The 225738-nt window shown below is 33.8% G+C and overlaps 8 protein-coding genes and 2 long non-coding RNA genes across 29 annotated transcripts; 4 read left to right on the forward strand and 6 right to left on the reverse strand.

Annotated features, from left to right (window-relative positions):
• Positions 1–469: 469 nt before the first annotated feature.
• On the reverse strand, positions 470–4595 carry LOC129927397 (uncharacterized). The gene is made up of 3 exons (XR_008779015.1): positions 2412–4595; positions 2273–2341; positions 470–1913 (listed from the first exon to the last, which is right to left on the reverse strand). It is a non-coding gene; the product is annotated as an uncharacterized LOC129927397 (long non-coding RNA).
• Positions 4596–6863: 2268 nt separating this feature from the next.
• LOC129927398 (uncharacterized) lies at positions 6864–9904 on the forward strand. The gene is made up of 3 exons (XR_008779016.1): positions 6864–8143; positions 8214–8282; positions 8642–9904. It is a non-coding gene; the product is annotated as an uncharacterized LOC129927398 (long non-coding RNA).
• A 7129-nt stretch (positions 9905–17033) lies between these two features.
• Positions 17034–28819, reverse strand: LOC106053307 (gamma-aminobutyric acid receptor-associated protein-like 2). Its single transcript, XM_013208844.2, has 5 exons — positions 28661–28819; positions 25712–25876; positions 22427–22482; positions 21832–22004; positions 17034–20110 (listed from the first exon to the last, which is right to left on the reverse strand). Exons 2-5 carry the CDS (start codon positions 25743–25745, stop codon positions 20014–20016), a joined length of 360 nt encoding a protein of 119 aa, XP_013064298.1. The 5' UTR covers positions 25746–25876; positions 28661–28819; the 3' UTR covers positions 17034–20013.
• A 5322-nt stretch (positions 28820–34141) lies between these two features.
• On the reverse strand, positions 34142–34701 carry LOC129927272 (26S proteasome complex subunit SEM1-like). Its single transcript, XM_056035590.1, has one exon. The coding sequence runs from the start codon at positions 34696–34698 to the stop codon at positions 34474–34476; it is 225 nt and encodes a 74-aa protein (XP_055891565.1). The 5' UTR covers positions 34699–34701; the 3' UTR covers positions 34142–34473.
• Positions 34702–36667: 1966 nt separating this feature from the next.
• Positions 36668–56236, forward strand: LOC106078724 (NEDD8-activating enzyme E1 regulatory subunit-like). Of its 2 annotated transcripts, XM_056036321.1 has the most exons (22): positions 36668–36739; positions 38556–38591; positions 38684–38761; positions 40275–40378; positions 40773–40833; positions 41136–41166; positions 41551–41622; positions 42823–42902; positions 43011–43120; positions 43393–43502; positions 43826–43888; positions 44645–44708; positions 45895–45986; positions 47038–47097; positions 47559–47619; positions 50720–50868; positions 51573–51605; positions 53342–53378; positions 53586–53672; positions 53860–54017; positions 54775–54845; positions 55961–56236. In XM_056036321.1, exons 2-22 carry the CDS (start codon positions 38566–38568, stop codon positions 56118–56120), a joined length of 1707 nt encoding a protein of 568 aa, XP_055892296.1. In that variant the 5' UTR covers positions 36668–36739; positions 38556–38565; the 3' UTR covers positions 56121–56236. The 2 variants fall into 2 exon arrangements, with proteins under 2 accessions (XP_055892296.1, XP_055892297.1); XM_056036322.1 differs by lacking the exon at positions 51573–51605 and having other exon boundaries at positions 36670–36739.
• Positions 56237–61394: 5158 nt separating this feature from the next.
• On the reverse strand, positions 61395–76608 carry LOC106078723 (RNA cytosine-C(5)-methyltransferase NSUN2-like). The gene is made up of 21 exons (XM_056036263.1): positions 76391–76608; positions 74290–74370; positions 73448–73542; positions 72599–72703; positions 71784–71889; positions 71175–71246; positions 70878–70953; positions 70116–70267; positions 69712–69767; positions 68692–68766; positions 67517–67721; positions 66865–66992; positions 66403–66527; positions 65785–65917; positions 65553–65648; positions 64612–64744; positions 64333–64413; positions 64051–64189; positions 63259–63298; positions 62048–62175; positions 61395–61667 (listed from the first exon to the last, which is right to left on the reverse strand). The coding sequence occupies exons 1-21, from the start codon at positions 76439–76441 to the stop codon at positions 61450–61452; spliced, it is 2295 nt and encodes a 764-aa protein (XP_055892238.1). The 5' UTR covers positions 76442–76608; the 3' UTR covers positions 61395–61449.
• Positions 76609–83946: 7338 nt separating this feature from the next.
• Positions 83947–197861, forward strand: LOC106059989 (hydrocephalus-inducing protein homolog). Of its 17 annotated transcripts, none has more exons than XM_056036850.1 (103): positions 83947–84101; positions 85312–85459; positions 86357–86482; positions 86591–86710; positions 87353–87487; positions 87908–88107; positions 88813–88937; positions 90128–90329; positions 91199–91325; positions 92281–92597; positions 93770–93952; positions 94291–94375; positions 94655–94855; positions 95158–95264; positions 95556–95760; positions 96271–96387; positions 98152–98304; positions 99099–99202; positions 100194–100328; positions 104309–104450; positions 104548–104666; positions 104928–105078; positions 105974–106108; positions 106772–106900; positions 107613–107747; positions 108921–109148; positions 109544–109654; positions 110329–110508; positions 111695–111904; positions 114863–115000; positions 115685–115817; positions 116429–116697; positions 116965–117161; positions 118006–118279; positions 119613–119804; positions 120517–120663; positions 121636–121878; positions 122896–122998; positions 123817–123915; positions 124823–124981; positions 125495–125662; positions 125816–126055; positions 127146–127267; positions 128103–128240; positions 128835–129018; positions 130375–130516; positions 130801–130881; positions 131513–131683; positions 132369–132458; positions 133531–133688; positions 134722–134754; positions 135398–135474; positions 136410–136556; positions 138458–138766; positions 139978–140064; positions 141486–141637; positions 142297–142539; positions 144065–144097; positions 146194–146247; positions 146556–146738; positions 148256–148375; positions 149083–149270; positions 150500–150835; positions 151618–151762; positions 152736–152937; positions 153893–153992; positions 156977–157120; positions 158707–158806; positions 159718–159817; positions 159983–160131; positions 161050–161214; positions 165040–165123; positions 165780–165912; positions 167792–168076; positions 168826–168978; positions 169203–169436; positions 169815–169911; positions 170517–170786; positions 171307–171414; positions 172982–173124; positions 174605–174736; positions 175272–175354; positions 175891–175977; positions 177468–177680; positions 178653–178919; positions 179745–179951; positions 180375–180513; positions 181646–181811; positions 182226–182373; positions 183235–183442; positions 183993–184214; positions 185206–185381; positions 186031–186229; positions 187515–187784; positions 188397–188566; positions 189171–189306; positions 189695–189994; positions 191317–191480; positions 192341–192491; positions 193379–193609; positions 194578–194802; positions 195853–196134; positions 196932–197861. In XM_056036850.1, exons 2-103 carry the CDS (start codon positions 85316–85318, stop codon positions 197127–197129), a joined length of 16722 nt encoding a protein of 5573 aa, XP_055892825.1. In that variant the 5' UTR covers positions 83947–84101; positions 85312–85315; the 3' UTR covers positions 197130–197861. The 17 variants fall into 17 exon arrangements, with proteins under 17 accessions (XP_055892825.1, XP_055892828.1, XP_055892826.1 ...); XM_056036853.1 differs by having other exon boundaries at positions 171307–171405; XM_056036851.1 differs by having other exon boundaries at positions 170520–170786.
• LOC106059990 (uncharacterized protein SCO4629-like) lies at positions 197666–205408 on the reverse strand. Of its 2 annotated transcripts, none has more exons than XM_056036869.1 (3): positions 205311–205408; positions 203659–203782; positions 197666–200472 (listed from the first exon to the last, which is right to left on the reverse strand). In XM_056036869.1, the coding sequence occupies exons 2-3, from the start codon at positions 203771–203773 to the stop codon at positions 199991–199993; spliced, it is 597 nt and encodes a 198-aa protein (XP_055892844.1). In that variant the 5' UTR covers positions 203774–203782; positions 205311–205408; the 3' UTR covers positions 197666–199990. The 2 variants fall into 2 exon arrangements, with proteins under 2 accessions (XP_055892844.1, XP_055892842.1); XM_056036867.1 differs by having other exon boundaries at positions 204820–205380.
• A 3612-nt stretch (positions 205409–209020) lies between these two features.
• Positions 209021–210598, reverse strand: LOC106075371 (uncharacterized). 2 transcript variants are annotated; one of them, XM_056036841.1, is made up of 3 exons: positions 210483–210598; positions 210044–210344; positions 209021–209139 (listed from the first exon to the last, which is right to left on the reverse strand). In XM_056036841.1, the coding sequence occupies exons 2-3, from the start codon at positions 210339–210341 to the stop codon at positions 209123–209125; spliced, it is 315 nt and encodes a 104-aa protein (XP_055892816.1). In that variant the 5' UTR covers positions 210342–210344; positions 210483–210598; the 3' UTR covers positions 209021–209122. The 2 variants fall into 2 exon arrangements, with proteins under 2 accessions (XP_055892816.1, XP_055892817.1); XM_056036842.1 differs by having other exon boundaries at positions 210457–210533.
• Positions 210599–216453: 5855 nt separating this feature from the next.
• LOC129927455 (neuropeptide-like protein 30) lies at positions 216454–219223 on the forward strand. The gene is made up of 3 exons (XM_056036769.1): positions 216454–216569; positions 217784–218105; positions 219111–219223. The coding sequence occupies exons 2-3, from the start codon at positions 217787–217789 to the stop codon at positions 219125–219127; spliced, it is 336 nt and encodes a 111-aa protein (XP_055892744.1). The 5' UTR covers positions 216454–216569; positions 217784–217786; the 3' UTR covers positions 219128–219223.
• The last annotated feature ends 6515 nt before the right edge of the window (positions 219224–225738 follow it).

Consider the following 225738-nt stretch of genomic DNA (forward strand, 5'->3'; position numbering starts at 1 on the left):
AATATTTTAAAACTATGATTTTGTGTTCTGACTCTACTCTAAATAAATTATATTTTATTTTAAGAATGCAAAGTTGGAAATTCTGTTCTGATGAAAAAAAATTATTAAACTAAAGTAAATGTTTATGTTTCTTTTGTATTTATTTTTAAATTATTTATTCATTAAAAATTAATTGCTCATTAACATTTACTTGAAGTAAAGATCAAAAACACAAATTCAATACATGATCAGCTCTCAATTCACGCAGATCACAGCCCATCACTTAAATGTATTTACTGTCAATTCTACAGACTATTCATTTCAAAATGTTGCTTTAAATTGTTATATGACACAATCAAAGTACTGGCACCTCACATTGATGTAGGCCTAAAGCAGCTGAAATAATGACAAATTTTCATTCACTAACTTGTACTGTCATTTATTATCAGACGTGTTAAAACTAATATATATATATATATATAATTGATTAAGCAGAAGCATCAACAAATCTTGAACAATAATTGTCTACAGAAAAACTTTATTCTTATCCAAACAATATACATTTACAATGTATTTAAACAAGTTAATTTATACAAATCTGTATGGCCTAAAGATTATAGTGTATTTTGAGCATTGTGTGAATACCAAGTTACATTATTACATGAAAATAGTGTACTCATTTTTTTAAATATTCTGGGTAATAAAAATTAACAACTAATATGATACAATAAAATTGAAGCATTAGTCAAATAAAAAAAAAATTTCACTCAAGATCTATGTGAACTCTATGCTTGAAAAAAATCATTTTGAAATTAATTAAAAAAAAAAATAATTATGATTCTTTAGTCAATGGAATGATAGCAGCAATTATTTAACAATTTCATGATTATCCATTAATCTCAATATACTTATAACTGAAACTAAATTCACAAGGTTTAGATACAACCATTTGAAATAATGATTATAATTTTTTTCTTAATTTGCTTAATTCAAATCTAATATAAACAAGATTTCCTCAGTCAAGAAACTTATGATGGAACAACATGCATGTTCTTCTCAGTAAGTTTTGCAAAGGGAATTAAGAATATATGATGTTGCTTTTTTTGCCAACATTTTAAACCTTCGCACCAGGTTTTAGTTTTAAGGAGAATGCACCATATTTTATATGTTTACTTTTGATAGATTCTTATTTTAATTTTTAAAAAGTAAAATTTCCCTTACATATCTTGCAATCTATGGGGCAGATGATATAAAGTTTATCAGTTTCTGTGCCCTATGGTTAGTGAGGGTGTCATGTACCCAGCACAACAACCAACCACCTTTTGAAAAAAAATCCCATTTCAGACCTCACAATCTATAGGGCAGATGATGTTAAGGTCATTTGATTCTTTGGCCAGTGCATCATGTGGCCAGCACAACAACCAACCATCTTTACTTTCCAAAACGAAAGTCAGCTACCCATTAGAGTTAGGTGGACTCAGGGGCACCCAAAAATCTAAAAAAATTAAATCTGAGTCTTCACAGAGATTCAAACCCATGACTCCCCAAACTGCCTTTACTTATTCCTTACTATTGCCATGTATCCTTAGCCTTTTGAATTCTGAAATTGAAAATCCCAGTCTTAATCGAACCCAGGAACCCTCAGTTCAGAAGCCAAGTGCTTTACCACTCATTCACTGCACTCCCTATTGTTTTAATGGGGCTCAGATTAATAGTTTTCAAGTACAATATCAAACAGATTTAAAAAATACTAAATCCAAACCTGTTGGCTGAATGACAGGATAATAAATATGTATAGAGCTTACATCATAATATATATATCTTAAATTAAAATTGGTCCAAGGCTTTTATTTTGCAACATGATGGGATTTTCCTTTCTGGTGGTGCTATGCAGGAGTCCAAGAATCTCATCTTTTCTCATAACAGAAAGTTATCTAGTTATAAAAATAAATAAAAGGATTTAAAAAAAAAAAAATATGTGTGACGTATGTGTTGACCATGCTAAACGTATATATGTTATTAAGTATAATTATATAATTTTGCCATTCTAAAAATAGTCTGTACCTAAAAGGGGCTACTGTGTTAATGTGTAGACATGGCCCTGACCTTAATAGTTATGAATTATTACTAAAGGTGAAAGCAGATATTCAGTGAATTTGATGGACATTGCACTCATCTAAAAGCAACTATAACATATATTATAATTTACATTTTCATGGAAAACTAGTTTTTCAAAAATACAAGTACTTCAGCTTATGAGAAAAGTGCATAGGGAAAAATTGCAGTACCTTACCTTTAAGAGGTGCAACCAATCATTGACTTGTCAGGAATGCATGCCTTTTTCTTGCATTTCCAAACATAACTGTAATTATACAATTAGGCATAAAACATCTTTTAGATAACTAAACTAAAAATTGTATAGTAGTACTTACAATAAATATTGAATGGATGCCAATATTATTAATGTCTGCCCAGAGAGTAGAAATAGTATAAGTATGATCCTTGAGCCATTCTGGTACATCATCAGAACTGGTTGGCATGGTTCTACTTGTTAATAACTGAAACATTACAAACATTTTTTTAAATTTATAATTTATCACAGACTAGAATAGAAATGTTGCCAGGAAAAATACCAATGGTTACAATGCACCTGATGATACTTTTGTAGCCTTAAAATGCACCAAAACTTCATTCATTAAATCTGATAAGAAACATATATGTATCACACAAGTCCAAGTTGATCAGAGTGTCATAGCAAATAATTAACTAGATATGTGAGTTTTATATTAAAGTGCTGAATTTCAGGGGATAGATCCAACTTGACACCACATCATTTATTTGTTCATGAACTCATGGGTCTGGGCATGGCATGGAATGGGAACTATTATTTAATGTATGGGGTGCAGGCGAGGCATGGATTATAAATTGTCTTGTATAGATTAGATTGGGTAAAACTTCCCATCGAAGGTAACTTTTACTGATAGATCTGGATCAATTATAAATTTATGGGATCTAGGCCTGCATAAATTTTATCTTTAATTTATATATTTTATGTACATAAATAACTAGTCTAGAATCTATAATTATATCTTAATAATAATTTTTGTAGATGTCATATAATATCTAAAATATTAAGTATAGATCAGTAGATTTAGAATTTTAGCTAGTAAATATTTTTATAATCCAAATCTAAACTGGATCTATATATTGTATATCTATCTAGAATTTAGATCAGTAGATTTAGTATTTTAGCTAGTAAAATACTTTTATATATTCTAAATCTAAACTGGATCTAGATCTAATTATTCTAGAAGCTTAGATCTAGAAGACTAGTTGTCAAGATTTGACTACACTATAGCTAATGCACTAGCTAAGTAGGCCTACTAGATAGATCAAGAGACAGAGTACTAATAGTAATAGACTCTTGCCTCGTTGGGCCTCTCAAATCAGCTACAGACTTTAGAGACAATTTAGGAAGGTGAATTTCGATCCAATTCCAAGATGTACAAACTACAAGTTAGAGTCTAGCTAGAGATGCTAGATCTAGTCTAGAAGGGTGATCAATTAAAAATAAAATAAATCATTTCTAAAGTTTGTAAAATTATATTTTATAGATCTAATCTATCTATTTATAATATAGAAATCTATGTCTACTATTTTAATATTTAAAATGATATGGCTGATGATATTAATTATTTTAATTGAGACATTGACATACAAAGAAACAAAATAACTAGATCTTATACTAACTCATAGACTCTACTTATACTTTATTGCATTAAACCTTTGAGTTTACGTTCCACTATCTTGACTTTACTACATTGACTAAAAAGGGCACTATCACGCCAATCACGGTGACTATGATTATTTATTTATAGATCTAGAATACTAGTCTAGATTATTATCTATGATGATGATGATAATCAACTGGTAGAGCTATAATCAGTATAAACTATAATATAATCACAGCATTCGTTTCATTCACTGTCTGTATCAATAATCGTGTGATGTGAAAGTTAAGTCTAGATTTAGATCTAGATTAGATAGAATTGATAGATTATAAATCTACTTTCTACTATTAAAAAGTATTATTATTATAGATCTACATCTACTAATATTAGTACAGGTTCTAGATCTACAGGCAATACACTATAGCGACTATACAATACACTACACCTATAGACTAAGTCACTAAGATTTAAGATGATCGATAGATCTAGAGTATTCTAGAGTTCTAGACGTAGACTAGATCTATAAACATTCATATTGATCTCATGTATGGTCTAGATCTAGAGAAAATAGAGTGGAAATCATGACTTTATTAGATTTTAGATCTATTGAGTTATTTTTTTAAAAAATATCTTTAAATAGATCTAGAACCATGTCCATAGTCTAAGTCTGGGTGTTGTAGATCTTGATTATTCTAGATATAAGAGATCTAGATCTATAGATAAGTTCGGTTTTTAAAAAATGCGCATTCGAAATTTAAAATACCCAGATTTAAGTATTAATATACCCATATTGGTAGGGCCGCGTTAATCATTTATTAGATCTATTAAAGCATGTCTATATAAAAGATATTATTATTTAAAAAATATATTATTATATAAAAGATATAGTTGTGAATATTTACTAAAAAAATTAAAATAATGAATTTTTTACTTTTGCCAATTAACACTCTGGCTGGCAAAAAGGATGACTCCTCAATACTGTGAAAAGACGATAACTGCATGAGTTGGTTTGGAATTGTATTTTGTAAGACTAACTTTAAAAAAAAATCCTTCAAGAGAATAAACGAAAAAAGGTTTGTCAGAAGAAAAGCTGGCTGGACTACGCAAATAATGGACCAGCCTCTCTCTCTTGATATCTTGTTAAGAACATTGGTGACTGGGAAAAGTGGAGGATTTGGTTACGCGGGACAGATGATAATGATTTCATGTACATAAAAAAAATCCAGATTTTGTGTAAAATACCCAAATATGAAAGTACTGAAAACAGCTATTTTAATGGGGTGGCCTTAAAAAAATAACTTTTGTGACGATCCCTTATTCAGGAAAATTTTATAAATCACAAAACATTGTGAGAAAATGGATGAAATTTTTAGAGATCTAATAAAATAAAGCGTAGGAAAGTTTTACTCTCATTGAAGGTCAGTCCAAGTGACTGGAGGAGTAAATTTCTTCTTTTGCATCCTCCTGAATTTCTCCATATTGCACCATGCGCGAAAAAAAATGCGCGACGGCACTCCCCTAGTAAAAACTAGGAGCTGTTGTTCCATTAGTATAGTTCGACCATGATCGAACCATGGAACTATACTAATGGAACAACAGCTCCTAGTTTTTACTAGGGGAGTGCCGTCGCGCATTTTTTTTCGCGCATGGTGCAATATGGAGAAATTCAGGAGGATGCAAAAGAAGAAATTTACTCCTCCAGTCACTTGGACTGACCTTCAATGAGAGTAAAACTTTCCTACGCTTTATTTTATTAGATCTCTAAAAATTTCATCCATTTTCTCACAATGTTTTGTGATTTATAAAATTTTCCTGAATAAGGGATCGTCACAAAAGTTATTTTTTTAAGGCCACCCCATTAAAATAGCTGTTTTCAGTACTTTCATATTTGGGTATTTTACACAAAATCTGGATTTTTTTTATGTACATGAAATCATTATCATCTGTCCCGCGTAACCAAATCCTCCACTTTTCCCAGTCACCAATGTTCTTAACAAGATATCAAGAGAGAGAGGCTGGTCCATTATTTGCGTAGTCCAGCCAGCTTTTCTTCTGACAAACCTTTTTTCGTTTATTCTCTTGAAGGATTTTTTTTTAAAGTTAGTCTTACAAAATACAATTCCAAACCAACTCATGCAGTTATCGTCTTTTCACAGTATTGAGGAGTCATCCTTTTTGCCAGCCAGAGTGTTAATTGGCAAAAGTAAAAAATTCATTATTTTAATTTTTTTAGTAAATATTCACAACTATATCTTTTATATAATAATATATTTTTTAAATAATAATATCTTTTATATAGACATGCTTTAATAGATCTAATAAATGATTAACGCGGCCCTACCAATATGGGTATATTAATACTTAAATCTGGGTATTTTAAATTTCGAATGCGCATTTTTTAAAAACCGAACTTATCTATAGATCTAGATCTCTTATATCTAGAATAATCAAGATCTACAACACCCAGACTTAGACTATGGACATGGTTCTAGATCTATTTAAAGATATTTTTTAAAAAAATAACTCAATAGATCTAAAATCTAATAAAGTCATGATTTCCACTCTATTTTCTCTAGATCTAGACCATACATGAGATCAATATGAATGTTTATAGATCTAGTCTACGTCTAGAACTCTAGAATACTCTAGATCTATCGATCATCTTAAATCTTAGTGACTTAGTCTATAGGTGTAGTGTATTGTATAGTCGCTATAGTGTATTGCCTGTAGATCTAGAACCTGTACTAATATTAGTAGATGTAGATCTATAATAATAATACTTTTTAATAGTAGAAAGTAGATTTATAATCTATCAATTCTATCTAATCTAGATCTAAATCTAGACTTAACTTTCACATCACACGATTATTGATACAGACAGTGAATGAAACGAATGCTGTGATTATATTATAGTTTATACTGATTATAGCTCTACCAGTTGATTATCATCATCATCATAGATAATAATCTAGACTAGTATTCTAGATCTATAAATAAATAATCATAGTCACCGTGATTGGCGTGATAGTGCCCTTTTTAGTCAATGTAGTAAAGTCAAGATAGTGGAACGTAAACTCAAAGGTTTAATGCAATAAAGTATAAGTAGAGTCTATGAGTTAGTATAAGATCTAGTTATTTTGTTTCTTTGAATGTCAATGTCTCAATTAAAATAATTAATATCATCAGCCATATCATTTTAAATATTAAAATAGTAGACATAGATTTCTATATTATAAATAGATAGATTAGATCTATAAAATATAATTTTACAAACTTTAGAAATGATTGATTTTATTTTTAATTGATCACCCTTCTAGACTAGATCTAGCATCTCTAGCTAGACTCTAACTTGTAGTTTGTACATCTTGGAATTGGATCGAAATTCACCTTCCTAAATTGTCTCTAAAGTCTGTAGCTGATTTGAGAGGCCCAACGAGGCAAGAGTCTATTACTATTAGTACTCTGTCTCTTGATCTATCTAGTAGGCCTACTTAGCTAGTGCATTAGCTATAGTGTAGTCAAATCTTGACAACTAGTCTTCTAGATCTAAGCTTCTAGAATAATTAGATCTAGATCCAGTTTAGATTTAGAATATATAAAAGTATTTTACTAGCTAAAATACTAAATCTACTGATCTAAATTCTAGATAGATATACAATATATAGATCCAGTTTAGATTTGGATTATAAAAATATTTACTAGCTAAAATTCTAAATCTACTGATCTATACTTAATATTTTAGATATTATATGACATCTACAAAAATTATTATTAAGATATAATTATAGATTCTAGACTAGTTATTTATGTACATAAAATATATAAATTAAAGATAAAATTTATGCAGGCCTAGATCCCATAAATTTATAATTGATCCAGATCTATCAGTAAAAGTTACCTTCGATGGGAAGTTTTACCCAATCTAATCTATACAAGACAATTTATAATCCATGCCTCGCCTGCACCCCATACATTAAATAATAGTTCCCATTCCATGCCATGCCCAGACCCATGAGTTCATGAACAAATAAATGATGTGGTGTCAAGTTGGATCTATCCCCTGAAATTCAGCACTTTAATATAAAACTCACATATCTAGTTAATTATTTGCTATGACACTCTGATCAACTTGGACTTGTGTGATACATATATGTTTCTTATCAGATTTAATGAATGAAGTTTTGGTGCATTTTAAGGCTACAAAAGTATCATCAGGTGCATTGTAACCATTGGTATTTTTCCTGGCAACATTTCTATTCTAGTCTGTGATAAATTATAAATTTAAAAAAATGTTTGTAATGTTTCAGTTATTAACAAGTAGAACCATGCCAACCAGTTCTGATGATGTACCAGAATGGCTCAAGGATCATACTTATACTATTTCTACTCTCTGGGCAGACATTAATAATATTGGCATCCATTCAATATTTATTGTAAGTACTACTATACAATTTTTAGTTTAGTTATCTAAAAGATGTTTTATGCCTAATTGTATAATTACAGTTATGTTTGGAAATGCAAGAAAAAGGCATGCATTCCTGACAAGTCAATGATTGGTTGCACCTCTTAAAGGTAAGGTACTGCAATTTTTCCCTATGCACTTTTCTCATAAGCTGAAGTACTTGTATTTTTGAAAAACTAGTTTTCCATGAAAATGTAAATTATAATATATGTTATAGTTGCTTTTAGATGAGTGCAATGTCCATCAAATTCACTGAATATCTGCTTTCACCTTTAGTAATAATTCATAACTATTAAGGTCAGGGCCATGTCTACACATTAACACAGTAGCCCCTTTTAGGTACAGACTATTTTTAGAATGGCAAAATTATATAATTATACTTAATAACATATATACGTTTAGCATGGTCAACACATACGTCACACATATTTTTTTTTTTTTAAATCCTTTTATTTATTTTTATAACTAGATAACTTTCTGTTATGAGAAAAGATGAGATTCTTGGACTCCTGCATAGCACCACCAGAAAGGAAAATCCCATCATGTTGCAAAATAAAAGTCTTGGACCAATTTTAATTAAGATATATATATTATACTGTAAGCTCTATACATATTTATGTATATCCTGTCATTCAGCCAACAGGTTTGGATTTAGTATTTCTTTAAATCTGTTTGATATTGTACTTGAAAACTATTAATCTGAGCCCCATTAAAACAATTGGGAGTGCAGTGAATGAGTGGTAAAGCACTTGGCTTCTGAACTGAGGGTTCCTGGGTTCAATTAAGACTGGGGTTTTCAATTTCAGAATTCAAAAGGCTAGGGATACATGGCAATAGTAAGGAATAAGTAAAGGCAGTTTGGGGATCCATGGCTGAATGGTTAAGTCATGGGTTTGAATCTCTGTGAAGACTCGGGTTAAAATTTTTTTAGATTTTTGGGTGCCCCTGAGTCCACCTAACTCTAATGGGTAGCTGACTTTTGTTTTGGAAAGTAAAGATGGTTGGTTGTTGTGCTGGCCACATGATGCACTGGCCAAAGAATCAAATGACCTTAACATCATCTGCCCTATAGATTGTGACGTCTGAAATGGGATTTTTTTTCAAAAGGTGGTTGGTTGTTGTGCTGGGTACATGACACCCTCGCTAACCATGGGGCACAGAAACTGATAAACTTTATATAGATTGCAAGATATGTAAGGGAAATTTTACTTTTTTAAAATTAAAATAAGAATCTATCAAAAGTAAACATAAAATATGGTGCATTCTCCTTAAAACTAAAACCTGGTGCGAAGGTTTAAAATGTTGGCTAAAAAAAGCAACATCATATATTCTTAATTCCCTTTGCAAAACTTACTGAGAAGAACATGCATGTTGTTCCCTCATAATTTTCTTGACAGAGGAAATCTTGTTTATATTAGATTTGAATTAAGCAAATTAAGAAAAAAATTATAATTATTATTTCCAATGGTTGTATCTAAACCTTATGAATTATTTTTCCGTTATAAGTATATTGAGATTAATGGATAATCATTGCAGTACAAGTTAGTGAATGAAAATTTGTCATTATTTCAGCTGCTTTAGTCCTACATCAATGTGAGGTACCAGTACTTTGATTGTGTCATATAACAATTTAAAGCAACATTTTGAAATGAATAGTCTGTAGAATTGACAGTAAATACATTTAAGTGATGGGCTGTGATCTGCTTGAATTGGGAGCGGATCATGTATTGAATTTGTGTTTTTGATCTTTACTTCAAGTAAATGTTAATGAGCAATTAATTTTTAATGAATAAATAATTTAAAAATAAATACAAAAGAACCATAAACATCTACTTTAGTTTAATAATTTTTTTTCATCAGAACAGAATTTCCAATTTTGCATTCTTAAAATAAAATATAATTTATTTACAGTAGAGTCAGAACACAAAATCATAGTTTTAAAATATTACGTAAATTAAGCTAAGCTGTGATCTCTTATAAACATTTGTATATAGACTATACACAATTTAATTATTATTTTTCATCAAATTGCAGGAACTACTACATGTACTTATGCCTATTTGACAACAAAAAACCATAGTCAATGAAATAGTAATACTAGTAAATGAGATAAAAGTAAATTTAATATCATCAATGCTATTGAAGCCACACTTGTTTTTTTTTTATCTTGTTTGGTGGACTTCAATTAAAGTTGCTATTAATTTCACTGATCGTCTTAGCTGAAATGCCAGTGTCGTCTCTTTGAATCCTAAGCTTATTTTCTTGGTAACTGGAAGTCCAGATATTTGGAGTTTCATTTTAAGCACCTATACTTTCCGAAATGGCATTCCGATAGGCTAAACCATTTGCCTAACATGTCATATGCACGTAAAGAGGTACCACAGAAATGCTTAGGCGCCAACTTACTTTAACTGACATAGAATAAGAGAGCACCTGGTTGCATACAGCTTCAGAACGAGACAGCAGGAGGTCACTTACAAAGGTGTGGTATACACCAATGAAAATTAATTGCCGAGGGTAGATGGCAAAAAAAAAAACAACTGATTCTACCACAGGTGGACAATGGTTATGCCTGTGCTCAGTGTGGCATAATATGTAGGTCACAGCTGGGGCTGAGTAGCCTCTGGAAACAGCATTCCTCATAAGTCTTAGGAATCAAAGACAAGCCTATCATTTTTGTAGCATAGTTTGTAGCTTCTGTAAATGCATGAAATGCCGACACAAGTCCTCTGTGAGTTTGATGGATTATAAACATCTTACTTCTTTGCCTTATATTAAATGGTCCTTCTCTCTGTTCCTCTAGGTACTTGCATTTATCTAAATATCATTGATATATCGTAACATGTCATCAAAATAAAAGCTAGAATCTCTGCAACTCGTTTACAAGTCAGAAGTCATCAATAACACTTGCCATTTAAAAAATAACAATTTAGATTAGTCAAATCAGTGACTGATTATTCGATTCATTTAGGCCTATAAATTTTTTATTTGAATATATAATGATCCTTTACACTTTGTGACTTTACTAGTATACTTTGGAGTAGACTTGTTGAGCTTAAGTCGGAAGTACACATTGAGTTTTACTGTGATCTACTAGATCTAGATGTAGATCTATATATATTATATTATATAATATAGAAGTCTAAGAAGTAGAGAGAATATCTCATCAATAGTATCTGTCATATCGTGATCAGTAGGCGGCTGCAGGTTTATAGATCTATTCCATGACAAAAACCCTGGCTAGATTTAGATCTACTGGTCTAGACATCTAGATCTAACTAGAATTAAACTAGAAAACTGAATTAGAGAAGTAGCTTTCTGGATCTAGAACCAGAATCTATATTATTAATATTAGATCTAGTTGCGTCGAACGCTTAATTTTTGGTTGTTGTTTTTAATAAATGCACATAAAATACATTGTATTTTGGCAATAAAAATACCCAGTTGGTAGTCAAGTAATTCTAATAATTAATTAATGAATGACTATCAGTATTTGTTTTAGATCTATCAGATTCATATGACGAGACGTGTATGCCTATAGCCTAGTCCTTTCGATAATAATAATAAAAAAAAACGATTAGAAATGCGTAGCTTGGAGTGTCAAAACTGTATTAGGCCTCCTATTTTTATTTTTATTTCGTGCAATTTAGTATATCATAACAAATACGCATTTAGAGGAACGGTAGACAGGTCTTCATCCAGATTTAGTGTAAATAAACCAAACACAGAAACACTGAAAGATTGTATTTTCGGAATTTAGATTCTATTTTTTTGAAAAAATGTGGCATTTTATAGGGTGGTCGAAAAAAATATCTTTTGTGACGATCTCTTATTCGGGAAAATTTTATCTATTATATCAGATAGTTAGAAAATGGATGAAGTTTTTACACATCTAATCAAATAGAGCGTACGAAAGTTTTACACCCATTGCAAGGGACTGACGGAGTAAATCTCTTCTTTGGCATCATCATGGATTTCTCCACATTGCACCATGCGCAAAAATGATGCGCGACGGCACTTCGACTCTCTTTGGCTTTGTAAAAAACTCGAAGCTGGTGTTCCATTAGTATAGTTCCATGGTTCGACTAATAGATCTAGACATGATCTAGATTTAGATCTAAAAATTAAATTTTATGTTACATAGGTTAAGGTTGAAAAAAATGTACTTCTTATAACTACTTTACAAAACAACACTTTGTTTCAACTTTTTAAAAAATTTTCACATTTTTTGTAGTGTTAAAATATCTCCATGTCCAGTCTAGATATAGTATATATTTTATTGTTGGCCTCCTTCAGTCGTAGAACGACTATAGTTCATCTCGCACACTTCCTCATGTGGCTGTGGAGCCCTATTTTGGAGAGACACTCCCATCCACAAATAGCGCAGGTTAAGGTGGCTTTCGCTTTGGTGGTAGAGGAGCTGGCCATTTTTGCATTGTACGTTTTTCTTCCAGAGCTGAGGCCCATGTTTTATTACATTTATGTAACGGAGGTGGGCGCGACCAGTTTTCTTGAGCCAGTAGTGAGTTGTCCGTAGAGGATGACTTTCGGGATGTATTTGTCCTCCATCCGGTGAACATGTCCAAGCCAGCGCAAACGGCGTTGTCTGAGGGCTGTAAAGATGCTGAGAATACCTGTTCGCACAAGGATCTCAGTACTCCACACTCTTTCTTTCCATGTGATTTTCAAGATCCTATGGAGACATCGCAAACAGAATGAGTTTAGTTTTCTCTCTTGCTTTGTGTAGGTGGTCCATGATTCACTGCCACACAGTAGGGTTCTCATAACGCATGCCTTGTAAAATTCCATTTTGGTCACTGTAGTAAGCTTCTGGTTTTCCCAAACTCTTAACATGAGTCTAGCATAGGTCGAGGCAGCCTTTCCTATGCGTTTTTTTTTTTAATCTCATCTTCTAGAGACAGGTCATCTTGAATTGTGGATCCCAGATAGCAGAATTCCTTTACGGCATCCAGCTTGTTATCGTCTATTAAGATGGAGGGTGGTGCGGTAGCAGGTGGTCCCATAACATTTGTTTTTTTCTTAAGCCATATTCTTTACATGCCTGAGAGAAGCGGGACATTGGGGACTGAAGTTCCTCTTGCGAGTGTGCCACTAACGCTGCATCATCCGCGAATAGCATGTCTCTTATGAGGGTGTTTCCGATTTTAGTTTTGGCCCTCAGTCAGGCAATATTTAGGAGTTTGTCATCAAATCTGGAATGGAGATAGAAGCCTTCGGTGGATTTGTCAATTGCGTTGTGGATTAGCTGTTAAAATAGTATTCCAAAGAGGGTTGGGGCCAGGACACATCCTTGTTTAACTCCGCTGTTTATACTGAAACTTTCGGAGCAGGCACCATTGAATTACACTGTACCCATCATATTTTGGTGGAAGGAAACAATTACATTTAGTAGCTTGGGTGGACAGCCTATTATCTGTAAAAGTTTAAAGAGGCCAAAGCTGCTGGTTTTGTAAGGTCAATGAACGCAATATACAAAAGCATCCTTTGTTCTCTGCACTTTTCCTGAAGTTGGCGGATCAAGAAAATCATGTCAATTGTGGATCTCCTTGAGCGAAAGCCGCATTGTGATTCTAGATAGACCCTATCAGCGAGCTTTTGTAGCCTGGGAAGTATCACTCGAGCAAAGACTTTGCCTTCAATACTTAGGAGGGAGATTCCCCTGTAATTGTTGCAGTCGCTTCTGTCACCTTTGTTCTTATACAGTGTAACGATTTTAGCATCCCGCAGGTCTTGAGGCACAGCACCTTCTTGCCAACATTTGCAAAGCAGTTCGTGTAGAGGCTGGATTGGTGTAGTTTTGCATTGTTTTAGAAGATCTGGGGGATACCATCGCTTCCGGGTGCTTTGCCGGCAGCCATGTTGTCTATGGCTTTGTTGAGCTCGAACAGGGTGGATGTTTCGTCTAGCTCGTTCATTGCCTTAAGCCTTAAGGGCTGAGGCAGAGGCTGAGCTTGCGGTGGCGTAGAGCTCAGAGTAACGTTCAACCCATCTGTGCATTTGTTGGCACTTGTCTGTGATAATTTCACCAGTGGTTGATTTAAGAGGTGCTGACTTGTTTTGGAAGGGTCCGAGAGCCTTTTTGATTCCTTCATACATCCCTCTTATGTTGCCCACTTGGGCTGCGAGCTGAATATTCTCACTAAGCTCTATCCAGTATTCATTGGCACAGATCCTTGCTGTCCTCTATACAGTGGCTCTAGCTTCTTTCATATTTAACATGTTGCGTTGGGTAGGTTTCGCCTTGTATAAAGCGAATGAATCTCTCTTTGCTCTGACAGGTGATAAAATAGCTGATTTACAGTCAAACCAATCTTTTTTTTTTTTTTGTAATAGTTCTTCAAAAGATGTCCAGGGAAGTCTTTTGTATGGTGGACTTGAGGTTTTCCAATTTTTCTGTTGCTGTATTTCCAGAGACAGTTTTATCCTCGCGTTCAAAAGATTCCGAAAACTGTATCTGGAGATCAGGGTGGCACATCTTGCTTACATCCAATTGGGGTCGTCCAATCTGTTTGGTATGGTGGATTTTTTTAGGGAGAAGATTGATCTTACAACATATCTAGGAGTGATATGTGTCACAGTCTGCACTGTGATAGGACCTGGTAAGCTTGACAAATTTTAAGCACTTTTGTCTTACCATGATTAGGTCTAGTTGGTGCCAGTGTTTGGAGCGAGAATGCCGCCAAGATACTCTGTGCTGTGGTTTAGTCTTGAAATAGGTATTAGTGACACAGAGGGAGTGTAGTGACCAAACATCGAGGAGCCTTTGTCCATTTTCATTTACTTTTCCGACACCAAAACACCCAATACAGCTGTCCCATACAGAATTGTCAGATCCATCGCGTGCATTGAGGTCGCCGAGGATGATAACCTGTTCTGTATTTGGGATCTCGCTGAGAGCAGACGAAAGGTTGTCATAGAACATGTCATTGGCCTCCGGTGTGGAACTCAAAGTAGGAGCATAGACACTTATCTAAGTCACGCGTCCAATAGATGTGTTAAGGTGTAATGATAAGAGTCTTTCTTAACAACTAAGGAATGTTATATTTTCCACAAAAAAAAGTTTATTTTTTTACCCCGTCCCATTACCCCGCCACCCCCACCCTCCACCACCGAAGAAAAAATAGTTAAAGCGAATGTATAAATGTACTTCACTTTATAATAATTTTAATTAATACTTAATTTTAATAATTGTTTGCAGCACCGGCAACATGTGAGTCCATGTCGTACCCTTTAGTTTTACAAGGATTCATTTCAGTGACTACAGACGTCATACGTGACAGTAAAAGTTATATAAGTTACAATTCAAGTGTTAAAATCTGATTAATAGATGTATAGCTATATTTATCTATGATGTAACAGTTGATAAAGAGTTCTGGGCTAAATAAAAACATATACACACACAAAAGTTGTGGAACAAAAGAAAGATAAGTGAAAGTACTCGGGTGACAGTGTCAGTTCCTGGGCCTCAACGAAGGGCTATAACCTAATTGCTTTCTAGGAAAATGACGAAGACGCAGCAGACGAAAATAGACGCCCAATTTTGTAACATTCATCTTCGACCATTCCCTCTTCTTTTCTCTCTCTCTCCTCTCCCCAAGAAAATAGCTCTAACAATGCTAAATGAGTGCTTCTTTTCCCATAAGACCAGATATTCGGGCTTTGTTTTGAACGGCTATTTTAACTACTCTGTACAGGTAACCACCTCGTGAATATAAACACTGCAGTTTTGTCACTATGTGTATGTACACTGACATGCCGCTAGATTGTATCACTGTGTGTCATGTATCTATGTGCATCGTCACTTCAGTTTTTCATATGCATATGACCATTAATATGATCGACCTGTTTTGCTGTGAGGGCAAAGAACGCTTTGGGCTAGTTATTTGCACACAGACATACACAGAGGCCTACGATTATAGATCACTGAGTTTCTTGTTGCGCATAACTGACACAGGAACACGTGACTTTTACTAGCTGTTTTGAAAAAAAAAAAAAAGGGGCGACTAGAGTGTCTCGAATGTTTGGGTTGGGTGGGGAGGGGGATGACGTGTTTTTGTTATATATAGGCCTGATCTAATTTTAGCAACTGAATAAAAACAGTTTCGATTCGATATGTCATTAAAAATTATTAAGTGCAACCAAAAACAAAAAAAAACACAACTACATATTGAATACATTAAAAAAAAAAAAAAAAAAGTTTATAATATCAAAAACTCTTGGGTCGCCCCTGTGGGTAAATCGACCTTATTCATTTCTTAGCACACGTGCACATACCGATATGTGACATCGATCTATGTGAAGCAAATAATATGCTTCACGTCTTTGTTTATTAAAACAGAAGTGGACGCTATGTATATTAATTTTTTTACATTCATTTAACAGATATCACAATTTTTAAAATGTCTTTTGGAAAGAAATCGAAGAATGTCGTCCAGTGCGCTTAGCAGAAGTCACATAGAATGAAAGGGGAGGGGATAGCATGTCACTACCATTCAGGAATCTGACTTATATTCATGAAATAAGCAAAACCTTTATTTAAAACAAAAATCGCTGGACGGTGTTAGAATACATACAATATTATGGTAGAATGAAATAAACATTGTTATAAAAGCTACGTGCTTATTTAATTATCATCAGATTATATATCGCGCCAAAACGTCACGTACCGATATGGTCATCCCCATATAACATAAATAGAACACCCAAATCAGCTTTCCAACGACAAACATTGCCTCTTCACTGTCTATAATGGCGTCCAGAAGAACCTCGTTTTCAGTACATTCTCCCCATCCCTACACTCTATTAAACGTATGTGGGGAAAAAACAACAAACAATCTTAATGACTAGTTATATACTTTATTCAAGACAAAGTAACAATTCAATGAAAAAGTCTGGCAATTTGAGTTTGTTATAAAAGTAGTTGTCTACACAGTTCTCTCCTCACTCGCCATGTCTACAATAGACTCACCAAGGTTGTGTGCGAGTTCTTTGTAGATCTACGTCAAGACAACAGTTTCTCTTCAACTTTGTTTCGTTCATTATTGGGCAGTTGATAGAAGCTGAGCAAAGTTTTTACAAAAACATCCCTCTCAGCCTGAGACATTTTCTGACAATGTTTGTTACAGTAACATGGCAAAGCTAATGGTTACTTCCATTATGTACACGACAGGAATGAAAGACAGCTTCATATCACACACACACACACCTAAGACTGCATAAAAACATATAAAGACTGCATAAAAACACAATTCAACCCTGAATTCGATCAATTCAAAAAGCATTTGAACAAAAGAAAGTTGTTATTTTTTTAAATACTACAATATAAAGTACAATTAAGTACACAGCAACCCCTTAAAAAAACATACTTTATTACTGAAAGCAACAGCATTAAGCAAGAAGCAGATATGTATTTCTCTTTTTAAAAAAGAAATAAAAATGTCCCCTTGCTCCTTGTAAAGTGATTCAGACTTGAAGAACCCAGAAGAGCCCAAGCACTGAGTATTTATATAACTACATTTGCTAGCACATAGATGTACAGGTCTTCTGCTGGCCAAATGGAAGATACACTTTTCAAGATTATTTCTACATAAAAAATCAAAATGTCTGCTGTTTAGAATCAAAACCTGTCTGTGATGTACATACGCTTGATGAAACGGCAGTTTATTTTGCTTATAAAACAATAACTTCTTTATCTACTTTAATTTCTTTATATGATGTCTAACTGACAACAATTCTGAATTACTTTTAGAGCTATTATCCATCTTTTGATAGACATGAACAATGAAGATCTAAACAACATACAATGATTTATAGAGTAAATGAAAATTAATAGGCCGACATGTACTACAGTATACCACAATGTTACGATAAATAGCTCTCAACACCTTTTACATTATAATAAATCATATAAACCAACAATACCAAAAGAAAAAGAACTTAATTTAATACTGAAATAAAACTTTTTTTAAAATGGAGAACAGCGCTGGAGCACCTAAAATTAGTAACATCTAACTAAAAGAGGCCATGATAAAGTGTTTGGCTTCCAGATCGAGAGGTCTCATTTAAATCAAGGCGAAGACAGGGATTTTGAATTTCAGGATTTTTAGGGCTCCTTCAAGTCCACCCAACTCTAACTGGTACCTGACATTAGTTTTGGATAGTAAAGGCACTTTGTTGATGTGAAGCCTTAACTCTTTCACTCCGTTGTTATTTTTCCATGTTTCGAAGGAATTCTTCATTGGGCTCATTACTATTTCACTACCCTGTTTTGATTAAGCTTCAATAACTTTATCGTTTGTTATCAGAAAATGTTGTATTTGGTAAAGAATTAAAGGGAAATGCATGCACTTTTTATATAACACAAAGTAAATTTTATAAAATTAAACATTTAATTTAATAAAATGATGTCAAATCAACGATGGTATCGTCGATCAGGAGAGAAAGAGTTAATTAACTGTCAGTAGTTACAAGTAAGGTTTATATCATCTGTCCCATAGATCACAAGGTCTGCAAGGAATACCTTACTTAAATTTGATTTTGTAAACTCAATTACAAATTAATACTTTGTAGTAAATTTTTCATTTCCAATATTTTAGCTTCTGAGAGAAATTCTCTCTCACATTTAATGCATGTTTTTTTTCTCAAAAAAATTGAAAGTGTTGTGTTTTTTTTTACATGTTCTTACTTTTTGTTTTCTTCAATCAATTATAATTTAAAATATTTACTGACAAGAAATCCTGTATACCCAATCATATTATTTATATATAATATATGAATCTCTAAAACACAATGAAAATTAAACATCAGATAACTCAATTAAATCAAATAAAACTTATGAAAACTCAAAACAATGGCCACAAATTAATCTTGTGTTAGTGAATAAGGAATTATAAAATATAAATAAAAGTATAAAAATATTTTTAAAATACAACTTTTATAACTTGCAACTTTGAAAATCAAACTTATAACATAAATAAAAATACAAATTTGGAGGAAAAACAATTATGCCATTATTTAAGTCAGATAAAAAACAATAGCTAATATTTTAAATTTAAAAAAATGTTTAAATTTGTTTCTTGAAGAGATGTTCATATTTTTATCACAAAATTTTCTGAGCGCGGTTACATCTAAATAGTTGAAGTTTAGGGTGTTCAACTAAATGGCTATAGATTGGCAGAAACTTAGCACTACACATAAGCACACAGAAAGACTGATACAAAAGTTTGTGCTTTTAATTACTTCTTTGCAGTCCATAAACCAAACTGTAGCACATACGTTTGAATTTTAAATTCTTACACTGAACAGGCATTTTTTTTTCTCATTTCAGAGACATGAAAATAAAAATTCTATATATCTATTGCTCTTAAAATATGTTTACCCAAAATGTATTGAAACAAAAAAAAAATTTTAATTCAAAAGTCTTATATTTAAACACTAAATTTTTTAAAAATTAAAGTCAATGAAATTTTTTAAAAAATGTAGACTATTTGTATAGGTTACTTTGTTAACAGATGTTTATTATTAATTTAATGGAAAATGTTTGGCTCAATGTAAACAGAAGACATAAATGATTAACAAATTCTGAGGCCCCAGCATTAGTATTGTTCACATGTAAGCATTCATTGAAATCCAAGCCCATTCATACTTTGGTAAATGACATAATATGGATCGCCAATTGAATGAATGTAAATTAGCAAATAGTAACAGAGACTATGATTCCTTGTGAGTGAAAGCAGACAGTGCTTCATTTTTTAGATGTATAATCAGCATAGTTGAGTGCTTTATTCAACAAAAGAGTTCTGTTTTCAATGAAAAACATTGCTACAATATGGTGCCAAATGTATTCTCTCCACTGTAAGCAATATACAAGAAGCCATCTTCATCTTTGTGGTCCTCATAGATTTGACCCATACTAGCACTGGAGAAAAAAAAAGTTATTTACTAATTATTACTTTTCATTTTTTTTTACATCTTATAAATGAATTTCTTAATACTAGATATTTTTTTGTGTAATTATCTTTAATGAGAAACTATTTTTAAAAATTGTTCTAAATTTTTAAAATAATGGTTGCAACATCTCTATCCTCATTAAAAGACCACTATCCACAATTCATTAAAAGACTTGGTCAACAAGGAAATTAAGACAGCAATCACTTTTTAAGCAGCCCAACTATATAAGACAAATTAATCAAAACAATGAGATTAATAGACTTTCATGAATAATGTTAATCAGCTTAAGGAAGGAGCTAACATTAAGAAAAGTAGATGAATGAAAGACGAAGTGGACCTCATCTAAAAAACAGAAGACAATTTTCAAGAAAGGAAACAAAAACAAAATCTTTTATTAAAACTAATCATCCAACACACATCACCAAGATTATTAACTAGAATAATAGACACATAGACAAATGTAAAGTACAGGTCTGCATGCAAGGAATAAAAGCTAAATTAAACATGATGCATAAGAAACGAATTTTACCCGGGATCATTGTTATCCCTAAAGATTCTGTTTTAGTTCTTTTATTAATACAATTTAAATAGTAATTTAATTTATAAAGCAATTTAAACAACTAGACTGTAAGGTAAGGCAATAAGTATAACAGCACACAAAAATTAAATATATATATAGCCCAGCAAATATTTCCTCCAAAAACATGGTGTAACAACTAACACTTAAAAGGCAATATTCAATAAAGACTCATTTAGATTAAAATGGTAGTCACATATAACTTGGGATAGATCACTAATGACTGAAGACAAACATAATAATCAAATTAAAAAAGAAAATTGACAAAAGGTATCCAGACTATTACGGAATAAAAAAAAACTAGCTTGACAGACAGTTAAAAATTCTGAAGAAAAAATAAATATCATCATCATCAAGACCCATATGAGCTAGGGCTTGAGAGGTTCAAATCCTCTCTTGCAAAAGCCCTGGACAGAAATCCTGCACAGTGCATATAAGTCACTAGCTAAATCAGAGCCACTCTAAAATATGCTGCTTACAGCATGGGCTTCAGCAGCCAAAGAAAAAAAATTTAACAGGAAGCAAACTAATTAAAATTTGGTCTTACGTTGTCAAAACACTGACAATTTAAAACACAACAATGAAAGAAACTATAAAACTATGAACCATACCAAGAAGCACAACGCTGCTTGGTTAATGCTATCCTTAAGTAGAACAACACAAGTAATGTATTCTCTGCTAAAGGGTTGAAGGATGTGTGGCTAAATCCCTTGAAATACTACGATACATATTATATAAATGCTATTATTTAAAAAAAAGAGACAATATTGCGAAAGTGAAAGACAGAATAAATGTTGCTAAACGAGAGAGGCCAACTTGGAAAGCAATGCATATAAAGATGAACATGTGGTGCTAATATTTTAAATGCATGGAGTTTAACTCTTTCTCTCCATAATTATTTACCACATTCTGGTGGAATCAAGGTTGGTATCATCTGTTAGGAGAGAAAGAGTTAATGCTTTTTTACTTGTGTACTATCTTCAAGGGAAATCATAAACTGATTAAGACCTCCCTGCGCACAAAGCATACATGTTTGTAGTAACCCCCACTAAGCCATGCACTTCCAACATAAATCAGATAGCAGAATATATGTTTAAATAAAGCCTTCTCACCTGGACTGTGGAAGTACTTTCCCAACAAACAAAAATATAGCCTTCTCTGATGGTAGCTGAATTCGTTTCCTAATAATCCACATGAATTGTGCCACAGAGATGTCACTGGGCACTAAGAACTTGCGCTTATCAATTGTTGCTATTTGTGATTTAGCATCTTTTTCAACAATAACCTGTAATAATGACAAGCTCCAAGTAAAAAAGTTTTTCACAAAAAAAAAAAATTCTTAAAGAGAATGTCTATCCTAAAAAGCGCAATAAACGGGAATGTTAAATCTAAAACAAGAAACAAAAAATTGTGTTGGATAACATTTCTTTCATTTACCACACTTTTCAAAATAAAATTTTTATGTGTGTGTGATGTTTTAAAAGTACATTTGTTTAAAACAGATAATTGTTCAACCATGAAAACCAATGATTTAGAGTTCAAGTCTGTAATTAACACAGAGCATTCATTTAATAGATAGAATTAAGATAACAAAGGTGCTATGCTACAAGAATTAAAGAAAAATGAAAAACTATACCAAACTAAATAATTGTGTTGTATTTAGGAATTCCTAAAAAGATTGTTAAGAAAAGAATTTTAAAAACTTACAGGAATTCTTTCTGGATATTTTGTTCTTATTTTACCAGATTCTAGTTTTCTGTGCTCTGAAACAAAAAAAATAAATATAAGTGACAAGATAAATAGTAAATACATTCAATGTTCATGTGAGATTGCATTGGGACAGAGAGTTGAAAATAGGTGACTTATTTCACTTATGTATATCCTCATCACCTTTGAGTAGATTAACCCATCATGCTCAAGGTTATCTTACCAACACAATGGTGATCCATTTCCTGGGTTAAAAAATCCAGCAAACGGCAGTATAGGACAGCTAATCCCATGTAAGGCATGAAATTCACCCGGCTAAAGCCCTAACAAATTATGAAAATTGTTCAGCTCACCAACAAAGTATGACAATTGTTCAGCTCCCCAACAAATTATGACAATTGTTCAGCTCCCCAACAAATTATGACAATTGTTCAGCTCCCCAACAAAGTATGACAATTGTTCAGCTCCCCAACAAAGTATGACTTATATCAATTGTTCAGCTCCTCAACAAAGTATGACTTGTATCAATTGTTCAGTTCCCCAACAAAGTATGACTTATATCAATTGTTCAGCCCCCCAACAAATTATGACTTATATCAATTGTTCAGCTCCCCAACAAAGTATGACAATTGTTCAGCTCCCCAACAAAGTATGACTTATATCAATTGTTCAGCTCCTCAGCAAAGTATGACTTGTACGGAATAAGTTGTTGGCAAGGCAACGCCTCATAAACTGTTGCAACGTCTAGAAAACATCATTAAAAAAGCATCAAAAATTACACTCACAACATTACCACATTTAAAGGAACTTTTTGAACAAACGTGCCTAAGAAAAATCGAAAAAATTTTGGAAGACAGCAGCCACCCGCTCCATCAGAACTACGCCAGGTCGTCGCGAAGTGGGCGACTGCTGTCAATCAAAACAATAACGGAGCGGTACAAAAACTTGTTCGGACCTCACTCGGTCAGACTCTATCACCGCCACTCATTGTGATCAGGGAACATGAAATGCACCAAGATACCTGTGTGTAGTCACTGAATGAACTCTTTATGTTGTCTGTTGTATTTATGTGTATGTTTCTGTTGTGTTGTCTTTAAATGAGAAACGAGTCCTTGTAATCACAACAAATTTCCGTAAGGATCAATAAAGCAGTCTTAGTCTTAGTATCAATTGTTCAGTTCCCCAACAAAGTATGACTTGTATCAATTGTTCAGTTCCCCAACAAAGTATGACTTGTATCAATTGTTCAGCTCCCCAACAAAGTATGACTTATATTAATTGTTCAGCTCCCCAACAAAGTATGACTTATATCAATTGTTCAGCTCCCCAACAAAGTATGACTTATATCAATTGTTCAGTTCCCCAACAAAGTATGATTTATATCAATTGTTCAGTTCCCCAACAAAGTATGACTTATATCAATTGTTCAGCTCCCCAACAAAGTATGACTTATATCAATTGTTCAGCTCCCCAACAAAGTATGACTTATATCAATTGTTCAACTCCCAACAAAGTATGACTTATATCAATTGTTCAGCTCCCCAACAAAGTATGACTTATATCAATTGTTCAACTCCCGTAACAAAATATGATTTATATCAATTGTTCAGCTTAGTCAACATGTGGAGTAAAACAGACCACAACAACAAACTGTTTCCCCAATCAGGCCTTGATTACACAATGGTGTCTTTCTGATGGAACAATGCAGTTAGAGCTTGCCTCAAAGAAGTCTAACTTTCACATGATAAAACATGTCAGTGGATGCCAATAAAAACCGAACATGTTTTGTTATACTTAAAATTGTTATTAAAATTACTGAAAGCTCAATAAAGCCTTAGGGAGCTAAAAACACAAAAAAAAAAACTTTTGACCCTGTGCAGAATCTAGATATTTCTATATGTTCTATGATAACAAGTCTAAATAGAGGCAAAAAAAAAATTGGGTTTCAATATTTTACTCTGAATTATTCATTCATTTCATTTATATGGTACATTTATACCTGAAACATTTTGTTTGCTCATTCATGGTAGGCCTATGATTCAAATTTTTAATTTGATGAATCAAATTTTCTTTGCAAAATGGATTAATGTTTACTGACTGCTCTTTATTTTATGTAAGTAAAGCAAATTTAACATAGGAATTTGAAAGCGCCATGTAAGTTCATTTTACAATAGAAATATTTGAGATTGAGTAAATGTCACCAAAAAAAAAAAAAAAAAGTAAGGGAGTTAATTCTCATCTTTTTTTCAACTCCATGAGCATTTTGGGGGGAAAAAAGTATAGGAAGCAGACAAAAGCCAAAGAGGAAAGGATGCCACCATAAAATAAAGGAAGTCCCAGACAACAATGGTGTTTTCAAGGAAACAATCAGACATTTGCGACCAGCAGCCAATGAAATAGCTAGTTCTGAAATACTGGTAGCTTCCAAACAGCATAAAAAGAAGCCACAACTTTCTCCAAGAAGCATCGAGATACCAAGGAAGAAAGACAAAAATACATTGTGAGGAAAAGATCCTGAAAAGAAATATTTACATGGTAATACTGTACAAACAAACAATAATGTAGCTTGACTTGATAACAAACTACAAATGAACTAATAAACTTACAATCAATCATGAACCCAAATATCTTGTCTTTCTTTTCAACTTTTAAAACACTTTTCTTTAATCTGATTCTTGACCCTTTCAACTGAATATTTTTTGCTGGCTAAAACATCTGTTCAAATACTTTAAGGTCTGGACCCAAAGATTCACTGGACACCCAGTTTTATGGCATAATATTTTTACTTTTCTGACCCCTAATTATATTAAACAGTAGGTATTTGTTTTTACATCTTCAGAAAGAGATGGGTAAGTACTGAAAGTCAAACAAGGGCCATCCTTAAGAAAAAAAAAGTATTTAAAAAAACAGTTTGTCAGCGAAAAAAAAAACAACAACAACATAATATTCGTAATCTGCTTTTCTAAATTTAAAAGGAAATAGAATTTCATGTATCATAGTACCTTATAGCAAAAGAATTTAGCTAGCCTATTTTTAGAAAGTGGCCCTAATGATAATCAGTCTTATATTCAGTCTAGATCTAGACATAGACTAGAAAAAAAATCTCAATCTTAACAATCAAGTGTTGAAGACACATCCCTAAAAGTTACACTGTGAATCAGAAGACTACTAGAGTTAGTAGAGTAATGTGTCTAGATAATATTGATCTGGATATAAACTGTAGTGATGTAATCTAGAATTTTCTATATCCTCTAATACATGACTTTTATAAAAACAAATAATTACCAAAAGTGTGTTCCTCTTTGAATTTGAACTTCATAATTGATGATCTGATTGCTGATATGAAGACTTTGCCTAATAGCTTTATTCTTTGATGACTTTGAGGCTCTTGTCGTTTGCAAGTTTCAGTTCTCTGTCAAAGTCACACTTCTCAGGACTTAAAATCATAAGCTGCAATATTATAAATAACATGGAAGAATCAGAATCTAGATCTACACTAAAATGATTCTAGAATTATCAAAATTTAGATCTAGTATAGTATATTATTATTATACAGATCTACTTTGCAGTCTAAACTCTTTACTCATCTATAGATCTAGAATTCTAGATCTAGATATTGATCTATCTAGATCCTATTTTCTAATCCTACTATATAAAGCTAGAATCTAAAATTAATATATAATTATATACAACAAGCTGTTGATTATCTGGATTTTTTTGGGAAGGGGGTCTGTATGGAGACTCTATTGTTCGGATAACAAAATTTTCAACTTCTATTCCATTGTCAGCATATTATGTTTTCTTTTCAATGATGATACAGCCATGTTTTCCACCTTGCACAACAATTCCCTATAAAGCCATCCAACAACTTTCCTCACTGCCTTGCAAGCTTAAAATCTTTGACTTGTTCATGTCTTACACAAACATGTGCTATGAGACAGCTCAGACAGCTGGAATATAACAAGAATGGGAAACAATGCAATAGACAAAGTTGCACATCAGCAAGACTGGCAAGAGCACTTTTACAGTTTTAGATTCTGTACTGTAAAACAGCAAAAAAAGAAGGCAGTCAAGATAATTCATTAATTGACATTTCGGATAAACTGAAGTCGGGATAAATGATGCTCTTCTCACTACTTATCACGTGACACTGTATTAACTAGATCTATCATCACATCTAATCTAGTATAAAAGTCAACTTCAAAGACATGACTAGACTAGAAGGAAGTCACTATAGACTATAGATCTAGAAGTGTGAATTATAGATTAACTTTAGCAGACTAGATCTACTAATATTCTAATTCTAGATCTATAATATATTATATAATCTATAATCTATATAGACCTAGATCTTGGCTACTACTTACTACTAGGAGAACTATCATTACTAGTCTAACTCTAGGGGGCCTACTGTCTCTCTAGATCTAGGTCTCTAGGCTAGATCTAGTCAAGGTCTAGTCTAGATTCTGGTACCCCTTACAAAATAGCGCGAAGAAAAAATATGTTTCATTCATTTTGCAAAAAATACTTAACATATCATAAAATATGATTAGAGAAAAAAATTATTTTTTTTTAAAGTTATCATTATTTGCCACTTCTTCTTCATTCTCATTTTACATGTCAGAGGGTTCAGATCAGTAATTAATCCTATATCTGAGATGAACTGTGGTTTCCAGATCAGGCAATTCTCCGCATAATTTTTATTCAATAAGAAGGTTTCGGGGTCAGAGTCTTGTTCGGGCCTCTTGATATAGTATGCAGCTTTGAAGGACATGGTCAGCATTCTCTGGTGATGCTCCACAAGGGCAGGTTTCGCTTCCGAAACATATGTTTTGTCTAATTCTGTTGTCTCCTTTCTGAGTCGAAAAATTATACATTGGTCATGTCATTGTCGGGTTACCAAAGACTCTAGATCTAACTAGGTCTAGAAAAGATCTATATAGAATATTGATGATACTACTAGATTTAGATATAGATCTAGGCCCTAGGTAGGGGGCCTACTAGTACTACTAATTTCTCAGTCTCAAGATCTATCATCATAATCATTTAATTCTAGACCTAGATAAATAGTATCGAATCTGGCAACAATTGGCTGCCTAGGAGCTGTTGCTATCATCATTCAATCATGGTGGCCGTTTGTAAATCATCAAATGCGCCATCTAAAACATGATATTACCAAATTCAGAATAAGACTAGATCTAACTAGAGGGTAGTCGACTTGAGTCTAAGTCGATCTACAATTTATAGACTAGATCTATAATTAATCTATATTATTCATATTCAATGATATTCTAGTAGATCTAGACCTAAAGCTATGTATATTATATATGATTATGATCTTATAATATAATAAAACCTAATAAAGTAAGTTAAACTCAAAGTAAAAGTGGCTTAACTTAAGTCACTTAACTTAATCATTTAATCTTAATTTGTGTGTAACTTTAAGTCTAATTCAGTAATTGCCTTAATTTTAATTTGGCTTAATTAATAATTAAGTTAGTTATTAACTTAATAATCTATGCACTAAGTATGCACCGGTATAGTCATAGAATCTAGTTCTAGTAGTAAGACAATTAGACTCTAGTCTAAGTCTATAAATTATATAATATTTATAATTTATCAATAATAATCTAGATCTAGATATCTAGATTCTAGAATCTTAGTAAACTTAGTTAAATCTATATAGATCTAGAATGATTATCATCATTAGAATGACTAAAGAATGTCTTGTCTAGCCTTATTAAGTAATTTAAGCCTTATAACTTATACTATAGTGACAGTCTATACTATACTATAGACTATAAAATAATAATATTAATAGCTATTATTAGTATTACAGTATTAGCATACATTATACACATCACATAGTCACTCATAGTGACATACTTGACATAGGTCTAGAGTCTAGATCTCATCTAGATTCTAGTCAATTTCTAATCAGTGTAATACTAATTTAATAGAGAGAAATATAGACTAAGACAGTATTTTATTAAGTAATAAGTAAATATATACTTAATTGTCTTAATAATACTAATAATTATAATAGATCTTATTCTTTTTTAGAATGAATGTAGACATTGTTACGATTGTACTATGTAACTATGTAGATCTATCTATATAATAATAGTTACAGTATACTCAGTATACTGTATTAGTGTATAATACTTAGATCTATAATAATAATTAATAATAGTAGTACATTCACATTGTATACTTATGGTACTGTAAACATACCTAGAGATCTGGAATTAGAATCTAATCTAAGTATCTAGGTAAAACTTAGTGTAGTGTGTTGTGTTGTTATTGTTTTGCTGCGTGTGACAAACGAAATCGAGGCAACGTCAAAAGGCAGCAAATAGTGATGATGTAGGCCTCTAAAAAAAAAGTTTTGTTTTTTTTAAGTCAAAGCAAACTACGTCGTGTTTCTATATTTGGAGACCACGAAAAAAATAAATAAAAAAATACCCGAAACAATTTATAAATAAAAGATTTATTTTATAGATCTGCATTTCGTATTATTAGGTCTATGATAGTGCCTTTGACAAACCGTGCCTTCAAAAAAAAAGTGATCATGTATCTAGAATCTAGATTCTAGATTGACTCGTGTCGTATTTATAGATTATTATCTTGATATAGATTCTATAATTTATATATAATTTATAATCTATATAGGTCTAAGTTATAATTAATAAATAAATGATCCTTAACCTACCGGGCTATCCCTTACAATTTTTTAGCGACCCCCGAAAGGGGAAAAGACGCTATTAGTTTTGTGTGACATATTATGTCTGTCCGTCCGTCAGTCCCGTTTAGATGTCAGAAACTAGAAGAGAAAATGAAAATCGGAGATCATGATATTTTAGATTATTCAAAGTTCTGATGCAACTGATACTTTTTTCTTTTCCAAACGTGAACCATTACAACTATTCACTATTAATAGTAACAATTTAAACACCAGATGCCTATTAGTAGTAGAAGCATAAGACCACCATTTTCGAATACATTTATGCAAACGGTTTTAGATTTTTTGTCAAAAAATTTTTTTGTTAACATTTGTATTGCTAAGTTATGTAATTTCTCTTACATTAACTACTACAATTACATAAAAAATTGTTACCTATTTTTTAAAGAGAAAAAATCTATTTAATATGCATATAAGTTGGACAGAATTTAAAACAACAATTAATAAGTAGTTTTTCATATTGCACTGTAACTATTGTGGTACAATCGGAAGGAAAGATTTTTTTTATACGGAATTGTTTTTGTCTTGAGGAATAAGAGATTGACCCTTTACTAAACAATTAGATCAATTAGATACAGATTATAAGCCATAGTATGAGACATCAGTTAAGCCAGGCTAACATCTGACTTCACTTTCACCCATATCCCTTGGTCTGCTGGACAGCTGGGACACCACACATGATCTGTCAACCTTCTTTCTCCATTCTTCTCTGTCATTTGTCTTAGAATTTAATTCTGATGTTCTTTGTGAAAATATTGATACCTGCCTTTTTACCAGACAGGGTGGACCATTTCGGGGGTTGATTTTCAGTTTGTGTTTCCACACAAACTGTTTTGTAACCTTGTTTGTTTGTTTTTTACTCTGTTGGACGGTCTAATCTAATAAATAATAATTATAGCTTTTATATAGCGCTACTTTCATGCTTATAGCATACTTAGAGCGCTATTATGGTCCAATCTCATTTGTGGACCAGTGGGGGAAGGGGATATCTGGGAGAAGGTTTTCCGTGATCCCTATTTAGGCGCTCAGTAAACAACTCTGCTCGAGTCGGGTGTCGAACCTCGAGCCCCCTCAAGCGTACTTAGCCTCTCGACCTCGCTTCTACCATACACAAAATGTGTTGACCGTCTTTCTAATATGTTGTCTTCCCAATTCCCATCGCTTTCTCTGTCTTCTTCTTTGTCCTGATACTGTTCCCTGAAGAAAGGTCTTTGCGAGCCCTGAGAAGTGATTCTAGGACCTTATGATATGGCCATATAGTTTTAGTTTGGTTATTTTGACAGTAGGTCATCGTGGGGTCCGATCGTTATAGGCCTATATAGGCATATATATATATATATATATATATATATATATATATATATATATATATATATATATATATAACAATCCGGCTTCTATTATAATCTCGTATTCGTATTTCGTTTAGGATGTTGTCTTTGTATGTGATACCCATCAGGATCTTTCTGTAGCATTTGCTGCATTTCAATTTAATTTCTAGGATCCTATAGCTAGATCTCTTTGACTGCAGTTATAGCGTCCAAGATTTGCAAGTATATAAGAAAGTGTATGTCGCCATGACCAGGGAGCGCATCAGTTGAACTAGTGTCGATGTCTATATAATAATCATATGCCTTTGTCTTTCCAGACTGTTTTCCAAGTGCTGCTGTGGACTGAATATTAGTTTGTTATAAATCTCACTGCTCTTTTTTTTTTTTATTGTTCTAGTTTATTTATATTTTCTTGAGTTGGGGTATTGTTTATTTTGCCATGGAATTCTCCCATTTCTTTCTTACTTATATATAATGGACCCGCCCCCCCCCTTTTTTTTAAATTATAAAAATATTAATATATGCTATAGTTGAACGCCATCCCATGCATTCCTTTGGCTAGTAGCTCATACTAGTGCTAGAATCTAGATCAGTGGTTCCCAAACTTTTTTGTCTCGTAGACCCCTTGGCATGTTTTCTGGCTTTCGGTAGACCCCCTACTTAACTTGTATTGAATTTTTGCAAATTCATCAAAACATTTTTAAAACAAATTTCTAACTGCAGTGAGTTAAAGAGTGAAAAAATAATTTAAAGCTACAAATAGGGTTATAGAGATCTGTCTAGTTTTTTTAATTACAAGATTCAAATTTATTCTAATGAAAATAACAATTTATATTTATTACTGGAATCACCAAACACATTGGAAATGTTTTTTTTAATCTTTTTTTTTTTTTTGCACATCTATTATCCGTTGCTACGGATATTATGTTTCATGTAGGAATGTGTTGTTCTATGAAGTAGTCCTCAAACATTAAATAGTAATCAATCAATTAATTAATTAGCCTTGTAAAAGTTTTCGCAAAGAGCAGTTTCTCTTGTATGTCTTGATCTTTCACGTGTGGATGAAATATTGGGTGTGCAGAACTATATTCACTAGCAGGAGAAGGGGTGAAGGTGAGTACCTAGTGAGTACCTAAACCAGTCAGCTTTGGGCAGGAAGGGCTCATTAGCCTTGGCTTGCAGCCCACCTAGCAGAAGGAAAACTGAATTTAAACTCTGCTGCCTTGCAGCTATACCCGAACATGGGAAAGGTTTCGTGGGTCAACCCTGTTAAAAATAAGGAGCCGGCGACCTTTAGGCAGTTTGCAGCACACAGGGCTACACCCTGTCAGAGCCTGTTCGCCGCTGATCCTAAATTGTATATATGTCGTTTGGAAAGAATTACAAAAGAAGCTTTAAATTTTATAACGCATGCCACAGATGTGACCTTGAACTGTATTGTTGCTTAAAGAAATTCGTTTAATAATATCAGATGTAGATTTGTGTAAAACAGTTACTTAAAACTACACTGGAGGGTAAAATCAATGTTGTACCTTTAGCATTTTTCTTTTTTTTGCTATATGTAAAGAGATTTTGTAAGACGCTCACAAACTATTATCTTCTCTATATGGTGTCGAAGAGAGATGTTATGGGTCTATTCTGATCTTTGAGTGTTTGAACGTTTTTCAAATCTTTATCTATTTTGTCAAGGTGCAGGTATTGTCTCAAATGATCCTCCAGGAATAAATACCAATTTTAAATAATCAGCGCTGTACAGTCTACACTTTTTTAAAACATTGGTTGCATGTAGACAAAATGAAGCTAGTTAAATAAGTATTTAAATTAGATACAACAATATTTCGTTTGAAAAGCAGGATAAATATTTAAAGGATTAACTCGGGTACAAATCATATATTAGTGTATGAAAGAATTACAATAATTTTGAAGTTAAAATTAAAGTCACGACCTGCTTAAATGAAATCTATTATTGTAGACCCCCGTGGACATCTCATAGACCCCCAATGTATGTTTTCCCTTTCGTAGACCCCTTGGAAGTCTTCGTAGACCCCTGGGGGTCTATATGGACCACTTTGGGAATCACTGATCTAGATGTTTAGGCCCTATAGTCTTTTAGTCAATGGATGGCAGCCCGGTCTTGCGGTATGCGCGTTGGACTGCCGTTCGGACTTTTCGATGGTCCCTGACTCACACCCTGCCCGATGCCATCCCACTTCGTCCTGCGGGAGGTTCGGACTAGGAATTAAATTATCTTCAACTCTGAATGAACATCCGAAACTCATAAAACAAACATTTTAGACACTAGCCTAAATTTCATCGGTGTTTCCCTTCCCAGCAGTGTTCCTTGAGGTCACAATATAGGTGTTCCACCAACTTTAACTAGACGAAATAGATTTAATAGGCCTACACGGGAACTAATTCATAAGTAAATGCAGAAAAAAATAACAGTCGATTTTATTAGCTCGAACCTTGTATAAGGCAACGAAAAAAAAATTGAACAGCATTTAGTCTATACTTAATTTAAGATATTGATTAACATACATGACTAGATTGACCTAGGAACAGGCGTAAGACGTAATCATCTTCTTTTTTGAAGTAACGTCCGTATTTTATAAGATAAGATAAGAAGATATTGCCACTTGCTCGCTATCAAGAAGTTATGAGAAGGAGAAGGACTCTTGAAGATTATGTCAAAGTATAGTTGTCCACTAACATTCATAATCACGGTGAAACTATTTCATGATGTCATGAAGGCTCGTGTCCAGGAAAGTGGAGAACCATCAGAGCCCTTCGAAGTATCAAACGGGGTAAAACAAGGCTGTGTCCTAGCACCTACACTGTTCGGTATCATGTTCTCTTCTATGCTGACAGATGCATTCACAAATAAAGAAAACAACGGGATAAATTTAACATACAGATTTGATGGTATAAAAGCTTATTCAACCCGAGGCAGCTCAAAGCAAAATCAGAAATAAAATCAGCAGTAATCAGGGACTTGCTATTTGCTGACAACTGTGCCCTTGTAATGCCTGCTCTGAAAATGATTTGCTGAGCATTGTCAGTGACTTCTCAAGAGCTTGCTCAGACTTTGGCCTCACCATTAACACAAAAAAAAAAAAAAAAAAAACAAGGTTACAAAGACAGTTTGTGTGGAAACACAAACTTAAAATCGGCCCCCGAAGTGGTCCACCCAGGCAGGCTTCAATATTTTCAGAAAGAACATCCAAATGAAATTATATCAAAGACAAACGAGAGATAAGAATGGAGAAAGAAGGTTGACAGATCTTGTGTAGTGCCCCAATGGTGCTGCAGATCAAAGGATAGGTGCAAGTGAATGCAAAGTTAGATGTGAACCTGGCCTAATTAGTTCCCCTTTCAGACCTTGATGTAAAGTTCATGTTTTTGTGGCCTACGGTTAACGAGGGTGTCATGTAGCCAGCACAACGACCAACCGCCTTTACTTTTCACCAACTAATGTCAGGTACTCATTAGAGCTGGGTAGACTCAGAGGCGCCCAAGGATTCCGAAGTTGAAAATCCCAGTCTTCACCAGGATTCGAACCCGGGACCCTCGATTCGGAAGCTAAGCGCTTTACCGAGCCTCTCCTGGTCTTAACATAATGTAATTGTTTTGAAAAGGTTTTTTTTTTTTTTTTTTTTTTTTCAAATTAAAATAATTTATTCAATTCCTTGTTTTAAAAATAACCATAGCAGAAATGTATCCAGAAGTTTGCAAAAAATCCTTTATGATGTTTGCTGTGCTCATTATAAAAAAAAAGAAACAGAAACCATGTCTGCCAAATAATAAGTTGTTGATCACGACTTTTCAAGAACAATTGTAAAAATAATGCAACCAACATTTCAAATTATGTCTTGTGCCAGATATGATTTAGATCATTTGTATGACTTCTTGTTCATTCACAGCATTATCAGATACATACACACATAATCAACAGAACAAAAACAACATCTGATTAACTATGTCTTCATTGGTTCTGAGCTGTCCAAGCTTTTCCCTTGCTTTTCTAGCTCTGCCCTCAACTGCTTAGAGAAGTCATCATCAATGTTGTCATCCCAGTTATCTTCCCACACATTGATATCATCTGGTTCTTCATCTTCACCTGTCCAATCTTCTGCTGGAAATTCTTCAAATTCATCGTCTTCTTCCAGAAGTCCGAGGTCTGGTTTCACGGCGGCTGCCATTTTGTTTTGAAAAGGTTTAATTTTTAATTCGAATTCTCAAAACCGTTACTTATAAAAAAAATTGTTCAAGAAAATAAAATTTATAAGATTACTATTCGTTTTAAATAAAGGTCTAATTTATAATGCATACTAATTAGCTTTTTCTCTTTAAAAAACTGCTTGCATAACTGATTTTAAAAATTAGATTTTTCGCTTTCAGGAAAAAAAAGTAGCCGTTGCATCAGAACTTTGAATGGTCTAAAATATTGTGATGTCGGATTTTCAATATCTTTTCTAGTTTACGAGATCTAAACGGGACAGACGGACGGACATTTCGCACAAAACTAATAGCGTCTTTTCCCCTTTCGGTCGCCACTAAAGTGCGAAGTTCGAGCAGTCCCGATTTGACAAGAGGTTCGAACAGTTCACTTTTTATTGCTATAACTTTTTTATTTGAATGTTTACCAAATTACTATTATATTGCTACTGCGCATGCACCTTTTTTCTTTACTTCCGACACATACTGTTTCCTTTTCCTTGTAAAGGCTAAGTTCATGGTGAGGTCAATCTCAGGATGTGTGGAATTATTCTTTTTTACTACCCGGTAGTGAAGGAAATGGGTAATGGGATTAAGGCTATTTTTAAGTCTGATGGCTCATCAGCTCAAAGAGACTATTTGAAGTTGTGGAGGGTGGGAAATGGTGCAATGGATGGTGTTCTTGCGCTGGAGTAAAAAGAAAATGACTTTATAGTAAAAATTAAATATTAAAACATGTTTTTAGATATATTTTCTTTGATCTGCTCGAACCTTCCATCAACCCGATCGAGCTTACTAACTGGGGAAAAATCCGCTCGAGGAAAAGTACGCGTGGCGATACTTACCCTACACCTCTTTGACTTCGTATTTAATTTTAACTAAGCCTAGTGATACATTAAATCCAATCTATTTTATAGACAAAAGGACGAGGAATTCAGAGATACAATCAGTTTTTTCATAGGTCAGACCGTTACGGTGCTATAAAAATCCAAACTTGAAAATTGCTGCCAGCGGGCTTAATGCGCTCGAACTTCGCACTTTACTATATATTTTACCTGCTCGAGGTAAAGCCTACTCGGATCCAAGCATTAAGATAAATGGACATGATATAAACGTAGAGGACAGATTCATTAGTTGTTGTTTTTAAATAAAACGTTTTAATAGCAGAACAATGCACTGTAGATACCTCAGAATATACGCATTTTGTAGGCTTTCAATACCAGAAATAGTGCTTGGCGGCGGGGCTCCCAGACCCCTTGCTGGCAATGGCGGGGAGTCAACAATTTTTCCACTAACTCCAGGAAGAACCTATATGTATATTCTAGGGTACAATAAACGTCTTCCGAAAGAATGTAGGGTCAGAATGTAATAAAGATGTACACACACACACATACATACATAAAAAAAAATTCCTGGCTATGCCCATGATTGAAACATTTGGTAATTCTTGCTATTGAGCGTGATCTATGTAGGAAATAAAATTGTCATGAAATACTTTATGACTTCCATACATGTAAGGCTCGTAAAGTTTGTGAGATAACTCTATCCGCAGAAATAAGAGAGTGATCTTTCCTTTACTTCTTGCTTCTCGTCCAAACTGTTGAGGGAAGAAGAGAATTATATATATAGATGTATAAAGAGAAACATTACTTGTTCTACCCCCCCCGTTTTTTTTTTCTTCTTTTTTTTCTGAGCCGTGCTCTCTTTCGCCGCAAAAGTTACTTGAGATAACTCTAGTCCGACTTGCAGACATAAAAAAGTTTTCTTTCCATTACTCGATCGTGGTGTCCTGCGTCGTTGGGCCATGAAGAGAATTATATATATATAGTTATATATATATATAAATGTATAGGTTTGGGGTAACACGAGACTCTAATTATACACAATAACATACGTGAACACACTGAAGAGTGGAACAAGGGAGACTACAACAAACAAAACACACATACAACATACATAAACATAATTACACATAGATCTATATATTCTATGTAACAATAGATATCAAACAACTCACATCTATACATATCTATGGGAAAGGACCAATGGCGAACGCTTTTGTGCCAGTTTTTAGTTTAGAATTTTTAACTCCGCAATGGTTAAACTTATTTAAAAAATGAAAACATCTGCGGACTCCTCAGCTATTGGGCGATAAAACTAAATTTGACTCTTTTTTACATATCAGCTATTAAATTTATAATTCAAGTCAACTTACGGTAGGGGTCGGACCTAATCAGCGAACGCAATTTTCGCGGGAGTCATAATGAGCGAAAGGCCGTAAAAAATAGCGAAATAGCATGTTAAAATATAGGAAATTATGCTTCAAATAGTTCTATCATCTAACTTCTTCCATGAAGCATTATAACCATTGTCCTCCTTGTGGCATTAGGCCTAAATTTGTTTTCACGTTTCTTGTGCTCCACATCTCCTTTCTCTGCTTGGAACTGATGTCTATATAGCCTACGAAACTTGCGATCAAATATTTTTTTTAAAGAAAGAAACTACAAAATTCTATCTTGCCTCCTCCCTATAGGCTTGTCCACGTCTCCATTTTACAAACTCTCGTTACTGCGACTATTTTTTTTTTAAAGAACACATGTTCAGTGCACTTAATCACCATCAACTCGATCTCCCCCCCGCCTCCACACACACGCGCGCCGATTGACCCAAAGGCAGATCCCGAATGCGATGGATTGATGATGTATGGGGGCAAGATCTACAACAGCTTGGGTTTCGGGCATGGAGACGAAAGGCTCAGGAGAGATCTTGTAATTTTATACATGTATATTATATGATAACTCTTATATTTATTACTAAATATATAGTTCGTCTTTTTTCCGCTCCTGAAATCGAATATTTTCTGGAAAACTCTTGGAAATCTCCTGAAATCCTAATCTCAGAATGGTGGGGGAACGCTGTGAAAATGAATTGTGATCTTTTAAATATTTATACACATATTAATATCATTAATTAGTAACAAGAGGTTAACCAGCTAGTTAAAAAAAGGAGGACGGCAAAACAGAGCTCCCCCCCACCCCACCCCGTATAAGCCATATATGCCTAAGCGCTGTTAAGATCAACTGAAGCGTCATTTCACCCTCACTGGCATAGAGGAAAGTAACTGCCAGCATATGACATCTGAGAGACTGTTGGAGAGCTGCGAGTCAAACATTTTAGACGGAAAGAAAATGCGGGAAAATATGCTGGTCACAACTGGGCGTAGTCATGTGAAACACGTAGTGATGCACTCATCCTTAATCTTCGAAATCCAAGACATTGGGTTAAGGTTAAAAATAGGCCTATTATTTTAATATTTCAATTTACAAACAATAACAATAGATAAGACAAAAAGAAAAACAGATTAAATCAGTCACTAAATTACCATTAAATGGCTTTTTTAAGCTTATTATAGGGGCTTTCGCTGAATAGGTTTTCAGTTAAAAAGGTCATTTTGAGCGAACACCCCATAATATATTTTTTTCAACGGAATAAATAGCCTTTGCTATTATAGCTAACTATTTCCTCATCTATTTAGAAGTACAATATGCAATTTTTTTTCGGCCGATGTCTATTGATGCTTTAAAATCGCCTTAAGTTCGGACCTATTCTCGTTTATCCGGAAACGTTTTGAGAATGAAATTTCCATACATGTCAACTTTGACCTTCAGCTACGTTTTATTGTATGAGGGAAAACGAAAGTGAATATGTGGAAAATGTAGAAAAATGGAGCCTTTGTAATACCAATTTATTAGTTCTGCAGTTACTTTCGAGATAAATTAGAATGGATAAAATTACGGGGAGGTGTTCGCTTTATATGCCATTTCGCTGATGGACCTTTCCTATAGATCTAGATGCGTAGGACGAAGGGACCGGTTTTGTAAGAATTAGAGAGTCGAGTCGTTTTTTTTACTACTTCCACTGACATGTATACATAGAAAATGCATTTTATTATTACTGTTCTATTTTTAGAATCGTATACAAAATGGCGGCGACCCTAAACAAAGGCACCGGTCTTGATAAAAATAATAAATATGATCGACAACTAAGGTAATTTTATTTAATTGAGCTTTTATTTGTGTGTGTATTCTCATGTAATCGTCTAGGTATAAAAACACGTAGACCTCTATACTTTATACGGTACTCACTTGACTTATATCTAATCTAGATCTAGAATCTAGTATTAATATAATAATACTAATTAAATTATAATAGTCACAGTTGAGTCAGTGACTCTCACTTGAGTCTCAGAGTGAGAGTCAGTGAGTCTGAACTGAGTGAGATTCATAACAGACGAATAATCAAATCACCTTTGACTAGAGACTAGAGTAACACCTTTAGTAAAACTATCGGAACTACGTCAGGTCGTTGCGAAGTGGGCGACTACTGTCAATCAAAACAAGAACAGAGCAGTACAAAAACTTGTTCGTACCTCACTCTGTCAGATTATAAAAAATATTGGTCTATTTACTCTATATCAACGCCACTCGTTGATCAGAAAACATGAAAAGGACCAAGATGCCTGTGTCTAGTCGCTGAATGAACTTTTTATGTTGTGTCTGTTGTATTTATGTGTATGTTTCTGTTGTGTTGTCTTTATATGAGAAAAGAGTTCTTGTAATCACAGCAAATTTCCAAAAGGATCAATAAAGCAGTCTTAGTCTTAGTGCTATCAGAGCATGGAATGGGTTCCCTGAGCTAGCCAGGAAAACCAGTGACTTGGCGGAGTTTAGGTCATTGGTTAATATGCATGACTATGACTAAATGCATGATGCGTACGACGTAATTATCTTATCTTATATAATACAGACGTTACTTCAAAAAAGAAGATGATTACGTCCTACGCGTCTTCTTTTTTGAAGTAATGTCTGTATCATATAATATAAGAAGATAAAAGTTAACTAAAAATTAGTAAAAAGTTAGCAACTTTTAGTTTAATTAAAACTAAAAAAAATTAATTAAGGCCAAAGTTTAACTAGAAAAAAATATTTTAGTTAAAATCATAGTTTAATTAGTTTTTTTAGTTACAAACTGTAAAGTTTAATTAAAATTTGTAAAACTTTTCAACATGGTTGCAGTTGAAACTCTTTATCACTATTAATGACACTAACGTACGCTATTTTAATGTTGAAAATGCATTTTAAAGGGATGTAACTGAAAGCCAAGAAATGAACATTTCTATGATTTATTTTGTAACATTTTCTTACTTAATTTTGTTTGTGTCTTAGATGTTAAACCAAGCGTGATGTCAATGGGTAAAAAGAAAGGGAATATCGCCTAATGGGTACCTGACATTAGTTGGGGAAATTAAAGGTGGTTGGTCATTGTGCTGGCCACAGCACCGTTGTTAACCGTGGGCCACAGAAACGGATGACCTTTACATTATCTGCCCTATAGATGAGAAAGTCTGAAAGGGGAACTTGACTTTTTTTTTTTTTTTACTGTGTTCTAAACCTACTACTATTGGCTGCTGGGACCTGTTCATTTGGTGTTTAATAATAGATTACAAGTCATACCATGGCCTATAAATCCCAAGTTAATGCATTTTGTGTTGTTTTCAAAGGTTGTGGGGAGACCACGGTCAAGCTGCACTTGAATCTTCTAGAGTCTGCCTCATTAATGCTTCAGCAACAGGCACAGAGATTTTGAAAAACCTTGTCTTGCCAGGTTATTAAATTAAGTAGTGGATTATTCCACTTGATAGTTTATTTCTTTTCTTATTGATTCACCAATTGTTGTTTTTTATTTTTTTTTATTTTCAAACTTTGATAGAAAAAAATGCTTGAAATAATTCTAAGACAAAGTTACATCAAATTGTATTGCCAAGTCAAATTGTATTGTCAGTGCTTGTCCTTTTTTTTTTTAAATTTTATATTTGAAAGCTTCAGATAGACTTGTGTTTAGTTAAAAAAAAAGGCAAATATAATTTAACAGTTAATGTACTATTCATCTTACTGTTCCAATCAATTTATTTACCCAATGTTCATACTTATTGTTACATTGTTGTTTCTTTTTTTCCTTGTAGAGTTGAACACATTTTTTTTTTCATTACCACTTACAGGAATAGGATCATTTACTATTGTTGATAGTTGCAAAGTGAAAGGAGAAGATGTTGGAATCAAGTGAGCCACGTTTTAGTTAATCAGTTTAACAATTGAAAGAAAAAATAATTGATTTTAACTTAAAATTAATTTTAAAGCATACAAACGACCTCAAACTACTATCAGACCTCAGCAGTTTTGGTTTTATTATTCCAAGTATATTTTTTATTTCCTGACCTAAAGTTCTTGCTGATGAATGACCTATATTTAAGCATATTGCTTTTGAATTGTCAAGTAACTTATTTAAGTCCTTTAAAGGTGTAGTTCTTTTTTTTTTAATTGTTGCAATGCTGTTTAACTTATTTTCAAATATATTGTTTCAGTTTTTTTCTCACAGTGGATTCTATAGGCAAGGTGTGTAACAGAACATTCAACATCTTTTTTTTGAGTATGATTTAGTATAGTTTATGTACATGGTATATCTGATGACTAGAAAATAATTATCAGATTTTAAGGGTGTAATCGGAACAGAATTTGGGTAATCATTCAATGAACGTAATAATGAAATACTATAACTTTTATATTTATTGAAATAAAACAATATGGTCTTAATGAAATGAAAACCAGCATTGGTAGTTAGTACTGTAATTTAAAAGCTTTAAACTAATGTAAGTGTGTTAGGACTGTATTTTTTCTATTTTTCTAATTTTTTTAAGAGAACTATATATTTCAAATGTTTTGTAGAAATTATGGTATTTCTTTGAGTAATATTTTTTTTCTTTTCATTGTTTTATTCAGTCAAGGGCGCAGGTTGCAACAGAACTTTTAAGTGAACTCAATGAAGATGTGGCAGGGGATTTCCTAGAAGAGGTGAGCTTCCTTTGATTGTTACTGCTTCTACCACCCTCATAAGTAGGCTAGTTCTGCTACGTTTGTTTTTCTGTCCTTCTCTGTTTATGTCTAAAAGTGGAAAGGGTTTTGTAGGGGCTTTCATATGTGATAATTGTTGTTATATGCTTCACTATATTCAAAAACATTGACTAATATGTTCAATGCTTATTTAAATTAGTTTGCCTTTTTAAACTTGACCTTGCGTTCTATGGGGACAGATGATATAAAGCTTATCTGTTTCTATGGACAAAAGTTAATGAGGGTCTCATGTGGCCAGTCAAAGAACCAATGCAAGCCTTGTACTCATTAGAGCTGGGCATCCTAAAAATCCTGAATCAAGTCCTAGTCTTTACCAGGATACAAACTTGAGACCTATCACAGTGGCGTAGCTAGAAATTTGCCATTGTTTGGAGGCCTGGACAAGTGATAGGATTTGTTCCAGACAAGTGATAGGATCATAGCATATTGAGCAAGCTAAAAGCATGAAATAGCACTAAACAGTTGTTTAAAATATTTCTAATTGCTCTGATTTATTATTGTGAGTCAAGATCTATTACAGATTTTAATTAACAAATTGAAAAAAACTATGCTTAATAAAAGAATTTTTAATATTTGTTTTGTTTTTAAAGCTTAAATTTTGAGTTCTTAAGTGTAAAAAAAAAAGGCCCACGTTTGAAGTGAAATGCAGTAAAATAAAAACAAGGAAAGAAAAAAATTTAAATCTAAATTGGATGTGAATACATCTGTAACTATACCCACAAGTTAAACTATTGCTCTACATTTTAAATAGGGCATCTAGTTGTTGGTTGTTGTAAACCTTTTCTCTTTACTTGACTCTACTCTATATTGAGAAAAACAAAAGAAACATACATAAAACCAATCTTAGGGTTTTAAAAAATGGTGCGCTTGTTTGTCTAATGGGATTTTTTTTCCTTGGACTTGATCTAGTAAAATAGAATGATTTTAATCACATTTGCTTTTTATATCTTTAAAAATAAAAAGAAATTCTGTTTTTTTCTCATCACTAGCTAAGAGTTAAGGTAAAAGGGCAAAGTTCATGTTGATATCATGTTTTAAACTGCTTTTCATTTCCTGTTGACTTAAATGTTGACCAAGTCTTCTTGTCCATTACTTGTTTATATTCAACATGATATTGTTGATTTTGTTTTACTGATTTAGGATGTTGATGATCTACTAGAGAAAAATCCTTCCTTTTTTTCAACATTCACCACTGTGATAGCCACACAGTTGCCAGAAAAGTAAGATATTGCTAGTTACTGTCAACTAATTCTCTGTATATTGATCTATATAAATTGCTCAATTGAGAGATGTTTAGCATATAAAGTAATTTGCTTTTCTTCCACGAGGACTCTACTACACCTAGGGAAAGTTTTATGGGAGAGAAATATTCCATTGATTGTCTGCCGTTGCTATGGTTTTATTGGTTATCTACGTATGGTTATCAAAGAACACACTAGTAAGTTATTTTGTCAATAGCATTAGAAAGCATGTCGCGAGGTTTACTTAGCCAAATAAAATTCTGAGATCTTCCTTCTCTTTGTAATTCAAAGACAGTGCCTTTTATTATTCATAATATAATAAGAACAGACTGCTATTATTTTCAAAGTATATTATAATTAATTACTGTGACAATGTAACAAAAAGAAATTAATAATAAACTGTTTGAAGCCTAAGCTGACAGAGTTAATTATAAGTTTGACACACTTTTATGTATATTTTGATCTCTAGTTGTTGAATCTCATCCTGATAACACTCATGAAGACCTGAGGTTAGATCGACCTTTCAAAGGACTTCATGAATTTTGTGACTCCCTAGATTTAAATAGTATGAACAAAAAAGTAAGAAAGAGCTTTTATTTTAATAATGAACATTTGAATGGAAATGATTATTTAATAAGAAAGAAGAAAGATTTTTAAATAAATGTTTACATTTAAATTGTAAACACAAATGAGTCACTAGTTACTGATTGTCCTAGAAAAGAAAACTAATGGTATCAACATAGAATGACAAATAGTTGGAAGAAATGTAGGACTCTGTTTGTTTTTGAGGGGTTGGTTAGTTAGAAATAATAATTATTATTATAGTTCAATTATAATGATTAAACCCAAAACCGTTACTTGATAATTTCATCTGTTTAAAAGCTGCTTCATTTTGTTTACAGGATCATAGTCACACACCGTGGTTAGTCTTATTATATAAATATCTTGATATCTGGAAGAACATGGTAAGTTACAGGATTGTCATTTTGTTAGTATGGGAAGCATTGTATGAGATGTGCTCTCTTTTATGCACATTCCTTTGATTAAATGGTCCAAATCGTTTTATGAATGTGTTGACTTAAACTGAGGTTGATATCAGAGGGAGATAGCAGAAAATATAAGGGGATAGTTGACATTGATGTTAGTAAGGATTTTTGTGCTGTAAAATATTAACACATGTAGTTTTCATTTACAATGCATATTTACAGAATATCACAACTGCTAGGGTATGTGGCTGCTAACAACAGATCTCCATAGCCCCAATGCCTTTTCATCTTGTTCCTGTAACAAAACCTTATTGTGTCAATTCTCAGTTTGCTTCATATATTGCTTTTTAAAAGCTTTTTTTTTTTGTTTGGGTCTTGTTTGCTATCTGCACAAGGTATGTCAGATCCAGCCCATATTACCTTCATTACTTTCATGATTCTTTGGGTGGATGAGCCTTCTCCTGTTTCCCTTTGTTAGCTTTCTGTAGCAGTATATTTGCTGGTGTGGGATACTAGCTTCCCCTTTTATCTTGGTGACCCCTCTGGTTAGAATGTTGATCTAGATTATATCACATCCAAAATATATACATCTTAAACTATCAACATAGTGAGCACTGTTTAGATAGCTAATACATAAATCTATCTTTTCATTGTTAGAGCATATAATTTGTACCCAACTAGCCAAAGTGGTACTGGTTATCTTGTATTTAATAATTGGGTGTTGATTCATTTCAGAATGGTGGTAAAATACCCAGTACTTACAAAGAAAAAACAGCATTAAAAGAACTTATAAAAGAAGGTATTTAAAGCTTTTTTTTTTTCTTATTTACAAAACAAGTTGATATTAAAATTGAAAGGCTGGAAAAATAGAATATGACATGGAATAAAAGTGAGTGATTCTAATGTTAGGGATTTTAAATAAAAAAGAATTTACATTTGACTGAAGATTATTGGATTGCGCATTATTTAAAGTCTGTGTTTTTTTTTCAGGGTGTCATTACATGTCTCATGCATAGCTACCATTTATATCTGCTATCAATCAGGTTATATTCCTGCATGATTGCACATTTCTTATTTCATATGCTAGTACAAATCATGTGTCCAATTGTGTCCTCTTTCTTCTCCAGTGCCATTAGAACATGGAACAGGTTGTCTGAATCAATCAGGAAAACCAATTCTTCTTTTATGTTCTAATTTTTATGTTGGAGGGTTCAGATAACTAGTCTTATATCTGAGATGAACTATACAGCAACTTATCAAGCAGCTCTCCATAGAGTTTTTTCTTCTATAGGGGTGTTTTTTTAGCCAGTGAATGAAGGGGTCTCTCGATAGAGTATGCAGCTTTCAATGACATGTTCAGCACTCTCTTGTGATAGTTCAAAAGGGCTAGCTTCACTAGTCCTAATTTTCTGCTAATGAAACATATATTTTCTTTCCTTGTCCAGTTTTTGAGGTGAAAAATTAAATGTTGGTCAGATATCTTGCAGTAAGCGTTGTTTTTCTTGAAATTTGGATGAGAGCTGGTCCACTTTTTTTTATTCTACACACTTATTTTCTTCATTTCTTGTAGGTAGAAATTTTTTATTCATTCTCCCTGGAAATGCAATGACTTAGCAGGCTTTTTAAGTCTCTTAAATCTGTTATCAACATGCATGACTAGATTAACATCTGGATGGGGCATAATTACCTTCTTATTTGAAGAATTAAGATAATTCCATGCTGATTATCATGTCAACAAGAGCAGCCTGTTTCCAATAAAACAGGGTCTCAAATTATTTTTTATAATATTGGGCGATGACATTAAAAGAAAATATTGCTAGAAAGTTTTGACTTAAACCAATCAGATATTGCTGACATAACAAAATCAGTGATCAAAGAAATAGTTAGTTTTTTAAAACTTGGACCTTATTTACAGTGTTTACCAATGTTTTAGTGTATAATTAAGATATAATTAAGATTTTATAGTGTAACTTGATGGTTGGCAGGTGTTAGAAGAAATGCTGAAGGTGTTCCTGATGATGAAGAGAACTTTGAGGAAGCCATTCGAAGTGTCAACTCCAGTCTCCATGCTACTGCTGTAAGACATTTGCATGCTCAGATATTTTGTCTTGCTACATGGGAAATATCTTTTTTTTTATTATGCTCTAGATCTATGACTGTTTACTTAGTATTTCTTTTGCAAGTTTGTTTTGTTTTACATGTTTTGGATGATTCAATTTATTACATCCAAGTCCAAACATCCAGCAGGATAGTGGGTGATGGTGGTGGCAGGATTTGAACCCAGGATTATTGAGATAACAGTCCAGAGTGAATACTACACAACCAGTTGTTCCCCCCTTTCAGACCTTGCGATCTATAGGGCAGATGATGTAAAGGTCATCTGTTTCTGTGGCCTACGGTTAACGAGGGTGTCATGTGGCTAGCATAACTACTAACAGCCTTTACTTTTCCCCAGCTAATGTCAGGTACCCATAGAGCTGGGTGGACTCGGAGGCACCCGAAGATCCTGAAATTAAAAATCCCATTCTTCACCAGGATTTGAACCCGGAACCCACGACTCAGAAGCCATGCGCTTTACCACTCAGCCACCACACCACCAGGCAGCCATCTATATTTCTATTTTTACTGTAACTCACCTTCTTTTATTTTTCCCTTTTCTATTTTAGTTTATAATGGTATTAACTTTCAGCCCTAATATGCTTTGTCAAAATATAAAACATCAATACACCATTACTAATAGTAAATCATTAGTTAAAGTATAATCAAATTTTTGAAATGTGACTGTATTATTACAGTATTATTCTTTTTCAAGAAAGTGATAGGAATAGTATTGACATTGATTATAATTTTTGTTCTTGGATTTCCGATAAACAATAGAAAAAAAGTAATGGAGTAGCCCCTCAGTACTTTGAAGAAATGAAAACTGATAAGTTTGCACAATCTCATTGGCATGATTGATTAGCTGAATCTATAGTGAAGAGCAAAAGAAACAATAATAGGTGATAAGATATAATGTTGATATAGTTCTTTCTCACTTCCAGTTCAGAGCTAGGTTTTACATTGAAATGTTTTAGAACCTAAATGATTTTATTTATCTTTTTTCATCAGAGATGTCTTGTCTTTTTCAGGTTCCTGCTGAAATACAAGCTTTATTTGAAGACCCTTGTTGTCTAAATCTCAACACTGATGTAAGTTCTCAGTACATCCATATTCTTATCTATACTCTTTGAAGTCTTATTTATTATACAGTCAAAGCAATTGATATACTATTCAATGTGGTTTTGGGTATGAGATTAAGTCTCTAGTTTTTTTTTTAAATTCTACCATTTATTATTGTTCTGTATTTGTTGTTATACTCTAGTTTATTGCCAGATCAATAAATGCTGATATTTGTTTTAAATTTTTAAGGTATATTTTTTTATTAAAAATAAACCACATTCCAAGAAGTTGTAAGACGGGCACTTATCTAACATTTCTAATTTTAGTAACCATGTTGAAGCAACTTAAAACATTTTTTCTTAACATCTGACAGGGAAGTGAACCAAAGGTTTAGTGAAGTCTCAAAACTCAACCAATTGTTGTCATTTAGCTTTGTGTAAACAATTTGTTTGAACATTTTCAAAAAACCTTTTTCCTTTGTTTTCTCCAGAGTAAAAATTTTTGGGTGATGGTGAGAGCTTTAAAAGAATTCACAGAGAATGAAGGTCAAGGTGAGAGTTGGGATTGCAATATACATGATTTTTAATTTTGGAATTTTTAGGACCAGTGATGGGAATTTTCCGACAATTGTCGGAATTCCGATAATTTCTTCTGATCCGATTTTCTAGAAAAAAAATCCGAAGTTTTCCAGACATTTTTTTTTTTCTAAATCCGATTTTTTTTTATGAAAAAAAAATCCGATTTTATTATTTTTCCATTTTCGGAAGAATGCGAAATAAGATTTTTGATTTGTTTTGAACCTGCGTACATCCGGTCTTTTGACACAGTTAAAGTTCTATTTTTAAAAAAAATGTGTGTTACCGTATTGTCTTATAAGTCTAGATCTTGGTCCAGACTAGAGTAGTTTGAATCAGTCTAGATAGATATATTCTAGATAAGATATCTAGATTCTTTAATTTGAATACTTTTGATCTAGATCTAGAGCATCTAGACTTCAATGGCTGCTTGCCAGCTTTTGAAAAGTATTTACTGTATTAGACTGATTAGACTTAAACGTAAGACTAAGAGTATCATGAATGATGCCCGGTCGCTATGTTACGTATGTAAACTATGTAGATCTAGCGCTAATCGCCGCTATTACTACAATTCTAGTTGTATTATTTTTTCGCTGTTGTTACAATGGCCCCTAGATTTTTCTAATTTGAACCCTGCCTGCCGACTTCCATGAGTTCAAACGGGATTAGATTTAGACATCTAGATCTATTATAATAATAATAAGATCTAGATCTACTCATCTAAATCTAATACTACTAATAGAGTTAGTGATACTGTGATAGACCTACCGTGTACCGGCCATCTGGATTTATATATAGATCTAGAATATACTTTTTTTTATATAGTAGTAAGTAGGCCTTCTTTAACTTCTTTACATGACTATAGTGAGTTACTGAGTATAAGCCTGATAGAATGTAGATATCTAATAATAATATATTGGATCTAGAGACTAGAGTCAAGTTATTAGATATAAGTAGCTCTAGATTATAGATCTATCTATAGTGAGGGATATATATATATTTTAATATAAAAGTTTAAAAATTTTCTCTAACTAATAACTTATCATTACTAATGCTATAAATGTATAAAAGCCCAGTGTGGTAGAGATCCATTTCTTCTAACCAACTTGTATCTGCATGAAAAAGAGTCACATAAGGAAGCCTTAATGTGCAGTTTTATTGCTAAACTTTCTCTTCTTCTAAGCATTGCTCCACATCTGGTTGTTCTTGCTTGTTTTGCTTAAGAACTCAGCTGAGATTCAGCAGCTTTTCAAAGCATTTTTGGTGGACTTCATGTGCAAAGCTTAATAAACAGTTTCTCCTGTACAAATGTGCAAAGCTTAATAAACAGTTTCTCCTGTACAACGTTTAATAATCAGTGAAACAACCAGAAGTGTAGCTTATACTTTTGAAGTATTTCTACAACTCAAGCATGTTTTTCAAACACATTTAATCCTTATAGTTGTTTGAGAAAGAAGTTGTTACAATATCTGTATATATCTATTATAGAATGCTCAGACTGCAAAAAGCTTTCTCCTCCCATCAATATATATACAAACAATAGTGCCATGAATGCATTTTGTGTGCAGTAATGCTCAATGCAGTGTAAATGTTATGTAATACAACATTAATTAAAGAAAATATTAAATAAAATGATTCTACATAGTTAAAAAAAAATTCAGCAACATCTTTTTTTAAGTCGCCACGACAGGCCAGTTCAAAAACGGGGGGGGGGGGGGGGGGGGGCGGCTTACAAAATTTCCTAAAATTTTTGCAAAGTCAGTTCCCATCACTGTAGGACGCCTTTGAATCCATTTAGCTCTAATGGGTACCTGACATTAATTGCGGAAAGTAAAAATAGTTTGTTGTTGTGCCTTGATAACTGTGGGCTACAGAAACAGATGCTCTATAGATCACAAGTTCTGAAAGGGGAACTTAATATAGAATCTATGTATAAATGGCTCTTCTGACTCAAAAGTCATTGAATGTGTCCAGTAATACCACTGGTGTACAATGTTTCACTTTAATTGGGGCAGAATCTGCTGTGGCTGAACAGGACAATTCTGCTGTAGTTCATACATGAGATGGCATCAGTTTTAGGGTTACAAGGGCAGATTTCTTCATCTTTCTCTGGGTGTAAGACCATCTCAGTCCTTTTTCTCTCTTATATAACTTTTACAGTAATCCAACAAGATATGGAGAAAAACTTTGAAACAGCCTTATGTGTAATACAAGTGGACTGAGTGATATGGATCTTGATGGCTAGACTCAAATATCATAAGACTACCTTGCACCAAAGAGTAAATTTTTTCAGGACAGGAAAGATTGTCTAAAAAAACTTCCTCTGGCCCATGGGTCTTGAAATCTCCAAGGAAACATTATTATAATGTTTGTAACAAGTTTTGTTTTAAAATTAAGTTTGCATAGCACAACTGTTTTGCTATAAGCATGCTCTGCGCTCTGATCCAATCTCTTTTTTGCTATAAGCATGCTCTGCGCTCTGATCCAATCTCTTTTTTGCTATAAGCATGCTCTGCGCTATGATCCAATCTCTTTTTTGCTATAAGCATGCTCTGCGCTATGATCCAATCTCTTTTTTGCTATAAGCATGCTCTGCGCTCTGATCCAATCTCTTTTTTGCTATAAGCATGCTCTGCGCTATGATCCAATCTTTTTTTTGCTATAAGCATGCTCTGCGCTATGATCCAATCTCTTTTTTGGACCCATGGGTGAAGAGGATATCTGGGAGAAAGTATTAATGCTGCCTTCAGGCACACAGCAAACACGAAAAAAATCTAGCCCCTTAGGCAGCCTAGTGGTTTATACCAATCAGCCACACATCTCACAATTTTCTGTTTGTTTAGCTTGGTAAAGTAACTTGCTTCATACATTTATGATTCACTTGTTTAGTTAAGTAGAGCTTGTATCATGCACTTATGATTCACTTGTTTAGTCAAGTAGAGGTTGTTTCATGCACTTATTATTTACTTGTTCAGTTAAGTAGAGGTTGTTTCATGCACTTATTATTCACTAAAACTTTATGTTTATACCTAAAGTGAAATAAAAACTATCCTCAATCATAAAAATACATTTTCAGGCCTTTTACCTCTCCGAGGGTCCATCCCAGACATGACCTCAGACTCAGAGCGCTACATCCAGCTACAGACAGTGTATAGAGACCAAGCAGAGATTGATGCCACAGCAGTAGCGGGTCATGTCCATGCTTTGCTGCACAATATAGGGAGGGTAAGTGTTTCCTCCTGTGTACCTCTGTACACATTTTATGAATCTTTCTCACATTAAAATGTGTAGCCTTTTATTGTTATCTATGCTGTGTGTCAGTGTTTACATAACAATGACTTCATTCCTACATTATATCAAGCTAAGTTATTCTAAATAAATCACCAACACATTACTATATTGCTTTCATTTTTTTTTCTAATTTGCTTTCATTTAAAACAAAAAAATATGTTATGTTGAAACGTATGCACCTCATTTGTAGATACAAAATTTAACCCTATTGCCTTTAATTTACTGATGTTTGGATTTTGTTTTCTACTGTGTTTGTCCATAGCATTTATTTTGATCATTCCAATGTTATGTTGTTTTTTTTTGTTCATTTTCTTTGTTCAGTGAATCTGAATTTTTTTTATTAATTTTCTTTTGTGTTTGCATGTTTGTATCATGGTCATTATTTAAGTTGCTTAGTCTGTGTATTTTCATTGCTAGTGTATAAAAGAATGAGAAAAACAAAATAATAATGCCTTGGAAAAATTGGAGGGGGGGGTGGGACTGTTCAATTACTTGCTTAGGCTTGCAGTTTATTAGAGGAGTTAATTAATTAAGTCTTATTGCTGGGCCAGTGGTGGGGGGCTAGTTCCAATAACAAGAGAAGTTAAGAGTACTAATGGAGTTAATAAGTGTTGTTTTCCTTGACCTTTTTCTTGTAGGAGGAACCTTTGAATCCTGATCGGACTAAAAAGGTCAGAACACGCTTTAACCAAGCAAAGCATTTTGTCTTCTTTTATCTCCCTTTATTGTCTGTATTCCAATTATACACAGGAGCTTTCCAGTTGCATCTTGTTTTGTTTGTGTTCATATTGTGTTCAAGCTTAATGTTGTGTTGGTCTTTTGGTCTCTTAGATTTTGTTAGAGTGATCTTATTTGCAATTATAGAGTTATAACATTGATAAATGGCTATGAAAAATCTTAGATGTAAAATATTTTTCAACTCAAGAAATTTTTTTTTTTGTTTAAATGTAAGTGATAGCAATTGTCAACAATTAAGTTATAAAGGACCACCAAGAGATGGTACTAGGTTAGTGTAGGGTAAGCATTGTATTCTGTACTGAAGCAAAGAATGTACTTATGCGTTATTGGTCTTTTAATCTTAAAGTTGTTGTTTTTATCACATTACTAATGGAATGCATTAAAGTGTATATTTTATTAATATAATAACCATTTATATCTCTGTCTTATATTGACTAATTAACATATTAAGTCTATTCAAGATCTTAAGATTACTAATTATCCATTTTTGCCTCTTAAGAGTAAAATATAATTTTTTGTGATTAAACTATATAGCAGTGCTGATACCTAACCATTAAATTAACCTGAAAACATGAAGGCACAGTGAACCAATGGTGGTTGTACATTAGAAAATTATGATGCAAGTCTGAATGGAGAACTATTGGGTTCTATATAGCTAGCAGGTTGGGGAGGCAGAGGAAACAAGTTAACAAACAACTGGATAGCAATCAATTCTCTTCTCAGGGTGTGAGATATTAGTGTCTCTTCTCAGGGTGTGAGTTATTAGTGTCTCTTCTCAGGGTGTGAGATATTAGTGTCTCTTCTCAGGGTGTGAGTTATTAGTGTCTCTTCTCAGGGTGTGAGATATTAGTGTCTCTTCTCAGGGTGTGAGTTATTAGTGTCTCTTCTCAGGGTGTGAGATATTAGTGTCTCTTCTCAGGGTGTGAGTTATTAGTGTCTCTTCTCAGGGTGTGAGTTATTAGTGTCTCTTCTCAGGGTGTGAGTTATTAGTGTCAGTAACCCATAGGATGCAATAAATGCTTTTCACATAAGTTTAGATTTGATGTTTGAATTTTCACCGAGCATTAGCTCTGCTCTTTCTTTAGTGTCATTTCATTGGCCATGTTTAATATTTTAATCTAAAAGAGCCATAATATGAAATCTTTTTATCATTATTCTAAAGAAACTATTTATTATTATTATTGACATTCCTACACTGATATCAACTGCTTCACTTTTCATCAGCATGCCTGACACTAACCCTTTACTCAGCTTTGTTTTGAAATAATTGCTTCAGTAAGTGGTACTAGTACATTGACAGTCAGATGTAATGCTTTGCTTTCTGTCACTTAGACAGCATATCTAGTTGACTTTGTTATAATATTAGTTTTTCTTGAGATTTTATTTGTATAATTTGTTTAAAAAACAAAGGCTTAGACATTATATCTGAATTACTTAGCTAACACCACTTGCTTGAGAAATGGTGAAGTTGAAATGTGGCCTGCTGTGTTTGTCATTGTATTAAAGCAACATCTTAGTTTGTAATTGTACTGTGTTTCTTTGATACTCAAGTCTGATGTTCCATTATATTCTTCCAATCTGACACACAGCATACATATAAATAGTTTTCATTGTAGTGACTTGTACAGTTTTCAATATTAGTAACATATCATTTGTGTTTCTATTACAGCCTGGGACCTTATCAGACTCTGAAATCAGGACGTTTTGTAAGTAGTGCCATTTTGTCTTATCTCTGTGTGGCTGGAATAACTGTGCCAATGTGTCATATCAGTTAAGCAAGAATGAAATCAGCCATGAAGTAGTTTCTGGATTACTTACATTGTATCACACAATTCTCAATTAAACATTGTAAATATAGATCATCATTTATTAAGTTGAAATTTTAATAGACAAAAAAAATGTACTCTGCTTAGGTCGGAATGCTGCGTTTCTGACTGTACTGCGATGTCGAAGTTTAGAAGAGGAATACACTACAGAAACTGCAAATCTAGAGGAGCTAGGTATTTTTTAGAAACAATATAGTCTTGTCAGTTGACCGCTCTATCCCAGTACACATAGAAATAGTTGCTACATTTAATTAGAGACAAAGCCAGTAATAAAGATGAAAAGTACATTGTGAAGTTTTGTTTTAAATAATAAAAATGTGAAAATGTAAACATCATCTCTTTGATTTTCTCAACTCCCTAGGTCAGCACATATTAGAAGAGGAGGAGGATGCCAACAGTGACAGTGACGATACAGTATTATATATTCTATTGAGAGCTGCTGACAGATTCTTTACTGAGTACAACCGATACCCCAGTTACTTTGATGACACATTAGATGCAGACATTCCTAAACTCAAGGTAATTAATACAGCCCTTTAATCTCATTTCATGCAATGGGGCTTGAAGATAGTATTTAATATGAAACAAACTGTTAACACTGGGATAAAGAAATTTCAGTGGGGGGGGGGGGGGGGGAAATCTCTTGTATCTAGCCAGGTTCAAATCTGTCTTAAGGCAAATAGCGGCTAAATTATTAGAGATACTCTAGATTTTTTATATATTTTTTTTTATTTTAAGCATGCTACTTGAATGTGCTTACCAATATTAACTAACATAAAGTGTAGACTGTACTCTCGGACCCATCCTTTTTTTTTTGCAAGGGAGCCTATCAAAGGTTCTTAAACAAACAAAACTTGAGTTATTTCCTATGTACCAGTAACAAACATTTATATAGTAGCTTGAGTAATTTTATTAAGAAACAAGGTACTCTTGTAAAGATAATAAGCTTCATTATCAAGAAGGAAATTCCAACAGTACTCTTGTCAATAAAATAATATGTTAACCATACAAATACCTGAATTACAATGTACATGTATTCAGTAAACAAAGTGACACATTTCCAACTGCAATGCACATGGAACATTTATACTTTTAAAAAATTCATCGTAATTGATTACCGGTACTTATAGTTTAGTGTCATTGGGATGGTAAAAGGATAAAAAGATTCAGACCATTAACTGACTATGATGAGTGCAAATGCACATTTTGCATTTTAGGTGGGAGGGACGCTACTCTAGATCATATTATTATCATGCTATGTTGCTATGTTCTTCAGGCCTGTCTCAGTAAACTTCTTCATGATTGGGGATTGACAGCTGGTGTAAAGGATGACTATGTGCATGAGATGTAAGTACAAGCTTTTATAACCTTGACCTTAAATTGTGAGTCTTTCTGTGTGTTGTTTTGATATAGTTAGGAGGAAGTCTCAGTAAACTTAAATATCTATAATGCTCACGATGGTTCCTTTTCAAAAACAAGGTTTAATTATCACAGAGACTAAATACAGGCTAAAATTTATATTTAATAAAATCTGAAATATGGTACATTGATTTCTAAAATTTTAGCCAAACTGCACTTTAATTTTTAATAAAAGCATTATAAAGTTGTCATACATTTTATAAAACTAATAACTACTGAAAAATAATTTTTTTTTTACTTTTCTAAAATCCACTCACACCATTTAGTCATTAAGTGTCTTTATGCGTAGGTCAGTATAGAATTATGTTTATGATCCATAAAGGCTGAAAATTAAATTGTAGACCTTACATAATTATTTCTTGAAGTACCTCCTATCTTAATCAATGGGAAAGAAGTGAACATTATATCTCTTTGTTAACACTACAGAAAACAAGTTTCCTTTTTAAGTCATTCATAGACAAATATTTAGTTCAAAGATATTGTTGTCTTTTTCCTATTTATGGTGTTTATATATGATCCAAGTTCCTCCTTTATGTTTGCCCTCCATATGGATCTTGACTATGTTTCTTTCTCTCAACTGTTGGTGTCAGTTTTGAAGAGCTTCATGTGGTGCTTGCATACATAAGTATATCTTAGAAGTGGCCAACCTGCATCTCACCTGCACTCTATTCATCAAACAATATATCTTATGGGAGTTGACCTGTTGCATTCTGTGTAAAAGTAAAGTTCCCCTTTCAGACCTTGTGATCTATAGGACAGATGATTTAAAAGTCATCTGTTTCTGTGGCTCACAGTTAATCTAGGATGTCATGTGGCCAGCACCAATGACCAACCACCTTTACTTTTCCCCAACTAATATCAGGTACTGGTACCCATTAGAGTTGGGTGGACTCAGAGGCCCCCTAAAGTACATGTGTATTTGGTAATAAAGTCATTTTTCTATTTTCTAATTACTATAGCATCAGTATGTAAAATCCCTAAGCTACTAAAGCATTGTTACATTAGTTCTGTACGTTAATTGTGTGTTAATTTTACTTTCTTAGTTGTCGTTATGGAGCATCAGAACTTCACACTGTGGCAGCATTTATGGGAGGTGTGGCTGCCCAAGAGGTCATCAAAGTGGTGACTGGTCAGTTTGTGCCCATCAACAACACTTTTATTTACAACGCCCAGAAACAGACCTCTACAACCATCATACTGTGATACAATGCATGAATGGCCGCAGTTACTGGAATGTTGTGTGTTCATTTTGTTTATCTGCATAGAAAAAAAAATATTTATACTATTTTCACTGAATAAAATCATTTCTGGTCATAAAATTTTCTCTTCCATGTGGTCTTTGTAATAACAAACATATTTTAAGTTTGTGTTGCTCATAACTTGATTCCTTTATTGGTCTTTCAAATGCCTAGCAAGCTTTTTTCTTTTCAGATAACTGTTTCACTTTTCATCATCTTATACATAGGACAACACATTACAAAACAAAACCTTAATGCCAAGCCCTCAACTCCTGTATGATGTACATTACAATAACATTCCTGGTCAGTCAAAACAAGCACATTTACTGTGGCAGACTTCATTGTTAGGCTTCTAATTGACTTATTTGCTGCTGTTATTCAAAGAGATTCTAGTTGCAGGGCATGTAACATTCTTTTTACACTTAGTTGAAGTACACCATTTTCTATCATTATGACAACATTCTTATCTTTGAGTCACAATGCGCTGCAGTCTATGCACAAGTTTTCCAGGGTGTCATTTGGTTGAAAGTTGTGGCCAGTAAATAAGATGACACCTGAGCATGTCATTGAGGTATATCACCTTCACCTGTCTGAAGTTCTTTGTGGGGACCCATTGCTGTTGTGATCCTAAGGTTTTTACATGAGAAAAATTGTTCCCTAAGTAGTAACAACAGTTATGACAATGATAGATTAACAGGCCTACTGTCCACACAACACACTATTAGCACTTAATGAAATCCTACTTAATGTCAAAAGTCATATACTATACACACTAATCAAAATTTTAGAACTAACAATTATTATTAGGCAAAAAAAAAAATAGGTCATTATTTCTATATTGAAAACAACAGAACTATTAGAATTAATGGATAACTGTTTCTTGAGTACAGACTTGGAAGTGCCAAGCTAGATATTTAAAAGGTAGAGATTTAATTTTGGGGTATTTTTTAGCACTGTAAAATCAATTTCTGAGCTTTTTTTTTTTTTGTGGGCACAAAGTAATTTAAGTCAATTGGCATCATGAATCTTGTCCTATTGCATCCTTGACATAGTTTCAAACTCTCTTTCAAACAAAAATATTCACACAATATATTAACATTCCAGTGACTCAAAAATTTGAATATACTGTTAAAGGGCCTGACCAGTTAAGATCTTTTTACATCAGTCTCCGTCAGTCTGGCATAACTATTTAAGATTATTATTATTTATTATAATTATTATTAGGATTTTCTAAGAGAACAAACTGTAGTAATAAATGGCTCTAAATCAACACCAATAACAGTTAACTCAAGTGTACCTCAAGTTACAGTCTTAGGTCCACTACTATTTTTAATTTACATAAATGATTTACCAAATTGCATTAGTTCAGGAACAAAAGTCAGATTATTTGCAGACGATTGCATAATATATAGAACAATAAAAACAACACAAGACACAGATATTTTACAAAGAGAATTAGATGAATTACAGAAATGGGAATCAAATTGGAGCATGTCTTTCCACCCAGAAAAATGTCAGTTGTTAAGAGTAACAAAAAAACTAAAACAAATTAATTCCACTTATCTTATTCATGGCAAACCAGTATCACAGACTAAAAACGCAAAATACCTAGGTGTTATAATAAATGAAAAACTATCATGGAATCCACATATTGATGAAACTACAAAAAAATCAAACAAAGCATTAGGATTTATTAAAAGAAATTTCTATAAATCAAATAAGAACATAAAACTAAAATGTTACTTAACCTTGGTTAGGCCAATAATAGAATATGCATCCTCCGTTTGGGACCCCTCAACTCAAGAAAACATTAAGAAACTGGAACAGACACAAAATAGAGCAGTGAGATTCATAACAAACGAATATTCACATTTGACTAGAGTAACACCTTTAGTAAAATCACTAAATTTAGAAAGCCTTCAGGACAGAAGGCTCAAAAGTAAAGTAGCAATCATACATAAAACACTGAACCATAATCTTCAAATACAAAAACAAAATTTAATAAAATACTCTGAAAGACACAAAGATAAAGGCACATTCCTCGTCCCATATGCTAGGACAAATTTGTACAAATACTCCTTCTTCCCTAGTGCTATTAGAGCATGGAATGGGTTGCCTGAGCTAGCCAGGAAAACCAGTGACTTGGCAGAATTTAAGTCATTGGTTAATATGCATGACTAAATGCATGACGCGTAGGACGTAATCATCTTCTTTTTTGAAGTAACGTCTGTATTATATAAGAAGATAAGATAAATGCTAAAAGAACGCACTCGGTGCACCAATGTCTATGAACACTCGATAAAAGGCTCGTAATGATGAAGGCGATTTTTATTCTAGCTAGGCCGTGTGACGTAGTGTTTTTTTTCCTTTGACGTCATATGGAATGAATTCTTTAAATGAAATGCTAAAAGAACGCACTCGGTGCACCAAAGTCTATGAACACTCGATAAATGGCTCTTATAGATGAAGGCGATTTTTAGTCTAGCTAGGCCGTGTGACGTAGTGTTTTTTTTTCCCTCTGACGTTATATGGAATTAATTCTTCAAATGAAATGAAAAAAGAACTCGGTATAGTAATGTTTATTAAGCCTCGTTATGTGACTCGCGTTTAAAAAAGGAATGATATCTTGATTTAGATCTAATCTAGATTTTTTAAACTAGATCTAGATTTTTATTACAGTATATCTAGATCTGGATTTATATTCTAATTAAAATTATTTTAGAGTCTAGATCTAGAATTTCTAGATCTAGTTTAGACTAAAATAGACTAGATTAAGATGTAGAATTTCAATTTCTAAACTTAAAGTGTAAAAAAAAAGTGTAGATTTTCATTTCCAAACGTTTTGATCAATATTGTAATGTTTTAATATACTAAAACTAATCTACTATTTTTTTATTAAATTTAAATTTAAATTTACGGCAAATGAATCTTTGAAACATTATTACTTTTGACCATCGGATGGCTGCCTGGTCGTGCGGTTTGCGCGCTGGACTGTCGTTCAGATTTATGGATGGCCCAGGGTTCAAACCCTGCCCGCTCCCATCCCCCGTCGTCCTGCGGGAGGTTTGGACTAGGAAGTAATTATCTTCAACTCTGAAGGAACATCCGAAACGTGTAAAACATTTTACATCAAAATTAAATCACCTCTTGAATATTATTTGCAAATATGCAGATCCGACAGGGATCCGACTTCGACGGGGGCCGCTTCTGAGTTTGTGTAACACAAACTCTCTTTGTAATCTTGTTAATGATGTTTTCTAGACGTTGCAGCAGTTTAGATGAGGCGTTGCCTTGCCAACAACTTATTCCGTATGTTAGCAGATTTTGTACAGTCGCGCTGTAAAATGTCTCAAGGATCTTCTTGTTTAATTTAAAACTGTTGAGTTTGTATAGAAAAAAGAGTCGCTGGGCTGTTTTCTTTGTCAGAGTTCCAAGGTGGTCTTCCCATGAAAGCTTGTTGTTGATGATAACGCCTAGATATTTATATGCCTTTACTTGTTCTATAGATGTAGTGTTTATTTGCAGTTCACGTATAGTTTGTTTTTTCTTTCTAAAATGTATTGGAACTTGGAACTCTGACAAAGAAAACAGCCCAGCAACTTTTTTTTCTATACAAACTCAATAGCTTTAAACTAAATAGGAAGATCCTAAAAACTTTTTACGGCGTGACTATACAAAATCTGCAAACATACGGAATAACTTGTTGGCAAGGCAACGCTTCATCTAACCTGTTGCGCTGTCTAGAAACCATCATAAAAAGGGCATCAAAAATTACACTCACAACATTACCACACTTAAAGGAACATTTTGAGCAAAAGTGTCTAAGGAAAATAAAAAAAATCTTGGAAGACAACAGCCACCCGCTTCACCAGAACTATGTCAGGTCGTCGCGAAGTGGGTGACTACTGTATATCAAAACAAGAACAGAGAGGTAAAAAAAACTCATTCGTACCTCACTTGGTCAGACTCTATCAACTCCACTCGTTGATCAGGAAACATGAAAAGGACCAAGATACCTGTGTGTAGTCGCTGAATGAACTGTTAATGTTGTGTCTGTTGTATCTATGTGTATGTTTCTGTTGTGATGTCTTTATATGAGAAAAGAGTTCTTGTAATCACAACAAATTTCCAAAAGGATCAATAAAGTCTTAGTCTTAGTGCTATCAGAGCATGGAATGGGTTGCCTGAGCCAGCCATTAAAACCAGTGACTTGGCAGAATTTAGGTCATTGGTCAATATGCATGACGCGTAGGACGTAATCATTATCTTTTTTTAAAGTAACTGTTTTATATAAGATAAGATATTTTGTTACTTATATTAGAACTAATATTAGAGAATACATTTTCTAACTAGATCAATATTATGACAAAGGTCAATAACAAAATATTAATTATATACCAACCTAAGTAGCTAGAAGATAATAAATCTTTAATATCCATAAGGAAATTTGTCTTACAATTTGTAAATTATATTAAAAAAACATTATAACTAGATCTAGATCTAAATATACATTACCACCATACTCACTTTAATTAAAATATGAAAAGTTTATATCAGATTGTTGAATTTTATTTAATGATCTAATTGCCAGGGGTTCAAAATAGCTTTTGTATCTGTTTGTCTTTGCAAATCTATGTCTTGTATCTCTTTTGAGATGGTAAAAATTACAAAATCTTGATTCAAAGGGTGACTTTTTATTTCTAGAATTTTTTCACAAACAGCTGCCCAAACAGGTTTTTGTTTTTTGCCAATGACAGAATTTAAGTCATTGGTTAACATGCAGTTTATTTCCTTTAATACTTTATATAATCTTTGCTTTTAAATGTTTTAGTATATATAAGTTATGCAGATAATTTTATTTTTACTGGAACACAAAGATCATTAACTTGTTTCTGTTTATTAATGACTATTTTACAGATAATAAATGTGTTCACTAGGGTGGCCGCAGCCACATGAAATCTGAATTAGGGGCACTGAGTGAATTAGAGGGTTGAATAATTTTAAGACATGCTAAATAAGAGTAGGTGAGTGAGTCAATGTGAGTATATTCCCCCACACACAAACCCACTGGTGATGTTTTAAATATAAATCAATTTATCATCATGCAATGTTTATTTCTAGGTATGTTGGTTTATGATGGTTCAATTTCGCCCTTTCAACTGTCACAGAATTACTTTATCTTCCAATAGAAATCATAGCACAACTTTACAGATATTAAAAACAAATGACAAACTCAAAATAATTAAATACAAATTTTAATTATAAATTCTACTAACAATTAATAGTGAAGACTTTTAAACTGTAGATTCAACTTCATCAGCACCATCAACTTTGTCAGATTCAACAAAATCAATTTGTTCACCATTTTCATCTTCCATCTGTTGGCTTTCTTTGACCTCATCATTATCATCTACAGGCATGGAGTCATTGTCTTCTTTGAGTTCTTTGTCCACATCACCTTGAGCTTCCTGTGCAAGTTGCTTGGCTTTACGTTCAGCCTCTACTTTTTTGTCTGGAAATAAAGAGTTAGTTTTGGCAGTAGAAATAATGTTACATTATAAAACAGTAGGTAAAACAAACATAACATATAATAGTAGGCATAACAATATATGAACGTAGGCACAACAAATATGACAATATATAACAGTAGGAATAAAAGACAAAATATACATACAGCAGTAGAAATAGACATTATAGTCACAGCAGTAAGACAAGAATATTATTATTTTATTAAATATTATTTACTATTAGTTAATTTAAAGAAATTTTCAAAAATTTATATACACCAACCAAAATCATCTGTAACTCTATCTCACTATTGCGCTTAAACGGATAGGAATCTGAAACTGTCTTGCTACTAAAATCAAACAGAAAAATGAAACAAAAACTTACTGATTTCTTTTAAGTCCTCCCCAAGTAACATTAAAGCATGAGCCCTTTCACTTCTGGAACCAAAACACCTTACAGAGTTCTTTCCCCTCCAACCACAAAAGCAAACTTCACAGTTAGGAGATGGCTCCCTGAAAGATATCAAGGGTAAATAGTGAAAAGTGGCTAAAATGTAAACATCATTTTGACAAACAATTTTTATCTGAATGTATCATCCTCTGTATACCTATCACAATAATGTGGTCAAGCAGAGGGTTGAGCTGAAATTCAAATAATTACTTTCATATTAAACATAAACAATTCCAATATTAAAATTTACTATTTTCATCATTTTATTTCTCTAATTAATTGATATTAATGGGAGAGCTTGATATAAGAATGTTGTTTTCAAGATTTTGTGAGGGAAATGTAAATCATAAGGACAGGGAAGCTAAGGATCATTACATTTATTATCTCTTATTCACTCATTATTGAAAAATAACTCAAAATATCTCCATCCCCATACTCTTTTATTTTTTTATAAGTTCACTGCAGAGATGGAAGGGGGCGGTTAAGTAAAAAGGTTGAAACAAGAATCAATTTCCCCCCCCCCCTTTTTGTATTTCCTAGGCCCATAGTTTCCCAGGTTAATTTAATTGTTGTAGACCTGTTTTATCAGATGAAGTTTAGATAGGAGAAGGAGCTGGAGCAATCCCAATGGGTAAAAATAAAGAAAGCATATCTATATTTTAAGATGGATAAAATGAGTGGGGAATTCAACAGCAGCATTACACAATGTTTAATAAAAAGTTAAGTGTCATGCAATAGAATGCCTACGGATTAGATGACTAGGAGAAGAAGTGACTGACATTCCAAAATTATTATCTAATAGAAATAAAATAGAAAACTTGAAATAAGTTCATTTCATTGAAAATATTTTGTGTATTGTGTTCCAGCTAAAACTATCCAATCTCATGCGAGTTTGTACAGCTGCTCTGCTTCTCAGACACTCTAGAAATAACTTAACACTTTAATTAACCTTTAAACATTTATTTACAGGGGAAACTGTCAAGGAGTCCTCTATACTAAGCTACTAAGTGTCTATATTTCCTGTCTTATTCTATCTACTCTTTTGGTTCAGAGATTTCTACTTTCTGAAATCTATTACATATGTCTCCTGACAGAAAATCACTTTCATAGAGGCAAACAAAATGCATGAAAGAAGAGAAACTTACTTTTCAGATGGAGTAAACAGAAAAACACAACTTCCTGGTGCTGTAGAGTAAAGATTGTGTAATACAGTAACAGTTTATCACACACTACAAAGCAGATGAGATTAAACTTTTTGAAATATGCATATTTATTTAAAATAACAAAAGAAGGACCACAAAAAGACTTTGCACATTTTGAGCATGATAATAATGTGTAAAGAGTGCATATAGTTCTTGTGAAAAACTGGAAAATATCTTCTTTAAATCCAGTTTTAAAAATGTTTTATTTGACATGTGTGCATAAAATATTCTTAATTTTAGAACAAAAAAAAAGATACAACTTTAAGAAGCCAATTTTGAGCATGATGAAAGCAACTGTGGATATGGATATTTAATGGTGTATTTGTTTTTTGAGATTGAAATGTGACAGACAAAAGAACATGAAAACAATTTCAAAATTGCTTTAATAGGGGCTGCTAAACATGGAATGTAATTCTTCAAAGGCAAAAATGTGAAGTTATCTTTTCTGTACTAACTACACAATACACAGAACAAAACAAAACAAATTGGAAGTATTCCAATAGATGACAGCCATTCTTAAGTACTTAACAACAAAAGTAACATTGTAAAAACTTCTTTTGTAATACAAGATCTATTTGAATGTATTTGATGGTAGTATAACAACGAAAGTCTTTGTGTTTATCTTTTAAGAGTGCAAATGATCAAATACATAATAAATTTGAAGTATAATTAACAGTACATAAAAAGTAGAATAGCTTTTACATGCAATTATCATACTGTAAAGACTGTACTTACTCATAGCATGGAGCTGTGCCTGAGATTCTTCACTCAGTTTACCAATGAAAGGGTTCTCCTGGCTTATAACAATAATAGCATCCTGTTTGGAGATGTACACCTTTCTTTTGGTGATGTTGTTTAGCAATGTCCCCAGACACTAGGGAAATGAAAACAGTTCTATTGTCAGGTAGTCATAAAAAAGAAAGAGACAGATAACTTCTGCATAAGAGCAGATAGTATTCTATGCAAACAAATAAGCCTTTAAATACACTCAAGGTGTGAAATAATATCAACCATTACCTCTTGCGTAATCCTAAAATCACATTCTGGTACCAATGGAGATGGACTTCGGCTAAATGCTTTCACGCCCATGTTAATAAACTGGAAATAAATATACAACAGTATATAACACGTATTATTCAATTTAAAAATGTGTGTTGATGCTATAATTAGTCAAGGCATTTGTTAAGAAATATAAATTACAAAATATAAGGTGCGGCCAGTTCAGATGGTTCTATAAATAATAAAACTATAAAAAAAGTTGCTATTTAATTAAAACCAAAGCACAATTTCCCTCACCCTGATCCTGTCCTCGTTAAATCTAGTCAGTTCTCTCACAGCCTTAGATACAAAATACAAGCTCCTCTTGCCCTGCATAGATCGAAATAGTATCTGATTTACAGCACAGGATTCTGTCAGACCAAAGAAACTCCTGAAAAAAATTATTGCTGAGATTAAATAGAAATATAATGTTTGCTTCAAAACAGTTAAAATATATGAAATCTTTTTGGCTTTTTTTTTAGCCATTAAATGTTTTCTTTCATGTCTACAATGTGCAGACAGAAACAATGCAAAGGCATAAACAGCTTGTCTTCCTATCAAAAGCAGACTCTGGCTGATTAGTGTTTGCTGATCGCCAACACGGAAACCTTCTCCCATATAATCTCTCCCCATCTGGTCCACAAAAAGAGATTAAATCATAGCAAGCTGACCATGCCTATAAGCATGAAAGATGCATTATAGAAAAGATATATTTTAAATGAAGTAGCTTTCTCCATGTATTTTCTACAGCAAAATACTTTTTTTTTTTAATTCTCAAAACCTGTCAATACATTTTGTCTCATATAGAGAGCAAATATTTGAGAAAACAGTGGGGGAAACAAATTAAAATAAGAACAAAATAATAAGAAGAAAATGGAACAATAGAACATTACTAATCTAGTGTTATTATATTAACTTTTCAATCTGTAAACTTTTAAATACTTAAGTAATGATAGATGCCATACATCGGAGAACATGAATAAATTCAGTGAAGAGTCTAAAGGGAAGCATTAGTAACATGCTCTTATAAAGTTCTGGTATGGATGTGGTCAAATGAACCTCTGAATAACACCAATTTATCATCATAAAAGCAGCACAAGCAATTTTCATGTTATTCTTTTTTTCTACATATTACACAACATTAATTGATCAACTGCAGATGGCAGAATTCTAAACTAAAAGTCAAAGAAACAAATTACTGTATAGGTTTCCATGCTGGATCAGTTTCCTCCATAAACAAAAATGGGTCCTCCTTGTAACCATGTAATTTCTTAGGTTTCTTTGGTGGCCTTGGTCTGAAAGTAATTTGAAACACGAACCATCAATCAAAATTTAACATAACTACAATATCCAAAATCCACCCTCTATGTAGACCCAATAAATAATGTAAAGCTTTGTAAGCATTAAATCTTTAAAAAAAAAAGTACTGACTCTTCTCCACTGGCTGGGCCTTTTCTTTTTTCTCTAACATTGTTAGTTTCACTGTTTGCCTGTTGTTCTTCTGTAGCTATTTCATTTTGATTTTCAGTGCTCTCTTTCTTGCTCTCTTCAGCTTGGTTTTGATCTATAACATTTAAACATAACTAATATCAAAAGTTGTGGAAACAGGAGTTATAGTTCTCCCATAAATATGATATGGTACCGAAGAAATTAAATACCCGGGGCAGACCAAAACCATCATCCGCCTTTAAAAAGGAGTGAGCAGATGGAGCTCATTAGCCATGTAAGTCTTTCCATCTTGGGGAGAAAACCCAAAGAAAAAAAATGGTCCCGGAGAGGAGATGACTGCCACCAAAACCTATAAAACACATAGAAATGCTATGAGAAAGGCTGGACAATATAAAAGAATTGACCGGCCTCTCTTGATATCCTACTCAGAACAGCTGCTGAATGGAAAAAATGGTGACTATCACAGCACCCCAATGATGAAAGTCAAGGGACAAATGATGATAATGAATATCAAAATACAGACCAAAAAAAAAAAAAAGTTCAACATATCTACCAATGTATAGAACTGTAAAGTAAAATTACACTCTGTTAAGTAAGTACCTTCTGAGGTTTGTGTTGCTGTAGCTTCTGACTTTGCTTCCTTTGATCCAGGCAGGTGTTTAACTTTCTGAAGGACAGCAACAAAAAATCCACCAGTGTCTTGATGATGAGGTAAAATTCTCATGCTGATCAGTTCAAAAGAAATGTTCAGATTAAAATATGATAATTGTTTCAATACCATGTCTAAGTACATTTTTCTCATTATCAATACCAGATATTCTGAATATTAACCTCCCAGAGCAATACTGTAAAAAGGGGACACACGTTTAAATAAAAAGTGAAATGCCAAGTGTGGAAGATGTTATCGTTAAAAATATTTTATTTCTAATTTCTAAAAAAAATTATTACCATTCTACTGAGATTGTTCAATGGTGTGTATAAATTAGACAGCTTTACAGTAAATGATTCACTCCAGCTAGGCTTGAACACAACTAAATCAAAATCATAGAATGAGCAACTAACCATCTATCCAGATGAAATGTCTCTACTTCCTCAGGTTTGGGTGGGAATATTGTGTGTTTAAACTGTGTCTGCATTGGTGCTGGAATCTCAGCTGCTGATTCAATCCATTCACCTGCTCTTGTCATCACCTAAGAATTATACATAAGTAGACTAATTTCACAGTAGTTGTGACAGCATCAGTGATCTGCATGTTGCCCAACCTGTGACCACAGCTGTGTATCAAGGATTGGCCTCTTTAGTTACACAAGAAGTTGTAAAGGGAAAAGATTGTCTCTTGAGATGTAAAATGCCACAGATAAGACAGCATCTGCAAATTTTTCATTAATTTTGTATAACTTAGGGAAAATGTTTTATTTACTACTTTACAGAGCTTTAACTCAAAACATAATACGATAATTTTAACGCTTTAAGACATTTATGCTAATTATTTAAATCAATAACAAAAATATAAATCTTGGACTAAACAAAATGCTTTTATCTGTATTAAAAAAAAGTATGAAAAAAAAAAGATGTACATAAAGCTGCATTCATGCAGTAAACTTTTATTTATATTGAAGTAAGTGTATTGGAATACTAGGTTGTACCACAAATAAATACATAAATGAAGCAATAAGTAACTAGCATTTGTAAATAGCAGAATTATAATTTATACCTTCCATGTTGAAACACCTTTGGTAAATTTTAAGCCTGGAAGCATGTCTTTGACATCAACCAACTCCATAGCCCCCTCAGAGGTTCTCAGCATTTCTGCAATCACAGCCTCATCCTCTTCTGGGTTTAAAGAACAAGTGGAGTATACAATACGTCCACCCACAGCAAGTAATTGACATCCTCTACGAAGAATCTTACACTGCAACCTATTAAGACAAGATTTATCAAATTAAAAACAATGTTCAAACTAAAGAGCTTATATCTACTTACATATTTGAAAAAAACCCTAAAAAAAATCAGGATTAGTTAACTCCTTCTCTCCTAATCAACAATACCATCGTTGATTTGACTCCATTAAATTTAATTCATTTTCGGTTTTAGAAAGTATAGTTTGAGTTATATAAAAAGAGCATGCATTCTCCTATAATTCTATACCAAAAGTAACGTTTTCTGATTACAAACAAAAATGTTATTGAAGTTTAATCCTAACATGGTAGAACGTACAATCACAAAAATTAAAAAAATGGTGTCTGAACATGGAAAAATAATTACGGAGATAAATAGTTAATATTAGTTAATATTAGTAGAGGCAATGAAAAGCTGATTGTTTAGTATTAACAGACTAGTTATTATGAATTGTTTTGAAATAAATGTTTTTTTAAGTTGTTCTGAAAACTCTACATGTATATCCAAAATACTATTAACTGAGAATACTGAGAAGATGATTTTACTGGTCTGCATTTTCTACATCACATTTATTGATTTATTGACAAAAAAAATTCAATGGTGATGATAGAACAAGACTTTGCAATTCCTCATTGAAGTAGTAAACATTGAAGCTTTTCTCAGAACAAGTGAACAGAATCAGCTTATATATAATTAATTTCTTATTTTGTCAGAAATTACTTGAAAAAAGTGCTTTTATGTATAAATTTAATAAAAGTGAACTTTTTTTTTTTTAATATTGTTAGAAACAAGTCATGTGAGAATAAGTCATAGACAAACTAACAATGGAATTTGAAAACACAAGAAATCAACCACAACAAACACTCATCAAGAGCCAGCTGTTGTCAGCTTGAAGACGTGGTCTCTAGCAACCCTTGGTACAAAGTGTTTGGGGCTGGAACAATCCTCAGACCACGCCTGCTAGGAGGCTCAAGAGGTACACAACCTTACCCATGAAGATTAGCACCTTGCAAGGGGTGCCACTTGTTCCAGACATCAAAGTTTTTACGCATGGTGCCATCGCCACTAGAGAAAGAGACGGAAAGAGGAATATAAGACATCATCCTATATGGAAGTATTATTCTAATGTGCCATTGTTAATGAACATTTATTGTAAATAAACAAATTTAAGTGATCACTTAAAATACCTATGTTTTAAAATGTTGCACATACAATATTGTTTTTAAACATATACCCTAAACATTATAAACATTGGTTTCAGCATAAACACACATCTGTATATTAGTTTTAAAAATTAAAATTTACAGTTGCTTAATTAAACTCTTGCAGACTAGTGGCGCCCAGGTGGAAATGAGGGGCCGTTGCATAAATGGTGTGTCCTGCACTGCTAGCCTGGTATAGAATAGAAAAATGATGAAGGTTACCCAGTCTGAGTTTGGAGAGACAGTGTCACTGGAAATGACAAAGTCAAAATAGACACAAGTAAGACTCTCCATCAGACAGAACAGACTGTTAAATCAGGCCGGTGAGAGGGAGCTCTTGTTCACATTTGCAGGCCCAGAGTTTTAAGAGCCTAAGGCTCAACTCTACCTGACAGCTTCAGATTGTAGACTATAAGCATTTTAGATAGTTTCTTTGAAAAAGGGATTGGGCATTACAGCAATTAGACAAAATAATCTTTCCAATAACCTTTCATTTAACAAGATTGCCTTTGATAGCATCACCAGCAGTGTTTAATAAGAACATATTTAGCTTTACAGAAAAGCAAGAGGTTTAATTCTTGGGTTTAAATTTTACAAGGGAAAAAAATATCCAGAATAATTAGTTTGGCCAAATTATAAAAGCTTCGAATATGTAATGGGAGGTTTCAAGATTCTGCTTTTAACTGTAATAAAAATCATTACAATCCGATGGCTGACAATTGAAAATCAGTTCTTCAGGATCACAAATACTTTAGCATGTAACCTAGCTAAAATCAGACCAATAGTATTTGTGCTTAAAAAAGTTTACCTGCAGGGTACATCACACAATATACGGTCAAACAGCTGGTATTCTGGGTTACTTTCCTGAAAAATTCAAGATAAATCAATTAATTTTAAATACAAAAAATAAAACTCTCACAATGAGTTAAAAGACTTTATTTTTCAATAAATTTTTATTTCTGTTTTCAGTTCTTAAATGTTATGAAAAAAAAAAAGTGTAAATGTTAAAATGATTAAAACACTATTACCCCTGTACTGTCTCTCACAGATATAAAGTATAAAATGATTAAAGCACTATTACTTCTGTACTGTCTCTCACAGATATCAGGCATGCACTATAATAAGTTGAGACCATTGGTGTTGTAGTAGTTCAACATTTTTTTAAATAATCACATTAGGTCTGAATTACTAGAAAACTTAAAAGATACTAACATCACTATTTGTCCTGATCTTAGGGAAAAATGTCCCATCGTGGTTGACAATAACACAGCAAGGGCTTTGGAGTCTCTTCACCTGATGCACCATCAGGTAACAGCGTTTGTTGTCTGTGTCATTGGCAATAACATAGCCAGTGGGCAGCTCACCTGTTCAGAAAGTAAAAAAAAAATATTTTCACATTTATCACGCCGAAAGGTTACAGGTACATTTATTTATTCATCCAGTGAAAATGCTTGACAACAAAAGAAATGTATTCAAAATTCATCCCACCATTTATTGACAGATTGTTTTTCTTCTTATTTTCAAGTACGTCTAGATGAACTATTGAATGGAAGGAAAATCCAAGTAAACTATGCTATTTAAGATAAAACAGAAGGATGTACATACAGTAGGAGATATAACAACTAGTAAAGTGAGAATAAAAGCTTAGTGACCTCTTTTTTTTAAATGAATACTGGATGTGTATCGCATTTTTTAAAAAGAATTTTTAGAATCAACAGGCCCAGTGTGTAAAGAGGATTTTTCAAACCGGAAATAGGAGCTATTGGGTTAAAGAAGAAACTGGTGCCTATAAATACAATGACAAGATGTCAGTACCACTTAATACACTAACAGATTTAACCTAATATGTGCAAAGACAATGATACCAGTATACCCTGATTTAATAGTGAGATGCCAGTATCCATTCAAAAAATATAAATATCCAATTTCAAGATAGCAATAATTATACAATACTATGACTTCAAAACAAAGTACCTGCTGGAGCGGTGCTATGTAAATATTCTATCAACTGAGCAGTTTTAGATCCTGGAGCAGCACACATATCTAATACCTGGTGATAGCATTGAGTTGGTAAAAAAAAAAAAAAAAAAAAACCAATGAAAGCTAAAAACAAAGCCACAATGTTATTTTATTGTAAATTTCTGCTCAATATTTAGTGACTTAAGTATTTTGGTTTTATTTGATAGTTTATATAGCGCTTTACTCAAAAACATTTTAAAAAATCAAGCCCACTATTATAATAGTTTTGCATTTTTAAAAGTCAAATCAAACCTTGTGGTGTGATTGAACATCCAACACCAAAGGAGGGATCATGCTGACAGCTTCTTGACGACTAATAGAACCCTGAAATATTAGCAATATAAAAAGAAAAAAATATTACTCATTTTATATGAAATGTTAAAAAAAAAAATAGTATTACTTGGGCAGTAACAGAACCACTAAGTTTAGATTTAAAATTTACATTACCCTTTTTGTTTTTGTTTAATTTTTGTTTTACATATCTTTTAAATTGTAATATAAAATTTTTTTTGAGAGAAATTATTTCATTTTTAAGTTACTAAACAGTTTTTTAAAATAGGTTTTTGAAAAAAACATAACTTTGAAGATATACACAGATAAAAATAAGGTATTTGGATAATCTTATTTCATAGTTAAATAAAAACAAAAATTTTTTTTAGAAAAGGTTATGCATTTTGTCCTTTTAAAGCAGTTTCTAAGGCAACACCATTTGTTATTATTAAGATATTTTTTAAGAAGGTGAACACATGTTTGGTGGTGATTTTCTACCATAAAAAAAACAGTGTACAACTTATCTTTCTATTAGTTGTCTATAAGTCAAAAAAGTTTTGCACTTGAAAAAGAATCAACTATGGAACTCACACATTCAGTTTCTGCGACTAAGAAGTCATGCAGCTTAGAGCACTGCTCACTGCTTCGAACCACTTTACGGGACAAATCCAACTGCCATCCTAGCTCATTTGGGTACCTAGAATCATAAATTAATTAGCATTTATAAGGACTATCATCGTTTTGAAGGCTTACATGTAAACTTTAGTGATGAAAAGATTTCAAGCTCGTATATCAGATCTAGAAATAAGTGAATGATTTAGAACACCTGATAAAATATTATTAAATTAGCTTTAACCAAATTTCTTTCTTTTACAATTAAAAAAATAGAAACAAAAAATATTTCCTAACAAAAAAAAATATTTAAAAAATACAAAACTACAACACACACACTTGCAGATGGAAAACTACATCATTAAAAGAAATTGATGGGTGCTAGTTCTGTCAAAACTATGGTGAAAATGAAAACATAAACTGAGGTCACTGTACACCTTTCAGTGGCAATAGATAAGTAACATGAGAGATGATCAGTGAGAACTAAGTGTGTCGCTATTATAAAGTGGCCCATAGCAGGAAAGAGGTGAACAACAAGTAATTAAGAAGAAATCCTTACACGAGACAATAGATACAATGGACTTACAATATGCTGGAGAGATTAGCAAACGACAGATGTTGACTTGATGAGAAAGCTAGCTATCCTATGCAATGAACAATGTCTAACAAAGTAACAAACTAACTATTTCAGTAATCTATTTTTAACTAAAAACAAAATGCACATTGATAGGTGAAAATAATTAATTCATTAGGAAGTATGGTTTTAAAAACAAAAAAAATTAGAAACTAGTTACCATGGCAACTGTTTAGGTGGAGGTAGAGCTTCTCCGTCTACTTTCACATCAAGGAGATTGCTGAAGAACTTCCCTTTGATATTTTTCAATAGCTCTTCTGATTGACTAAAAACATAAAAATAATAAGAAGATTTTTACTATCAAATAATAAACAATCAAAATATGTGTGTCAAGTGGTGTACCCATTGTAATAAGTAATATTTCATTGCATCTTCTTTCAACTGCTTGCCTGCCACACAGCAACTCAATGAAGAAACTATTTGTACTCAATGAAGAAACTATGCTTTTTTTGTGCAACCAATTTCAGTTAAATTTATCAACATACCACAAGCCTTTCTTTAGATGTTCTTAACACATTACTCTTTCACTTGTCAACAATGAGACGCTATAACAAATGTACTATCAAAAACACTTAATTTGTCAGTCAGTCTGTCATTAATTACCCTTCCTACAGGAAAGTTAGACAATATACATACATCTGTATCAGTATGATGAAATTTTTAATACAATATATATATATATATATATATATATATATATGTGTGTGTGTTCAAACTTTTTATGGTTTAGTTCTACTAATTGAATGAAAATATTTTTTTTCCTAAAGAGGAACTCAGTTTAAATTTCTTTACCCCAAAACTTGTGCATACATTGGATGTTGGGTTACCAACTTCTGAAAGTACAACATGTATTCACCACTTTGTAGCTTTGTTGCATATCTGATGGTATTATGTTCTAATGGAGCTGCAGTGACCGAGTAGCAAAGTGCTTGGCTTCCAAACTGGGGGTGCCAAATATATTTAATAGCCAAAAAAACAACTTTCAATTGAATAACAAAAAATGCTGTACCTTTTATAGCCTGTGATTCTAAAAGTGACAGGTAATGTTGTCTTTAAAGTTTCATAAAAATTATTCCACTCATCTTCTGGAACAAAACCTTGACCCTGCAGGAAAATAGATAAAATAAGATCATTAACAAAAGACTGCTGGTATTTTCGCTCTGCTTGTTTATCTTTTCAAAATATGGGATGGTTTGGCAAAGAAATTGCTATTAAATTGTAGGTCTCAAGTTGAAATCGTGTTAAAGGCTAAGATTTTCAATTCAGAATAATCACCCAGCTGACAAAAGTTAGAGCAAGGGATGTAATGTTTTTATTTAACATACATACATATATATATATATACTAGCCTCATATGACCCGCTGCACTTAATTTGTGTATGACTTATCTAGCCCCATGTTCCCCTACATAGCTAATATAAAAAAATGTGAAGCTAAGTTAAAAAGATTTGTTCTTCAATAGAAATAAATTTGGACATTTTATTATTTTTAGGGCCTTCTTATTGTGAGAGAGACATTTAACATGCACTACAGTCTCTGCCGTGATCTAAGAAACATTCATACCAAATTTTATCAAGATGGTCAAATGGTTTCGATTTCTGTTCGGGACATGCATACAAACATACTCCTATCATTTATATATATATTAAGTTCTGTACCTGCTTTAGGAAGAAGAGTGTACACAAAAATAAAAGATTGAGACTAGATCTAGTAAACACATGACACATAAGCCACAAAAATCACAAGTGCACTATATTAAATCCCTAAAGAGTATAGATCTATATAGACTAGAAAGATTTCTAGCTGGAAAATTTTACTATTAATATTTCAAATTGCATTTTTGCAGCTTACCTTGTAAAACTTGGCAAATAACTCATTGTCTCTCTTGCCTAAATCATAAGCTTCACCTACTTTACTGCCTCGATTGAATTTCTGAAAAAAAAAAAAAAAATTATAATCATTTTAAAGATTTAGATTAAATCTAGCACTCAGACCTGCCTACCAAAAAAAGTCCAAATGCGTAACGCTGATGGTCAAAATGTGTATTTTGGCACCAGACTGCGTAACACTTATGCGATCCACTTTTTAATATTCATTTATTTTATTACTAGTTATTACTAGTATCAATGACATTAACAAACTCAAACTGCTATTAATGAACATTGTGCTGTTAGTAGTGTTAGACTGTGAGGCTGCACTTCATTTTTTACACTACTAATGTCACTATTTTATTACTATTTTGCATATACGACGACATATCATCTCACTAATGCGCTACAAAGTACAAATGTAAAAAAAAAAAAAAAGACAAAGGGCAATCTAAACTAAAACTAAAGTGATTGATGGTAATGATAGATCTAATTCAACTAACTGAAAATAGTATTGTATAGACATACTAGATCTATAGTATTTCTATAGTAAATACTATTTTAAATTCACTATACTATACTGACTATATTAACTATACTATAATAATATTAATAAGTATAGTAGATTCTTATATTAGGCACACCGTATTCGGGAACTAGGTCAAATTTTTATTTTATTTTTTTATTTGGTGACGGTTTAACTTACAAAAAAACTGAAAGCAGATTCTTATTTTGCAACTAAAGGACTATAAAAATAGCTGTGTTCCTTTGTATTACCACCCATAGTCAAGATTTTATTTTAAAATAAATCAGGTCACTTCATGCTCCTATAATAAATGCAGTTTTTGTGCTTTCTCCTTCAGCACACATCGAGCACCCGTTAAGAAACACCACTATGTTATTGCTAATAAATTATATCTGTGTTAATTAAAAATTATTTAGATTGTATTAAAAGAAGTAGATTCACTTCTGCAATATGTATTTATAGTATATTGCCTCTCTCTCTCTCTCTCTCTCTCTCTCTCTCTATATATATATATATATATATATATATATATATATATATATATATATATATATATATATATATATATATGCCTACCTATATAATCTATGTGTAGAAACAGAAATAAATCTATATAATTATAGATCTATAAATTAATTATTACAATCCAACAAACATGATATTTTCAACTAGGCTACATGTATTCTCTGTCTCTTTCTTTTAATACCCATCCAAGGACCCTCTTCTTTTCATAATTTGGATGTTCGTTTTGTTACATCCCCTCCCTCCCATAGATGCTTATAATTCTTTTCATGACTCTTTCCCCCTTCCCTCCACTGCCTGTATGATAGGTTGTGACACTACACGCTTAGTGTATACCTCTCCTCACCACCAGCGCTCGCCTGGCGTGATCACCTGCAGTGAGCATGGTCTCTGGCTTCAAATTAGCAGCCCGCACTTTTTTCTTTCATTCATAAATTATATATTCTAGATATCTCGATCTAGGTCACATTTATTTATTGAAAAAAAATCATAGATTTATTAATCCCAATAATATTTCTTATTACGATTTTGCCTTGTGCACTATAGGAGAATGTGTTTAATTCATTATTATTCATTGAAACACCTCCTTTTTTAATTTTATTTAACAGCTAACAGTATGAATGTGATTGGAATGTCTTTCTAAAGATGTTTGGAAGCTTATTTTGATAGATCCACCAGCCTACGATCAAACAGGCTCATAATATAGCCTTCATCCCTTATATGGGTATGAATTGCCGGGGGAGGTTTAAACAATAGCTTTACATACTTGGTTACCGAGAATCTAAAAAACTGCCATCTGCTTTGGAAAAGCGGAACAAAAATACAGGAACTTATCTTAAATTGGACATGCACAGTCCCGAAACATCGTTTTTAGCTCCAAACATAAAAACAAATTAATTATAAACAAAAAAAGCGACGTGTTTCTAAAAGGAGAATTTGATGAGCTGTGCCTAATATAAGAAGCTACTATATATATTATATAGATCTATGACTATACTATACTATAGTGAGTGAAGTGAGTAAATCTGGAATCTACCTTTTCTCTCTTATAATAATGTTTGTCTTTTCCACCTTTTCTTTTGCCCATTGTAAAGCCTCAATGAAAAAAGTGCTGTGTTAGTGTGTAGATCTAGTTTATGTCTATCACTGTGTAGACTGATTCTAATTTAAAAGTCAAACGTGGCCTGTGTTCACACAGTTATAGTCTAATCGAAAGTAGAATACGATGCTAACTCTGGGACTTCCTCATTTAAAGAAAAATACTTAGACCCTATTTAAAACTATACCCAGATTTCTTGATTTATACATCATAACTAGAAAGAGGCTAGAAATTCTAACTAGATCTGGATCTAGATTCAAAAGACTATCTATAGATCAAGTCTATATCTATATTTTTAAAGTTCTCCATGTATAGGAAAGGCCCATCAGCGAAATGGCATATAAAGCGAACACCTCCCCGTAATTTTTATCCATTCTTATTTATTTCAAAAGTAACTGCTGAACTAATAAAATGGTATTACAAAGACTCCATTTTTCTACATTTTCCACCTATTCACTTTCGTTTTCCCCCATATGCTAGGACAAATTTGTACAAATACTCCTTCTTCCCTAGTGCTATTAGAGCATGGAATGGGTTGCCTGAGCTAGCCAGGAAAACCAGTGACTTGGCAGAATTTAAGTCATTGGTTAATATGCATGACTAAATGCATGGCGCGTAGGACGTAATCATCTTCTTTTTTGAAGTAATTAACGTCTGTATTATATAAGATAAGAAGAAGATAAGATAAAATAAAGCATAGCTGAAGGTCAAAGTTGACATGCATGGAAATTTCATTCTCAAAACGTTTCCGGATAAACGAGAATAGGTCCGAACTTAAGGCGATTTTAAAGCACCAATGGACATCGGCCGAAAAAAAAATCGCCTATTATGCTTCTAAATAGATGAGGAAATAGTTAGCTAGAATAGCTAAGGCTATTCATTCCGTTGAAAAAAAATATTATGGGGTGTTCGCTCAAAATGACCTTTTAACTGAAAACCTATTCAGCGAAACCCCTATATATTATAAGCTTAAAAAGCCATTAATAATAATTTAGTTACTGATTTAATCTGTTTTTCTTTTTGTCTTATCTATTGTTATTGTTTGTAAACTGAAATATTAAAATAATAGGCCTATTTTTAACCTTAACCCAATGTCTTCGATTTCGAAGATTAAGGATGAGTGCAGTAGCCTGCTACATGTTTCACATGTCTACGCCCAGTTGCGACCAGCATATTTTCCCGCATTTTCTTTCCATCTAAAATGTTTGACTCGCACCTCTCTCTCCAACCGGCGCCTTCGACACGGAGGTCACGCTCCAACAGTCATATGCTGGCAGTTACTTTCCTCTATGCCAGTGAGGGTGAAACGACGCATCATTTAATTGATCTTAACAGGCCTATATTATACGGTTTATACAGGGGGGGGGGGGGAGGACCTCTGTTTTGCCGTCCTCCTTTTTTTTAACTGGCTGGTTAACCTCTTGTTACTAATTAATGATATTAATATGTATATAGATGTTTAAAAGAAGATCAGCATTCATTTTCACTGGGTTCCCCCACCATTCTGAGATTAGGATTTCAGAAGATTTCCAAGAGTTTTCCAGGAGAAAATATTCGATTTCAGGAGCGGAAAAAACGCTAACTATATATTTAGTAATAAATATAAGAATTTTCATATAATAGGCCTATACATGTATAAAATTACCTTTCGTCTCCATGCCCGAAACCCAAGTTGTTGTAGATCTACCTCCCATACATCATCAATCCATCGCATTCGGGATCTGCCTTTGGGTCAATCAGCGCGCGCGCGTGTGTGTGTGTGTGTGGGGGGGGGAGGTCGAGTACACGTTGATGTTGATTAAATAAAGTGCACTGAACACGTGTTCTTAAAAAAATAGTCACAGTAACGAGAGTTTATGAAATGGGGAGTAAAATGACGTGGACTAGCCTATAGGGAGGAGGCGAAATAGAATTTTGTAGTTTCTTTCTTTCTCTAAAAGAAAAATATTTGATCGCAAGTTTCGTAGGCTATATAGACATCAGTTCCAAGCAGAGAAAGGAGATGTGGAGCACGAGAAAAGTGAAAACAAATTTAGGCCTAATGTCACAAGGAGGACAATAGTTATAATGCTTCATGGAAGAAGTTAGATGATAGAACTAATTGAAGCATAATTTCCTATATTTTAACATGCTATTTCGCTATTTTTTACGGCCTTTCGCTCATTATGACTCCCGCGAAAATTGCGTTCGCTGATTAGGTCCGACCCCTACCGCAAGTTGACTTGAATTATAAATTTAATAGCTGATATGGAAAAAAGATTCAAATTAAGTTTTATCGCCCAATAGCTGAGGAGTCCGCAGATGTTTTCTTTTTTTTTAATAAGTTTAACCATTGCGGAGTTATAAATTCTAAACTAAAAACTGGCACAAAAGCGTTCGCCATTGGTCCTTTCCCATATATTGCCACTTCTCTTTTCGCTTTTTTTTTTTTTTGGCGTAATGCTGGGTCAAAAGAGGCCGCAATAGCATTAATAGGCATCTGCGTCAGGTTTCGCTGAGACGGATAGGCCTATGTGTTCAATCTTCGAGGTCTATGTCCTATACAAAAACAAAGGAAATGGTCATATCAGAGATTCTCTATGCCGATATGATTCATTGATTGTGCCCTAGCTTACCAGCGCACAGCTGTTATTATTATTATTATTATTATATATAATCTAGATCAGTGGCGTCACTAGGGGGTGGGGTTCGCACCGGGTGACACACGTTAGTAAAAAAAAAAATGCACTTTGTGAATAACTGACAATAAAAAAAAAACAACGAAAGTAGCTAAATATTGGAACATGTTATTCACAATTAATAAATAGATCTATATACTTTTTTTCTCATTTCGACTAAACATTTTTAAAAAGAAATTCTATCAAAATGTTTAAAATGCTATATCATAATTAATATATCCAGAAAAACTTGAAATCTTACTTTCAGATGTAGACCAGCTGTATGTATGTATATGAACTCTGCTTTGATTAAAAAAAATGTTTTTATCTAATCTATTGAACTTGTAGCTAGTACTGTAATATCAGGATGCCATCCAATAGTCACTGTTTAACAAATGACGACATTCTTCGAGCATAAAATAGTATTGGAAATCTCACATGTAATTAATGTACATTTTTTCGAATAGGAAAGAAAATAAGTGGCCATAGTGGCCATTGAGATTTCTGATGATGATGATGTTATTTCATCATATTTTTTTTTTCTGTAAAAGAAGCTGTACCCAAGGTGAAGGAATTGTTACAATGTGTCAGTCGAATGATATACTTGAATATTTTAGTGGATTTTTCTTCTTGGCTAGTGTCAAGAATGGTTCTGATGCTTCCTAATGGGGACGATTTAGTTACTTAATAGCAAAAAAAACTGTATTCTTTTTTTTTTTTTTGGTCGACTATTTTCAGCTAATTGTATTGAAATGAAATAAAAATTTGAAACTTAATTTAATGTGAGGTTGAAATTAAGTCCGATATTGAAATATTAAAAGTCGTATGAAGAATTCATCTGGATTGGAAAATTGGAAAACAAGAGCATCCGTCTATAAATACATTTGACACGGAAATCGTTGCTCTATGATTGATGTAAAGAAGAAAAACTGGAAGGATATAGTGCACGGACTGTTTCTATAAAAGCAGAATATTTGACATTTTGTGACCATATTAACAACGAGTCTTTATTGAATAAAGAATTTCCATGAGATAATGGAAATGTTATGTTTATAAAACCCGTAGCTGAAAGTACATCTGTAATGTTAAAAAGTTTAAACGATGTAAAAGATATAGTCAGAATGACTGTAAGCACCATTTTGTATTTTGTTTGACAAACACACCTGACAAAGCACATCTGACATAGCACACCCAACATAGCACACACTGATCAGATTCAGAAGTTATACGATTTTAAGGGAGACACAAAAAAGGTTATGATATTAACTTAATATCTTAAAATTTCTAGAAAAGATTGAGCTTGAACTTATACGTGGAGCTCAAAGCTATGAAAATGCAGCTTCAATGTCTGGAACCATGGAGTAGTACAGGAAACTTTTTAATAGATGTGTATAATATTCACTCAATCTATGTGGTCAACATTCTTTTTCAGAAATTAGCTTTTTTTGCAAAGCATTTTACGATACAATTGAAGTACGTTTTTTTGTTCTGAAATTATTGCCACTAGAGGCGCAGCTTATAAGATCTTTTATTTTACCTATCGTTACTTTATTTATTTATTTGGTGGGGAGGGGGGGGGGGTTGTACTCGAAGGCCAAAGATACACAATAGTAGGCCTATAGACAAAAGCGCAAAGTGTTTTAATAAAGGCTCTTCTAAAAAAAAAAAAAAAGCACTGTGATTCAGAAGAAACAAATATTAAAATCAAGAAGAAAATGTCAGGCGAGTAATCACAAGATGCCGGACTCACCATTGAAGAAGAGAAAAAGAGGTTCATTCTCATGTGTATTGATAGTTTTTTTAAAACTCTGAGCTTCAACTCATACTGGACGCAATCATTGACGTGGCAGATACATTTGGAGCAATCCAACCGAAAAATTCTTTAGTTAAAAAACCAACGAAGTATTGTAGATGTTTTGTAGATGTCAGTTTCAAGAAAATAAAAGTTGACAGTGCATGATTCATATGCCACTAAGGCCTTAAAAAAATATTTATAAATCAAACAAAGCCTTCAACCGTTTCTTACCATCTGCTTACTATGGCGTCATGTGAAAAAGGATTTTTAAAATTAAGACATTTTTGAGACATAGAAACAAACGACACTTTCACTAAAAGGAATTTTATTAGAAATAGAGTCATGTAGTACATTAACTTTGATGAAGTTAATGGTAAGTTTTTAAACAGTGTAATTTAATTATGGTTGCAAAATTCAACTCTAGATTATTGGCAATGTCTTCGATTCCAAAGACGAAGGATGAGTGCAGAGTTTCACATGACTACTAAACAAACCAAGTGAACTATATATAAATTGTAATAAACTACTGAATTTTAAAATTTAATAGACACCCATTTTATAGCTGTTGAACAATAAAATAACATAGGGAATTATAAACTAGTTAAATAATACAGCGCATCAAACTAATAAGGAAAAAAAAAAGGGGGTGGGGGTCAACCTGAGCTGACCGCACCGAGTGACACCCACCCTAGTGACACTCACTGATCTAGATCTAGTTTCCAGTTCGGACCTTATTGAAGTTTTTACAACATCATCATCTTTCCTTGGCGTTCCTCATGGAACATAGGACCTTAGTAAAAAAAAAAAAATACCATCTACGCGATCTCTTTCAAGTTTCTGTGGGTTCCATTTGGAGGCTTGTACACGTTTAGCTTTGTTGTTGGTATCTTTTCCATTTCCACTTTCTCTCCAAGCTCCGCACCTTTATATTTATCTGTCCACTGAGTCCACAATCTCCTATAGTTTGGTGTCTATTTTGTCATACCAGTGTATTTTTAAGATATTTCTCAGACATCTGTTGATGAAGGTCTGTATTATTTTGCTTCATTTGTTTTTCCTTTTTTCAGAACCATACACTATAGGACAGCGTTGACATAATATTAGAGCTAAAGATTCTTATTTTAGTCCTGTTAGAGATGTAGGCCTACGTGGGAAGATTTCCAGGTTGGTTTTTAGTGATGGGAACTAAACTAAATTTAACAAGATTACAAAGACAGTTTGTGTGGAAACAAAAACTCAAAATCGGCCCGCGAAGTGGTCCACCCAGGCGTGCTTCAATATTTTCAGAAAGAACATCCGAATGAAATTATATCATAAAACAAATGACAGATAAGAATGACAAAAGAAGGTTGACAGATCTTGTGTAGTGCCCCAACGGTCCAGCATATCAAAGGATAGATGAAATTGAATTTAAAGGTAGATGTGAACCTGGCCTAACTAGTTTTCCTTTCAGGCCTTGTGGTCTATAGGGCAGATGATGTAAAGTTCATCTGTTTTTATGGCTACGGTTAACGAGGGTGTTATGTAGCCAGCACAACGACCAACCGCCTTTACTTTCCCCCTAGAATACGTGGCCATAGGATGAGCACAACGGGAACCCCCGCCATTTTCGGAATTTCCTGTAGTATATCAAGCTAACCGTGCAGGACTTGCCAATGATGAAAGCATGTATTATAGTTAGTGTAGACATAATTGTGTAGTATTTGCTGTTGATGTATTTAGTTATTAAACTACCACACACTTTTTTGGAACTCAAGTTGTGCTGAGCAGTGTATGCAGAAGGTCTGGTAAGGAGAGAAAGAATCGCAACACTATGAATAGGCCCGTATGTTTGAAAAATTTGAATGCGCCCTGAGCACAGACCTAGATTTATCTGTCTGTCTCTCTCTCTATATATATACAATATATATATATATATATATATATATATATATATATATATATATATATATATATATATATAGGCCTATATATATGTTCGTGGCCACGAATTACATCTTTCTATGCCAAAGGTTAGAGATCTCTAGTTGCCTAGAGCAGTGATGCCCAACCTAATTCGACCCGCGGGCTATTTTAATTTCCAACACTCGTCTCACGGGCCACATGACCAAAAAGTTACAAAAATGAAATGAAATTGTGCTGAAACGTTTTTGGTAGAAACCTGTGGATTTGACACTTAATTAATACATTATTGGACAATTATATTTTTTTTTTTACGTGTCAGACAATTGCTTTATTTCTCTATTTAAAATGTCAGCAACAGTGCAAGTAGCTTTACCATCGACTCATTTTCTTGTCTCTTTTTAGTAAATATTCCCATGGATCCTCCAATCTCTAGGCGTAATAGAACAATCTTTTTTCGCGACTCAAAACCAATTTAATTAAGAATGCCGCCATATTTATTTTGTAATGCCGTTTTTAAACAGCCATGATACGTACACTTTCTTTATAAAATAAATATGTTGGCTTATTATCATGTTCCACAAAAAAGTAAAGACATGTTCACATGTCATAAACACACTATTGTTAAAGATATAATACCAATCCATCAGAGAAAAAGTGAGGGCCCAAACGTAGGTAAAGATACATTTTTCAACCTTTCTGTTTTGTTAGGAAGGCGAGTTTTTACACTTTGTGCCAATGTTTCGGCGGGACGGATGGAATCACGTCGCAGGCCGAATCTGGCCGGCACCTTCGATATGGGGTCACGTAGGTCACGATCTGGCCCGCAGGTCGTATTTTGAGCATCACTAGTCTAGAGCACAGACCTATATAATATATACGTAGATCTTTGTTCTAGAGCCTGATTTCTACAGCTCTAAATTAGTCTGGATCTAGAATCTAGAGTATCTATCTACATAGATCCAGAGATCTAGATCTAAAGCTAATTCTGTTTCGTTTTCTCAACTATTAGCCTCTAGATCTAGATCTATACGTCTAGTATACTAATACTGTATTTAAAAACAGACTTAATAGTAATAGTAATAGGCTTGGATATAAATAAATAATAAAATTGTGACGAATTGACATCAAAGTTTTCATTGGTCTTAAAAAAATTAAAGGGCCAATCGAAAATCATTTTACAAAGCTATATGGCGCCCATGGTAACACGATAATAAGAAGACTGAATGAATGGTGGCATTTGTTGTAACATTAAGCCATAAATGTCACTGTTTTTACAGTGAAAATCAGACTGGTAAATGAAGCAATTGTTTTTAAAATACATTTTTAAAGCGATTATAGTTTATAGATTCGACTGTATATTTAAAAAAAAAATGCCTTAGCTCTAAATCTACTATTAGATCTATCATCTATTGAAAGTATTAAATAATAATAATACTCAGACTCAGTTACACTCAGTCTCTGTAAATACTCACTCATAGTACATACTCTACTAGATCTATCACTGACTATTACTCTATCAGTATCAGTATCACTGTCACACTGATCACTCTGACTCTATCTCTTATAATCTATGATATCATATCATACTCTAACCTCTATGTTATAACTATGTATATATAATATTTATAATAATTATGATTATCTCACTTGGCCTAGATTTTAGCTCATCATAACTTTATAACCATAATAGATAGAAGCTTGAAATTTGGAACACAGCTACCCCATTATATGATTTTTAATTTGATTGTTAATCTCACATGCAGCTAACACTTATTCACAGCTAATCCAATTGTTTGTAAATTGACTTAGATCCTTTTTCTAGAATGCACTTTGGTAGAAACTTCCTCAGCTTTATAATATTTAAAAATATAATGTAAAATACCTTGATAGCATTCTCACCACTAGGTTGATCAAAGATAAGCCATTAAACAATGCATAAATCATTTATACTTCATATTATCTATGAGAATTGCTAATGTCTGGCGCCACATGTCACTACATCATGGAGTGACTTCATTTAACAACATCAGGATGGGCCCAAACTTGCCTTAATAAGCCAATTGCCTTTTATATTTTGTGTACCTAAATATAGAAAAAAAAAAGATTTCTAACAATACTCTATATTTCTAGGTCTAAATACAATAAAAGGGAAATTTGTCTTACAATTTGTACATTACATAAAAAAAATTATAACTATAGAAAACCAAAATATACATTCCCACCAGACTCACTCATAAATTAATGGTTTAATTGCCAGTGGGACAATAAAGAGTTTTGCTATCAGTGTCTTGTATCTCTCTTGTGATGGTAAAATTTTAAAAAATCTTGACCCAAAGGGTGATTTTTATTTCTAGATTCTAGAATCTTTTTAGCTTTCTTATGAATGTTTTTCTCAAACAGCTACACAAATTGGGTTTGTTTTTTTGCCAATGATTAATTATAATTACTGTAAATTGTACTTGCAAGATATTTTAATTATTTGCCTTCTTTTTCCCAATTAGGAAAATGCCTTTAGGACCATTTGGTGAAGTTTTGGGCACCACAGGGACCCTTGATGCCCTTGGTCCAGTTGCCCAAAACTATAAAACAAAAGTGGTTGCCCCACGTAATCCAAAGCTTATCAAAGAGGAAAAAGCTCCTCTTTATAAGGTTGTACTATTATTTTTTTTAAATATTTTTAATGCAGTCTACAATTCAATAATTATTCTTTTATCTATTATACATTTTAGTTTTGATAATTTTATACTATTGGTTTTATTATGAAAACAGATGTGTCCTTAAGTAATGGAAATACACACCTGCTTATTTTAATTCATTCATACATTCCATTCAAATGCTTCTCAGTCTTGAGAGACAATCTGATAATTACATCTCGATAGAAATATGTTTATAAATTCTTCAATGTCTGCTTTCATGGCTCTTTTGTTGATCTGTTAATAAATTTGTTAGCTTTGATTAGTGTGCCTTTTACCTTCACTAATGGATGCCTGTGGTATGCACTTAGGACCATCATTATCATGGCTGCTAGAACTCTGTCTGCTGCCTTGCATCATCTTATTTCTGATTTATATGTCATAAACGTACAAAAAAAATTAATAAGTGAAATCTCTTCATCTTCAGTATTCATCAGTGATGTAAATAAATGCTTCTTTCAGCCTTGACCTTATAGCTCTTGAACATTCTTAATGCAATTAGCATTGTTGTTCTACGGCTGTTTGAGCTGAAACTGAGACACATTTCCCTTTCATCCAGTTATTTGCAAAATCCGATTTTCTTCTACTTCTCTTGTGAATATAGTCTAGTCATATAAGATGTAAAGGGTAGTATAGAATTAAAGCTAGGAATTTTGTACTTTATATCTCATTATTTATTAGGCATTTTTTTCCCAGGAAAGCCTTAGTAATCATTTCTTTTTTATTTTAGCATTTAAATATATAGCAACATAAAATAATTTTAAAATGTGTTAATATAGTACTGTTTCATGTCTATACAGCTTTGTATATTGTTTAATTGATTGATAATTGTTTTTTTTTTTTTATTATTTAGTTGACACCCAGTAGATTTCTCTTTGAAGTTTCTCTGAACACTGAACAAAAACTGGCCAATACTCGAACAATGAAAATACCAAGAAAGACAGAACTGCTTGACATGGGGGATACATCTCTTCAAAAAGTAATACAAAATAAATAGAATGCTTAGAGTTTCTCATGAATAACAAACATCTTGAAAGAACAGCTTTGAGTTATAAAAAATAATTTGTTATATTTTGTTTTTACTTAGAGCACCAAAATCAACATAGATGAACCAATGTTCCAACCATTTCCTACAGAGATATATTTTCAAAATTTTGAGCCCTTTCAAATGTATGAAGTGCCCTTGGTGCTTAGAAATAATGACAAGGTAAATGACGTGGACATTAAATGTATTTTCATTTTTGTTACTTAAGCATCTTATTTCAGTGTTGTTGTTTTTAGAAAGCTTATATCAACTCACTCTGTCTGTTTGTCCAACAAATTCTGCACACATTACTTCTCCTACACCCATTCTCGAATCAAGTTGAAACTTTACACAATTATTTATTCTATCTAACAAAACAAATCAATAAAAAAAATTAACCAAGTAGTCAATAAAATATTACAAATTAATTATTTGTTTGAGACCAAAAATAGAAATTAACCCTTCAAAATTAACAGATATGCCTAAATATGTGGGGTTTTGTCCCCTTAGGTAATTGTACATATTATTTCTCCCACACCCATTCTTAGATCAAGTTGAAACTTTACACAATAATTTATTGTAAGTAACAAAACATGAATCAATTAAAAAATCAACCAATTAGTCAATTAATTATTGGTAATTAATTAATTTAGTTCAATATTGATTATGGGGAAAAATCCTATTGCATTGATATATATGGCTATAAATGTACAGTTTTTTCCTTATATAAGCTAGGTTTTGTTTTTTAAAGTATTTGTTTATATTTTGCTTGTTTTTTTGGTTATATTGTCTGAAGCATACTGACTTAATTTCTTTTTTTTTAAGGTTCCTAGATTAGTGAAAGTTACTCTGGAAGATTCACCATATTTTAAAATTGTCAGCCCTCATGATGTGGGACATAAAGTTGGACCTGGTCTGCCAACAATATTCAAAGTTCAATTCACACCTGATGAAAAAAAGGTTAATTTTTAAAATTTTTACAATATTGTTTTTTTCTTTATACATTTTTTTGTCCCCTTGTTTAAAACTTGAAGATTTCTTGATTGCTAAATTTGCCTTACAATTTTAGAATCAAGTTTTTACTTGGCTGCTGAATGGAGCGTCCAAAGATCAAATCTCATTGGAGACTAGGATTATTAATTTGGGATATACTGAGACTGCCCATTGTTATGAGTACCTTACTAAGTGTGAAAAATAAAGATGGGATATCTTTGTACTAGCTTTATGGTATCTGTTAACATTGTTAACCATATTTTTCAGCAGCTGCCCACCTGACTCCTGTCTTGGATAAAATGTTTATTTTATTTATTTAATTTGAATAATACAGTTCCTAATATTCTTTTGCTAATTTATTAATTGTAAATAGTTTCACTTTTACAGGACTATATACATGAACTTACCTGCATCACAGAAAGAGAAAAGTTTGTTGTGCCTATCAAGGCTATCGGAGCCAGGGGTATTCTTGACTTTCCAGATGAAATTCATTTTCCTACATGTCCTGTAAAATACTCCAACACAAAAACCATTTTGGTCAGAAATATTGGAACCAGAGAAGCCAAATTTAATCTTAAAACCAAACAGTAAATTACCATTTTTTTTTGTTCTTTAATTTTTGGATAATAAATTTTTCTGCCTATGTCAAACAGTATTTTAGAAATTGTGTATTTTGTGTCCTTAGCAATTAATCCTCTTAATTTGTCCTTGACTATTAATTCTCTTAACTTGTCCTTGGCTATTAATTCTCTTAACTTGTCCTTGGCTACCTATCAACAAAAAAAATCAAGCAAACTCTAGTTCAAATGTGTGCTTGAGCTCAGCTATGTTTGCTAAATATCTTAAGAGGAACTGAAACCTTCTTTCATATGTCCTCATAAGAGATTGGACCAACCAAAGCACACTGAACATGCTATAGTTTGAATGATGGGCTATACAAAAGCATTATCCAACCCCAAAACAAACTCTGTCCTCTTTCCAATATTGTCTGCCTACATGGTGAATGAGTGGTTTCCGAAACTGGGGTCCTGGATTCAAATCTAGGTGAAGACTGGCCACATGACACCCTGCTCATTAATTGTTGGCCAAAGAAGCAGATGACCGTAACATCATCTGCCTTATAGATTGCAAGGCCTGAAAAGGGAACTTTACTTTTTTTTTACATAATCTACAGTATCCCTTTCTAATCTTCTCAATTTCCTTTTAGGTATGACATAACCAATTTAATGTGGATGACCTAAAGTATAACAAAAACTCTTAAAGAGATACATTTAACATTTCTCCCACTGCAGACCTTTTACTGTGACACCAGACATTGGAACACTTGGCGTCAATGACAGCATGCAAGTTACAGTGGAATTCAAACCTTTAACAGCTGGTAATCACAGAGCTGAGCTATGTCTGTCATATGATACAGGTACAATATTATAATAATTGTTACTTTTACAAATCTTATATCAACTTACTCGGTCTGTCTTGTCTGTATGTCTGGTAAAAAGTTTGTACATGTTATTTCTCCTACACCCAATCTTGGATGAAGCTGAAATTTTGCACAATTATTTAAAAAAAAAATTAACCTAGTAATTAATTAACCATTGTTAATTAGTTATTTTGTTTGGTATGGAACACTGCCACCCAGATGTGCTTACATTGTTTCTGTCATCTGTTTTGGTTTTCAGCTAAGAGCAACCCTAGAATGTATATTTTCACACATCGGCTGAATCTCCACATGTTCTCCTAACTTGTTTCAGTTTTATAACATCAAACATTTGGTTACTTTGCTGTAGTTTTCATATCTTATAAATTACAAGTGTTCCTTCAATTATGTAAATAATTATATCCTCCACATATATTTGCCTCAATTTAATTGTGCTTGTTAATTAGCACTTAAGGTAAATTAATTCATTGGTATTCCTGGACATTTGTTGACTTGTAGCACCAAACTACTGGTAAACAACTAAACCACTGTAGGCATATCAGAAGTTAATTTTAAAAACTTGAAATAGCTTGAATAACTAACTTCTTTGTTAACAAAACTAAATATAACTTTTATAATATAAACAAATTCAACTTGAGATAAAATTAAATCAATGTAAAAGACTTTAGTAATAATATATAATGTATTCTCAACAAAATGTATCTCTTTACAATTACACATCCTTTCAGTCTGGCATTCTGACTGTCTAGCTAAGACTGCTGTCGAAAATGCTGTTTGTCTTGCATCATTCACAACCAGTCGCTAACCTCTTCCAACCATTACCATAGAAACACACATATACACTCCATAACATTGAAGCAACCCATTCCATGTTCTAATAGCACTGGGGACGAAAGAGTACATATACAACTTTGTCCTAGCATATGGAATAAGAAATGTGCCTTCATTGGTTTGGCCTCCAATAAATGACATCAAACATATTTTCTGCATTTTAAAATGAATTAAATGTATTGAAAGAAATGTTTAATAATAGTTGTGTAATCATAGTAATATATAACTAAATAATAATGATCCCATTACAAATTCATTGTGCATATTTTATAAAACCATTCAGCAATTTAAATGTATTTAATCTATTTGATGACACATTGCATTTATTTTTATTTCAGGGGAGCAAATTTTTATTGATCTGTATGGAGCAAGCCAGGATGCCAACATTCGACTGGACAAGAATTCCATACGCATGGACAACACTTATATTTCTCTGTCCAGCCAAAAGACGGTCATAATTAGCAATCGCAGTGATTTTATTGCCCATTTTAAGTGGACACAGTTTTCCACCCAGGATGAAGAAGACCAGCATAAATTACTGTAAGCATAATTTTTTTTTTCTAGTGTTTTACAGCTGATATATAAGAATAATAAAACAAACAAAACAATTCTCAATTTATTTACCATTTCTTTGCTCTTTAGTGAAGTAAAGTTCCCCTTTCAGACCTTGAGATCTATAGGGCAGATGATGTAAAAGTCATCTGTTTCTGTGGACCATGGTTAACGAGGGCGTCGTGTGGTCAGAACAATGACCAACAGTCTTTACTAATGTCAGGTACCCATTAGAGCTGGGTGGACTCAGAGGGCCCCAAAGATAATAAAATAAAAAATCCCAGTCTTCACCTGAATTCAAAACCAGGACCGCCCCTCCTATATTTCTTTTACCACCATCCACTTATGAAAAGAATAGTAAAATGAATACATAACTTATGATTTAATTTGATCCTGAAGTAATTAAAGAATGTTAAGTTTATCACTCATTTATTCTAATAGATATTTTACAGCCTGTAAATATACTTTTAACAATAGTTAGCAGGCAACTATTGTAGAAAAACACAAACTGAAACTCTAATGCATTCGGGGCTTCAGGTCTTGCAAAGACCTTTCTTCAGGGAACATTACCAGGAAAAAGAAGAAGAGGCAGACAGAGAAAGCAATGGGAAGATAACATAAAAAAATGGACAGATCTGCCATTGAAAGAGGTTCTGTTCAAGCCTAAGGCTGAGTGGAATGGAGAAAGATGGTTGACAAATATTGTGTGGTGCCTGAATGGTCCAACAGACTTAGGGATAGGTGGTGGTGGTGGTGGTGAAATATACTTAAACTGGAAATATAATAAATATAGATTTTGAGCAGCTTCTGTTGAATAAAAATGAAAGTAATAAAGATTATATTGTTTTGCCATTTAGGAAACAAATACAGTTAGACAGAGAAGAGAATACAGACACTGACAGATTCTTGGCCGAATGTGTTGTTGATCCAACTCTTAGAGACAAATTGTCCATTCTTTCCAGAACATTTCAGAACAGAAAAAGAGTAAGTGAAATAAATGTACATGTCTATTCATTACAACACCTCTATTCAAGTCAGAACTTCATGGAGGGTGGGTGAGCGGAGGGTGGAATGGCTCTAATGATTTTTCTAGAACAGTTGATGTATATCACTGAGAAAAGAATTACTAGCTCGTTGACCACACAGGGAAAAGTCTTGTTTGGCCATTATGATTTTTCAAGTAAAAAATAAAATAAATTTAGCTTTGGCTAAAGTAGCCTACTAGTTCTAGATCCAACATCGATTATGAAAGCACTATTGCATTCTTGAAAGGACTATTGTGTTTAGGAATTTGGCAATGTAAGGCATTATTGATTCAAGATGTTAATGTTCAGGAAAGTTTTGCGCATCCCCTTCTTAGTCTAGATCTAAAGACCTATCATTGGAATATTATAAAGTGTTGTAGATCTATAACTTTGCATAACCAGGATTCTTTCTTTGGAGGCGGGGGGAGGTAGTGAGGTGAAAAATAAAAAAAAAAATATTCCATTGTTTTTTAATCTAACATTCATTAGTTATTCAGATTAAAATAGTAACTCTATTTTAATCGAGGTATTGTCTTTTTAAAAAAGTATTTTTAATGTTTTTCTTGTTTTATGATAACGCTTATGCAAAGACTTTGCGAAGGCGAATATTTTTTTAAACATTACTCAGGACTTTATGTAAGAGACAATATTTATATTCTATTCAATTGTTTTTACACTGTAAAATGATGTGAAATTTTAAAATGAAATTATAATTTTGCTGTGGAAAAGTCTTTTTTTTTTTGTAATGCACAAACTATATTTAAAAAAAAAAGAAAAACAAATTTTAAAAGACTAAAATATCTAGCTGAATATTTGAATGAAAAACTAGTTAATTATGCTAAGTTTATGACATTCAAAGAATTTGTTGTTTGTAACGTCCCATTTAATATTAATAGTAAATTGATATACTTTAGGCTGTAGACAATGACCCTCAACTGTTTGAGGATGACATCATGAGCATTGAGCCTTCAGAGGGAGACATTTGGCCTAACTCTACATTTGACATCAATGTTGTCTTCAAGCCAAGGGATGCAGAGTCTTACCTCAGGACTGCATACTGTGAGATCACAGGCAGAGAGAGTCGCATGCCCTTGCGCATCCGTGGTGATGGAATGGGGCCAAAGGTTGACTTTTCTTTGGACTACTTGGATATGGGCAATATTTTCATTGGATCTAGACATACCTATGAAATTGTTCTTGCCAACAAAGGAGATATTGATGCTATTTTTAGGTGATTTTAAGGCTTATCAATAATACTAAAATCTTATTATTTTAATACGTTTAAATTAAAAATTATAATATTCACCATTATTCTTGTTATGTTTTTAAATATAAAAACATTTTTTTTTCTTGAAAATAGCTGATTATTTTCAAAAAATAGTTTTTCACATTTAAATAAGGATTGCCTTAGTTTTTTTTTTGCATTTAAAAAACTAAATATTAATTTTTCTGTTTAGTGTTTTTGGGTTAGTTCATCCACTTGATTTAAATAGCAAGTTAAGCAGCTGAAGAACAAGAAAGTAAAAAAAAAAATGTATTTGCAAAGATATATTTATATAGTAAAACATTTATATAAAATTATGTCTTTTAAAAATTGATTTTATGGCATACCTATCCTTTTTTAATGATCAATCTTATCTGGTCAGTAATCAAGATATACAATAGACCTTACTTATAGATCATTGTTAAAGTTACCAAAAGTATTGTCAAGTGTATTCATTATTTTTTAAGTACAATTTCTATTAGTTTATAAAGATTAACAATTGATTTTCAAACTTTTTAACAAAATTTGTTTTTAAATTGCAGAAAATGCTCTTTTTATGGCAATTTTTTTAATGCTCTTTTTTCAGTCTATCTTTTTAAAAAATCTATATTTTCAAAATAACAATCTAAACAATTTTTATTAGACTTTTATGGTTATTAAGGGATTTTGAATGTAAACAATAGTATGATCTCATTCCTGATATATAGAGACATTCATTTTGATCAATATACAGTAGTGCTCTGTAAGAAATAACAAGTGGTACTTCTAAAGAGTAGTTGTTTTTTTTTAAGTCATTTATATAAAAGAAAATTTTCTGAAGATTAAAAGAAACCTTACTGTTCTAACAAAGGAAACTGGCTACAATTCAATGAGTTGAGCCAAACTATTTTCCTGAACATCTTGTCTTATAAATTACAGATGTTACTTCAAAAGATAATATGTCTTTTTCCTACATGTCTCTAGGTCAATCTAGTCATGGATGTTAAAGCCAAAGATGTTAGCTTCTGTACTCTAATAGCACTAGGGAAGAAGTAGTATTTGCACAAATTTGTCTTAGCACATCAAACAGTTAATGTGACATAATTATGTAGATCAATCTTTTGTTTTGTTTCATTGTTTTTCTATTTCACTTTCAACAGTGTATCTCCCAACATGACTATTTTTGGTCCATGTTTTGCATTTAACCCATCAGAAGGGATTGTCATGCCAGGTGGACACCAAGCCATCCAGGTGGCCTTCAGCAGCCCCTATCTGGGGGACTTTGAAGAAGTGTTTTGTTTCCAAGTAGATGGCAAGCCTGAGAAATGCAAGATTACTTTTCGGTAAAAGAATTATTATGAAATCAATAGTGCAAATGATTGAAAACTTCATATGAAAACTTATGAATGTTATATGTGATCCAATGGCATAAAAATCAACCAAAGTTACTGGAAAAATTTTTAAAAAGAGAAAAAATTTCCAAGGCTAATGATTGGAATTAAGTTGCTGTTTTTTCCCCCCAATCTGGTCAAAATAAATTTAATGTTTAAAAAACAACTCCTTTATTAAATAAGTCAAAATTTTAATCCATACATCAACCTAAAACTAAATAATCTTTAAATATGGTAAATGATTGTTTGTCCATATTCATTTTTTTTACATGTTCTTTGATTTCTAATAGTGGCCAAGTGGTTGGACCAACATTCAACTTTGATGTCTCCCATTTAAATTTTGGGGTTGTACCTATTGGTTTTCTATGTTCACAGGTCAGACTTTTCTTTTTTAAATTTGCATGAATCTAAAAATAAAAATACATAAAAATCCATACTTTGAATAATATAAGAATAAAATGATAATTTAAAATAATTATGTAGACTTTTTCATTAAATACAACTATTTTTTTTTTAGAGATTAATTTGGTCTGAATGGTAATATACAATTATAACATAAAGCACTTATATAATATAATTATTTTCTAATGCATTCTTGTCTTTGTGCAAATAATGTTTAGGTGTATTTTTAAACATTTTTCTTTCTGTTATCAGACTTGTAGCTTAGTGAACACATCATTAGTTCCACTGGTATTTAGCCTGCATGTGCCTGGAGATGGTGCCAACAAGTCTGTCTGCTGCACTGATGACATCGGTGATGAACCTTACACCATTGGTCCCCTACCTGTTCAGAATCCCAAGGAGTTTGACATAGTTCCTTCATATGGAGTGATTCACCCTCATAGTCAAACAAAGGTTAGTTAGTGTGCTGTACTTTTATCATTATTTAATGTGATATTGACAAATCATTTGAATTACATTCTTCTATTTCTTTTAAATCCCAGTTATTTGTTCACCAATCATACTACAAGTATCTACATATGCCATCTTGTTTTGACTTTAGGTTTCCTTTGCCCTTTTTTACAATACCTTTATTCAACTCCTACCTAGGTGGGCGGGCTAAAAAACCTACATCACAGATCTTGATTTTAGTGATGATTGAGTATCAAAATATTTGTGCAGTCAGTATGTAATAGCTAATTTTATCTTTATTTCAGATCACAGTGAATTTTGTACCAAATGCACAGAAAAAATATGAACTTGCCTTAGTGGTAGATGTTGAAAGAGTGGATAAAGAAATTCTTTCTCTTCCAATCTCTGCCAGGTACTTGTTGAAAAGATATTTATAAAAACTTTTATCTTGTATTTGTCAACAGCTTTTACATTTGGCTTTCTAACTATGTGTTGTTTTTTGTTGTTTAATATGATGAGTTATTCTTTGCTCATGCAAATTTCTTTGCAAAGCCTGCATTCTGGAGATAAAAATTTTAACTTGATGCAAGATCAAGACTAAAACTAAAGATGGCTTAATAGCCATCATCTGTACTGGACCTTTCTTTCACATACTGATTATTAAATATCATGTAATTATACTGACAGAACTTTTCAATTTCAGATCCATGGTTCCTGACATCACAAACCAGAGTCCTGTGCTGAACTATGGCCGCTGCTTCCTGAGGCACCCTTATGAGCAGAACATCAGGCTTTACAATAGCTCAGAGCTTGCAGCCAAGTATGAGATTCTTCCACAGGGCTACATAGCCAGTGATGAATACCCACCTGATTGTTCTCCCATCACATATAGTAGCCCTAAAGCTAAAGTAATTTTTAAAACACATTTATTACATTATATCATATTGTTTATTATAGATTCTTGACTTTCTTGGCTATCCTTTGTGATAAAGTTATCTTTAGTAATTGGGTCTATTGTTATGCTATGTTTAATAAACCTTTACTAGCTCTAATTTTAATTTTTTAATTTCGCAATCTGATTCTACAAATAGCTATCCGACAACTAAGGTAAGCAATTAAAAAAAATGGTCAATAGTATCCTTTAAATGATTATTAATAATCAAAATTGCATTCTTTACCAAGAGGCCTAAACAAGACACTGGCCTCAAAACATACGTATAGAAAGAAAACTATATGGAGAGCTCCCTGATTAGGAAACCACTGGGCAGTTCATCTCATGTATTGGTCTGAATGCTCCAACATAATAATGAGAATGAAGAAGAAGAAGAAAGAAGAAGATTATTATTAGTGTAATATTGATCCATGTACTTATGTAAATTAACTACACAATTATTGTTCATTTTATTTCTTTTAATTAGGGTGTCATTGCTCCCAATTCAATTGTTGACATACCGCTGGTCATTGAAGCTGTTGCACTTGAGGAACAGGAAATCCCATGCTATATTAGGATATTTGGAAGTCCCAATCCACCAATGGTAAGTCTTGTTACATGTCATTCAAAACCAAAACATTTTTATTGTGATGAAAATTAAAAAATACAAATTATGTCATCTCAAACTGGGATTGAGGTGCAGTGTTGTTTAAGGTGTTAATGTTTGAAACTGTTCTGATTATAGCAGAGATAATGGGGCAGTTTGAGTCTTTTCATATTCATCCTACAATAATTTGTATTTTATTTATTATAAGTTCACGTAAGTAGCAACATGCTTAATTAAAAAAAACAAAAACATTATAAGAAGTCCTTTTTTAAAATGTATATTTCAATGTAGGACTAATTTTGTATACAAGCACAAATACAATCTATTTAAAATGTATATTTCAATGTAGGACTAATTTTGTATACAAGCACAAATACAATCTATTTAAAATGTATATTTCAATGTAGGACTAATTTTGTAGACAAGCACAAATACAATCTATTTTTTTTTTGGCACAATGATCTCTTTTCTTTTTAAAAATAAAAAAAAAGTAAAGTTCCCCTTTCAGACCTTGTGATCTATAGAGCTGATGATGTAAAGGCCAACTGTTTCTGTGGCCTATGGTTAATGAGGGTGTCATGTGTCCAGCACAATGATCAACCGCCTTTTTTTTTTCTTAAACTAATGTCAGGTATCCAATAGAACTGTGTGGACGCAAATGTGCCTAAAAGATTCCGAAATTAAAAATCCATGTTCTCATCAAAATTCGATGCTAGAACCCCCGGTTCTTGTAACACATCTACTGGATTTTATGAGTGTGTAGTTTCTAAACATTATATTGTATTAATAGACATGTTCTCTCTTCTCCTTGTGCTTTTTTACTTCTGCTAGCGTGAAAGTCTCTTAGAGCTTACTACTTGTACATTAGACATAACTCATTAAATACACTGAATAAAGACTGGTGGAAGCAGATGACAAATTTATTGAGTAGGAATAACTTGGCTAATCTAGCCGAAAAAGGCAAAGACATAATGTACACTCAAATAATAATATCACAACCATAGTTCTGATTTCTTGTTCAGAACTTCATAATATACATACTCCCGCTGAAAATATATCTACGTCCATACTCTACAGGGACCAAGTAACAATTGCCATTTTCATTCGTTGTCAGTTTCAGACCTATAGCTTTCCCATGAAAGGAGCACAAGATAATCAAGTGATTACAAAATCACTTCATGTCACAGTGAGTCTCAAATGAGGCTGTGACAGTTCTGAAGCCACTTTACCACTCAGCCACCATACCTTATTTTGTGAACTTGCTTATAATTAACAAGTAGATGGTACAAAGTGCATATTTAGTATCAAAGTCTGTTGGAATGTGAGGCTGAGAGGTACAAATGACTTGGCAGCACAGAAACCTTCTCCCAGATATCCCTCCCCACTGGTCCACAAATGTGATTGGACCATAGTGCACTGAGCATGTTATAAGCATGAAAAATGCCCTACATTTAAACACAAATGTTATATCAAACATAAGATACCTGGAGGTAGATAAATTCTTCCTTGATAGGTTTCTAATAACTATTCTTGACTTTATGAATAATCATTTATATGTATTTTAGATAAATAGAAATGTTTGATGTACACAAGTATACCAATTGAAATTGGGCCTCACTTAAAACTGGTTGCTAAATAAAAATGACATTATATAAATAAGCGCCCAAACTCTCTTTTATGAAATTAAGGGAAAAAAAAAAGCCTGGCTGTTTTTATATTATATTTTGTATGCTACAAATGACATCTTTTTTTTCTGTACAGATTGTTCATGTCATCTGTGTGGGAGAAGGTCCAGTTGTACATGTGGACCCAATGCAAATTGACTGGGGGGATACTCCAGTACTTGTTGATGTAACCAGGACTATACTCTTGTCCAATGAGTCTTTCATACCAGCTTCATTTACAGCTCATATGGTCAGTGAACCCTTTTGATTTTTTAAAAATGTTTGTAAATTCCATTGTTTTATTCCAACAACGTTTATGAAAAGTATTTAACATCTCTTGTGCTGAGGAGGATGTTATACAACTCCTCTATGGGTTCGTAAAGAAAACACTCTTTCCTTTCCACCATTTATCTCCTTATGCTTTGGTATTGAAAGCTTTCATTATCTTTTAGTGTATTTTATAAGTTTCAGATGTTCCTTTGGAAATGAAGATTATTACATCTAAGTCCTAACCTCCTGCAGATCAGCAGGGGATGGAAGTTGGCAGGGTTTGAACTCAGGACCATCATGAAGACTGTCTGAAGTGCATATCACATGACCAGGCAGCCTTATTCATTATGGATATCCTTTCTCTTTTTGACCCCAAATGTCTCTATGTAGTTCTGTTGTGTCAGAACTCTCACCAGTGATGACCAGTGATGACCTGGTTCACTCAGTATAAAAAAAAGTTCCCATTTCCTTGTGGTCTATAGGGCAGATGATGTAAAGGTCATCTGTTTCTATGACCTATGGCTGACGACTGTGTTATGTGGCCAGCACAGAGACCAACCGCCTTTACTTTTCCCCAACTAATGTCAGGTACCCATTAGAGCTGGGTAGACTTAGAGGTGCCCAAAGATCAACAAGATTGGAACCTGGCACCCCCCGGTTCAGAAGCCAAGCGCTTTACCGCTCAGCCACAGTGCCTCCCGGTTCACTCAGTATGATAGTATTTATTTGTATTGTTTATTTTTCATTGAAGTATTTCCATCAACTTTTCTGTAGGTTAGACCAAACACAGTTTTTCGAGTGAGTCCATCAGAAGGTACCATTGGGCCTGAGAAGTCCATGGAGTTAACCGTTACTGCTCACCTGGATGACTGTGTCAGGTGAGTGTGACTTAAGTCTATGTCATAAATAGTGGGCAGGTCAAAGCAGTGTTTGTAGAAGGATTTATAAGGCTATTAGCATTATGTTTATCTGGGTTTATTGGAAAACTGAACTAAATAAATAAAACTTAATGTTTCAATTAACAAAGGCAGTTAACACTTTCATGTCCAAATCTTGATGCAGCCTTAGTAAGAAATACAATTCTTGCAATTATTAGGTTCATGTATTCTTTTCACAGAACAGGCGTATGAATTAATACAATATAGACCTGGCACAGGAAGAGTGTATGAAAACTAATTGTCAACTTTTATTATGGTGTTAGAAAATAAAATAATTTTATTATTTTTAGTGGACCCCAAAAAGAGGAAAAGCTGCTATTAGTTCTCTTTGTAATCTTTTTGGTGTTAATTATGTTTGATTACTTTGGAAATTTTAATTGGCAGCTTTATTAATGTTATAAGCAGGTCTTTCTTTCAGGCCAAATTTCTGTGGCACGAAAGATGCACTTTAGTAGCATTAAAATAAAAACAATTTTTCTTTTTGAAAGAAATACATATGCTGGTGTAATGAGTAAGCTAATCCATTATTTGGGGTGTGGTTGCATGATAATTGGTCTATTGTTAATGAGGGTATCATGTGGCCAGCATGACTCCTAACTGCCTTTACTTTCCATAGCTAATGTTAGGTTAAAGTTTAAGACATAGAAACAGATGACCTTACATCACATGCTGTATAGATTGCAAGGTTTGAAAGAAGTACTTTTATTTTACCCATGAAAATGTTATGCATAAAACATATTGCTAGCATTATTGTGGAATAAGTGAGACAAGTTTTCTAAAATGAAAAACTGAAAGAAACTCCACAAATTTACAAACACTATTCAACTTTACCTCTGGATTATCATTAGTAAATGTAATGATTGTTAAATGCTTATAGTGTAAAGCTAGACTTTATTATATTTGTTCTTATGTAAAACCATAATTTTTACAGGTTTCAGGACAAACTTCAGATAAATTTCCACCTTAGCCAGTCTAGGTTAATACCTTTAGTGGCTATGGGCAAGGGAACAACCATTGTCTCTGATCCCCCTCTTGGCCCAGTGCTTGATCTGGGTCACTCCTTCAGGTAATAACATCTTCTAGTAAATTAAATAGAATGATAGGGTTCAATCTAAGGGTTCCCGGCCATTTCATCCTGATCACTTCATGCCCGGTCATTTCATTCCCGGTCCCTTCATCCCCTGATCATTTCATCCCTGGTCATTTCATCCCCTGGTCATTTCATCATCTGATCATAATGGCAGAGAGAGAGAAACACCCTGTATATACATGCAAGATTATTTCCAATAAGCACTCAATCAATTTTAAAGGCTATAGAAACCTCATCATGATGGAAATATAGTATAAAAAGGTATTTATGTCCACATAAATATACCTGTGTTGATATCTAAAGTGAATTCACAACTTTAATGTTCAAAAGGAATTAAAGCAAAACTTATATAGCTGACATGATATCCTGGGGATGGGTGAAGTCAGACTTTATTAGAAAAAATAAAACCTTATTTCACAGCTAAAAATGACGCGCCCATTTTCAAGAAAGAGCGATTGAAAAATAAAATAAAGTACTTATCAGCGACATGATCATAAGTATTCTAATTGTTCTCATCTCTCAAAAGATTTCCACTTCTTCGACCACAACGTGGCCTTTGATCATTACATCATGCGCAGGGTAATATTATTATATCCCCATATCCAATAGAAGTGCTGTAGCCAAGTACACACCCAGATTTACAATATATTATACGATTTCTCATCAAGAATGTAAAGTGGAAGGGGGAAACACTATAAACGCATTAATAAAATGTCAGAAAAACCAAAAAGCATTCTACATAATCATATTTTATATATTAGATGAAATGAGGTCTTAAAGCCAAAGACAACAGCACAATTAAACAATAAATAAGAACAAATATTTAATTGGGGATGAAATGACTGGGGATCAAATGACAGGGGATCAAATAAACGGTCACCAATCTAAGGCAGTGAAGGACAAACTCCAGCCCGCAAGTCACCACTGGTCCAATGGAATGTTATGTCTTCTAACTGATTTAATTATAATAATTATATTCACTATTCAATTTCATTTTTAATACCAGTTTGAACAATTAGATCATATACATATATATTAAATTATGGTTTATAAATGATTTGCTACATCCTATGTAGGCTGACTTGCCTTGCACAATGCAGTTAACACAGTTAATATTTATCCACCTATAAACATTAAATAATATTCAAAATGAAAGATTTAAGCAAAAGAACAAACAAACACTTAAGTTGATTAAAAAATGTCATGTTTTTAAAGATGAGTGGATGTTGATGCATTTTTTTTTCTAAATTTAAAGACATACTTCTGTCTCTTTTTTTTTTCAAAAAAAATAGAGGACCAATTATAAGGGCCATTACTAAACATAACCCTTGATATACTGTAAAAACTTAAAGGGAAGACAACTCAACAACGAAGATGTTTATTTACACTAGGACATCACACATAGAATACATTATTTACACTAGGACATCACACATAGAATACATTATTTACACCAGGACATCACACATAGAATACATTATTTACACTAGGACATCACACATAGAATACATTATTTACACTAGGACATCACACATACTATACATTATTTACACTAGGACATCACACTTACAATACATTATTTACACATAGAATACATTATTTACACTAGGACACCACACATACAATACATTATTTACACTAGGACATCACACATACAATACATTATTTACACTAGGACATCACACATACAATACATTATTTACACTAAGACATCACACATACATTATATACACTAGGGCATCACACATACAATACATTATTTACACTAGGACATCACACATACAATACATTATTTACACTAGGACATCACACATAGAAAACATTATTTACACTAGGACATCACACATACATTATTTACACTAGAACATCACACATACAATACATTATTTACACTAGGACATCACACATACAATACATTATTTACACTAGGACATCACACATACAATACATTATTTACACTATGACATCACACATACAATACATTATTCACACTAGGACATCACACATACAATACATCATTTACACTAGAACATCACACATAGAATACACTATTTACACTATGACATCACACATACAATACATTATTCACACTAGGACATCACACATACAATACATCATTTACACTAGAACATCACACATAGAATACACTATTTACACTAGGACATCACACATACATTATTTACACTAGAACATCACACATACAATACATTATTTACACTAGGACATCACACATACATTACATTATTTACACTAGGACATCACACATACATTACATTATTTACACTAGGACATCACACATAGAATACATTATTTACACTAGGACATCACACATACAATACATTATTTACACTAGGACATCACACTTACAATACATTATTTACACTAGGACATCACACTTACAATACATTATTTACACATAGAATACATTATTTACACTAGGACATCACACATACAATACATTATTTACACTAGGACATCACACATACATTATTTACACTAGAACATCACACATACAATACATTATTTACACTAGGACATCACACACATAATACATTATTTACACTAGGACATCACATAGAATACATTATTTACACTAGGACATCACACACACATACATTATTTACACTAGGACATCACACATACAATACATTATTTACACTAGGACATCACACATACAATACATTATTTACACTAGGACATCACACATACAATACATTATTTACACTATGACATCACACATACAATACATTATTCACACTAGGACATCACACATACAATACATCATTTACACTAGAACATCACACATAGAATACACTATTTACACTAGGACATCACACATACATTATTTACACTAGAACATCACACATACAATACATTATTTACACTAGGACATCACACATACATTACATTATTTACACTAGGACATCACACATACAATACATTATTTACACTAGGACATCACACATAGAATACACTATTTACACTAGGACACCACACATACATTATTTACACTAGAACATTACACATACAAACCATTATTTACACTAGGACATCACACATACAATACATCATTTACACTAGAACATCACACATAGAATACACTATTTACACTAGGACATCACACATACATTATTTACACTAGGGCATCACACATACAATACATTATTTACACTAGGACATCACACATACAATACATCATTTACACTAGAACATCACACATAGAATACACTATTTACACTAGGACATCACACATACATTATTTACACTAGAACATCACACATACAATACATTATTTACACTAGGACATCACACATACATTACATTATTTACACTAGGACATCACACATACAATACGTTCATGATGAGGATGAAAGAAAACAAAAGAGCAGAAGATTTCCTTCTAGTTTTTGACCAACTCCTAAAAATGTTTGTCCATTTTTGGTCCAAAAGAAAAACAAAATTACCCTGTGAATTAATAATTGATGGTATTTTTTAATTTCAAATAAACATACCACTATTTATAAAATAAATTGTCCTTCTCTACACACATCTTCATCATTTGAAACAATCTAACCTTCAACTGAAAAATGTTATATAAAGAAAGAAATTCTACTTTCTGAAGAGCCATCTGTAGAAGATGAGTAGAGTAATGACAAAATTATAAAAAAAAATTTTTCCTTTAAAAGAATTTCTACTTTCTGAAGAGCTATCTATAGAAGATTAGAGTAATGACAAAAGTAGAAAAAAAAAGTTCCTTAAAAGAACATAAATTTGAATAGGCTTACAAATATAATTTATTATATTAATAAAAATTGCTTTTTGCTTTCTAAATCATCAAAAGGGAAGTTTTTCATCTTATAATAGCTCTAATAAATTAAGTTGTCACATAGCCCCAGATTTGGGGTCTGGCTAAATGTTTACTAGACATTACAAACATGTCATTTTTTTTTTAAAAGCAATTGTAAGTTGATCAAGAAGTTTAAGCTGACCAACAGAGGTCGCCGCATTCAGCAATTGGTATGGATCACTGATGGATTCATCCCTTTGTCCAAAGCAAAAAAGGATAAGTTGAAATCTATTATGCATGATGTGAAGAAGGTAAAATATCAAATTGTCTGAAGTTGATAAAACTTTCCTTATTTTGTTTTAGGGAGGAAGAAATAAAACAAATTTGCATTTCTTTTTGATCCCTCAGAGAAACCATACATTGGTTCCTTCTGACTTAGCAGAACCAGTTTTTCGATTGTCCCCCAACCGTATGGAGCTCTTGCCCGGTGAATCCATGGATTTAACTTTGGAGGGATTCGTTGAACTGTATGTTTGTTTTGATAGTCTTTTCTTCATTAACGTTAACTAGAAATCGTATTAATGTTATGATTCAAAAGATTGAATTGCTTTGTAATAAAGGTTTAATTGAATAAAATAATGTATAATTTAAATTAATCCAAAGTTAAAATTTCTTTTAAAAATCTACTGTATCATTTTAATGAAACAAAAAAGTTGATTTAGAATGCAGTTTGTTATATTAAAACATATGTTAGTTTAAATATTATTGATGTTTTTCCTTCTTGACAGTCCTCAATTAGTTTCTGAGACTGTTGTTTGCCATGCTATCATTGGGCGTGCAGGGGGAAAGATCCCCATCATTGGTGTGAATGTGAAAGCTGAATTCATTGAGCCTCTCCTCAAGTTCTCTACTAAATGTGCCTTTTTTAGAGTGGATAAGGTGAGAGGGTTAATCTTTTAGGTTAATAAGCTGTGAATTTTTTTTTTAGAGTTAATGAGTTGAGAGATCTTTTTAGGTTAATAAGATAATAGTTGTTTTTTTTAGAGTTAATGAGTTGAGAGATCTTTTAGGGTTAATAAGATAACAGTTTTTTTTAGCTGATAAGGAACTAGTTGACTTACTGAGAGAGTCAGTTGATAACTAATGCTAATAATAACTTATACAAGGATAATACATAAATAAATATTAGATTCGATTATATTTTTTTGTTAAAACTTGTTTAATAATTTAGTTTAATTGTTTAAATATGAATGAAAGAAAAATACAGTATTAAAATGATCTTGAGACTAATTCTATAGCACAAGGCTCTTTTGAAGATGTAGCAGAGAATCTTTGATTCAGCAAAACTTAAAGAATCAAATCAAACTTTTCTCATCAATTATATTGTCTTTCAAACAGTGGATGATTCTTTATTAGTTGACACTTTTTATCCCATGTAAATTATACATCTTACAGGGTCACTATCATACAGTCAAATCCTACAAATCCTATTATACAGTCAAATTCAGCAAATTAAATTACCCTTTTATTCACATCAAATCTTGAAGTATTTAAGCAAATCCTATCATACTGTTAAATCCAGCCACTTATTATGGCCGAAACAATCATGTCCTGATATGATCCAGTCAATCAGATTCATTTGTATATGCAAACACTTTTGTTCAACTCCAGACATACACAGTTTACCAAACTTCTGTTTCTCTGCTTCATTCCATTAATTAACTTTAATAAAACAAAAACTAAAACCAAAAAATAGTCAATCAACCTAAACATAAGAGTTTGAAGTCCGCATATATCTTTTGTTTGTATTCTTTCTTTCTGTCTGCATCACCAGTCACCTGGAGAGGAACTCCATGTTGAACAGAAACAGCTGGTCCTGACCAACCTATCCAATCTGCCTCTGACCGTGAACCTGAAAGTGGCCTATCCATTTAGCATGATCATTGGCAATAACAAGTTGTATGAGACAGTGAGTTGGTTGTATTCCTAATGAATAGTCATTTTGTGTTGTTGTTTTAACTACCCTATGTCTGTAATGTGTTCATGTCTTAGTTTTATCAAAACTTAAAAATGGATTCTAGTAAAAAGTAAAGTGCCACTTTCAGACCTAGTGGTATATGGGGCAGAAGTAAAGATCATCTGTTTCTGTGGACCCTAGTTAATGAGGGTGTCATGTGACCAACTAACTTTACTTTTTCTCAACTGTTAGATACCCATATGAGTTGGGTGGACTCAGGGGCACACTTAGACTTAGACTTAGGTCCTCCCGTGCCGTTCGGCGCATTGGGCGGAAAGCTGTCTTCTTAAAGTCCCAAAATTAAAAACCCAGTCTTCACCAGGAGACCACTCGGTTAAAAGGCAGGTTCTTTAATACTCAGTCACCACTTATTTTTTTCTTTTACTTGGTGAAAAAAAATCTTTCACATTTGAGATTTAAGTCTTTAGGGCACATAAATGGAGATAAAAAAGAAGAGCTATTAGGTTTATTACAAGCATTTTTTTCCTCTATTATTTTCACTAATTATCTTTTTTTTTAAACATTATAATAATAAATTATAACTGTTGCATGTTATTTTTTATTGTTATTTTACTATAAAGTTTTAATGCATTTAATCTTGTGAATATTGTTCAGGATGCTTGCCTTCAGCCTGGGGATGAGTACTATCTAGTCATAGAGTTTGACCCAGGCTTTAAAGATGATTATCACATTCGCACCATTGATGAGGTTCTTAAAGTAACATACAAGGAGCATCCTCATATTGTAAGTGGAGACAATTCTAGAGTATTTCGTATGTATGGCGCTTGTCATATTGGGATTTTCTTAATCTGTTGTATTGTATTATTATTATTTGTTTATTTTTCAGTTGTTATTTTATTTTTAAAACATTGTTAGGCTGAACTGCAACACACAAAAAAAAAAGCTTATAAAGTAGTATTAAAAAAAGGAGGACATCAATCTGACTCACAAATTACTCATTCTATTCTATAAGCAGTAAATCTGAAACAAAAGTTCCTTTTAAAATGGGAGAGTTCACATTGTCTGAGACAGCTACATTGCAAAGAGGGAAGCATTAGCATTAGCAATGACTATCCTCATTCCCAAAACTCCAAACCAAGTTTAAAACTGCCTTTCAAACACTAAAACCTTAAGATCCAAATAATATCAAGACTGCTACAAACAATGTAAACATATGTTAAAAATATTTTTTTTTTTAGAAAAATAACAGCAGGAAAGCCATTCTTTAATACCTTCTAATTCACAAATGAAAATGGAAATATGTAATAAATTCTGCATCCAACTCATATGTTTGACTAATGAAAAAATTAATGTGTATTTGATTTTTTTACTTTAATTTCTATTTTATGTTATGTTAACTGGTTAAGTATTTAAAAATAAATTAGTTTGGTTTAGAAGTATAGAAACATTTATAAAGTCCCCTTAAGCCACAGCCTGGCCACATTGTATGTTCTAGGATTATGTGTCATTGAGGGGAGAAGTATACTTCCCAAACCTAAAGTTTGAAAAGACTGTAGTAGACTTTGGCTGTGTGTTGAATGATACAGAAGTCACTCGCTATGTCAACATCACAAACAATAGCCCAATGGAGGTTAGTAACTCTTCTTAGTGTGGAGTTGTAAATTATTTAAAAATAGATACATTTTGTAATATTAAGGAGGATAAGTACCGTACATTAAATGACCTTAAGACATCTTTAATTATGCACTAAGGATGTGATAGTACGGTAATGGATGACTTTCTGATCATGTAACATGCACTCCGGAGGGTTGTCGCAATGATCCTGGGTTCCAACCCTGCACACTCCATGACCTCCACCGTCCTGTGGGAGGTTTGGTCTAGAGTTTAAAAGTTCTAAAGGAACAAATAAAAACAATGCAAAAAATGCACACATAAAATTCTAGGACAAAAAAAGAAAAGAATGACTATAACTACTTAAACATGCACTTCTTTTCCCCTTTCTTTTTTAACATCGCCGTAATACTTCAGATATAGATATAGTTGTATGTGTTGTATTCTTTTAAAATCCATTATGGGATTTTTATGTTACAATTAGGAATTAGTTATTTGTTTCATAAATAGGGTCATTTTGACTTAAAGACAATGATGTGACTTGTAAAAACAAAAATAGGATTTTAAGAAGAATAGTGAAATGTAAACTGGCTACTCTTGACGGCTTTAGAGAGAAGGAGCTTTTTTATGAATGTAGAGATTTAGCTTGATGACATTTGGTGGTTATTTTCTTTATTATTAAACGTCTCCCCAAAATAGGGCTCGACAGTCACATGAAAAAGTGATTGAGCTGAACCATAGTCGCTCTATGACTGAAGGAGGCTAACACTATAATGTTCGACATTAACTATCAGTGTCGACTAACTGATCTTTTTGGTCTTTTGCCTGTATTATTGGATTTTATTATTTGAGTGTTACCTCCATTTGACTTAGCTGCATAATACACAAGGTGGAAGCACCTAACAGGATATAATCTTCATTCTCTTATTGGAGATTGAAGGTAGCAGCAGACATTGTGCATCATCCATGACTTGTTTGACCATTACCTGCTATTCCCTAGTGAATAACAAATCTGCTTGTTTAGGTGGCTCCATTTAGATGGGACATTGTAATCCATGCTATGGTACACTTATGTTATAGTTATACCTTATAATCGACATATTAGAAAAAACAACAACAACCTGGCTAGATACTTAGTTCTTCAAGGATATGACCCTAATCATTTTCACTTGTTTAAACTGCTGTTTGCCAGGTGTGTTATCATTGGTCTTTTCTGGTTGGTGATGTCCCAACAGCCATAAAGAAAATAATCAGGCCTAAGCCACAAGCCTCTGAGCCAGGCTATGTTTCAGACTCAGAGCTGGAAGAAGAAGAAGATTTGTCCAGTCCTGAGGTGATGGAAGAGATAGAGAGAATTGAAAATGTGGAGGAAGAAGTATTGCCAACAATTCAGAGTAAAGAAGAGAGCCTAGGCTCTGAGGTATTGTTTGTGTTTGATATGGTTATAATTTTTTTTTTGGAATAGACAAGATGAATATTCTCTCCTGACATGTCAGTATAGTTTGTAATTTGGGGAAATTCCTTTATGCCTTTTTTTAAATTGCCCATAGTTTATGAGGGTGACTTTAATTTCTCAACCAACTTCCTGTAGATGTCTGAAATAAAACATCTAAAAAAAAGTGTTGTTGTGACTAAACATTTCAAACACGTAACACTATCACAAAAGGCACAAAGATTTATCTCCCTTTTCTGTCTAGATCTATTAAAAAAAAATATTTGCACATGGCAATTTTATTATATTGATGTATAACAGTTTGGCTTTCATTAGTTCATAACAGTTTGGTGTTCATTTTCTCTTTTACAATTCCATTCTAGTCCTTTGAAGACATTGAGTCACCAAAAGAGGTTGTGGTCAAGTCAGATAGATCTGAGGAACAAGACAACAAAAAGGTCAACAGCCCAGTTGAAATGGATGAACCTGAAAAGGTAATCAGCATTTTAGTTGATGCAGTAAAGTAATTGTGGTTAAAAATAATGTTGTTGATACATAACAAAATAGCTTGCCAGATTATCCTCATCATTACAAAGATATTTTGAGTTGGCAGTTTGAAAGGTGTAAAATTTTATTTTTCTTCTTCTTTTTCATCATCATTTATTATGTTTAAATGTTTAGATGACTAGGCTTATATCTGAGATGAACTGTGCTGTAGTTTCCATATAGCTTTTCATCTGTTTTGGGGCCAGTGTCTTGTAAGTGCCCCTCGATGGAGACATTTTGAAAGACATTGTCGTTATTCTCTGGTGAAACTTCATGAGGTGTTAAAGTTTATTTTAAAAAGTAACTTTTCCTGAAATTTGTATTAAACACTTTTAAAAAAGGGATTGCTTTTTTATTTCTTCTAATTGTGCAGAACATTTATAAGAAATGAAATTTCTACAGAAAGGTATTTAAAACCTTTTGACTTAAAGACAATGATGATACTTGTAAAAACAAGAATAGGATTTTTGTGGCTTTTTGCAACAAAACATGAAAACTTGTTAATCTGAACTAATTCTTTGACAATTCTTTGTACATTTTATTTAAATCTTTTCAAATGCAAACTGATGCAAATGTGAACATCTTATCAAAGAGTTTATTTTGGTTTATATGATTGTTACAGGGACAACTAGATCAAGAAGAAAAGATGGACAAAGAAAAAGATGACCACAACTCTGCCGTCTTGCTGGGAAGTCGATTGTCCTTGAGGGAGGATGAAGAGGAGGCATTGAGGTGTAACAGAGTTCTAACAGCCTTGCTAGAGATGGATGAGGGGATAGCTCCTGTGATTGGAGTGGAGGAGGTAAGTCATTGACCTTTACAATTAATATACTGTAATAACTGAAGTGAGGCAACTCAACGAATCAAAGACGTTTATTTACACTGAGACATGACAAATACAAGGGGCATCTGCCTTGAGTACAACATCTCCATATTGGCTCTCTACTTGGGCGGAAATCGTTAGTCTCCTAATGTCAACATCCGACTTGTTTAATCACAGATAGTGCGCACCTTCTTTCTGCACTATCTTGGATGGCGGTGCGCATGGCAAAGTCATAACAATACTTTTATAGTGAGGGATTGAAAGTCTGTCACTTCACCACTCAGCCTTTTAACTAGGAGTCTCCAGTTAGAATCTGGATTTTTAGAATGCCCCGAGTCTACCCAACTCTAGTGGAAACCTGACTTCTGTTGTGTTGGCCACAATACACCCACATTAACTGTTGGTCCATAATAAAAAAAAAATTGTGTTACATCATCTGCCCCCATAGATCACAAGGTCGGGAAGGGTTACATTTCTGATTTACTCCTATAGTGAGGGAAGAGGCCAAAGCACCTCTATTAGAGAATGAAGTAACTCATTTATAGTCTGTATGAAATGAAATAAGGGCACAGCTTCTATACTTGAAGCGAAGGTCATTGGCCTTAAACAATTTGTATTGTATCTTTGGACTCGAAGACAAGCCTTATTATAGCATTGTTAATGTACCTGTTTTCTGAAACAAAATATGTAAATATCTTGTTTGACAGCACTAGTGTTTACAAACTATTCCTTTTCCTTTTTATGTTGGTAAACAATTTTTGTTTGTTTGTAAGTAAAGCATTAGTCTTGTTTTAGATGTCAAATGTTGGTGTAGACTGAATAAAGAGTGATTTGTATGAAGGCTAATTCTAGCTCATAGGTTTAGACTAGAATCAGTGTTTTGGTTTGTTTAGCAGCTTTCTGAATTTATGTTCAACATTTGAGTTTTATTGACACTTTCCAGCACCTTATGGTAATATCAATACTGTTGAATTTTCTAAACATCTAGCTAACTGCCGGTAATGATTGAACTTACTTTAGTCTCAAGTGATAATAAAATAAAATTAGAAAATAAAAAGCTATTTGCTGAATATTTTATTTGATGCAGAATCATAGCTCTAGACTTAATAGTTGGGAATATAATAGTTAGATTTTAAACTAAAAGAATTGCTTTTTTTTTTCAAAGGTATTTGACATTTTGCCGCTGTATGGTTGTCTCCAGCCTGGTGACACAGAACAGGTGACATTTACATTTTTTGGTCATGCTGACATATGGGGTCAGGTCAAGGCTGTATGTGAGGTTGATGGTGGGCCAACCTATGAGCTGACCATGATGGGAGAAGCATCCGTTGTGGAGTATTCTTTTGACAGCAAGACCATTGAATTAGGAAAACAGGTTGGTATAGCCTGACGTCAACCAGTATCAATTGTTTGTATACAGGACTATGCATAATATTATACATATCATTTTCATAGCTTTATGAATGTCTATGAAGCCTTAATACAAAAAAAAAAAAAAAAAACAATTCAAAGGATAATAAAATTATGGTTGCCAACTGTTTTAGATTGGCTCTCAAACTGAGTCATTCACCTTCACCTATCCCTTAGTCTGTTGAGCCATTGGTGCATCACACTATCTGTTGCTCCTCACTACATAAAACAATGTACAGGCGTGTTATAGAAAGAGAAAAGACTTGACTCATTAATTAGATTTATTATCAATAATATGAAGATATGTAATTAAATCAATTAAAATTTAGTTATTTTTATAATACTAGTCACAGTGAGTTATGATCAATGCAAATATATGTGTCTTATTATCACTTGATAATTTTCTATTTTGAATTTATGTTAAATGAAAAAAAAACAAAAAAAAAATGTCTTTATTTCCTTTTCTTTTTACAAGGCTTATATCAACTCACTCTGTCTGTCTGGTAAATTTTTGTACACATTATTTCTCCCACACCCAATTTCAGATCTAGTTAAAAATAGCACAATTATGTCTAGTACCTTACAAAACAAAAATCAATACAAATATTAACCAATTAGTTAATTAACTATTGGTAACTAATTATTTAGTTTGGTATTGAAGAAGGTAAAGAAATCATACTTGACAGATGTGGTGGTAAAAGTTGAATTAGTCTCCTTGAGGAGGCTTGAGCCCTGAGTTCAAATTCAAGTCATACTTTTGTTTTATGCCTTTAAAAAGTGATCAAGGTAACATTCACCCATATACCCCATTCTTTCCCCTTTCCCCTTCCCAACTGGTCCAGACGGGGACACGACTATTCGTTCACTGACATTTCGTTCACCGACAAATCGTTCACGACTTTTCGTTCACGCGACTATTCGTTCACCAGACATTTCATTCACCCGACTATTCGTTCACACGACTATTCGCTCACGGACTATTCGCTCACAGACAACTTGTTCACCGACAACTTGTTCACCGACAGTTGGTTCAAGACAAATCGTTCACGTGACAAATCGTTCACGCGACTATTCGTTCACGGCACGGACAAATTGTTCACAGACAAATCGTTCACTGGATAGTTACATATTGTTAATATTATATATTCTCGTCGCGTGTTTAATTTATTTACATTAAAACTTTTTTAGCTATTATTTCCAAATGCAAAAAATTTCTAGAGATCAAGTCTAATCCGAGTTTATTTAATTTCGTTGTTGTTGTTAATATTTTGTTAATGAGGACAGAATGTGGTAAAAATTATACTTAAAATAAAAAAAAATATAAAAAAAGAGATCTTACAAGCTAGCTGAAAAATGTAAACGGGCCCTCACTTTACTATAGGTAACATTTTTACTTTCACCTTTAATATACCTTTACACCCCCTTCTTTTTTTCATCTACCGGGAATCTACCCATTCATCTGGATACTCTAGTTAACACCTAGTGGAGTGCTAGACAGACTGGCTCCTCTGGAAGTAATAAAACTTTATTGGACATTGCCTATACACATGTTCAATCTGTTAACATTGAAAATATCTACTAAACACTAGTATAGTACTTTCCATCAAGTTTAAAAGAAGTTTTATTTTATTTTTATTTTAGTTAACTTGTTTCTTTATGTGACCACCCATTGGTAGACTAATTTGATTGCTTTGACTTCAATAACAAATTTATTGAAACATTTTTATTTTGTTGTTTTGCAATAAATTATAATTTTTTGATAGGGAACCAAAATATTTCCTAGTGTTCTATATGTAATTAGTTTTTTTTTTCTTAGATGTCTTAATTGATAAGTATTAACCTTAGATCTGTATCTAGTATGTGACGTTCAGAGTTGAACAGTGAAACCATATATTGTACCAAATCTAGTACCATTGTTAAAAATCTAAATTATCTCTCGTAAAAACACTGAAAGGATTGTGGAAAAAATACTAGTGTGTCTGAGCTAGCCAGGAAAACCAGTGACTTGGCAGAATGCATGACGCGTAGGACGTAATCATCTTCTTTTTTGAAGAAACGTCTGTATTATATAAGATAAGATTTGTTTTTGTTAATAAGATATCAATAAAATGGGTATGTAAATTAAACATCTGGACCGCTATTAAGAAGATAAGCAAATATTGGTAGGTCGAACAAGACTACATGATGGACATGAGTGTAAAAGAAGGCCTACATGTTGAAAGTAAAAATGTTACCTATAGTAAAGTAGGGCCCATTTAAATGTTTCAGCTTGCTTGTAAGATCTCTTTTTTCTTTTAAGTATAATTTTTTATTACATACTGTCCTCGTTAACAAAATATTAACAACAAACAAACAAAAATTTACAAAGAATTTCGGATCACGCCCGATTTCTAGCAATTTTTTGTTTTTGGAAATATTCAGTGAACGATTAGTCGCGTGAACGATTTGTCGTGAACCAACTGTTGGTGAACAAGTTGTCGATGAACAAGTTGTCTGTGAGCGAATAGTCCGTGAGCGATATGTCGCGTGAACGAATTGTCTGGTGAACGAAATGTCTGGTGAACGAATAGTCGCGTGAACGAAAAGTCGTGAACGATTTGTCGGTGAACGAAATGTCAAGTGATAGGATCATAGCACATTGACAGAGCTAAAAGCATGAGATTGCACTTAAACAAAAACAATTGGTAAAAATATTTGTAATCACACAGGTTTAGTATTGTTAGTCTTTTACAAATTTAATTACATGACTGATCCAAACTAAGTATTTTAAATATTTTTCTTGTTCTAAATATATATTCAGATGGACTATGATTGCACTCCACTAGATGTATAGCCTCAGTTACTGATAGACTTTACTATTTCAATTCTAGATGTATGATGAGATGGCCTCAGTTACCAACACACTTTTCTATTTCTATTCTAGATGTATGATCATGTGGCTTCAGCTACCATTACTTTGATAAACAAAGGGAAAGTTGGTTTTGAATTTAGGGGCATAAATATAGATCCAGCACTGGAGAAGCGACCTATACCAGGTCAACCTGTCATAGTACCACATTCTGTAAGTTTTACAAAATACTTCATTTCCATTCTAGTTTATTTCATAGATTGATTACAATAATAGGCTTGGAGATTAAGCGTTTATGAAGTTTATGGAAGTTATCCAAAATAACAATATACCCCATTGTTATATCATCGGAGGGGATAATAGCAACTGACCTCACAGATTCCTTCAAGGCCCTTAACATTCCTATGAACACTCTCATTGCCTGTCAGAGGGAGCCACAGACCAGCCACATCAACAGAAAATTCCTCAGTGAAACTGATATAGGGACTACAATGAATTTTGTTTCTCTTTATGAAACTCGACCCTGGCTGTGCCAGAGAATGAATAATCATTCGTTTCTAACATAATAATAATAAAAATAATAATAGTCTGAAGATAAAAGGTGTACAGTATTTCATGTGGCTATGTAGTCCCAGCTGTGACCTACATATTTTGCCACATCCAGCACAGACATAAAATTGTCTGCCTGTGGTCAATCTAGGTTCTCTTTTCTAATTATATAACATATATAACTAGGTAAACACATGGATTTAATCTTTTTGAAGGAAAATCTGTAAATTTATAAAATAAGATCAAGAAGAAATGTAGAATAAAATTATGTTTATACATGCAAAGATTTATAAAGTTCTATTTATAAGAATTACGCTTACCTATAATGTTTAATTTTTTTTTCCCTAGGGCTATGTTGAACCTTTCTCTGAGCAGAAGATTGAGGTGAAGTACTTGCCAGGTGTACCAGAGGAATTCAAAAAGACCTTTCAAATACAAGTTGCACATTTTGAGCCAGACACAGTCACACTGACAGGAGAAGGTAATTTACTATACCAAGATCTTAACTTATTTTGTTTAAAACTTTTATATATATGTGTACACATTTTTGTTAGAAAATACTATGATGTGAATTGTTTAATCTGGCTCATTAACTTAAAAAATCATTTTACGTATAAAAAAACAACAATGTTATGTTTAAAAAATGTTGTTATTTTTGGAAGAATATTGTAAAAATACAAACTTTTTTTTACCATTTTACCCCACTTATGTATGATAATGTAGGAGGCAGGTGGCTGAGCGGTAAAGTGCTTGGCTTCTGAACAGGGGGTCCCGGGTTCAAATCCTGGTGAAGACTGGGATTTTTTATTTCCAGATCTTTGGGCGCCTCTGAGTCCACCCAGCTCTAATGGGTACCTGACATTAGTTGCGGAAACGTAAAGGCAGTTGGTTGTTGTGCTGGCCACATGACACCCTCGTTAACTGTAGGCCACAGAAACAGATGACCTTTACATCATCTGCCTTATAGATCACAAGGTCTTAAAGGGGAACTTTACTTTACTTTACTATGTATAATAATGCAACCCCAGTTAATAATACAATCCACATGGTTGTATTCTGGTTAATCACAACCCTCTTTTAAAAACTTGCCAGGTGTGTTTCCACGTATCTCTCTTGACCTGCCCAGAATAGAGGATGAAGAAGGTGTGTATGCCAAGCTTGCACAAGAAGCCAAGAGAAATCTAGCAATAATGATCAGAGAACAAGTGAAGCAACAGATACTTGCCCAAGAGGAGGCCGCCAAAGCCCAAGCTGGCCAAGAAGAGGAGGAGCTGATGAAGCTGGTGGCTGTAGATGAGAATGGAGTGGAGATTCCAGATTCACCCAGAAATGATAAGACTTCAAATAACATTGAGGGTTTGGTAAGTTGTTTTTTTTATCTAAATAACATAATTGTATGCCTGGCCTGGTAAAATATTTCTATTATTTTAGTAGTTTGTAATGTATTTATTTAAATATTTATTATTTATTTATTTTATTGAGATTTCAATAAATGTATTTATATTTGAAATGAGTATCCTTGATTGACGTTAGAACCTTTTTCTATAAAACAAAATGGAAGAAATGTAGTTTTGTGTAAAGTTAGGATGATAAATTGCCATGTTAAGAGGATTTTTGTTTACCTTCAGCATGAGAGAGAGCCTTCAGAGCTAGAGATACAGATGGAAATAGAGAGGCTGGCAGTTCGAGACTTTGCTCTTGAACACATGAACAATCCTAAATATATAATGGCCTCAGTGGATGAAAAGGGAGAGAACATATTGTTAAATGTTGAGTCCACAATTTCCTCAATAGCTCAAGACATACCACCCACTGTCAAACCCAAGTAAGTCCCAAGCCAAAGTGTATATATTTTCTTGTCAGTTGTATATATAAAAGGAATCAAGTAGTGACAAATATAAAAGCTATTCTTTATAATTAGCATCCATCATCAAATATTTCCTAAAATCTGTACAATTCCTCTTATTATATTTTCTTTATGGGTTTAAAAAAATAGAAAACTGATTGGGCAGGTATTTTTAAATCAGCTCTTAGATTTTCCTAGAAATATGTTAATTATATATATATATATCTTTTGGATAAAAATAACAACCTAAATGATCATACAGTGACTTTTATATACAGTAAAGACTTAAATAAATAAATAGATGTACATGAACAATTCATGCACAGTTTATGTAGAAATCATTAGCTGGACTGTTAATAGAAGAACTTGATTGTGTAAAACTCACTTCTTGCAATAATGAAACACTACAAGAAATGAACAGAATGAGAAGTTATAGAACAACATCAGCTTCATCAAGGAGGAATGGATTTAAAACAAAAACCTTTAAAAACATTTTTTGTTAGATATCAAGTTAATTTTTTTTTATTACAATAAGTCTCACTAATATGATGTAGGCTTGAAAGTTTTATCTGATACAATCAATTAGCATCATAACATTTATATAGCTCATTCTTTTGGCAATTATTTCTGAAACAACAAAAGGATAAAAAAAAACTATATCCAATAGTATTTTTAATACTTCTTTACACTGGTTTCCAATCAAATGGGAATTCAGTTTGACTACATTTGACCACCAACTACTGTAACAATAACAATATAGATGCAAATATGAACAACATTCACACATGAAATAGATTAAAACCAATAATTTGTTTGTCTTCAGAGCTGCATTACCAGACTACCTGCTGGACTTTGAATATGTTGTCCTAGGCACTGTAAGGACACATGTTGTTAGAGTCACCAACACTGGCTGGATGCCTACTTCCTTTAAGCTGGAGCGTCACAACATACACAACCTTGGCTTTCACATAGAACTGGAGCGTGTCCGCAACTTGCCTGGAGCACCAGACAATGAGACGTTGGATTTTGTGGTGCAGTTTGATCCAAGGGGAGCCAATTTACAGCTTGGGTCTGTTGAGGTCAATGTTCCTGTCAATGTAAGTGAATAGTTGTGATTAAATAAATAAAAAAATCTTTTCAAAATCAAATAACAAGTTTCAAACTATTTCAATCCAGTTTAGGTTTATATTGTAAGTCTTATATTTGCCTGCTTTAGGGAAAGTTTACTCGGATCCAAGCATCAAGATAAATGGACATGATATAAATGCAGTGGACAGATTCACATATCTTGGCAGCACACTCTCCAGAAACGGAAAGATCAATAACGAAATCAACCTGCGTATCACCAAGGCCAGTGCAGTCATGGCAGACTGTCTAAACACGTCTGGAACAGACGAGGTATCACCACAAATACAAAACTAGGAATCCATCAAGCTGTCATCCTCCCTACAGTGCTCTATGCCTCAGAAACGTGGACAGTGTATAGAAAACATGCAAAGAAACTGAACCACTTCCACATGACATGTCTAAGAAAAATACTGAATGTCAAATGGCAGGACAAAATACCAGATAATGAAGTCCTTTGAAGTGCGGGTCTGCAAAGCATCCACACAATCCTGATGCAGTCCCAGCTGCGATGGGCAGGACACATCAGCAAAATGGAAGACTGCTCATCCCTAAACGACTCTTGTATGGTCAACTAAACAAAGGAAAGTGCTCGCAAGGCGGTCAAAGAAAACGCTTCAGGGACACCATCAAAGCTTCTCTGAAGGCATTCAGCATAGACCCAGCCACCTGGGAGACAGAAGCACATGACAGAGCATCATGGCGTCGCGCTGTGAAAACTGGCGCACAGGTTGCTGAGAAAAAGAGAACAACGCTGGCACTAGCTCCAGCTGTAATAACCTGCCCAGTGTACAGCGGAACATTCTGGGCTCACATAGGTCTGACCAGCCACATGAGGAGGCACAATACCCCAGTGCAAAGCCCTCAGACCCCTGGATGACAAAGTGGTCATCATTGAACCACGATGGACGAACTATATATATATATATTGTAATAACTTAAGGGAGGCAACTTAATGAGGCGACGATGTTTATTTATATGTCTGCCTTGAGCACAGTCTCTTCATAATTTCTCGACTTGGGCGGAAATGCGTTATCTTCTTCCTAATGTCGACATCCTTCTCAGTCTAGTCTCTAACAGTGTGCACCTTCTGCACTAACTTGGATGGCAATGTGCATGGCAGGGTTATAACAATATTAAGGACATAAAGCTTTTTCTTAAACATTTGCTATTGCAATGATTGAAAATTCAATCAACTTTATTGTTACCCCAGCCTACAAAGTTGATGATCCTAATACAACTTGATATATTGCCTTTTCCATGATATTTATACTTTGTAAGTAACTTTACCTTAACTTGTGGCAGATTCTTCATGGACCAACTTTCAACTTATGCTTGCGTGCCCATGTGACGATGCCTGACCTTGAAGTGTCGGATGATGTGCTGGAGTTTTCAGATGTGAAATGTGGAGAGTGTAAAGTCATCACCATCCAACTCCACAACCATCAGATGGTCAAGTGTGAATGGAACTCAGTACCACCAGATGATTCCAAAAAGGTTGGAATATTGTCTCTCTGTTTTTAGTTCAAAGTTTTTTTTCTGGAAGAGCAATTTGTGTTTATAGAAAAACAAATAAATCTTCACTTGTAGACATTAGAAAAATTTACAATGGGCATCTTCTGTTTTTGTTATTTCTGTTTGAAAAGTTTTTTTTCTGATAGTTTTGGAGAGGGTGGCTGATGGGTCACAGATTTGAATCTCAAAGAATACAGGGATTTAAATTTTTGGAGTTTTAGGATGCCCTGAGTCCACCTCTGATGTTTACCTGACATTAGTTATGGAAAGTAAAGGTGGTTGGTCATTGTGCTGGCCACAAGACACGTTAAGCATACACCTTAGAAATAGATGATTTTGATCATCTTACCTATAGATCACTAGGTCCTATTACTTTTGACTACTTCTTAGTTGTCAGAATTCTTAGTGGGCTTTTAAATATTGTTAGTTTTCAGGACATAGAAATAGATATATAAGTAAAATGCATATTTATGATGATGATAGTTTAGGCCTTTTTTTAAGTTCTTGATACTGTTACCTGTATATAATTTTATGTATGCTTACTTTTTTTTGCTTGTTATCTAAATAGTATTTGCAAAGTATTGTTGTTACGAAGTCATGCAGCTGTGCTGTTTAAAGTATTGTTGAGTCATGCAGCTGTGCTGTTTAAAGTATTGTTGAGTCATGCAGCTGTGCTGTTTAAATTTATTGTCAGATTGATAAACATGTCCCCATGCATTTACGCCGGAAGCTGCGCCAGGAAAAGAAGAAACCCAATATTTTTGAAGTTCTGCCTCCAACTGGTGTCTTGATGCCTGGACAGAGGATCAATGTGCAAGTCAAATTCATGCCCACTGAAGAGGTAGGCACTGGATACAGAAATATAGTGTTTTTTTTTTTCTAAATGGTGTTCCTATTCTGATAATTTATTTTTTTCCAATATGATAAGGCATAGTCTCTAATAACTTAAAGTTAGGAAAGATATTTGTCTAGAAAACTTTATTTCATGTTGAGACTATGTAGATACTGAATTTTTGTTGAAAAATATTTGATAGGTATCTGGATAAGAGAAGACTACTGTGTGATATGAGGCAGAGTGGCCAAAACCCCTTGGCTAGCTGTCAACGGGGGATGGAGTGTAGTCTCATCTCTAGCAGAGTTGTGTTTGCTAATTGCCTCAAGGCAGCACAGAAGCCTTCTCCCAAATACCCCCTCACCCCACTAGTCCTCAAAAGAGATTTGACCATAGTGGTTTGGGCTTGCTATAAGCATGAAAGTTGTGGTATACAAAAGCAAATTAAAAAAATGACATTAATGAGCAACTGCATTTATTTTTCTCCCAAAATGCTAAGCATCTACAAGAGATTGATGGATTTAATAATTCTGCCACTGCAGAGAGGACAACCAAACAGTGGAACACATTCTTGCAGAATGTCTTGCATCTTGCATGACAGGGGACAAAGATATGACTGATTCATATGGGGACATAAGGACCTAAAGAAACACTGACCAATTTCTTTCCTATGCTCTAAGGGAATAGTCTCAGATTGTCAGTTGTCACAAAAAGGGCTTCAGATCAGGTGTCAAGATTTGAGGTTAAGACTCATTTTGGCATCCTGTCACACCTAATTTATAAGTTACAACTGTTACACTTGAATCCAATTGTGGGGGTCTATGCAAGATTTTTTTCCGTCACTTACCTTTTTTTTTAATCCTATTTCATTTCTTTTTAGGCATTAGAGATCTGTGCCTTCATCTTCTTTTTGCCTCTTAGCCTAAGATTTTACTTTAAACCAATATAATATATTTAAAACTTGGTTTTATTTTTTAACAGAAATTTTATGAGAATCGAATTCCAATCAGAATAGCACAGAGCAGTCAAAGGATTATGCTACTTTGCCGGGGTCATGGTTTAGAACCCAGGCTTGAGTTTCAACGGACAGTTGTACAGTTTGGCCCAATTCTACCTCACAGTCCTGTTGGGGATGACCAAGAGATTACAGTACACAACCCTTGCTCATTCCCAATTGAATTTTATTCTCTGGAGTTTGACCAAAACTATCTGGAAGAAGAAAAAGTAGGTCACCACTAGTCACCAGTTAAGTTATTTCACATGTTAGTATTTTGTTTCAAAAGTATTTTTAGATTGAAGCTTTTAAAAATTAATTCAAATTCTTCTCTCTATTATTTTTCACCATGTTGTAATGGATTATAATTTGCTTATTGATATAATCAGTGGTATGACATAATTATATTTATATTGTTATAAACCTGGTGGTGGCACAAATGGGGGTAGTGGTGTGTGTGTAGTCAGCCGATGCAAATCGCCCCAGGCCAGCGCTAGACGAGCGGTCAACCGTGACGAGTTACGACTGTCAGCCGAGACGAGTCTCAACACGGCGGTTCGGGAAGGATCGACGTCGTGAACAGAGCTCAGGAGCGTCACGAGAGTTGTAGTCATCTGACCACCTAGAAACGTCGAGCGGCGTTCTGTCCGGTTCGAGAAGGCCAGTAGGGACCCTATATAAGAGCGGAGGTGTCGCAGTCAAGACGGTTCAGAAAGCGGGTTTACGACAGGAGTTCAGAACACGGTCGACTACAGCACAGTTCAACGGTGTGGTCCTGTACGGAGCATTACGACGGTTCAGTGCGGAGTACTGTCAAGTACAGTTGAGACGAACGGCGTCTTGATCTTGGTCTGTGATCGAGTCCGACACAACGAGCCCAAGTGTGTGAAGTCAGTCCCGAACTGTTGAACCCAGTGCAAGCCCGGAACGAGACGGAGAGACCAGTGCAAGACTTGATACGGCGGAACGGTGTTATCGGAGAGATATTTGTTATCGCAGAGCTATTTGTACTGTTCTACGTGCTGCCAATTGTACAGTATTGGCTGTTATTTATGGACATTAAACCTTTACGTTATTTTGGAGCCCTGACTTGTCAAGTTCTTTAAGTTGGTGGTGTATGGTGCAGTTTGCAGAGAGCCTGGATAGTGAGATTCGTAACAATATTATATTATTTTTTAGTGCCATGAATTCACCTTATATTTTTAGTTCATTGAGAGACCACTAGACTTGCTTCTAATGTATTTCAGGTTCTGCGTTTAATGAAAGGCTATGATGAATATAACACTCTCCTGCTTCCACCTCGCAGTGTTGGTGGGAAACTGCCACAGGAACTTCTGGACTATTATGAAGGTAAGTTTATTTTTATGTGACTATATGGTGGGGGCATGGTGGCCAAGAGAAGTCTCAAGTTTGAAGACTGGGATTTGATTTAGGATTTTTAGAATGCCCTTGAGTCCACCCAACTCTTATGGGTACTTGTTGTTACCAGTCGTAGACAACTAAACTGTTGTAGGCATTATATATCTTGAATAACTTGTGAACAATACTAAGTATAACTTTTATAATAATATAAACAAAATTAAGTTGAATGAGATAAAATAACTGTAGTAGACTTTAGTAATAATATTCTTTAAAATCTAACTTTCTACAATAACACAACCTTTCAGTCTAACATTCTGAAACCGTCTGTTTTAACTAAGACCAAGTGATGACAATGCCACCTATGTTGCATGATTGACAACCAATCACTAACCTCTTCCCACCATCACCATATAAACACACACACTCCATGACAGTACTTAACTTACATTGGGGAAGTAAAGGCCATAGAACATATGAGATTTACATCATCTGCTCCATATGGTGAGCAATACTTAATGTCTAATGAACTTGAGAATGATAAGATAATTCTGTGGTCCAAGCATTGGAATAGTCAACTTAAATACAGACAAATTAGCAAATAAGTTGTAATAGTCAACAACAAAACTTTAAAAATTAAACAGATAACAAATGAGTTATTTTTAACTTGCTAAAAGTATCGTATAAAAACAACAACAAAAAAACAACAACTGAATAGCAGATAGAATAAAATTGTCTATACTTTTTTTTGTGTGTTGTTATCATTATTGAATTATCTACTGATTCTTTTTTTCTTCTTTTATTGACAGAGCAATTGAAAAAGGCTGAAGAGGAAGAGAAAGCAATAGCCATGGAGTTGGCCAGACAGGAAACTCTGAGACTAGAGAAGGAAAAAAGAGAAGCTGCAGGTCAGACAATGTGTCAGTAGATCATAGAGTATTCTTTTGGGCTGATAGGGTTTTTGTTTTTAGAGATTGTTGAAAGCCACTTCAATTCAGTTTCTAAAACTTATTTTAAACATTAGTAAGTCATCATTACAGTACAAAGTGAATAAAAAAAATAAATTATAGGCAATTTTTTTTTACAGAAAAATCTTTTTAAAAACACTTTTAAAATTAATTAATTTCATACATTTTAATTAAAAATTGCAAACTCAAAATTAATTGCCAACTTAAAAAAAAAAGATTTGGGACAATTGTTGACATTATTTCACTACTTGCTAAAAATAAGCTTATCTTACTTCTATAATAATTTGTGAACTCCAGGCATAAATGATTTAAACCCTTGAGGCTCTTACTTTTGTTTTAAAACAAAATACAGTCTTGAATAGCAAAATTGAATTATATTTTGTGTTTATAAATTTTGTGAATATTCTTTATATATATATATAATTTTATTTATAAAGCGCTGTTAACAAACAAAATGTAGGCTCAAGGCGCTGTAATAGCATTACAAACAAACACGACAGCTAAAATGACAATTAATCTAAACAAGTTTTAAACAGGTCTTAATGTTCTTCTTAAAAGTGGTGTAGCATGTTGTCTGTCTGAGATCAATGGGGAGTGAGTTCCAAACCTTTGGTTCATGCACTGAAAAAGCCAGTAGACTGTAGCTTTTGAGGGAGAATATATATATTCATTGGTTCTGTTACAAGGTTCTAGATATGCCCTAAACAATCTATGTTGGTTTGCTATGATGAAGCTCATATATATATAGTTGTAGTTGACCAAGTGTTTTGGATGATGTTGGCATTATATTGCTACTTTACATGGAGATAGATAACTTAACACAAATATTTTGAACTCTCTTTTTCAGAGAGGGAAAACCAAAATGTGGATCGGGAAGCAGAAGCCCAATCTTCCACAGAAACACAAAACATTCAACCTGATATGTCTGTCATCAGTAACCAACCTGAAATCAGCATTGCTACCACCCAACCAGAACAAGAAGTCAAGAATGAAGATATAGTTGAAGGTACACTCACTTTGACTGTTTTACTGTTTAAAAAAGGGAAAAAAACAACAACACATTTTTTAAACTACTAGTAATTTTTTTAAGACTACACAACTTACTGAAGAGTTACACAATTTTTGAGACCAAAACTTCTTTCTGAGATTTCAAACATTTGTTTTATTTATTCATATTGTGTATAAGGCTTTCAATGCTATGAAAAGAAAGCATTGGCATTAGCTATGGTCAGAACGATGTTGCCCCCCACTAAAGTTCTTCCCCTCCATGCAGTTAATGTGTCCAAAGCAACATAGAATTAGTTGAAATTAAAACAATATTATTAAGGAGGCTTGTAGAAAGAAGAAAAAATAAACTTTAACTTTGACAATGGACTGGTTGGCCAAACACTATCACATGCGATTTTTCAATTGATTGTTAGTACTTTTGAATTTCATTTTCTATAAAAAAAAATGTCTCTATGTTCTGAAATTCTTTAATTCGGTGAAAGATAACACAATATTTTTTTGTGCTTATCAGAAAATGTCAAGAGGGAATCATCCAGTGCTGCAGGTGTAGGGGAGCTGGAGATCACACCAGTATCTGCAGCTATTGCTCGGCATTTAGGAATAGACCTCACACCTGAAGGGAAGGCAGCTAGAAACAGAAGAGGCATTGCCTTGATTATTCATGGAGCACCATTGTCAGGTAATAAGCTGCTGTTTCTCATTCTCAGTCTATAACATAAAAATGTATGTATTCTGTTTTTTTTTTTAAATTGTTTTTGTTTTACTTTTTGTCTTCTGTGTTTAAAAATATGGAAAAGTTTTTAATTAATTTTGCTGAACTAAATTCTTTTAGGTAAAACTGGAACAGCTGTAGCCCTGGCCAAGCATTATGAAGCTGCACTTTTGACTCTAGATGGCATTGTGTGTGATGCAATAGCCAATGGGAACACTCCTGCTGGATTGAGAGCCAGAGAATTGTGCCTAGAGGCAGCCAAGAAAAAGGCAGAGGAGCTGAAGGAGTCTGAAATTGTGGAAGGGGACAAAAAGATTGGGTTAAGTGTTGAACAGGTGACAGCTCACACTCAGGGAACAGGTGAGAGTTATTCTCAAGAGTAATATACCTTTTAGTAGCATACATAAACATCAAAGTCCCAAGAGAAGTGTAAACAGCAAGTTTTTTTTTTTTAAATTGACTTCTCCTTGCTTTGAGTCTCTACACAGAAGAGTAAATTATTTAAAGGTAAATAATTTGTTTCCGGTAGGAGTGTATTCTTGAACTTTAAGTTTGCAAATCTATTATGTAGAGGAGACAAGCTTGTTTCATGGTCCAAAAGATCATTCTGTTCAGTTCATAAGTTTCAAGCTTCATGTTCAGTCTAACTTTTGAAAATTTATGTATGAATTTGAATTATTAAGTGTATTATTACTTGCTATATTGTATATGAGGATTTAATTGTTTTATTGCTTGAAGAGGAATTCTGTTATTTTTCAACTAAAGGTACAATTCTTATTCTGTGTGCTTGGACATATTTGTACACGTGCTCCTTCTTCCCTATTGCATGAATAAGTTGCTTGGATCAGCTAGGAAACCAGCATTTTTGCAGAGTTTAAATCACAGATTAACATGTATGACTTAGTTGATACATAGATGTACCTAGAATGTAATTATCTTCTCTTGTAAGTAATTTATAAAATAAGATGAGATTGAATCAAGGAACCCTGGTGTACATTGAACTTTGAGTCCTCAGATTAAACTTTTGAAAATAACAATACATATTAACCACTTAGTTCCATTGTAACAATTATATTTAATCATGAAAGATTATCAATATCATGTTTTATATAATCAAATTTAATATATTTAAAAAAATTAACATTATTTAGCCGAGACATGATTCTCAGTAAAGGAGATCATCTGAACCTATATCTCCAGACATATGTTGTTCCAATTTCTGTACATTATATATATATAAAACTACCAGCAAAGAACCCATTATACTTCTAAGGTTCTAAATCAGTAGAAGGGCTGTGTTAAAGACTTTGTTGTGTTAACAATGACATATTTTAGGCCTTGTAGGGAAACTTATATGTTTACAAAATATTGAAACAAATTTTTTTTTGTTGTAAAATCTTACTGAAGACCTACTGGTATGGAAGTTCGTTTGATTGCTTTGCATTTCCAGGTACAGCTGGTACATCAATGGGTTCAAACCGTAAGACCAGTACAGTTGTAGGGGACAAGAACAAAGAAAAGCAGTCCATGGTTAGCAAGAACACAGTAACGTCATCTGGAGAAGCACCAGTGGTGAGTGAATGCTAAATTTAATTTTAGTAGACTTCTGCTTGACCTGCTTTTTTTCTTCTATAAATATATTTTACTTTATGCATTCTTTGAAATTACAAAAAAGATGCAATTATTTTAGAGCTTCATTTTTGTATTGATATAAAAAAGTAACCGTTGTTTTTTTTATGAATCATATGCTTGAGCCTTTCTTGATATATAAAATAAATTATAATTCAGACATCACTACTCATATATGTTCTACAATTCCACAGCTCCATCATTTACAGAAAATATTAAATATTCCATCCAAGCAATTCAAAGACTATTAAAAGCAAAGAATACATTACTCTAGTTACCACTTCCACTCACATTGAATACTTCTGTATTATGTTGCCTTCCAATATTCTTTATAAACACTACCCATACTTTCTTACTCTAATATTGTCTTGCTCTCCTAATAACAATGTATTATCCTCCTAACTAACTGCTTTCATCTCCATACATAACCTATGCAAGAATATGTTGCTCAATGATCCTTAAATACAATTAATATAAGTATTAAAAACTAAACAAGTTATTACTTTGATCTTTTTACTTAAAAGAGTCATAACTAAGACTGTAACTTATTTGTCTTGTTATTGATACTTCTTTTTATTATTTAGTTTAATGAAACTACTTGGCTGGGTCTTTAATTGGTCTAATACAGTGTTAATCAATATTTTAGAGGGTCCCATATGGTCCAGATTGGATTGAACTCTTAAGTTTATGAATACATTTTACTTAGAGTTTCTATTGTAACTTATTGTTTATCTTTTTTTATACCTGGCTAAATTTGTATTATTATTATATTCAATAGCCCTCCAGTCCTCTACCACAGACAGGACCTGTGGCCCGCAGGCTGAGTATCAGTGCCAGCATTGCCGGTGAAGAAGGTCTCTTGTCTTGCATTCTACCAGATGATATTCTTGTGGACATTATCGCTGACAGGCTTCAGGTGAACATTCATTTTCTATTCCCCACCTTTTAAAAAAAAAAATTGTGGTCTTTAGTGACTAAGTGGTAAAGCACTAGGTTTTTGAATTAAAGGGTTTTGAGTTTAAATACACATGATATGAATTTGTGATTTTAAGGATATCCTGAGTCTACCAAACGTTATGATTACTTGATGTTTGTTAGGGGAAAAATAGAAGTGTATATAGTCATCGTACTGGCCATTTGTTATACTTAATTGTTGACTACTGAAAAAATGTACATCTCATCTGCTTAGACAATAACTATGCTTATTACTAGTAAAAAGAAAAAAAATACACGAGTTACCATCTGATACTTTTTACAAAGCTTTTATCAACTCTCTCTGTATGTCTATCAGGTACAATTTTTGGAGATTACTTTGATAGGATTGAAAAATTTTTATTTGCAATACTGCCACTACGGAGAGAACAAAGATACCATAAAGCCTATAATGTTAACAGAACAAACTTGTCAAAAAAACATTGCCTGTTGTTCATCATGAAAAGGTCAAAAAGTTTTTACTTTTTAAAACCCCAGATTGCCTTTGAAATCATTACTATTTATTTGTTTGTTACAGTTGAATGATTGTCATAGAGGTGTGGTCTTTGATGGTCTTGAAACACTGTTCTCCCAAAACTATTTCACTGCCACCAATGCCATTCTGAAAGCCCTGAACAACAGAAGGTTTATTTACTTTGTGACTCTCAAGATGGATTACAATGTACTGAAAGAGCAGGAGAAAAAAATCCAGGAAGAAAAAGGTTTGTCTCGTTTGTTTTGTTTTACATCTTTTGGATGTTCCTTCAGAATGGAAGATTGTTATATGCTAGCTCAGACCTCCTGCAGGATAGTATCCTAGCTCAAACCTCCTGCTGGATGGCCATAGGCAGAGTTTGAGCCCAGGACCATCAAGACTAGAGTGCATACCACATGACCAGGCACTCGCACTATGTTTTTGGATACAATGCATCAAGGCCACCTAACATGATAATGTTAAGACAGTTCGTTGAATTTCTCAGCCACTTTAAAATTAAAAAAATTAAATTATAGCTTTTATATTGCTTTACTTTCATGCTTATAGCATGCTCAGAGCGCTATGGTTTAATCTCATTTGTTGACCTGTTGGAGGGGGTGGGGAGGTTTTCTGTGCTGCCTTTAGGCACTCAGTAAACACAACTCTGCTCGAGTCAGGTGTCGAACCTCGAGCCCCCTTCATAGGTAGCCAAGCCAAGCCAAGCTCAAGCGTACTTAGCCTCTTGACCACGCTTTACCATGAAAAGACCATGCACATTAGATAAACTGTAAAAGATAGAAGAAGACACTTTTGTTTTTACAAATATTTTTTTATTAAGCCTTTTCTTTTAGTCAGAAAATCAAAAGAGTGTTATATTTCACTTGGCTATCTAGTCCTAGCTGGGAGCTACATATTTTGCTACATCCAGTACAGACAAAATCATTGTCTGCCTGTGCTTGATTTAAGTTCTCTTTTCATTGTCTATAGTAGGCATGCTGGCTGAGTGGTTAAGAGCTTGGCTTCAGAACCTAGGAGTCCCAGTTTCAAATCCTGGTGAAGACTGGGATTTTTAATTTTGGAATCTTTAGGGCACATCCAGCCCTAATGGGTACCTGACATTGTTCATTGTTCAGGCCACATAATGCCCTCATTAACCAAAGGCCACAGACACAGATGAGATTAAAATCATCTACCCCATAGATTGCAAGGTCTGAAAGGGGAACTTTTTTACTTTCATTGTCTGCTTGCCTTCAGCAGATTTTCTTATGGTCTTGAATTGTATCCCACAACTTTTGTGCCAGATTTTTAGAAAATGCCTTCACCCAAGATGTTGAACAATAACAGCCTCTACACCATCCATACTGACATTCACCAGAAAATCACAAATTGTAGTTGGTCTTGCCATCGTATACCCATGATTGAGCACAGGCACCTTGCGGAAATTGTTTGAGAAGCCTTAGTTGATTTTGGAGTTAGAAAAATACAAAATAGTTAATTAAATCTTTATGTTAATTACGAATTGATTACTTCTGTGAAGAATCCAGTATTTTACAATTGTCAGTATCAAATCATGTAGATGACGATTTTTTATTTTGATTCTCAGCATTAGAAGAGAGAAGAAGAGAAGAAAAAGAACTGATATGGCTGGAGGAAATGGATGAAGATGAATATGAAGCACTCCCTGCAGACGTCAGAGCCAGGATTGACCAGAAGAGATTAGTTTTAAAAAAGGAGAGGATCAAAAGGTAAGCAGCTAAAAAGTTTTTTTTTTTTAATTCTTTACCTTTTTACATTAACCTATCCCTTAGTATCTTAGACTGTTGGGGCACCATGCAAGATTTGTAGACCATCTTTCTCCATTCCTCTCTGTCTTTTGCCTTAGAACCTCTTTCAATGGCATGCCTGTTCATTCTTTTATGTTGCCTTTCCATCCATCACTTTCTCTGTCTGCCTCTTCTTTTCCTGGTACTGTTCCCTGAAGGAATGTCTTTAAATTCTAGATTGAATAAAACAGATTTTTGTTGATTAGGGAACAAAAAGAAAAAGCTGAAAGGGAGAGAATTGAAAGAGAAGCAAGGGAAGAGGAAGAGAAAAGAAAGGAAGAAGAAATGTAAGTAGTAGTCTTATAAAATACAGACATTACTTCAAAAAAGAAGATGATTACGTTCTATGGGTCATAGTATACAGTGGGAATAGTTTTTGAAAGCTATTGATCTATGAGGTTATTTATTAAATATTTGAGCCCATCTCTTTCAACTGAATATAGATGTAATGCTAAGCTTAGCTAGCTGGATATTGTTCAATATTTTAATAGCTCAATGACAAATGTATGTAGAGAATTAGGCTGATGACCAGACAGAGTCCGGTCAAAGGCTATCAAACCCACCTCTCCGCCATTTCACGCCAAACTGCTGGTCTGGGTTAGGAAATAAAAATGGTTATTACCGAAGGAAGATCCAAGACTTGTAAAACAAAGCAAAGCAAATTTTTTAGGATTCAACTTTGTTTGCAATGGCTCCTTAAGGTACTGTAATAGGTTTGGTCTGGGGCATAATTCTTTTTGTGAGGGCTACTATCCTACATTGATTAAACTATGATTCATTGGAGCCTCCTCTAATATATATTTATAAAGAGTATAATTATTTTTAGTGTCCTAAAAATAGTTAGAAAAAAATGTCTAAAAATGTGAACTAAAAAAACAATTTAAAAACTTTGTTACTAATATATTTTTTCTTGACTAGGAGAGCACGTAAGGGGCGGAAGGCTCAAGGTGGTAAAAAGTTGGCCAAGTCCCCAGCACTTCCAGTAAAAGCAGGCAGTAAGATCCAGGAAGTTCCAGAAAAAGGGGAAAAAACCCTGGATAGACCAGAGTCCCATGCAACAGTGAAATCTGATCCCGCTGAGGAGACAAAGTAAGATAAGATAATTTAATTGGTTCCCACAAATGGAAATTCAGTTTGACTACAATGGTCCACCTCAGCATTACTACTATAACAATAACAATATAGATGCAAACACAAACAATATACTAAAGAAAAAAACAACTACATATTTATTATTCACCAAATTTGAAAACTTCATTTGCAAGTGTAGTGATCTAGTTTAGTTTAGAGATTATGTTAGGTTTTTAAATAAATATATTGAGCATTGTTTTTGAAAAATTAGTGACATAGACAGACCAATGAAGTTGCAGAATAGGGCTACAGGGAGAACAAGATGGCTAGAGCTTAGAGAAGGAAGTATATTGATAGAGACTGCTTAATAAACAATGGATAGTGAGACAAGACAAGCATGCCTTTTGTAAATAAATACATCAGTTAAAGTATTCGGAAGTCTTGATTACATATATCATTGTTAATTGTAATGTCCCTTGGCTAGTTTAGTGAAATATTGTTGGATATGCACAGCACCCAAGATCCTAGCCAGGGCATAAGAAGGAATTCAGTAGACATTTTATAAAATTCAAGCTTCGACAGGTGTATTAATTGTCTACATGTCCTAACCTTTAACATTTTGTTTCTGTTTCTAGAATTATATTTTTACCATTGTATCTTTTTTCGGTTTTGAATAAAGTTACTTTTTTTTTTATTTTTCCAGAAAGAAAAAGAAAACTAAAAAAGAAGCAACAGAAATTGTTGAAGAAAGCAAAGATGCTAGTAAAGAATCTGATCTGTTGTTGATGAGCAGGTCAGGGAGAAAAATATATTCAACATTGTTGTTTGGTTCCATGGAGTAACCTGACAATCTTTGTGTGGTTCCATGGAGTATCCTGACAATCATTGTTGTGTAGTTCCATGGAGTATCCTGACAATCATTGTTGTGTGGTTCCATGGAGTAACCTGACAATCATTGTTGTGTGGTTCCATGGAGTAACCTGACAATCATTGTTGTGTGGTTCCATGGAGTATCCTGACAATTAGGTTTCTAGAAACAAGATTGTAGATAAGAATTGAGAAATGCTATGGGAGTAAAAAAAAAGTTCTATTTAAAGCGATCTAAAGGGCAGAAGATGTAAAGGTCATCTGTTTCTGTAGCCCACAGTTAAGGAGGGTGTCATGTGGCCAGCACAATGACCAACCGCCTTTACTTTTTCCCTACTAATGTGAAGCACCCAATTTAGCCACCTGAAAGGGGAGTACATCAAACAATTTTACAAATGACACTTTTTTTGGCTGTTGACACTTTACAACATTATGAAAAAAAGTTAATTATCACAAATGAACATACATAAAGATACATAAACAAATATGCAAATTTGATTGAAAGCCAGCTGCGTACATTATTTTCAGTGGTCAGTTTCATATTTAGCTCTATTGGTCAGATGGCAACCAATGGCCAGCTACTTTTTCACAAGTGAAGTTCTCCACCGTGTTTTCTTAAGACGTATATGGCAGGAAAGCTCTATTCAATATTTATTAGCTAGATGTAAAAATAACATATCAGTATAATTATACCTATTGTTTTATGAACATTCCAAACAGATCCTGGGATATTATAAATTAACTGTTAATTTGTCTTTCTTGATATGGAACTTCATAAAAGTTATTTTTTTGGTCAAATAATAAATATAAAAGATATTTATTTATTCAATTAATTAATTAGTTATATATATATGTACACAAATAAAGTATCATGCAATTAGCTTGTATGTTTTTATACATATCTGTTACCATAACCATATGGGTGCTTTTTTTGTTGACAACTTACTTGTGTCATCTTCAATGTTTCCATTGTTTAAAATGGCCTCCATGCTTTTCAGGTTTAAAACATTTGAAACCTATCAAAAAGATATTCAAGATCTACTTGAATTCTGGGATAGAACTACTCTTCAGCCCAAACGTCCTGTCTCACCATCAGATAGGTCAGAAGATGACCATAAAGAGTTTTCTGCCTCTGGAAAAAAAATTAAATCTAAAGGTAGAGAGTTCGTCTTCTTCATTCTGTTTGCATGGTATGACATTGACATTCTTGCACAAAGCCAAAGTTCATGTTTAAAAAAAAAAGTTCCAGAATTAAATTTCATCAATAAATATAGTTTTAAAAAAGAAATCTATGTCAGACATCACTGCTGAACTGAATTAAAACTAATAATAACCTTTAAAAAGTCAAAATATCAAAGATTTAATAAGATTAAAAAAAGGGTTGCTATGAGGACTTTTGTTACTGCCAGTTAAAATCCAGAGCGTAACATCAAGCAGGCAGAGTTTAGTAAGCAGGTGCAAGTGTTTGCCTAACATAATTAAGATTTTCAAATTGGAGCTATTAGGGAGAGAGTTATTAAAGCAGTTAAAGCAAATAAGCACAACTTTATCACAATCTAAAACAGTAAATGATACAAAAACTGGTTTGTTCCTTACTCTGTCAGACTGTATCAGCTCTACTTGTTGACTAGAGAACAGGAAAAAGATCAATACACTTCTCTGTATGTTTTTGTCTTTTGTGGATTTGTGCAATGTTGTTGTTTTTCATTGAAAAAAGAGTACTGGAAATTAAAACATATTTTCAATAAGGAATAAAAAAAGCAGTCTTGGTTTGAAAGATATGGTAAAAATAAAAACATAATTTATATGTAAACAAGGATTGAAAGATAACTTAGATTTGTAATGTTCAGTTTCATAGTCATCTTCTGTCCTTTATGTTCCTCATGGAACATCGGGCATCAGTAAAAACATGCCACTCTCCACAGTCTCTTGCTAGTCTTTTAATGGCTTCTGAGCTCTTTCCTGTCTTTTCAGGTTCATCTAGTTCAGTTTGATTAGCCTAAATTTATTATGTTCAGTGTGAAATCCAGGACCTTTGCACTGACAATCTTGAAAATTTGTCCACAGCGATTGTTAAATTCAAATTACACATCAGGACCAAATTGTATCCTCTATTCATTAGTTTATCTATAATTGTGTCCTAGAATACCATTTTATTCAATTATTTAGTAGCATTTATAAATTTATAGTTTCTGTTCATGGAGATGAATTTGATCAAACTCGTAAGTCATTAATCTACATTTTTTAAAATACTTTATCCATTTTATTTATGTTTGTATTTGAATTTTGGAATCAAAGACATTGCCGTTATAATAATTATTATTTTAATTTCATTTCTATCTCAGTTTTTGTTTTTGTGGCTTAGAAAAAAAAAGCATTATAAAATTCATAATACCCGGTACATCTTATATAATGAGGGCTAGAATAAAATATTTTTTTATTATTTATTGTTGATTCTTTAATGTTAAATTATTTTTTTAAAAAATTGTTTACTGTTTTAAAATTCATTTGATAACTTTTATTTTCTATAATTTTCTTTTGTACCAGCAGATCTCAAAGTTATTTCCCCACCATGCAAATCTTGACAGTGTTTTTATTTTGAAGTAGCTTTTTTTTTCCTCTTTTTTAGAAGCACGATCTTTTATTACAAAATTTCCCCATGTTTTGTAGTTCTAGAAATTTCAAAGCTCAGTTATTTACAAAAGAAATTGTATTGATAAAAACAATTTAATTTAAAATTTTGAAAAATCTTAAAGCTGTTATCCACAATTTTATTTGCATTATATTTAAAATTCTAAATATAATTGTCCAAGAACTTTAAAAAATAGTATTTCCAACTGATTAAAAATTATTTTTTATTTTTAGAAAAATCTGATAAAGAAAAAAAAGAACAGGAAAGACTGCGCTTAGAAAAAGAACTAGCAGAAAAAGCTGCTAAAGAGGTTAGTCTACTTCAGAGGCATAGTGAGAGGGCACGATGTGTCGCCGTCAGGGGGGGGGGACACCACACGTATGTGATGTTCATGGAAAATGGTGTGTGTGTGTGGGGGACTCCAATAAATAACCTTGCCCCGGGCACACATTTTGCTCACTACACTTCTGGTTTACATTTGAGACCAAGAGCTTTCTTATTTTACATTTTTTCTTTCCCACAATGCAAGAATTTTTAATGAATTTTCATTTTTCTATCATTGCTTGCTTGTTTAACAATATTTTGATATTTTGTCCTTTTTAAAAATGAAAATCTAAGTCTCTAAGTTTGGCTAGAGTAAGTGAAATGGTCTGATCATTGTGCTGGCCACCTAACACCCTCATTTACTTAAGTAAAAGTAAAGTTTCCCCTTTCAGACCTTGCAATCTATGGGGCAGATGATGTTAAGGTTATCTGTTTCTTTGGCCTCTATGCATCAAACTGTTTGTACAGTGACATGAAGATAGTTATTTCAAGTACCATTAAAGTGGGTGTACTCAGGGGTGCCCAAAAATTCAGAAATTCAAAATCCTAGTCTTCACCGAATCTAGGACCCAGGTTCGGAAGCCAAGCACTTAATCACTCAGCCACCATGCCCCCTCATTAACCACTGGCCTTCAGATAGATACATTCCATATCTTTTAACTAGGAACTGCTATGCTTGGAGTTATCTTTACTTAATACTTAAATCATTTCAAAATATATTCTGTAGTTTCATCACAGCAAAGAACTCTGAGAAACATACAAAAATTATTAATTAAATTTCGATTACATCTAACTAATGTAGATAGAGGGTCCCATTAAAAAGAAGAAGAAGTTCTCTTTAATCTAACATTAATCTTATCTAATTTAATCTTACAAATTAATAATATCTGGTTCTATTATTATTATCATTTCTATCATTAGGCTGCCCAAGCAGAAGCTGAAGAGAAAGAGGAAAATGAAGAGAATAAGAAAGAAGAAATAGGCATTCCTCACATACTTGTAGACTGTGCTGAGAGGAAGATTATGACTATACAAAAAGTGTTAGAGGTCATTCCATCTGTAGTAGAAGTGAGTTGTATTATTTGAACTATGTCTGCTTCATAAGCTTGTTGCTGTGGTTTTATTTCTTACTTGGCTAATACAAGGCTTTCAACTGACCTCTTTCTTTAAATGTTTGAAAGCTTTTCTCCCTTCCAAATTGTTTTGGTGAATTTTCAGCTTAATTGTGAAAGCTTTTAAGTGACTGGCTTATTCTTTGAAATTTAATATAATAATCTTAGTTACAATCTCTTCAAAGTTAATTGTACATGTATTTATATATTTAAAAATAATACTAGGAATCTGTTTCATTTTTTTGTACATATCAGAATGTTGAGATGAAAAATATTTCTTGCTTTCACATTACACATACAGCAAAACAAGCATCATTGATTTTAAATCATACTAAGTCTTAAACATCACTAAATCTTAACTCATCAATGAATCTTTGACATCATTCAATCTTAAACATCATTGAATCTTAAACTCATCCTTGAATCTTAAACATCATTACATCTTTAAAAAATTGAATCTTCCTATATTTGTTAAAAAGAAGTTTAATTGGAAGTTAATAAAGCTTTAAAAGATACAAGTCATTAAAGAAAACTGTGTCAGATAGCTAATACAAATGTAGTTTGTTGTTTGTCTTCATTTCGTCCCCTTAAAGCAATATAAAATATAAAACTAAACCAGTATAAAACAGTACATTCATTTAATGAATTTAATAAAATACAGCACTTTGTATCATATTATTACAACTCTCTGTCTCTCTGACAACATGACACAAGTAATTCAAGAACTGTACTACTCTCTGTCTGTCTCTCTGACAACATGACACAAGTAACTCAAGAACTGTACAACTCTCTATCTGTCTCTCTGACAACATGACACAAGTAACTCAAGAACTGTACAACTCTCTATCTGTCTCTCTGACAACATGACACAAGTAACTCAAGAACTGTACAACTCTCTATCTGGCTCTCTGACAACATGACACAAATAACTTTAAAATTGTACATCTCTTGATCTGGCTTTCTGACAATATGACTCCAAATAACTTAAAAATTGTACGACTCGATCTCGGATTGCATGGATTGTTTTTAATTGTGTGTCCTAACAACCAACTGGTGGTACTGTACAATAATAAGCATGAAATACTGACTGTACAATCATTTCACTCTAGAGAGTTGTACTGAACCTTACTGCTGTCCAGAACGTATGTCTGCACTTTACTATACCAGACTGTCTTGACTTTGACACTCTCTCACTTTACATAGGGTCTCCAAAGGTCTTCTTGAAAATAACAAAAATCCCATGGCCTGTTGCTAGTCCTTTTTAGATGATCATATCACTGGTGATTTTCATGTGGAGTGTTCACACCAGTACTTTCCTGGAGGAATGGCTTGCAATATGCCACTTGTGTCAGTCTGTCTCACACACACAACCAGCGTCAACAGTTCATTTTTATAGCTAATTTAATAAACACAAAAAACACTAAAATATGTTCCAGATTCATAGTTCCATGAGGCACAATAGAGAAACATCCATGTCTGCCCTATATAATGATTATCCTCACTTCTAATTATGCTTAAAACTTTTGTCTTTCTAAATTTCACTCTGCCTTGACATTTGTTTAGCAAATTGTTTTAGATGTTCCTTCAGATTTGAAGATGATAATACCCTAGCCCAAACCTCCCCACTGGATCATCATGATCATTGAACAACAGTCCAGAGCACATAACACATGAGTAGGCAGCCATTCATTTGTTAGAGAAAGTAAAATTGGGTGGTCATTTGTGCTAACCAAATTAAACTATGATGATAATGTTGAGCTTTATTTACCTTCCCTGTAGATCCTCTAGTTTTAAAGGAAATTTTTTTTGTTGAGATTAATGACTAGCAAAGTTTACTGTGATATCTCTGATGCCCAGAGCAGGGTGTCTGTATCAACTAAGTTGAGAACTCTCCAAATGCAAGGCAGTAGAAGTAACAGATCAATCTCTAGGGCCAGTGTGGTCACAATAGAAAACAAAAGAGGCCTCTATTTTAGTTCCAACTTCATGTCACTGATTGCAAGGTCAGGGTCAAGAAAACTTCCGATGGACAACAGCACTAACTCTCTCACTCCCATGAACTTTCTGCACAAACTGGAGAGTTTTAATAATAGCAACGCCAACAATGAGAGCTTAAGAGAAGATGGGAGTTCACTTCTTGACATGTTAATGCTTCAATTGGATGCTGTAGGCTGTTTGTTTGTTTTCCTATTGACGTTGTTTCAATATAATTGAAATGTTTCTTTAATATTTTTTAATAGTTTAAATTTTTTTTTTTGGTTTCTTGCCATTAGATTTGTTCACAAGCAAGTTCGTTTCACTTTGTATTAATTTTTTTTTTTTATATTTGTTGGCAGTTGCAAACTCTTTTCCTTTGGCCATTCCAAAGTATTCTTTTAGTCTTAACATCTTGAGTTCTTCATTCCCAATGTTTTCATTTCATTATTGTCACTTAAGTAAAATTAACTAATGAAATATTAGTAAATCAGTTAGTATTTTTATTATTATTATTGATGACAAAAAAAAAAAAAGTTTTTTTTCTTAATAAGGATTTGTTTCTAACATTTAAGAATAAACACAATTTTATTTCATTTTGCATTTGGCATTGTTTATTAACAGTGACCCTGAACTTACCTGTTTTCAGTTTATGATAATTTACTAATCACTTATCCAAATGAATAGAACATTTTCTTTTAAACATTGGTTTTGCTTGCCATAAGAGAGTTGACTTCTTAAGTAACTTTTGTTTTAACTTTCAATTAGAGATTTTCCTACATGGCAACATTTGTGTGTATCCAGTATACAGAATATAGAAATATTGATTTGCAAAATATTCTAATAATTGTGTGCACTTTCCAGTACCATTGAATCATATTTATTAAGCTCTTTTGTAAAAAAGTATTTTTTATTATTCAGTTGGCAATAGTGAACTTTAAAAATGGCTTCCTTGACATTATTTATTTTGTCGATTAGTTTCAAAATCTGTCAGGATTTTCCTTTCCTTTTATTTTTTACTTTTTTCTTAAGGTTCCATTTTTTCTCCACCAAATTTGTTCATATTGCTTTGTGCTTTGTTTTCTCTCTTATTGAATTTCTCTACTACTGAATAGCGGATTACTGTGATTGACCTTTAGTGTGAAAATTTCCATAGCTGTATCTTTGTAATTAGCTAGTTAGTCGTGGTCTATGATAGCTAATCAAACAAATGTTGGCCTCACATCATCACCACATCCTCCTGATAAAGGATGAATAATCTGAAAAAAATGCATACATTTATATCAGCAATTTATCTGTCCACTAGTTTTGGGAAATAATTAAGCATTTCTCATTTTTGTTCAAGGCTGTAAGATTATGAATGAAAAAGGAAAAAAAAAATATTAAAGTTTTTTTTTTAACAGAACAATGCTGTAAATGTCAAACAAATGGAACACATCACCTATGAAAACTTACTTTTGGAATCTGGAAAACTACCTACCAAACAGGAAGTGAGTCACTAGATAAACAAATCACTTGTGCTTAAATATTTCTTTCATGTTTCGTTCTCGAATTACAAATTTTAAATTCAATTATATTTTTTCTATGAAATTAATTGTGTGACATGTGGGATTGATATTTTTCTTAACAATATACTAACAACTGAATAGGAATTTATTCAAGTTAAAAAAAATGAATTGCTAATGAAACTTTTTTTGTGCAATTTTAAAATGAATTTCTCGTCATTCTTAATATTTACAATATTGAATGTTTTTGCATGTGAAAATGTAGGTTACTCCAATAATAACTCACATATGAAACTAAAAAAATGTTGCTTACAATCAAACAAGATAAATTTTGTTCCAACTATATGTGTTTTATCACAATTTTTTTTTTTTCACAATTTTAAAGTGAAATGTCAAATTTTAAGATTTCTTATTTCAATTTAAGCTTTATACATTAGACTGTTTGTACAGTGACATGAAGGTAGTTGTATTGGGGGCATGGTGACTGAGTACTAAAATGCTTGGCCTCCGAATCGTGGAGTCTCAAGTTTGAATCCTTGAGATTTTGAACTTGAAAAATTTTAAGATTTCTTATTTCAATTTAAGCTCTATACATTAAACTGTTTGTATAGTGACATGAAGGTAGTTATATTGGGGGCATGGTGGCTGAGTACTAAAATGATTGGCCTCTGAACCATGGAGTCTCAAGTTTGAATCCTTGAGATTTTGAACTTCTTGATTTTCAGGATTCCCTGAGTCCACACAAATCTTGGGGATACCTGACATACATTGGGGAAGTAAAGTTGGTTTGTTGTTGTGATGAATAATTGACACAATAGTTAACTGTCAGCCACAGAAACAGATGTGCTTTACATCATCTGTCCTACAGATTGCTAGGTCTTAAAGGTTTACTTTAATGTCACTCTCTCTCTCTCTTATCTTCTTATCTTATCTTATATAATACAGACGTTACTTCAAAAAAGAAGATGATTACGCCCTACGCGTCATGCATTTAGTCATGCATATTAACCAATGACTTAAATTCTGCCAAGTCACTGGTTTTCCTGGCTAGCTCAGGCAACCCATTCCATGCTCTCTCTTACGTGTGTAGTCGCTGAATGAACTCTTTATGTTGTCTGTTGTATTTATGTGTATTTTTCTGTTGTGTTGTCGTTATATGAGAAAAGAGTCCTTGTAATCACAACAAATTTCCATAAGGATCAATAAAGCAGTCTTAGTCTTAGTCTATATACATATTGTGGGACTCTTCTTTGCCTTAGTAGTCAGTTTACTAGAAAGAAAACCTGTGGAGTCAAGTTACTGGACATGTATAAAATTTATTTTTATGTATATATCATATTTTGTATTGAGCCTATCACAACACTCCATTTATCTCTTAAAAATATCTTTATTTCCAATCTTATTAGGTAATGGATGGCTTAGGACTTGGCCCACAGGGGCCGCCCATCCCTCCAGCAGCTGAATTTGCAGTTGTTCCCTACCCAGTAAAACGCAAGCCTCCACCTATGCCTGAAGTTGGTGGAAAGTACACATTTATGTCATCATCACCAGATGATCCGTGAGTAAACCTTTTTTAAAACATCTTCTTTGTAATGTTTGTAACAGTCAGTGTGTCATGTGAAAAAAATATTAGCAGAATACATAATTATTCTGTGTTTTTTTTTATATATCAGATCCACTTTACTCATCCTACACCCCACTATTATAGTATAAATTGATAGTGTATTCTGTTAAATTCAATTGGACATGTCGATTGATTGATAGTGGATTCTGTTTCTGATTCAGAAACATTGTAAATGAAAATTGATAGTGTATTCTGTATGTACTGTAATGACTCAATATTAAGACACATAGAAGTTGGGTTTAATTGGATTTTTGCTTAGTGACGTGACAGTACATTTAAAAGTGAGAACGGAAATAGGTTAAAAAATTAATGGACGATACATGAAGAGACTGATTGTAGTGAATCTTGATGTCGACTGTGACCTTATTTTCTGTAATAAATTGGTGTTTGTTTAAAAGGCTGGATTATTTCATTCTATACTTTTTGTTCTATGGTGAATTGTAAGCTACTCAAGAAATTCGCAGATAACATTCCAATAAAAGATTAATCAGCATCATCTACACTGTACTCAACTAGATCTAACAACCACCAACAGTACTGAAGTAACATTGGAAATAAAAACTGATTGATAGTGTCTTCTTTTTCTAACCCAGTAACATTGGAGGTGAGGACAAGGTGAAAGAGCCTGAACAAGAAGAACTAATATCTGCAACTCCTGAAAAATCTAAAGAGGATCAACTAAAATCCAAAACATCCAAAGCAGCCTCAGACAAAGGAAGATCAAGCGTAGACAGAAAGAGAAGTGGGGAAAGGAAACGAATATCCAGAAGGAATTCCAATGTACAGATTAGCTCCCCTTCAGACTTGGCTAATGCTTTGTCAGATGCAGAAGGAAGGTCAGTACATTTGACAAAGTAATTCTTTTTCCTCTGTTCTGTTTTTGATTTAACATCACAGATTGTGGTGAGTGGTGTGCATTAAATCTTTAATCTGGTATTTGAAAATACAACAAAATATTGTGTGAGTGTATTTTAACTGGAATTTAACATTGCTGTTGAATTTTAACCTTTTAAATCATATCCTAATTAAATGTGGGATAATAGATCCTTGAGCTGACTAAAAGTTGTATACCTTTGCATAATTAGAGAGAGTGCAATAAGCAGTCCAACAGTAAGAATATAAAGTAAACATTGACATGGATCTCAGTTCATGACCTGCATCAATATCTTTTAGGATTTTTTGTTTGAAGTTAATCTAAGAAAACAATATTTGAGCATTTTATATTTACCAAACTGTATATCTTTAGAATTTTTAAGATTTGCTTTCACAAAATGTCAAGCACATATTCATGTTCTCTGGACTGTCATCTCAATGGTCCAGGGTTCAAACCTTGCTTGCTGCCATCCCTTGTCAGTCTGTTTTAGGTTTGCAATAGGTATATAGTTTGAAGGCACCTCTGAAACATTAAATAAAACAAGTTTGTATTAACCCAATAGTGCCTATTTCTGTTTTAAAAAAAGTAACACAAAATGTACCTATTTAAAAGAAAATTACTCTAATTAAAAAAAAAATGAAAAAAAAATCATAAAAAAAAAGTCAACTGAAATACAGAACAATAATTAATAAACAACTTTAAAATATGGCAAAAAATATCTACTTTGAAATAATATATTCTTTTAATACCTTTAAAATAAAAGCAAGGTTAAAAATACTCAATGGCCCAGGTGGAAACTTATACACTGGGGCTATGGCCCTGTTCTTTTGAAAAATAAGATTAAGGATGAGTGCAGTGTTTCATGTGACTATGCAGACCCAGTTGTGACTTGCATCTTGTGCAAACAAAGCCGTTGCTGAACATATCTGGTTTTCACTAAAAGGAGAGTCTCCATGCTCTTGTGTCATTCTGAATGAGACATGATGAGCTCTCCTTAAAGGAAAGTAAACAGAAAATAATAATAGAGCCCCAACACAGCTTACCGCATTTTACATCATTAGTCTAATACCGTAATAAGCGCTGTTGGGTTAATTAGACTCTTTTTAAAAAAGAGATTACTTGCTTCTCCTTTAAAAGCTGGATTTCTTTTCTAATTACTTTGTTTATCAAATATTGATCTGAAATGCATTAAAGATAATTTCCCACCAAGCTTATCCTGCATGAATAATTATATATTAGTTTTTTTATCTGCATGAGACACTTAGTATATGTACTTTGTACAATATGCTATTTTTACATTCTCACTATTAAGTAGAATAATTAAATACATTAATGGCTAGGTCAAAGAGTATCTTATTTTACTTTTTCAATGCCAAAAAAAAAAAATATTTCAAAACAGGTAAAATGTACCAGAGCTTAACAATTAGAGAGCATTGATGTATTTAACATCTAGACTTATATTTAGATTATTCTGAAATGTTTATTAGTAGGCCCAGTACTAGGAATACATCAAGAGCCAGGTAGGCTTTCCATTTCAGCTAACATTTCTGGTCAATAATATTTCCTAAACATAAATACAATGATTCTCAAGCTGAACTTTATTACTGCAATATTAAGCACAAAGTAAATTGGTATATTCATGACATTATTGTGCGAACTAATTGGTTAGTATTCTAGTAATGATCATAGTTGTCTTTCTCTAGATTCTTGTAGATATAAATTTTTTTTTTCTAAACAGAATAGAGCTGTACTCTTTCTTTTAAAAAATATAAAAAAATTATAAAAAAATAAAATTATAAAGAATTTGAAACTGGCTTACAATACATTAACTTTATTCTATTTTCTCATGTTGATAATATAGTGATGACTACCATGATAGCAAAGGTTACAGGCACCCATAAAGGCCATAACTGGGCCAACCTGTACTAACCATATGTGCCCAGTTTGGGGTGATTGATGGCCCAAATTGGGAGGATGAGCTTTGGTTCAGTCAGGGGGACCAAATGAACCCTTCATAAAACCCTTCAGTGGCCAGTGAAAACTAATATTATGAGCCCAACATGTGCTATACACATTGAGCCAGTAGGGGACCCTAAAAGGGCAAGTTTGGGCTCAATTAGGGGGCTCTGGTCAACATCTGGAAAGAGAAGTTGAAATTCTATGAGCTTTTGAACATTAAGACATTACTTTCATTTAGTCTTCATTCCTTTTTTTTTTTTCTTTTCATAATTGATTTGTTTTTTCAATTTCCTTTCTTAGTATAAGAAAACATTATAGTGTTTATCTTTGCAATGTCAAGGTTATTCACATATGTAATCTTTATCTTTGGAATGTCAAGGTTATTCACCATCTTTTTGTTTCCTTTAACTCTAGACAAAATTTTTCAACTCTTTTCTTAATGTTTATCTCTTGAATCTTTAGATCTTTCTCATTAATATGTCTTTCATTTTCTCTTTTAGTTTGTCTCTAGGCTTTAGTTTTAATATAATCAACTCATAAGATAGTCCCTAAGTCAATCAATAGATGCAGTAATATTAATAGAATTCAATTTATCAAAAATATTTACTTTTTCTGTTTGTTGAAATAATACCTGTTCTCTAAATGCTTCAATTAGCAAGCGAACAAAAGTGAAAGTTGTTTAGAGTTTAACATGTTTTTGTAATAAAAAAAAAATTAAATTATTCAGATTAATTCCAATGACATCATTTAAATCTGTAATATAATTCACCTTTTTAAAAAAAAAAATTTTAATTTCTTTTCAATTTTTTTTTACTTTCTTCTTATTCTTTTATGTAAATGGTTGTGGATAAAAAAAAATTTCTTAAAATAGTGGTTGCATCTTATTTTGGACTTAAAAGGTAACAGAGTCTGGCCAACAAAAAATATATTTAAAAAAAGCAATGAATAATAAGAAGAAGAAAAAAAAGAAGGATGGTAGTTTTTATTTCTATATTTGGACTTACAGAGCTCTGAAAGATTTATTATTATTATTTTTTTGTTCATTAATCATTTAACTAGTTAAATTGCAATAAGACATCTCAGCGTGGGGATAACTTTAGCCTCATTAAATTTAAATGTCCCTAATTGCTAAAAAATTTGGCTACCAAGAGGTTTTTAATTCTGTTGAGAAACAGAGGTTTCACTTGTGATGCTTCTGAGTGCTTATGGTATTACTACAGAATGCAAAAGGGGCGGACTACCCAGTATGAAACTGACTTTAGTGACACCTCAACTGACTTTTATTGGCTATTTATTGGCCATTTTGGAACAAAGTCATTCTGGTAATAACTTAACTACCTTTTTTACTTGTGTTGATAACCTTCGTCGTAAAACATTCACCAATCTTTGGATGAATGTACTTGGAGTATTGTGATTTGATGACACAGATTGATTGTGTAGTTCCTGACCCAGTGATGTAAACTTAAATGACAAGAGGATTTTTTAGCACATACAAAAAAATGTTTTTGTAATGCTGTGAAACCTGACCAAGGGACTTAATAACATCTTCTGCTCTGTAAACATTTTCTAATTCATTAAAATAGGTTAGGGAAAAAAGCAAAGAAAAAAATGTGTGTATGATTAGTTTAGTTTATCTGTAAGCTATATTTACTATCAGCAGTCAACTTGGAGCTCCAGTATCCAATGTGGAAGAGAAGATCCCACCAAAGCCGTAAGTCATCCGCTTTTTAGTTAACTCTGTATGCTCATACAATATCCAATATACTAAAAGACTATTACAGTGTGATACATTAATTGCTTTTACCCTAACTAACACAGCAAATTATACATTCTATTACTATTCAAACGTTAAACAATCATTTACTATATTACATAGACTGAGGTCTTTATGATTAACCAATTCTAAATAAAATTATTATTTATTTGATTAAAATAATTGTTAAAAAGTTATCTTTATTTTTATAGTAAATTAAAAAAACACCATTATACTGTTAAAAATGTATCTTTTTTTGTTAACAGATTGACAATCTTCCGATGGATAATTCCACCTGGTGCAGATGTGGTTCTTAGGCTGCGTTTTCTTTCTAATGACCTGGGTCAGTTTGACCAAACTCTCAATTTTGAGATAGTGGGCACAAGGCGTAGATATCAGCTGTTTTGCCGTGGTGTATGTGCATTTCCAAACATCAGCAAAGAACCGAGGTAATTCAACATTTATTGGTGGATTGGATGCTTTTGTAGAGAGAGAATTCTTATATTAATTTAATTTCTATTTCAAGAATGTGAAAAGGAAAGCACTTATAAGATACTGTCTAGGCTTATAACTAAGAGACTTGGAAAATATTCAGAAGAAATCTTAGGTGACTACCAATGTGGTTTCAGACCCAACAAATCCACAACCGACCACATCTTCACACTAAGATGTATACTAGAAAAATGCCATGAATACAACATACCAATCCACCAACTCTTTATAGACTATAAAATGGCTTATGACAGTATCAGATGGAAATACCTATATGACACACTACAGGATTTTGGAATACCCAATAAGCTGACAAGACTTATACATATGACATTAAACAACTCAAAAAGCAAAGTCATAATACAAGGAGAACACTCACGGGAATTTAGGATTAAACGAGGATTAAGACAAGGAGACGCACTTTCCTGCATGCTTTTCAATTTAACACTGGAGAGAGTTATAAGAAATATACACATAAACACTAGGGGAACTATTACTAACTACTTCAGGAGAGAAAACATGGGTCCACAACCAACAGGGACGATATACAGCCAACCTCTACAATACCTTGCTTATGCCGATGACATTGCCTTATTGGGTAAAGAAACCTCTGACATCGCTAGAGCCTTCATACAACTAGAAGAAGCATCTTGACCAGCAGGACTTGAGGTCAATGACAGTAAAACCAAGTACATCACAATGACAAGAGACAATCAAACAGAGGGACAAAATATCAAAATCAAAGACCACGAATTTGAAAACGTCCAAACTTTCAAATATCTAGGAAGTACTATTAATTTCAAAAATGACCTACTAACAGAAATAAAGGAAAGAATAGCAGCAGGCAACAGGGCATTTTATAGCACCCACCATCTACTTAAGAGCAAAATGATTTCAAGTAAAACCAAGAAAATAATATACAAAACTATAATAAGACCAGCAGCAATGTATGGAAGTGAGACCTGGACACTGACAAAGACATCTGAAAATTTACTTAACACTTGGGAAAGAAAAATCCTTAGGAAAATCTATGGTGCCATACAAGATGAAACAGGGTGGAGGACACGCACTAACCATGAGTTATATCAATTATATGAAGACCCACCAATAGTGAATGAAATAAAAAAGAACAGACTACGTTGGGCAGGTCACCTTGAAAGAATGTCAGACAACAGAGGGGCGAAAATCGTATACATGCAAAAACCAAAAGGCCGGCGACCCAAAGGCAGACCCCGAATGCGATGGATAGATGACGTGGAAGCAGATCTGAAGCAGCTTGGGGTTAGGGCGTGGAGACGAAAGGCCCAGGAGAGATCTGAATGGAGGGATGTGTTAAAGCAGGCCAGAGCCCTCCATGGGCTGTAGCGCCACTGGGATGGATGGAAAAGGAAAGCACTAAACATTTTAAGAGAAATATACAACTAAAAAAATTTCCTTTAATAAAGTCCTCAGTCAGTTAGTTTCATTTCCACAGGGTTGTTTTTGTTGGTCGTAAGAAGAACTATCGCAGTGATGAGATTGTGCACAAAAAGTACATACTGAAGACAGAAACATTTGAGTTTGGTCCACTCCTAGTTGGCAAGTCTAGGGACAAGTAAGTTATTGAATTCATCTACAGTTTAAGCTTTGCATCTTTTACGCTTATGTAAATCTACAAGTGTAGATATTTGCTTTCATAATTAGAAGTTGTCAATTTTGTTATTTTTACTGATAAAAGTTATTTCTGTATCATTTTAAAAAGCATTTTTTTTAACTAGTGGTACTCTAGAACAAATTAGTGGGTGAAGGGTGCCCCTGGTGAGGCTACATCAGGAAAAAATAAACAATGCCATCGAAATAGTCCTTTCAAACATTGGTTGATATGCTTCAAAACTACGATAAGAATAATACTTTTATTTTAGCTAGCATACTGAAATCTGCAAGAAAATATCCTTGCTATGACTATTTTAGAACATTTAGGTTTTAACCTATGCTGGTTACCAGCAGTTTTGGTCCAGACCTTGACTACCTCAAAAAAAACTATTTGCCTCTAAGGGAAGGCTGATTGCCTAGAATTTTATTTTGTTAGGCATTCATGTACTTTAGCACCAATAATCTTTCTTTTTTTTATGATAAAATTTCTTAAAATTACTTTCCCTGATAGAAAGAGGCTATCAATATCTAGGCTGACTATTGACCTTCATGTAACGTACCTACAAATCACATACTCTATTGCATAACCATCCTTATATTTAGTGTGTGTGTCTATTAATGCATAGAAAAGTAGTTTTAAGAAAACAACATTCTCTTGGTTAAACACAGATATAGAGAAGGAAAGTACCCAGAAAACATGGAGTCCATCACAATATTGAACAACTCCCCATTGGATGCTGACATAAGCTTCTGCTTCCAGCATGATAGCAAGGGTGACACTTACCTCCTTGAGCCACCAAACATGCTTCTCAAGCCAGGAGAGTCCAACAAACTAACTATATGGGCCTACCCCAAAGGCAAGTATATCATGTTTAATAAAATAGGGTCTCTCAAAACTTTTGCCAATGATGCTCCACTAGATGAATAACATTTTGTTTATGCCTCCCTGAGTCAGCTGGAGGATTGGGAAAGGCTTCTCACAGTGGGATCATGGATGGTTTTAAAAATGTAATAAGAAAGAAAAAAAAACAGCTTACAGACATATATTTCTAACACAATATATCATTTTTTTTGTTTGCATAAGTATTTTAAAAATGTTTAAAATACAAATTTACATAATGAATGTTCACTTTTATTTGTGTGTAAACACACCATGTTAACATGTATATGTGTGTAATTATGCCATGTACTACTAGTATTTGTATATAAGTACATCATGTACTACTTGAATTGGTATATAAGTACACCATGTACTACTTGTATTTGTATATAAGTACACCATGTACTACTTGTATTTGTGTGTAAGTACACCATGTACTACTTGTATTTGTGTGTAAGTATACCATGTACTACTTGTATTTGTGTGTAAGTACACCATGTACTACTTGTATTTGTATATAAGTACACCATGTACTACTTGTATTTGTGTGTAAGTACACCATGTACTACTTGTATTTGTGTGTAAGTACACCATGTACTACTTGTATTTGTGTGTAAGTACACCATGTACTACTTGTATTTGTGTGTAAGTCCACCATGTACTACTTGTATTTGTGTGTAAGTACACTATGTACTACTTATATTTGTGTGTAAGTACACCATGTAATACTTATAATTGTATATAAGTATACCATGTACTACTTGTATTTGTGTGTAAGTACACCATGTAATACTTATATTTGTATATAAGTATACCATGTACTACTTGTATTTGTGTGTAAGTACACCATGGAATACTTATATTTGTATATAAGTATACCATGTACTACTTGTATTTGTGTGTAAGTACACCATGTAATACTTATATTTGTATATAAGTATACCATGTACTACTTGTATTTGTGTGTAAGTACACCATGTACTACTTGTATATGTGTGTAAGGGCACCATGTACTACTTGTATATGTGTGTAAGTACAGTACACCATGTACTACTTGTATCTGTGAGTATGTACACCATGTGGGAAATTGTTTTTTGCAAGTATATCACACATTTTTCAAGACAAATCAGCTAACAACACAACTGTTCTGGTTTCACACAAGAATCTACAAAATAACATCAAAGTTTGTCACTTTTCATCTACTAGTCAATGTGGAAGATCAGGTCATTGTGCCTCCCTCAAATCTAGAGGAGAAGATAATAGAAAGTAAGGAGCTTGAGTCCCCCTCCGGAAAGTCAATTTTGAAAGTAAGCAGCACTCCGAAAAATTCACTAGATACTGGGGAAGAGGAAACACAGTTGCGTACTGAGCCTGAAAGTCTTGCACCTGAATCACTGCTGAAAATTTCAGAGGAACACTTACCTGTTTTGAATGATGCAGAATTGAATCTCAAGGTCTCTCAACTCCTTCAATCAGATAATAAAGTCTTTAAGAAATCTTTCTTTATGAAAACTGCTAGAGGACATATAGTTCCGAAACCAAGTAAGAAAAATGGTTTGGATTTGATATTTTTTGGCTCACAATTCTGGTTTTGTTGAAAACTTTTTGGTTCCAATAATGAAGAACAGTTAACAATTATTGGGCAGCTCATTTTTAACTGTTTTTGTTTCTGTATTGATTTTTGATGAAAAAAAATATTTGTTCAATTTTATCATATTATACTACATTTTGAGAAAATCTTTCTCAGAAATTAGCTTTGTTTCATTATATTTCAGTATTGTGTGTAGTTATTTGTTTCTATTGAATTTGACTAATTATTTTCCTGTGTTAATGTTTCAATTATATTGACATAATAAGAATCACTATTGTCAACAATTCTCATTTATTGTCATTTCAATTTTAAAAATTACCAAGTTAAAATATAGTCATTGTTAGTCCTCTTCATGTAAAGCTGGAGTTACTGAACCTTTTGGTCTTTATGAAACCTTTTTTTGCCTTTTGTTATGCATTCCTAGGTTGTGTACTTTATGTCATGTTTCAGTCAAAGGCTATCACATCTTGTTTTCAGATTCAAGTTTTGTTTCCTTAAAGTTTTCTTTCATCCATGGATCACTCATTCAATCCACACAGATTTATGCTTTACACACATTTACAAGACTCACTCTGGGGATTCACTCATTCCTATGATTCACTGTGGGGATTCATTTACATTTATGATTCATTCTTAGGTTTCACTCTCATTTTTATTGGTTCTTTGTAGAATTCAATCTATATCATTTATATAATAGAAATATTTTGTATACAATATTTTAACTTCCAACTAGGCCCTGGTCATTATGAAGATGCCCTTGTCTGCTGCATTAAAGAAAATCCTGAGCCAGTCATTTTCAAAGTCAGCTGTGATGGTTACAGACCAGAACTTGATCTAGACAAAAGAATTTTCCACTTTGATAAGGTTCTCTTGCATAGGTAAATGGTTTTGTGTGATGTTTAATCAATGTTTTGTTTAGTTTTGCAATTTTTAATCTCATTGGAAAATTATTTTTAGCTCTGGGGTTGGCACTTTGAGGCCCTCTGAAGGCTTCCAAATGTTCAACTGGCAAAAAAAACAAAAGATTCTCACACATCCAATGTGAAATACAATTTTTATTTTCAAAAAGAATAACTAACTGGTAATAAGCTTAAATTTTTTAATAATTCTGAATGAGAGACTCTGACAAAGTTTATTAAAAAAAGAAATGATGATATTGTTAACTGCAAAAAAAAAATGCATTGCATTTAAAAAAAATGACCAAGTAATGCTTAGAACTAAAAAGTTGCTTGCAGTTCAGATTTACAATTAATGAATAAGACATAATAATTAAAAATACCACAACAATGCTGCGGTAAGATGTCATAGGACCAAAAATTGTTTGCCTCCTGAAATAAAAAAAAGGTCTCACATTCTTAAGCATAAAGTGTTGGAAGGACATGAGGAGAACAGCTTATGGAAATGTAAAATTACAGAAGGAGGAATTTAAAATGTATCATCACCAAGGGTCACATGGTTACACAACCCTCATACAGTCAGTTCATATTCTTTTCTCACTTGCTTTCACAAATATTTATAAAACAGGGTCAGTGCATATTGGAAGCTTCTCTGAAAGGCAAGCAGACCTTGTTTTATTAATTGTATCACTCTTTTTAACTGTACAACTGAACAGACTGTACGTGGGTTGAATATAACTTCTACTCATTTACAAGCAATAGACATAAAGAATTACAGAGAAAAAAATAGGCCTACTATGTAAATAATGACGTGACCCTGAAAAAAAATGAATTTATGATTTGAGATGGTATGCAAAGTTGATGGTAGTACATTCACCAATGGATGTAAATAAACTACATTTTGTTATCATGTTTGTTTATAATTGTTTCAGTTTTTGTGTGATTTGTGTTTTAGGAAGGACACCAAAACAATCTATCTAAGGAACAGCACTCAGCTGCCTGTTGCCTGGAGACTGAGTGGCTTAGAGAACCTGGGTGATGACTTCACTGTGGCAGCTGACAGTGGAATTGTGGAACCCTTGTCAGAGTACCCACTACATGCTTACTTCAGAGCAATGAAGGCAATACAGATCAATAAGAAAATGATTAGATTGGAGGTAGGCACTAGATAGTTTTTAAAAATTATGGTAAAATTAAAGAAAAAATATCAAAATTGGGTTTATGCGTGGAACGCTAATTATTTTTTCTTCATTTGTAAATGTAAACTCCCCCCCCTTTTTTTTCTTATATTTAATGTATTTATTTTGTAAAAAAATTAATATTTATGAAAGTTGAAGATCCCTTTTATGGGTGAGGCTCTTTGTGGCTAGACAGCTAGAACAGTTAATAAATAATTAATTGTTAATGAAGCCTTGATTAGAGATAAATAAGACAGGTTTCTTTTTTATCAGGCTATAAGGCTGTATCACCAATGCCTCAATATACAACTTCTTACTATCATAATGTCACCCAAGTGTGTGATGGTGTGACGAGATTGTTAGTTTTTTTCTCTCTTGTAGGCCTTATTCTTCTGTCAGGATATTCAACTAGACTTAACTAGAAATAATAGTTGATGAACAACTTACATTTAGAAATGTCCATTGTAGCAGACACACGCACAATAAACCTTTATTAAGATAAATAAAACTCACTGCAACATACAATTACAATATATACAGTATGAATATTACACAAAATTTGTAGTGTAAATAATGTGTAAACCTGAGACTTCATACATGACTGTAGTGTAAATCTGAGACTTTATACATGACTGAGGTGTAAATCTGAGACTTTATACATGACTGTAGTGTAAATCTGAGACTTTATACATGACTGAGGTGTAAATCTGAGGCTTTATACATGACTGTAATGTAAATCTGAGACTTTATACATGACTGTAGTGTAAATCTGAGACTTCATACATGACTGTAGTGTAAATCTGAAACTTTATACATGACTGAGGTGTAAATCTGAGACTTTATACATGACTGAGGTGTAAATCTGAGACTTAATACATGACTATTGTTCTAAGAAAAAAACAGCCTCTCAGAAACACACACAAATCTTGATCAGATTTCAGATGCAGAAAATATTATGGGCGTGGTACATACTGAGCCTATCCAAGTAACAGCTGAAGCCTATGATGTTGCTCTGGATATGAGCTTCCCTAAAGGTAAATATTTTATTAGCTTAGGTTTAGATTTCATTTAACTGCAGACATTGTTTTGAAAAGGTTGATTACCACACCCTATGTTTTTTGATATACTAATTTAGCTTATTAAGTTAATTAGACCTAATTTCTTAAGTTGAATAATTTAAAGCAATGTACTTTTCTAGATTGGCAGGCTTCCATACTTAACAGTACCTGAAATATGTATTTGAGTCCATTATAAACTGAGTTATACAGAATCAGTTGCAGATATTCAAATACTAAATTATTGTTTTAAATCTTTTTTTGTTTGCTCTTGATGTGTGCTAGAATAGATTCTATGCATTCTCTACAGCAAGCTTGACAGTTTAAAAATATGTAGCTATAACTGTAAATAGCTCTGGCAAAATATATTTATTTTAAAAAAAGTTGTTATAGTTGTAAATAGTCCTCATAAAATGTCTAAAAATGTGTTGTTATAGCCTTAGATAACACTGCTAAATTGACTAAAATTTGTGGTTATACTTTTAGTTAACACTTTTAAAATGTCTAAATAATGTGTGGTTATAGCCTTAGATAACACTGCTAAATTGACTAAAATTTGTGGTCATACTTTTAGTTAACACTATAAAATGTCTAAATAATGTGTGATTATAGCTGTAGAATACTCTGATAAATTGTCTAAAAAGAAGACACCCGTTGAAGAGAAGCAGTCTACATACATGGGTCCTACAAGTAGCCAGGTGACATTTCTTGAGGGTGAGATTTCGTATAGGTCTTTTGACTGGAGCAAGTTCAGTGTTAATCTATTTTTGGCATCCTTTATCACATTGTCAAAAGGTTTTCTGTGGTCACGTTGCTAACTGGCATGTCACTAGATGTATTGAACTGCTGATCTGTGTAACTCTATAGGTCAGTGTGACAACAAAGATGAGTTGTCATGTTTAGAATGACATCACTGGCATATACAATCATTAGATGTATCACCATATATGAGATATGGCAACTAGCTGAATTAATATGCATCTATGGTATCACAAGACACATAGAAAACTAGCTTACATTTACTACTGTCACATCTCATAAAGTTATAAATCACTTAAATTAAACAATTTTTATTATCGCAGATACTTGTAACATTGATGTTAGCAGACACATCACATCACTAAATGTTTCACTATTTGGAAAATATGTATAGCTTTGTTGTTTTTTTTCTATTAATGAAAAGCTATTTAAAAACAAATAGTGTGCAATAAAAAGAAATTCCATTCTCCCATAGATGAGCATTATTCTAAATATTTGATTACACCATTTAGCATAGAAATTTTCCATTTTCTTTTTGGTTTTATATAGAAGTTATAGGAGTTGTGTATGGTATGTTTTAGTGAAGAGCAGATGACAATGGAGTATTTTTCATGTTGTTAATGTTTGGTTTTGTAGAAGCAAATGCTCATTGGTTAGGTTCAGTTGAAGTGTTACTATGTTGTTTTGTTTTGCTTTAAAATCTTCAGACGTCCTAGCCCTAATCTCTTGCTAGGGTCAGTGTTCATACTTGGGACATAGGGCAACATGATCTAATCGGGTACACAGTGAAACTCTTTTTTTCAAAATATAATATCTTAAATACCTTGGAGATATTGTCTCAGATGAGGAAACCAAACCTGAACTACTGGTCAGAATTGCACAGTCTACAGCAGCACTAGCAAAACTCAAAACAACCTGGACAGACAAAGGCATAGCCCTCAACACTAAAATCAGATTAAAGCCCTCCCTGGTCATGGTCACATTGTTATATGCTTACGAATCTTGGACACTGACTGCAGATCTCGAGAAGAGGATCCTAGCAATGGAACTAAGATTCTACAGAAAGCTGTCACTAACAAAGGCTGCATCATGAACAAAGAGATTAGAAACAGAATTAATACAGAAATTAGACCCCACAATGACCTGCTTAGCACTGAAAAAAAAAACAACCTCAATGGCCACATCACAAGGTCCTCAGGGCTCGCAAAGACCTTCCTTCAGAGAACAGTACCAGGAAGAAGAAGAGGAAGAAGAAGATGAAGATAGATGAAGCCATGGGAAGACAACATCAAAGAATGGACAGGTTTGTTAGTGAATGAAATTCTATCCATGGCAAAGGACAGAGAAGAATGGAGAAAGACAGTTGTCGGATGTTGTGTGGTGCCCCAACAATCCAACACACTAAGGGATAGGTGAAGGTGAATCATCTTAAATTTGGTTTATGTCTTTTTATTTTGAACACCCTTCAGTGGGAATTAACTTGAATCAAATGTTTCGTTTTGTATTCGGTAAGGAATGAAATAAATAAATAAACCTACATGAACATTTTGTACATCATTAGATGGACTGTTAATAGCAAAATGTGATTGTGCAAAGCTCACTGCAAATCTCACTCAAAAGACTACTGGAAATAATGATAGCATTATAAGAAATTAACTCTTTCTCTCCGTAATTATTTTCCTTTTCCCGATAGAATTATTCATTTTGCTCATTTGTGTTTCACTATCCTGTTATGATTAAACTTCAAAAACTTTTTTGTTTGTTATCAGAAAATATTATATTTGGTATCGAAGTATAGGCGAATGTATGCTCTTTTTAAACAACACAAATTAAAGTTTATAAATCCAAAAATCAATTTAGTTTATGGGGTCAAATCAACGTTGGCTTCATCAATTAGGAGAGAAAGTTAATAGAATGAGAAATTATATGATCAGATTCATATAGGAGGAATTGATTTTTGTAAAATATTTTTTTTGTTACTTGTTTTTCCAATATAAAACAATGAAATGTTTCAGCTGTTGTGCACTGGTCTGCTGATTGTCTCTAAAAATGATTCCTTTGTGTAAGTGCATCATCATGCCTTACAAAAGAATTTATGCTTGAATTTAGAAATAACATATTTCTTTGGCTAGCTTTACATAAGTAATGTTTAACTCTTAAAGCTTAATGAAAACAATACCTATGAAAAATTTAAACTCTCAAAGGAGTGTTTGTGGACAAAAGGAAGAAGAATGTCAAACATGTTGATATGCCTGTCATTGACTCACCCGAGCCTGTCAAAGTAAAAGGGAAAGTTATGACTTTCTCTAAAGAAGTTCTACCTACATTTAGTTTGATGGGTAGTAGAGGTCAGGCAGAGAAAAACTTGTTTCCTTACAGTTTTTGTTTATAGACATAGTTACAACTTGTGTTATATTTGGCTTTTCAAAGTTTTGTTTTATTATGGACTTAATGTATTGGTATTTAATTACATTTTGACCATTTCGTTTCTTTATTTTAATTTGATCACTTAATGTCACTTGGTTTATAATTATAAATACATTTTTGTTATGTTTTTTTTTCTTTTTACAAATCTTATAACAACTCACTCTGTATGTCTGTATGGTAAAAAGTTTGTACACATTATTTCTCACACACCCAATCTCAGATTAAGCTGAAATTTTGAACATTTATTTCTTTTACCTGACAACACAAGAATCAATAAACAAAATTATTCAATTAGTTAATTAAATTTTGATAATTAATTATTTTGTTTGGTATCTTGAACAAGAAAAAGAAATCGTACTTGACAGATGTAGTGGTATAGAGATGAATTAGTCCCATGAGGACTCAAGCTCTGAGTGAACTTTTTAAAAATGCATTTAAAAAAACGATCATGCAAACATTCATTTTTCCCTCTCCTTTCACAACTGGTCCAGACAAGTGATAGGATCAGAGTGCGTTGAGAAAGTGATAGGATCAGAGCGCGTTGAGAAAGTGATAGGATCAGAGCACGTTGAGAAAGTGATAGGATCAGAGCGTGTTGAGAAAGTGATAGGATCAGATCGCATTGAGAAAGTGATAGGATCAGAGCGCGTTGAGAAAGTGATAGGATCAGAGCACGTTGAGAAAGTGATAGGATCAGAGCGCGTTGAGAAAGTGATAGGATCAGAGCGCGTTGAGAAAGTGATAGGATCAGAGCGCGTTGAGAAAGTGATATTATCAGAGCACGTGAGAAAGTATAGGATCAGAGCACGTTGAGAAAGTGATAGGATCAGAGCGCGTTGAGAAAGTGATACGATCAGAGCACGTTGAGAAAGTGATAGGATCAGAGCGCCTTGAGAAAGGGATCAGATCAGAGCACGCTAGGAAAGTGATATTATCAGAGCACGTTGAGAAAGTATAGGATCAGAGCGCATTGAGAAAGTGATAGGATCAGAGCGCGTTGAGAAAATGATAGGATCAGAGCGCGTTGAGAAAGTGATAGGATCAGAGCGCGTTGAGAAAGTGATATTATCAGAGCACGTTGAGAAAGTATAGGATCAGAGCGCGTTGAGAAAGTGATATTATCAGAGCACGTTGAGAAAGTATAGGATCAGAGCGCGTTGAGAAAGTGATAGGATCAGAGCGCGTTGAGAAAGATAAAAACTAAAACAATTGGTAAAAATATTTCTAATTGCAATTATGTCTAGGTCAATCTTACATATAATCACATGACAGATCCAAACTAATTGATACAAGTAGACTTAATATAAGCTTTGTTTTTAATGTTTTTCTTGTTTCAGATTTGTTCTTTGAAATTTAATGGCTAATTTACTTTTAATGTTTATGGAATAAATTCTGTATTATGTGGATTAGGAAAATGCTATAACTTACTTTACCTTGAAAAAAAATGATTAATGAGTTTATTGCTATGTGAATAACTTATTTCTTTTTCTTATGTGTGAATCACCAGGTACTGATGGTGGACTTGACTTTGGTGTGGTCAAGGTCAATGAAGAAGGCAGGCAGACTTGTACACTCAAGAACAAAGGAAAATATGAGATAGCTTTTAAGTTAGTATAACATTAATGCCTTAGTCTTATATTGAAATCCTAAGTGGTTCAAATGCTCTTTTTTTTTTCAATTGCTAAAGCATGCTCAGTGCACTTTGATCCAATCTCTTTTTTGATAAATGGGTGGAGGGGGTATTTAGGAGAGAGTTTCCATGTTGCCTTTAAGCTCTCAGCAATCACAATTCAGCTCGTCAGGATTTGAACTTAGCCCCTCCACTTGATATGTATCTAAGCAGTTTATTCCACTCTGCCACACATCACATACTTCAATATAGTGGTTCAGCAAGTTTTGTATCAAGCACAATGAACACTATTCTTATCTTCCCAGAGGCGTTGTTAAAATCTATTTAGATCTAAGTGAACTCAGGGACTTGAATTTATTACCTTCAAATGGTCAGCTCAACACTTAACTTCTTGACCTCTTTTCTTTTATTACATATATATTTATTATCTTGTATTGGATGGCGGCTCTGGGAGAGGGTTGGGCGAGGTTGTAAAAGTAAAGTTCCCCTCAGACCTTGCGATCTATAATGAAGATGATGTAAAGGTCATCTGTTTCTGTGGCCCATGATTAACGAGGGTGTCATGTGGCCAGCACAACAACCAACCGCCTTTACTTTTCCCCAACTAATATCAGGTACCCATTAAAGCTGGGTGGACTTAGAGGTGCCCAGTTTGGAAGCCAAGTATTTACTGCTCAGCCACCTCGTCTCTCGGGGATGTAATAATCTTCAGTTCTGAAGGAACATTTAACAAATGTTTGGTTTTGTTTTGTTTTGTCAAGATAGTTTTTTGAAAAGGAAATAGAGATGTAGAGTTAATTAGAAATGTTTATCAATACTTATGTAACAGTAACATTATAGCAGTCTAGAAATTCAATATGAATACATGTGATGTTTTCATCCTGACAGTTTCTTGTTGGAGTCTGATGCCAAGAATGCAAACATCAAGTCTTTGTTCTCTGTGATTCCAAGCAGTGGAAAACTTAATCCACAGGATCGACCCACTCAAGTGAGATTGAGATGTTTTTTTTCATCAATAATTTCTTTTGAATGATGCAATTTTTCTTTTGATCTATAACAATTATATTTGGATTTTTTTTCTTTTTGTTCTAATTATTAAAGAATATTTTGAAATTGATTGATCTCTCTTTTTTTCCCATCTCCATGTTGCCAGGTACAAGTTATCTTTAAGACCAACAGAGAAGTAAATGTCAAAGAAATGCCAATTCTCAAGTGTCAAGTTATTGAACCTAGTCTAGGAGATCAAGGGGAAGTCATTGCTAGCATCCCAGTGAAGGTTTCTGTCAAAGCTGTCTTTAGCAAGTGAGTTCTCTTTCTTGAATTATGCAGTCAATGTCTTTTAACAGCATAGAGATAGTGTGTATTAGCAAAATGTTTTTTAATTTTTTTACAAAGCTTGATCACTCTATCTGTCTGTCTGTGCCAAATTTTGAACAATGCTACCATACCCATCCTTGGAGAAAGCTGAAACTTTGCACAATTATTTATTGTACCTAATAAAACACGAATCAATAAAAAAAAATGAACCAATTAGTCAATAAATTACTGGTAGTAAATTATTTTGTTTGACACCAACAAGGGAAATTAATCCTTCAATATTAACAGATATGGCACTATTATTCATTGTATCTAACAAAACATGAATCAATTAAAAAATTGACAAGGGGAAATTAATTCTTTAATATTAACAGATATGGCTAAATATGTGGGTTTTCATATATATATTATTTCTACCACACCCATTCTCGGATCAAGCTGAAACTTTACACAATTATTTATTGTACCTATCAAAACATGAATCAATTAAAAAATAAACCAGCATTGATAATTAATTAATTAAGTTCTATTTTGACTAAGGAAAATAAATCTTTTTGTATTGATTGATATGGTTATAAATGTACAGTTGTTTCCCTTTCTGGACTGGTCTTTGGAATTGTTAAATTCCTACCCAAGACTGATAACATTTCATTGAATGTGTTAGTTCCCAGGCTCACTACTCATTGTTTGCTTATCTGCTTCCACTTATGGAGATCTTCTATTGAAGAATGCATTGAGACCACAATAGCCTGAATACCTTGCAGTAATACAACCAAACCTTTTACCAACAAAATTCTATTGTTAGTTTTGTTATCTATCTGAGGCAACCCCATTCTAAGCCAGAATGGTAATAAACAGTGTGCTAAAATAGAAAACTATTTCATCTTTTTTGTTTGTTTTCAGATTTACAATCACACCAGTGCAAGATATCAATTTTGGTGCCATGTTGCTTAATAGTAGAAAAACCAGATTTTTTGTGATAGAAAATAAAGGAGAATTTGACTTTAAGTACACCATCACTAAAAAAGAAAAAGATCCTAATGTGCATAACAAGAGCATAAGCAGGCCGTAAGTTGATTTCTCTTTAGAATTAAATGCCTTTTAGTTGAGACATTAAGAGTTAAAACTTAGTTTTCAGTTGGTTATTTGTATACAATATTTGCTACAATAATATTTGTTTATTACTTCATGTCATTCTATTTGCTTTTTATTATTTTGGTATAAATTATTTGATATTACACAAGGTTCTCACCAAAAATATATATGCTATGACTGGGTATACATTAGCAATTTATTGGTAATTTTTTTTATTTTGGACACAAATGTTATGAACTTATTAAATAGTTGTGCCAAATAGCTAACAATAAAACTCTCAGGGTCTTCTGAAAATTGCGCTTGCTCCTAGAATTTAGGTTGATGTTTGTCACATAAATGAACGAATTTAATATTACAAGTTTCCATGAAATATTTAGATCTGGAACAAACTCCCTGACTATCATTACTTACAACGGGGATTTAATCTGAAGAACAAATAACATTGAAGTTACAAATTTTCTATATATTTTGTTTTGTTTGTTTTACATGTTTCAAATGTTTCTTCTGGCCTGCTTCAACACATCTTTCTATTCAGCCATCCCAGTCACATTACAGCTCATGGAGTGCCCTGGCCTGCTTCAACACACCTTTCCATTCAGCCATCCCAGTCACATTACAGCTCATGGAGGGTCCTGGCCTGCTTTAACACACCTTTCCATCCATCTATCTCAGTCACATTACAGCTCATGGAGTGCCCTGGCCTGCTTCAACACACCTTTCCATTCAGCCATCCCAGTCACATTACAGCTCATGGAGTGTCCTGGCCTGCTTTAACACATCTTTCCATCCATCTATCTCAGTCACATTACAGCTCATGGAGTGCCCTGGCCTGCTTTAACACACCTTTCCATTCAGCCATCCCAGTCACATTACAGCTCATGGAGTGCCCTGGCCTGCTTCAACACACCTTTCCATCCATCTATCCCAGTCACATTACAGCTCATGGAGTGCCCTGGCCTGCTTCAACACACCTTTCCATCCATCTATCCCAGTCACATTATAGCTCATGGAGTGCCCTGGCCTGCTTCAACACACCTTTCCATCCATCTATCTCAGTCACATTACAGCTCATGGAGGGTCCTGGCCTGCTTTAACACACCTTTCCATCCATCTATCCCAGTCACATTACAGCTCATGGAGTGCCCTGGCCTGCTTTAACACACCTTTCCATCCATCTATCTCAGTCACATTACAGCTCATGGAGTGCCCTGGCCTGCTTCAACACACCTTTCCATCCATCTATCCCAGTCACATTACAGCTCATGGAGTGCCCTGGCCTGCTTCAACACACCTTTCCATTCAGCCATCCCAGTCACATTACAGCTCATGGAGTGCCCTGGCCTGCTTTAACACACCTTTCCATCCATCTATCCCAGTCACATTACAGCTCATGGAGTGCCCTGGCCTGCTTTAACACACCTTTCCATCCATCTATCCCAGTCACATTACAGCTCATGGAGTGCCCTGGCCTGCTTCAACACACCTTTCCATTCAGCCATCCTAGTCACATTAAAGCTCATGGAGTGCCCTGGCCTGCTTTAACACACCTTTCCATCCATCTATCTCAGTCACATTACAGCTCATGGAGTGCCCTGGCCTGCTTCAACACACCTTTCCATTCAGCCATCCCAGTCACATTACAGCTCATGGAGTGCCCTGGCCTGCTTCAACACACCTTTCCATTCAGCCATCCCAGTCACATTACAGCTCATGGAGGGTCCTGGCCTGCTTCAACACACCTTTCCATCAATCTATCTCAGTCACATTACAGCTCATGGAGTGCCCTGGCCTGCTTCAACACACCTTTCCATCCATCTATCCCAGTCACATTATAGCTCATGGAGTGCCCTGGCCTGCTTCAACACACCTTTCCATCCATCTATCTCAGTCACATTACAGCTCATGGAGGGTCCTGGCCTGCTTTAACACACCTTTCCATCCATCTGTCCCAGTCACATTACAGCTCATGGAGTGCCCTGGCCTGCTTTAACACACCTTTCCATTCAGCCATCCCAGTCACATTACAGCTCATGGAGTGCCCTGGCCTGCTTTAACACACCTTTCCATCCATCTATCCCAGTCACATTACAGCTCATGGAGTGCCCTGGCCTGCTTTAACACACCTTTCCATTCAGCCATCCCAGTCACATTACAGCTCATGGAGTGCCCTGGCCTGCTTTAACACACCTTTCCATCCATCTATCCCAGTCACATTACAGCCCATGGAGTGCCCTGGCCTGCTTCAACACACCTTTCCATCCATCTATCCCAGTCACATTATAGCTCATGGAGTGCCCTGGCCTGCTTCAACACACCTTTCCATTAAGCCATCCCAGTCACATTACAGCTCATGGAGTGCCCTGGCCTGCTTTAACACACCTTTCCATCCATCTATCCCAGTCACATTACAGCTCATGGAGTGCCCTGGCCTGCTTTAACACACCTTTCCATCCATCTATCTCAGTCACATTACAGCTCATGGAGTGCCCTGGCCTGCTTCAACACACCTTTCCATCCATCTATCCCAGTCACATTACAGCTCATGGAGTGCCCTGGCCTGCTTCAACACACCTTTCCATTCAGCCATCCCAGTCACATTACAGCTCATGGAGTGCCCTGGCCTGCTTTAACACACCTTTCCATCCATCTATCCCAGTCACATTACAGCTCATGGAGTGCCCTGGCCTGCTTTAACACACCTTTCCATCCATCTATCCCAGTCACATTACAGCTCATGGAGTGCCCTGGCCTGCTTCAACACACCTTTCCATTCAGCCATCCCAGTCACATTAAAGCTCATGGAGTGCCCTGGCCTGCTTTAACACACCTTTCCATCCATCTATCTCAGTCACATTACAGCTCATGGAGTGCCCTGGCCTGCTTCAACACACCTTTCCATTCAGCCATCCCAGTCACATTACAGCTCATGGAGTGCCCTGGCCTGCTTCAACACACCTTTCCATTCAGCCATCCCAGTCACATTACAGCTCATGGAGGGTCCTGGCCTGCTTCAACACACCTTTCCATCAATCTATCTCAGTCACATTACAGCTCATGGAGTGCCCTGGCCTGCTTTAACACACCTTTCCAATCAGCCATCCCAGTCACATTACAGCTCATGGAGTGCCCTGGCCTGCTTTAACACACCTTTCCATTCAGCCATCCCAGTCACATTACAGCTCATGGAGTGCCCTGGCCTGCTTTAACACACCTTTCCATCCATCTATCTCAGTCACATTACAGCTCATGGAGTGCCCTGGCCTGCTTTAACACACCTTTCCATCCATCTATCTCAGTCACATTACAGCTCATGGAGTGCCCTGGCCTGCTTTAACACACCTTTCCATTCAGATCTATCCTGTGCTTTTCTTCTCCATGCCCAAACTCTAAGCAGTTGTAAATCTGCCTTTACATCATCAAGCCATTCATGATTTGCCTTTGGGGCACCTGCCTTTTGGTTTTTGCCAGTATACTATTCTTCTTCTGTTCTATGACATTCTTATGAAGTGATCTGCCCAATGTAATCGGTTCCTTTTTATTTCTGTCACTATGGAGAGGTCTTCATATACATTTTTTTATCACATATATTTTTTATATTATATTGGATGGGATTCTGGACCCGTGGTATGCACTCTGGACTGTCACCTCAATGGTCCTGGGTTCAAACTTGGAAGATAGTCTTATGTAATCCTTTTAGAAAAAAAACTTGTAATATCGACTCAGATTTTTCATTCTTCATTATGTAAACAAGGTTTCTAGAAAAGTAAATTTTGTTTTATTTACATTATTTTTTCAAAGGACTGTAAAAGGGGATAAAAGTACGAAGTTGAGAGATGACAACTCCACACCTTCTTTCAAACAGAAAAAAATGGATTCAATAAGGTAAATTTAATTGAGACGTAACATACAACTAATTGTTTTGTTGTTTTTTTAATTGCTTCTCAACCTTTTCTTGTAATCTAGAATGGGAAATTGTAACTAGCTTTTTTTTTAGATGGCCCTTTGAAGTAAGAGACAGTGTGCTGTATCTCTTTATCTGATAGTTATTCCGCTTGATCTGAATATATTAAAAACCATCAAATATCAGACTGTTTTAGTATCGACTTTATAAAGCTTATATCTTGTTATTTTAAAATAGTGAATAAATGATCTATCATTGAACTTGATTAGCTTCATTGCCTTTATCTATTTGGGGGTTTTATTGGGAAGATTTTAGTCCTCAAACTTATTTTCTGCTTTATAGTTTCCCTTGTTAAGTCCTTTTATTGCTACTGAATTTTATGTAAAATGTTTTAATGTTCATTTTAGAGAAAAAAGTTTTTTTTATTGTTTTTATTTTTTAAAAAATTATACAATAATTATTTTATTTTTACTTTTTTTATTATTTTATTGTTTCCTTTTTAAATACAAGGCTTATAGAAACCATAACTGTATTGATGTGATGATTTAAAGGATTATCTTATTTAGTATGCCTAGTTCTTTGTATATGTCACTCCAGAGAATTGAACACTTTCTAATGGAATTCTTTTATATCGTAGAATGGATCCTAGCCAATCAAAATTAACCTTAGGAATGTTCACCATCTTCCCTGCATTTGGTATAATTCTACCCAATGGCAGTCAGTCTATCACTGTAGAATGTGTTGGTGAAACTCCTGGCAAAGAAGTACAGGTTGGTTTTATGTTATTATCTTCTATCTTTTTTTTATTTAAGTAAGGGTTGTAGTTTCCTAATGTTAACACACAGCTTAAATAAAGATATAAATAAAAATTAAAGGCGTGCCTTTCAGATCTTGAAATCCATGGCGGCAGATGATGTAAAGCTCATCTGTTTCTATGGGTGATGGTTAACGAGGGTTTCATGTGGACATTACAACAACCAACCACCTTTAATTGCCCAAAGTATGTTAGGTAGTCTCAGGGATGTTCTAAAAATCCCAAAATTCAAAACATCAGTATTACAAACAAACATTTTACAAACAACTATACAGTTAAATGAGACAGTGAAGAAAAGAGTTAATTTAAGTGAAAGAAAGAGTTAATTTAAGTGAAAGAAAGAGTTAATTTAAGTGAAGAAAAGAGTTAATTTAAGTGAAAGAAAGAGTTAATTTAAGTGAAGGAAAGAGTTAATTTAAGTGAAAGAATGAGTTAATTTAAGTGAAGGAAAGAATTAATTTAGGTGAAGTAAAGAGTTAATTTAAGTGAAGGAAAGAGTTAATTTAAGTGAAGGAAAGAGTTAATTTAAGTGAAGAAAGAGTTAATTTAAGTGAAGGAAAGAATTAATTTAGGTGAAGTACAGAGTTAATTTAAGTAAAGGACAGAATTTATTTAAGTGATGGAAAGAGTTAATCTAAGTGAAGTAAAGAGTTAATTTAAGTGAAGTAAAGAGTTAATTTAAGTGAAGGAAAGAGTTAATTTAAGTGAAAGAATGAGTTAATTTAAGTGAAGGAAAGAATTAATTTAGGTGAAGTAAAGAGTTAATTTAAGTGAAGGAAAGAGTAAATTTAAGTGAAGGAAAGAGTTAATTTAAGTGAAGAAAGAGTTAATTTAAGTGAAGGAAAGAATTAATTTAGGTGAAGTACAGAGTTAATTTAAGTAAAGGACAGAATTTATTTAAGTGATGGAAAGAGTTAATCTAAGTGAAGTAAAGAGTTAATTTAAGTGAAGGAAAGAGTTAATTTAAGTGAAGGAAAGAGTTAATTTAAGTGAAGTAAAGAGTTAATTTAAGTGAAGTAAAGAGTTAATTTAAGTGAAGTAAAGAGTTAATTTAAGTGAAGGAAAGAGTTAATTCAAGTGAAGGAAAGAGTTAATTCAAGTGAAGTAAAGAGTTAATTTAGTAAAGGGAAGAGTACATTTTTAAAATTATCTTTCCTTAAAAATGTACTTGTTTTTATACTGTATGAATTTAGGAACAAACTCTGTACACATGAACTTATTATGCCCATAATTTATATTAAACATTCTTTAATCATGATCATCTCAAAGTTAAATAAAATGAATACTTATTAGAAACAACTTAACACATTTATATTTGCTTTCAGATATATAAAAGTTTTTAAAATATATTTTACAATTTTTTTTATTATTACCTTTTGATTAACTCTTTCTCTCCTAACTGATGATACCAACGTTGATTTCACCAGAATGTGGTAAATAATTATGGAGAGAAAGAGTTAATTACTATTTTTTAAAATTACAAAAATTAGTCAATAAAGAATGAAGCACCCATCTATCATAGCCATTATTTCTTCAGGCATTTTCAATAGAAGGGTTGCTACCTAATTTTTTGTTTTACTGACAGAGCTAAAAATGATAATTTAAAAGTGTTGCTGTTTTCTCCTTCAAATTGAAGCAATTGTCAGATACACCTCAGTAATACTTGTCCATCTTTTTTAAGATCACCTCCACATATGTACCTTAGTTATTTCGCTTTGCTTTTTACCTTTGTCTTGTCCATATGAACAATAAGAATTCATCTTGAGCATGATTTTAGCATAATGACTTTGCAAGTCTGTCCTTATTTTTCTCAAAATAATTTTTTTTTTCTCTAGGAAATCAATCTAGAAATTTCTGACCGTGATCCTAATTACAACAAAGGTGGAATACCCTACAAGCTTGTGGCCGAAACATGCATCCCTGGGATCAATGTTGATGATCTAGGAAGCATTTTTGAAGAGCATAGAATTTGTAAAAATCTGACCATCTGGCAACATTTGAATTGTGGGAATCAAGAAGCTGGTGGAGTGTATGGAGAAGAAGAGAAGAAATTTATTTTCAACAATGTGATTGTTGGGAGGACTGCTAAAGCTCGTTTTAAGATTTCCAACAACAACAAGGTAAATTGTCTAACTTTGGTTTGCATAATGTTTTAGAATTTAGCTTCAAGTTTTTTTCAAATTGATCTAACAATATATATGATTGAATGTTTTTTTCTCATTGATTGTATTGATGGCCCATGGTGCATTGCAGCTGGTGGAAAGACATGAAATGAATATATGTCAGTGGTGGGAGACAATATATTACAAATATCTTATCTTATATAATACAGACGTTACTTCAAAAAAGAAGATGATTACATCCTACACGTCATGCATTTAGTCATGCATATTAACCAATGACTTACAATATAGCATACCTCATTACAGTTTCAATCTCTTGACTATAAAATTTTACTGCTAATACTTGATGGTTGCCTGGCATGCATTCAGGACTGTTTTCTTGATAGTCTCAGGTTTGAACCCTGCCTTCAGTTCTGAAGGAACATCCGAAACAGGTAAAACAAAACAAAAACATCTAATAAGATCATGCTATTTTGTAAAACAAAAAAATGAAAATCCTTGTCATTAGTGCTTGACCAAGTCAACATCTCAACACCTCTATCTGACAGGGTTATCTGAGCCAAAAAAAAAAAAGGATTTTGCAATTCTTAACTGCTGCCATTACAATCATTGACCCCTTTGATGTCTATTCTTAATGAACATTAACACATTTCAACCTATACAAGTCATATTATAATTATGCACAAATAATAGGCTATAATTTATACTCTAATTAATCAATCAATGCTTACTTGATATCTCTGAAGGTACCATGTGATGTAGCCTTTACCCTAAAACCTACCAACATTAAGGGTTCCCCAAAGACTTCTGATGTTTTTGACTTGGAACCTAGTCGGATTCAAATAGCCAATCACAGTTTCACCTATGTGACCATTTCATTCACACCACCTTCCATGCAGGTAACTTTTAGCATGTATGAAAAGGAAGCGATGAGTAACTGGAATCAAAGTTTTTATAAGCTTATCAAATAATAGTATTTAATTAGGAAATAACAAAGCTTAGTTGAATGGCCATTACTTCCATAACTATAAGGACAATAGAACTGAAAGTAATATAATATACTATAAACTTCATGAACCCAAATGATGGACTAATTAAATAAAAGTGCATCCTGTTTTTCTAGTCTTACAGTGCAATGTTTGAAGCGTCTATTGAGGGCCTAAGTCCTAATCAGGTCAAAGGGAAGTCTTTAGTGTTTGAGGTCTCTGGGGAAGGCAACCTGCCGAGGATAACCATCGCCAAACCCACTGTCAGAAACAAGACTGGACAACCCCTTTTACTTTTCAAGAGGTTGCTGGTTGGCCGTTCAGAGTCACTGCCCTTTGAACTGTTTAATGATGGCACGCTACCTAGCAAGGTATGAAATTCAGCTTTATAAATTTGACTTTATATTTTATCTTAAAAAAAAAAACTTTTTGAAATTTATATTCAGCTAACATTTCTCTTCATAATAATTATACTGACTTGTTTGGATAACTGTAGCCTTTTTTTTTTTTACACACAATGTCTTCAATGAATTTTTATCAGGCATATGTCCATATATAAATATATAGAAAAAAATGATCATAATCGGCAATTAATTTTTTTTTTAAATAGCTGCATATAATTAGAAATAAAAAGTTTCAGAAAATACATTTTGACCATAACAAGAAATTGTTTTTAATTGTTTGGGGTGCTTAATTATGTTCCATAAAAGACAAGAGTCTTGCTAAACTTTGTTTTGATATTTAAACAGGTCAACATTGATGTACTGGACAGTGACCAAGTCTTCATGCTAAAACCAACCAAAGAAACCAGAGATTTTGTTGGAGACATCAGCTATGAAAACCCAGGTCAGTTATCCAATTTCTTTTGTCTTTCCAAATTTTGTATTCAGTTTGATCTCCTATGTTCATGCCAAATTCAAAGACACACGGTGAATCTTTCTCACAAGAATAAACATTTTTAGAGGGAAAAAAATTTTGCAACGTGAAAAGTTTTGGGGAAATCCTGCAAGATTACCAATTCATTTAAATGAATTTTGATTATTAATAGTAGTATTTTTAGAATAATATTTTTTTTTAAAAGGAAATTATTATTAAAAAAATGTATGTATATTCAGTTAAAAATATAAATAAGCCTTTTGTTTCTATGATAATAACTTACAAAAATAGTGAAAGAAATGTAAATATTATAATATTTAGTCTACAAAATCTTACAGCATCATTTAGAAAAATAAAAAATGAACTTCATTTGAAGGATGAAATTACAGATATCTATCTGTTATCAGTTTTATTATTATAATGTCTCAGATTAAATGTTTGTTTTATGTTATGTCCATTGCTAGCAAAATTTGAATTGCCTGCTAAATTTGAATTGCCTATGCCTGAATAAATTTAGTTTCTAGATGAAATTTTTTAATTTTTTTTTTGACAATATAAATCTGTGACCATATCAGCAGAAATCAGAAAGAAGGCTCACACTGCCTCAGTAGTTATCAATCCTAATGAAAGAGCCACTTTTGAGGTCATCTACCAGCCTAGAGAAGTGCGAAGGTCTCAGGCCAGCATCAAGGTGACAGTCATTGACAACCAGTATGAGGATTACATTGTCCAGATGGTAGGTGAAGGCTACAAGGATGACATCACTCTGGACAACATTGGCTCCATGGCTGTCTATGTAGAGCCTGAGAATGAGCTGGGCAACATGGCAGAGGAAGATGTAGATGGTAATAGTTGTGTTTTTTTTTTGCTGTTTTTTAAATGCATACATTATGTTTTCATTGACCGTCTTCCCCTGTACGGGTATGTTTTTTTCTTGATACAGCCTCATTTTGGTCAAAATAAAGAAGTGTTGATCTTTTACAGTTCAATAGCAAACTTTTTAGATTAGTTTGAGTTTCTTTTTAAACTGTGAAACTGATGTTTGCATATTGTAGAAATAAATTTCAATTGCAAACCTCATTAGTTAGAGGTTATAAAAAAAACAACTAATTTTGTATTTTTCTTTCTTTTTTTTCATATAGTAAAGGTATTTTACAATTAATTTATTGGCAATTTTATTTTTATTTTATAATTTCAGTTACTGTTTAGCATTTTACAAATTTTTCTCATAGCTTCTATACTTTTATTTGTAAGTTATACTGATCTTGATTTAAACCAATGAACAAGAAGTACATCAAAACAGCTTAGGTTTCTTTATATTTTGTATTAACATCTGAATCAATCATGAATGATTGACATTTTCAGAAGATAGTCATGGCAAATTAGACTCTAAACAAAGGTCTGGGGAATCTACCTATGCAGACTCAATTTCATCCCAGGAGATGCCTAAATTAGATGACTACAGTGTGTTGGGTACCAGTTCATCTATTAATGTTTCACTTAGTTGTTTGATGGAATGCTGCTTCAATTTCTTTATTAAACATTTGCACCAAATTTTCTTTCAATTTTGACAGTTTAAAAGTTTTAAGGCTTTAAAGAAAGTGCCTTCAATTATAATGTTATTTTTTTTATCACTTAGAGGCTTTTTATGTTTTTGATTGTTTTTTTTTATGTTTAATTAAAATTTATTTTTTAAGCATTAATTTCTTATAAAAAAATTTTTTGTAATAACAAGATCTAGCTTCAGGAAGCTTAGTCTGTCTTTTAATTTAGCCTTTAGAAAGTCTGTTCAAACTTCAGGAAAAATAGCCTCTTTCAGCTTCTTAGCTAATAACTAGTTAGACTGCTGATATGTGAAATGCTAATTATTAGTAACTAGATAAACAAAATTACATTTTGTCCTATTTTCACCAAAAAATTTCTTTCTATTTTAACAACTTTGAAGCTTTATACTGTTGTGCAGTTGAAAATTACTTTTAAGATATAGATCTACTTAACATAAACAAATCAGAGACTTTGTTTGTTGCAAATTTAAATAAATGTAGTTCACATGACGGCTTATTCCTCCTTAAGTTCAATTAAAGGCGATGAAGGAAAGTTAATGTCAAGTGTCTACAGCTACCAGAACCTGCAGTTTATAGATGAAAATGAACATTAGTTGAATAGGTTTTGAACTTTTATGACAAGAGTTGCCTCCCAACTGCTTAAGCAGCAACACAGTTGTACAACACAAGTGAATAGCGCTGACAAACTATTCTTTACAAATGTGAGATTATCAAATGATTCTGGGAATAGGAGATATAGTATAGTAGTATAGCTCAAATTTGTCTAAGCTTTTTAGCATCACTTTATTTTTTTTACCTTTATTTCACTTTTCATTTTAACAAAATAATTAGTGTATTATTTTGTTGTTGATTTAGTACTAAAGGCCACAGTTTTCTACAGAAAGCTTTTTACATTTCCAGTTTATAAACAGGGGGTGTGGTTGCTCAGTGGTTAAGTGTTTTGCTTCTGAACTGAAGAGTGTCAGCTTCAAATTCTGATGAAACTGTGATTTTGAATTTCTGAATTTTTAGAACGCCATAAGTCCACCCAACTGTAATGGGTACCTTACACCTGACATAAGTTGGGAAAAGGAAAGGGGGTTGGTCATTGTGCTGGCCACAGAAATCAGAAACAGATCATCTTTAAATTATCTGCCCCATAGATTGCAAAGGTCTGAAAAGGGTACTTTTTTTTTTAAATTTATAAACAAAATATTATATTTTTTAAAAATAAAAACATAAATATTTGAAGTTTTTTAGTTTTGAATGTTTTATAAAATTTTGGATCTTCAGAACTGAAGATTATAATGTCCTAGCCCAAATCTCTGCAGGGCTGACACCAGGCACAGATTGAGCTTCAAACCATAGAGATGACAGCACACACCACATCACCTTATATCAAATCTTACTTCTACATTACTAAAGAAAAACCTATCTGAGTATATATAATAATAAAGGGCTAGTGATGTTCACATCATTATTTTCATTTGTTGTAGCTGCTAAGTCCAACGTCATGAACTTCAGTGATTGCTATATCAATGAAAGCTGTACACTCAACTTGACTATGACCAGTCACTCTACCACTGACTGTGTCCGCTTCCAATGGCCAGACTATCCAGAATTCACATTTTCACCACAGGTATATTGCCTTTCTTTTTTGTTTTTGGATCTTGTTCTATTTCAGTAGCAGAATGGTTTGATTTCATTTTGATGAAAGAAACAATATTGTAGAACCAATTGTGGATCAAACTTGTTGTTGGGTTATACTTGATTTCTCTCACTTTCCATTCTAGTTGTTTTATTGTTCCTAACAAAGCATGAACATGAAATCAATAAAAAAAAACTAAACAATTAATTACTAGTGGTAATTTTTTTTTTTTTGATATAGAAAAGGGAAATAAATCATACAGTATTGAGGTATATTGTTGTAGATGTGGAATTCTTCTCCGTGTATAAGCCCTTCTTTAAAAAAGTATTTTTTTTTTGTTGTTCTCTTTTGTTTTACAATTTATTTTATAATAATTTTTAAATTGAAGCATTTCCCCAATATCTATAAATAGGTTTCAAAATAGGACAATGCAAACCCTGGAAAGAGAAAATCTGAAACTACTGGATTAGTAAATAATATGAAATTTAAAATTAAAACTATATATATACCAGACTACTATATATTTTTGTTGAATATATCTCATTACTTAATATCTTATGTTATTCTTAGATTATGATTTCTTTTCAAATAAAGATACTTTAATTTAACTCGAACCACCTCCATTAAATTTTAATAGGTTTGTCTTTTTTAGTTGTATGTCTGACCTGGACAAATTACTCAGGAGATGTTTGAGTGTCTGGTAAGCAGTGGCGTAGCTAGGAATTCGCCATCATTTGGGGGCTCAGGGGGCTTGACCTCTTTTGGGGGCGCTTGCAGTTTGCATAATATTTAATGTACAAAAACACTAATTTGGGGACCCCCTTCAAGTGGGGGCCGAGAGGAATTTTCAAATTCTTCCCCTCCCTCCACACCCCACCCTAGCTCTGCTTGTAATGGTGTAATACTTACGAGTACGATGTAATAGACAAACACTATCTCAAGAACACTCGAAAACTAAGATCAGACTGTTTTGTTTTTTTAAAATAGCTTTTATATAGACAACTTTCAAGCTCATTGTGCTATGGTCCAGTCTCATTTGTGGATAGTGGGAGGAGAGGGGGTATCTGGGAGAAGGTTTTCTATGCTGCTTTTAGGCATTAAGTAAACATAACTCTGCTCGAGTTGGGTGTCAAACTTTGAGTCTTCTGATAGATAGCCAAGTTCAAGTGTATTTAGTTTCTCTACCACACAAAGTTTGATACATAAAGGCCACAGTCGAGTCTCTGTAATTAATTGATGTTATCACCATGAAGTCCTAATACCAACCGAACTAAAAAATCTACATAAATAATATCAATCCCACTAACCCTGACGTCACTAAATATAACGTTCAAAGTCTGTCTACTATTGTGTGTCTCTAAACTAAACTAAGTACTTAACAAAATATTGAAACTTGTTGTTTTCAACTTATTTTTTAAATGTCTCTTTACTTTATTTTATAAAGCAAAGTTTTTAATTGCTTCTTTCCTAGATTGGGCATTTGCATGCCGGCTGCACCAAAGATATTGCAGTCACATTCACACCTAAATCAGCACAAAGCTTTAGCCAGGTGCCCATTCAGTGCAGAGTGGCCAAAATAATATTTGACAAACCAATGGAAATGGTAAAGTCATGTTGATATCTTAAGCATTAAAATATTTAGAGTACATTTTATGATGATTTTAACTATCCTCACCATCTTTTCACTAGAAACAAAATTTTTCTAGTATCGTGTTCATATTTCAGATTGTCTAGTGAAATATACTTCATTAAAGCTATGTTGTTAATGAGCTGACACCACATTTTATTTTAATGATTCTGTTTGAGATATTATGTAAATAAAAACTACAGATAAGGTGCTGTCAGTAAAAGCTTATCTCTTCCTCATGTTTAGCATTACCTTTCTCTTTCACTTTTTGTTGATTGTCTTCATGCACATACACATAGATAGACTAGAATACGCACACACAAAAGTTAGACAATGTTGACTAAGTATGTAATGTTGATGTTATCATAACAAGTGTGCTTTATTTGAATTGAAACATTTCTTTATTTATTTGATAAAATAGAATTGACAAAAATATTTGAATGTTTTAAGTATTTTTTTAAAATATTGTTTTGAATTTTATTCCAATGATGATCAGAATTTTTCTTTCCAGATCTGTGATTGGGATGATAAAGTTCAAGTGGTTAAATGGGTGGATAATAACCCCCCAGCTACACCCACCTTTCCAAATGAGAAGTAAGTGTGACCTTTATCTTACCTTTAGTGTAATAATCTTGTTATTTGCAGGGCATATCATTAATATAATTACTCTACTATGAGTTAAAAAGCTCTAATAATCTATCATTTTACACCATTTCCATTGCTTAATGAAGTGTGTTTGTATCTAATTTAAAGTACTAGCTTGGATTCCACATCACTGATGTAAAGACAAAAAATGTACTTTTTAAAATGACTTAGATCCTCCTATGCTGTTCTGCACATAGAGTGGCGAGATGTCTAAGGAGAGAGATCGGTCACAAATGACTTTGATAACCTCTTCCAAGATGCTGCTGTGTGACAGCATGTATGACATGGACGGACCAGTTGTTCCTTTCGTTCAGCTTCCATTTGACAAAAATTGAATGTTGAAATCTATCTACCTTGCAACGATAGTTTGTAGCACATTCTAAACCTAAAATATTTAACTAGTATTTTATATTTACTTAATTTTAATTAGATTTCAATTGTTATAAATTTAATTTTCTCTTGTGATTATTTGTTGGATATTGAAGACACCAACCGCTAGATGGCATACTCTCCCCTACTCAGAAAGGGGAGACAGAGACGCCCATTGAGGATATTCTAGAAGTTCTCTTATTGTATGTCCTTAGTTCCAACTGTTACATTTTTCACTTGAATTCCTAAATCCTTTTTTAGTTATAACCTTTTGAATTACAATATTTAGTTCTTGTTATTTGGCAATTTAAAATGTTAAAAAAAAAAAAAAAAAAAACATTAAATTTTTTTTTTCAATTTATTTTTGTTTTTTCTTAATCTACATTTTCATACAATAGCACTGAGATGTATTGAATTTATTTAGACTGTTGGAAATGACTTGAAAATCTTTTAAACAGATATTTTATACACAATTAACACATTTTTTAAAACTCTCATTACAAAAAAGAAAAGAAAAGTAGTTTCCCCTTTGAGATCTTGCAATCTATAGGGCAGATAATGTAAGGGTCATCTGTTTCTGTGGCCCATGGTTGATGAGGATGTCATGTGGCCAGCACACTGACCAACCACCTTTACTTTCCCCCTAATAATGTTAGGTACCCATTAGAACTGGGTGGACTCGGAGGCGCCCTAAAGATCCCAAAAATAAAAATCATAGTTTTCACCAGTATTCAATTCTGGGACTCCCGATTTGGTAGCCAAGCGCTTAACCACTCAGCCACCTTCCCTACTGTCATTACAAGCTTAAGTAATAAAAGAATTGTGTTTCATTATTTAATTTCAAATTAGTTTTCAATAATTAGAAGGTGTTTGAAATTGCTTCAACAAAACATGTGAGCTTGGTATATTATTTTGCCTATTTCAATTTCAAATTGCAAGCAATTATTTCATAATGCAACCATATTTTTAGTCACTTGATGTCTTGAGACTTGGGAATATTTAAAAATAATCTATGTCATTGTTGATGTTGAGATGAAATCTTTGACATAACTAGTAAAATAGAATCATGGCTTATCCAACTTTTTATTTTCAAAAAATAGTAGCCATAAATAAGTCTAACCTAGCCTAGGACCACTATTTATTTTTCACAATAAAGCAACATTACCAGACTAGACTTCTGCTTTTCTCCATTTATGTATATTTATATACCTTTTTTAGTGAACTAAACAGAATCCTATGATCTTGTATATGGTATAGCTTTAAATTGGGTAACTCCTATGAAGAATTTTAGACAACTGCCAACTGATTGACCTGAAAATCCAGGGTCTCCCAATTTAAAGTTACACCTCGTATACAACTAAGATACTAACAAAAAACAAACAAACAAAAAAAAAACATGATTAAATTTTGTTTTTTCAAAAAGCACTAATTTGGAATTATTCACCTGTGCTTTTAAAACTGACCAGGTCCCATGAAACTTTATGAAGTACTACTTTATTTTTTAGTGATGTTTATATTGTAGTAATGTTTAATACTCAGTAGTAAACATGTTTATTACATTAAATAGTGTGTGGAATGCCCATAGAGTGCTATATAAATTGCTTTATTGTTGTATTATGTTTAGTGGCTGCAGGCTCTATGTCCTGAAGGTTTATAGACAGATTTCATCTATTATGTTTTCGTTGATATCCAGTGGCAGCAGGTCCCATGTCCCTGAGAATAACCTGAAGCCTTCCAAGAAGAAAGTGGTTGAAACAGAGCCTGAACCTCAGTACACTGAAATAGCAGACTCTGCTAGGGATATTGAGCTACTGGTCTCAGGGGTGGCTGACTACACCAAGTGCTCCTGTGAGGTGGAAAGCATCCATTTCAAGAGTACACCCATGTTCCAAACTAGAGTCTACAGGTGAGTTTAGTATAGACTATTTAGGCTCCAAAGCCTGCTGGTCCTAAGTGTATTCTATAGAATCACTTCATAGCTGAAAAACAAAGTTGGCTCTAAACCTCTAACACCTTTGAGTTTAAATTCTGGTCTTGAGAATCAGGTTTAGTGTCATATGTCAGTCCATTAAGGTTATATCTTAGAAGTAATTTAGAGAAAGGAATGTTAGTTGCTCATTATCCTGCCTCCCACTACTTTTGGCCATAAAACCATAGAAATAAATACTGTTAACCTATTTGTCTCTTCAAAGTGTCTTTAGTATTGCATTTTTAATATAGGGAAAAAATGCTTGAGTAATTGAGCCTTTGGCAGTAAGTCTGAGAGTCTTTGCCTATAGAGCTTGCCCTATAATGGGACTTTACTCATGATGGGATACTGAAATTCCTATACCCTGTCACATTTTACAATGATACTTGACCTTAACTTGGTGAAGGAAAGAGTTAACATTATTATAAATTTTTGACCAATGAAATGGGTGGCCTTTGGATCTCAAAGGGGGAGCTTTGGGGTGCAACAAAAGAAAAATTAATTGTCATCAAAATTGTTTTAAATCAAAGCTTAGTGCCATGGATTATTGTATACTGATGCTGTAATGAAGTCTCATAATACTTAAAGAAGACTTCAATATGATGGTGTTTCTTACTCCCCTTTTTAAATACTAATAACTTATTGTACCACAGACTTTCATAAAAACTTTTGATACATTTCCTTTTAATAAAAAAAAACTGAAAAAAAGGCAAGGGAAAAACTAAATTGAAAAGTAACTTAAAGAAATATAATTAAATTTGAAAAAAGGCTTAGTGAAAACTAAATTGAAGAGTAGTTTAAAAAATATAACTTCATTTAAACAAAAAAGCCTAGGGAAATGCAAAGTGAAAAGTAGTTTAAAGAAATATAAGTTATTTTATTCATATTTGTTTATGTCTTTATAAATAGTGTCGTGCTAAACAATGAAGGAAAAGTGGCCCTCAACTATCACTGGCATGTATTGATGGATAGTTTTACACCCAGTGTCCAGCGCTCAGTCACTTTCATGTCCAATGGAGACAGGCCAGAATCAAGGGTAGATGTTGTGGACATTCCTTACACACCTTTCTTTGTGGAGCCTGAGTTTGGAACCATTGCTGCTGGGAAGTCTGCATCCTGTGTTGTGAAGTTTGCTCCCTTGGATGCAAATGACTATGAAGGCAGATTGATATGCAGGTATATTGTCAGGATACATAGCTAGTAGAAATAGGAAATAGTTTAATAATCTATAAGAGACATGGTGGCTGAGTGGTAACCAAACCAAGAGGTCTCAGCTTCAAGTAATGGGGAAGATGATATTTTAAATCTTGGGATCATTATGGCGCCTCTGAGTTCCCCGGACATAGCCTGGGAAAGGTAAAGCTGGTTGGTTATTGTCCTGGCCACATGACACCCTTAGAAACAGATGACCTTTACATCTTCCGACCCATAGATTGCAAGGTCTGAAATATAATCATCTAAAATAAAAAAAGTAGTTGTGGTTAGACTGGAAATTATGTCAGAGACAGAATTTGAAAACAAACAAGGATGGCATTTTCCATTTAGAGAGAATGGACATTATTCTTAGTAAAGAAGAACATTTTATGGGTTCTTTTGATATTTATGATGCAATATCTGGAAGAGCTTGCAAGAGTGTTGGCTGTATCTAATTGTATCTTAACAATATACATAATTTTGTATAATATTTAGAAAACCATAAATTTGTTAATGAACATATTTTATAACTTATTTTGAAGAGTTTGGGTTGAAATGGAAATATAAGAATTGGTTAACATTAAAGCTACCCCCATAGCACAACTTGTTTGAACAACATAAGATTTTAGGTTCTGATGATAATGTACATTGCAAGGGTTGACTCATTGTTGCAATAGTTTTATTCAATGTGTTAACTTCAGTATAAGTATGACTTCACATACCATTCAATATTCTAATTGATAGTTTTTTGTTAATTTGTACAGGATAAGCTGTTAAAATAAATTCCTTGTGTTTTTATGTCTTTAGCATACCTCACATGGATAAAGGGTCTCATGGCCCAGTGATTGGTTTGAAAGGAAGAAGCCTGATGCCCTACTGTCACTTTGAGCTGGAAGACTCTGACTACATCAGTCGCTCAAGGAGCAACTTGGATGGCACACAAAGTGCACCCATAGACCCCAGCACCAGAGTAATAGAATTTAGTGTGTGCGGCTCTGGTGTCAAGTGTCACAAGTAGGTATCATACCAAACAGATACATCACAAGTAGTTATCATACCAAACAGATATATCACAAAACAAGTAGGTATCATACCGAACAGATACATCACAAGTAGTTATCATACCAAACAGATATATCACAAAACAAGTTGGTATACCAAACAGATACATCACAAGTAGTTATCATACCAAACAGATATATCACAAAACAAGTTGGTATACCAAACAGATACATCACAAGTAGGTGTCATACCAAACAGATACATCATAAAACAAGTAGGTATCATACCAAAAAGATACATCACATTACAAGTAGGTATCATACCAAAGTGGAAAAATAATAATAAAAATAATAACCAAAAAATCTAAGCTAGTTCACATACCTTAAGCTACAAAGAAAGTTTTATTTCACTTCCATGTTATCCACTCTCTTGCAGGGAGTTTGGAATCATCAACCCAACCAATGAACCTTTTACATTTGAATGGCAGTGTGAGGATGATACTGATACCAGACTTCCAGCAAGTTTCAGATGTCTTAACCCTAAAGGGGAAATTAAAAGTGGTAGAAAGTATAAGGTAAAGAAATATATTTAAACTGATTTTATTTTTTTACTTTAAATGAGTTATCAAAAGGATTTACTATACATTTGAATATAGGAGTGCATACAATATATATTTTTTTCCAAACATTATTATTGATAATATGGTCTACCTTAAATACTGATTCAATTTAGGGACTAAATACCCTGAAAATTGTTCTCTGTTAATATTGATTAAAAACTGGCTGGGCATTTGAACAAAGAATCTGGTGAAGATAACTTCATTGGCCTTGTAGATTACACTGTCAGAACCAAAACAGAATTCTATTCAAAATCATTGTCTTGTGCTTTTTAAGCAAAAGTCTGTGTATAGGCCAGACATTTCTTGGTACAACAGATGATACATGTAGTAGTGATGTCTTTTTTTCTTGCTTTCATTAACTCCACCACACAGCAACTCAGTGATGGTCTGTATGTTCCTGATACACTTCTCATTCAAAACTACAAAACCCTCAAACAAATCATGTTATCAACAACTCTATTAGTTCAGCAGTCAGCCAGTTCCCCTTACACGTCAATAATTCAGACATTATTCACACACCTGTATGTCTGTCATCATTACTGTTGCAATACATACTAATACCTTTCTCTTCCACTGTTATACACAATTTCAAAAATTTATTTAGACTTATTGAAGTTACAAGAAGAAAAAGTAAAGGTCCCCTTTCAGAACTTGCGATCTATAGGGCAGAAGATGTAAAAGTCATCTATTGTTTTGTAAAATGTTTTACATGTTTTGGATGTTCCTTCAGAGTTGAAGATAATTACTTCCTAGTCCAAACCTCCCGCAGGACGACGGGGGATGGGAGCGGGCAGGGTTTGAACCCGGGACCATCGATAAATCTGAACGACAGTCCAGCGTGCAAACCGCACGACCAGGCAGCCATATTAATGTGGCCCATGCTTAATGAGGTCAACATGTGGCCAGTACCACGACCAACCTCGGTTCGGAAGCAAAGCACTTTACCACTTAGCCACCACACTTCCTTATGGACATTTAAACATTATACATAATTTTGTTTGTACTAATAATGTATGTTTATGAAGGCTGCTATTGAGCTCTCTATGTACTAATGCTAATGCTATTGATATATTGCTGCCTTGCCAAGGTTGGGTTTGAGTTTGTGTCTAATGATCAAGATGTTGTGGAGTCCTTCTGGAAGTTCAGCATCCCATCTAGAGCAATCACTATTCCATTCATGATGGTTGGTTACACCAGAGAACCAAATATTTGTTTGGACAGATCACATCTCAACTTTAAATCACTTTTAATAGGTATTTTGAGTTTAGGATTGTAACCTTACCATAGTATTGCTAAGAAAACAATAGCCAATTATTGTTTTACATAAGCTTATTCTATGAGATTTTTTTTTGTATGAAAAGTGGTGGAGCTTTGTAATTTGGAGAGTACTGCTCTACAGGCATGAGGGCACTGGTGGGGAAATGAACGATCAGCATTTGTCAATTTTTTCTTTTCATTTTAATACAATCACAATCAAACAAATTTTGGTGTTCTAGTTTATGAATAATTTGAAGTCAATTAGCTTAAAAATTGTAAAGGCATAGATCAAATTTAATTTACTTAGAAGTTTGAAATGTGCCCTGAAGTTAAAAAAATATTTTTTGTGTAGAAATCTGTTAGAAAAATATTATTAATAAAATTCTAAATGTTTTCTATTAACTTTCTAGGACGTGAAGCCAAAGAAACAGTATTCCTAACAAACAATGAAGACACAGCATTCCAATTTTATTTTGTGGAAAATTCTTGTCACTCTGAAGGCTACTCCTCCCACATTAAAGTTGAACCAATGACTGGCCAGATTCCACCAAAATCCAGGCATGTATTTCCATTGTCAATTATGCTTCAGAAAGATAGAGAATGAGTGTAAGCACTGGATATTTGTTCCCAGAAGCACAACTTCCTTCATTGTCTTATGAGCTGTTGCATTCTCCAAATCAATTATTCTAAAAGTGATAATAACACTCTTCATACACAAAAGTTGTTTTTTTTTTGGAATCAGTTTTTTAAAACAAACTTGATACCATAACAGACGAATACATAATACCAGGCTTTTTTGTGACAGTATGTACCAGCACCTTTTTCAGTGTGGAGAAAAAATTATTACTTTTCTTTTATTTAACATTTATTATTAATTTATTAGTAGTTAAAAGTTAGGCAATCCATCACTGAGTACCGGCACATAATCACTGAGTACTGGCACGTATTTATTTACAAAATTTACAAACTTGTAAATTTATTTACATAAAAAGCACTGCAAAATACTGTAAAACAAATGAAATACACTTAGATCATTAAGTTTTTAATGTAGATTTAGTTAGTAACCACTTTTTAAATAGTATGCTGTCTAAATGTAGTAGCAGGAGGATTGTTATAATCAGTGCACAGCATAATCTGAATGTGGAATGGAGTGATTGCATGTTGAAAAAGGATTTAGAGTAGAAAGAGAAGCCAAAAAAGAAATAGATGTAAAGAAACATTATTAACATTGTGTATTTTGTAAATATGATTGAAATATCTATAAAAATATGAATTCAGAGTTGGCATGAATACAATATTTTTAAAATATGAATTCACAGTTATATGTGTTGCTTAATAATGAGAGTCTGATGTTCAAATCAAAAAGCTTTTTTTTAACTAAAATGTTTAACTAATTTTGTTTTTTGTTTTTTTTAATAGTGTTCCTATACAAATATATTTTGCACCAAAAACTGAAAAAGAGGTCAACTTTAACTTAAAGTGTAACATACCACACAAAAAGTCACCTTTGACCTTGAATGTCAAGGCTGAGGGGTACCAAATGAACAGTATTTTGTTATGTGAGGATTCTACCTTAAATAGAATAGAGCTAAGTGAAAGAGGAATCAATCAAATTAATTTTGGAGAGGTCAGACCCTTTTTTGTTCATGCTTTTTCTTTGCAAATGCCTTTTGAATTTGGTGTATATCTTTGTTTCCAAATGCCTTTTGAACATGGTATATGTCTTTCTTTCTTAATGCCATTTGAGCATGGTATGTGTGTCCTGAACTAGCCTGGAAAACTTGATAAATCAACACAAATTCAAGATCTAATTGACAACAATGGGATGTGGTAACCGAGTGGTAAAGCCCTTGGCTTCCTAACATAGGGGTTCATTCAAATTCTGATGAAAACTGAAATTTTAAACTTCCATATTTTTAGGATGCCACCAAACTGGGCACCTAGTATACATTGGGGAAGTAAAGGCAGTTAGTCATTGTGCTGGTCACACAGCATCCTAATTAGTATCTGCTACAGAAACAGATGAACTTTATATCATCTGGCTCATAAATTGCAAGGTCTGAAAGGGGTACTTTTAATTGACAAGAATGACTAGAGTAATATAAGCATGCTTGTCTGTAAAGTATAAGCTGTAAAGTATAAGATAAGAGATGACATGCACATTTTATCCTTCTCAGGTGGATATTAATGAAAACATCATCAGACATCTGTTCCTCCTCAATACTGGCAAGTTTAACTTTGACTTTGTGTCTGAGTTTGGTGATAAGGGTACTGGAGCAGAGGCTTTGACCTTAACTCCGCAGAAAGGTGGAGTAATGTGCGGAGAAACTGTTCAGCTCTCATTAGCCTTCTGCCCCCTCAAAAAAGTGGCTCTTAAAAATTGTGATCTGGCAATTAAGGTAAATAAAAAAAACAAAAACAAATTAATTTAGAGACATGTTGCTGTTGTTTTAGTATAGGTTTTATTTGAAGAAATGCATCAGAAAATATAAAAACTACCAGATTGACTGTGAAAAAAAAACAACATTTTAGGCATACATTTTTCTTGAACTGGTAGAATTCTTAAAAAGAAAAAAGAAGCCATTTTTAGGGTATGTTTTAATTTTTGACATTTTAAATACCATCAGGTGCATTTTGCAATCATGTTGTTAAAATTCTTTTAAATGGTTAGTAGTTTACAAATCTTGGCCTTTTTCTGGCCATTTCTTCTGAATATCACTACCAGTGGCTTAGAAGATTTTAACATGCTCCACTAGATTAACACATGGATACACACATAGAACATAATTATTTTGTATAGCTCCTCCTCTGTGGTTGAAGATGAGCACATTTATCATTTCCTATGGACTCGAAAATGGCTGTAAAGTCCAATCCTTGCTTTAAAAAGCCGGCCGCATATGTGGCCTGGTTGGGTTTTGTCAGTTGCACATAGGCCTGCCTCTTCTCTCAGCTTTTTGTTTATCTGGCGCTCTTTCGCCCTGGCCTCTCTTCTTGCTTCAAATCCTGGGGCTCTGAGACTCACAGCTTCTCGCCATGAGAATTATTATATTATTTTATGTTTGGAAGGAATGTCTATTATTTATAAGATAAGATTACGGGTACTATTCTCATTTGTTAATGATCAGGTTTGTTCCGGTGCAATTTGATTGTTAATCTTATTTCTTTTGTCTCCATGCTCTGTTTGCTTTGGTTTAATCTCTTTTATTGACATGTGGTGGGGGGTAGTGGGTATCTGGATAAGATTTTCAGTCTGCCTTTAGGTGCTCAGCAAACATTAAATTTCAACAAAATATTTTTCTGTTTACTCTCCAGGATTTACACTTTTTAATAGATGTATTATCTTATTTTATTATTGTAACCTGTACAACTATATTTCTTATTGATTATTAGGTAATAAATGGCCCTACTTATAATTTGAGTATCATTGGCCAAAGTGTGACCCCTGGCCTGCAATTCTCCTTCAAATCTCACAATTTCGGCAACTGTTTCATCTACAAAACTGGCGTTGACCTTCCAAAGCAGCAAATTATTCTTAAACTGATAAACAAAGACAAGAAGGAAGTGAGGTAATTACTCATTAGAACTTGGTCTAACAAACTTGTACATTACAATCAAAGAAAAATCTTTAGCTATACAGTTTCTATTTAGTAAAGAAATAGTCAAAGATCTTTATAAAGATTTATCTTTAGCCTGTATTCCATGCTGTCAGTTCAAAAATATTAAATGAGATTTCATAAATTTTAAACATAGCTTCTATCTCAAATCAGATTCAATGCAAGTCTTATTTGGATATAAAAAGATTGTTTTCTCTTTTCTTATGTTTATGACATACAGTGTAATGCATTAACCTTTTTACTATAGAGTCAGAAGTTTATATATATGCTGCTTATTATGAGAATAGCATTTAAAATGTATTCAGATTTTTAGTTATGTTTAAATTAAATAAATATAGTTCGTCTCAAAAACATTACACATTATAGTTTCTTTTTCTTTCATTATTAAGTGTGCCACCAAACTATCTATAAGTTATCTTATCCCTAGTGTTATTAAATAGAGTATGGGTTGGGTTGCCTGAATCAGCCAGGAAAACCAATGACTTGGCAGAGTTTAAATATGCATAAATAGGTACACAAATAGGATGTAATCATCTTTTTTGTCTTTTCTAAGATAAGAAGATGAGATATACATTTGATTCTATGTTCTCTTTCTGCCCAGTGTTGATTGTCTAAGTGTACCAACGAGCCAGCTGGCCTTCAAGTTTGAAGCTTGTGTTATTCCTCTAAACAAGAAAAAGAAAGTTACTTTCAGCTTCACTCCAACACAGCCCATCAAATACCAGGAGACTGTTGTCTTTGAGATCAATGGCTTAACCAAACAGAAGATTGAGTTTTTTGGTGTGGGCCATGAGATGAAGGTAAATACTGTGTGAGTGTGATTCATAAGGCATTATCTTTAATTCTGAAAATAAAGGATGAGTGCAGTATTTGATGTAACCATACAGACTTAGTTATTACCTGCATATTTTGTCATTTTTGATGAAGACAAGACAAAGCTGTTGTTTGTAGGAGGGTCTATGTTAAGTTTCCTTTTTATTTTCTGCACGTCTTTGGTAAAAGCTTTTCTTTGGGATTCTAATGCATGCAACATTTATGAGATCTCTCTGGTTGACTCATGCAGAGGCCAACTGGTGCCAGCTTCCTTCCTCTTTGCCAGTGAGGGTACAGTAGCACCTGAGTTTATCTTTATAGTTCTTCTAAGGGTGCCTTTGTTATGCCATCCTCATTTAAGCTTGCCAAGAGAGATTGCTTTGGGCATGTGGTCATCCCCCATAACATGAGATTATTCTGTCACCATATATATGGCGCAATCTAATGCCTTAATTGGCCTACACACATGATACTGCTGGCCTTATGATCAAAAGATGCCAAAAAAAAAGGTAAAATAAAACAAAGATGCTATATCTAGAATTCATGACATGAAAAGTGTGGTGAGTGGTTGATCCAATGGAGGATGCTAAAGAAAGAGGTTGTCCCTCTAATGGAAATGGACTGAAAAGTGTGAAAGTGGCGCTGAGTTCCAGTAAAAAAAAACAGCGCAAAGAATCTGAATAATATATTTAATATTTCTATATTGAATTGAGGAGCCCAAGAAAAGTCAGAGCTTGTACATAGTCAAAAGTCTTTGTCAGAGAGCATTATGATGCTTAGGGTTAAAAAAACAAAACAAAAAGTGTGTTTCGGAGAGAGAGAGGGTGAGAGAGAAAGAAGGAGAGAGAGATATTTATAAGGAATGAAAAAGAGAGAGAACCATTTCATTTTGCTGTAACAAATACAATAATTCATGGGATAAAAGTATGTTAGGGGAAAGGTGGCTCATTTATTGGAAATTTAAAGAAAAAGAAGTGGGAAGTTCCTGCCATAGATCAACGGGCGTATAGCCGATGTGCAGTGCTAGTTATGTTAAAATGTTAACTGAAGTAACACCCAGTTCAAAATAAGTCGATGAAAGGTATAATTTCTGATCATTGTTCAGACCACTCAACTTTCTTGTATTGTTTAGACCTGAAATACTAGTTAACACTTCTTAACTTGTAATGTATTATACCAAACAATCGTTGATCAGTGGAAATGTATGTTTCACCTGTTAGATTTCCATATCTCTGTATCACTGCAGTTTGTCTTGTTTATCTCTTGTTTTAGATTGAAGTGGCTGACCCAGCACACAAATGTGTGAACCTTGGAGCTAAGATGGTGGGTGATAACGTCAGAAAGTTTATCCCAGTGGTCAACAACAGTCCTGCTCCCATCACCTTCAATTTAGCATTGACTCCAACTGAACCAGCTTTACAACAGAAAGAAGTGCTTTCCATTGCCCCCAAAGAGCAGATTACTCTAGAAGCTAATGGTGGAACAACAAAAGTTGAGGTCTGGTTCAGACCAAAAGCCCGCATCCCGCAATTCACAGAAGAGGTGAGATGAGAAATATAAGTAGTAGTTTAAAGTGCAGTGTCAGAAAGGTCAAGGACTAGGATATTGTAAGGAGTAGGATTGAACTTTGCTTGAGGAATTTTTTTCGGTAATTATCATCTCTGAAATAAAACAATTATCTCAGACCATGAAAAATACGGAGTGCAGTGGCTTCTGAACCTGGTGTCCTGGGTTTGAATCTTGTTGAAGACTGTGATTTTTAATTTCAGGATTTTAGGGCACCCCAGAATCCTCCCAACTCTAAAGGGTACCTGACTTAAGTTGGGGAAGGTAAAGGTGGTTAGTCTTTGTGCTGGCCACATGACTTCCTGCTCATTAACTGTTGACCAAAGAAAAAGATGACCTTAACTTTATCTACCCAATAGATTGCAATGTCTGAAAGGGGGACATTTATGAAAAATATAGCAATCCATGGTGTAGGAAAAGAATAAATGATAATTTAAATTACTGAAATGTTTTGACAATATTCTCTGAGATTTCTAGTATTTTTTTTTGAGTCAGCATAACCTTATGGTTTAGTGAGTCAGCATAACCTTATGGCTGAGTGAGTCAGCATAAGTAATGGTTAAATCAATTTTGTGAAAAAAATTTCAGGTGTTAATGGAATGTGCAGGAATGTCCCAGCCTCTTTTTGTCGTAAAGGGATCTTGCCTGGGCATGGAAATTAACCTGGACTCCGACTATTTGGCATTCGGAACAGTCTACCAGCGCAGCTCCAGCACTAGGAAGCTAGTCATGACCAACTCTGGTGACATGAATTCTAAGTATGTTATTTATTGAGGTCCTTAATAAACATTAAATAAGCACAACAAGCTTCTGTGAATGTACATAATGTTTATTCTTTTTTAACACTTGTTAAGCCTTCATTTTTTTTTCTTATTAGCTTTAATTATCAAATTATAAGTGTTGAATGCCCTAATGCAAAAGTGGATAAAATGTTTACATTATACGTATGAGGCTTAGATAAAGTGTTGAATATATCTACTGAAATCTGATATACAGTCAAATCCTGTTAATCAGGCCACTGGTTAATTGAACCAGCCAGTTATTTGAACTGAATCCTAAAGCATAGTAACAATTCTATTATTGAGTCAAATGTGGTTAATCAGACTATAAGGTAAGTAGGGCTACAACAATCCTGTCCCAATGAGTTCCAATTAACAGGATTCAACTGTATTTATCAGATTACTTTGAAGCCGTATCAGTTTTTTAAGTTTAACAACTTATGAACTGAACTGAATGTTAATATGTACTTTCTACACATACTTTTTTTTTCATTCAAAAATTTAAGTTGTTAAATATGTTCATAACTTTGTTGCAATCATTTGAGTCAACTCATTTTGTTGCTTTCTCTACTTCTGTGACTAGATTCCGCTGGGACATCAAACGTTTCAAGCCAGATTTTAGCATCTCACCAGTAGAAGGCTACATCACTCCTGGCATGGAAGTAGTTTTTGATGTAGAGTTTCATCCTCAATCTGTCAGTGGTGACGTACGATATGATGTAAGGGACATTTTTACAAATTGTGCTTCCAAATGAATAGAAAGCTATTTCTAACTAAAAATAAGGGAATTAATTTTTTTTTCATGAAATTTTTTGCTGATCTCAACAATACTTAATGTATTTTTTTTGTAAGCATAATAAAAAAATGAAACAAATTATTTTATTACAAGTGTGTTGTTTAAAAACATTATGCTACCAAGGAGATGCAATTGATGAAAAGAATAGAGCTCAGTTACTTTATAATGCTTGCTAATGAAAATAAGATTATAACTAGCACTGCTAACTGGCATTTAAATTTCTAAAAAAAAAATATTTATTTTAAATATTTTAAAAATTAGTAGTATCCATTAATGAGGTTTAAAAATCCTTTGACTTTAATATTTTCCAGAAAGTGAAATGCTTCCTGGATGGAGGCCCACATAAGGCAGTTACATTGACTTTAACTGGTTCCTGTACTGGCATCCCACCGGTTAAAGAGGTTCAGGGTTTCCAGTGTGTCGTTAGGCAGACGGATACTCGTCAGATCATGATACCAAACAAAAGTAATCAGGTCTGGAACCTGAAGCCAGTCATAGATGGAGAGTACTGGACTGGACCTGTCTCTTTCATTGTAGAACCTCAGCAGACCAAGTCATACGAGCTGACTTACAGACCACTGACTATGACCAGTGAGAACAAGAAGCATACAGTAAGTCAATTTTCAAGTTTGAATTGCAGTTTGAAGAAAGTGTCCTTGCTTCCTTTAAAGGTGGTTTTTCAAATTTGAGTTATTGACATATTTAAATTCATTTTGCCATTTTTTATTCAAATGCTTAGAAACATTTATATATAATAAATTAGACTGTAAATTCTTGACATCTAAAAAAATGGGGTTCTTTGAGATTTGGTTTTTAGGTTAGGCATACGTTCCCTCAACAATACAGAAAGCTAATCTACATCTAACCAATCATATCGCTTCATTCTCACAGTAGCTGTTAGGCTTAGGGACTAGTCCATAGCAATGGTACATAAAATATATATATATAAGCATTAGGATAACCAGCATGAGAAAAAAAACACATTTTCATTCAAAGCCCACCCTGTCCCAAAAAGTAAATAGATTGTGTGTCTGACTGATTCTAACAAACTGGTCAGTGTAAGGCTATTCAAGGCTATGTATAGTTGGTCATGACAAGACAACCAAGTGATTGTGTTTGTGTTTGTTGAGTGGTCAGGCGAGAAAATAGGTACTGCCATGGTTAGTCAAGCATGTAAATCTACTCTTAGCACATATTTTTTTCTTTGCTTACAAGATCTAATTAAATATCTAACTGCATAGACCTAGATCTATTTCTTTTACCAGAATGTAAAACTTTGCTGTAAGGTTTTCCGTTATACAGTAAGTCAATAGATTTAACCCAGTTAAAATCTGACCATTTTGGATGCACAGGAAAAATACGTCAGAAAAACATCAATTATTAAGTTATTATTGAAAATGTATTCATTTTCTGTAAATCAAAACACATTGCTTCAAAAATTGTCGAAACCATCAGAGTTTCCCTTTAAAAAGCTTAAGAACTCAACTCCTTACTATGCCCTTATACTGGTATAGTATCTATTAGAACTGAGTGGATTCAATAAACACCCTAATCCTCAGTATGCTGGCACCTAGATTGACTCAAACCATCATATCAATAAACCATAGCTCTGATATATTGCATGTAGTTCTTTAAAACTTTGTAACCTTATGTTTTTTAGACATAATTGGGTGTATCTAATCAAGTATTTAATCACATTGTTTTCTCATTGTTCTAATTCACTATGATTTCTCAAAAGTAACTGGAAATATTGAAGATAAAAGATAGTCAATCTTCTTCATTTATATAGCTTTCAAGTACATGTAGTCCAAATGCTTATGTTTCAGAATTTGCCCAAAACTTATGTAGAATTGATAAGTTTCTCTACTTAGAGATAGCCTGATGTTTTTTTTAGTGTTTATTTCTAATTTTTAATAAATTTCTTCAATTTCAGGGATCCATTTTCTTTCCTCTCCCTGATGGCTCAGGTCTCCTCTTTAACCTTGTAGGAACGGCTGAACCTCCAAAAGTTCTAGCTAGAATTCAGCGAGATGTTCCTTGTAAAACAGGTTACTCTGAACTTCTCCCTGTTTTTAACTGGCTCAAAAAAACACAAAGGTAATTTACAGTTTGTTTGTTTTGTTTTTTAATTTTGTTTTTGATAATAAATGTTATCATCATTCCATTTAAGTATGACGATGCTTCATCTTTATATAACTAACATTTTTTGTGACAATATAGTCCAATCCTTGAGCATTAGTCTCTTCTTTCTTATGACCTATCTAACAAATGGCTGCCTGGCCATGTGGTATGTGCTCTGGACTGTGAACCCCACCACTCTTATTATCCGCCATCCTGCCAGAGGTTTAGGCTAGGATGTAGTAATTTTCAATTCTGAAGGACATCTAGAACATGTAAAACAAATAATATGCAAAAAGATTAATCCAGATGCTTGCTAATTTTGACGTGCCCAAGGTTTACATCTCATTTATACATAGCTTGTTGACATTTTTATATCAATAGATCTTTAACTATTCAGCCTGGCTCATGTAACACACCAAGTCATCTTAAAAGTCTTAAGAATGGCAAATATACTTTTTATTTTAGCTTGTTAATACATCAGTAAGGAAAATCATAAATCCCTATAAAACTTCAGCTGTTTGGGGCAAAAATCAAATTTAACAGCTACCCTTGTGTAAATCAACTCATTTATAAAAGAGAGACCAAATCTCATTAAATACATTTCAACTAACAAAAATTCTGATACAAAAAACTTCACATATTTAGGCTTAACCATAAGGACTCAAAATAATAAAGAAATTCTGTAACAAGTTAGTCTACAACTTTGAACAACATTTATGTTATTTTATTTTAAACTGATATATTTAAGTTTTTTTTCCCATTATTTTGTTTGAGTTTCACATTGCTCAAAACTTGACAGTAAGAAATGTCGTTGCCTTGTTTCAACTACTCTTTAGATTTCGTGTGAAGATTGAGCCTGTGAAACCAGAGAAACTAGAACCTGGCACCACGGTGAAAGGTGTGGAGTACATTGATGTTCCAGCCAATGGGAAGAAAGATTATAAGCTGTCATTTTATGCATATAAAGAAGGAATCTCAACTCTTAAGGTATAATTTTACTAGTTTGAATTGAAAATAACGATCAATATTTATTATACTAAAAAAACAAACCCAAACATATTCATAAATCATAGTCAGGCCTCATCTTTACTTTTACTAAGACAATAACTTTTGACATATATTGACCAAAAAAAAAATTGTCCACATCTGCAAACACACAAATTTCAAATTAAAATACCTTAATTAATTAAAAATATTTTTTACTGATCATATTGGATCATATACAAATTCAATTATTTTGTGCAACGTGTAACACTGTTTGTCAGTTCAGTTAAATATACTTAGGATTTGATTTGTACCAAACAGCTATTTGGTTTATTTTATTTATCTTGCTTGCATGGTGCCCCAATGGTCCAACAAACTAAAGGATAGGTATAGGTAGTCTTACTAATTTTCAACATTGAGATAACAAATCAATCCATATTGAAAGATACATTAAAAAAATGTAAGTTTATCCCTAGAACAATTTTCTTAACGCCACACAAAAAAATAAAGGCCTGCTTGTTTGATAGGTTGTATTGTTTGTATCTTGCATAGCAATTCAATGCTAGACTTTATCTTTAGTTGCAGATTTCTTTACCAAATATTTTTACTTAGCTCATAATGTAACAATCTATTAGCTCATAATGTATCATTCTGTTAGCTTATCATGTAACATTCTAGTTCCTATTATTTTAACATTCTTGTAGCTCAAGGCAGCATACTAAATGTAACATTCTAACATTATGTGGCTTTTTAATAGCTCAAAATATAACATTCTAATAGCTCCTATGTTAACATTCATGTAGCTCTAGGTAACATTCTAACTGAAATATTCTAGTGACTTATAACATGGCTCATAATGTAACGATGATTCTTTATTTGATTTCAAACAGGTTACATTCGTCAATGAACAAACTCAAGAGTACCAATTTTATGAGGTTACGTTCAAGGCAACAAAGCCAGGGGTCATTTCAACTATATATTTGGCCACCCCAGTTAGGCAGAGTGTCCCTTACACACTGACATTGGACAACCCACTGTCTAATCAGGTGACCTTCTCTATCAGCTGTACAGTGGCAGAAGTGATGCTGCCCAGCCAATTGGTAATCCCTGCAGCTTCACAAGTAAGCAACTTGAATTATAGAACAAGATCTCACAACCATCTCAAACATTTGATTAATCAGTTTGATTATCGATTAAACATGATAGTTTTATACATTTTCTAACTGTCACAAAATAATAATAGGGTTAACTATTTGATTAATGAGGATTTTTCAGTTCTTAACTGTAACATTGGAAGGGTCAAATAACTTTCTATGAGATGAATTTATGATTTTTTACAAGCTTCTATCAACTCTGTCTGTCTGGGCCAACAGTTTGTAGACGTTATTTCTTAGATAACCAATCTTGGATCAATCTGAAATTTTGCACAATTATTTCTTTTAGCTGACAACACAATAATCAATATAAAAATTAACCAATTAGTTAATTAACTATTGGTAATAAATTACTTGGTTTGGTACCTCAAACAAGGGAAAGACATAGTACTTGAAGTGGTGGTATAAGCTGAATTAGTCCCCTTTATATTAGGCTGCCGTCTGAGGCTTAGTGAACATAAACATGAAATAGAAACTATAGATTACTATACAATCTTCCATGTTCATAGACTTTGGTATCAGAGTGGTTACCGCTTGGCTTGAGAAGCCTAAGAAGGCTTTAGCCCACAAATTTGAATGCAGGTCATTTCCTTTTTTTTAAAAATACATTTACAAAGCGATCAGATACCCTGTGCTTTCTCCCCCTTTCCAACTGGTCCAGACAAGTGATAGGTTCATTGCGTATTGAGAAAGCTAAAAGTATGACAAAAACAGTTGGGAAAAAAATATTTCTAATCACACAGATCTATTATTGTTAGTCTAGATTCTAGATGTATTACAAATTTAATGACATGACTGATCCAAGCTAATTGATAGACATTGATATAAATTTTATTTTGCTTGTTCTTGATTTAGTATTTCTTCATAGTGTATGCCTGTATGTGTTTCCAAATATCCCTTTAGAAAAACTAAATCTTCATTTTTGTTACTACCAGGGTCATTTGACTTTAGAATATCAGCCTTTGAAAGTGGGTGAGGTCACAGGTCGTCTTGAACTAAACTGTGCAGACCTAGGTCAGTATTTGTATGATATGGTTTTGAATGCCCAACCTAGTGGCCAGGAGAAGCCCATATACTTCAGAACATGGCTTGGTTCAAGCGTTACCCAAGTTGCTAAGTTTTTAAACTTTGCTAAACAAAAAACAGACTATTCTTGCAAGGTAAGTAACCAAGATAATACTTTTTGAAAATTAGGAAATCATGTGCATTTGCCCACCATGTGGGAGAGAGCAAATTAATAGTTCCTATCATTGTTATAAATTTTCTCTAAAAACAAATCATTCTAAGCGAATTAATGTAATTCTTTTTATTTTTCTCTTTTTTTAATTTCCTCTTGTATAGGACTTTCATGCTGTAGAGGGCTCTGTCCTCTCATGTTCAATCTCATTTCTGGATCACATGGGGGGGGGGGGGGGGAGCATCAAGGACAAGGTTTCCTTGCTTTTGGGTGCTCACCGAACATGAGTTTGAGTGTAATTAGAAATTGGTTCTTGAGCCTCATTTTTAGGTATAGGTAGCCAGCCAGTCTATGGCACTTCATCCACACTTTTCATCTAGGCCTAGATCTATATCTATAATAGCTTTTACCAACTTACTGGACGAGTGAAAATGATTGGGTGAAATTCTAATTGACCTTTTCTTTCTGTTCCTTTCTTCCTTTTAATCAGCAGATTTTTATGCTATAGGATATATTGGTATCATAGAGAAAAATGTGAAAAATTATGATCCGAACATTACAAATAGTTTAAGAGCTTATTCTGTTTGTTTACTTTCTCTGAGAAACAAAAAAAAACAACTCCATATTTATTGGAGACCTACTGATCTATGGGGCATGTTGTAAAGCTAATCTGTTTTTGTTATGAATGACTACCAAAGTTATCAGCAGACCAGCCTCATGACTGAATGTCTTTATATATGCCAGGTACCCTTATTCGCTGGGTGTAATGAAGGGCTATCTATATCCCTATACATTAAAATTTTTGCATATAAATCTTTGCATACAAATCTTTGCCCTGTTCCTCCTTTCGCTATGTATGTATAGAATAATAATATTGCTTTTCAATCTAATAATTTAATTTTTTATTTTGGTATACAACATTTGTCATCAATCGCATTACATTTAGTCTTTTTCACAGCATAACTTTGAATTCATAAAACTAGAAATGATTAACTCTATATTTTGATTATTTTGCAAAATTTATATCCCCTAGATTGACAATCCTGATTTCCATGTTGAAAAAACAATAGCTGCTGCCCCTGGTTCAACAGGTGGCACTGAGGTAGCACTAGATGTTGTGTTTGAGCCCTCCAAATTGGGAGAGCAGAGGGCACAGCTGACAGTCACATCACCGCTCGGCAGTGACTACATTTTCCCATTGTTTGGTACCTGCATATCTCCTAAACCACAAGGACCTTTCACTGTGAAATCAGGCACCAATTTGTCAATCGTCTTTAGGAATATTTTCAGCACCACAACACCTTTCACATTTCAGGTTTGTACTTGAATCCATTTGTCACCCTTTTAATGTTAAGGTATTTCACCATCTTGTTTTCATTTTTTAAAAGTATATTGAATATCTTCAAAACACATTGCCACAGTAAGCAACTTACACTTGAGAATGTCAAGAAAATCTTACTGCTGTAAACTCTAGACAATGCTTTGATGATCTTGATGGTTCAAGATTCAAACCCTGCCTGACACCATCCCCTATCATCCAGCAGGAGGTTTGGCTAGGATGTAATTATCTTCAAATCTGAAGAAACATCAGAAACATGTCAAAATATTTTACAAACAAATATTGTAAAATTATGTGACCCTGGATGGAAATATGGATCCAGATAACTTTACTTGATTGGTTCTTTTTTGGGTACTGGTATGTTCAAATCAAATGTCAGCCTGGTCACTGCTAGGTAATGTGGCCAATTTAGAGGTCCTTGGATTGAATCCTCATTGGAACTTATATATGTTTAACCATATTTTCTTTCATATTCTTCTCTCAAAATGACATGTTGATTTGATAAAAAAACAAATTGACCCAAATAATGCATTTTTATGTTCCAAGATAGAAAGTGAGGCATTGTTTCTGTAGCAAAAAAAAAGTATTTATTTTTGTTTGCATTTAATAAAGTTTCTTTTTTTCTTTTTTTTTCTTTAAATTACTGGGGTTTTTTTTTGTTGTCTTTTTTTAATTTACTGGGTTGTTTTTCATTGAATCATCTCATCAATTAGTTCTATAATTTTTTCATTACAAACACAATACATTCACCTACTTATTCTCATTGGTAACAGGTAGACAACCCATTATTTCACGTGGCTAAACCTGGGGAGTCCATCAGACCTCACAAAGATCACAGGATTGTTGTTGGATTTGATGGCACCAACATCAAGAACCCAGTGGTGGGCAAATTGATAGTCTCATGTGCTCGGTCAGCTGGAGGGGCTTCCAATGTCCAGTGGATATATTACTTGAAAGGTGTCTCAAATTAAATTTCAATAAAAAGAATACAGAATGCTTTATAAGAAAAAGCACTTGATGACATGGAAATGTATGAATTTCTTTCTGTACATAAGTTGGCAAGTGTTCCCCTTTCTCTATTCAATATACTTGTTACTTGTCTGGGCTTTCCAGTCATTAAGGTGTGATATCTGCCAATGTTGATAATTTTCTCAATAATTTTTTTATGAGCTTATAGCTGAATTATTGAGTTAAAATTTGTATTAAACAGAAAATGTTTACAGGAAAATATGTTTTTCATATGTGAATATAAATTGTCTGACATATAATTTTATTAGCAATCGTTTATACAAATTTAATTGGTCCTACATTTGACCTATAGAAATAATTGATAATCTTTAACAGGTTTTTCTATGAAGAGAATAGAAAATATATTATATATTTTATAAGCTGTATATTTTAAGAGTTAACATTGTGTATATGTAATAACTTGGTTAATTTCATTTTGAAACTCTAATTGCAGTCTTATATTATTGTGTTTTTTTTAAATTTTTTGTGATATATTATAGATAAGCCTCAAAAGTGTGAAATAAAGTATTCATTTTTTTTATTTCTTATCACAATGTAAACAATAACCATTGCCATTTGATACATATTTATTTTCAAAATCATGTGTTGATTTGCCACTACATCAGATGTCCGTCCAAAAGCAAAGATAAGTTTCTTGAATTGATTTTATTTTTAATAAACATCTGTGATAGAGATCTATGTTTGAGTTTTTTTGCTTACATGTATTTAATTTTCTATAAAGATTTTTTTTTTTAAAGTGCATTTATTGATTTAAAAAATTGTTTTGTGCAAATTGAAATTATCATTTTTATTACTACTTCTAAGTAATATCTTCCCTGTCTTCCCCTATTGCTTATAGTCATAACTGTTGGCTGAACAAACAAAAAATGAGATGTAAATGACTTTACACATTAGGTCAAGATATTACTCAGTAGGCCTATTCAATAGTCACATTTCTTAATTCATCTGCTAGGACATATTCGTACAATGCTCCTTCTTCCCTAGTGCCATAAAAAATTGGATGTAAATATCAATACAACAAATACACATCCATGTTTTAATAACACACAAGAATCTTGGTAGGAACTAAAAAAAAACCAACACACACACACACAATTTTTTTTATACAATTAAAATAATATTCCTGAGTGTGAAAAAGTCATGTGAACATAGAAACACGTGAATGTGTCCAAACAATGTACAAATGCATAGATTTTAAATACTCTGTAATACATTTTACCTCTCCTGTAATACATTTTACCTCTCCTGTAATACATTTGACCTCTCCTGTAATACCTTTGGCCCCTCCTGTAATACATTTGGCCCCTCCTGTAATACATTTTACCTCTCCTGTAATACATTTGGCTCTCCTGTAATACATTTGGCCTCTCTAGGGTGTTCTGCAGATGGATAAGTTCCTACATCTAATTTTAATCGTCTTATCAAGAATCATATTTGTAATATTGAATTAATTAGGGAATGCATTCATGTGTATCCTTTCTGTAACTACCATCAGGTCTAGACTAAGAGGGGATGTAAGTAAGCGACTGCACTGGCCCTTGACGCCTCAATGGGCTTCATGATTTTTTGTTTGTTTGCAAATAAAACAATAAAGAACCCAAGAATGTTGAGGGCGCTGGTTATTTGTTTTACTCTGCCAGAATGGAGCCGAGGCATAAACTATACATTTAATAGAGACTATTTAAGTCAACTGACTAACTTTTTTTCAAGGCCTCGTCGCAGAGATTGTTTCAATCTAACTACAGTCACTGGCTGTACTCACACCAGACGGGAGTTCATCAAGACCAAGCACGTATGTTGTATAACCCTCGTGGAGGACCTCAGAGAAGTGGAAAGCAGATGGGAAGAGGCTTCAGACATTGCCGGTGACAGATCTTTATGGAGACAGCTTGCCGAACTGCGCGGGAGGATCTAAGTCTTAATAAGTAAAGTAGACTTCTAAACTTAGCTTTTGTAGTGCATTTGCACTCTTGATGTTAGGTACACCTAAGTCAGCGCTGTTCTTCTACCGAATTTTTGTTTATTATGATGCTAAGAATGCATGAAATCGGACCACGTGATGGAGATCACAGCGCTTACTTTTTAGTGGACCCACTAGCTAGAGAGAATGGCAGTCTAGCTTGGCTCTCTCAGTGCGTAAAAATGACGTTTCCATTATTAATATGCACAGGGCCCTGACATTCCACAGTGCGGGTCTAGTACTTTTTTTTTTGCAATACAGATCTATCCACGTTAGTTGCTAGGGTAAAGTTAAATATGCAGTCGATGTTTGTTTCATTACTGGCGGACATACTGCTGAATGTGGAACTAAATCGATAACTGAATTCCTTCAAGAACAATCTCTTGATATGTATTTATAATTTAAATGTTCACAGTCTTAACGGGCTCAAAATATAGTAAAATATAGTTCCACGTGGACCCTACAAAGAGCCTTAATTATTAATAAAAAAAAACCCTGAAAACTTAAAACAAAAATAGAGACTGCATAATGCCATTCCGCCATAAGCATTTTTTTTTTGTGTGTGAACATAAACAGATTAAAAAAAACAATAGCAGATATCTATTTACAGAGTCAATAGTGGTTGATTCATGACACTAAACAGCTCATTTAACTGATACATCTTGCATTGTGCACCAGGAACTTGAGGCGGTGCATCGGGGGATGTGCTATCTTACAACTTGTTCAACGATCTCCGTTGGTTCTTCCAATACGAGTGCGCCCGATTCGCCGCCTCTTGCTTTACTGCTCAGTGTAAAATTTTTAAGTCTTCAGAGAAGCAGGGGGCGAGTACAAACGTGAAATTCAATAGGAAAGGGAAAGAAATCCTTCTTTTTCTTGTTTGACTTGAGCCTCCAACATGGCGTAGGCTCGCTGGACATGAGCTGGTATGTCGATGGGCGCCTGGTGTCCACATTTAGCGTAGTCCGTGAATTTCTTGAAGTGGACCAGCAGGTATTCCAGCACTTGGTCCAGCGTGCCGACGTCAGCACTAGGGTATTCCAGAAGGCTGAGAGGAGGGGAGGAGACGCAAAGGTGTACTGCTTCAGAGTTCTCCCACTGCTTTTGGAAGGTCAAGGCTGCGCGAAGTTCCATCAGGCTTTTGGTGACGATGAGTATAGACTTTGGCTGGTGGCCGAGACTTCTGAGAAAACGTTGAGTGAACTGGATGTTCTGCCCAGTGTTCGTGGCCTCCTTTTCAAGAATGATGTTCTCCCTGGGTACGCCTCTGGCTGTCATTATATTACAGAAAACATCCGCCTCTGTCATATTGACAGGTAGTTTTCCTGTTAGTAAAAAAATAATAATTCTTTTTGAAATTGACTACAAAGCAGTGTTCCTCTATGGTAATCACCCTTATATAACATTAAATGCGTCATAATTTATGCAGTTTAAATTATTAACGAAATATGAATTAATTTCATATATGTATGGGTGTATGCCTTGCGTTAGCGATACTGACAATTCAAAAGTATATAGATCTGTAACTTGTCTAGAGTGTACAAAATTTAGAAAGAACTTACCAGGTTATCATTTGACTACAGATAGTTACTATTTGAGATTCGGAGTAAATCCGAATAATAGATGTTGCAGACATCAACATTTAGGCAAGTCAAGTTATTATAGATCTAACAGGCCTAGATAGGCCTAACTGGGTCATCAAGTAAGGAAATCCCATTTCCCAGTTAAACTTTTAAAAAGTAAAGCAAATAGACTTTTTACAAGGGACACCCATTTATTTCATTACTAGCTGTAGTAGGAGGACTAGATATAAATTATATTATCAATAATATTTATGATTTATTCATTAATTTATTGTTAATTATGGGTCAACAAAAATGGGAAATAACTCCGTAGGCCTAAATGGTGAGTGTTGACCATAGACATAAATAAATATAGACTGGCCAATTAAAGAGTTTTATGAAACAAAAATTTGTGACTTGCAATTTTGTGTACTTTATTATACAGCATTTATGAGCAGTATAAAAGTTAAGTATTCATATCTATTTCAGCCACACACCTATATATATTGTAAATAAGGAGGCAGTGTAGTTTTGTTTAATCTCTAAAAATGAAGATCATGCAATTTTTCAAAATTCGGAAATCCGAATACAATAGATATACATGTTTTCAAGTTACATAAAGTTACTTCCTTCGGCCAGTCTATATTTATTTATGTCTATGGTGGTGACAATGTGACCAACACGCACCAAAGTAGCTCTTCAATCTAAGATACATTTAGTCCCGATTGTGTTAAAAGCTTAAACTACGGATTCCACCTGCAGCATTCAAGAAACTAAACTTGTTAATAATAATTTCTTTCCAATTTTGAAGTAGCTAAAGGGTTAACATTGATTTGTTTCGTTGATGTATCTAGGTGCTTCATTTTTACACCCTAAAGTCCTGAGCATAGCTTACAAATTTTAAAAATTTTAATTATTTTTTTTTTTTACAAAAGTGTCGTAATTAAAAAAAAAACAACTCCAGAGCCCAGTCAGAGGAAGGTTTATTTAAAGAGAAAAGATTAATAATGAGCGCCTTCCTTTGCGAGACAGTCTGATCCAACCCACTCAAAAATATTTTTCAAAAGTTGAACAAATACTCAGAAATAGGCAGCGTTTGAACTAATCAAGGCTGGACGTTGGAACGTGTACATAATCTGAGGCACCGAAATCTTTTTTCCAGCAAATCGCAGTAAGTCTTTAAAATGGGGAGTATATGTGAGTGAGATTTCTTTCTATCAACATATATATCTACCAACTGCTCTAAAGTTATCATAGAAACATTAACCAAATGTAAAAGCACACAGCCGTGTAATATTGATTAACGTAGTCATTTCACCAGGTCATAACTTACTCATAACTGTAAATACTTTACAGGTCTACACTCTTTTACTTTAACCCACGTAGCCTACACGTGACCACGAAAGGTCATCTACGCAGTGCATTTCAAGAAAGAGGCCCTGATAACAGGATAGCAGTTGCATAATTGCCAAGTCATTTTGATAAAACCAGTCATCTTTTGAGTATCTTCATCCTCCCAACTTTCTTGTTTGCTTCAAACTAATAAGATCTAAAACTAATCTAGATAGAGTCTAGTCTATATATTACTGGAAATTTCCGAAATAGGCCTACTAGACTTATAGCTCTACATCTATTGATATGCTTATTTCTATTGGATGTTCGTATAATGTCATGTTTATTAATAGAATTGACCTAATATGAGCACTGACAATGAACATGTGCATTGATGTCTGGTTAGTAAAGGTAACTTTCAAAAAGAAATCAAAGTTCAAGGGTCAGGTGATGCAAGTATGAATGTCATCTTACAATGTGTGTGTGTGTGTGTGTCTAAAATCGGAGCTGGAAAGAAAAAAATAGTTTAGAGAGTAGTTTAGAATCACAAAGTAAAGATTGAAATATTCCGTGGGAAGAGATTTGACATGAATAAACGGTCATTAGCTTGATAAGTCCTCCAGGGCCGGCCTTAGGCATAGGTAAACTAGGCGGCTGCCTAGGCCTCCTATTGGTGGGGGCTTCGCAGGGTAATAAAAATATTTTTTAGAGAAAAAAAGCGAAACTCGGGAAAAAATCTCAAACATAGCAAATCTATTCCTCTACGTCTGCTAGACTAGCTCTAAGTTTTTACCACGACTCAAGGTTTATTAACTAAAGCTTAGCTTTACTTGTTAGACCAGCAATTTTAGAAGACCTTTTCGTGAAAATATCGAGACAGTATTTCAAGTCTGGTGCTTCAAGGCAAACAAAAAGCGGATGGCTTTAGAAGAAGTGGTCAACGAATCGGTTATTAAATAAGATCACGGAAGATGCAGGTTCAATCGATACTGAGTAGAGTCAGCGGCTTCGATTGGAAAGATCCAGGCTTATGGTCATCTTCAATTAGTAATAATGAACGAGCCGAAAACAAATTGATTGATAAATGATTTTGACAGATTTGTTGTTAATCAATTGCGTGCTTTTATTTTTCCGTTGTTTATTTTTAGTTTTGGGCCCTCCAATTCAGTTCGCCTAGCGCCTCCAATTACCTAAGGCCGGTCCTGAGTCTTCTGATAGCTATAAAAAGAAAATACTTGGGTAGTCGGACTATGATCACGATACAGGATATTTTAAGTAATCTTGGTCCTATCTCGGAGTACAGTAATAGGAAGAAGTAAGGGCGACAACAAATAGATTATGAAGTAGTGACAGGTCTCACACTGTACAAATTAAGTTAACCATAGACTGCTGGACATTTGCAGATAAAAGGTACGAGACTGCGGTCCTGAACCTAATTTTGAAGTGACTTGAATGCGATATTTTTTTTTTAAAGAATAGTTATAGGTAAAGCAAGTAGATGAAACATATTTCAAACTTAAACTTCATATTTTTTTTTAAATAGAAAAAAAGAAACTTCTTAATTGACCAACTTCCTCTGTTGAAAAAAACGCTCGCCACAAGGTAGCCAACTCTTACCTCGTGTCCCTGACCCTTCCTTGCCAGATATCACAACCAGTGGGGCCCATCCTTCGTGGAAAAGGTCGGCTGCGTACTCAGCAGAACGTGGATCGTCGTTACCAAGTACTATCATCACTTCACTCTGAAATCAGACACACAGAGAAAACACATTTGTAAACAAAAAGGGTTGTCAAGGATATATGAGACATTAAAAAAACGTTACTAAAATTTTTAGAAAACAAAATATATTTTTATTGAAATGATCAAGAATAGTCATAGAATGTGTTGGTACTGGTAGATGCAGTAAAAGTCAATTAATTTATGAATAAATAATAATAATAATTATTATTATTAAATAAAAGCAATTAATGATACTTTTCAGATAAGTGTAACATAGGCAAAATATATTTATCATTTTGACGTGATTCATTTTTACTGGAACAGTTTCGCCCTGATTAAGTAGCACATGTAGACTAATTTTTTTAAATGTTGATTGATATTCGCATCTTAACAGAATAGCTGCCTGGTCATGTGGCATGCGCTTTGGGCTGTTAATGGTTCCGAGGGATTCCGGGGTCAACACCATAAACATTTACTATAGTGACTTTTACTTGGATGATCCCAATAAGATTTTCCTGATCTTCCCCCCCCCTTTTTTTTTCACCTCTCCAATGTAGATTAACATTAAAAGAATCATGTTTAGACTATCTAGAAATAATAAAATAAAAACGGGCGGTAGAAGTTGTGACTTGTAAGGCGTATGTCTAGACTATCTAGAATTCTAAACACGCGGTAGAGGTTGTGACTTGTAAGGCATAAGGTAAAATGTAATGGTACCTCTTTGAGACCTTGCGATGTATAGGGCAGATGATGTAAATGTCATCTGTTTCTGTGGCCCACTCTGGCTAATGTGGGTGTCAGCACAACGACATTTCGCTTTACTTTTCCCCGACTAATGTCAGGTACCCAGTCGAGTTGCGTGGACACAGGGGCGTTTTAAAAACCATGACACAATCCCGGGATTCGAACTGAAGACCCTAAGCCAATGCGCTTTATCGCTCAGCCACCACGCCCCCACGACATGTAAATATACAAAAATACTATCTGTGTAAGACCCAACTAAAATAAGTAGAAACAATGAATAGCAAAGAACCAAGGGAGAGAAAACAAGAGACTTACTTTGACAAGAATTTGATCTAAGCGAGTAAACTCCCATAAAATCTTAGCGCACTGTAGCAAAACTTCCTTCATTTTGAATCGTTACTTTATTAATGATAAATCCGAACTTTTAAAAGAATGTGTAGAAACAACCAGAAACTAATGAGCGAATGCTACTGCTGGAGAGGATTAAATTGATTCGCGCGTGGTTCAAAGTCCACTTCTCGCTAGTCTCCACATGGTTTTTAAATGGTCCAGACCGCCCCTCCTCTCTGTCTTCAAGTCACGCGGGGATTACAAGTAAGTCATTCTTATATCAGCCGGCTGGTAGCGGATAAATCTTGAGTGACCAGTGAAAACATGGTCACTGGATTTCTGCAGCACAAAGGGGTATGGATGTCTCGTCCAAGTCCTGGCGAGATAAAGGCGGTTGAATGACAACAGAAGGAGCAAGTCACATTGGAGCGTTGACCGACATAATTGAAGAATTCAGGACAGAATGGCCTATTTACCTTTCATTGCTGAGTGTCAGTGGAGACTTTCTTTTCTCCGAGAGAAGTGGGCAGAGAAAGTGACAAGAGAAAACATTGCATTCAATGAATGAACAGCTATTGTGTAACCCGATTTCGGGAAAATCCGCATTGAAAGCCAGATTTAGCAGCACAGAACGTAATTGTTTTATCAAGTAGGCTAATTGTAACAAAATGTTTCTTCAAGCTCGACCTGTGTTTCTTTAAACTAGACCAGTGGTTCTCAAACTAGACAATGTTTTCTTCAAACTAGACCAGTGTTTCTCAAACTAGACAATGTTTCTTCAAGCTAGACCAGTGTTTCTCAAACTAGACAATGTTTCTTCAAACTAGAGTGGGAATTAGATAATCCAGAACCAAAACACTCTTCTCAAACTCAGACTCGAACTAGAGAGCCCTCGGTTTGGAAGAATGTAGAGAACATTATTCTAAACATAATCCCTGCTTGTGTTTATAATAAATTGTAATAATTTAATTTATGTAGCGCATTGAGAACAAAAAAGCCATGAAAATTAAAGCAGAGAGTTTAAAAAGAAAACTAATTCAAATATTTTGATCAAGGGAGTCTGATGTTCTGGAAGGTGGTGTTTGCAGGTCGTTTGTCTGACCTCAATGGCGAGAGAACTCCAAACCTTTGGTCATTGTACTGAAAAAGCCCTCAAACAGTGAGTTTTGAAGTAAAAACACAGAACAACTTCTCGCGAGATACTTCGAAATAAAATGTTATCTTGTGGTGCCTGTAATGAAATTAAATTCAATTTTCTAGGATGCTAAGCTTTCAATGACAGTTTATCTTGATTAATCTTGAATAACTCTTTTTTTTTCAACAGGCCTACCTGTCCTTGAACTGTTATGTACTGCAATCTTCTTTTAAGATTATTATCCATCCATCCCAGTGGTGCTACAGCTCTGTCCTGGTCCTTACGTCTCCACGCCCTAACGCCCTAACCCCAAGCTGTTGTAGATCTGCCTCCACATCATCAATCCATCGCATTCGGGGTCTGCCTTTTGGGTCGCCTGCCTTTTGCTTTCTGCCTGTATACAATTTTCGATCCTCTGTTATCTGACATTCCTTTAAGATTTAAGATTATTACAAAGCTTATTTTAACTCTCTCCGTCTGTCTGCCTGTCTGGGAGGATTCTTTTCATTACAAAGCTTATTTTAACTCTCTCCGTCTGTCTGCCTGTCTGGGAGGATTCTTTTCATTACAAAGCTTATTTAAACTCTCTCCGGCTGTCTGCCTGTCTGGGAGGATTCTTTTCATTACAAAGCTTATTTTAACTCTCGCCGTCTGTCTGCCTATCTGGGAGGATTCTTTTCACTACAAAGCTTATTTTAACTCTCTCCGTCTGTCTGCCTACCTGGGAGGATTCTTTTCATTACAAAGCTTATTTTAACTCTCTCCGTCTGTCTGCCTACCTGGGAGGATTCTTTTCATTACAAAGCTTATTTTAACTCTCTCCGGCTGTCTGCCTATCTGGGAGGATTCTTTTCATTACAAAGCTTATTTTAACTCTCTCCGTCTGTCTGCCTGTCTGGGATGATTCTTTTCATTATAAAGCTTATTTTAACTCTCTCCGTCTGTCTGCCTATCTGGGAGGATTCTTTTCATTACAAAGCTTATTTTAACTCTCTCCGTCTGTCTGCCTGTCTGGGAGGATACTTTTGCATGATTTTTTCTTCCACTTCTCATTCTCGGATCAAATTGAAACTTTGCACAATTATTCATTGTCAATGACAAAACATGAATCAATCAAAACATTAACCAATTCGTTTATCCATCAGTGGTAATGAATTAATTTTGTTTTTATTTTTTATGTTTATTTCTTTGTTCGTTTATAGAGTCACTATATCCTTATTATCTTCTTTTTTTTTGTTTTTGTATTTCATATAATAACAATGTCAAATACTTTTTTCTTGCTTTGTTTCCATGTGGTTGGAGTTTCATAGATCTATATGTAAGGAAGGTAATGTATGTTCATCCTCATGTTTCAATGTTGATGAGGTTGTTATATAGTCAGTACAACGACCTAAAGCCTTATTTTCCCAATTAAACGTTAATAAGACACGTTATATGTTGGTGAGGTAAGAAAAGATTCAAACTCGTGGCACTCAGACTTCAGCACAGTTTGGCCACCCTGTTCCACCATATTTATATCCCTTAATAACACAATTGGTTTTCTTTGCCTGTCACCAACACGATTAAGACTAATTGATAAGACTTCCAAGATATAGACATAATTGTAGTAGACTGACTTTGAACGCGACATTTTTAGTGACGACATAGGCATTGGGTTAGAGACTATTTATTGTAGACTTTTAGGACAGTTACTGCTAGGCTCTTGAAGAGATAACATCGTTTTAGTGACTGTCTCGAATGTGGCCCATTCTGCATCAAAGTTCTTTATTCTATTTCATCTCGAGTGAACTTCGAAGCAGGACGTTTTGGCGCCGCCGTTTTGGCGACGCCGTTTTGGCCCCGCCGTTTTGGCGCGAAGGTCGTTTTGGCGCTAGCCGTTTTGGCGACGGAACGTTTTGGCGCGAAATACGTTATGTACGTTTATTGTATTATTTCTTTTAAAAGAATTATTCATATCTATGTTTTGCATGAGTGTTTGCGTTAAGACATATTTTTCACGTACTAAATGTAAATGTGTGTTTGTTTTTCACATCATTTTCTTTAATAAACATTTTGGCTTGTGTATGTGTGTTTATTAAGAGGCACACTTTTATTTTCAAAAAAAGTTTTTTAAGATATTAGGCTACTTTAAAATTAAAAACAAAATGAAACGATGATAGACTAAAAATTGATGCAATTATTTGTTTACATTAACATTGGTTTATTTAATGACTGTATGGTATCTCCAGCTATACATACCAAACACTTGCTAATAATAAGTAAAAATATAATACATGTACCATGTTTCTCAAAATACTAAGTTAAGTATACATAGACACCATGGTTATTTGCCTAAGTCGCTGGAATTCAAGGGTTCATTAAAAAAAAGCTACGTGCTAATTAAAATAACGTCAAATGATATCTCGCGCCAAAACGTCCCGTCGCCAAAACGGCTCGCGCCAAAACGTCCCGTCGCCAAAACGGCGTCGCCAAAACGGCGGCGCCAAAACGTCACGTACCGAGTGAACTTACTGTGCATTGATCCTGTTGGTTACTTTTTAGATGTGACGTGATGTATGTTTTAATAATCGGACTCACATCTGTAATACACAAGATATCCGAGCATCTAAGATTATCAAGGTACTGTACGTCAAGTACAGTAAAAAAAAAAAGTACGTCAAGTACAGTAAAAAAAAAAAAGTAAAGTACCCCTTTCAGATCTTGTGATCCATAGGGCAGTTGATGTTAAGCTCATCTGTTTATTTGGCCAACGGTTAACGAGCAGGGTGTCATGTGGCCAGCATAACGAACAACCGCCTTTGCTTTCCCCAACTAAAGTCAGGTACCCATTTGAGTTGGGTGGACTCAGGGGCGCCCTAAAAATCCCGGAATTCAAAATCAGTCTTCACCGCGATTCGAACCCAGGACCCCAGGTTCGGAGGCCAAGTGCTTAACCACTCAGCCACCGCGCCCCCATGTCAAGTACAACTTACACATAAATCCGTTATACATGACATAATAAATGTGACATTGACATACCAATAGATTTGACATGAACAAAACAAAATGTAGTTCGATTTTCTTAACTAAAGTTTATTTATAACAAACATGATTAACATGCCAATAAGAGAACTGTGTGATAATGAAGGGCAGATAACTCGTTTGAATCTTGATTTAGTAGTAACCTTTTCCTGAAACAAAATACATGAATACATTATTGGGGAGGACTTAAAAAAACAACAACAAACATTTGAATCTATCTTCTTGCACACTTCTGTCACTAGGCCTCAAGTAAAGTTCCCCTTTCAGATCTTGTGATCTATATAGGGCACATGATGTAAAGGCAACAGTAAAGGTCATCTGTTTCTGTGGCCGAGGGTGTCATGTGGCCAGCACAACGACCAACCGCCTTTACTTTGTCCCCAACTAATGTCATGTACCCATTAGAGCTGGGTGGTCTCAGAGGCGCCCAAAAGATCACGAAATTAAAAATCCCAGTCTTCACTTGTCTGTCTAAATGGTAAACATCTTGTACACGTTATTTCTACCAATTCCCTTTCTCGGATGAAGTTGAATCTTTGTGCAATTATTCGTGAAGGCAATACACAAATCCATACAAAAATTAACCAACTGATTAATTAATTAATGGCAATTTATTCATTAATGGTAATTTATTCATTAATGGTAATAAATTACTTGTAAAAAAAAGTTGTGTTGTGTACATAAAAGGGAAATAAATCTTGCAGTATATACATATATATGTGTGTGTTTTTTTTATTTAATAATGATAATAATCAATTATTTATTACTTTACTAAACGCTATTATCCACCGGCTACGCCAGCCTTTCTGATCAATTCTGAACAATCAGTAATTATTAATGTTTTAGTTTTTAGCGCTTCATTGCAGTTCCTTTCGGACCCCAACTATCAATGTTTGTCATCTTTAGCACTACAATGTCCTAGATAGTATTCATGGATGACCGCCGTAAATAAAGTCTTTGCTTTATTTGGTGTACTGATATAAATATAATGCATAAAAAGGCACATTTCAGCAGTACAGAATCACCACTCCCCCTAAAAAAAAGGTAACTTACCATATCCGTATCCACCATATCCGTATCCACCATATCCACCAACTCCAACAGCAACAGGCACAACTCCGACGGCTCCTTTACCGTATCCTCCATAGCCGCCTCCGTATCCACCTCCATATCCGTAGCCACCGCCGTAGCCTCCACCGAGTCCACCGAATCCTCCCCAGCCACCTCCGAGACCTCCCCAGCCTCCGAGTCCTCCAAAGCCTCCCCAACCTCCAAGACCTCCCCAGCCTCCATATCCAGTGGCGCTAGCCATGGCGACCAAGAGAAGGACAGCGAGAACTGATTTGTACATTGTCTGGGGGAGAAATTAAAGATTAATGCTAAGATTTAAAACAAATCGTTGCGTTTTGGAAAACAACTCTTCAAATAAATTTAAAAAAAAACACATATATATAACATAGGCCTACCAGCTTTAAATATACAATCTACTCACGAATATTTTTTTCAACTTTGGCTCAGACTAGAGACAAATTCGACTGGATGTCGTCAACTCTTACCTGCCCCTTTATATAGTCAGGGATGTCATCAGAAGATTGCCAGGAGGGACACTCCAAATCTTTTAAATCCTTATATGTTCTAATTAATCAAGGCGACGAATTCTGACATCTTTATTAAAGAACATCCTATTTGACTTCACACTTGGCTATCTGGAGTTCAGCAGGAGTAAACAAAGACGACTGCATTTTTTTAGGAGTAAAATTAAACATCTCTTTTTATTAAGTCACATCCAAGGCATTGAAACTGAAACATTATATAAACATAACCATGTAAAAATTGGTATAGAGTAATTCTCTAGTTTGCCCTTTATGTATGTAATCCAAAACTATAATATATACCTAGAAAAAAAATGTCTACGAGAGATTTAAAACACATTGCAACTATATCGCACAATCCATAACAGATTCTACTAAAGATTGCAAACTTTTTTTTATTATAAATATAAATAAAGCCTTATTAGTTTCATTAAAGGGCCCTGACTTTTCTGACGGATTGGTACCTTGACATTTATGAAGAGGGAGAGCCGAAAAAACTACAAGTGGACTCTGAATTTAGAATCTACCAGGAAAAGTGAACGGATATTTACTTTGTGAAAGATTATAATGAGCCAACATATTTGATTTTGTAAAGAAAGTGTGACAACAACATATACACGTATTATAAAACAAATATTGCGACATTCTTGGTTTGAGCCTCGAATGAAAGATTGTTATACTACGCTTAGAAACAGGACGATCGATGGGAATATTGAGCAAAAAGAGACCAGAAAATGATTCGTTGAGAAAGCTAGCTACAATGGTGCTCACATTTTAAGAAGAGAAACGAAGCCAGTTTTATACGCGCAAAAAAAAAAAAAAGATAAACTTCCAATATCCAATAAATTAATATATTAGGTCCACAAGTTTCTAATAAAATTCTTTCAGGTCAATTTCATTTCGTTTTTGTACATTTTCTGTCATGTGACCCGCGACACACGAAATGTCCCGTGGGTCAAATTAGGTTGTGCATCACTGATCTATATACAACAGTCCAGAGCACATACTAGCCATCCTGTAGCAAGGTTGCGGTTTTTTTTTTTGTCCAAAGAAAAAACAAAAGCTCAGTCTTTAGACTTTGTGCGCTTGAACAATTTACCCTCCACGAAGTCCAGGCCTGTTCATACACCACATTTCCACCCCCCCCCACACACACACTATTTATACATTCATAGTTCTGTGTGGTGTGTTCGCATAGAGAATAGCTGGATTAAAAATTAAACCCGGAACAAGAAAAGCTTTTGATAGTCGCTAGTAGATAATAAAATATCCTCCTTTAATAAGAACATGAAAATACCTAGACCGTAACAGTAAACACAGTTTGAGAACTAAAACAACCCCACAGTCCTCAATAAGTTGAGAATCTTTGTTATCGAAATAGAAAACCAGGACTTCCTCGTTTGTAATAAGTCTTTGGTCAGATGTTAATACTGCGTGTTTGTGTCTATCAACTGTCAATGAAGCTGTCCCTCTACTGACACTATCTATGACATGACAAACGCACGTAAAAAATGTCGCGTCCATGACGTCCAAGCTAGTTCTACAAAAAAAAAAAAAAAAAAACATCAAAAAATAGATATGATGAATAATCGAGCATTGGTCAACTTTGCTCTTGGCTACTCGAGGTTCTTTTAAGCCTAAACCTGCAGAATGACAGAGGATGTCGGCTGGGTTGATCCCGGACGATCTTGACGACAGTCTGGAACACAAAACTTATTGCCAGCTACGTGTCAGTTAATCTTATTATAAGAATTATAATCATTATTGTAAAATTGGTTATTACCTGCGTCGCGATAAGAGATTTTCATGAAGTCAAATCCAAAAAGAACTTGTGTATCCGGTATCCGGAATTCGAAAACATTTATAAGCAGAGTGTTGAACTAGTTCCTAATGTAAATCTTTCAAAAGTAAAGTGAAATTTGGGTTGTATAGTCGGTAAATGTATGTGTTCATCTATTCAGACCATCAAATGGTCATCAGGCTTGTAATTTAAAGGCCACGGACGTCTTCTGGTGCTGGCATTAAGGGCTTAATACTGATTGTGACTATTCGTTAATAGTTGGAATCTTAAGCGTTGTAATCAATATTTTGTGGTTTAGATCAATTCATTTGCAGCAAACGATATTTCATAACAGCGGGAAAATCAAGTGCACCTATTTATAGTTTCTTCCTTACATGATGCCGAAGCATACATTAAATTGTACTCACTGGGCCTATTATTGAGATCTAGGTTTAGATCTACAGTTAAGAAAACAAACTTTAGAAGAAAAAAATCCTCCAAACCCTCCCTACTAAAAAAAAAATATAAATAAACCGTGTGTCCAACTGATTTTAACAACCTGGTCAAATAGTAGGTCTAGTTGATGATATTGACCATCACGCGTTTTTTTTTTCCTTGGGCATACACAAGAAAATAACACATTGACATGGTCAGTCTATTATTTATTATACCCTTACACTAGTTACAGAGGTCAAGTGTTTTTAAAACTCAAGCATCTGTTTCTTTGGTAACATATATATACATTCGTCTGGATCATTTTGTTTTATGTGATTTTAAACGTTATTGTAAGATTTTCCATTATATTGTTACGAATCTCACTATCCAGGCTCTCTGCAAACTGCACCATACACCACCAACTTAAAGAACTTGACAACTCAGGGCTCCAAAGTAACGTAATAGTTTAATGTCGATAAATAACAACCAATACTGTACAATTGGCAACACGTACACTGTACAAATATCTCTCCGATAACACCGTTCCGCCGTATCAACTCTTGCACTGGCCTCAACGTCTCGTTCCGGGCTTGCACTGGGTTCAACAGTTCAGGACTGACTTCACACACTAGGCTCGTTGTGTCGGACTCGATCACAGACCAAGATCAAGACGCCAGCCGTCTCAACTGTACTTGACAGTACTCCGCACTAAACCGTCGTAATGCTCCGTACAGAACCACACCGCTGAACTGTGCTGTAGTCGACCGGACTGTAGTGAACCGGGCTCTGAACCCCTGCCGTGAACCGTCTTGACTGCGACACCTCCGCTCTTATATAGGGTCCCTACTGGCCTTCTCGAACCGGACAGAACGCCGCTCGACGTTTCCAGGTGGTCAGATGACTACAACTCTCGTGACGCTCCTGAGCTCTGTTCACGAACCGCCGTCGATCCTTCCCGAACCGCCGTGTTGACACTCGACTCGGCTGACCATCGTAACTCGTCACGGTTGACCGCTCGTCTAGCGCTGGCCTGGGGCGATTTGCGTCGGCTGACTACACTCACACCACTACCCCCATCTGTGCCACCACCAGGTTTATAACAATATAATAAATCAATAGAATAAATAAATGAATTTAGTTTCCTTTCTAAAGGTTTTAACACAAGGCAAAATTACACACATACAACAAGAACGTATGTAAGAAACATCTTCCTTATTAATGACATTACTGTGTTTAGATCTCCCTTTCAAGATAGCGCTGGTCAGTGTCTATTACGCTAATATACACAAATCTGAGTCTTATTCTTTTACAACATAATAAGTTAATGGCTTAATATATACTAATTAAATATACTGATGGTTTGTGTACCAACCCAAACTCTATGCTAAGGACTAGACAAATAAAAGGGGTGGGAGTTGTTCATCTCAACCTCTGGAGATATAGCCTACCCGCACAGCTAGACAAACATCTGGTCAGCGTGACGGTTATCCTTGTAGACGTGTGGCTTGTAGTCCAGCCCCCTAATTAAGATTTACTACCAAGTAAACAAACCCAGTGTCCTCAGTGTCAACATGCTGACAATACGTCTGTCCTGACTAAAAGTGGTCACCTGTCAATCTATGGACTTAACAAATAAAATGGGGTGGGAGCTGTTCATCTCTACCTCTGGAGATATACTCGCACAGATGGACAAACATCTGGTCAGCGTGACATATAGTTAACTAGCCCACTCAAAGGGTCAAGACAGTAAAAAAAAAATGTGCCAGCCATTGCTTGTATGTATGTAATGCGTATTTATAATGAAAAGTTTCATTTCTATTTATGCCTTATCTTTGTAATAAAAGTCATTTGGTGCATAATCATATATTTTTAAGCATATTATTTTATTTTAAATATAAACTTTAAAACATTCCATAACAGACACAAATGAATTCACGTCCGCTTTGTACATAGTAATAGAAATGTAGGTACTAATCGTTCACGACCATTCGTTTACCCGACAATTCGTTTCACCGACAATCAATTCACGACAAATGGTTCACACGACCAATTGACAAATCTGTGAAGCAGTTATCGGTGAACGATTTGTCATGTGAACCATTTGCTGGGTGAACGATTTGTCTGTAAAAATTTGTCGTGGAACTCTCTTTGGGGCTGCATCACTGCTATTCGTTGACTAGAGACCGTGGACAAGATGAAGACGTCTGTGTGTCACTTCGAAGTGTGTCTGTTCTGTTTTGTGGAAAGTTGTTTTGAATTAACTCTTTCTCTCCTAACTGACGATACCAGCGTTGATTCCACCAGAATCAGGTAAATAATTACGAAGAGAAAGAGTTAAAAAGGAGTTCATTTAATGACCCATTTCCGATGAAGATCAATAATCAGTCTAAACCAATATTATATATAATAAATCTAGATCTAAATATATCTATTTTAGTTCTAAAAATCTTATCTTATCTTAAGAAATATTATTGGGGTCAACTCTAGGAAAAGTTTGCTATTACCATAAGTGATTTATCAAAAGTTCTATATCATGCTGTTTTGCACCTACTGTCACGTGTGTATGTGTGTGTGTAGACTTAATGTCCAGCTTGAGAGCACACGATAAGGCTGACCAGTAGTACATGAACTATCTGATAATTAGGTCACATTGCGTGTGCGTGGAATCGTTCTACCAACTTACATTCAGGATAAAATTAGATGTAGGGTAAGGTAAAAACAAAATACATTTTTTTATAATTATCTATCAGTGACATAAAGAATTAAAAAAAAATTAAAGCATTGTACGTGACTATTTAAGGAGCGTAAATCTAGGGAGAGCGGTCAATGGTCATCATTCACATTCGCTAGTCATTAGTCATCTAGTCCAAGTGGTTTATTTAGTATGCTTTTTTATTATTGGATTATTAATCATCGCCTGTATTATTTCAACTAGTACCTCTGCTGCCTTGCAGCTATACCAAATGATGGGAAAGACTTCGGGAGTCAACCCTGAAGAAAAAATTCAGAAGCAGACGATCCTTAGGCAGTTTGCACCACACAGCGCTACACCCTGGCAGGGCCTGTGACGCCGCTGACCCCAAACTATATCGGCACTTGACGCTCCTTTGGGTACATGAGCTGCCTGGTGAGAGGGGGGGGGCAGATGTGTAAGTGACCACATGTAATGCCAAGGCGTTCAACTTATTTCCATGAGAGGGTCCACACAGTTGCTTTGTGACTGAAGGGGGGCATATTTTATGTCAATCAAGTTATCATTGTACAAGTGATTATATTTTGAATTACTTATTTTATTGAACTGAGTCTAAAAGCATTAAACTCAAGGAAAATATATTCAGTGCTGTGTTTCTTCAGTGTATTCAAGTTGTGAGTTACATTTCATTTATAGGCACCTCCGAATCCCTATATGTCATATGATTGTGGAGACAATACACTTCTCTCCAAACTAAAACACCACGGTGACACCTACATTCAAGACCCACATCTTTAGAATATTTGGGCTAAGTTTAGATTCACATTTAACGTGAATACAGAGAAGATGAAGCCGTAATTAACCTTTAAACTTAAAACATTTAAACCGAGTCTGTCAAGCCAAAGTCACAGAGTATTATGAAGTTATTAAAAGAAATCACTGTCGGATTAGCCTGGTCAGTCATGTCCCCCAGGGGGAATCCCAGATGTATATATAGGGGCCGACTTGAAACAAGCAGACTCACATCGACATCTGATCTTGTCTACTTCGTCTGCCTGACTCGCAGTCACCAAGTAATCCGTAAGTAGTACATTTACTTCTATAGTAGCGATGGTTCTTCTTGCGGTCTATAGGGCAGATGATGTAAAGATCATCTGTTTCTGTGGCCTACGATTAACGAGAGTGTTATGTGGCCAGCAAAACGACCAACAGCCTTTACATTTCCCCAACTCATGTCAAGTACCCTTAGAGCTAAATTCGAAATAAAAAATCCCAGTAATCACTGAGATTCGAACCCGCGGCCCATTTAGTTCAGAAGTCAAGCGCTTTACCGCTAAGCCTTCTTTAGAATAAACTATAAAGAATGTACACACTATACTGTGGAGGGTTGAGGTAGTCTCATGCCAGTCTTATAAATATTTCAAGAAGCTTCATTCGCTGATGGTCTAAATTACTTCGCAAAACATTTTTTTCCTCTGGTAATCACTAAGTAGATTTTCGTTAGCTGCCAGACAGTCAGAGGGCGTTGGTGCTGCTGCTGACACCTGGACCGGCTTTTGGAGATCTGAAGACCATGGGGCAACGAGAGAGAGGAGACCTCTAATTATTTTCCGAAAAAAAAGAAAAAAAAAGAGTTTCGACTCTGCCAGTGAATCATATACAAAATCCAGTTCATATCTAAAATAAGAATAATAGGAATAACAAAACGAATGTGGACGTTAATTACAATTACAAAATATTCCAAATTGTAATATCTACCGAATGTTTGGACAACTCACCTCGCAGGTATTTTCGCAAGTATTTTCGTCACCTGAACACTCTTAGGGAGATTCTCATCACTTGTAATCGGGTGATGCTGCTGCACACCTGCCATATCAAAAATAAAAAAGTTCTCAGTGGGCACTCTTTGACTACAATGAATTAAGCTTACAGTGAATCTCTATACTGACAGAGCCGGAGAATTATGAAACACCTTTTGAATCATAATAATTTTTTTTTTGCATATATATTTCTTTGCTATTGATTTAAACATTCCCATTGTGACATTTTGAAGATTGAAATGGAAATATATGTGGAGAAAGTAAGATTGGATTTAGAAGATATTAATAGTCTTTACTATTATTTGTTTAAAAATAATGATTGAAATATTTAATGATATACCAATATTATATAAAATTCATAAACGTTTCTGGATATTAAACATAAATCTTATAATAGACAAAGCGTTACAAGTATCTTCTATACATTACTATATATTACATTGTTTATTCTACAAATCTATTTCTCTTCCCCAGACAATGTACAAATCAGTTCTCGCCGTCCTTCTTTTGGTCGCCATGGCTAGCGCCACTGGTTACGGAGGCTGGGGAGGTCTTGGAGGCTGGGGAGGCTTTGGAGGACTCGGTGGCTGGGGAGGTCTAGGAGGCGGCTGGGGAGGATTCGGTGGACTCGGTGGATGGGGACGTGGTGGAGGCTACGGCTACGGCGGTGGCTACGGATATGGAGGTGGATACGGAGGCGGCTATGGTGGATACGGTAAAGGAGTCGTCGGAGTAGTGCCTGTTGCTGTTGGAGTTGGTGGATATGGTGGATACGGATATGGTGGATACGGATATGGTAAGTTAGCTTTTTATGTTGTTAAAGCAAAAGAATAGTTAATTGTTGAAATTAGGTGTAAGTATGTGTGTGTGTGAATACATTAAGACATGTATAGGTTGAGGCCCCCAATATAGAGTAAGCACAAGCACTGCATTATAACGCCCCACTCTCACACACACAACCAGGATACACAAACTACTTTGAAATGAGACGCCTCTCCCTCAACAGCAAATGTATTTTGGCCATTTTATATACAGTGGAACACCCAGCATGATAATACCATCGCATATTTTTTTGGCATCCTGCATAGAAAGTCCTTATTCCCAACCATACAGTTTTAGGCCGCCCCATTTTTTTTCCATCCCTCAAATAAAAGGCTAGTAAAGCACAGTTTTAAACAAAGCATACACTTCTTGAATCACTTGTTGCATCTTAGCATGTAATAGTGCACCAGCATTTTATACATGATGTAATGCACCTGTATTCATAACATTCATAACCTATTCCTGCACGTTATAGTTTGTAATTAAATGTTCATTTAAACAACTTTTCCACAAGGCATCACCCATAAACTATTGTTTTCAAAGTTACTTGGAGTTGCAGTCCTTTACCCATGCTATTGGCCATTTGGCCTGCCGAGAGAGGGAACCCGATTAATTTAATTCATTCCCTAGTAAAACCCCTCAAATCCACCTGTAAGCATTTGACAAAATAGCCAAATGTAGCATTGATCATTTAGTAGCACTAGACGAATACATTATTTTATTCACTCTATAAATTATTTCGGTCAAAACTTGTCATGCAAATTATACTCCCTTCGTAAATGAGATATTCATGATGCTGTTGTTTTTTAACATAACAATATGGAAACTAACATATTGAAATGTTTCGTTTTGTATCATTATTATATTAAATTCATATCCTACTTTAATAAATTATTTTATTTTATTTTTTTAAAATCAGAATTGATTTAATGAGACTACACAGGAATGACACAATACTGTTGTTTTTTTTTTATTTCAGGCAAAGGCTACTATTAGAAAAATAGTTGATGATCAGCAAAATGAACAAGAAAAAAAAAATTGATAATTTAGAATTCGGTTTTCAAATAAAATCCACTTTCATATAAGAAGTTATATTATTTGTTTGTATAATTTATTAATAAATGTTTGTAAAATGTTTTTCAAATGTTTGACATGTTTCTGATGTTCCTTCAAAGTTGAAGATTATTTACTTCCTAGTCCAAACCTTCAGTAGGACAACGGAGGAAGGCAGAGGGCAGGGTATGAACCTTGTACCATCGAGAAGTCCGAAGAAGAAATTTACGCTATCAGACCTTGTGATCTATGCGGCAGATGATATAAAGGGCATCTATTTCTGTGGTCTACGGCTAACGAGGGTGTCATGTGGCCAACACAACGACCAACCGCCTTTACTTTCCCCAACTAATGTTAGCTATCCATTAGAGATGGATGGATTCAGATGCGCTTTAAAAACACCAAAATTTAAAATCTCCGTCTTTGTTAAAATCCAAAATCACTCTGCTACCGCGCCTTCTTTATAGATCTGTGGGTTCACATTATTTTAGGCTTACATCTTTTCGCATAAGACATTTTATAGACCTACATTCTGAAGACAACGAATAATAAAAAAAATAATTTACCTTTAAAAACACAAATATATATATATATTTTTACGTAGATTAAAATTTATATTCAAAAATATCAGAAGTACTTCGGCTTTTGCGTTCAATGTGAAAATTTCACAATTGGCGTGAGATCCATCAAAATATGGATTTTAAAGAAGTGGAACAAAACTTTTGATAACTTTAGTGAAGAATATAAAAAAAAAATATTTAAAGAAACACTTCTTACAAGGACATTAAGGTGTGGACGTTCATGTGCCTAAGAATGTAATTCCCACCTCGCCACTGACTCTTTCTTTTCAAATGGATTGAACAGCACAGTTAAGTATGATTCTTAATCGACTTTTCCATCAGTGGCATCAAGTGGCATGCTAGTGGATACTTGGTAGAGGATACATCATCATCAAACTCTATTTATGCTTTGATTAAGGCCTTGAGATGCTCATATCCTCCCTCGCAAAAGTCCCGGACAGAAACCTAGATACTGAATAGATACTGAGTGGATATTTAGTGGATACTTTGAGGGATGAAACAAAAAATACTTTGCGTTATCTAAGGATAGGGAAATATAAAAACTTTTTCCAGAGAATCATTCCCTCCCCCCATCACCCCCCCCCCCCTAGTTTCACAACTGCGCTTGGACAGGAGCAGTCTGCATGAACAATAAGTGGAAACAAAAACAAAATTTGAATTAAATAGACTTGCAGAATAAAAAAAGGTGACATTCGATGTCCTGACCCAAAATAACTGTAGACCTGGCATTGGTGATTTGCTTGAGACACGCACATGGCTACCTAGCCCTAAATATTTTGCCACATCCAGGGCAAGCATAACCGGTGGTCGATTAAGATTTTCTTTTCGCCGTCTGCGTCTGTCCTCGGCAGCGGATTTTCTTTTGGCCTCAAATGTGTATCCCGCGGCCTTCGTAACCTTATTTTCAGCATGCAGGGCCGTAAAGTATTGGACTTTTTTTTCTTCCAAAGAGTATGTGGATAATGTCTTAGCAACCATGGAGCAAGGGGGTTCACGACCAAAGACGGGAGGGGGCGTGGCTCAAACAGTGGGAATTTAAATGTTTAAAATTCTTACATAATTTAACTTAAACCATTGTATAGTTATATCTATTAAATTATATTTATTACTAAAACGCGAAACAACAAGTTACACATCACTTCAGTACTAAAGAAATAAATCTATTAAAGAATGGTAACTCTTAAATTATCATAACTGTGTTTCTTTAAATACTGACGTGTATGATTTTTAACAATAATCAATAATAATAAGATTATTAATAGTAATAACAAATAAGTAAACAATATGAAAGTACTCTACGAGATAACATTATGTCTGTATTTTTGTGTAATTGCTATTCATTTGAGTAGTATTTTGGTATATAGTGGCTCGTTGGAATCCATGAATAATTTGTATGAATTAACATACAATTTAAACCAACTAGTATCGAGGACATCTGAAAACTATTAAACTTCCTGTCAATCGCAAATGTAAAAGAAATAAATGCGTATAATTTCAGCTTTCCCTGAGATTAGGAGTTAGACAAATAATATGTAGAAATTTTTGGTCAGACAGAGTGAGTTGATATATGCTTTGTAAAAAAGATCAATGAGCACCAGCTATTTTGAGGCATCTGTCATTCATAAACATTGCAGTGAACTGCATTGTAGACCATTGAGAGATCATTGGTAACTTTTTGACATTTGTCTGGTTGAGCAAAAATTGGATCATCTGTGCATAAAGTAAAAGTGACAGATACCGTACTGGAATACTAAACTGTCCAACAGTCAAAAATTGTTCTAAATTTTTCTATTTTTTTACATCAATGAATTATAAATAATATGATTCATCTCACCATTTTCTACTTTAGTGTTTCATTAATACTGATTAATCGGATGGCTGCCTGGTCGTGCGGTTTGCACGCTGGACTGTCGTTCGGATTTATCGATGGTTCCGGGTTCAAACCCTTCCCGCTGCCATCCCCCCGTCGTCCTGCGGGAGGCTTGGACTAGGAAGTAAACTTCAACTCTGAAGGAACATCCGAAACATGTAAAACAAACATACTGTACAACAATTCATCTTGTCATTCTCAACTTCAGTGTTTCATTAAAATTATACAATTCATCTAAAAAAAAAAACATCAATCGCCAATTCCCAGAATGCCCTAAACGGTTTAAACCAGTGTTTCGCAAACTTTGGCGGAATACTTGGATTATTTTTTTAGAGAGATTAATTCACGTGGTGGCCTTCTAGTTATTTTTTTCAGTAGTTTGTGGATTATCTATTCGGGTCTCGCGGAACACTAGGGTTGTGTCAAACACAGTTTTTGAAACACACGCATCCCCTACAATATGGCGCGATGTTCGGGAATGTTTACTCTTTTAATATTTCAACTTTTTTTTTAGATAATCGTCCTCGGAAATTGTGCTCGAGATCTCAATGGACTTTCTTGAGCTTTCAGTCAGGACTTAGCTTTTTGATGTCATGATAATTAGATTCAGTAGGGCTTGATTTGGGTTCAGTCGCACTCAACTTGTCTGAAGGTGGCCTAACGTCGTATTCTTTGGGGCCAGTGTCTTGTTCGGGCCTCTTGGTAAAGAGAGCAATTTTGGAGGATGTGGTCTGCATTCTCTGATGACACTCCACATGGGCAGATTTCACTGGTTCCAATTTTGAGCTTCCGGTACATGTGTTGTCTGAAGGTGGCCTAACGTCGTATTCTTTGGGGCCAGTGTCTTGTTCGGGCCTCTTGGTAAAGAGAGCAATTTTGGAGGATGTGGTCTGCATTCTCTGATGACACTCCACATGGGCAGATTTCACTGGTTCCAATTTTGAGCTTCCGGTACATGTGTTGTCTGAAGGTGGCCTAACGTCGTATTCTTTGGGGCCAGTGTCTTGTTCGGGCCTCTTGGTAAAGAGAGCAATTTTGGAGGATGTGGTCTGCATTCTCTGATGACACTCCACATGGGCAGATTTCACTGGTTCCAATTTTGAGCTTCCGGTACATGTGTTGTCGCATTCTGTTGTGTCCGGTCATGAGTCAAAAGATTAGACGTTGGTCTTGCTGGGATAGCTTATAGTAAGCGTCATCTTTCTTGTGATTTGGATGAGAGCTCGCCCATTTCTCATTTATTTTATTTACGATTAATTTCTTCAATTCTTCTGGATAGAGTGCAGAGTTTATTTGTGAGTTAATTCTCCCACTCTTGGCTAGTGTGTCAGCCTTCTCATTTCCTTCTAGTTGTATATGAGCTGAACTTTAGTATCGATAGTCATCCAAGTATTGCCCCAGACTTTTGTCTGTAGCCCATTGCCTTGGCTATCTTGTTATTAATGTCCTAATTCAGGAGCACATCGTTCGAAATAATGATGCCAAGTTTACATAAATTATCCACTATTTCCAGGAGTCAGTTATTAAATAGTCACCTGAGATGCAGTGCTTTTGAACTAGTAATTTGGTTTCGCTTTGATTAATGTTTAAGTAAAATCTTCTGGCAAGCAGAAAATTAAAAAAAAGTCTCGTAACTAGAGTCTGAAGCTGAATAGCAGATTTAGCAAACAAAAGCTTTTTTTTTCCCTTAACACTTCTTATTTTAGTTCTGCCCCTCAATCTGGAAACACTGAAGAATTTTTCCTGAGGATCTTCGTGTCAGTGCAAGCATAATTCAGGAAACAGGCAATGAAAAGAATGACCAGAGAAGATACAAGCACACATCCCTGTTGGACACCACTTCTGACCTCAAAAAGAGCTGCCTGGGCTCCATAAAAGTTATGTTTATATTTGTCTATTTATTTATTATATAAATTTGACCAATACCAAAACGTTTCTGTTACTATTGTCTTAGAAGGGAAATAACACATTGATTACTTTCACTCTCGTAATGAATCGTTTTAAAAAGCAAGAAGGAATGTTTAAATTCGTAACATTAACGAACAATATATAAAATTTAACTCTTTCAAATTAAATAACTATATCTTTTAATAATGTAGAAGTTACTTCCCTTATTTGATGCTAGACAATTTTTTTTTATACATAAGTAATTGACTATTTAATTATATTTAAAAAAAAATGATTCATGTCTTTTTTAAGAACAACAAATATGTATTGAAAGTTTCAGCTCGATCCGAGAATGGTTGTGCAAGTGAAGGTGCGGGAAAGTAAAGGGAGCAAACCCTACAAATTTAGTCATATCTGTGAATACTGAAGGATTAATCTTCCTTGTCGGTATCAAACAAAATAATTAATTACCAGTAGGTATTGACTAAGTTTTTTTTTTTATTGATACTTGTCTTGTATATGCCAATGACTATTTGTGCAAAATTTCAACTTGATACTAGAATGGGTGTGGGAGAAATAATGTGTACAAACTTTTTATCAGACTGACTGACCAAGTTGATGTACGTTTTGTTAAGACATACAGAAGATTTCATGTAACATGCACCTGAGCTTGATGAGCTCACATACTCAATTCTCCTTTCAATCAAACATGTCAGACTAACAGACTGACAAAAAGCACAAAATGAACAGCGACTTTTTTCCTACCTTGGCATCTGAATTACAAGTGGAGATATTTTGACGTAAAGAATGACAACTCATTATTATAGCTTTTATATAGCGCTACTTTCATGCTTATAGCATGCTCAGAGCGCTTTTGGTCCAATCTCATCTGTGGACCAGTGGGGAGAAGGGGTATCTAGGAGTTGGTTTTCCGTGCTGCCTTTAGGCGCTCAGTAAACACTCTGTCCGAGTCGGGTGTCGAACCTCGAGCCCCCTTCTAGGTAGCCAAGCCAAGCGTACTTGGCCTCTCGACCACTGGGAATGGAGAGTTATTTTACTATATATTCTTTTATTGACTTCAATGAATGGATGTGTTTTATAAATTCTGTTTAGACCTTGGTACAAATATACATTGTTGATGTATATCTATGGTTCAGATATTTGTTCTATTCTATTAATATTGATACAGAAATAAAATGACAATAAGGTGAGTTACTTCCCTTAGACCGTATCGTTCATTGTATCGTAGCCACAAGCCCTATCCTAATTTTGGAGTAACTGTCACCGGCAGTCTTATTTTGTTTATAGCTGCCAATGTGTACACCAAAAGTGGGAATTGCTCGCTATGTCTAACAAAACTTTGGTTTATCTTCTCAGAGTTCGTTTCATACTTTTAAATGAATAGAGCGACAGTTGTGAGACGGACAGAAACACAGAGCCGGAGAACGTAATTCCTCACCTGACACGTTTACGTTTAAATTGTAAGAAATGAAAACAGCTTGAAAACAGTGGCTACATAGCGTGAAGGCCTGCCTTTCATTCATCATCATCATATAGGTATGGGTTCCTCCAGGGGGAGGAGATTTGGGTTGCCCCTTAGAGCGAGCAGTGAAAACTGCCCAGTCATTAACATTTGACTATAAAAACGATCGAAAGACCAATTCAACCACTCACCCGTATGGGCAGGGTTTAATCCACGAAAGTGGAGTGAAACAGGAGACCTTTTTTTTTATTGCCACCAGTTTAGAGCCCACAAATTTTAATGGCTTGACCCTTCACTAGTCTCCAGGGCGGCGGCTGATCAGTTCAGCATAAGCTATAGCCCCCGACAGATACAGTCGATACACCATGCGAGCGTGCAGGGGTTATGTCAATCAGAGCTTAGCATTTTTCCCAAACCTCACCAGCAGAACTCTGCACCAGGAGAGCGTGAGAGCCTGCTAGGAAAGTTGGAGCTCCCGCAACGTAAGCCCTTTTCGAAACACCCTGAGAGCAAGGGGGTGAACTTACTCCGGTTACCAGAGGACACCACGAGAGCAAGGGGGTGAACTTATTCCGGTTACCAGAGGACACCACGAGAGCAAGGGGGTGAACTTACTCCGGTTACCAGAGGACACCACGAGAGCAAGGGGGTGAACTTACTCCAGTTACCAGAGGACACCACGAGAGCAAGGAGGTGAACTTACACCAGTTACCAGAGGACACCACGAGAGCAA

Source organism: Biomphalaria glabrata, chromosome 7 (genome assembly GCF_947242115.1).
Source record: "Biomphalaria glabrata chromosome 7, xgBioGlab47.1, whole genome shotgun sequence".
NCBI lineage: Eukaryota > Metazoa > Mollusca > Gastropoda > Planorbidae > Biomphalaria > Biomphalaria glabrata.

Bases quoted from the DNA above. Each gene is read 5' to 3' on its own strand.
- LOC106053307 (XM_013208844.2), bottom strand. From the start codon at position 25,745: ATGAAGTTCAAATTCAAAGAGGAACACACTTTTG. The intron at 22,483-25,711 runs GTAATTATTTGT...TTTTTGTTTCAG, and splicing joins CAAAGAGGAACACACTTTTG to AGCACAGAAAACTAGAATCT. The intron at 22,005-22,426 runs GTAAGTTTTTAA...TCATTATTACAG, and splicing joins AATATCCAGAAAGAATTCCT to GTTATTGTTGAAAAAGATGC.
- LOC129927272 (XM_056035590.1), bottom strand. From the start codon at position 34,698: ATGGCAGCCGCCGTGAAACCAGACCTCGGACTTCTGGAAGAAGACGAT.
- LOC106078724 (XM_056036321.1), top strand. From the start codon at position 38,566: ATGCGTAGGACGAAGGGACCGGTTTT. The intron at 38,762-40,274 runs GTAATTTTATTT...TTGTTTTCAAAG, and splicing joins AAATATGATCGACAACTAAG to GTTGTGGGGAGACCACGGTC. The intron at 47,620-50,719 runs GTGAGAGTTGGG...ATACATTTTCAG, and splicing joins CACAGAGAATGAAGGTCAAG to GCCTTTTACCTCTCCGAGGG.
- LOC106078723 (XM_056036263.1), bottom strand. From the start codon at position 76,441: ATGGGCAAAAGAAAAGGTGGAAAAGACAAACATTATTATAAGAGAGAA. The intron at 67,722-68,691 runs GTAAGGTTGTGT...TTGTCTTAATAG, and splicing joins CAAGGTGCTAATCTTCATGG to GTTGCAGTGTAAGATTCTTC. The intron at 64,745-65,552 runs GTAATTTGTTTC...AATTTTTTTCAG, and splicing joins CCAGCATGGAAACCTATACA to GAGTTTCTTTGGTCTGACAG.
- LOC106059989 (XM_056036850.1), top strand. From the start codon at position 85,316: ATGCCTTTAGGACCATTTGGTGAAGTTTTGGGCACCACAGGGACCCTT. The intron at 104,667-104,927 runs GTATGTTTGTTT...CCTTCTTGACAG, and splicing joins TTGGAGGGATTCGTTGAACT to TCCTCAATTAGTTTCTGAGA. The intron at 132,459-133,530 runs GTCAGGGAGAAA...CATGCTTTTCAG, and splicing joins GATCTGTTGTTGATGAGCAG to GTTTAAAACATTTGAAACCT.
- LOC106059990 (XM_056036867.1), bottom strand. From the start codon at position 204,891: ATGAAGGAAGTTTTGCTACAGTGCGCTAAGATTTTATGGGAGTTTACT. The intron at 203,783-204,819 runs GTAAGTCTCTTG...GTCTGATTTCAG, and splicing joins TAGATCAAATTCTTGTCAAA to AGTGAAGTGATGATAGTACT. The intron at 200,473-203,658 runs GTAAGAGTTGGC...TTTTACTAACAG, and splicing joins GGAAGGGTCAGGGACACGAG to GAAAACTACCTGTCAATATG.
- LOC106075371 (XM_056036841.1), bottom strand. From the start codon at position 210,341: ATGTACAAATCAGTTCTCGCTGTCCTTCTCTTGGTCGCCATGGCTAGC.
- LOC129927455 (XM_056036769.1), top strand. From the start codon at position 217,787: ATGTACAAATCAGTTCTCGCCGTCCTTCTTTTGGTCGCCATGGCTAGC.